Raw genomic sequence first — 288,358 nt, forward strand, 5'->3', positions numbered from 1 at the left:
CTTAAACTTTATTCTGAGAATATTATTAACGTATTTCCCATATAAACTTGGAACCAAAGTGGTCAATTTCTCAGCCATGAGACCTCGCTACAGGTTATACTCATTACAGGATATCTACTACTTTGTAACCTTTGTTTATTCTTAATCATCAAAAAAAGAATAAATAAAACGTAGTTTTAAAAAGTCACTCTTAAGAACAATATCCAAAGGATGCATAAGGATCTTGTAAAATAAGATCCATGGAACACTCATAGAGGGTTGAAGAGAAATGAGCTTCTTTACTTGGAAAGTTACCCAGGTATGCAACTGTTAGTGCATTTCAGAAAGACAAACTGCCTGGATTATATCAAAACTCCCAAGTCCTGTTCTCCTTAGTAAACAGCAACACTGGAAAAAATGTCATTGCCAGGCAGAATCCCAGCAATTCTTCGTTTCTTAGATAGATGACAGGCTTTTGGCCTCAGAACTGCCAATAGCCCCAGGAAGCACAATTCTGTGGAATTCTTAAACTAGAACAGGGGTGACCAACTCCCAAGAGACTGTGATCTACTCACAGAGTTAAAAACTGGCAGTGATCTACCCCCTTTTGGGGGGTTCAGGTCAAAGTTGTTGAGCTTTTTTTACGAAGGAAAGCCCTGTTTTTGGGGGGTTCATGTAAAAGTTGTTGAGCTTCTTTAGTTAGGAAGGAAGCGATATTGAGCTTTTTTTAGGAAGGAAAGCCCTGTTTTTGGTGGTTCAGGTCATTTTAGGGGTTCAGGGCAAAGTTCTTTGATGTTTTTTGGGGGGAGCCAAAGTTTTTTAGCTTCTTGGGGGGGGGGAGCCACTGATCTACCGGTGATCTACCACAGACATCCAGTGATCTACCAGTAGATCACGATCTACCTGTTGGACATGCCTGAACTAGAAGAAGAGCAGCTATACTCCTGCCTGCCCCTCCAGTGTTGTTCTGCTGGTTGTTGCATCTTACCTCAAGGTAAGCAATTCTCGCTCTAGGGTAATCTTGTTGCACATTTGCCAGAAAGGCTTGGCCACTGCTGGGGAATATTTACAGCCCCACTCTCTCCATGTTCACTTGAAACTGAGTTCAACGGGATGAGACATAGGATTGCAGCGCTAGCATTCTCATTTCACTACACAGCGATATTTCATCTTGGCTAATAACTACATTAGTGTAAAATCCTACTCAGGAAAACAGACACAAAAAAGAGAGAGAGAGAGGGGTTCCCACAGGTATGTTTCTCTGCGTGTGCTTTCATCACACTCACCTCCCATCAAACAAAACTGCAAGGTCATGGGATATTTTCGAATGGAACCTATTGAAGTAGATGTCTAATTCCGAATGAAAATACAGTGGTACCTCTACTTACGAATTTAATGCATTCCGAACGCACATTCGTAAGTAGAAAAAAAATGTAAGTCGAATCCCATAGGAATGCATTGGGAGAAAAAATTGTAAGTAGAAGCAACCCTATCTAAAAATTCGTAAGTAGAAAAAATCTTATCTAAACCGCATCCAAGATGGTGGACGGAGCTCCGTTCATAAGTAGAAACATTCGTAAGTAGAGTTACCACTGTAATGGCAAGGAGTTGAGAGTCTGAAGCTAGTGGACCTGTGGGCCTCCAGGTGTTGTTGGGACTTCCAAATTTCATTCCCCCCCCCTCTAGCCAACAAAGCCAACAGCCAGGGATGCTGGGATTTGGAGTCCAGCAACATCTGGGGGTGCACAGGGAAAGGAATGCATAGGACCCTCAGGTCGATGCACATCTGAGATCCATCCCATTGGAAGCAGTGAGCAGGATCTGCGTTGGTGGCTGAAGTTTGTAAAGAGTTAGTGTATCTATGGCACTCCATGGAGCTTCCTTGGATTTTAGACTATGGAGCAGGAAAATTCCACAGAAATACTGGGCTAGTGTAAATTTCTCGGAGAACATTGTTGTTGTTGTTGTTGCCTTGGTACTTTCTTTTCAATGGACAAGGCTTCCATATCAATAAAAAATAATGCCCAAATATTAAAACAGGAAAAAATACATGTGGTGTTTCTATAGCAGGCATGTTACATTCCTTGAATGAAAAGCAGTGCTGCAAAATGTTGGGCTGTGACCTGGGAGCTGTGAAGCTCACTGGGTGGCCCTGGAGTCAGTCACCATCTCTTAGCCTAACCTACCTCAGACAGTTGTTGTGAGGATGAAATGGGAAGGAGGAGAACCACGTACACCACCTCCAGCTCCTTGGAATATAAAGGTGGCATAAAAATGAAATAAATAAAAATGAAATGAAACTATTGAGAATTCTGTAGGCTCTCCTGGAAACAGGCAGAGCAATCAAGAGGAGGACAAGGTAAACAAAGGGGAGCAGGGGCTGATGGCCACTGTTCTACAATATCCATTTCTCCCACCATCTCTTTCTGGTTATCTTCTCTGCCCTTAAGAATGAGCTGTTCCTGCTTCTTCCGACCTCTAGGGGTAACTGTGAGGAACCTGTAGGCAAACTCGGCCGTCCAGATGTTTTGGGACTACAATTCCCATCATCCCTGACCACTGGTCCTGTTAGCTAGAGGTGATGGGAGTTGTAGTCCCAAAACATCTGGAGGGCCAAGTTTGCCTATGCCTGTTCTACAGCCTATTTGAAGAGACCGCGACTAGGCCATTTTGCCTTGCCAGCCACTCCTTCTCTTCCCCACGGGGCAGCCAGGACTGATAGCCTTGGTGAGGGGAGCAGGGGCCCAGCCCCAAATTGTGAAGCAGGACCATCATCCTTACATTCACATGTAGCTGCCTAAACAGATTTCCCAATGTGGAAGTTGCCTCTTGAAACCTCTTTATGTTCTACAGGATTTTAGATACCGGCTCCTTCTGGGAAAAAAAAAAAGCTATTTCCTCAGCCACCTAAATTTAATGGGCTGGCAGTTTGTTAAAATGAAATTTGATTTTGATTTGTGCAAACCTTTTACATGAAGGGAATTTAAAAAGAGAGAAAGAGCCACTGACTAATTAGGGGCTGTGAGGTATCATCTCTGGACACATTTTTCAATAAATCAGTTGTTTGGACAGACAGTCAAAAGGGCAGGTATGCCTCGCTCTCTGTCTGCCTCTCTGTCTCTCTCCACACCCACACACGCACCTTTTGCAAATATTTAACCTCAGAAACTGCCTCACAAAAAACAATGGTGCCTCGGTTTTCAAATGTCTCTGTTGACGAACATTTTGGTTTTCAAATGCTGTAAACCTGGAAGTAAATGCTTCGGTTTTCCGGCACGCCTCGGAAGTCAAACATGCCATGCGGCGTCCATATTGAGTTTTCCGTATTGAGGCTTCCATACTGAGTTTTTCTTTTCTTTTCGAACATTTTGGAACTCAAACAGTCTTCTGGAATGGATTACGTTTGAAAACCAAGGTACCATTGCATCCCCAAATTGCCTTTGAAACTTGACCAAGTTAAACAGTGCTTTGGGGACTTGGTACAGAGTGGTTTAAGGGAAAATGCCACAGGATTGTAAATGCGATTGCCTCCCAGAGTCAATTGCAATGCTCAAGCTTGTAATTTGAACGTGGCAAGAGGGTTCTGTGGAGACGTCTTCCGAGAAAATATATCTGCTGCAAGGTAGTCTAGCAGAACACACTCATCCTTCCATGGTTATCACCGCAGGCAAAGTGCTCATCATTACTGTAAAATTACTCCTGGAATGTAACACTTCGGGGGGGGGCACTTTTCCGAGAAAATATATCTGCTGCAAGGTAGTCTAGCAGAACACACTCATCCTTCCATGGTTATCACCGCAGGCAAAGTGCTCATCATTACTGTAAAATTACTCCTGGAATGTAACACTTCGGGGGGGGGGGCACTTTTCAGAAAAAAAGAAAAATGCATGCACACACATACTCAAAAACTGCAACCAGTCCAATAACTCCTAGATAATTCCTAGATAAGTGTGTACAGTGGTACCTCGGGTTAAGAACTTAATTCGTTCTGGAGGTCCGTTCTTAACTTGAAACGGTTTTTAACCTGAGGTACCACATTAGCTAATGGGGCCTCCTGTTGCTGCCGCTGTGCAATTTCTGTTCTCATCCTGAAGCAAAGTTCTTAACTTGAGGTACTATTTCTGGGTTTGTGTATCTGAAGAAGTGTATCTGAGGAAGTGTATCTGAAGAAGTGTGCATGCACATGAAAGCTCATACCTAAGACAAACTTAGTTGGTCTCTAAGGTGCTACTGGAAGGATTTTTTTTATTTTGTTATTTCTGGGTTAGCGGAGTCTGTAACCTGAAGCGTCTGTAACCTGAAGTGTCTGTAACACGAGGTACTACTGTATAGGATTGCAGCAAATTATGTAACACCCCCCCCCACACACACACACTTGCATTATGAGTCCAAGAAATGTTTCAGCATGTGATGTGTGCCAGAATTTCTGATGCACGTGTTCCTTATTCACAAGACAAGCACTGTGATAGATCTCTGGTAATTTGAACATGCATCGTCTCATAAATTACTGGGTGTGATGCAGCCACAGTTAAGCTTGTTGAAATCCTATTTTGTATCTCTCCCATTACCTTCAGTGAGACTCAAAGTACTTAACTTTGGGTGGAATATGCTGGTTGTCTGTTGATATGAAGTGTCTACTTAAAAGTAGTTTTTTTAAAGTAAAAGTAAAAATACTTTTAACTGTTTGAAGAAAACAGCATTTAGCCATGCCAATTTAGTGACAGGTGCAAAGTGTTTCAGTGTTATTCCTTTCTTATTTGTTAGCCACAGAAAGCTGATAAAAATGGGTAGAAAGCATTCCTCTGTAGTGGGAAAGTAATTTGGGACTACAATTCCCATCATCCCTGACCACTGGTCCTGTTAGCTAGGGGTGATGGGAATGTAGTCCCCAAACATCTGGAGGGCCGAGTTTGCCTATGCCTGTTCTATAGCCTATTGGAAGACGAGACCGCGACTAGGCCATTTTGCCTTGCCAGCCCCTCCTTCTCTTCCCCACAGGGCAGTCAGGTCTGATAGCCTTGGTGAGGGGAGCAGGGGCCCAGCCCCAAATTGTGAAGCAGGACCATCATCCTTACATACACAATTAGCTGCCTAAACAGATTTCCCAATGTGGAAGTTGCCTCTCACATTTCAGCGGGATAAAAATCATAACAATGTACAATTGAGCAAAGTACAGTGGAACCTTGGTTTATGAACACCTCGGTTTACGAATTTTCGGTTTACAAATGCCACGGACCCATCTGGAACAGATTAAACCACTTTCCATTACTTTCAATGGGAAAGTTAGCTTCAGTTTATGAATGCTTCAGTTTAAGTACTTAACGGACCCGTCTGGAACAGATTAATCCACTTTCCATTACTTTCAATGGGAAAGTTCGCTTCAGTTTATGAACGCTTCAGTTTATGAACAGACTTCCGGAACCAATTGTGTTCATAAACCGAGGTACCACTGTATAACATTTTGTGTGTGGAAGCAAGCAAGCAAGAATTTCGAGGGGGCAGAATGGCATTTTGCAATGAGACCTATTGCTTTCCAACAGTTAACAGGATACTGGTGGAGATCAGAGAGGAAAGCACCAAGGTTAATGTATTAGTGAAATCATCTCCAAGTGTAAGAGCTTCGTGGACCAAGAAAGAAAGAAAGAAAGAAAAGGATCTAGAAGAAACAGTGGCAACTTCTTTTCTGTGAATTATTTTACAGTCATACCTTGGTTTAAGTACGCCTCGGTTTGAGTATTTTCAGTTTAAGTACTCTGCGGACTAGTCTGGAACGGATTAATCCACTTTCCATTACTTTCAATGGGAAAGTTCACTTCAGGTTAAGTTCGCTTCAGGTTAAGTACAGACTTCTGGAACCAATTGTGTTTGTAAACCGAGGTACCACTGTACAAACAACCGCAAGCAAGAAGGTACAAATAATCTCCAAACAGGTCTCTTGACAGCTCCAATAATGTTTTTTATTACTTGAAAAAAAAAATCTGCTTTACGCTAAAATGGTTCTGTCTCTGTGTTCCATCGTTTCTAAATTCTCTTTCCAGCTAACAGAATTAAACATGAAAGACACGAAACTGCAAGGCCAGATTTTGTCAGGCTTTCCCTGCTTGCTGGGTTGTCTGCCGTGAAAGGCGACCACATAGGTTGCCTTGCCTTCCTTCCCCTGACCATTTTATAGATGAGCTTGGCACCTTGCCAAGCATTGGCAGATGGAGGAGAGAAGGGAAGGCCCCTCCCCATTCTCGCAGGCATCTGATTTGCTGTCAAGGGCCCCCCTGTTTCTGGCCACGACCATCTATAATCGACCTGAGCAGCCACTGATTATTCTTGAAAGGGAATGTTTTGGATGGGAGTCTTCTATCCCAAGCTCAAAAAGAAAACAGTAATGTAATAGGTAGTGTGTGCCATCTAGACAGAGCCGTCTTTCCCATAGGGCTTAGTGGTGTGTCACGCCAGGGTGCCGGCCTCTCATGGGCACCCCAGCGAGTGGGGGAGCTGTGCGGCTTTGCCGGCAGCCTCCCCTTTCCCTACATGCCCACCAGCTATGCCCCACCAACCATATGGCTGGTGGGCATGCAGCTTGCCCCCCGAACCTCATGGGAGGAGAGCGATCCCTGCAGAGGCTTAGGATGGGAGCTGCGCCCCACCAACTATATGGCTGGCAGGTGTGCATCTTCTTTCCCAAACCTCCTTGGGGAGGAGAGCAATCCCCAAGAGGCTTAGGATGGAAGCTGGCTGGTGGGCATGCCGCTTCCCTCCCAAGCCTCTGCGGGGATCGCTCTCCTGCAGTGGCATGGGGGAGAGTTCCCCTCCCCCCCCGATGGCTGGCAGTGCACAGCTTCGCCCCCCCCCACTGTCTGTGGTAATATGGGGGCGCTGGGTGGATTTTTGCACCCCGGCCCTGCATTTAGACATATATTCCAAAAAAATCCCAAAATACTGTTAACTCCCATACTCCATTTTAGATATGTAACAAACTCTGAAATAGGCATGACAGTATTCCGCTGGGAATCTCCTTTCTGCACTGTTTGGCCATTGGATGAGTCTTGGAGCAATTCCTGTGATTGGGATATCCATGGAAGGAGATCATGACACGATTGCTCCAGGTGATCCCATACATCACAATACTACAAAGCCTGCCTGTTCCTACAGTTAATGGCACTGGCTTATAGAGTGCAAGAAGTCATGCACAATTCGTCTGAATGCCTAGCCTGCCACGAATATGACTTTAGGAATCACAGAACTTTCCTCCACCGGAGCTTACCCCAAACGTACAAAATGGAAGGCCTCTCCTTTAGATTTTGTAACGTATTCTTTATGGTTTTCTTTATTCAAGTATAGTCCAACCAACCACAAGTTCTCATGGTGGATAAGAATGTGTTTCAGGGGGCAAAAACCAAACCTAGAGAGAATGCTCCCGTTCTCAAGACATGACAGCCATTGTGGCCGTTTTGAAGTTGCTGGATTTTTCAGGGCCGGTTCTAGGCAAGACCATTTCTACCTCAGGATATTCGTGGCTTTATTTAAACCTCTCTATTCCATGTCGAACGCACAGAGTTTTTCGGTGTCAGTTTTGCTCACAAGTGCCCTGATCTCATAAATATGTATATTGTATTCCCCTGGCAGAGATGCAATTTCCAGAGTGGTTTAACACTGGGAATTTTAGCTTTCTGAGGGGGATTAGGCAATCTCCTAAAGACTCTCAGCAACTTAAACGAACTACAGTTCCCAGGAGTCTCTGGGGGGAGCCATGATTGTTTAAAGTGGTATGATAGTGCTTTAAAAATATAGTGTGGATGAGGCCACTTAGAATGTATTTTCCTGCTGCACAGGAAGCTGGACAAGCTACTCCTGTGGCCTCTGTGCCTTCCTCCACCTCCCTCTTTTAACTTCCAGGTCATTTTCTTTAGTGTTTTTAATCATTTAGCGGAGCACTCAGTAATGGCAACCCCCCAACTGTAGGCAGAACTTGTGCAGTCCCTGTTGCCATTTCATAATACTACTTGGCGACCATCTCTCTCTCTCTCTTTGTGCCTTTTCATTTTATGAAAGGGTATTTGATTGCATTTTAGGATTTCATGCAAGCTTCCCCGAGCGCTGCTTTTCTTGTGCTGGAGGGGACTCAAACTTAATAAATAAACAAGCAAATAAATAAATACATAAATAAATACAAATGGCGACACTGATATTGCTACTATTGCCGGCCTGGGGTTTGCCACTACCATTTTTGAATATAGGCCGAAGACCTTAAAGAAAAAAGACCAGCCAAATCCCCTTTTCAGTTTCATTGCAGAGGAGATTCTGGTAGGGAAAAAGGCTGGATGAGACAATCTTCATGACAGCTCCCCCCTCTCAGCCTTTCGTATCCTAAAACGGGGCTGGCTCTTTTGGCAGAATATATTCCCAAAGGTGCAAAGAATTCTTCCATGTACAGCCCCATTCTTGTATGTTGCGCTGAATCAGTTGCCTTAGCCCACAGAAGAAAAACAAAACAGAACTATTTTCCTTATCCTAAATATTCAGCAGCAGGTTAGAGCATATACTTGATCTAAGTATGGGGAGGTGAAATACACTCAATATGTATTATTTACTCTGGAAGCAGTTTGCTGACCTTTACCAACAATAATGCTTTTTTTCCCTTCACCGCTGCACTGCGACGCTTGGGCCCATCCCGAGTGCTCAGGGTGGTAACAGTCAGTTGCAAGAGGCAGCAAGGAATCCAGAAGGAAGACCGGCCAATTCTTGGCACCTGATTATGGCCATTACGAAGTCACTGCATTTTCCAGAGCCACACGAGACAGCGTGAATTCCCAGATCTAGGCAAAGCAATTTTTCCAGATTGTACTACTGGAGGAAAGGGTCTTGGCCTGTCCGGTATTCACTTAAAATCAATTTTAAAAAAGCAATATAACAACAATATAATCATTTAAATGCCACAGTGGACAGAATTTTCCCGGTATTACTGGAGCTGTATGTGCCCTGTGCTTAAACTATTCTGTGCCCAGTATTTCTAATTCGGCAGCCTCTATAAATGCTGTGCACTGGCAGAATGTGCACAGTGGGTTCTGCTTCCGGAAGCCGCAAGAAGCTAGGAAGAGACCTGAAACCCACCTCCCTTCCTGAAATTGTGTGTAGCTACACCTCCCAGCTTCTGAGGTTTTGCAATGAATTGTCTACATGCTTCCCAGCTTCCAAGGATATACCTACAACACAAGTGCCAGAAACCTGCTCCCCCCCCCCAACCCAGCAAATGCGAGCAGATTCCTCAGGAAGCCGAACTCTCGATCCAATTCCAAAATCTGTGCTATGGCAAAATGTTACCTGCATCATAACCAAACAGCAGTAAAAACAAAAGCAAATAGATAGCATGAAAAAGATGGAGCCCCGTATCTGGGGTGTGACAATATTACCTATATACATTGTACTGATTGTGGGTCGAATTCCCAGCTACGAAAAGGAAATCTGTTAAGAAAAGGAGGAAGAAAAACACACCCTGTATTGCATTGAACATTGAAAATGTTTGTACAATGATTTTAGGGCTTAATTGCTGTGCAACAGCATCATCCTTTAAAATGTACAAAACCAGAAACCTCTGCCAATAAATAGTCTAATATTGCTCTTCAATATTCTTCCGCCGATGCCTAAGACTTGAAGCAAACTTCGGTGAACTGCAGCTTTCAGGAGCCCGCAAATGGCTGTAAAATGTTTCAATTCAAGTAAGTCCTTGGAAGTATTAACATGGGCTGCCTTTTGCAGTTTTTTTAAAGGTGCAATGTATACGTACTCAGATATATTCTTCATGTACAGACAAGGTGTGGTGGAAAGGTTTTTGTTGTTGTCAAAGCAGAAGAAAATGGTTAACTTCGTATATGCCATATACGGTACCCATTTCCACTTTTTACGCACATTGTATTAACTTCATCAAGAAAGTTAGGTTCTAACACTGATTCTAAATTATGTGGTTGAGGCCTGTGTCTCCCTGTTGCATTAAAGGAAGCACTGGCTTTCATTTTGTTGTTGTTGTTGTTGTCAAAATAAATGTCAGGTCTATGTTTACAAAGTGCAAGGTCGATCACTTGAAGAAGTGACATACTAAAAAATAATAATTTTTGAAAGTTACAATGGCACCATCCCATTTACCAGCTGGACCTTCATTTCTTGAAGGCTGTTCATTATCTTCTTCTGGTGCCCAACAAGAGTGATTCCAAGACTCCTCAAATCCCTGCATGAAGAAAGCAGACATTGATTCCAAAGGGTAGATTCAGAAGTAAGGTGGCTGCTCTTGACAATTACCCATGTGTATATAGATATATATCTTCATTGTCTACATCCATTTGCTTTTAAGCCATACCATGTGTTTCACATTAAATGCAAGGATTATTTGGAGAGGAAATCCTCCTCTTCCCTTTCAACAGAAAAGTCCAGTGTAGCAGAAGACAAGGGTTCTTGCTCTTATTATAGGCTATATTATACCATCAGTAGGATCAAATAGAAAAGTTTTCATATAGCCCATTGGGTGATGGTGCCTGTGGATAAAAGGAACAAGCTCTCTCCATGTACCGGTATTATGTTAGAGAAGATCTATTCTGAAATGCCTCCTTTACGGACTATCCTCTGTCCCCTGCTAGGTAGAGTTTTTGTGGGTATATATTCAAGCACAATGGCACAGTCCAGGGAAAGCTTTGCCACCCAGTTCTGCTAAATGTATAAACTAGTCTTGTTTGTTTCTTTCAAGCTGTAGGAAGGGAGGCTGAATGGGTACTTGCCCATTTTGAGCATGGCTTCTCGGCCTGCTCCCCTCATGAATGGGGAACAGAGCAACTGAGTATGTATGGAACTATGGCACAAGTAAGAGGAGCAACATACACAGGGGGGTTACCCAATGGTTACGGACGGCCCTGTTTCTCGGGGACAGTCCCCGGATTGACAAATCTGTCCCTGGACAAAATCTGTCCCTGGAATGTCCTCAGATTTCATTTAATGTCCTGGGATTTATATTTTAAGTGTTGTAGATTTATTAGTAGGGAATGAATGTTCCGTGATTGGTTCAACAGCACAAGACATATCATATGGAGACTTCCAGCAAGGCAAAATGGTGGGCGCCATGGCAGTGAGCAGCTCCTGAAGCCAGCTAGAGCCAACTGCACTACCAGGCTGCTGAGACTGCCGCTGCCGCCGCCACTGCTAAGGGAGAACTGGGGACGCCCACAGCGTCAACTGGGGGGGCTGCTGACCTCCCCCCCCCATGACCCAAATTGAGTTGGGAGCGAGAATACCCAGCCACCCAGTCGACTGCCCAGTGGCACTCCGGTACTAGTAAAAAAAACCAGAGCCGACTCAGGGAGAAGGAGGAGAGGAGAAGGAGAAGGAAGAGAGAGAAAGAGGGAGGAGAAAAAAGAGGGAAGTCCCTACCTTGCTGCACCACTGCCGCCGCCGCTTAGGAGGAAAGGTAGGAGAGCACCGGGAGGGCAAGGACATGTGGCCAAGCCCAGGCCCGAGCCGAGCCTACTCCAGGGTGGCTAGTACTCCAAGAGAGCAGGCCGGGGCCCAGAGGAAGACAGCGCAACAGAGGAGACCACAGAAGAGAAGATACTACTTCTTTTTAAAAATAACTTTCTCTCTCTCTCTCTCTCTCTCTCTCTCTCTCTCTCTCTCTCTCTCTCTCTCTCTCTCTCTCTCTCTCTTTTAAAAGTGTCCACAGATTCTTGGGGGGGGGGGGGGGAAACCTGGTAACCTTAGGTTACCCTGTTCATCTTTTCTTTTCCTGTTGTTGTGAAAGGCAAGGGCTGGAGCACTGGATTCAGTAGGTGGACTCTGCTCCATCCCAAGTCAGCTGCTGCAGGAAGACAGCCACATACCTATGCCTCTGTGTCAGAAGGAGGGTGATGATGTACCCAGGTCTAGAGAGCAGTCATGGGCACCATTCCTAGCTCATCTTAAAGACTTGTGAATGAGGTTGCAGCATCTGATGGAACATGCCACTTTTGCTAGCTTTGGGGGAGTAAGACTGTGGAAGTGCATTCCACCATAAGGCATTTTAAAGTGCCCGTTTCTTCTTCTTCTTTTTTGGAAACACACACTTTCCCCTCAAATATCAATTCCCTTTTCCCAGCCATGTCATTACAGTGCATACCTCAATTTAAGTACGCTTCAGTTTAAGTACTTTCAGTTGAAGTACTCCGCGGGCCCATCTGGAACGGATTAATCCACTTTCCATTACTTTCAATGGGAAAGTTCGCTCCAGGTTAAGTATGCTTCAGGTTAAGTACGGACTTCCAGAACCAATTACACTCATATTTCGGGTTAAGTACGCTTCAGGTTGAGTACTCCGTGGACCCGTCTGGAACGGATTAATCTACTTTCCATTACTTTCAATGGGAAAGTTCGCTTCAGGTTAAGTACGCTTCAGGTTAAGTACAGACTTCCGGAACCAACTGTGTACTTAAACCGAGTTACCACTGTATTTTGCTTTTTGGAGCCTGAAAATAGGAAACTACCACAGTTCAGGTCAGACAGCTCATCTATCTAAGAAGGATTGGCTGTGACTTTCCACAGCCTCAGCTTCCTTTTCCATGGTCAGGATATCCCAAGAACCTTCAAGGATGCAAATGTGTAACTGAATGAGTGACACAAAACTACACCAAGAGGACTATTTCAGGTGAAACCTTCAAGAAGATTCATGCATCCTTTGAAATGCCAGAAAGTTAAGTAACAGATAAAAATCGAAATATAACCAGGCGGCTTCTGAACGTTGTTTGCATTATAAGCATATGATGTGCTGAATACTTTTAACACTCTAACAAGGAATCTTATCTCAGGCAAAATCCTCCATATCAAAATCTCATTGTCAGACTTCTAGAACATGTCTGCTTGGGGTAAGCCCTTTGTTTGGATTTAGTACAGTTTTTGGTTTCGCACAAGCCTCAGGTACACAGAGTTCTATACAAGAAGGCGCAGTGAAGCATCAGGAAATAACACAAGCAGCTTCACGCCTGTGAATGCCGGGGTTTTATAGTAACATTAACTACCAACTTTTTAGGACTCTGATTATTCTCATTCCAGGTTTCTACTGAGTTCTGAAAATGGCTCAGCCAATAGTACTTTAGCGAAGCTGTGTGTGTTACAGCTGAAAATTGGGCGATTGTTCTGGCAACTCTGCACCAGACTGGATTTCTTATGCTCAAATTCTTAGAAAATGATAACCTTGGCTTCCATACATGGGCAGGGCAAGTAACGTAGGCCACATTAAACTTTGGCTGCTCAACAGAAGGTAATTTAGAACCATCTGCTCTTAAGGGCTTCATCCCACGAGTGCTATATGGTAGAGAAGGGTGCGGGCAGGCAAATGCTAAACTGGAAACTACAAAAAAAATTGTAATTTTTAGGTTGCGTTAAAAACCTACCTCATGGCACTCCTGTTACTAGGATGAGATTGGAGCCTGGGGTTTCTTCAATATTGCCCCAGTTTCATATTTTCTTGCTTCAAGTGATATACCAGATAACAAGGTTGCCCCAAAATGTGTTTCCTTCTCCCTCTTTTATTTATTTATTAGCAAACTTCTAATGGATCTGTATAAAACTGGGCTAATAAACATGAAGCTCTTCTAAGCATGGATTGTTTCCTCATCTTCTTAAAGTTATTACTCCTACAGCTTTAAAATAGAGGGGCTTTTCGTTAATTAAATGTTACCTTCAAACTATGCAATTCTCACCATATTACTACTTTGTTAGAACAGATTATTGTCTTCAAGTCTTCTTTTTAATTATCTGTTGGTGCAATGATGAAAGGACTTATTGCTTTGAGGTTTCAAAGAATACCCACAACATGTTTAGAGAATATATACACTGGGATATGTGTATTTCTGTATTTGGGGCCCAAAAGAGGAAGAAGATATTGTCCAATTGTCCAATTTCTTTAGAGCTGGTTAAAAAAAAATATTACTGAGAACGGTTGTTTTTTTGTTTTTGGTACAGTAGGGAGAAAAAAAAATCTGTTACTTATTGATTGCTAGGGAGAAATATATCACATATTAAGTTTCTGTGTTTGCTCCAAAGGCACAATGGATTGGATAAAACATGGTCATGCAACATGGGGTCCAATGTGCTGATGACGTCCCATAATAAGCTGAGGGGAAAGGAAGGCAACAGAATGTTCCAGGGCAACATCAGACCTACCCCTCTGCCTTGTGTTATGTTCCACCCCATTGTGTGGTACAAAGTGAGCAAGCAGTGATCCAGCCATGTGCCTTTAAAAACTAAAAAAAAAAAAAGGTAAACCGAAATAATCCAAATACTTGAATTAGAAAAAGTAGGAGCTAGTGCACTTTATGCTACCTTCCTGGATAAAAGGAATGTTAAAGTATCCTGCAACTAGACTGGACCAGACTCAAGAATTTATTGTAATATATACAGCTAGGCCTTATTTATTTAGCCATTAAGGGTTGCATGCAAAAGTTGAGAGAGACAAAACCCTGTGTTCTTGCTTTAAAGCAGCATTGGGGAGGAGCGAATTAGAGTAGAAAACAGTACTCGTGAGTTATCTCAATGATCCTTATCATATTGTAGGTGCAAGGGTAAGTGGTGGAAGAGTAGTTTGCTTAAGGCCATCCAGCGAATACATAGCAGAAGGAAAATTTGAACCTATCCATCTCCAGGAAACCAACAAAACTCCATAAAAATCCGTGGGATGCACTCAGGTGTGCATAGAAAAGCAGCAAAATCGTACCTCAGTTGGTTTTCAAGTATGTCTTTCCCACTCACCCTTCATCAAGGCTAAACTTTACAAGCTAAGGCAAGCTACTGGTTTCAAAACCTGAGAGGAGCGACCTTCCACCCCCCAGGAAAGGGCTAGCTGCACTTGCAATTAGCAGATATGGAGCCATGTTCCGCTGGCTGTTTCCCCAGCAATTCAACTTGTCTGGTTTCCATAACTGATAACAGCACAAACAACATAACAGGCTGTATGTAACTATATAAATTCTTTTTAAATGCGATTCAACACCATATCAAAATATATGGTTCTATAGACCAACTTATCACAAACGAAACATATAAGTCCAGCAGATAGATCAGGAAATACAATCTATTCAGTTCTTACATTGGCAATAGCCATGGTGCGGAATTCTTACATCAATCTTGTAGTGTTCCACATGAAGATGGTTTTAAGAATTCTAGCGTTCCTTGTATACAGGTACCAGATGGAAAACTTGGAAGAATGGCACATGCAGAAAATAAGACAAGGGTTCCATGTCTCTGATATACAAGAATACGGTATGTAAATTTATTGTTTAGTATGCGTGTTATGTTACTTGGTTTTGTATAAAATGACATAATATTTGTCCGCGACTGGACTTAACGGCCAGGGGTCCCTTTACCTTATGTTTGTTTATATAATCCAGAGTATGCACGGCTGACAAAGCCCGGCTGGGCGAAACAAGGAATTACCCTGGAATACTTGTCTTATTTTCTGCATGTGCCATTCTTCCAAGTTTTTCGTCTGATACCTGCATAAAAGGAACGCTAGAATTCTTAAAAGCAGCTTCACGTAGAACACTACAAGATCAATATAAGAATTCCACACCGTGGATATTGCTAATATAAGAACTGAATAGATTGTATTTCCTGATCTATCTGCTGGACTTTTATGTTTCGTTTATACGATAAGTTGGTCTGTAGAACCATATATTTTGATATATGTTAAATCACATTGAAAAAGAATTTATATAGTTACATACAGCCTGTTACGTTGTTTGTGTTGTTATCAGTTTTTTTATTTATGTGAGAAAGGGTTTGGTAGTGTTTTGAATGCGGTTTCCATAACTAGCAATTGACATGGCGTGCAAGTTAGAAAAGTGGAATAAGGGGAGCCCTAACCCTGGAAGAGTAACTCTGTCAAATCACCAAGGTTGCTTACAGAGTGAGGAATAGTTTTCAGGCACACCCATCCTTAAGAATTCTTTGCGCAACGTTTTCATCTGCTCTTGTTATTTATCCCCTTCCCGGCAGCAGCATGGCAACATAATTCTTGATAATAATTACCATGTTACAGAATGAAGAGCGAGGAATAAAAAGCAAGAGCCGGTGAATTCTTGATGTATATCTCTCTTTTTTTCCCATTGAGTGATGAGGGATTTTATTTTATTTTATAAATAAACATTTATTTTAAAAGAAAGAAAAACAATTACAATGTAACACAACAGACACACATATTGTTACAGATATTCAGAGCCGTCCACCGGATGACAAGCAACAGGGTGTCCTGAGATTCAGTGAGTACGTTATCTTTCAAAAGGGAGATGTGAAGAAGTCCACCTTTTTGTTGTTAGCCATTTAAGTCCAGTCAGGTATATGACTAAAAGTGGCCAGTCTCATGATCTAGCTATTCTTGAGGGTTGTTCTGGCCATGTAATCCTTGCTGAGTAAGGGAAGAGGTTCCAGAGAGACTCAAAGCCACAGGAGATTGTCCGCATGTTTAGAAAAAGCAGTTGTTCTCTCTGCTGTGGTAACAGTCTGGTAATCCAGGTGGAAAACAGGACATATCCATCTCCTCCGCTAGGATTAGAACTACATGGCAAAATGCTGGAACATATTGAAGATCAGGCCTTTGCGGATGGGGCCTGAACAGAGCACAGGACTTGGGGCAATAGCCACAGGAGCCCATCGTAATTATGATTATTTCAATTTGCCACTGTTTGAAAGGCAGCATTTGTTGAGAGCATGCATTTGACAGGGCCTCGCTGGCAGGTGGGATTCTGACTGGACTATTGCAAGGAAACTACCAAGATTTTCAAATTGTTTCAGGTGACTCAGGTTTTGAGCTGACAGCTAAGACATCTCCAAAAGGCTCAGTTTCCTTAATGGCACAAACCAAGGCCCCCCTGAAGGCGTCTTATGTTGGACACTCACCCTGAGAGGCACCCCAAACCACCAGACACTTCAAAATCTTGGTGTGGATGACATAATATTATACTGGCTCACTCACTTTTCTAGTGTATTAAAGACACATAGATTTGCCTCTCGCAGAGACTGATTCCATTATTTGTAGGACCAGCCTCCTCTTCTAGGTTATGTTCCAACCCATTTCTTAAGCAGGCTGAAATGTCATGATATCAGATTTGGGAATCAGGAGTACTGGCACATTAATTTCAAACAAGGGTTTAACAGGGCAGTTTGAAAATTCAGTTCAATTCTGGTTCTCATCCGATCCCCCCAAGTCCCAGCTCTGGAACAAAACAAACATTTGCCCCCACTGAACAACACACATTCAAACCCAACATGTTTTCCATAGGTTTTTTTTTCCTCTTCCAAACAAGCTGTTAACCATAGTGTCTGGTTTTCCGGAAAATTCTGAAGGTCCTTCATGGTTTTAGAGGCATATGAACAGATGAGGGGGGCTCTCCTTTTCCCAACAACTGTGTTCTCAGGCCAAGTGATATGAATTGTGAGGGCTTCAAAGGGATGAAGGTGACTTATACCAGTGGAGTTTCTGGCCCAGTGTTCTTAACTGTGTGGCCTTTTTCCTAGAGCTGCCATCAAACAAAATTCAAAGTGAATTTGGGAGGGCTTTCTCAGTAAATGAAGCATCTGAGGAATTCTGGGGGAGGCTAAGGGTTTCAATAAAGAGGTGATACTTTTCATGGAGTCTCTCTTTCCACTACCACAACCCCACTCTTTCCACTTTGAAATTGCACCTTCTTCTGGCTTAGGTTAGCTATGTCAAATGAAGCAATAGCTAATATACTTTGATTTTTTCCCCCTAGGTGTGAAAATATGTGCTTTGGGGCATTATAGGCATGCCCTCAAAATCACATACTGTCCAGGATTTCATTTCTCAGCTACCTGCAGTTTTTGTCAAAAGCAGATCATCTGGTCAAATGCGGTAATAGCAAAACACATACACACTGTCTAGCAATTCTACCTTTCACATGAAAAGATCTACAACTGCGTGCACTGAGACCCAGTTTATAAATTATATACAAGCTGGGACAAATAAAGATGCAGGTGTGATCTGTAGCTCTTGCTTCTGCTTTTATGTTTGAACTGGGCCTTGCGGATCTTGCCAATAATAAAACCCAAATGGTGCTTTTAAAACTCGGGTGCAAAATTTATGGTTGGGTGTTCCCCCATGAACTGAGTGAGCCAAATGGGAAAGTATTGGTGCCTTCTTAAGTTAAATAGACAAATTGGAATAGCTAATTGAAGTCAAGGAAGTATAAATTTAGGCTTTTGTGTTTGCGTGTTTTGGTAGTGATATGCTTCTATTCTTTTTTTAAAAAAGTAAATAAATTGGCTGACTGATTTTGTGGAGGCTGTAGTTTAATTTTGGTGTTTTTATATATGTAAAATAATTATTAATGTAATAGGATTAATTCTTTTGTATGGATAAAAGTACCAAAATTAAAACAACAATCTGGATAAAATCAGTTAGCATTAAGGAAAAAGAACAGAAGCACATCAGTGACAAGATGTATAAACAACTCTCAAAAGAACTGGGCTCAAATGGTGAAATAAATATTCCAACACATAAACTGTGCATTTAAATAGCTGGGCTTCCCTGTGATAAAAATGAAGCTTTACCTGAAGTTGCCTGTGAGACTAATGCACATGAAACACATTCACCATTTATGAATGTTGTCATGTGTGAATCTTACCATTCCAATCCAAAGGCTATTAATTCCTGAGTACAAAAATGTATAATGTAAACCGGTTCTAAGATCCTGTACTCCAGAGGTCATCTAAGGCAGTGTTTCCCAACCTTGTGCCTCCAGATGTTTTGGGACTACAACTCCCATCATTCCTGACCACTGGTCTTGCTAGCTAGGGATGATGGGAGTTGTAGTCCCAAAACATCTGGAGGCACAAGGTTGGGAAACACTGATCTAAGGTAGATAGATCAGACCAAGACTGAGTCCCACATCATACTGTAGGCAACAAATGTGTCAGAAGGAGAAATAAGAGCCACACATCTTTTTATCTCCATACATGTGTCGTTTGCCTCTCAAGGGTCTCTGGATTTCCTCATGCTGACCAAAATAAATGCCAGAGAAACAGCTAAATTTGCCTAGTTCAAAATTTCCCCTGAAATGAACATGGCCCAATTCAGTATTGGCTGATATAGTCGAGGAGCTGTCAGAAGCTCAGTGTAACATCTACCAGGAAGTTCTGTTGGACAAGTCCAGCTGGGACATAACACAAAGAATACAATTACGCTCTCTTCATCTTCTGAGAGAAAGGCTATGTCCGACACTGGCTGAAGCCTGGTTTAAACATGGAGGAGAATGTGATGGTAGAGAGTACAGTGCCAGTTTAGGCTGCAGGAGTGTGTGTGTGTGTGTGTGTGTGTGTGTGACTTTCACGAACTTCTTACAAGTACAGAACTAGACTGGTGGGAAGGTGGCTGGGAAAGCTTTCCACCACAATGTGCTAATTTTCTATTTGCCGAGAGATTTGGTGAAACATTTTCTTAAAGCGTGGTCCTCTTCCAGCAGTCTGAAGTGGCACCAACCCCAGATTCTACCTCCTTCTGCCGCCCATGTGAGAACCAGAACTCCCAAGGAATTTAGCCTGGTTCCATGACCTCGGTTCTTACAGCTTAATAGGCAGGCTGCTGTTCCAAAGCCCCTTGTTTCAGATGGAAAAGCAAAATTTGGATTCCTTATTGTCTGTCCATGAACATTACTTTACATTACTTCATGGACTGAGTAGACAAGATGAAGGTAGAAAAGCGTGCATGGGGGGGGGGCGTTGAGGGAGAGAGAGAATGAGGGAAAAGTTGGTGTGGCACTACAGTACCTGAGGTTGAGAACTCATAATAAATCCACCACAAATGCTGGTGTAGTGGAGGGGGGAGGAATACTGGCATCTTCATCTTGCAACTATTTAGATCCAGTTCAGATGGTACCTTTGGCAGCAAGGTTGCTGCTAGGAATTATGGGAATTAGCTGTACACAGGTGTGTTTAGCCACTTCCATTTGGTGGTGTTCACGTTCTTTTGGCCAGTTTTAATCAGGCCAGTTGATTAAAGGTGAACCACAATAACAATACAACTCTCCCCCTTAGGGCCTATCTATGCTATAAAAATCACATTGGTGTTTCTTCCCAAGGAACCCTGGGAATTGTAGTTCTTTTTTGTTTGTTTGTTTTAAAAAAACAACACCCTGCCAAAGATCCCATGTCCCCTTAGAGAGAACTTCAATTCCCCAGGGAGAGAGGATAACTATAAAACTTGTTTTTCAGTTGAATCCAGACTAAGCTAGTTGCAATAAGTTCACCTTCAAATCAATGGGGCATAACTAATGTCATGACTAGCTTGTCTGACTGATTTCTGAGGCAGCACTGTTCAACTCACTTGCCTTGGATTCCACCCTATGCCCCTGGTGCAATTCACCTTTAGTCTCTGACAATTTGGATCATGCAGTCCTTATTCTAGAGCAGGCATCCCCAAACTTCAGCCCTCCAGATGTTTTGGACTACAATTCCCATCTTCCCCGACCACTGGTCCCGTTAGCTAGGGATCATGGGAGTTGTAGGCCAAAAATCTGGAGGGCCATAGCTGCCAAGTTATCCCTTTTTTAAAGGGATTTTCCCTTATGCTGAATAGGCTTCCTCGTGAGAAAAGGGAAAACTTGGCAGCTATGTGGAGGGCCGCAGTTTGGGGATCCCTGTTCTAGAGAATAAACTGCAGCATAATTATTGTTACAGTTTCTGAAACCGGTTTGACTACATTCTGAGTTAGGGACGTAAGATCTGGGTTGGTGAGGGTTAAACTTCACTGAAAACACAGAGGATCCTGCTTCATTCTTGAAACAGACACATTCCAAGATGAATTAACTTTTGGCAAATGTAGATTGACATTTTAAAAAATAGCTCTTGATAGATATGAATGGGGCTGTAGCTGATAACATTGTGTTTTGTGTTTTGTTTGCACACAATGGAAAGTTAAGATTTTGAAAGCACCTCCGGGAGGTGGCTTATGATTCTAAAGGCTGCATTTCAGGATTTCGGTATCTTGTGTCACTTCTGTGTCACCCGAGGGGAAATATAAGCAGCAAAGTGTCAGAACTGTAATAAACGCTAAAGTCAAATACAAGCACAATTACATGTACATGTTATTTAAGAGAAATGCAAAAGGCATTTGCTAGACCATTTAAAAGTGCTTGATATTCCACAGGATTAGATCCAACCGAGCAATGTAGTTACATTCATAAATACAGCACACACCTGACCCAAATCACAAATTGCCTGCTCTGAATGGCAGAGATTTTCCCGATACTTGCGTGGAGTGGTCCACCCGTGACACAAAAGAGACAGCATCAGGTTACTCCAAATGAACAAGTATGATGTAAGAATTTAGAACACACAACATCTTTTTGCATTTCCCCTTTAATCCTTTAAGAAGGGAGATCTAAACTTTTCTTCCTTTCTTGAATTTCTGCCACAGGGATTGGAAATCAATCATAAATTCCCAGCCATGTGCCATGTGATAATTCTGAGAGCTGGCCATGCCGGCCATTGTTAACTGCAGCCTAAGGAGGATCTGAGAGTTCCCGGTAAATTAAATATAATTCGGAAACAGAAATACTGAGCAAAATAAATCCACAACTTTAAAGTGTCCATGTCTAATCTTCAGTCAAGGCCCCTTTGCATTTTGTCGCAGTTCAAAATAGCGAAGTCAGGCCCCAACGTTTGTTAAACAATAGTCTGGTTCACAAGTCACACTAAGCTTAGCCAAAACACAAGGGTTCCTGGAGAAGAGATTGCATCCGCTTTGATCTTCCCTGGTTATTTCGCTGCTACGCTGAGCTAAACCAAGGGTGTGTCAGCTAAACCCAGGCTTTTGGCTTAGCTCTCCTGGACAAACCATGAGCCCTAAACAATAGGACAAACCTGAGTTACAGCTTGTGGTTAACTTGAAGACAATTAAACCAGCAGGCAAGGCTTGGTTGACATGCCAAGCCAGGCCAAGTCTAGTCTGCTGCAGCAAAACAACTGGGAGGACCAAAGCAGTAACTGTCCACTCCTGAAGCTTGTGCACTCACATGTTTATGCTACACCATGGTTTGGCTTAGTATGATGTGCAAACCTGGCTAATATTGACATCTGCTCATGATTTGTGAACAGAAAATCACCCCAATTGTTTAGAATCAGAGTCTTCTGAGCTCTGCTGGAGAGAGGAATTGATTCATTCCGCCGGAGTGGATCCCTGAATCTTAGATGGCTTCCACATTTCTCTCTACAGTCTCCCCCACCTTCCCCCATCTGATACAGATGCAAGGAAACTGAAGTGTTTTAGCACAGCCAGGGAACTGTGATAGACTCCCTATATGATATGAAGGAAGGAGGGAAGGAAGGAAGGTGGTCTTTGTGCTTTAACCTTCCCTCTGTTACTGTGGAGAAGTGTTCTGATGGAAGGCAATCTGAAAAAAACAATTCACACCTCTGTCTGTATCTAAGACTATTGTGGGTATCTACTAGCAGGCATTGTGTTTGCTTTAAGGAGAGTGGGTTTTTATTTTTATTTTTTTAAAAAAAGAGAGGTATTTGTGCAACCTTAGCATTTTTAAAAAGTAAACCCCAAATCGGTGAAATTTATAAGGGTTTTCTGAAATTTATGGAGCCTGGAGGAACTGTATGAAAGAGATGAGTTTGGAAAAAATTCCTGAGGCTGAAAAGAGGGGGGAATCAATTTATTATTTTTTCCTAAAAAGCAGATCAATAAGGTACACCCCCCTTGCATTTCAGGCTCTTGAGATGTAGGTAAGGGTGGTTTAAAACAAGTTTTAAAAATCAGTCATGGGATTACACCTTAACACTTTCCCCTTGCATCTCAGAGGTGGACCTGACATCTAAGTCCCCTGGCTGCGCTAGACTCACCTGCACCTGATAGTCTCAGATACAGGGGCGGTATGTTCTTTTGCTTTCTGCTTTCCTCTCATGGGATTCCTTCTCTGCAGAAACGTCCCCTAAAGGGACCACTGCTCTGCTTCTGTGGGGAAGAATTAAAAGACGTTCTCCTCCTCCCACTTCCCCAAAGGCTTGCATGTGTCAAGACCTCCAAGGATACTCAGAGCATCTTTCCTTCCTAGAAATGGAGGCATCCCTATATTTCTGGACTGCAGGAGAACTCCTCAGAAAGATAGGGGCTCTGAAGCTGCCCTGGAATTGTTTCCATCACCACAAGAAGCTATGGCTCTGGGCCAGATTACATTGGGGGTGGATTCCCTTCCCCCCTCCCACCACTGCACCCACAGGTGTTTGTGGAATCAAGACTTCCTGGCTTGCAAAGAAGATTACAGTCTTCAAAACTCCCATAGTTTCGTTAACTGCGGCGCACTCAGCAAGAGTGCCCTTGTCACATGACAAACAAGCCAAGTCATGTGCCAAAATTGGGATGCTGTTGCTACGTCCAAACTCAAGTGCTACTTTATTAGAGCTGCTTTGTCAACAGCTGACGGTAACCGTAAGGTCAACTATCTCATTGTTCTGTTATCATTTTATATAGGATACGAATGCTGAAACTGCCTTGGAATCGGATGAGTGTTAAAAGAAAAACAAAGAAAAACCCTTAAATGCTTCCAGTCTTCACTTTCTAGCTTTACTCTCTAACTGGCTTCGAACCAACAGGTCTCTCCCTTATTTCAATGAAAAGGATCAGGAAATCTACTCACTCCAAGGTCACCTGAGCCACAGCGTCCATTGAACTGTATCCATTTTCCATGAAAATCTCTGTATACCGTCCCATTTTGATGGCTTCCAGCCATTCCCCTACAGATCTGTAGACACCATTTCCCAGCGGGCTGTGTTCACCTAATAAATTTGAAACTCTAAAAAAGAAACCAAGATACAGATTAAGGCAAACCTAAACACAAAAAAAACCCTCATTTGGGTGTTGCACTTCCGGTAAGGTTTTGCATGGACTTAACAGCAACAAGTACAGTGGTACCTCTACTTACGAATAACTCTACTTACGAATGTTTCTACTTATGAATGGAGCTCCGTCCGCCATCTTGGATGCGGTTTAGATAGGATTTTTTCTACTTACGAATTTTTAGATAGGGTTGCTTCGACTTACGAATTTTTTCTCCCAATGCATTCCTATGGGATTCGACTTACAAATGTGCGTTCGGAACGCATTAAATTCGTAAGTAGAGGTACCACTGTAATAAGAAAGTTTGACCGTGCAGTGACCAGTCAGCTTCTCCACATGTTAACATAAGAAGAGCATTTCACGGTGTGGTTTACAGTTTACCCAAATATTCTGCAGGCTCACTTTTCAGCTTGGAAATAGTGGTTTCGGGAGGCTGAAACTCCCCTCCACCCCCACAACTCTTAATACCCTTTTTATTGGTTCTTTGCCAATGGCAGCTTTGTCCTGTTTATGGGAAGGTGTCCCACGGGCTCCCCTCGCCATCCCCTTCAGAAGACTCATTTCTGAAACTGCACCTTCCAGGTTCTGGCAAGATTTTGTGGGGCTCTCATGGTACTTTGGGGTGTTTTCCAAGACCTTGCCGGAACCCGGAAGCAGCTACTGTCACTTCCCCTCATTTCTCTGGGGGCAGCAAGGGCCCCCCCTTGAATTCTGCTGTCTGAAGCGACTGTCTCATAGTTGGGCCAGCCCTGTTCTTGTTCATAGCCCCTCATTCTCCCTTGTTGAAGCTTCTCCTCCATTTCATCCCTCCTCAACTAGTCCAGTCCAATTAGGGATCACAACAGATGAGATAACCCTAGAAAAAACCATGACAAAAGTATGACACAACATGACTTTTGGGGTTGGTTTTTGTACCTGCTTGATGCATTCACCAGCGTTTTCAAGCTGCTAGGGTTCCGGATGAGCTTGTCCAACATGCATACAATTTCATCAAACTTGGGCCTACTGTTCCTTTCCTTCTGCCAGCAATCCAGCATCAGTTGATAAAGAGCAGCTGGGCAGTCCATGGGACTTGGCAGGCGATACCCTTCTTCGACAGCTTTAATCACCTAAGGGAGGTCAAAGCAGATTCCAGAACATCCTTCCTCAATGCTCAGGAAGGCAAACAAGGTCTTTGAAAAAAAGCACCGAAATGTTTTCTGATAATTTCACAGGTCTGAAAAGTTGTAAATTTGGAAAATAATGGTGGGAGTTGGGGAAGGGTCTTTACCTCATACCAGCAATGGCAGACTGATCAACAGAAAAGCTTTCGTCACAATGTGAAAATTGTAATGGAGTTAAGCATGATAAGAGCTGTTTGACAGTGGAGCAGACTCCAGCGGGAGGTTGCGGACTCTCCTTCCCTGGAGGTTATTAAGTAGAGGTTGGAATCAATCAAATCAAGGGCTTTTGTGGCTTTGTCCATGTTTATTTTTCTTTCCATGAATGACATTATATATTTGTATCTTTTCCTCCCAGGAGCTCAAGCTTGTGTTACCCTCCCCTCTTTTTATCTTTGCAACAGCCCTGCAAGGTGGGGCAGTGTAAATTCACATGGCATATGTGTTTAAGAAGGACTTGTTGTGTACCAGTTCCAGGGAATCCTGTTGACATCCCTGACTACTGAACTTGGAGCTCTGTGCGGCAATTATTAATGCACATGAGAATTCCCTTCCCATTTGTTAGCATTTATTCTCTCTCTCTCTCTCTCTCTCTCTCTCTCTCTCTCTCTCTCTCTCTGTGTGTGTGTGTGTGTGTGTGGTATAATCCACATTGCTTGCTATCTGCATTTAATCTCCCTTGCCCAGAATGGGAGTACAAAAGGGGGATTGAAGCATGTTAAAAAGGGAAAATGCACACTTCCCTAATACTCATTCATGGGCAAAGGTCTGCTCAAACACTACCAAACAGACCACACAGCCTCCTCTCTTTTCCCAGAGGAATCTCACTGGTTAGCAATATGCATGGCCCTCAAGGATTAAGCTGTGGAGGCTGTCAGTGTTTCTGAATTGAGTAATAAAAATGCATTTATCCCATGACAGCCCTTCATCCTTAAAAAATAATACTGATGGATGCTGAATTAAGGCCTATTCATGGGATGACAATGTTTCTGCCAAGAGAACCTGTTCCGGCTTTGTTGTTTCACTTTGCAATAAAGTGTGTTTGCGCTACTGAAAGAAAGGGCTGGCAATAAAAGGGGCTCCAAAGAGAGAGCGGGAGCATTTCCCCCAGGTTTTTGTAAAACAGCTGCTACTTGGCTGGCTAGCCAGGGATGTGTGAAATCTTCCCTTTGATTTCCATGGATATGCCTGCCTTCCTGAATACTGGCATCGTGTTCCCACTACACTTACCCGAAAAGGGGAATAGGAGAGTTTCCAAAATTCATATCCTAACATGTGTGTGTATGTGTTTTGTGTGTGTTTTGTGTTTGTGTATTTGTGCAACCCAGGTGCACCCAGGTGGCGCTGTGGGTTAAACCACAGAGTCTAGGGCTTGCTGATCAGAAAGTTGGTGGTTCGAATCCCTGCAACGGGGTGAGCTCCTGTTGCTTGGTCCCAGCTCCTGCCCACCTAGCAGTTCGAAAGCACATCAAAGTGCAAGTAGATAAATAGGGACCACTCTGGCGGGAAGGTAAACGGCATTTCCGTGCGCTGCTCTGGTTCGCCAGAAGCAGCTTTGTCATGCTGGCCACATGACCTGGAAGCTGTCTGCGGACAAACGCCGGCTCCCTCGGCCAATAACGCGAGATGAGCGCCGCAACCCCAGAGTCGGACACGACTGGACCTGATGGTGAGGGGCCCCTTTACCTTTTATTTGTGCAACTCAGAACTCAGCCATACTGAACAGCTGAACTTTGGCAAAGCAGTACTGGGCAGCTAGGTCCAGCCACTATTTACATTTCCCACATCCAATGTCGTATCAGGTGTGGGGAACCTTTGGCCCTCCAGATGTTGCTGAACTACAACACCCATCAATCCTAGCAAGCCGGGCCAATCGATGATGGGAGTTGTAGTTCAGTGAACATCTCCCAGGGGCGGATTTAGGGCAGTGAGCGCGGTGCAGTCACATCGGATTGCAGCTGAGGAGGGCACCTTCCCAAAGCCCTCTAAGCAGTTGTCCCGCTTCAGGGATGATGTGTGAGGGCTCTCACAGAGTCTTAGAACCCTCCTTCCTCTTTCTCAAAGCCAAGCAAGTGCTGACTCGGCTTTGGGAAGGAGGTAGGAGGGCTCTAAGACCCTGCAATAACCTTGTGCCTCCTTCCTGAAGCCTGACATAAGCCGGTGCCACAGGAGCTGTGGGGAGGGCGTCAAATGGCCTTGACCCCGTGACAAATTCATGGTGCAGATCTGTCTCCTTCAGGTCTTGACTGGGCTTGCAGCCTGGTCTTAGCAGGCAAAAAAGTGGATTAAACTGCACATCACATTCACCATTCAGAAGTACGTGCAGGAATAAAGCATGCACAGAAATCACCTAGAAGCACGAAGAGAAGCCCATTTCATGTGCCCATTCAGTTGCTGCTTCTCTCCCGCCCCTCCTGCCTACTCATGGATTCAACAGTTAACATTTTCAGACCTGCCGCCTGCTTTAGATACTTATCGGCAACAGCGAAACGTGTTGGGAATCATGAATACATGTGGCGTCCTGCTTCAGGGCAACTGGAAGGGCAACTGAAATACTTACGTCTTGGTTGGTCATCTCCCAGTAAGGTCTCTCTCCATAAGACACCACTTCCCACATCACAATCCCATAGCTCCAGACATCGCTGGCAGAAGTGAATTTGCGGAAGGCGATGGCTTCTGGAGCTGTCCATCGGATTGGGATTTTCCCTCCCTAGGAAGGCAAACAAAAACAAAAACAAAAAGCAGATTGAGAAAATGCGGCTGTTGGTTTTGTTTTGTTTTCAGAGTGCCAAGGGAGACTATTTTCTGGCTTGAATGGGGTGGGAAAGTGATGTAGAATTGCTAATGTAAATCTGTTTTGAGAGCATGAAAGCCTCTTTCCACATTATCTCAGTCTATATGTGCCTTGCTGGCTGACTACTAATTGCATGTCCTGAAGGCTTGTTTAAATTTCATTTGAACACCAGGACATGTATAGAATTCACATCTCAATTAGGTCATGGTAGCTAGTTGGGGGGGTGGGAGTGGCGGCGAATCCAAGTAAGCCGTCTGCACAGTGTGCTGACTCCAGAATACCAGAAACACCACCTGACAATGTTCAGGTCATGGCTGCACATCAGGCAAATCCTGTGGTTTGGGATGTTAATGACAGACTAGCGCTGAATTCAAATTGGTAAGGAAAACGGGGGGGGGGGGAGGCAAAGGTCAAGCCCAAAATGATCCATCTACATGTTCGCACTTTGAAACAGACGTACTGGTACTTGATTCAATTACTCCTTGCTAGGCAGCTGGAGTTCTGCTGCAGACTCTGAAATATATATTGTATGGTAAAAGCGGGAAAATTTAACAAGCGATTGTCATCCCTTGATTGTTTGGGGTTTTATTTACTGACATTCAGCAACATAACACCATCAGGTACAGCATTGTGGCATCATCAAATACAAATCAAAATTTTTATAGCATTAGCCGGTTGGCCATAGCACATAACAGCCTCAGTCCAGTATACCTGAAGGAGCATCTCCTCCCCCATCTTTCTGCCCGGACACTGAGGTCCAGCACCGAGGGCCTTCTGGCGGTTCCCTCGCTACGAGAAGCCAAGTTACAGTGAACCAGGCAGAGGGCCTTCTCGGTAGTGGCACCCACCCTGTGGAATGCCCTCCCACCAGAGGTCAAAGAGAACAACAACTACCAGACCTTTAGAAGGCATCTCAAGGCAGCCCTGTTTAGGGAAGCTTTTAATGTTTGATGGATTTCTGTATTTTAATATTTTGTTGGAAGCCGCCCAGAGTGGCTGGGGGAACCTGGCCAGATAGGCGGGGTATAAATAATAAATTTTATTATTATTATTATTATTATTATTATTATTATTATTATTACACATAAAACATAAAAAATCCTAGCAGTAACCTACCGCTATTATACAGAGCATGTATCAAAAACACTTACAAAACATCGGATATAAAAACATGCGATATAAAACAGAATTTGGTAAAAACTAGGATGCATCATCTGTGTTTTGGCCATTGGAGAATGTTTAGTGAAATCCGCGTCTAGAGAAAATTAGCCAGTCGAGAGAGCTCTGAGTTTCAGGGCCTGCAAGATATAAATGGCCACTTCGCGGGTAACCCTGGGGTTAGCATCCACCAATAGAAATTTCATGCGGTCATCTTCCAAGGCGATAAGCGAAGGAATTAGTATGAGGAGCCTTGATCTTATTGCGTCATATAGGGGGCAGTGAAAGAAAAAATGGATAAAATCATCTATCTTTCTCTTGTTGCACGGGCAGAGTCGGAGATCGGGGGGAGTGTTGGAAAATTTACCCTGTAAAAATGCTGTGGGAATGGAATGGAAGCGGGCAAGTGTGAAGGCCCTTCTTTGTGAAGGTTTCGTCAGGTCGCTCAAATAGTGAGCCATAGTTCTTACTGCCTTCACGCGAGGAAGGCAAATACAGGCATAGGCAAACTCGGCCCTCCAGATGTTTGGGGACTACAACTCCCATAATTCCTAGCTAACAGGACCAGTAGCCAGGGATGATGGGAACTGCAGTCCCAAAACATCCGGAGGGCCGAGTTTGCCTATGCCTGATCAAATAGATAGATTGGGTTGTCCCAGCCACTCGGGGCAGCTTCCAACATATATGAAAACGTAACAAAACGTCAAACATTAAAAAACTTCCTATACAGATGTCTTCTAAAGGTTGTATAGTTTAGCTAAACCCATTCAGGACATTCTACAGATAATCTGCCCCTGCCCAGACTTTAGCATTTTTCCACCCATTTTTCATAGCTTGGCAGGCGCTTCATTGCAGCTGCTGACTAGGAACTTACCCTTGTTGTGTAGGCAGCTTCTGGGTCATCTTCAAGAATTCTGGAAAGTCCAAAGTCAGATACTTTGCACACTAAGTTACTGTTGATGAGGATATTCCTGGCTGCCAAGTCTCTGTGTACATAGCCCATGTCTGACAGGTATTTCATTCCAGATGCTATCCCTCTCAGCATACCAACTAGCTGAATTACGGTGAACTGCCCGTCATTCTTCTGTAAAAAGAACAGAATGAGAACATCAAGTAATTGGCTGAATCCCTGGATCTAAATCTTGTTTAATTTTTCTTCTTCAAATTATTTCCTAAATTTGTACCCCCAGTCTTCCAGCAAAATGGCACCCGAACAACAAAATGCAATAAAATGTAACACATAATAAAACAGCAATAAAATACTTCTTTAAAAGAAATGTTATATGTAGAGAAACAGGCTTTTTTTATCTTAGAAAAATATGTTTTATTATTGGATCTTTAAACCACCCTGAAAAGAGATGCTGAAGGTTGATATAAAAGACAGTAACAAATGTTAGACCATTTGTAAACTAAAGTGTTATTTCTCTCATTAGATACTGAATCAATTTTTTTTATTGATAGGGTAGTGAAGCATTTTTTTAAAAAATTGTTAGGTCATTTTTCAAACTGTTTGCTTTTGTGTGTGTGTGTGTGTGTGTATGTTTATATATCACTGTTAGCCACTTTGGGCATCATTTTGGATGGAAAAGCAGAGTATAAATATTGAAATAAAAACCTGAGGCAATGAGAAGGGCGATTTGCAGCCGCCAATAGGCAGCGCTGACCCGCCGGAAAGGAAGCCGGCCGGGTCAGTCTGGAGGGCGCGAGGGCGCGAAGGGTGTTTCTTCGTCATCTCCTCGCGCTCGCTCCCTGAGCGAGGCAGCGCTTCATGGCCGAGGCCGCCTCCTCGCGCTCTCCCTGCGCGCTTAATGGAGAAGGCAGCGGCGGCAGCGGCGCAGGGCGGCGGGGACTCTGGAGCAGCAGCAGCCCCGTCCAGCGGCGGCAGTAACAGCAGCAGCCGCAGCAGCAGCCGCCCCACCTCGGCGGGCTCCTCACCGTCCTCCTCCGCCAGCCGGGGAGGGCTCTCGGGCCGCCAAGGAGCAGCGGCGGCTACACCAGTGGGGAGGCCGGAGGGAGGCGACGGTGGCGGCAGCAGCAGCAGCTCCAGCTCAGCCGCGGCCAGCCCAGGAGGGAGCGGGGGGCTGGCGGCAGGCAGGACGACGGAGGCGATGCTCGAGGGCTCTCTCAGCAAGTACACCAACCTCATCCTCCCTATTCCTCAGTCCCCCACCCATTCCCAACCCCCAGGATTTGCCCCGTCTTTTAATGGTGGTGTGCCGCGTGATTTTTTTGATGGAACAAGTGTGCCGTGGCCCAAAAAAGGTTGAGAAACACTGCTCTACCCAAAGGTTCCAGGGCAGAAATGCCATTTATTTATTCAATTTCTTAGCTGCTTAACACAGGGCATTCTCTAGGCAATTTACAACCGGGTTTTAAAAAATACAAAATTGTTAAAAACATCCATCAAAATTTCTGACAAACCAATACCAAAAAAAGCATAAAACAGTACCACCTTCCACAGAAATACAAAGAAAGAAGTAGGCCAAAACTTAGCGCTAACCCAGTGGGACTAGAATAAAGTCTTGACACAACTTTGATCATATTCCATTAAATGCCTAGGAGAAAGGGGAAGTCTGCACCAAAAATATGTCAGGAAAGTGCCGGGGGTGGGCTTGATGAGGAGAGAACAGGACAGGCAGGAGACCACAACCAAAAACCTCCTCTCCCATTTGTTTGTTTCTTTGTTGGTTGGTTTTTATACACTGCCGATCATCAAAAGGTCTCAGGGCAGTTCACAAGATAAAAACACAAGATAAAAGCATAAATAAATAGTTAAAACAGAAACAACAAAACAATAGTCCCCCATTTCCATTTGGTACTCTCTGAGCTTCTCTCCTGGTTGCTCAGACAAAGCCCTCAAAGGATGGTCCTCAGATGCAGGGAGGTTCCTGGTTGAAGAAGCATTCCATGAAATATGGGAATTCACAGCTGTATAAGGCAACACAGGTTGAAACTGAGAGTCTGAATTTGGACTGACAATGTATAGACAGCCAATGCAGTTGTGTCAAGACTGGTGTTGACAATCTGCAACCCATGAGTAGCCTGGTCTTGGCATTCCACAACAGCTGAAGCATCTAAGCAGGCTTCAAAGGCAGCCCCACCTACAACACAGTGTAATAGCTCAGCCCAGAAGTTCACTGAAGCCAAGTTGTTCATGTCCACAAAGGGGCATTTGGCTCAAACAACCCTGAGGCCACCTGTGCTTCAAGCACAGGTGAATCCAGAAGAACTCCGAAGCTACAGGCCTACTCTTTCAGGGTAGAACAGCCATCTAGAACGGCCTCATCCAGTCGGAAGAACCACCCACCAAAAGCACCTCGTCTGGACTGAGCTTCAGTTTACTGGCCCTCATCCAGTCCATTACAGCAACCAGGCACCGGTTGGGCACATCCACCGCCTCACCTGCAGAAGACGAAAATGAGAAATAGAGCTGCGGGTCATCAGTGAACTGGTGGCAACGCACTCCAAGACTCTGAATGACCCCAACTCAGCAGTTTCACGGAGGTGCTAAAAAGCATGGGGGGACAAAGAGGACTCCTGCAGAATTCCATGCTGGAGAATCTACAGGGCAGAGCCGTATCTCCTAAACGCCACCCTCTGGAGCTGGCCATCCAAGTAAGACAGGATCCAAGCAAGAAAGGAGCTGAAAGGCAGTCCCCTCACCCAACTTGGACAGTCACTCCAGAGGGATACTGTGGCTAACAGCATCGAAAGCTGCTGGGAGGTCAAAGAGAATCAACAGGGTCACACTCTTCATGTCCAACACAATCACATGTCATTGTGGAGGGTGACCAAGGCAATTTCTGTGCCAAACCTGTGCCTGGATCCTGAATGACATAGATCCAAGAAAAAAAAACATAGCCTAAACCCAAAGTTAAACATAAATCCACCAGCAGCAACAGAAATTAAAATGTCCGGTTCAAATGTCCGCCAATATCATGGTGAGCTGCACCTCAGAAGTCATTTAAAAGGCAAGGGGCCACCACAGAGAAAGCCCTCCCTGAAAATCTCATTCAGTTTGGCGATCACCCGCAGATCTTCCCCTGCAGATCTTATCGGGCAGATTGGTATTCTTTTAGATATTTGGAGCTTATGTCATCCAGGGCTTCAGACATTAACACTTTAAATTTAGCCAGGAAAACAATAGGCAACTAGTGCCTTGCACTTGGTGCAGAAGCCCGAGCTGGACACAGGCAATCCTGGCAGCTGCGGGGTTCAAGTGGCTACACCACCATTTAATTCAAAGGAAATGCAACCCTGTTTAGAACAGGATGCCCACCAACACCCAAATCTGAGAACCGCTCAGTCATCGAATCACCACCTTGTCTGGATTCAGTTTCAACCCGTGGGACCACATTCAGCCTGACACCGCCACCAAACACCAGTTTACCACCTGCACTGCTTCTCTTAATTCAGATGGCACAGAGAGATATGAGTTGTGCGTCGACAGCACACTGAAGAGAAGATAAGAGAAGAGAAGAGTTTGGATTTGATATCCCACTTTATCACTACCCTAAGGAGTCTCAAAGCGGCTAACGATCTCCTTTCCCTTCCTCCCCCACAACAAACACTCTGTGAGGTGAGTGGGGCTGAGAGACTTCAGAGAAGTGTGACTAGCCCAAGGTCACCCAGCAGCTGCATGTGGAGGAGGAGCGGGGAATTGAACCCAGTTCACCAGATTACAAGTCTACCACTCTTAACCACTACACCACACTGGTGTCCTCATGCGCCAAACCTCTTGGTGACAGTCCCAAATGTCTCTTCATGGGATTGAAACTGCCCTCAGAAGAACAGCTGCAATGCACTGCCCCCAACATCCATCTCCCTTAGGCGGTCCAGGAGGATGTCCTGGTCAATGGTATCAAAAACGGCTGAGAGGTCCAGGAAAACCAACAGTTTTGAATCCCCCCTGCTATCAAGGCAGTTCTGGTGCCATGCATAGTCATTTACAGAGGTGCAAGAACTGCTTGTATTGTAAGGTAAAAAAAAGTAAAGGGCCCCTGGATGGTTAAGTCCAGTCAAAGGCAACTATGGGGTTCGCTGCGCTCATCTCGCTTTCAAGCCGAGGGAGATGGTGTTTGTCCACAGACAGCTTTCCGGGTAACATGGCTGGCATGACTCAACTGCTTCTGGCACAACAGGACACTGACGGAAACCAGAGAGCACGAAAATGCCGTTTACCTTCCCGCCACAGCAGTACCTATTTATCTACTTGCACTGGTGTGCTTTCAAACTGCTAGGTTGGAAGACACAGAGCAACAGGAGCTCAGCCCGTCACAGGGATCCAAACCGCTGACCTTCTGATCAGCAAGCCCAAGGGGCTCAGTGGTTTAGACCACAGCGCCACCCGCGTCCCTTGCTTGTTATGACCCGTGTGCGGCACACCCATTGACTTCCCCCAGGAAATCAGCAATGTCTGAAGTACACAGCCCAAGCACAAAAAACTTTGACCTGTGCGGTTTTGAGGTTTCTGGTGCGCTGCCCTCCTTTCCATGCAAACCAGTCTAAAGTGACCAAAGACCTTCTATAGCTAACATTTAATGCCACCAAAATATTTTTGGAAGCAAATATTGGAATGAAAAGATACGAGCAAGAATAGCAACATCCAAAAAGCATGCCAGAATATAGTCTTCACAGTGAATTTCTCTCCAGGTTCTTGCAGAGGATAAAATAGGATCTGGTGTATAGAAGTTCATTTATTTGTTGAAGATGATTACATTTAATTATTATGCGGTGTATTATGTTTTTATTATTATGCTGTGTAAATTACATTCTTAATGGTGTACACCACCCTGGGATCTTTAGATAAAGGGTGGTATATAAACTGAATTAACAACGAACAACAACGAACAACAACAGCAGCATCCTGTCAAGGATTGTTTCTAAAAGGAAATCATTCTTATTTTTCTTCAAAGCACAAGTATTGTCTTAAATGGGGTGAATTGATGCTGATACACATTTTACGTCTTACCTTTAAAAATGTATCCAAAGATCCATTTTCCATGTATTCGGTTACAATCATGACTGGCTTACCTAGATGAAGAAGATAAAAACCCTTTTAGTTATAAGTCATGGAACACCGTACAGCAAACTGTGCATTTTCGCAAACAAGTCAGAAAGTTTTCAACTTTGGGCAGTCACTATACATATTATGACAAAATGAGCCAACCAAGGCTTACTGGGATTGTGTGAACATGTGTACTCCTGGGACTCAGCTAGACTGGTAAAGAAAAAGTGATTTACAGTGGAACCTTGGTTTACGAATTTTTGGTTTACGAACGCCACGGACCCATCTGGAATGGATTAATTCACTTTCCATTACTTTCAATGGGAAAGTTCGCTTCAGTTTATGAACGCTTTAGTTTATGAACAGACTTCCGGAACCAATTACACCCATGCTTCAGGTTAAGTACGCTTCAGGTTGAGTACTCCGCGGACCCATCTGGAACGGATTAATCCACTTTCCATTACTTTCAGGGCCGGATTTAGGTTTGATTTTGAGGCCCTAGGCTCCTGAAGGTAATGAGTCCCTTTATATGTCCAGCTGTCCTTTGTCCACAACAAATTGTTGCTGTTTTTTGTGTTGAATATATGATAATCTATGGACCTAATAGGTATCTAACCAGTGATATTTTAGGAAGCAGGCTAGCACGCAGGGCCCATTACTTACATCATAGGAGCCTACACAACACAAAACACTGTTGGTGTATGTAGGTTTTATTTTATTTGTTTTTTAAAAAAACTTATATTTTGAAAATGTACATCCAGTTTTTTCCCCCTTAAATTTTTTGGGGGGGCCCCGAGCGAGTGGGACCCTAAGCTATAGCTTGTTTACCTTATACGTAAATCCAGCACTGCTCAGGAATATCTCATTTGGACATAAGAACTCTAGAAGCCATTTGGTGTAGGATACGACAAACACTCCGAGAATGGTTGGCTAGGTGCTTTGAAGGCTATCAAGCAAGATGAATGGGATCAAAGATCGTATCTAAGATACAGCAAAGCACTGGCCTTGCTCAGGCATTTGGGAGACGTTCTCACTCAGGCAATTATCTCCGGTGTAGCTAAGCCACCGGTGAATTGTCACCAGGATGAGATTGTACGGTTCATCACCTCTGCCTTGGGGTCTACAAAAAAAGGGTCTGCCCCAGCTTGCACAATTGTAGCAGCTCTCCGGGGTTGGTTTTTGGTGCTGTGCACCTTTCGAGAGCTGCCACTTTCATGCAAATTGAAGGGGCCGCATGTATATCTCCAACACCAAAGAGCTGGTAGATAAAATTGGTACCAACCCTGGCTGAATTATGAATCCACATAAGAAGGAAGACACGTGTGACTGCACGGACAGAGAGGAATCCAGCGGTCTCTGAAGAGGAGAAGGAACTGGGTATCTGTGTCATCCTCCTCTCTACCGGAGGTGAAACATTTTAAAGAACTCTATTGTTTAGTGTGGCAGCGCCTACACTTTCGAACTCCCTGCCTATTGATATCAAGCAGGCATCTTCACTGTACTCTTTTCAGCAACTGCTAAAAACATTCTTATTTAGTCAAGAGGCTTAGAAAGTGGAGATCATTTTTATCTGTTTCAGTATTTTAACTTTTGCCTGTTTTAAAGTATGGCTGTAGATTTTTCTTGATTTTATCCTCTTATCTTTTTTGTAAAACGCTTTCATCCCTCATCATCACTTTTAATATGTACACCGCCTTTCTATCTTACAATACTCAAGGCGGTTTACAAGCTGAAAAAACAAAGAATGTACACCTTATATATAACAATCTAATGCAATACACAAAAATGTAACAATAAAACAAAGCTTTAAAATAAGCTTTGAGGTCCGTCTGTCCCCCCGCCATACTCAAGCAGTGTAAGCTGGAGACTTACTTTTCCTCACAGAGATGCCAACTGAACTCTAGGCTGTGTACTTATTGTACCTTTAAAACACATTCATTCAAATCACGTTCTCCCTCCCAATGAATTCTGTGTATGTAGTTTACACCCCACAAAGTTACAATTCAACAAACTACAGGGCCCATAATTCTTTGAGGGGGTATAAGGTGCTTCAAATGTGCTTTAAAGGCATAGTCTGTACACAGCTCTACTTGTGTGCTATGTATGATGAATAAGGATGCATGTTTTCATCTACAGTTATGTCCGAAAATTCAGGGAGGCCCAGATCAACACCTCAGTACTGGTACATATTTGCACCTGGTTGTACACTAGCATTGCACATTAGGAACCTGGCTAATCCCCCCACCCTGGGATGGGATGTTTGCAAATTCCCTTCTGTAATGCTGAATATATGTATCGCTAACAAATGCATGAATACATTTGCGTGAATCACCTCAAGTATTAAAAAAAGTTAAGACACTCAATCACGGTAACACACAATAAAGATTTTTATTATCTGATTGTTGACAGCAGTAGCAATGTTTTTCCAACCCCATTAGACTAATTTCATGACCGAGTTGTTTTAAAGGTAATTATATATAGCCTGCGCTCCATTTTTATACATAAATGCTCGAGTGACACAGCAATAATGAGCGTGACTTGCTCCTGACCTTATAAATTCAATGAAATGCTGGTAGAACACATACAGCTTTCTGCTTAAATCAATTTTCATTACCTAGCAGACAAAAGTGCAGATGAAAAGTAATTGCTGGTTCTTTTCAAAAGGTTTTAAATGAACATTTGTATCCTGTCCTTTCTTCAAGGAGCCGAACAGCTCTCCTCCCCCATTTTATTCCCACAGTTACCCTGGAGAAAAAGCTGGGGTGAGAGAGTGGCTGCCTAAGGACACAAGGGGATTGTTTCTTAAGAATGAAAAAATTGCCTCTCCCTTTATAAACTGAAGTGATCACTATGCTCTGCTGGTGAGGGTCCGAGGTGGGCATCATTTCATCAGCAGGTCTGTCCGTATCATGTAGGAACTGGGCTGCAGTAGCTGAGAAAACCCAGCCAGATGGGCGGGGTAAAAAGAAATTATTATTATTATTATTATTATTATTATTATTATTATTATTATTTATTATTATTAGGCAATACCTACACTTTGGACATCCCAGAGAACAGATATAGTCTCTATAGTCAAACCTTGGGACCCAGGTGGCGCTGTGGGTTAAACCACAGAGTCTAGGGCTTGCTGATCAGAAGGTCGGCGGTTCGAATCCCTGTGACGGGGTGAGCTCCCATTGCTCGGTCCCAGCTCCTGCCCACCTAGCAGTTCGAAAGCACATCAAAGTGCAAGTAGATAAATAGGGACCACTCCGGCGGGAAGGTAAACGCATTTTCGTGCGCTGCTCTGGTTCGCCAGAAGCAGCTTTGTCATGCTGGCCACATGACCCGGAAGCTGTCTGCGGACAAACGCCGGCTCCCTCGGCCAATAGAGCGAGATGAGCGCCGCAACCCCAGAGTCGGACATGACTGGACCTGATGGTCAGGGCCCCCTTTACCTTTAGTCAAACCTTGGTTGTCAAATGTAATCCATTCCGGAAGCCCATTCAGCTTCCAAAAATGTCCTGCACTCAATCGGAAGCTGCGTCAGACGTTCGGCTTCTGAAAAATGTTTAGAAACCGGAACACTTACTTTCCGGGTTTGGGGCGTTTGGGAGCCGAAACGTTCCAAAAGGGAGGCGTTTGGGAACCGACATTTGACTGTATTCTTTGTGATTCCAATTTCCTAACAAGCCTTTTAAGTGGAGATATTTATCCCCATTGTTGCCCACATTTCCCATCCTGGAAAGGTGGTTTTATAGGCAAGTGTGGTGAAATGTTAGTCCATGGCGCTTCCTTGCACCGGAACGGGTTTGCTTCAGCATGATGTGCTCAGCCATCACAAATGAGCAATTTAAGGGAAGGGCTCTGCCTTCTCCTTCATTTATCATAAAATCTCTGCAGACTGCAGTGGCATTTATGATGCGCCCGGTTTTAATAGCAGATCACAGGCAAGCCGTACAGCGCAGCTCCCTTATCTCGGGCACTTAAAGGCAGCATTACGAAAAAGATGGCACCTCATCATGACACCCCCTAGGAGTGCTGCTTCTGGCTCCCTTCCTCTGTTTCAATCACAAGGAAATCATATTTCTTTGACCTTATGCTTCATTATCTGTGTGCTGCAGGTTGAGAGTAATTGCTGAATAAATTAGCATCGCATTACGGAACATAAAACTAAGGACACAAATGAGTAGGCGCTTCAACGAGAAAAATTAAAAGCAAGTGGCACAGGCTTTCTGAACCAGCGACCTTGGCATCCTTATGAAGGTCTGGTGGCGGAATCGACAAGGCTGTGTTATAAAATGGGACACGTGAGGGTGGAACAGCATGTTGCACGGAGCTCGGAAACAACAGCACTGTCCAGAAGCCCGCCACCCCCTGGTAATGTTTCGTACAATTCAACTCGTGCCTTGACAGCTATGCGCCCACCCAACACCACCATTCCGCATCACTGCTTGCTGTTATCAGTGGAAAGGTGGGAGTCTTGCATAATAGTATCAAAACACTGGGGAAATTGTGCGTTGTGGTAAAGGTGAGAGAACCAGCAAAGCATGTCCATTTTGGGTGGCACCCTGTTTCTTATAGCTTCCTCTGTTACTCTTAGTTGTTAAGGGACGGGGGTGCTCTTTGGAAAAGAGAACCACATGCAAAATCTCTGCCTCTGGATCACAGTCTCTGCCAGAGCAGGAGAAGTGAAGGACAAAGAATGAATTGTGCCCGGGTGCGTTCCAGCCTTGTTTGGTTAGTTTTTGTCTCACAGATTTGCGTTGGCGTTAATGGAGTTCAGAAAAGTGCTCGAGGGGACCATGCGAATGGTTCAATAGCTCTGGCGGCGTCCCCAACAGGTGCCACAGGTAGGCCACGTTGAGGCCACCAAGATAGCAGCTTGAATGGCATTTCATAATAAGCCAAGAAGACATTTATAACTAAATTATAACTCATTGGCAGCAGGTACATACTCTTTGTGATGACACCTTCTAGGTGAATTATATTGGGATGATCAAATTGCCCCATGATGCTGGCTTCTCCCAGGAAATCTCGCCTCTGCTTCTCCGTGTAGCCCACTTTCAAGGTTTTAATGGCGACTGGTAACTCACGCTTTCCAGGTGGTTTCAATCGCCCACTACATACTTCGCCAAATTCACCTGTGAACAGAACAAACCTCAAGTTAGCATTCCCGGTTATTGTCTGGCCATTCTTGTGTGAGGATCACACAATGCATAACCAGTGAAGACGTTGTTTAACCCAGTACGACCAATTGTTTGAATTCACTGTTCCCAACACATGTGATGGAGATCATTCTTCTTCTCGGCCACATACATCTCAATTACTTGAGCCAAAACTTTCAGGCTGCATTTTTATAGGGATGCCAGTTAAACCCATACATCTGTCAGGGACTGGGCAGAGGAGGAATGGTGGAGCCTGACCCTTCTAGGGAGGAGGAAGAGGAAGACAGTATAGATTTATAGCAGGGGTTAGAGGGAGGTCGCAGCTCAGAGGAAGATGAGGGGGAAAGTTGGGGAATCATGGGAGAACCAGAACAGCTGGCTGACATGTTGTCATTAGAAAGCATCCCAGACCCTCCATCTCCCAGAACCTGGCAAGCCTTAAAAGTAGGAGAGCAAAGAGCTCAAAGACAGAGGGCACGTAGCAGCACCCATAAAGAGGTGATGATGATGACGAATGAGGAAGTGGGAGAGACAGGGGTGGAGATTCACTCAGGACAACGCCATTATCCAAGAGGCTGAGTTCTATAGCCTCTCTCTGTAAAGATTGAAATAAAAAGGGATGGTAATAAATTTTCCCTTGTCTTTATACTTTCCTGGGCAACCAGCTGGGAGCCGCTGACAACTTCCATGCTTGGAAATGCAAGCTTTGAAAGTTGGTAATCCCTAGCTCACTTAGGCACTCTTCTTCAGGTGAGATTTCAAACTTACCCAATGGGAGAATCCCCCTCTTATCACGTTCCCACTTTGTCTGCCACCAAACTCTCCTCCCTGCCTTGCAGCCCTCTAACCTACCCACTTTCCCTTCTAGTTACCAAGATATAAATGTGATTCCTACTACAGCATGTGCAGAAACCGCCTTCTTGACCGTTGGACCCACGACTGGTCTCATCCGCTCAATCCGCCACAGCCTGTCTTTGTCTTAACTCACCGAGGGTTTGAAACCCATCGGCTGCCCTCACCTGGTTTAGCCAGTCAGTTGAAGACGTTCCTGGGGTGTGGCCGCCATTGCATGGCATGCTGACAGCTTTTAAAGAGCCACTGGTGAGAGCTGAGGGGACCAAAGGTGGACAAACTACCCCAGAAGGAGTATGAGGTACTACCCGTCGCCTAACACCCCATACACCCCACGAGCAGTATAAATAGACACCACCTGGTGGTCAGTTTTCCTGGGCAAGTCCACTGAAATGCATATTTTGAGATTCCACATTCCCTGCTCTTGTTCCTGTAGCAGACCCAATGCATTAGTGAGCAACTCTGTGCCCGGTTGCTTGCTTTCCTTATTACCAGACTTTGCACAAGCTGCCACACATGGGCGGTTTATCCTAGTTTTCCTCCTTACAGCTTATCAATGCACGCTAGAACGTACCCATATTTATTAAAAGCAAAAAAGGAGTCCTAATGTGCACACATGACTGCATCAAGGTTACCTTTTGCATAGTTTTAAATCAAAGGGCATGTGCATTGGAAATAACAATGAGCATTCACACTTTGCATTGTGGGTGCCCTTTGCGGGATCGCGCACACGCTTCAGACCCCAAGAAAATTACCGGTTGTATGGGTTGGCCCGCCTCTCAGTGTTATTATTTGGAGGTTCACGCCCAGCCTCAGTTGTCTATTTACACTGCTGGGAGTCACATAAATAGGGGGGTGGAGCCAGCAGCAGTCAGGCAGTCAGCTCAGGAGCTTCACCCACCCAACCCTCCCTTTGTTTAATGTTTCTTGTTTGCAGGTTAACATTTTTTTCTTCCTGTTTAGCGGGCGCTGCTATGGTCTTTTGACTGGTTGCTGTTGAAGAACCGGGAAGAATTTCCCCTGCATTGGCAGGTTTTGTCTTCCCCATAGCAATTCGTCATAACTTTGGCAGTTATGGTCTTGGGTGTAATCCTTTAGTCTTTTCTTGCCTATGGGGGGGGGCATGAAGTGGTGACTCACCCAACCCCCTGTGTTGTCGATTCCAGGATCCCCCTCTTAAAGGGGTTATATATATGGGTGTCACTGGCCATACACCGAAAGGCCATCAGTGAGCTACCCTGTGTGCGGGGATATGGGCTGGGCTTCCTGCTACACTTACGTCTCGCAGAGCACCACCATATCCCATTTATCAGGGTCCCCAAACTAAGGCCCGGGGGCCAGATGCGGCCCAATCGCCTTCTAAATTCGGCCTGCGGATGGTCCGGGAATCAGCATGTTTTTACATGAGTAGAATGTGTCCTTTTTATTTAAAATGCATCTCTGTGTTATTTGTTGGGCATAGGAATTCATTCATTTTTTTTTTTCAAAATATAGTCTGGCCCCCCACAAGGTCTGAGAGGCAGTAGACCGCCCCCCTGCTGAAAAAGTTTGCTGACCCCTGCATTTATCCTGATGAGCCCTAGTTCCCCCCGGCTGGGCAGCTGGGAGGGATACACGCCCAAGGCCTAAGCCAAGGTCTTCCTACATTCGGAAGTTTAATAAAGTTGTGGCCAAATTTTAATTCCGTAGCACGTTGTCACGAGTCACCATTCCTTTCTGGTGGTCCCTGGGGGCTGGGGTGGTCGCCGCCTGGTCGCGCAATGCAAAAAAACGGAATCCTGGTATTACAGCAATAGCGTGAGTGAATGTCAAATGGTGGTATTGGTAATCTTACCAGCTCCGATAACTCTTTCAATTGATATACACGAGGCTTCTATTTCCTTGGCAAACTCATGGACCGCTTGATTTGGGTCTTCGTAGGTGTGTGGGTCGATATAAGTCCGCACTCCTGGTAATTTAACTGTGCATAAAATTAAGGGTTTAATATGGTAAAAGTACTGGCGAGTAGCAGAACTGAAAATTGAACAAGCTGGAACAGTAGTGCAAAGGGAAATGTATTTTACTAATTACAAAACGGAGTATGTGAGCACTGCCTATCATTGTCACAAAGATACCCATTATGAGCTACTTAAGAAACATTTGGTGCACACCAGGGCTGCAATATTTAATCTATTACCGGTACTCACTTTGATTATTTAAAAACTTTTAATAGACCGAAGGGAAACACAATTAATTGGGTAGGGTATTTTTTTTAATAAAGGGGTTGTATTTTTAATACAAATGTTCATAAAAATTGCAGGTGGCAAAGGGCCATTTTAAAAGATACACTGCTCCCTTTCTCTAAAAGTCTGTCTCTAAAATGATGTCTACTGTGATATATGTATGCATTATAAACAACAACAACAACAAAGTAAGTATACTTCTTGCTTCAGAAATACTGCTTTTATCCCTATACGATTTCATGCAATCTTAACTGATAGTTCAACTTAAATTCATACGATTATCCCATTAAGATGTCACGAATTGAGTTGCAGTCCTAGCTATCAAACCACACCGTATTTAAATTAAATATAAAGTTCAAAGTCACAAAGCCGATATATATATATATATATATATATATATATATATATATATAGTTGCAGAAAACATGACTCCTCTAGATCTTGGATAGTTATTAGGGGGGCTGCACAAGATCCCTGTTTCACATGCTTCAAGGTACAACACACCTGCAGTGGAGGCCTCCATTGATATATTTGTTTGTTTGTTTGTTTGGTAAGTACAGCACTGCTGGAAATGGGATCGTCCTCAGAAGGCGGTCCTTCTTGCAACTGGGCCCCTGGACACACCCCTGTCTGAGTAGGTTTCGTATCTAGGTTTAAGTTTCATTTCTCTAAATAGGCATCACGGGTCACAGCCAATCAGGAAAGGGGTGGGGGGCACTTGATTGGCGCTGCTGAACACCCGCCCTCCCGCCCTTAGTGTAGGTTCTCGGCCTTGCTTTGGACTATGTGTGAGTCGCCTGTCTTGGGACAGGGGCCGGGTAGGAATTTTTTATCCATTTGGCAAATTGCCACTGGCCACTTGGTTTTTTGCCTAACCCCTTAGCAATCGTCGCAACTTTCCAGGTTTGGCGGTTAGGCATTGGCTTAATTTTGCATGTGGAAAATTAACGCTCAAAAGGTATTCCGTTAAAGGAATCTGGGGGTCCCGGATCTCATCCAAAGTCTGCTTGATGGGCTAGGGCCATGCCAGGATCACAGGAACCTTGCGGTAAGCTTCTGTCGGGCAAAACCCCGATGTTGCTGCCCCCATGGGTTTACCTACATAGGCTCTGTCAACTGGGGCAGTAGTCCATTATAGTCTTCAGCCAATGCCTGTGCCAATACAACTCACATTTAATTTGCAATCAATAAAGTTGTGGCCTTAATGTTACCTATCAACCTTAATTCTGTGCCCGTGTGTAGTTATTTCATGGGGGGGGGGCTGGCTTGGGGCCTCAAGAAGCAAAACAACAGACTCTGGAGCGGCTCTTTAATCTCCAACCATTTCCATCTAATGGGAAATACTTTAAAAAGAAAAGAAAAGATTTTATCAAATCTTTTTCATAATACAATAAGATTAAAGAAACTAATCAAAATGAAAACAAGAACAGAGAATGAACAAAAGAAAACACAGAGGCCTCTCTCGAAGGTAACTCTTAAGCCTTGTCTCACACAGAAAGTGGTGGACCCTCCAAGCTCTCACCTGGGAGCTTTCTAATAGGAAGCACTTTCGATATCCAATTATTTTAGCCAATGGTTTGTTATTTTTGTTTTTTGCCGAGCCTATTTTGGGCTATTTCATGCTTTATACCTATTCGCATATTAGATTTTTGGCGTTGGCACCTAAATCTCTGCATTATTGACTCAGGGTGATTTAAATGTTATTACGCCAGGGTTGGCGTGCAATATCGCCTTGAATTATGCTTTGTTGCTTGTCTTTGGCATTTTTGTATTGTTTTATTTTGCTATGGCTGTATGCTAATGCAATAAAGGTTTGATTCGGTTTGTTTTTTGTTTTTGTTTTTTTCAAAATAAACTGGAGGGCCATGGCTGCCCTTCCCAGTGTTATCTGCAACACTGTAAAAAAATATTAATTGAATTATTTAGGATATTTAGCCCAGATGCTGGGGCAGAATTCCACTTGGAGCAAAATCCACAGCTTTGGAATGAAGCATTTCTGGAACAGCAGTGCGGCTTCGGAAATAAAAGGAGGCCTACAGTGAAGTGTGTGGTTTTATTCCCTGCACTCTTGCCTTGAAGAGTGGGAAGCTGATACAGCCCTCTATCCTGTGCTAGACGCACACTCTGTAGGACTTGGATCTAGCAAAGGGTAAGATTCTGTCATCTACTCTTTCCACTTTCTACCAAAAGCCAGACAAGGTGAGCCCATTGGTTCTGCCCACCCCTAAACAGTATATAACTACAGTGGTACCTTGCAAGACGAATGCCCTGCAAGACGAATTTTTCGCAAGACGAATGCATTTTGCGATCTGATGGTGATCTGATGGTGACTCGCAAGACGAATTCATTTTATGAAAAATTCGTCTTGCGAATCGCGGTTTCCCATAGGAATGCACTGAAATTTAATTAATGTGTTCCTATGGACAAAAAAAATCAATGCATTCCTATGGGAAACCGTGATTCACAAGACGAATTTTTCGCAAAACGAATTGACTCATGGAATGAATTAAATTCGTCTTGCGATGCACCACTGTATAATGCTATGTATTGTACCATATCAAGACAAAAATACTAGAAAGAAGTGCAGTTCTCTGGCATATTATCTGAACTTTACTCACTGTGACCATTATGAAAATGCATCTTTTCTTCTTCAGGGTCCTGCTTTGCTTTGCTGTAGCCACACCTCCTGTTATTGAAGAAGATTTATGGCACGATATAAGGAAGCTTCTCATCAAAACCATCACACAATAGGCAAATTATCAAATAGGGAATGCAAAGATGCCCTGTTTGCACCAACATTTCTCAACTCGATACGAGGCGTGCCCTATTCAACCCTTGTCTGGGGAAAAGAAAAGGGGCTTGATTAAATATTGGCATCATCTGTACTTGGAGTTCTGCGGGATCTGCTATCCACAGCCCCCTTTTAATTCAGAAAAAGAAAGAGGATTCAGGAAAATCGTGGTAGGATTTGGGGTCTCAATAGCCCTCCTTAAAGGGGACCAAGAATTCTTGAAAGAGGCTTGTTTGATCCTAATAACTGATTAGTAAAGTGTTCTTTGGGGACCCAGGTGGCACTGTGGGCTAAACCACTGAGCCTAGGGCTTGCTGATCAGAAGGTCGGTTTTTCGAATCCCCGTGACGGGGTGAGCTCCTGTTGCTTGGTCCCAGCTCCTGCCAACCTAGCAGTTCGAAAGCACGTCAAAAGCAAGTAGATAAATAGGAACCGCTATAGCGGGAAGGTAAACGGCGTTTCCATGTGCTGCTCTGGTTTGCCAGAAGCGGCTTTGTCATGCTGGCCACATGACCTGGAAGCTGTACGCCGGCTCCCTCGGCCACTAATGCTAGATGAGCGCTGCAACCCCAGAGTCGGTCACGACTGGACCTAATGGTCAGGGGTCCCTTCACCTTTACCTAAAGTGTTCTTTACAAGCAGAGGCATGTAATACAGCCATTCCTTTATATTGTCAATGGCAAGAAATGTAATCTAAAGGATGGTGACAAGCCTTCCTATTTGTTTTATGCACACTTCAGGAAATAAAATTGTCCTACAAGGGAACATTTACACCTATTGCTGTATTACCAAATGCCAAGATTTAAGTGTACTATATCAGTCATTGCAGAACATATCAAGCATTAAGGCTTGGCTTATCTAAAATAAACTGAATGAGTTCTTCAGCTGATAAAAAAAACAGTACATCAGATGCGGCATTGTAGTTGGCTGATGATTTCAATACCTTGGAAACGACTTATTCCCCTGAAAATTTATGCCTCTTATTCCCATCATACTGGAAGGGGGAAATGAAGCCCAGGACACAGGTCAATGTTGGTCAATAAATGTAAAACAGGAGAGTGGCATTTCCATTCTAAATATTCCTGCGGCATTTCATCTGGTAACAAACCTACTTGCACACTGGCAATCACCTAGTGAAATATTTATTGCATGCATCGTAAAACTGAGGCTGTAAAAGTGCTCCTCTAACAAATTTATAAGAGAGAAAATGGGCTGATGGGAGAATGACAAATCTTATTGGTGAACGGATGGCATGAGCCACGCACAAAACCCAACGTAACTGGTTTTTGCAAGACTACACTAGAAAATGATTCATATAGTACGGTAATGGATGATAAAGGTTTCCATTGGGTGAGCTCTTTACTGATATGCTTATAAGACGAGAATCCAGATCAGAGAAGTATAATAATACAGTCATACCTCATGATACGCCCGCTGCAAGTTGCGTCTTTTCAGGTTACGGACGCACCAAACCCGGAAGTCCCAGAACAACACGTCCGTAACTTGTGTGCATGTGCAGAAGTGCTAAACTGCGCTTTGCACATGCGCAGAAGCACCACATTGTGCCACGCACGTGCGCAGATGCGGCCTTTTCATATTGCGAACAGGCCTCTGGAAAGGATCCCATTCGCAACAAGAGGTACCACTGAAATAATATTAAAAAGCACCCCAGGTATCTGAACACTTTGCACATTTAAAACAAACCAAAACACTCCTACCAGAGAGAGGGGTTCAGCATACCCAGTGCCAGATTTATGTATCAACTAAACAAGCTATCAGGATGCGGGTGGCACTATGGTCTAAACCACTAAGCCTCTTGGGCTTGCTGATCAGAAGGTCAGCGGTTCGAATCCCCACGGCGGGGTGAGCTCCTGTTGCTCGGTCCCAGCTCCTGCCAACCTCGCAGTTCAAAAGCACCCCCAAAAGTGCAAGTAGATAAATAGGGACCGCTCCGGCGGGAAGGTAAACGGCGTTTCTGTGTGCTGCTCTGATTTCACCAGAAGTGGCTTTGTCATGCTGGCCACATGACCTGAAGAACTGTCTGTGGACAAACGCTGGCTCCCTTGGCCAGTAAAGTGAGACGAGCGCCGCAACCCCAGAGTTGTTTGCAACTGGACTTAACTGTCAGGGGTCCTTTACCTTTAAACAAGCTATAGCTTAGGGCCCCACTCTCTTGGGGCCCCCAAAAAAATTAAAGAAAAAAAACACTGGATGGACATTTCCAAAATATAAGATAAAAAACAAATAAAATAAAACCTACATACAGCAACAATTTTTGTGTTGTGTAGGCTCCTATTTGTTATGTGCAAATGGCTTTCAATACCTATTAGGTCCATAATTTGCCATGTAGCATACATTCAACACAAAAAACTGTGACAATTTGCTGTTGACAAAGGACAGCTGGACATATAAAGAGCCCCATTACCTTCAGTAGCTTAAAGGTAAAGGGACCCCTGACCATTAGGTCCAGTCGTGACCAACTCTGGGGTTGCGGTGCTCATCTCGCATTATTGGCCGAGGGAGCCGGCGTACAGCTTCCAGTTCATGTGGCCAGCATGACAAAGCCGCTTCTGGCGAACCAGAGCAGCACATGGAAACGGCGTTTACCTTCCCGCCGGAGCGGTACCTATTTATCTACTTGCACTTTGATGTGCTTTCGAACTGCTAGGTTGGCAGGAGCTGGGACCGAGCAACGGGAGCTCACCCCGTCACAGGGATTCAAAGCGCCAACCTTCTGATTGGCAAGCCCTAGGCTTTGTGGTTTAACCCACAGCGCCACCCGTGTCCGTCTTTCAGTAGCTTAGGGCCTCATCAAACCTACAACTGCATGCTCCCCACTCACATGTCTCGGAGGCACAGCACCTGCAATACTGGCGGTACAACAATGGCCAGTGACATCCCCTATCCTCCATGAATTTGTCTAATCTCCTTTTAAGGCCATCTAAATTGCCAACCATCGCTACCTATTGCGGAAGTAAATTCCATATTTTAACTATGCAACTGGTGAAGAAGTGCTTTATTTTGCTTGTCCTGAATCTTCCAATATTCCGTCTCATTAGATGACCCTGGTTTGGAATTATGTAAGAGGGGAAACATCTCTCTATATGGGCCCTGATATCTGTAAAGACTACCTAGCATCGATTTGTGAGGTTTGATTTGGCTGAGGTGAGGTCTGAATTTGCAGCTAACAAGCTGGGAATTTGTTCCTTAGCAAGAGAAACCAGCACAACTGCAGTCTCATCTATCTTAATATTTTAATAGACTGAGTTGGGCCATATGAAATTGTTCTGGGCTCAACTCTGGCAAAGCTCAGGTGATGGCATGTAGCCAAGGAAGGAGCTGGCAGAATCACACACTCAGTTGCCGGTGAGAAACAATTCATGGAACGCCACAAATACAGGTAAGAAAAGAGCACATTCCAGCCTCTGTTTTGGGTCCTCACACTATCGCTTTGAATCAAAGTCTCAGTTTTCTCTAGAAATGTTAGCTGGCAATGGCTAACAAATTAGGGCAGAATGTGTTTTATAAATCCCTTAGACGGTCTCTCTTGAAATGGGAAGCAGAATGTCCCAGCCCTCCATACTCTTGCCTGGGAACTCTTGAAAGCACTAAAGTCAAATCCTCCTTGATGCTTCATTCGGTGAAGACGTATCACCAATCAATTGGCTAGTGACAGCCCTGTGTTCCTGTGTGTACCAATTAGTATTGAAATACAAGGACACCCCCCTTTGTCAGGAAGAATAGCCATTATTTGTTCCCTTTTCTGCAGAAATCGTCCTTCTATGTCCTACCCTAGCTTTTTGCTAGTTTTTAAATCTTTCTAGTCTTGTAGCCCTGAACTCCGCCTTTGTATACATAATATCTTTAAATAAATAAATAAATAAATAAATATAAATAAAAATAATAATAATAATGTTGTTGTTGTTTAGTCGTTTAGTCGTGTCCGACTCTTCGTGACCCCATGGACCATAGCACTCCAGGCACTCCTGTCTTGCACTGCCTCCCGCAGTTTGGTCAGACTCATGTTCGTAGCTTCGAGAACACTGTCCAACCATCTTGTCCTCTGTCGTCCCCTTCTCCTAGTGCCCTCAATCTTTCCCAACATCAAGGTCTTTTCCAAGGATTCTTCTCTTCTCATGAGGTGACCAAAGTATTGGAGCCTCAGCTTCACGATCTGTCCTTCAAGTGAGCACTCAGGGCTGATTTCCTTCAGAATGGATAGGTTTGATCTTCTTGCAGTCCATGGGCTGCCCATAAAAGACCCCCCTCTTGGCCTCACTGTTGTGGTCCAAAGGAAAGCAGAGTAATACATTTTGCACCAGCTTGCCTGAAGGAGTCACTGGAAGGTGGCATACAAGTGTCTTAGGCATTCCAGATTTGTGTAGGGTTTACTCCTTAACCTTCTCTTCTCCTGAAGGTATACTGCAAGGCAGCGAAGGTTCGGGATCAGGCTTTTCCTTCTCCTAGAGTAACTATCTTCCCATGTTGACAAGCCCCACCTGCCCCTCACTTCCCTTTACAGCAACGTGCAGAAACTGCCTTCTTGACCATTGGACCCACTCTTGGTCGTGTCTGCTCAATCTGCCGGAGCCTGTGTCTGCATGCAGGTGAAGCCCCTAATTTAGCGAAGGTTTGAGACCGTTCAGCTACCCTAACCTGATTTAGCCAGCCAGTCAAAGCCGTTCCCAGGGTGAGGCCGCTGTTGCATGCTGACAACTTCTGGAAGCCACGGCTGAGAGCTGAGTGCAGGGTGGGGACCAAATCTGGACACTGTGCCCCAGAAGGAGCGTACTGTGTCCCCCACCAGGGTTTGGGAATACTTCATAACCCTGCTCCCCACCCCAATGTAATCTGCCTCCCATCTGAAGCAGTTTCCAAAATAAAGAAGAAAGTGGCTGTTAGGCTTTTAATTGCATGCATTGAATCAGATCATCCCATACAGGAAGACGCAGTAAGCAGAACAGCCATTTACCCCTGTGCCTGAGTTTCTAGCAAATTGGTCTTTCCTCACCCAAACCAAAAGCACCTGGATAAGGCACGGCAACTCCCTGCTGTGGCTGTGCTTGAGCCCAGCGATGCTGTAGCCAAGTGTTGATACTTGCTAGAAATAATTACAAAGAACTTGAACCCCATGGTGTCTGCTAAGCACTAGTCTGGGCTCAAAATATGCCCACAAAATGATTAGCAGAATCTAGAGAAGGGCTTTAGCTTGGCTTAGAATGCATAAAAAGCACAACCACCCTTGTATTGCCACAGCATGCTAAGACACTCCACGAATTCGTTCAAAATCATATCCAAGACAAACACAGCAGGGCTAAAATAATTTCTGCCTCTTAAATCAGCTTCCCTTTGCTTTCATTCCCAAATTGGCAGCTAGCTGGAAAAGCTGGAGGGTTTTTTTTAATTAAAAAATAAAAATAAAAATCTGTTTTAGTTTGGATTGTGAAGAGGCACTCAAAGCACCAGCCAAGTTTTGAAATTCATGAAGGGAAGCCATCACACAAGCCAAATAATCCTGAAGGGCTTTTTAGGAACAGTGGATGTGGATTATTAACAGTTTTGAGCACCCCAGAGCCATCTTCACTGAAAAAGGCATGGTTCAGATGTTATGTGAAACCACAGTTTCCTGTGACATGAACAAGCTTTGATGAGCTCCAAGCATGTGTGCTCCCCCTCTCTTAATTCTTTTGGATTGGAAGTCACTTCCAAACAAACTACACTTCCCTGTGATGTCCAAACGCATAGAACTGTGGCTTGTTTAAACCAGGAATGGGGAAAACTTTTCTATGAAGGGCCAGTGACCCACAGGAAAAGTGAGTGAGATTAGAGCCAATGGTGGGTGGAGCCAAAGTTGATGGCGGGTGGAGCAAGAACCAGCATTGAATTGCAATCCTTTTTTCTATCCCATCGCAGTTCAGGAGAAGCAGAGCAGCGCTGGATTTAGGGTGGTGCGCGCGGTTCCCCTGTACGGGGCACCGAGTCAAGGGGGTGCAAGATAACAACAGCAACAACATGGGTACCTATTCAAAGTTAGAACTATTTTGGGTGGGAGGGGGCAATTTTGGATCTTACACAGGGCACCATATTACCAAAAATCCACTCCTGAGCAGACTACAGCAGAGACACTCACTGGAAGAGCAAAAACAGCACAAGAAAGACAGGTTCACAGCAGGACCCTGCAGAAAGTGTTGGCTACAGTGTCCTCACCTACACAAGAAGAGCTGTTGGCTCGCACTCCCCTCAACACGATGAAAGATGGATCCGCTTTCGTCTTTTTCCGATTCTTAACTCCCTCCCATCTCCCTCTCTCGTCCCCCATGGCTCAACTCAATATGATGGAGCTTCCGGTGCAATAACAACCATACATGAATCCAGACCTACGGTAAGGTTTTCCTGACGAGTTGATGGGGAGTCGGGGCCACATTTTGCCCATAGTGCAGAGAGCAGATTGCCATTCTGCTGACTAGGCAAAGTAAAATAGGTGCTCACCTCTGTATGGAGACAAGCATCCTAGGGAAGCAGAGAGAATATCCAGCGGTGGAGCAAGCTGATCGGGCGTCTGGGGTGGTGTGTGTGCCCTGTGCCAGGGGTAGGGCCAGCCACCTGTGGGGTGGGGCGAGCCAGGGCAGGACGCTCCGCGGGGCCTCCAAGGAGTCTGCCTGCCTCCTCCCACTCAGCCGCCCTAAAGCTGAGGGGGAGGTGGTGGGCGGACCGTTTGGGATAGTGTGGAGCCTGCGGGCGCCCAAGCCACCACGTCACTCCCAGGAGAGACGTATGGCTCGGGCACGCTGCAGGCCCTGTGGTGAGTGCCGCCCGGCATTTTGTCACCCCCACTCAGTGGTGAGACCCAGGGCGACCTGCACCCCCCCCTTCCTCCACCGCTGAGAATATCATGTTTAATAGACTACAGTGCTTCCATCTTCTCTAGTTTGTGAAGAAGCGTGTTCCAAATGCAGCTGGCTAGATTGAAGTAAAAGGGGAGCTCCGTGGAGGGTGGGGATACAGACAGAGGAAAAAAGTGTTGAGTACAGAACCACAAGCTTTTGCCTCTTACCTTCCGCTGAGAAGGAAACCAATAACAACAGCCAAGAGGATCACTCCCACTGTAACAGACACAGCAATTATAGGGATCTGGCTCTGGTCGCTGGATGCAGCTACTGCTGGGAGAAGAGACAAAAAGGGAGATTAAGGTTAAAACTGCCATCGACCTCCAGGAAGGGCCTTGCTTCAAGCCTGATAGAGAGGAGCTATGGCTTAAGTAATTCTTTAGCACGCCTGGCTTTTTGTTATTTCGATTTTGGAAAGAAAATAATGACAAACCTGTGCTTTTAGTTTTAGCATGCCTGCAAAGGTAAGGAACTGATTTTGCGCAAGTTGTATCTTGCCTGTTATGGAGGTGTGTGGACCCTGCCCTGCTTCCCGGAGAAACTTTGCAATGAAAGTCTTTGTGTTTCCTCTCAAAGCAGGAACTTCCTAATTTTCCTGGAAATTTAACTTCAGATGAGGTTTGATGGCAACCCTGTTTGTTCAAACTATAAAGTTCAAACTCCATTTGTTCAGACTTTAAGTTTTGTGCACACAGAGACCTGATTTGCAAGCAATACTAAGCCAAACCATGGCTTTGTGTGAATGTGGACGTTCCCAGAAATGAGACCACTGCTGGCTCACTACCCCGAGTTAAGCTCTGATTTGGCTTAGAATGCTGTCCAAACCTGGGCTTGTGGTTTGTCTTGCTCCAGACTAACCATGAGCTATAACTAAGGTCTGTTCTTGATTTACCACTTGTGGTTTGTCCGGAGTGAGACAAACCATGAGCCGGGCTTGGGGAGACACACTCAGCCAAACTATGGCTTAGCCCCAGGTAGGGCAGAAGTCACGACCTCCTCTCCCAGAACTCACACATTTGTGGCCAGCCATTCTTTGGCTTAGTGTGATATGAAAAATGAAACACGGTACATTTGATCAGTAAATCATCAGTTGAGCAGCATGGAACTAAATGATAGTCAATAGTTATGCTTTCATAACGATTGGACGGATACAGATACATGGCAAACGGTCCATTAAAGTTCTAATTAGTGCTGCAGATATAGAGACAGTTTTATTCTCTTGGGAGGAATGTAATTCCAAGAGGCAGTTATCCACAAGTTGATGGGGAGCCCTCAAAAATCCCATTTCAGATTCTACTTCTCCCTCTGATTCCCAAGAAAACGTTCTGCTCTAACTAGAATTCTTTCCCAGTGAAGAGAAATTCAATTTGGTAACTGTAACGGCATTTACTTGTTTCTGAGAGTTTTCTAAAGGCAATTCATTAATAACTGAAAAACATCTTAACTGTGCAATCTATGCGTGTCTACTCAGAAATAAGTTCCACTGTGTTCCAAGGGCTTATTCCCAGGTAAGTGATTATAGGATTGGAGCTTTAGACAGATTTCATTATAATTGGCTGTTCCCATAAAAAAAACAATCTAGGCAATGTCTCGGATTTACATTGCAGACCTTTACAACATTATTATGGGTATTTCTGCTCAGAAGTTTAAGGTCAGGATGACAACAGACCAATGGTGTCAAAATGCCAGCTGGTTATTTATAAATAACCTGAAACACGATTACTGAACTATTCTGAATTAGAAACTTTTCCACTGTATCCAAAATTCACAGTAAGAGATTTATCTGGCACTATAATAAGGTTTTGTTTCTACTTATAGAACATGATTAATGGTTAATGCAATATAAAATACATTAAATAGATCATTTTTATTACATTAATGTTTGCATCATAGAGCTCTTCTCTCTATTAATAGATTGCTCATTGACTCCACGTCCTGTGTCTCCTTTTCCTTTAAAATCTATTTCATTTTTAAAAAAGGAAACATGCAATGAAAATGAGAAAACGGACAGCATTAAAAAAAGAGAGGGAGCAGATTATAAGAACTCAAGACAAACAATCAAAGGCTGGCAAATTTAAATTTAGAAAACAAATGGAGAGAATGGATTTCTATTCAAAAGGGAAACGAATGAATTTTTCTTCCTGTCACTAAATATTTCCTTAATAGAAACTGTATGGAAATGTAATAAACATGTCAATTGTACAAATTTAAACAGGCACGAATGCATAAATATTAGTGGCGAATGAAATTTAACCAAGCCAATAGGCTAAAGAGTGAACATTTTTATTCATTATAGTGACTTAACAGAATAGAAAAAGGAAATGCTTTAACTAGGTATATTTACTCCAAAAGTTTAGATTAGTGCATGTATACTGATGCTATTTTCTTGGGGGGGGGGGGCGATCTGTTTGATACACAGAACTCTTTGTAACAACCAGGAGATCACATCGCTGTTTTTGATTCATAGCATATGTCCTCCTCAACCTGGCTTTGGCTGGCAGCTTTAGTAAAAGAAATAGAGTAGATCTTCAAGTCTTCAGTCTGCCTGTCCCTGATACAGTACTGTATATCTTACTCTGTGGTCTTGTTGTCCTAAAAATGAACATTCCCCACTCCCACCCGATGTTAACTGGCTGCTGTCAGTGAGGTAGGAATGCACACCGGAATGTTCTCAGGACACAGGGTAAGATGTGCTAAATAAGGAGTGGAAGATTTAAGGCTTGAGGACTCTTAATTATTTTTACTACATAGGTAAAGGTAAAGGGACTCCTGACTGTTAAGTCCAGTCGCGGACGACTCTGGGGTTGCAGCGCTCATCTAGCTTTACTAGCCAATGGAGCTGGCGTTTGTCTGCAAACAGCTTCCAGGTCATGTGGCTAGCATCACTAAGCTGCTTCTGGTGAACCAGAACAGCGCACATAAATGCCTTTTACCTTCCCACCAGAGCGGTACCTATTTATCTACTTGCACTTTGGCGTGCTTTCAAACTGCTAGGTTGGCAGAAGCAGGGAACAAACAACGGGAGCTCACCCCGTCACGTGGATTCAAACTGCTAACCTTCTGACTGGCAAGCCATAGGCTCTGTGGTTTAGACCATAATGCCACCCGCGTTTACTAGGTAAGGTAAAGGTAAAGGACCCCTGGACGGTTAAGTCCAGTCAAAGACGACTATGGGGTTGGGGGTGCTCATCTTGCTTTCAGGCCGAGGGTGCCAGCGTTTGTTGACAGACAGCTTTCTGGGTCATTCTGGCGCAATAGAATGCTGTTTACCTTCTCGCCACAGTGGTACCTATTTATCTACTTGCACAGGTGTGCTTTCAAACTGCTAGGTAGGCAGGAGCTGGGACAGAGCAACGGGAGCTCACCCCGTTATGTGGATTTGAACTGTCAACCTTCTGATCAGCAAGCCCAAGAGGCTCAGTGGTTTAGACCATAGCGCCAACTGCAGGTTCCAATGCTAGCTCAAGAGGGCACCCACATGCTCAGTCCAGCACAAAAACCCAGTCTTGGTTTTCTCCAAAACTTTGTTTCAGCAACCTTTTTGCTTGCGGGGTGAGGAGGAACCTTTTACAGTGGTACCTCTGGTTACAAACGCTTCTGGTTACGAACGTTCCAGGTTACGAGCTCCGCTAACCCAGAAGTAGCTGCTCCTGTTTGCAAACTTTGCCCCAGGATGCAAACTGAAATTGCGCACTGTATACATTAGCGAAAGCACGCCTCAGGATAAGAATGGTTTCAGCTTAAGAACAGACCTCCAGAATGAATTAAGTTTGTAACCAGAGGTACCACTGTAGTTTTTTTGTTTTTTTTGACTAATTGGGAGTCAGAATTACTAGACGTTACAGAAATTAGAATTGTTACTCGCTGTTACAGGAAGGGGAGACGGGCGGCAACAATATAGCAATGTTTTCTGCAGCAGCCCAGCCTCCCTCGTAATATGTAATTTTCTGCCCTAATGGGGGACAGCAATGAAACACTTTTGTTTATTTACAGAAGTTGTATACAACCCAAAGCAGTATAAAATAAGAAATGTGAATGCAGAAAAAATAATCTATGCCTATAATATACCACATATGTAAAACCTGTATAGCTCAAACTCTTGAGATATACACGTGAATTGAACATCAGTCAAACATACTGTATGTCAGCATATCAAGTTGCCTTACACTGAGTCAGATATTGTCTCCATCTTATCAAGTTGCTCTAAATGGCAAAGGCTGCCCCTCACATTTATGGTTGGAGGTCTTTCTTGGGAACTTTAACTGGAGGTGCCCAGGATTGAAGCTGGAGTTGTTTTTTTCTATCTGTAAAAGTTTTGCCTCTCCAATAAAGCCTCACTAGAAATAGCATCAACAGCCAACAACCCAAATAAAGGACCAATAAATCAACTCCCCAAAGATGGATGGAGTAGGTATGTTTCTGCTTTTTCTCCTTTTGAAGACAAGATATGATGCCATTTGTTCCTAATCAAATTATGGTTGGAAAAGTTGGCTATCATTGACATAGGCAAACAAATCTAGCATGTGGTCTAGGACCTAAGAGTTGCTTAGGCAAGAGGCTTGAACTGAACTAAACAAGCCTTAGGAAAGCGAGAAAAATTCTCAGGGATGATTCACACCCTGGCCAGCACCTCTCTAATCTTCTACCCTCGGACAGGAGCTACAGAAGTATAATCAGTCATACCAACAGGCTAAAAAAACAGCTTCTATCCGTGGGCTGTTAGGCTGCTTAACAAAAAATAATATACGGTAGTGCAACTTTCGGGGTTGGTGTGTTGTGCGACAAGCACACAGAGTGCAATAAGATTGAGTGTTTGGCGGGGCAGGCTCGGTTGATTTCATTCGCAGGTTGTACATTGAAACTAAAGGTATTATTATTATTATTATTATTATTATTATTATTATTATTATTAGCAGAATTTCTTAGCATTTCTTACTTCATCTGTGCTATAATGTAAACTGCTTTTGCAACTCCCCTCAATTTGAAAAGCAGCTTTCCCCTCTGTCATGAAGGTACTTCTGCTAGAGAAATCCAGGCCTGGAAATCTCTTTGGAATAAGATGCATAGTTCTCCGGATCCTGGCCATATTCACACTTCTCAAAATATTACTACCAGAAACACCTTTTAACACAATTTTAACACAATTCACATCAGAAACTGGATTCCATGCTTGCACAAGTGGAATCATAGCCTCCAGGTCTATACTGTTGTGAGAATTCTCTCACAACATGCCATAATATATGCCACTATCGGAGTGAGTAGAAACCAGTTTGACAACACATTATTTTCATCTAGAAGGATGAAGCCTTTATTTATTTAATATTTTTAACCAGCAGAAAACAGAGAAAAATACCAACTCCTTGGAAAAAAGCTGCAGAGCGTGATCTCTCTTGCAATCTTTCAACAGCTCTAGCTGCGTTTCGGAAATCAGAACTATTTCCCTAAATCAAACAAGCTCATTAGCCATTGGCTAGACCTTTCCCCAGATTTCACACCTCCTTTGTAGTAAATAGATATGTCAACAGTAACATGCTATCTTTCCTCCTTAATCGAACTGCAGAACAAAAGATTCCATTCAATCTCCCCTTTCTTCTAGTTTTAACAAAACATTAAGGTCATCAGTTGTGATCTGAAGGGTGACTCTGAACAACCTAAAGTGCTTGGATACAACGGGAACCAGATAGAGAAATTCAGAGCATATCTACATTACAGATCTAAACTGGTAATTTCACAAGTAAACCCCCGGAGTTCCAAAATGAGGTTCCAATGTTTTTTTGGGGGGTGGGGTGGGAGCCACAGCACTTAAGATGGTAAAAACCTAATCTAAATGTCTGTAGTGTAGATCTGCTCTTAGTGAAAGCAGCCTACATTTTCAGATGTTTAAATGGCTGTAAATTCAAATGGCTGTAAATTCAGGGACCAATGTAGTAAAAACGTCTTCGGTGGGTGGCTTTTTCGGTTACCCATGCAAGATGTTCATGGAGTAATTAAGACAACAATCCTTTAAAACACACACACACACACACACACACACACACACACACACACGGAACCCATTTGGAGAGCAGTTAAAAAAAACTGTTCACTTGGAAGTGCTCCTCTTAGGAATGTCCAAGATTAGTCTCTTGCCACAGCTCAGTACTGAGATCATCCGGTATATTTCCTTTCCACCATTATACCCAGATTCAAGAACCTTTGAGAAACACAGGAAGTAGCCACCTACTGAGTCAACCATTGGACCATCTTGCTCTGTATTGTTGCAGGGGTCAGCAAACTGTTTCAGCAGGGGGCCGGTCCACTGTCCCTCAGACCTTGTGGGGGGCTGGACTATATTTTGGGGAAAAAATATGAACGAATTCCTATGCCCCACAAATAACCCAGAGATGCATTTTAAATAAAACCACACATTTTACTCATGTAAAAACACGCTGATTCCCGGACCGTCCGCAGGCTGGATTTAGAAGGTGATTGGGCTGGATCCGGTCCCCGGGCCTTAGTTTGCCTACCCATGGTTTACAGTGACTGGCAGAATCTGTCTAGGGTTCCTGCCAGGAGTCTTTCCAGCCCTAATTTAGGATGTTGAGGAATGAACCCAGGACCTTCTGTCTGCAAAGCATTTGTTCTGCCAATGAGCTATCGTACTTTAGGATGGCTTCACCAAATGTACATCAAATATTTACACACCACCATATATAATGTGTGAATGGGATAAAATGCATGCATTATATAGGCACAATTGAATCAGACAGCCAGGAGGACTCAGGTTTTCTGCCATGTGACCTGTGGAAGGTTTGAAGTTCTGTTTGTCCACCATAGTTTTAGCAGAGGGTAATGGAGCCCTGATTGTGGCAGTATAGTACTAGCCTTCTTCAGATGTGTTATTACCTATTAACATTCCATAGGTATTTTAAAACAAAAAAAAACAAGGACCTGAACAATATGAGACTGGGAGCGGCCGCCGAGACCACATAACACCGGTCTTGAAAGATCTACATTGGCTCCCAGTACGTTTCCGAGCACAGTTCAAAGTGTGGGTGCTGACCTTTAAAGCCCTAAACGGCCTCGGTCCAGTATACCTGAAGGAGCGTCTCCACCTCCATCGCTCTGCCCGGACACTGAGGTCCAGCACAGAGGGCCTTTTGGCGGTTCCCTTGTTGCGAGAAGCCAAGTTGCAGGGAACTAGGCAGAGGGCCTTCTCGGTAGTGGCGCCTGCCCTCCCATCAGATGTCAAAGAGAAATACAACTACCAGACTTTTAGAAGACATCTGAAGGCAGCCATGTTTAGGGAGGCTTTTAATGTTTAATATATCACTGTGTTTTATTTTTCTGTTGGAAGCCGCCCAGAGTGGCTGGGGAAACCCAGCCAGATGGGCGGGGTATAAATAATAAATTATTATTATACTATTATTATTATGTAAGAGAGAAGATTGTTACATTTCAGTATATCTTGGGGAAGAGGGCGACGATAAAAGAAGAGGTTCTTCAGCATTCAGACTTCAGAGAAGATTTAAGTTTGGAATTCTGGAGAGGAGAAACAAGCCAGTGAAATATGTGCTAAGCCTTCCCTCACCACGCTTATGAATGATGTGTCTGAACACACAAGGCCACAAAGGGCTCCGGGGAGACAGAGGGAGGAGAGGGAGGAGATGGAGGCTGACGTGTCCCCTGCAAAGATATCGATCTACTGACTCTTTCCTATTAACCATTACAGAGACATGGGCAGACAGTAATTAAAATGACTTACACACTGGGCTGGTTTCAAACTCAAATCTTCGGCTGAAGCCGCCGTACCCTGCTGCGGTCCGTGCTCGGATCTGGAAGACATATGCTGAAGCGGGTTTCAGGCCATCTGCGGTAATTTTCGTTTCCTTGGATTTGATGATAGTGTAGCTGGTCTCTTGATCCTTTTTGGCGCACGCACGCATGAATACACACACCCGCACACACATACACACAGACATAGAAAGGGAAATCTTATAAATAGCAGGCACAAGCTGGGTGGCTATTACTGTACAGCAGAAACGCTAGGCTGCTGTCAACACAATGTCTGCGATCTCTTAACCACACTTAAGAGACTGAGAGCAGGCTGTGCGCTTGCTTGTCTCCCTTCGTCTCTGAGTGCGAAACACGGGGTAAAGTTGCATCTGCCAAAGATTTATGCTATTGTTGGTCTGCTTACACCAGAGCCTGTAAACTGGCTCCAAGCCCTGGTTAAGAATGAACTCCATCTGACTCGAACTCCTTGATGCACATATTTAACCCCAAACCATGGAAGGGGAGGAATGAAGAAAGTGAGTCTGCACTTGATCTCTCAACTCTGGAGCAGGCGCATCACACCTGCGGCCCTCCATATAAGAAGGGGAGTAAATGAATACTCACTTTTATATTTAACAGATGTGAGAATAGAAGGGAGCTCGAAGGTCAGCCACTACAACCCCATATTCAGTGCAAGATGCAACTGCGTGTTTGGCAGGCGGCTGTCAAATCTGAAGTGAAGGGGAGCCCACCACTTTGTGAGGCAGTCTGTTCACTTGTCAAATGAGGTTGTACCATTAAAAATGAAAGTTTATTCTGTCTTTAGCTGAAATGTGCTTCCCTGGCAGGTTTGATGAGGCCCTAGGGTGATGGGACCCTTTATATGTCCAGCTGTCCTTTGTCAGCAACAAATTGCTGCTTTTTTGTGTTGAATATATGCCAGGCATCCCCAAACTGTGGCCCTCCAGATGTTTTGGCCTACAACTCCCATGATCCCTAGCTAACAGGACCAGTGGTCAGGGATGATGGGGATTGTAGTCCAAAACATCTGGAGGGCCGGAGTTTGGGGATGCCTGATATATGCTATATGGTCATTTATGGAACTAATAGGTATCTAAAGCCATTTGCACATAACAAAGTATGTATTTTATCAAAGTGATTGTTGAACTGAAATACTGTACCATTAAGAAGAAGTATATTAATAGTGAAATACAATTAAGAAGAAGTATATTAATAGCACGGGTGGCATTGTGGTCTAAACCACAGAGCCTAGGGCAGGCATCCCCAAACTTGGGCCCTCCAGATGTTTTGTCCCTTAACTAGGGATCATGGGAGTTGTAGGCCAAAACATCTGGAGGGCCGCAGTTTGGGGATGCCTGGCCTAGGGCTTGCCGATCAGAAGGTCAGTGGTTTGAATCCCCGCAACGGGGCGAGCTCCCGTTGCTCGGTCCCAGCTCCTGCCAACCTAGCAGTTCAAAAGCACATTAAAGTGCAAATAGATAAATAGGTACTGCTCCGGAGGGAAGGCAAACAGTGTTTCCGTGTGCTGCTCTGGTTCTCCAGAAGCAGCTTTGTCATGCTGGCCACATGACCTGGAAGCTGTACGCCGGCTCCCTCGGCCAATAACGCGAGATGAGTGCTGCAACCCCAGAGTCGGTCACGACTGGACCTAATGGTCAGGGGTCCCTTTACCTTTACCTTTATATTAATAGTGAAATAATTATTAAGCTCTAAGTGTAGGTAGGTTTTATTTTATTTGTTTTTTATCTTATATTTTGGAAATGTACATAGGGTTGCCTGACTTCTGTGCCTTTAATTGCCCTGATCTCTTTTGAGCTTGGAAAGGGTCTGCTGGTTTCTCTTTAAGGTTTCCAGACTCAAAAGAGAGCAGGGCAATTAAAGGCACAGAAGTCCTGTCCTCTATTGAGTCTGGCACCCCTAAATGTACATCCAGGGTTTTTTTCCTTTAATTTTTTTGGGGGGCCCCAAGAGAGTGGGACCCTAAACTATAGCTTGTTTAGCTTATATGTAAATCTGGCACTGCTTCTGATACTTTAGGGAAGCTTTTAATGTTTAGGGAAGCTTTTAATATTTAACAGACCATTGTATTTTAATATTTTGTTGGAAACCGCCAAGAGTGGCTGGGGAAACCCAGCCAGATGGGCAGGGTATAAATAATATGTTGTTGTTGTTTCCTCTGTAGCAACAAAGTGTGCTCCATCTTCTGCAGGACAAATCTTCAGATATCTGAAGGCTGCTATTGCTTCTCCCCTTAACTTTCTATTCTCCAGGCTATAATAGGCTCAGATCTTTTAAGTGTGGGTCTTGGTTTCACTTAGATCCTTCATCACCCTGGCCTCCCTCCATTGCAAATGCTCCAGTTTGTCCATGTCCTCCTTAAAGTGTGGCACCCAGAACTGGCCGTAACAGAACTAGGTGGGGCAGAATTGAGCTACAGCCCTCTCCATGCAGGGAGACATGTAAGCACATTCGGTTGAACATGGTTGCAAACCCCCTTCAGATACATCTGCACAGTGCATGAAGATTGGGGTGGAATGAGCACAGGTGAGAACAGGGCTTGTGAGTGCGCCTCTGTAGCTCAGCCCTTACACGCACAAACTGAACACCTTAAGAGGGCTTATTACTTCTCGTGATGTTGACATTCGGTTGAACATGGTTGCAAACAGGAATTAAGACTGAACTGCAATCCTGCTGCTGTTTTGAGCAGGCTGTTTGTGTGTGTGAAAGATCATTTATATTAACTATCAAGCCAAATGGATGCAATAAAAACAAAATGAAGCATGCAGGTTTTATTTCACTAAATTTAAACGAGTTTGCTTCACGCGTGCGCCCCACCCCGCTCACAAAAAAAGGCAATTCAAGTACGTCATCTGGATTCTGCACTTTGTATGTGAGCAAGTATATGATTATATTAATTTATTCAAAACGTTCGCTCAGTAGCTCTTATCAGTGTGCTTTGTAAGACATTATTATGAAGGAAAACAGGCTCACTCTTCCCTCGGAAGAACAAATGAATTAATCCTGAAGCCCTAAATCTGCTTGTGTGCTTTCCACAGGTATCTGGTTTGCAAAGAGGATGGTGAACTTGATGGGACATTGGCGTGATCCAGCAAGCTCTTTTGTGTTCTTAGGTTGTGAAGCCTTCCATTCTCAATGGCAGTTACCCAGGTGTTTGTAACAGATTTAGCCTATGCATTTTATCTGTATGTTGTCCCCTCAAGCCTGCCGGCCTCTTCTTTCCCCGCCTGCTGCCAAGAGAACCCATTTCCGACTCTCCCCGTCTCTTCCACCTTTTTTCTCTGACAACCACCACAGCCTGCACACAAATGATGTTTAGTGCTTTTTGCATTCCGAGCTGTCTGAACAGAGTTCAGAAATGAAAACAACAACAGAAGACAGAAGAGTATTCCTAACATACTAGCGATGCTCTAGGACAGGGGTGGCCAACTCCCAAGAGACTGTGATCTACTTACAGAGTTAAAGACTGGCAGTGATCTACACCATTTTTGGGGGGTCATGTCAAAGTTGTTGAGCTTTTATTAGGGAAGAGGGAAGGCCTTTTGGGGGGGGTGAAGGGCCAAAATGTTGAGCTTTTTTTAGGGGAGCCAAAGTCGTTCAGCTTTTGGGGGAGAGCCAGTGATCTACCACAGACGTCCAGTGATCTACTGGTAGATCATGATCTACCTGTTGGACATGCCTGCTCTAGGAAAAAGAGTAGGTAATTCAGAGCCCCCAAATCTATGGGAAACTTCCCTGTCAAGAATTATCAGGATTTCAGGCTGTGGAGCAGTGGGTGACAAACTGCTAAACAGCATGGCTGAGTCGTTGATAGAGGAGTTAAAAGGGATTTTTTGTCCTCCATTTTGGAGTAAAGCTACCTGGGGGTGGGGGGCAGTCTGCTTGTTTCACTTGATCTCTCCTCTGTCCTTCATTTATTATTTCATGTAAGCCTAACCCTCGTTTTGATTTTTCATGCACCACAATTCAACACCGAGTTAGTTGTAACTGAACTCAATGACCCCAGTAGGCTTCAGGTTGCCTACCTCTGGGCATATCTGTGCCATGTAGTTAAACTAGTTTGAGAACAATCTTTTCTTCCCAAGGAACCCAAGGGACTGTAGCTCTGGCTCTGTGAGCTGAAGGAGGCAGCTTAGGGATCTCTAAAAGAGAAGTCTCAGCATTGGGGCCGGCCCACCCATGAGGCAAGGTGAAGCAACTGCCTCAGGTGGCAGGATCCACAGGAACTGAAGCTCCTGATGTAGATCTGTATTCCTCTCCTTGTTCTTGATATAGATCTTCACTCACCCCTTCTTCCCTGGCATGGAGGGAAACACCATTTTGTGGTTTGCCTCAGATGCCAAAATGCCTTGGGCCAGCCCAGCACCCTCACCAAAATACAATTCCCGTGTTGTATTTTGTTTTGTGAATTTCAGGGGAAACGGGAACAGCAAAAGTGGCACGAAGTATCTAGGGTTGCCAGACTCAATAGAGGACAGGGCTTCTGTGCCTTTAATTGCCCTGCTCTCTTTTGAGTCTGGAAACCTTAAAGAGAAACCAGAAGACATTTTATTTAATTTCCAAGCAAAGGTTCTGCTGGTTTCTCTTTAAGGTTTCCAGACTCAAAAGAGAGCAGGGCAATTAAAGTCACAGAAGCCCTGTCCTCTATTGAGTCTGGCAACCCTAGAAGTAACTGATTTGGTGTTTTGAAACTAAACTACTTGGACAAAGTAAATTCTAGTAATAGCCCAAATGTCAGCACAGGGCTGGTATGCTGTAGGACAGTTTCTGAGAGACCGAGCTACAAAGACCCTCCACTCCGATGTGGCTAATTGTACTCTAGGCTTATTAAGATTATATTACAAGTTCATCTATGTGATGTATGTTGAACATTTAAATGTGCCTAATAATAATAACTGCATGGCATTTTGGAAAAGCGACAAGAATACGATCTACCGTATATCCCTCAGTCACAGTTTAATCAAGCTGTGTTCCTGTACACACTTACCTAGGAGTAAGTTGGTAGGGCTTACTTCTGAGTAGACATGCACAGGATTGCACCGCCAGTTTTCTTAACTTTAGTGAAATAAAACCGGACATGAAACTGACAAGCAACCTTAATGTATTTGTTCAACAGAAACAATGCACTAAGGAAAATAAGTATGCACACAAGCGCGCGCGCACACACACACACACACACACACCAAGGCTTCCTAATCAGTCACAGTATAATTGATTTGACATGGAGTGACAAACAAAAATTACTCCATCCCTTTTGAACAGATACGATCATTCTAACCAAGCAGAGGAAGGCAGAAATCAAAGATAGTTAGAGCAGTGTTGCAATCGGACAATCACACCTTTTCAAAATATTTGATTTCATACTCCAGGATGATGCCATTGGGTCGTTCTGGCTCCTGCCAAGAGAGGGAGATGCTATTTTTGCCGACTTTCCCTTTTTTCACATTTGTGATTGGAGATGGTGCTGCGGAACAGGAGAAGAAATCAAGACAGAGTCAGAATAATTACTAGTTTAGACGAAGACAAAAGGAATCTCCCCCTAATGTTGCGCAGCTTTAGAGCTTGTCAAAGTAGATAACAGCTCTTTGCTGTGGAGCAGAATTTCTGCATTTTTCGCCTGGTAGAGAAACTTCTCCAGTACAAACATAACATTTCCCAGTCTCTTAACCACAGGGCATAAAGTAGCTCTGCTGGATCAGATCAAGTTTATCATTGCTGCCTCCTGCCCCACTGCCAAGCTCCCCACAGAGCCCTGCAGGAGACAGGGTGCTCCTCAAAGCATTGCGGCTTGGCTTCTCTGCTTGGGAGAACCGGAATGCCTCACTCTAGTTCAGGCATATCCAAAGTCCCCTTTGGGGGCTTAATCTGGCCCTCCAGTCGGTTTAATCTGGCCCTTGTGGCAGTTTATTCCCTGGGGCAAAATCCTAAAACAAAAACTTTGACAACTTCAATCCTAAAAAAGCTCAACAACGTCAACCCTAAATAAAGCTCAACAACTTTGGGGTAAAATCGTAAAAAAGCCCAACAACTTCAATCCTAAATTGAAACTTCATCAAATATGGCCCTCTTTGAAAAAAGTTTGGATACCACTGCTCTAGTTGGTGACAACAGAAGTGGCTGGTTGGGTGGAGCCTGAGGCCGGAGCTTCATCCTGCCCCCATGAGTGGGCCGGCTCCAGTACATATAGGCGCATTAAAAGAATAATCACCATGTGAAAATAAAGCCTGCCAGAGTAGAGCGAGTTGAATTTTTCAGCTCTCAAATTCCCCAAATGAGGGGTGCTAAAATGTTGTAGCATGGTTTGGGAACTCAAAAGATATTTTTGTTAAATTGATATACCATACTTTTCCATGTATAAGACTAGAGGGTTTTTTTTAATTTAAAAATTATGTTCAAAATTGTGGGTTGTCTTATACACGGATACAATCTCTCTCCCCCCCCCCATTTTCTCAATTTGGAGTCACCCAAAATAGGGGGTGACTTATTCATGGGGGCTTGGTATACACGGAAAAATACGGTAATTTAGTTTTGCTTGGTAAGTAAAAGGTGTGTAAAATTGCACAGAAATCATTAAAAATGATTGCAGTTATACCGTATATTAAAATTATCATTACTTACTTATGTATTATTATTTAGCATTAACTGACATTTTCAGAAGGTTAAAATTAAAATTATTTGGTTTTCCGAAAGCAGTTTCTGTGCTTCTTCATCAAACATAGACTTACCAAGCTAAACATTGTCCAATAAAAATAATAACAGAATTGAATTGCTCACATCCCAAAACATATTTTAAGACACCCTCACTGAAGAAATTTGCAAAATTAAGTTTCACCAACTACTACCAGAGGAAACACCCCAAACTCCTACTAAATGATAGAAATGGGTACAGACAGAAAGTTCTCAAATGTATTGACTCTAATTGTAGCCTGTCTGGAATTGCTGATGTTGACTAGAGATCCCAAAAGTACAACAGGGCAAGCCACAAAACTCTCTCTGAAAAGTGGGATATTGAATGAATGAATATGGCAAGGTCCAGATCTGCTTCTAATTTTCATTTTCAGCTACATAAGCAGAAATCGCCTAGCTTTAAAAGTCCATTCCTGTTTCTATGGCTGCCCAGCAGCTCCTGGAAGCAGAATGATGGTTGAAACTATGAGCTGTCAATTTCGGCATCACACCAAGTCATAGTTACCACAAAGCATGGTTTCTGATTTTTGGTTTGCTGGCCAATTGCAAATCAGGGTTTGCCAAGCCATACATCGCACTATAACATAGTTAAGCTTCCTTAACCATAGTTTGGTGTGGTGTCTGAAGTGAGCCATAATGATATTCTTCTTCTTTTTAAACAAGAATTACACAGTGGCCAGATCAGAAAAACAAAACAAAAAACAGCACATCTAGTTCTGTGCTACCAAAGGTGTGCCGAGTCTTAGCCTTGCAAATGTTAGGCTCCTGTTATAAAACTGTGTTAAAATGTCTAAGTTATTGGACACCTCAATAACTATTCAAATACCAGCCACAACACATTTCCCCCCATTCTTCCTTATGCATTATTCTGGAGTGTTAACCCACTAAAATCCCATTTTGGTGATTATTTTTTTAAAGGAGTCTACTTTGCAATGCTATTAACCTTTGTGGAGTTAGCATTTTGCAGAGGCCTGAATTTCTGACTACACCGATCACTAACGTGTTCATTAGTTGCTAAGTAAAATGCTGTGCTCAACTTTGGGGGAGGAGGCAGGGGAAGAGATAAGAGAAATGGGTAACACTACACCTAGAGCACTTTAGAAAGTCAGTAACTGTATCCTTTTAGAATCTTCCTCAAAAGAAGTGTTAAGTGTAACTGCAAGATAAGGACCAATTAAGCATGTTCAATCGATCTTTGTGGTCCAGGCACGAAACCATAGCTACTTTGCATCCTCCATACATCTAAATTACAAAACTCTGAAGTGAAGGAAGAAGGTATGCATCTTTTAGCTTTCTTTGTCGAACAAAACGTAATACAATCTCTGCAATCAGACAAAGTCTGCAATCATTCTATTTTAAAAGCTTGAAATGAGATACCATGCAAAAACAGGGGAAAAGGACTGCTGTTAAAAAAAAGAAGAAGAAGCAAAAAACAAACGAACCAGTATTTTAAAGGTCATTGGCTCTGCAAGGACAATATCCTGCAAGGACAATAAGTGGGAACCATGGGAGCCAAATTAGTGAACCATTTGATTTATTTTATTTGTACCCTGTCCTTAAACAGGTTCCCAAGACGGTTTACAAAAAGTTAATCTTACTATAAACAAAAACATTCAAATGAGAAGATTTAAACTAAAGTATTACAAAAAAAACTGTAGTAAAAGCAAAATGGTTTCCAAAAATCCATGAAAAGAACATGTTTCTACTTCTGTAAAGAGAGGCAGGTTAAGGGAACATCTTTCTGTAAAGAGAGGCAGGTTAAGGGCTGCCCCGTGGGGTGATGGGAGTTGCAGTCCTGGTTACGTCGGAGGCCGAGCCAGGGCACCCGCGGCTGGCCGTGTGGGACTTGGGCTCGCGCGGACACAGTGCGGGCGGCGGCGATGCGGAGCCTCTCCCAGCAGGGCCAGCAGTACCGCGCAGGCGCCTAGGCTGGGGAGGCGTTGACGGCGGAGGGCGAAGCTCTGGCTGCGCTCCGGGCGGAGGAGCCAAGGGCAGGAGAGGCGGCCTTGCGGCGGCGGAAAGGGCCCGATCCCGCGAGGCCGGCAGAAGGCCAGCCTCGCAGCAGCGGTGAGGGCTCGATCCAGCAGTGGCGGTGAGCGCAGGGCAGCGAGGGAGGTGAGGCTCCGGAACGAATTAATCCGTTCCCAATGCATTCGTATGGTAAACCGTGTTTCGACTTACAAATATTTCTACATACGAATGTGCATCCGGAACAGATTAAATTCGTAAGTAGAGGTTCCACTGTATCTGCTTTGCTTCCAGAACATCCCTCTGGCCCTTGGAAAAATAAGCCAAGTTCATGATGGAATCCCACCTCAGGATTTTACGCATCCTTATTATAACCTCTCTTATTACTACTCATTGTTTGATCCATTTCTGTGAGTGTGTCATTTCTGAGAAAAGATTAAAGAGTACGTTGATGAAAGGATTCTCCTGCGGAGCAGGGGATGGAAAAAACGGCAGAGTCCTACACTGTGATTGTGCACGTATTGTTGTCAAGTTGCTCTGCCTCATTGCCCCTTGATATGACTGAGCAAAGCAAAGGCTATGCCACTCAATAGCCCTCAGGGAGAACAAAAAGCAGGGAAACGCCACACTTTGGGTTGCTGCTGCTGCTATTGTTGTTGTTGTTTATTTATTAATTAAATTTCAACACCACCTTTCATCCAAGGATCACACAGGTACTCCAAATGTACTCCCAAATTCCAGGTGACCCCACTCAGAGGTTTCATGTAGATGCTAAACAACATTGGTGATAAAATTGAACCAAGAAAACTCTGGTAGCAGTATAGGAAGTGGACCATGCTGTCCAATTGTTTCTATTCACAGTTGTGAATGAAACCCACCTATACAGAGCCCCTAGTCGCTTGCAGCAGGAAACTTAGAAGTATTCTGGACACTGTTCTCTTCCTTTGTTCTAGGTAACCCTACACTTGGGGAAAAAAAACCTTTAAGAGTTCTCTCTCCAAAAACCTGTGTGGACAAAGGAATAGAACAGTGTCCAGGAAGTAGACCATGCTGTCCAATTGTGTCTATTCACAGTTGTGTATGAAACCCACCTATTGTTTAGTCATTTAGTCATGTCCGACTCTTTAGTCGTTTAGTCGTGTCCCATCTATACAGAGCCCCTAGTCCCTTGCGGCAGGAAACTTAGAAGTATCCTAGACACTGTTCTATTCCTTTGTTCTAGGTAACCCTACACTTTTTTTTGGGGGGGGGAATAACCTTTAAGAGTTCTCTCTCCAAGAACCTGTGTAGACAGTCTTCATGAGACTTGGTGCAACTGTTCCAACTCCTATCAGCTTTCCTTCCCCAACCTACCCTCTTGCCTCTTCTCCCTGTTTTTTATCCAGTTTAGTTAGAGACTGAAAAAAGACCCACCATTTTGTGTTCCCCTTTCAATCCACATTTCTTTCCCACCGTTTCTGAGGGTTCATCAACAGCTCAAATTGCTTGCTTCAGGAGCCACACCAGTTCAAGGGGGCCTAAAAGTGCTCACCTTTCTTCGGTTCCTCATTACAGATTTTGCTTGCATGCACATGACCACAATCATAGCATGTTTTCATAGAGGCAGGGGAGACCAATAAACCATGACTTGTACTGAAGGGCCGCGAGAACCATGGTTTCCATTCTGTTCCCTGAATTCCTGGGTCACCGACAGCACCTGCGAGAGAGTTTATGGATCTTTCTCTGTACTCATTTCCCCACCCAAATGTTTTGACTAGTCCTCCTGACTCTCTGGTCTACCATTTGCATTTCGAGTTTCCAGGGAGGACATCAGTCCTGCCATGTGGGAATCCCTTGCAGACGACCAGTGTCTGGATACAGGCAGTCAGGCTGTGTATCCATAGCAACAACCAGAGGAGGAATGGCTGCCGGGAGGAGTGCAGAAAGAAGAACTTCCATGGTGCATCTGCAGCAGCACAATCAGACACCTTCATCTGCCCCAGCTGCAACAAAACATGTCTCTCCCATATTGGTCTCTACAGCAACAGCCATTCCAACAGTTTTTGACTTCCTTTTCAAAGATGCACTACTCCACTATCTCCCGAGATAAACGGATGCCAACAAGTTTGGGAAGAGCTACTGCCATAACCCTTTCTTTGCCAGAATTACTGTGTTTCTCCGAAAATAAGCCATACCCCGAAAATAAGCCATACCCCGAAAATAAGCCATACCCCGAAAATAAGCCATAGTGATAGGCAGTTTAACCTTGTAGGTTAAACCGTACCATACTTAATAATAATAAAAAGACACCCCCTGAAAATAAGCCACTGTGTGTGTGTGTTTTTTTTTTTGAGGAAAAATAAATATAAGACGGTGTCTTATTTTTGGAGAAACACAGTATTTGCTTAATAACGTCCCTTTCAAGCTACTTTTATTTTTAAGGGAGAAAAAAAACCCTGTGGGGAGAAAAGCAGACAATTATGAACAGATGAATGCTGGCATGGAAAGATTTTGACAGTCCCCGCAGCCATTCTCTGAACACATAGCTGCTTGGCATGATAGAGCATCTATGACTTATCCTAATGAAATTATTACTGTTGTTGTTGTTGTTGTTGTTATAATGCATGAAAAACACAATGAACATCACACCGCCATGTCTTGAATCTTAAGTAGACAAGCTGCAGTGTCGGTCACGTTACACTGCCTGTACAGAGAAGTTTGCAAAGAGCTATATAATTTTATGATTATGTTCATTGTTTTTACCTGCTACCGAATGCTCTTTTCTTAATTTCACTCTCCTCCACACACACACAAACACCTACACTCTGACTTCATGGGAACAATAATGTTTAACGTTGGCTGCAAAAAGCACGATCAAAATGCTTTTAATCTTCTAAGGTTCAGCTGAGACATCAAAACAGAACTTCTTACATCTAGGGACATTAATGACTAAATAAAAATAAGGCACCCCCACACCTACAACCTCAGACTTTCTTGCCCAGCTTGGCACTTCACTCTTCCTCGTACCAAGGCTGCCCGAGCTAATCATCTGTAGTCCCAGTTCTTTGCTGAATAACTGTGATGCCTTCAGGTAGAATCAGAACAGAGATGTGAAATAATAGATAGCTATCCCATCCAAGCTCTGGGGAGATAATCCAGGCAAATGGACAAGGCACTGAGATGCTGCTCAGGAACAGCTGGAAGAGCAGGTGCTTGTATAATAATCGGTGCTATGAACCAGGGCTTCAATAACTACTATGGATTCTTCTGCCATTATCCAATCTGCAAATATTTCACTTGCTCTCCCAGTTAAGGTAAAGGGACCCCTGACCATTAGGTCCAGTCGTGACCGACTCTGGGGTTGCGGCGCTCATCTCGTGTTATTGGCCGAGGGAGCCGGCATACAGCTTCCAGGTCATGTGGCCAGCATGACAAAGCTGCTTCTGGCGAACCAGAGCAGCACATGGAAATGCTGTTTACCTTCCCGCTGTAGCGGTTCCTATTTATCTACTTGCACTTTGACGTGCTTTCAAACTGCTAGGTTGGCAGGAGCTGGGACCAAGCAACAGGAGCTCACCCCGTCACAAGGATTCAAACCGCCAACCTTCTGATCGGCAAGCCCTAGGCTCAGTGGTTTAACCCACAGCGCCACCTGGGTCCCGCTCTCCCAGTAGTGCCCCTCTAAAAATTAGTATCATTGCAACACAACATCTCATTAAATGCCTTTCACTACATGCTGCTGCCCATTCCTCTTTTGCAGCTGAAAAAGTAGGCTGTAACCTCTAAATGCTTATGGCTGTTGTTGGCACCTGTCTGTCTCGAGAGGCAGTGGAGTGTGCCTCCAGGGGTGAAGTCAAATCATAGTGAACTCTCTGGGACGCAAGCCTGGCCAGTGTGTATGGTGGTCTTGGGTTGCTCAGATGACAAGACCCCTCTTGGCTTTGCTGATGTGGTCCAAAGGAAAGGAAAGCTATGCATCTGGCCCCAGCTTGGCTGCAGGAGTTGCCATGAGGAGGCATACAAGGCACCATCCAACTGTCTTAGGGACTCCACTCCAGATTTGTGCAGGGTTTACTGCTTAGCCTTCTCTTCTCCCAAAGATGTCCCACAAGGCAGCAAGTATGCATTTTTCCTCGAGGTTTACTCCTGAAGCATTTCTCATGATTGAGAAAGGCGGTAGAGGTTTAGGATCAGCAACCTGGGCTACCGTCCCACGTTGATGACCCTCATCTGCCCCTCACATCCCTCTACAGCTGGCATCCCCAAACTTCGGCCCTCCAGATGTTTTGGACTACAATTCCCATCATCCCTGACCACTGGTCCTGTTAGCTACCGTAGGGATCATGGGAGTTGTAGGCCAAAACATCTGGAGGGCCGCAGTTTGGGGGTGCCTGCTCTACAGCAGGTGCAGAAACTGCCTTCTCAACTGCTGGACCAGCGGCGTAGCTAGCCACTTGGGGCAGCTCATGCGCCCTGAGTCTGGGGCGGGATGAGCCAGGGCAGGGCACAATACACGGAGCCTCCAAGGAGTCTACCCACCACCTCCCCCTCAGCTGTAAAGGTGGCTGAGAGGGAGGGCAGCGGGCGGACGCAAGCCCCATGCTGCTGTTTTGGGCAGCATGGAGCCTGAAGGCGCCCGAGCTACCACATCACTCCCCAGAGAGATGCATGACTTGGGCACGCTGCAGGTCCCGTGGTAAGTTCCAACCCCTGTGGAGTGCACCCCCCCCCAGCTACCCCTCTGTTTTGGACCCACTATTGGTCTCGTCCATGAGAGTCCCATGGACTGCAAGAAGATCAAACCTATCAATTCTGAAGGAAATCAGCCCTGAGTGCTCACTGGAAGGACAGATCGTGAAGCTGAGGCTCCAATACTTTGGCCACCTCATGAGAAGGGAAGACTCCCTGGAAAAGACCCTGATGTTGGGAAAGATTGAGGGCACAAGGAGAAGGGGACGACAGAGGACGAGAGGGTTGGACAGTGTTCTCGAAGCTACCAACATGAGTTTGACCAAACTGCAGGAGGCAGTGAAAGACAGGAGTGCCTGGCGTGCTCTGGTCCATGGGGTCACGAAGAGTCGGATATGACTAAACGACTAAACAACAATTGGTCTCGTCCACTTAATCCACCAGAGCCAGTCTTTGCATGTAGGAGAATTCCCTAATTCACCTAGGGTTTGAGACCCATTGGCTACCCTCACCTAGTTTAGCTGGCCAGTCGATACACACATTCACATACTTTAGTACCCACCCTGTTCATCTGATTGTTTAAACTGATTTTATTTATCTTCCATCTGATGGTAAATTGTTTAAATTGATTTCATTTGTTTATGTTTATTTTAAAGGGCCGTAGCTCAATGGTAGAGCCTCTGCCTTGCAAGCAGAAGGTCTCCAGCACAATCCCCAGCACACCTCCAAATAGGGTTGGGAGAGACCTCCTGCATGAAAGCCTAAAAAGAGCAGCTGCCAATCTGTGCAGACAATACTGAGTTGGATGGACTGGTGGTCTGGCTAGGTAGAAGACGGCTTCCTATGTTCCAAATGCAATAATAATAAAAATAATTCATAATGAACAAGCACTTGCACCGTACATTTGTACCTTGGTTCTCAAACGGAATCCGTTCTGGAAGTCCATTCGACTTCCGAAAACGTTTGGAAACCAAGGCGTGACTTCCGATTGGCTGCAGAAGCTTCCTGCACTCATTCAGAAGCTACAGAAGCCGCATTGGATGTTCGGCTTCCAAAAAAAAACATTCGTAAACCGGCACCCTCACTTCTGGGTTTGCGGTGTTCGGGAGCCAAAACGTTTGAGTCGCAAAGCGTTCCAGAACCAAGGTACGGCTGTACTAAAAATTGGACTTTTCAAGGTGATACTGAAGTCATACGTTGAGTGCGGCAACATAAATGAAGACAGGCAAAGTTTTCCAGTTGAGTGAATTCTGCACAGAAGACTTGGTGGCTTGCAAACAATATTCCTAGTCACTGGTGCACTGTGTTTCAGTAGTTGGGGACAGATTCTGCTTTACCCTGTGTTATGGAAACTATGCTCAGTTTCTGAAGGGTGTTCTGGGATGTGTGTGGTCTCTTGCCTGCGTACGTGCCAACGTCTGCCTTTCACTCCCCAAGAAGCTTAATGCACTAAGATCAATAGGGCAGTTTTAGAAAGGAATCAATATTGCACTCAAAGAAATCTTTCTTTTCCTTTCTTTTCTGTTGCAAAAAACCAAACAGCCTCTCTCTCCCCCCCCCCGCCCCCCAAGTTACTAAGAAACAAACTTGTTCCAACAATTATATCTCACGCTGAAAGGTAAGGGGTGAATTTTGTTGCCTCTGTTTTTGATGGTGTGTTCAGTAGTCTGGCTTTAATATTAGGATTCATCAAAGTGATTGATTGGTGTATCACGGAAAGAGGCAGTGCTGGCTCCAAAGGAAATTTCCCACACACTTTGAAATTGGCTCATGTAGCTGGTCTCATTGAACAGCAGTCGAGCAAAAGGATGGAGAGCGCTGAAGGCATAGGCTGAGAGCCATTCTGAGCACCACACTAAGAAGGTGACATAAGAAACACCTGCATTTCTCCCTCATGCCCCGAAAGGGAGCTTAAAGGCTGCCAAGGTGCCAGAGGGAGACAGTGATTTCCTCTTTACTACAGGTGGTCTTGAAGAGAGAGGGAATTGCTAATTGTATTATTGAGCTAGATCTGATCCTATAGTTTGCATTGCTTGCATTGTATGAATTCTGACTGTATAGGCTGTAGCCCTGGGATGTCTTGCGTAAAATGCTTTTTCTTTGCCTCTATGCCTCTGTGTGCCAAAAGGGGAAGCCAGGCAGAATGCTAAGCTATCAAGGCCGGATGAGCTGGCCCTGTCTGGAACGCAGAAGGGCTTATCAGCTGCTATGCCTGACGTGTAGCCTCTTACTCAAGGCTGCTGGAAGTTGCAGGCTTGATGTGTAAACTGAAGGCTAAAGGCTTCGTTGAGCCAGCATGTTGACCCCCTTTGCGTGCGTGACCCCCTTGCGTGCGCACATTTACAGGGAGGGGGAAAGGAGCCCAAAGAAGTGTATAATAATCTTTGCAAATGTGTGTTTCTTTACTCTTGTCGTGGCTGACCACCAAGAGTCTCTTAATTAATTAAGAATTAAACTCTTTCTCTGGAACTCAACCCCGGTGTCATTTTGACTATCTTTGTCCTGCCTGGGCGCAACTTAAAGGACCCTTAGTAGCTGATAAGGCTACAGTCTCAAAATATCTAGGGAAGAGGCAACCTAGCTTCCCAGACCAGCTCTCCATGCTCAAATAAGCACCCCACAATGGAGACATTTTTTTGCCCCTGGGGTCTTCACCAGTAGCTTCGCTCTCTGTCGCAGGCTGATGTTTCCAGTCTTTCCCCCTACTGAATTAAGTGGATACTGGTGTGAGTAGGTACAAGGATACAGGTTTTACTGTTTTAAGTTCTAATAAAATAGGAACAGTGCACACACAAAATCTACTCCATCCTGAGATTGGGAAAAATCAGATTTCCGACCAGCATTTAATCTGAGTTCAGCAGACGGAATACCAGGATCCTGGAACAATTACAGAGCAGAAATTGTCCACTCTCATTATATCGAATGCAGCATACATGTTGTTGTGCCGCTGAGCAAATTTCTACTGCTTTGGCATACAGAGTTTGATCTATGACCACGACTGTTTTACTGTTATAGTGTCTCAAATATAAATTCTTCTTTTTAAGCAACCCTCCCTGCCTTTTCTAGAGCAAAGTCTGATAAAACTGTTGAATGATTGTGTAAAAGTGTCATTATTGTTTCACTGTACCTTTAAGAGTCAGGAAAGATCTAGTGACTGGGGCTCTGCAGCTGTGGAGCAGCTTGACAGGTGTTACTGTGAAGCTGATGATGCAGGGTATATCTGGGGTGTTGTGTGTTGCCTCTGTGCTGGGCGATTTCCCAGTGTGCTCTTGGTGGGTGGTTTGGTTGTGTGGGTGTTTTGTGTAAGACTAGTTTAATTGTTGTCATTTTTACTTTCTCCATTAAACCAAGCATTTGTTTAAGCCTTGGTGTGACTCTATGTGTAAGTTCCTCAGCCAGCTCCTGCTGATGCAACTCACTTGCTGATAACCTTAACAAAAACCTGGTTGGTCATTGTCTTCCAAGTAGAACTGATGGCCAAATTTTCAGGTCCTGGTTAACAGACCTGATGTCAATACCAGGAAAGGTACTAGAACAGATAATTAAATGGTCAGTCTGTGAGCACTTAAAAAGTATGCTGTGATTCATAAGACCCAGTATGGGCTTCTCAAAAACAAGTCATGCCAGACGAATCTCACTGCTTGTTTTAATAGAGTTGCAAGCTTGGTGGATCAGGGGAATGCTGTGGGTGTATTATATCTTGATTTCAGTAAGGCTTTTGACAAAGTCCCCCATGATAGTCTGGTGGATGGAGTGGATGAGGTAGCTGTTAGGTGGATTTGTAGCTGGTTGACCGAACTCAAAGAGTACTCACTAATAGTTCCTCGTCAACCTGGAAAGAAGTGACAAGTGGGGTGCCACAGGGCTCTGTCCTGGGCCTGCTGTTCAATATCTTTATAAACAACTTGGATGAAGGAATTGAGGGGATGCTCATCAAATTTGCAGATGACACCAAACTGGAAGGGGGAGCTAATGCCCCAGAAGATAGAATCGGGATTCAATATGACCTTAACAGACTGGACAACTGGGCCCAAACTAACAAAATGAATTTCAATAGGGACAAATGTAAGGGTCTTAGGCAGGAAGAATCAGATGCACAAATAAAAGTGGGGACACCCGGCTTGCCAGTAGTACATGTGAAAATGATTGAAGGAGTCTTAGTAGACTTCCTTGGAAGTTGATGGACTCTCCTTCCTTGGAGGGTTTTAAGCAGAGGTTGGATGCTTTAGTTGAGATTCCTGCATTGCAGGGGGTTGGACTAGATGACCCTCAGGGTCCCTTCAACTCCACAGTTCCATGATTCTATGACTGTTAGTATTTTTGCAAGTTTTATTGCATTTTAGTCAACAGAAAATACATGAATAAGGTTGGTACTTTTGTGCCAAACATTCGAGCATTGGGGGAAGCTTCATAATATATAATCCATTTTCCATAATACTATTTTGCAGGCTAGTTAGTTAGTTTTACAGCATAAATTGCTCTAGCAAATTTCCAATTCATTCTAAAAGAGTGAGGGACCAAATTATATTGTAGACCCCTACCAGCAGTTCAGTCTTGTGGGAAATAAACACACACCAAAAAGGAGAGAGAGAAAAGAAGACACTGAAGCTGATTAAATTACGGTCAGAAAGACTGTTTAGCAGATACTTTAGCTGCAGAATTATCTAAGGGCTCTTAATGCATATACAGGACATCTTGCTATAATTAGAGATCACTCTGCAAAATGTAGTTAAATGTCTCAGACATCAGCAGCAATTGAATTATTCCCCCGCCCACCCAAATACAAAAATCTTTATGAAGATCTCTTTAAAGCTCAGTGTAATATGACCTAAAATATGAAATTCTGTACTTAATATACATCAGAGTGATAGACACTGTTCTCCAGACACTGGTCATAGCAGGAGGGGAGGCAGAAATGGAGTCCACCATAAACAAATCAACACAATTGATCATTGATTATCTTCGCCAGCACAAATGAGATAAAAAAATGCATGCACATTTTACTGTAACAGCCCTATCCTCAAGCAGTTCTATTTGCAGTCATCCACTGATAATGAGATTGTGCTCTAACATTTGGAAAACTGGTGCCAACGCCTGTAGTTCATGTCATGAGCTGCTTAAAAGTAGGACGGCCAACTCTTGCACCTCTGAAAATCAGAAAATGTATCACCCAAATGCTGTCTAGGTGCTAACTGTTGGTGGGCAACATGAAGGCTCCCCTGCTCTCCCATCTTTTGATCTCGCATCATTTTGAACTCGCAGCTGTCCATGGAAGCACAGGTCAATTCTGTGTCTAGGGCAGCTGTTTATCAGTTCCATCTGGTACGCAGGCTGAGACCCTACCTGCCTGCAGGTCTGTCTCACCAGAGTGGTGCATGCTCTAGTTATCTCCCACTTGGACTACTGCAATGTGCTCTACGTGGGGCTACCTTTGAAGGTGACCCGGAAACTACAACTAATTCAGAATGCGGCAGCTAGGCTGGTGACTGGGAGCGGCCGCCGAGACCACATAACACTGAAAGAACTACACTGAAAGAACTACATTGGCTCCCAGTACGTTTCCGAGCACAATTCAAAGTGTTGGTGCTGACCTTTAAAGCCCTAAACGGCCTTGGTCCAGTATACCTGGAGGAGCATCTCCACCCCCATCGTTCTGCCCGGACACTGAGGTCCAGCGCCGAGGGCCTTCTGGCAGTTCCCTCATTGCGAGAAGTGAAGGGAACCAGGCAGAGGGCCTTCTCGGTAGTGGCGCCCATCCTGTAGAACAGCCTCCCATCAGGTGTCAAAGGAAAAAAAACTACCAGACTTTTAGGAGACATCTGAAGGCAGCCCTGTTTAGGGAAGCTTTTAATATCTGAAGGACTATTGAATTTTAATATTTTGTTGGCGGGGCATAAATTATTATTATTATTATTATTATTATTATTATTATTATTATTATTCCATCTTCAAGCTGGACTTGGACCAGATAGCCCATCAAATAGAGGAGTGGCCACTCTACTGAAAAGTCTTGAACTGACCTATTAACTCCAATAAAATGTCAGTGGGATTTCTCTAGACAAACTTGTTTAAGGGCTTCATCCCATAGTATAGCAGAAAAACATCTGGTATTTCAGTGCAAACATCCTAAAGTTAGACTGAAAAGTCATAAGACTCTAAGCTGACTACAAGCCAGCTGCAAAAATGAACTTTTTAAACTTTAAAAAAACAAAAACCAACTTTAACCCTCCTAAGCTGGCGGGGTTCCTATGGACTGACTCCAGCAGCTGTACAGAATATCTGGAAAAAAGCTCTTAGCAAACTTAAACCACTTTATATTCCATGTACCCCTCAAGAATTGTGGAATCAGTTGTCATTTGCACCCACTTCTCACTTTCTTAAAAATTGCGTTCAACTTATTAAGCTATCAGGGGTCTAATTTACCCTTACTGAAATGGATGGGGAAGTGAAATTGCCAGACACTTTACTTAATGGCAGTCCATTTGATCTTTACCAGCTTCTCAATATAGGAGAAATAACAGCATTTTTGCTGTATCATAAATTCCATTATGCCACTTCAAGAGCACTGGAGTATATATATTTTTTCTGTTTTTGTAAAATAAATCTGTATATGTGTATTTTAAAAATAAATAAATTACCAAGTACTCCAAGGGTCTGTTAAACTCCAGGAGTAAACTTTTCCAAGCCTAGATGATTAATTCTGTTCCATTTTAGTTTTATTTTGACATAGGTGTTCACACTCCCATACTGCAATCTTGCAACACTGATTTCTGATTTCTTATTTGTTTGGGGAGACAGGTGGAGAAAGCCTCTATTGCTGTATATCGATGTTCCATTATTGACTATGAGACCAGTATGTTACCGATGCATTTTAGGTTTCCGTTTCACTTTTTCTGCTTTTTTCTTCCTTCTTCCAGGGCATCTGGATAGGTAACTATCCCAATGAAGATTGCTTAATTTGTTGGCTGGATCATTTACTCAATCACATGCCACTGGTCTGTTTGCTTCTTAACGGTTTAGAGCGACTAGTATAACTTAACACTTTAATACCAACAAAGATTGACTTAGTTCACACAAGGTGAACTACCCAAGGTGAACTAAAGTGTGGTGGCCAAAGTGTTCCTGAATGATACTGCTGCTAGGGTTGTATGTAAAAGGTAAAGGGACCCCTGATCGTTAGGTCCAGTCGTGAACGACTCTGGGGTTGTGGTGCTCATCTCGCTTTACTGGCTTTACAGCTTCCGGGTCATGTGGCCAGCATGACTAAGCCACTTCTGGCAAACCAGAGCAGCGCACAAAAGCACCGTTTACCTTCCTGCCGGAGTGGTACCTATTTATCTACTTGCAATTTTGGCGTGCTTTCAAACTGCTAGGTTGGCAGTAACAGGGACCAAACAACGGGAGCTCACCCCATTGCAGGGATTTGAACCGCCGAACTTCTGATCGGCAAGCCCTAGGCTCTGTGGTTTAGACCACAATGCCACCCGCGACCCCTGACAGTTAAGTCCAGTCGCAGATGACTCTCGGGTTGCGGCACTCATCTCACTTTACTGGCCGAGGGAGCCGATGTTTGTCTGCAGACAGTTTTTCCGGGTCATGTGGCCAGCATGACTAAGCCGCTTCTGGCGCAATGGAACACCGAAACCAGAGCAGTGCATGGAAATGCCATTTACCTTTCTGTCGGAGAGGTACCTATTTATCTACTTGCACTTTGGGGCATGCTTTCAAACTGCTAGGTTGGCAGGAGTTGGGACCGAGCAACGGGAGCTCACCCCGTCGAGGGCATTCGATATATGATTCCACGTTTAGTAACAAGGGGAAAGACACATTTTAGGCGTTCGGAAAATAAGTTGGGTAAAATGAAATCGGAAATTGTTCATTAACAACAACAAAAGCACAATGCCTGGCCTGAGAGTTTTCTTTCACACAGCCAAGGTTTTGCAGGACTGTATAGGCAAGTCCTTCTGTGCAAGTCAACTTCCTGATGCTTTTGTGGGAATTGGGGTCTCTTTGCATCTATGTGGTAGAGTCAGGGCCGGCTCATCATAGACCCCCGGTGGCGCAGGGCACCATGGCGCCGGCCCGCCAGGAGGGCGCCGCGAGCTGCGCCCGCCCGCTGACCGGCCGGTCTGCCGGTCCGCTGCGCAGCTGCGCGCGGCGCCCACCTGCCCACCGCGCTGGGAAACGGGGCGGGAGGGCGCTGTAGAGATCACGCTGTGTCTGCCCGCCCGCCCGCCGCGCAGCAGTGCCGCGCCCACCCGCCCACTGCGCTGGGAAACGGGGCGGAAGGGCGCCAGAGAGATCCGGTGCGCCATGGCGACAGGGGCGCTTAAGACGGCGCTGGGTAGAGTCAGTAGTGAATGGTTTGCATTATGTGAGGGATCTCTGTGGAATGAAAATCTTAGCTGAAACAATACAACCTATGAAATGGGATTCATTTTGGACGGCAATGGAAAGTAGTAAATACCTGGGTGTTCCTCAAGCAGTTAGGCATTGGGGAATGCTATTCAGTGAAAGCAATTCTGTACAGCAACAGGCACATTTTGATGTGGTCCCTTTCCCATAATGAATGAACTAAAACGTGGCTTTCATGAATTCTCAGTGACTTTCAAAAGGAAATCACAAATTTGTGCTCATTGGGAGCAGCTTTTGATCATTCGCTGACAGCCTCATTCCTTCAGACAGAGAAGATGGCTGGGAAGGTCACCTTCAGAGAATGCAAAGTGTTATTATTCCATGATTATGGCAGCATTAGTTATAAAAGGTTACACTGAGGGGGAAAATGTACACTGAGAAAATCAGACAACTTAAAGCTGATTGCCAAGGTACAGTAGTTCCTCGGGTTACGAACACGATCCGTTCCGGATCGCAGTTCGTTACCCGAAAAGTTCATAACCCGAACCGCCATTTTGCACATGCGCAAAGCCCTATTTTCGCGCTTTGCACATGCGCAAACCGTGCACGCGCACAATGTCCGTGCGGCCGAAAATACTTCCAGGTTTGCACAGTTCGTAACCCGAGTTGTTCGTAACCCGAGGTGTTCATAACCCGAGGTACGACTGTATTTACAAAAAGTTTCAAGCCGGCCATTTTGCTCTGAAGCAGAGCAAGGACTTTTCAATGCAGTTGCTCCTGATGTAAATTTGGAGCGAACAGTACAAAGACCCCAGAGGAGTAGTAAGGCCATAACTGGACAAACAAGATGGATTGAATTATGGTTCTCAATAGCAGCTGATCCATCACGAGGCTTCAGCTGTCTACAACAACTTTTGACAAGTCACAAATGCAGAAAAGTGCCACTGTGAAGCATTCTGAGATGACTGGGAATACACACCAAGACTTGCACTTAAGAACAGCCTAGGCACAAAGGAGTAATCCTTACAATGTGCGCAACGTAGCCAAACCACAAAGTTTTGTCACTAAGCAAGAACTCCATACAGTTGCAGCTTTCGGGTTCTTGCATTGAAGCGACAGGGTGGTTAAGAAAGTTAACAACAAAAACATCAACAAAACCACACATCAACTAAGTCAAGAAAGTGAAACTGCTCACTTTGACTTCATACATCTCATCATTCAATGAGTATACTAATAAGACTTCAAGCAAAACAGACAGAAAATACACGTGTTAGGTGCTCAGAAAATAGCTGACACTGCAACAGAAGAGTTGAGTAAACCGTTGACTGGCAGTAGATCAAACTTTAAAATGTCTGATAGCAATTTCTGAAGTTTCTTCTGTTGCCAACAACACCCCCTTTCACCCCAGCTAAATGCATTCTGTTATCGGAACTGGGGGGGGGGGAACCAACCATTAGTGATCTCAGACTACTCATTCACAAGCACACATCTCTGCTTCCAGCATGCATTGTTGATTTTATGCCTACAATTAGGAAGACAACAGGCAAGACATCTCGTCAAGTTTGAATGACACGTTTGAAAGTGTGCGCCAGTATGGTACTCATATTTGTGATATGCAACAGATTAACTTCATATTTGATAGCTACATTGAAAACTCCCCTGAAGGATGTGAAAGGCAGAGGAAGTCCGTGCCGATCCCACTAGAATTAGTGACTGCTGACTGTGACACCACCATTCCTATCCTATACAGCAGAAGCCTCATCTATCAGTACTAAAATTCACCACACTCTTCACTGACAAAAGATAACCCTGTAGGATTTACTAGACCATCACGGCAAGCATATACAGTGGTACCTCTACTTACGAATTGAATGCGTTCCGAACGCACATTTGTAAGTCGGATCCCATAGGAATGCATTGGGAGAAAAAATTCGTAAGTAGAAGCAACCCTATCTAAAAATTCGTAAGTAGAAAAAATCCTATCTAAACCACATCCAAGATGCCGGATGGAGCTCCATTCGTAGGTAGAAACATTCGTAAGTAGAGTTATTCATAAGTAGAGGTACCACTGTAACTGGTTAGAGCTATGGCACAGAATTCTAGGAAATTCTAGGAAGGTAAAGCACATGTTAGCCAAGCTAAATCAGGTGGTTGTTTTAACTGGGAGTGAATTTTTGACATTCTCCATTTCTTTGTTCAGAACCAACTCTCCATTAAATATTGGTACAATGGAATTAAATTTAGTATATACACTCAGAACATAATTTGAACACTAGCTTTAGCCCACCTACAGCTGTTTTTGGGTAGGAAGGAAAGATGAAAGGTGCAAAATACTTTTCTTTTCTTTTCTTTTCTTTTGAAAAAAGGGTTTATGAGGAACTCCAGAAGGAGTTCTGTCTTAAAACTGGCATTCCAAATAATGGGTGGGTGGGTGGAGATGATAGATGATAGATATAGATAGATAGATGACAGATAGATGATAGGATCCTAGAAAATGCTATGATGATGGAAGATCATAATGGCAAGTGATCATAGAAGGCTGAAACACTTTTGAAAAGCCACAAGTAGCAGTCGCTGAAATATATTTGGCACAAACATGCCATGTAGAATCAGAGAAAAGGACTGGAGCATACAAGGCTTATTTCCTATTCAGAGCACCTGGGAACAAAAGAATACAAAGTCTGAACAACATTATGGAGTTCTCAACTTGACTGAGCAACGGAAAATACAAGGTGGCATGAAATTCAATCGACTGAGTTTGTTTGTGTGTTGAACGCAAAGCAAAGGGCTGGAAAGATTGCCTAGGTACAGATTCACTGGGACAGACATCTATCATCCTGTCAGTGCGGCCAGACACACCAAGAGGTCTCAGCTGCTTCTCACTTCTGAGGTTACTGAAGCAAGCTGAGCCTTCCAGACAATCAAATATGGGGACCCACACTGCAGCAAAGAGGGCTTCATTCAAGAATACCTTGGGGAGCAAGGACGCTGAAATCTTGCATGCAGAGAAAAACTTCAGAGACAAGGCTAACTGGACAAATATGCAGGGAGACTTTAAAAACAGTCAGGCAGCGCACATGAGGCAATGAAGACTCAGAAAATGGGCAGCAATATTAAGCAATCAACATCTAAGTTTGTACACCATTTGTCTTGCATACAGAAAGTCCCAGTTTCAACCTTTAGCAAAAGGAATTCAGTTGGGAATAACTTCCCTCCCTGAGACACAGCAGAACTGCCCAGTGACCAGAATAGTGAATACTGCACTAGATGGATCAATAATCCAATTCACTATAAGGCATATTTGATGTATGTTTAAGCAGCCCCTATGCAAAGTAGGGGTCCCCCCCTTCTTACAAAAGGGTATTTAGCAATCCATCCTTCAGTACAAATTTCTCAGATGAATGCAATCTTAATGTACTTATGAACACTGTAGATTGGGGATGGTCTTACAATTATGTTTTCATGGCAAAGCTTAGGTTGCTCAAATCTTTATGTGGACTTGAATGTCTCTTTGCTCCTCCCGGTGGCATGCACTTTCTTCCCGGTCTATTCTTTTGATCACCCATTGAGCTCCCCTCCTTTGGCATCTTCTTCTTGCCCTCAGTTGACTGGCATGTAGAATTAGACAAAAGGGCTACATACATTGTCCCACTTCCTCTTCCAAGTCTCCCTCCCTGGGATCCCTAAGGCTCTTTATCACCTGGCTCCCTGGCTACGGCTATTGCATTGCTACCCCTTTCAACCCTATCTATCTTTTTGTTGTGTCCCCCCAACCCAAAATATGAGCACTCACCCACTGTCAGCTGGAGTGACTCTGCCTTCCAGGGCAGCCTTCGTAACATTAGGACAACTCAGCCAATCACAGGTAAAGGCTATCGCCACCAGAAAATCACTTGGCATGCTACCATCATCCAAAAATGTTTCCCAAACATTGTGTTACCATGACTGACAATAAGAATGTTGGCTTTGTTTTGTCATTCAATGCTTCACACCTTTTTAAAGCCTAGGGGTCTGTTATGGTGACGGCACAATGATATGCCCCCCCAAAAAGTACCAGGATCAATAGTAGAGAAAGAGAAAGATCTACAGTAAAAAAGGCAAGAGAAGCCAAAACTGTCAGGTTTTTTTTTTTTTTTTTGCTTATTTTTTGCAACACTGATGCATTAAATGGTAGATTTTCTGGCTAAATCAGCCTTCTGAAAACATAAAAGGAAACATCTTGGCAGGCTTAGCAAGCTATGAACATTATTGCTTATATTTTTATGTTTACTCTCAAACCACTACAGCCCAATGGTGCTAACTTTGTGATCGGTTTGCTGATGCTGGTGAAAGTTCGTGCTAAGAATACAAAAGAATGAAATGTGTCAAATTACCATGCCTTTCTACAGGAAACAGTGCTCAAAAGTACTGAATACATAGGTTTGGATCCAGACCTGGTTACACTCAGCGTGATCCACTGAAATTAATGGGGCATGAATAATTACTAACTTAATTTGATTTTAGTGGGCCTACTCTGAGTATGACTGCATCCAACCCATAAAACCAACCTGCCCAACTATAAAAGGGACTTGGACAACAGAATAACCATTGCTAAATTTTCTGGGCTCCAAGCTCTTAATTTAATGCCCATACATATTGTGCATCACTAGATATCTAAGGATTGTTTAAGGCTTGGTAACCAACTAAGAGAAAACCAATTACCAACAAGGGAGTTATAAATAAAACCATAAAGTATTCATCTGATCCATAATTCATTGGTAACAGACATTCCACCATCTGGAGTGGGGATGAACTTGCAACTCAAGCGTCAGATGGCTTGTGATGAAGATTTGACATGCAAAAATGGGTGTTGATGTTGCAAATGATTTCATGTGATATCTTATTTCTGATGTGTTTTTTTTTTAAAAACAATATTGGCTGCATGTGGGATTAACTTCCATGTTTCCTACTGGTAGTCTTGCTTTTCAAATGAAAGCACACAAACAATATAAATGTTTTCGAAGCTGCATTATTTTGCATTTAAGAAAAGGAGGGAAATGATGGCAAACTGTGGTGTGCACACTTGCAAAAATTTCCACAGGATCTCATAGAATCATAGCGTTGGAAGGGACCCTGAGGATTATCTAGTCTAATAACCCCCTGCAATGCATGAATATGAAGCTATCCCATATGGGAACTGAATCTGCAACCTGGGTGTTATCCGTGCTCTAACCAAGTCAACTATCTAGTTTTTTAAATTATGCTTTATGGACAAGATTCTATGAACAGTGTAAACTGGTTTCACATCCTGAAGGTGGGTTGAGGTTTGTGTTTCTCAGACTGCAGCACTGCAAACTGTTTTGGGATGTACCCTTATACCAAAATCTATTTTTGATACAGCACAGATATCTCATGTCCCATGAAAGTAAAGCATATACAAGCTAATAGACATATATAGAACTGAATGTTTGGATCCTAGCCTTTGTAGTTTTATTTTTTTCATTTATGAATAAATGAAGCTTATTTATTATCCCATAATATATATTGTCCATCTTTGAGGTGCCCTGAGACTATTTAAAGTTTCATTATAAAAATCATTTTTATTTGATTTTACAGATATAAATTTATAACTAAACCACACACATATCCATATAAAGAGATTTCTCTGAATCTTGAGACTCCCCCCCCATCCCCTCTATGGGTCCTATTGTCAACATTTTCAACTGCCTATTATTTCATAATCTATATTTCTATCCATATTGTCCATAGTACTTGTTACACGAAGAGTCGGACACGACTAAACGACTAAACAACAACAACACTTGTTACATTACAAGTGAGATTAAAAGCCTGCTCATGTTTTCATCTGCATCTATTTAAAATTTACTGGTATTTAAAATTTCTTAATAGCCTTTCCAAGGTTTGTTGCAAGCAATACACAAAAAAATGAAACGAAACCACTTCTGTAGGTGGCTCACCGACTACAGGTTCTCCCTTGTAATAAAACACAGTGCAGAATTAAAAGTTGCAACACGCCGGCACAAAAACACCACTTAGTTCTTTTCATTCTCAAGCCTCATGACATATCACTATATAATCCAAGGCATCTACACTTTTAAAATATGTTGTGCGTTTCAGCAGGGGCGCTTTTCCTGGTTGAATTCAGTTGTTGGTGTGGTCTTTTCCCCTGTCTGGTGGGAGTGGGAAGGGAAAGGTGTGCGCTTATCCTTTTGTGTGGTGAGGAGATTATAGCCCTCCATGTGGCTCCACGGAGCACTTGGAACAACTTTGAAATACTAAGTTGCTGCCAAAGAGGATGGCCACTCCTACAGCTCACTAGAAGGACAAATCCTGAAGCTGAGGCTCCAATACTTTGGCCACCTCGTGAGAAGAGAAGACTCCCTGGAAAAGACCCTGATGTTGGGAAAGATGGAGGGCACTAGGAGAAGGGGACGACAGAGGACAAGATGGTTGGACAGTGTTTTCAAAGCTACGAACACGAGTTTGACCAAACTGCGGGAGGCAGTGGAAGACAGGAGTGCCTGGCGTGCTCTGGTCCATGGGGTCACGAAGAGTCGGACATGACTAAACGACTAAACAACAACAACAGTGTCAAAAAATGAGGAATTGTATCACTCCCTCTGCCCACCAGAAAATATAAAAGGGCAAATGAGAACACAGATATATACAAATGGAAGACTGAAAGGTGACTCAAAAGATTGTCTGTGCTCATTTATTTGTACAATAAATTTGTAAACTAGGTCAATACTTGCCAAAAGAATGGAAGAAGCTATTTATGTATGCCACAACAGCGGCTAGGATATTACTAGCCCCAAAATGGAAAGATGACAAGACACCAACAAAAGAAGAATGGCAAGCAAAATGGGTGGAATACGTAGAAATAGCGGAGCTCACGAGAAAACTTAGAGATAAGGACAATAGAGAGTTTTTAAAAGATTGGGAACCGTTTATGATGTATATACAGAAACATTGTAAAGAAGTGGACTCACTAGCAGGGTTTGAGTAAACACTTACAATTAAGAAAACAAGTGAAAACATTCAGGTGCAATTGTTGGGAAAACAACAAAGCGTAAGATGTAATTGAAAAGATATGGCATAAAAATGATAAGAATATAAGAACAGTTAATTAAAAGACTGCAAAATTAATGTAGAATAAAATAAGCAGGAAAAGCAAATATCTAAAGAACCAGAAGAGGAGGTTGAGGGAAGTCATGGGAGCGGTGGGGGGGTATTTGGATTTACATATTTTTGTGATAATGATGATTGTGCTGAATATAAAACTGTGAAACTGAATAAATTTTTTTATAAAAGTGTTGTAAACCAGGACACAAAACCTGATTGTTTTTGGGGTAGGTTGTGTGTGAAAGGATGACAGTCTTGATCTGTAGAGGAAAATTTGCCTGGGATGGCAGGAAATAACAGGAGTGGGTTAGCAAGCTTTTACTTTTTCAGATGGGGAAAAGAAAAATCTCAGAAATCTTCTCAGTGTTTTTTTGGGTGGGGTGGGGTGGGGTGGGGTGGGACTTGGCTTGGTTCTACATTATACATTGCTCCTCTCTTCAGATGCAGTTGAAGGCTATCACAGACTTGCAAAAAAAACCATTGAAGCACATTCATTGATCACAAATGTATGTAAGAGTAGCCAGACAGTCTCTGAAACCAGAAAATCTGTTTACAGCGAGTCTGACTGGAAGTGAGGAAGCAGCATGGGAAGGGGTACTCAACGCATCATAATCCTCGCAGGAGAAGAGTCACCACTGGGAAGATTATTTTAAGAAAAGAAACAACAAGTTTTGGACACCTTTCCCCCTGCCAATTTAAATTGGGCTCCTGAAATATCATTATACATATTTGCATAGATTTGTGGAGTTTGGGACTTGACAAAAGGTAGTGCTTGTAAAATTAATAAAATAAATAAATGAAAGGAATACTGTTTTCACAAAAGCGATGTCTTTTTGTGTCCTGAGAGAAGCACATAGTCCCAAACCTTCTGGCGTAGGAAGACTTCTTCAGCCAACATTAGATGTTATGGTACATATGTGAGTGCCACCAAAAACAGCACCCAGCCCTTTCTCTCCTCCTGACTAACATTCCTAGCAATCAAAGAAGTGAGATGTGATGCTTCTCCACAGTGTGTTTTCCTGCCACTTCTAGCAGAAGCCAATGAAACAGAGCATGGATGAGGAGACTCGCAGCATGGCGAGATCACATCACATGGCATTAACTGAGGAAAAAGGATGAGGAAGTGAGCAGCTGCTATGTGGCATCAGCCGCCACATGAATCTTGTATTATCCAGTTCCAGCCTCAGTGTGCTGGTACAACAGCACAACACATGGGAAGGGTGTTCTTTCCATGAGGCCACTGGGAAACTGGTGCAGCATGTGCCACTGAGGGAGTTGAGCTGGTGCTCCATTTTCTTCTGGTACCTGGCTCAACACGAGCCGATGGTGACCCCTGATGGCAGAACCTTTGTTTCTGGCTCAAAAGGATACCCCAATGGACAGAAGCTAATGTTAGGATTCTTGCTCTGTGTTTGCAGTCATGGGATTGTTTTCTATCACATGACAGTGTATGTTTTCATTCCACAGTGTGGGAAATGACGGAGACAGAATGTTTTGTATTACTGTGTTCCGTGAAGTGGGACTATTGTCCTTTGTTTCTTTCTCTTTGCTGCCTGATGAGAAAGAGGAAGGAGCTAAGTCAGAATGCTCCGAGTATTTTATATGTAAATAAAGTAGTTTAGACAAAATGCTGAGCTATTGAGTCTGTTACGCGAACTGCCAATACTCTGCTGTTCCATAAGTGTGCTGATGTCTCTTAGTATCAGTCGCTGTGATGTTCGGGCGGGAGAAAGCTTTTGAAGCTCCCGACCAACCAGGAGGGTAGAACATGTCAGTTGGGCATGTGTCTCTACCAGAGTACTACTTGCGAGTAGGGCGCTCCTAACAGCTAAAACCCAACCCAGGACATCTTAATCTGTATCTATGGAGGGGCTGTAGGGCTGAACGAGCCAGTCCTGCCTCTTCTGCCCTTGATCTCTTCACAATCAGGAACCTAGTTGCAGGGATGATTGTAGGGTTTGTGCCATTTGTGCTTACAATTCTCCTTCAGGCTGCATGTCTGCTCAACACAGGAAAGAAAATGGTGGAGGAGCTGGGGCTGGTGTTCAAGGGGCCCATGGATAATTGACCCTTTGGGTCCCTTCCAACCCTACAATTCCAAGAGTATGTGAATAGGGCTTGTTTCTCTGATTTCACACAAGCCCAGGGAATTGGCATCGGGTGCGGAAGTCGGGTTAGTAGATTATTATTTTTAAAGCTGACTTGGAGGTTTTTGCTTTAACAATCACATGGCATCTAAATCTTGTGAAATAAATAAATAAAAATTCATGGAAAGATGGTACATGGTGTATTTCAATAAACTGCAAAACCCTCAGCAGAAATATGTGCAGAATCCACGTTTTCTTGGCACATGAATTTATTGGACTCTGAACACCTCTTTCCAGTCTTACTATTCACAGTGCTACTAAATGGTCACAGCAATTTGAATAATGTACAGAAAACCATGATTAGTCATTAAATTGATCAAATATTAACAATAAAGTCGTTCATGGATTCTATCATCTGATCATCTATTGCTAGCTATTCAAAGACATGATTCAGCTTATTGTTATATTTTTCAGTCTGGAAAATGAACCGGTTTGATTGTTTTCTTGTTGCAATTTCCAGTGTAAATTGGGTTCCTAGATGCTCCACATACCCCTTGCACTCAAAAATGAAAATTAAGAAAGCAAGACATATTAAGGGTGCCAGTTATACAAAAAAAAAAAGAGGGGAATTTTTTTTAAAAAAATATTTGAGCAAAAGATAAAGTTTTCAGGAAATATTTCCTGCAAGAACCAAAAACAAATTTATACCAAAAGTTGCACTTGCAATGTACATCTGGAGCAGCCAGAATTTTAATGCATGAGCCTTTTGTAAATTCTGAAATTCACAATACTTTTCTTGGGCTTGACATGGTAAAGTAGTGCCCCATCTGTGGTGCTGGCTAGCAGATTTTCTGTCAACACCAATGAGTCTGCCAGACCAGTATCATGGCATATGGTCTGAATTTCCAGGCACAACATTTCTTACTGCCAATATAAAATAGATGTCTTTGTCCTGAGAAACGTCTTCTACCAAACCTTGGTACACTCAGCTTCTACACAAAAGGGGGAAGTTGTCTGATTGTACCTCCATTTTTTTAGAAACCCTTCACATTTGTATATCTAACTTTATCTGCAAAGCTCGGGGTGGTGTACTTTGTATATCATTCCATCTTACTCTCAGAAAAAAAACAATGTGATGTAGGCTAGTGTGAGCGGAAAGCAACATGAACATGACCATCTGCTGAGCTTCGAAGAATCAAAGAGTTGAAAGTTATCTCAAAAGTCATCTAGTTCAACCCTCTGCTGATGCAGACACTATGGCATTCCTAATAGATGGCTAGGCAGCCTCTGCTTTAAAAACCTCTCACGAAGGAAAGTCCGCCATTTTCTGAGGCAGTCTGTTTCTCTGTCCTATATCTCAAACTGTTCCAAATCCTTTTTCTTGTAACTAAAACCCACAGGTTTTGTTTTCTGGAGCAACAGAAAACAGACTAGCACCACCATCTAGGCAGCTATCATTCAAACATTTGAAGATGGCTGCCACATCTTCTCTTAATTGTCTCTTCTCCAGGCTAAACATATCTTCAACCTTTCCTCACAGGACTCGGTCTTCAGAGTCCCCACCACCTTTGTCGCCCCTCCTCTGAACACCTTCTAGTTTGCAAGTATCTTTCTTGAACTGGAGTGTTCAGCACTTGACACAGTATTCCAGGGAAGATCTGACCAAAACAGAATAGTGCTCACCTGACATCTACCTGGTTGTCTGAGGATCTCAACTCCTCTCAGCAGCCCCCATGCCAAGTTCTCCCTTTCTCGCTGTACGTTCCGTCACATTTACTAGGGTGTTTCTTTGCATTTTCTCACTGGTTTCTGCTGACAGGGATGCATTGGCGGGAGAATGACATGCGTAGAACTCAGAGCCAGGGCAAGGCGAGGCTGCTGCCTCAGGCTGAAGACGTCCCCCCCCCCCCGGAACACTGTGGGCACCCTGCCTCCACCTCCAATTTGGGGTAAGATCGCATCCATTTGGGGCAAGCTCTCACCCCCAATTGAGACGATCTTGCCATAAACTGGTGCCAATGATGACAGCACTTCTTCGCCCGTGGCAGATGTGATGTGGTGGTAGCAGAGCAGGTGGTGGCAGCCGCAGAAGCAACGACAGGGCAGGATGGCAGTTTCTGTGTCACCTCAAGTGGCGAAACAGGGTGTGCTGCCCCAGCAGATCTGAGCAAACATTACTTGGAGAGGCAAAGAACTCTAGAAAAGGCTGTCATTTTCCAAAGCAGTTCTGTGTTTAATGTCACCTGTAGTCCTGGTCCTAACACTATCTACTTGTTGTTTAGTCGTTTAGTCGTGTCTGACTCTTCGTGACCCCATGGACCAGAGCACGCCAGGCACTCCTGTCTTCCACTGCCTCCCGCAGTTTGGTCAAACTCATGTTCGTAGCTTCGAGAACACTGTCCAACCATCTCGTCCTATGTCGTCCCCTTCTCCTAGTGCCCTCCATCTTTCCCAACACCAGGGTCTTTTCCAGGGAGTCTTCTCTTCTCATGATGTGGCCAAAGTATTGGAGCCTCAGCTTCACGTTCTGTCCTTCCAGTGAGCACTCAGGGCTGATCTCCTTCAGAATGGATAGGTTTGATCTTCTTGTAGTCCATGGGACTCTCAAGAGTCTCCTCCAGCACCATAATTCAAAAGCATCCATTCTTTGGCAATCAGCCTTCTTTATGGTCCAGCTCTCACTTCCATACATCACTACTGGGAAAACCATAGTTTTAACTATACGGACCTTTGTTGGCAAGGTGATGTCTCTGCTTGGTTGGTCTTCAACACTATCTTGGTTGGATTCAACACTATCTACTACATCACACTAAAAGAATTGCCTTCCTTAAACTCAAATAACCCATGAGATCAACAGGGGATGGGAAGAGACAGAGAGATGGACATGTGTGTGTGTGTTTAATCCTGTGTGCATTTTTCCCATCCTGAAGGCATTAATCACCCTGTCCACACAAAGTTTATTCTGTGGTGTGGAACCGAGCAGAGCTGCCCATTCCTCAAAAAAGTATCCATCTCCTGAGCAAAAGTCAACTGCTTTTCAACCAATGCAGGCGCAGTGAGGTTGGTGGTCTTATTTTAGATACATATTATACTGACATGTGCTGCTTTGAAAAAATTTCAACCAGGTTTCCATTTCTCCAGCTTGGGGCTTTCCTGTCACAAGGCACAGCCCAAATTCATACCTGGCATTGGGACTACATTGGCAATAGACCTACGTTTTCTGGCGGCTGTGAGCTATCCCCGTAATGATAAGAAATCCCACAGGATTCTGTGCTTTTGGGGGGGAAGAGAACAGAAATAAATGACGAATAATACCTTCGCTGGAACTAATACGCAGCACTGACATAGTCTGCCAAAGCGACAAAAAACCCAGCACAGAACGGGTTAAAAAACGAACGCTGTCACACCCAATCATAGTCTGCCAAAGCGCAAGAAAAAACAGCACAGAAAGGGTTAAAAACCAATCTCTGGATACCAGCAACAACAACAACAAAAAAGGATCTGGGTTTTAACAGCGGAGGCAAGCTGTAGCAGATACAAGCTGTAGCAGGAGTGGGAGAACAAATGGGGGGGGGGACAACAACAGTGTGGATGGGCCGATGGGGCACATGCCAGCAGTGAGGGCTCTGCATGTCACGTCTGACACACGTGCCATAGGTTTGCCATCACTGCTCTAGCATTAAGCAGGACACACACACCCCACACCATCGCCTGATGCAACAGGAGAGTGATCCTGCTTGATCTGGGTGCACAGAGGTCTCTCATGCACCCAAGTTTGGCTGGCCACATAGTAGGCATCAAGGTGCTGCCAATGGAAAGGTCTTCTCCTTCAAAACAGAAGGGGAAACCCTTTAGTATCACATTGCTGCCTGTCACCTGATCTGAAGACCCAGTTTCAGGTCTTCAAAGAACCAAACCCCATTTATTTGCATCATCAGTTGACTGAAAGATAGGTGGCTGTACCCACCTGTCAGATTTGGTCCAAAAGCAGATCCCAAGTTTGAAACCCCTAAGTTACAGGCTACTTTTTATGCAAACTGGAAGCAAAGTGGTGTAATCTGACAAGCATGCCCTTTAATTTAAACTATTTGGGAAACTTTTACAAATTTTACAATTTCAGTTCTGAAAATGCAGGTGGTTAACTTGTTCTTAAATTATTTTGCTTTTTGTGTGTGTTTAATACTGTAATGGTCATTCATTAGCTATAAACAAGAGAAATCATACTGACTATATCTATTGCGAAGAAGTTGGCAATAATTCTGCATTGAATGGAAAGGTTTGTTTGCAAAAGCATCAAAATATTATAATTCTTTGTGAACAGTTGGATAGTCTCAGGTATACTGCCCTTGATTTTAATACTAAGGAAAAGGTTCTAAAGCTACTGTGTGGGTTTTATGGACTTAAAAGAGTGCTAAATCAGAGTAAGGAGTCAGTAAATTCTTCTCTGACAAGTTTGGGCCTTTTGTTCAAAGGCCATACTGGAAGTCCAAGTAACCATAACTAAACAACAGATTTTTATGACCTTCAATAAAAAAATACTGCATTTTACTACCAAACTACAGTTTGGGGACATGTTGCCCCATCCCGCAGCATTCTTGTTTGGAAAATTGGTTTGAACAAAACCACACCAGCCCTTGAATACTGAGGCACTCTGATCAGAAATCTGATCTTATCTATCAAACATAATTTGGATTTCTTTCAACCTACTCCCTTTTATCATCATGTTTTCAATAACGAAATCTGAATGCAGAGTTACTCCAGCAGAGCAACTTCTGGCAGTAGTGCTGTCCTGAAAATTGTTGCTGCAGACGTCATACAACATGGACTTAGCGCAAAGAAAAGTTGCCTGCTGGATTTTGACGTTCTTTCCTTATGCAAGAACCTTGAATTGTAAGGAAAAGTACTTGCTCTACTTGCACAAGAGCACATCTGGATTCAAGCCTTCATTAAAAAGTGACCCGTCAATGTAATTTCTGTAGCAATATAGCAAAAAATAAAATAAAAATGAAACCCTAAAGCAGTGGTTCCCTGACTTTTCCCTGCCATAGAGAATTGCTGATGTCCTTGGAGGAGCACTTAATCATTTTCCAGCCTGTTGCGGAACCATAATTCCATAGAATTTGAACTGTAATACAATAGAATGCAGCATAAGAAATAAAACAAACATTAAAATAACATTAAAAAATCAGCATGACTATTCAACCTGATGGATGTGCCATCTTCCTTTCTTCAACCACAAATTGACAGACAAGCCAAGGACCACCTGACTAAACCTTTTGGACCACTGATGGTCCACAGACCACACTCCAGAAAACGCTGCCCTCAAGCCATCACGCTCGGTCTTCTGCTAGGAGCTTGCAAATGTATTCTTGATGCCAAATCTACACTTTAAAAAGTCACTATCTTTTCTTCTTCTTCAAGCAATTTTTTAAAAGTGCTAACTACTGCTTTAAAGGCTGTTGAAAAAAAATCTTAGCTACATCTAGATTTTAACCAACAAGGGGAAATGGCTGCATTTATGACTGATCTGACAGTGAATGAGAAATACTCTATTAAACGGGCCCCTGAGAGGAAACATTTCTTATATTGTGTGGCTTAGTAATTTATGTGATGTAAGCAGAGAAAAACGAAAAAGAAAGGAAACACAAGTTCATTATCAAAAGCCAAGCTCTGCAATTTCAAGCTGGGCTCAACCCGGCGTGTCCCACACCTGGCAAACCCACCCACAAAACCTAATTATCCCGTTGCGAAACTTTGCACTTACCTGCCTGGTTTGTGGTTACATTGACTGACACAAATTGCCTCGCCGCCGGACTCTGGTCGGACACACCATTCAGTGCCTCAATTTCAAAGGTATAGTTTGTGTGGGCAAGCAGGTCCACCATCATCACAGAGGTGTTTCTCAGGCCGCTTTGTTGGGGGAGGTACCTGACATGACCACCACACTCCTCACAGAGACCCGAGTGCCAGTTGCACTTCTTGCATGCAATATAATAAGACACATCTTTCCTTCCACCAGTATCAGCAGGAGGAATCCATTCCAGGAAGACACTAGTCTCGTTAACATTTGAGATGGCACTCCGGGGAGCAGAGGGGGGTCCTGGCGTGTAAAGTGAGAAAAACACATGGTAAGAATCAGATTCAACATCCCTCCCAACCCATTTGCTTAGATACTTTCTATGGGAGGGGAAAATTCTAACCAACCCAGCTCTTTGGAAGGCATTATGTGCCGGTGGGTTCCATCCAGGGCCGGCCCACCCATGAGGCAAGGAGAGGTGGCTGCCTCGGGCGGCAGGTTCCACAGAACAGCAGATCCAGCCTCCAAAGATTGCATCTTCCAATGCGAGTGCCATGGTAGCAGCAACAGGTGTGGCATGCTCACTTGTGGGCCTGATCTGCTGACTCCATGGAAGTCCCTCTCATTTCACCTCTAAGGTGACATCTTGGCAAGTAGGAGACAATGCTGGTCTCCTCTCCCCCTTGTTTGCAATGCAGACCTTCACTCCCCCCTTGTTCCCAATGCAGATCATGATTCCCTCCTTGTTCCCGATGCAGATCTTCAACCACCATTATTCCCTGGCAGGGGTCGGGGGTGGGAGTCACCATTTTGTGGCTTGCCTCAGATGCCAAAATGTCTTCAACTGGCCCTGGCTCCATCCCACAGAGGCCACAGAATGAAAAACCCAACTCAGAGCATAAGGCAGAACTGGGATGTTGTCTGGTTCAGACTTTTCAGCCGAGAAGCACGAAATCCATGTTATATCAGCCAGCCAGCCATCTAAGACAGGCGTTCCTCAACCTGATACTCTCCCGTAGTTTGGACTATATCTCCCATCAGTCCCAGACAGCATGGCCAACTAGCTGGGGCTGATGGGAGTCTTAGTTAAAAACTTCTAGAGGGCACAAAACTGGGGGGGGGACTTGTCTAAGATTATCTTGGTGGGTGGTCCACTAAGCTGCTTTACATTTTCGAATAAGGAGTGCACAGTCAGATTCTCTGAGCAGTGAAGGCATAACCAAACTGTGTTTAAGTTATCCTGAGAATGGATTATTGCTTATCTCAGCAAAACAAGTGACATGCCAGAGACTTTGTAAGAATCCTCGCAACCAACAGGCAGCAGAACTATGTCAATAGCCTGACATTGGAATGCAGCCAACCCCTGCTTTATATATATACAGTGGTGCCTTGCTTAACGAATGCCCTGCTTAACGAAATTTCTGCTTAACGAAAGGATTTTTCGAGCAGAGGTTACCTCGCTAGACGAATGCGTTTTACGAAAAATTCATCTAGCGAATCACGGTTTCCCATAGGAATGCATTGAAATTCAATTAATGTGTTCCTATGGGCAAAAAAAAATTCAAAAAATTTCAATGCATTCCTATGGGATTCGCTAGACGAATTTTTTGCTATAAGAAAAGACCCGTAGAACGAATTAATTTCGTCTAGCGAGGCACCACTGTATTATATATAAACTCACCACTGTTTGTTAGAAATATCAGAGCAGCATGCAGCAATTATCTATGAAGCCATCCGTTTAAACAAAAAATAAAAAGTTAAAATCTAGCAATTATGGAAAGATGTGTTCTTCACTGCCTGAATAACCCTGATGAAATAGAAAAGTTTCCAGGATGTGCATAAATGTCGAAACAGAAGACTGTGCCATTGACACTGTAAATTCGTTTTCTTGCAATTGTCAAAGGAGCCTTTCCAACTCAAGGAACTGCCAGCACTACTCCAGCAGATAATCTCAGGGATCAAGCTGGGATATAAAGGTTTAAGTGGTGCCTGAAGTACCCTGGACCTAAATTGTTCCGGGCTTTGTAAATACATGCAAGGACCTTGAACCTGGCTCAATAGTAGATGGGCAGCCAAAGCAGATTTTTAAACAATGGTGTCAGTGATGCTTATTGTTAAGGGGGCAACAGGGACAAACTGAGGTCATTCCATAGCACACAGCTCCAAGCCAAGGTATAACACTTTATAATTCTTCATACTTTCACTTTCAACATATGTTGGGAAGATGGAATCTCTGTCAATAGCATGTTTGAGATCTACTGTATGCAGGTCAATCTTGTTTGAAATGTAATGCAATGCCATAGCTACCCATTCATGAGCTACAGCCTTTGATGACACCTTGCTAGCCTACATCTGGATTGCCTGCTAGGTGAGCAGAGTTAAATCTGATCTATCCCTGTTGCCTCCTTCCTGTCAAGTTTGTCACCTGATTTGCACAAAAGAGAAAGGAAAAGCTGTCTAATGTTCATTGGGGAACAGCTGACACCTTCTGCCAATTTGCTGTCCCCAAGAAAGTGGTCCAAGTGTAAAGCAGATGCTTGCAAAAGCTCTTCGTTGTAGCAAACCGGGGGTATCCACTAACTGCACGTTCAGCTGGGAACCACACGCCAGTGCCACTTCCCTGAAGGATTTCCTTGTATGATATAAGCAGCCTCAACCAGATGCTCGTCACATTCACACTTTTGATGCATGAAAAGTCCCTGGGAGCCAACTCAACACTCACATAGCGTACTAGAGCTTAAATGGCAAAGGCAGACACAGAACATTGGCTGTTATTAAGGGATATTTAAGCAGGCAGGCTTCTCTGCAATTACACTAGTGGCCAACATTGTGGAAACCTTTCGGGAAAAGTGTATTTCCGAGGTTTGATGGTTCATAACACCTGATTGGCTCTCTAAACACTCATGCTCATTGGCTACTTTCAAATGAAGGAAAGCTACTGCATATCAACCTGTTGTGCTTCCTTTTGCTGGTTATTTGGCTATAACGTTTGATAGAATACAGATAATTGAACATGCGTTGTGGCATTACATTCTTCATTAAATTATCTTTCCATTGATATATAATTTTATGGGATTACTCCCAAAGGAAAAAAAACCCATGCAATTGCTAAATCTGTGGATGGGGTCTAGTTTGGCTCTCACTCAGATTGCAGAAAACCTGGCATTCCTGCAGAGATAGGGAGCAGTTTCCAACAGAATGGCATGTGCCTTTTTTCTGTGTATACACAGACAAATCTAGCCTGATGTTGCCATAATCAGTCCACACATTTTACCCACTGAAGTTGACTGGCAATAGGTTATGCAGCGACAAAATGTAATACTTTTTTTCAGTGCCTAATCAGGTTATAGATTTCACTGCAAGATGATGTTGCAGTGGCCCTAGCATAGGTGTTTGTTTGCTTTAAAGAACAGAAGACAAATTAATGGAGAATAAAGCTAACATGACAGCTATTAGGCCAGCCAAAGAGAACCACAATATGCCAAAGTATTATGCAACATAATACAGTGGTACCTTGGTACTCAAACGACTTGGCTCCCAAACAGATCGGCTCCCGAACGCCGCAAACCCGGAAGTAAGTGTTCCGGTTTGCAACATTTTTCAGAAGCTGAATGTCTGACGTGGCTTCCACTTGATTGCAGGAAACTCCTGCAGCCAACCGGAAGTCACGCCTTGGTTTTTGAATGGTTTTGAGAGTTGAACAGACTCCCAGAACGGATTAAGTCCGAGAACCAAGGTACCACTGTACCAGGTGCTGCTGGGTTTGGGGAGGTGCCAGTGAGAACAGGGAGTGGCTATTACTGTACTTCCATTTCTGCATATGAACTCCCAGATATATCTGACTGCCTGCTGGGCTAGCTCAGAGTGTCAAAATCCAAATGTGTTTGGAAGGCAGCGGGATCCTAGCTTTGTACCTAGCTGATGTCCTGGGGACACAGGAAGCTGGGTTTGATTGGGGAAAGCAGAAAGAATAGTAGAACAAATTGTTTTCTAAAAATGTTCCTCACCATTTGCCTCCCCAAATCCCATTGCCACCTCTGCTGGACTTGAGCACCCCTATCTAAGCCACTCTCTTTCCTGCTCCTGCTTGAGGTCACATGCCAACTGATGTCCACTTTCTGCACCTTTCTGCAAGCCTAAACAATTCTGTTCCTGAACTGGCCATGGGGGGCAACCACTGTTCTTCTCACACTCTTGCTTCTCGGCCATACAAACAAGCAAATCAACGCACTTCACTGTTTTCCAACGTCCTGCACTCAGCTCTCTTCCACTCGCCCTACTTCTGTGCTGCAAGCGGAAAGGAGACACAGATGCTGCAACAGATAAGGGAATCTGCTCCCTTACCCAAAAATAATGCAATAATTCTGGGGAATGTACTCAGGGTGGCACAGATCACATAAGAGAAACCAAAGGACATGATAAAGCCCCAAGGACTTAGGTATGACAGCCCCACACAAGAAGGACTCTGATCTCGTCTAACAAAAATAATTATTGAACAGCTGCTTGATAGGAAGAACTTCGGCAGGTGAAATTTCCTATATTGCGTTTTCACAGCGGGGGTGAGGGGAAGAGATACCCCTATGAATTTGTCTTAAATTTTCCCTGGGGTGGCGGGGGGGGGGGCGTGAGGGAGAGTTAGTTGACAGGGACTGAAGTCGGCTTACAGATGAAATAAGAACAGCTAAAAACACAACAAAAATAATAATTTTAAAAAGCATTTTTAAACAACAATAGAATTAAAACTATATCATAGTTTATAAATGCAGTTGTAGAAGTTTTCCATTCACTGCACTTGTGTTTCGGAATAGGAAACAATTACATAAACAAATAAGAAATGCACATAAAATCTGTAAAATGCCTCTGGAGGAACAAAGATTACACATTAGGGTTGGGATGGACCAAAACTGTTTCTCCTTCAGACCATGTTCTTTTTCTTCCTCTGCCCTCACTGTTCTTACTCTCATTTGCCCGCATCACCAACTCAATCTAACTCAGTACCCCCATCCATCTCCCCCAGATAATTCCATCCATAAATATAAATAAAATTGGCTATTACGGCCAAATAGATTGAATGGCAAAGTGGGCAAATAACACCATGGGCAGTGAGGGGGGGGAATAGAGGGGAGGAAAATTATCCAAGTAGCCACCAGTAGTAGATTGTGAATGTTCAGTGAGCATTTTGTTCAGCTGAACTGTCATCATTTAGAGGTGAAAATAGAAGCTGTAGCATTTGTATTTACGAACAGTCTCAAACTACATTACATTACAAAGATTGAATTCTATACATATTTCCTATTATATAAATCACGGTTTTCCCCACAATCAGTTCTGTTAGTAAAAAAAAATAAACTTTTCTGTCTTCCATTACGTCTCCTGCAATCAGCATCAAGGAAATTATTGTCTTGTGATTCTCCTTCTCTCGCCAGACGCATACTAATGCCAAGTCCCACATCCTCACTCTTCTCAACATTTCAATAATTTATCACCTTTTGCAAAAAGAAGGAAACTCTCTAGTAAGCTCTTATCCCTGTGCTGTCTCTCTCTTTGAAAATTCACTAAGGCTACTCCCTCACCACCACCATCTCAATTAAACTAACTTCTCTTAGGTTAGTAGCATGGATATAAGGCATGCAGGAGATAGAAATCTTGAGTTTTGCAACTATCTGGAAAAAAATGAGATGGAGAGTGAGCAGTGTCTTGCATGTGGGGAAGAGATGATGTATGCCAGCTTCCTTGTGGTCAATTTCTTTGTAGGTAATAATAATAATAATAATAATAATAATAATAATAATAATAATAATAATAATATATTTATACCCCGCCCTCCCCAGTCAAATCCGGGCTCAGGGCGGCTAACACCAATAACCAATTACAATAAAACATAAAAGGCACTTAATTAAAATACAGATTAAAATACAGTATTAAAATTTAAAATGCAGCCTCATTTTAAGTAGTCCATAAATCCAAGCCATGAGGGAGGAAAACACAGGGGTCAGACTAAGTCCAACCCAAAGGCCAGGCGGAACAGCTCTGTCTTGCAGGCCCTGCGGAAAGATGACAAATCTCACAGGGCCCTGGTCTCCTGTGAAAAAGCATTCCACCAAGTTGGGGCCAATACTGAAAAGGCCCTGGCCCTAGTAGAGGCCAATCTAGCCACCTAATGACTCGGGATCTCCAGAATATTGTTAAAGTCCTCCGTGGGGCATACCGCGGGGTATTATTACAACACTCTAGAACTCCATTAGTTTTTCTTCTTCTGGATACCAAATACTACCATATGAATTTCCTATAGCTCAGAGGTGTATGGAAAAATTATCAAGCTTCCTTTTGCCATACATGCCTTTCCACACACAAAACCCTAACTGTTCAAAGCATGGCCCAGAATTGTCCTGCCACCCCACCATAACAACCTCTTACAGCATCTGCAAAAGAATGGTGTAATGGCTGCAACCACAACTATAGGAAAATGTAAGGCAACAAAGAAGGACATGAAAAGAAGTGGGAGGGACAGGGGGTCTGATCTTGCCCCTTCCTCATCTCCCTCCCCATGTTTCACTGCCCAAACTCCTTTCCCCCTTGACCATATCTAGACCTCCATCTGACATCTTGGGGAACCACTTTCGTTTCAATTTGGGACAGATGGACCAATGGTCTGACTCAGTGTAAGCCGGTACCTGTGTTCTCAATGATCACAACCGTCATTTAACACGTCACTTGTAAAACAAGCACTTTAACTTATTAAGTGCAAGCAAACTCACTTGTGCATGCCATTGTAGGTGGGTCAGATTCCTTTCGGAAATAGTGCTCTTCACAAACACAGGAAGTTGACGCTTCTTCGCGTGTGTAACTGTGTGGAGGGCATTTCGTGCACGTTGGACTCTGTGGCGAGTCTTTAAAGAATCCTGACCGACACGCTGCAAGAGAAGAACCAACATTTAAGTTCAAAGCTGCTATGTGGGAATCCAAGAGTCAACCAAGTCCAGCCCCTCACCCACCCAAAAAGAAGAAGATGCGAAGTTGTTTCTTCAGAGAGAGTGTGACTCCTAGAGTGGGCATTTCCCCAACAATCTAATACAGGCATAGGCAAACTCGACCCTCCAGATGTTTTGGGACTACAACTCCCATCATCCCTGATCACTGGTCCTGTTAGCTGGGGGTGATGGGAGCTGTAGTCCCAAAACATCTGGAGGGCCGAGTTTGCCTATGCCTGACCTAATACCACCCCCACCCCCATCAAGATACATTTTCTACAACTGAAACTCGGTCTGGGGGGGAGGGGGAAATCACACACTCGTTATTTAAATGTCAGCGTAAATGCAGTTTTTTATTCTCTTTTCGTCGTATACCAACCCCGTAGTTTTATCATTAATTTTTGCCTTCAGGTGTTACAGCTAAGAAATCTTCAAGCACCTGAAAACATTAGAATGCTGCTTTTGAGCTTCTTCTTCTTTTTTAAGAGCTGCATTTCAGGGAAATGGTTGAAAGTGCTTTTCACTTTTAATAGCTAGCCTCTTCTCCTAAAAATAAACGTCTTAGCCAAAATTGAAATAGTGCATTGGCCTAGAAAGGAAATGGGATATTTGCAGAGAAGGTGCTGTAATGAATTTTTTTTTAAAGAAAGAAAAAAACCTCAATGCTCTTTGTTTTCCCATCCCTCAGAAACCTGCAAAGAATTTCAAATTACCACATATCTGACAGATTCCTCAAAGTTTGCTCCAAGCTAGACATGTCCCCTGTAAAATACATGCCTCCAGGATTTAATATGACTGTACAACAGAGCATGTTGGCTGAAAGTGTGAGGGGGCTATTATTCTCATGCTTTTTGTCCTGCACAGTAGTGGCTGGAAGATTTACTTCTTTTTAGTAGGAAAGAAAAAAAGATCATTATTATACTTTTCTACACTTAGCATTCATGGGTTACCAGTGGTATAAAGCAGGGAATATCTTTTGCATGCACTGTTTGTTTTTGATTGTATAGTCTTAGAGAGACGAGCCCAGACCTTTGTACTGTATTAAAATTTTGGCAGCTGATTTAGCATTATGCCTGAGGAACTTATAGAATAATGTTTTGAGCTATGAAACGTGGGCCAATTCAACTACGATGGCTTTGGGCACAGACTGTTATGCTTCTGATCTGAATCAAAACCTTGCTTCGGAGCACCTGACGTTCTGTATGTCTCCCTGCTGGCTTGCATGGGGGGAAATGACAGAAAACCTGTTTACTTTGTGACAGAACTTGATTAAATCTGCATGCATACTAGCAACATGTTCTCCCCGAAAGATGCAGACTAGAAGGAAAGAAAGACACACAGTACTACCCATGTCTAGGAAAACTACAATGGTATACAGCTACCATATAGGATTCAACACAGCCATCCTTGATAACAAGGTGCAAGCAATTAAGAGTAACAAAGCATTAACCCATATATGATGCTTCAATAATATATTTAATGCTTTAAAGAATCCCTACTAGAGATGAATGGTTACTCAAACTTACAGAATATGCGGAATTAGCCTCTTTCTGAAAGAATAAAGACAAACCCAGACAGGAGTTCATTCTAGAATGGGATAATTTCAAGAACTACTTGAAAAGTAGTTGTAATATAAGCACGGTAGTTGCCTTTGAATGATTTCTGTAAATAATATATATATAAAGGAAAATGACATCAAAACAGAAGAGAGATTTTTTTACAAGTAACAATGATAAATTAAAGTAATATGTTTATTACAAAGGGAAACATGGAGAGAATGGGAGGACTTGTATAGAAAACACATAGTTGAAATTATATGTAATTTTCTTTGTGAACATAGATATCCTTGTTGGACCAACCGAAATGGAGATACTGGTAACTTCGTGTTGTATATACAGTGGTGCCTCGCTAGATGAACGCCGTATAAGACAATTTTTTCGCTTAACGAAGAGATTTTTCGAGCGGAGGTTGCCTCGCTAGACGAATTCGTTTTGTGAAAAATTTGTCTAGCGAATCGCGGTTTCCCATAGGAATGCATTGAAATTCAATTAATGTGTTCCTATGGGCAAAAAATAAAATAAAATAAATTTCAATGCATTCCTATGGGATTCGCTAGACGAATTTTTCGTTATAAGAATTGACCCGTGGAACAAATTAAATTCGTCTAGTGAGGAACCACTGTATATGGGAAACGATTAATAAAGCATTTAAAAATTGAAAAGGAAAAAAAAGAATAGTAAATTCCAAATGAAAAACTCAATGTAACATTTGATGGCTAAATTAGCATGTTGTTCCCACTGTGTATACAAAGCCTCATTTTAGAACAGCCTCTTGAGAGCTGTTGCCTTCTTAGAATAACTCACCCAATTGAATTCTTGGGGAAATGTAAAGGATTTTTAAGTGTTTCAATGAGTTGTAATTTGTATGCACTAAACAAGAGTTTACAGCAATATAATCTTTAATTCCCTTATCTTCTCCCTTAGTTTTCTACATATGAAGAGTGTTCTGTGGATTATATTTGCTGCCAACTGCATTTTTTTTTATTCTTTTCTGCATGTAGTGGGATTTATAAAAATAATATTTGTGCTTCCACTACCAGTAATTTTGTATTACACTGCGATCCTATGCATGTCTACTCAAATGTAAGTCCATCTGAGCTTAATGGGATTTACTGCAGGTAATCATGTATGATTGGAGCCTTAGTCCTGTGGTGAAAAACATCTGATGTAGTTGATGTTTATTTTATTTACAGCGGTGGTGATGGTGATGATGATGATTACACAGCCCCAGCCACTCGGGGGGGGGGGGGCTTCCATCATAATATAAAAACACAGTGAGATATCAAACATTAAAAACTTCCCAGTACAGGGCTGCCTTCAGATGTCTTCAGAAAGTTGTATAGTTGTTTATCTGTTTGACATCTGATGGGAGGGCATTCCACAGGGCAGGCACCACTACCGAGAAGGCCCTCTGTCTGGTTCCCTGTAACCTCACTTCTCACAGTGAGGAAACTGCCAGAAGGCCCTTGGAGCTGGACTTCAGTGTCCAGGCTGAACGATGGGGGTAGAGACTCTCCTTAAGATATACAGTGTCAAGGCCAATTCATACTTTGAATTGTGCTTGGAAATGTACTGGGATCAAATGCAGATCTTTCAGGAAGCCATTTGGTTCCATTAAGTGGTGGGGGAAGACGATTTGAATTGGTCCCACCTCCCTGAGGAGGGTTAGGGTCGTGGAGAAGTCCAGCTGCACCACAAAGTGATTAGACCATGGAACTTACTTTGTTCCACTGGAACTTAGTGTCAGATCACCCACATCCACACCAGATCTACGGCTTATAGCTGCCATGTCTCCCGCTGAAAAATGCGGGATCAGTAGCGGCGCGGCACCGGAAGTCACTTCTACGCATGTCCGGACATGCGTAGAAGCGACTTCCGGTCCTGCGCTACTGTTATGTACTGAGCTGAATCCTAGAACAATAGGATTCAGAATCAGCGGGAGCTACCCAATCCAACTCCAGGTGGAAGTGAATCCGCAACCTGATTGGCCTGCTGGAGCAGCCAATCAGGCGGCTGGCAGAAGTGAATCTGCTACCTGATTGGCCTGTAGGAGCAGCCAATCAGGCTGCAGGCAGAAGTCAATCCACAATATAATTGGCCCACAGGTGTAGCCCTGAAGTAGCCAATCACGCAAGGCCCATTGTGTAAATAATATATATAAGCAGATGGTTTGGGGAAAAGAGCCATTCGTCTTCTCTTCTCCTCCTTGATGACTATGAGCTGAATAAAGAGCATGAAATTCACTCTTGACTCCGAGTATATTTCACTGGCGACGAAGGTGGGATCCTGCTGAGCTGACCGCCACCACGCACTGCCCCATGTCTAGGCACCGGAAATCAGGTGGCTCCAGGGCCCAAAATGGAGCCTCCCTGGCAGGTAGGAAATCCGGGGGATTTCTGGGATTTTGTTCAATCTGGGCTGCCAGCGGGAAACGACTTTAAAAATGAGGTTTTCCCATGAAAAACGGGAGACCTAGCAGCTATGCTAAGGTGTGTCCATGGCTATGAGTAGGGCTAGACTTATTCAGAGACAGACCCATGCAGACAAAGCCTTCCTTGAAGTCCCAAGCAGCCACTTGTAAGGTCATGTTAGCATAGATGTTAAAATCACCTAGGCCACCAACCTATGAGTCTCTAGGAGAACATCTGACATGACCTGAAGCAACTTACACAGGGAATCCTTGGTCCTTCCACTTACAATTAGGGACCATATATATAATATATAATATACCATTTGAATTATTATTTTTTTTACATGATTGCTCGAGCTACAATTTTCTCCTGAGAACACTTCCACCAAAATATATTTTGGGCTTGTTTCTTAGTTCCCTACATTTTTCAGTCGCATTTTGAGACTTGCCTCTTTCCCCTCTTTTGTATTTGATACTGCCCTCGTTTCCCTCTCCTCTTCCGTTGCTCCCGCCTCCTCAGTTGCCCCACAGCTCCACCCCCTACTGTTCCTAGGTTCTGTTTCCTACTTGCCCCTGTGAACTCGGCTTGCTTTTGCAATAAATCTTCCTTTTTAATTAACTATGCTTGCTGTGTTATCAAGACGGGAACCGGGACTCCTGAGAGAAGAAGACTTCCTCAAGGATCAGGGCAATGGCCCATCTAGCTCAGCATCCTGTTCTCACAGGATGCATATGGGAAGCCCACAAACAGGACCCCAGCACAAGAGCACTCTCCCCTCCAGCAGTTTTGCTGCCTCCATCGTGGTTTAGAACCATTTATACGCTGATCTGTCATGCCCCAAAGAGCTATTGTGGAGGGCCTGGTTGGATCAGGACAGTATGGAGCAGCTGCTGGTTGACGACCCTGGGAAGAGCCCAGTGGCTTCAGATGGGCTTTTTGTGACAGTGGGAGGGAATTATGGATGAGGAGTCACCTCCTGAGGAAGGTCTCGGTTGCTTGGACTCAGCAGCATGGACTGCACCTGCTTCAGCCAAAGTTTCTGTGCCAACTTTGCCTCCAGTCTTGGTACCTGCTCCAGCACCACCAGAATCTGCCCCTAGCCTTTCCTCCCAGGAGGAATTAGACATGCAGTCTGGTTCAGATCAGGCACTGTTGCTTCCTCCGTCATGGAGATGATGATGATAATAATAATAATAATAATAATAATAATAATAATAATATTTATTATTTATACCCCGCCCATCTGGCTGGGTTTCCCCAGCCACTCTGGGCGGCTTCCAACAGAAAAATAAAACACAGTGATCTATTAACCATTAAAAGCCTCCCTAAACAGGGCTGCCTTCAGATGTCTTCTAAAAGTCTGGTAGTTGTTTTTTGGCGATCAGCCTTCTTTATGGTCCAGCTCTCACTTCCATACATCACTACTGGGAAAACCATAGCTTTAACTATACGGACCTTTGTCGGCAAGGTGATGTCTCTGCTTTTTAAGATGCTGTCTAGGTTTGTCATTGCTTTTCTCCCAAGAAGCAGGCGTCTTTTAATTTCGTGACTGCTGTCACCATCTGCAGTGATCATGTAACCCAAGAAAGTAAAATCTCTCACTGCCTCCATTTCTTCCCCTTCTATTTGTCAGGAGGTGATGGGACCAGTGGCCATGATCTTGGTTTCCCACAAAAGATATATGCAGGCAATTTTAAGAGAGGAAATGGAAAAGCCATCCTTGCAGGAGTTGAGCTCTATTGACTGGCTGCTGATACCTTCCGAAATCTAGCCCTTTAAAGTGAATATAAATCACAGCTACAGATAGTCTGAGAGTGCTTTCAGAATTGAATTTGTTCTGCAGGACTGTCCATAAATTACTCAAATGTGGGTCTCGTGCTTTATGGTTCCTGACATGAAATGCTGGTTTTTTATTTACTCCAAGGCTGTCTCTAAATAAGGCCCTATCTATAGAGATGTTTCATGTTGCATTTTAATATCTACAGGAGCTGGAGGGAGGGTGTTGACAGACGATAGGGGTGTCCCTTCCATTTAATTCCTTCTAAGGCTGCAACCCAATCCACTCGCACACAAACCCCAGAGAAGAAGAGAGATAAAAGCGAAGACACAAGCTCATATATAACAAGGGCAGCCTAGGTCTACAATGTACAGGATATAATTAGCCTTCAAAGCGGTCTTGGATTTATCCAATTATGCCTCATCAAGACGGACAGAAAATCATTACAGCACAAAAAAAGTTTGATGGGGTTCTATTCTGTGTAAACGAGCAGACACGAGATTTCTTTGATAGATCCTGATAAAAAGCAGTGCAATTTGCTGATGACAGTGCGATATGTGTGCCGCCTAATTGGTTTCGAAGAGGAACACACACGTTCATACCTCCTAAGATTTCAAAATCTGAAAGAAGCAAGATTAAAATTGCTCCCATCACCTAGCGTACAGAAGGAAGTACAAGATGGGTAAAGGTTTTCCCCATTTGGCGGTATTTAAGATATCAGCCTTCACGTACACCTTTCTGCATTGACCGATCTGCTGAGGATCCCCCGTTGCAAAGGATTCTGGAACATGCAGTTAATCCACCACACTGGACATTAACATGATGTTGACCAGGCATCCCCAAACTTCGGCCTTCCGGGTGTTTTGCACTACAATTCCCATCTTCCCCGACCACTGGTCCTGTTAGCTAGGGATCATGGGAGTTGTAGGCCAAAACATCTGGAGGGCCGCAGTTTGGGGGTGCCTGATGTTGACTACATCCAACATTCCCCTTTAACTGCACATTGATTCCAACAATCCGTCATTGTGATCTTTCAGGGAAATTTGCCCATCATTACTTATCTTCAGGTTGAGAAACCCCTCGTGAGCTTCTAAATATTGATCTTGTGGAAAACAGTTTGGAAACCACTGCCTGAGCACCTCCAATAAACAGGAGATCTTATACATAGAATCATAGAGTTGGAAGAAACCGCAAGGGCCATCCAGTCCAACCCCCTGCCAAGCAGGAAACACCATCAAAGCATTCCTGACAGATGGCTGTCAAGCCTCCGCTTAAAGACCTCCAAAGAAGGAAACTCCACCACACTCCTTGGCAGCAAATGCCACTGTCGATCAGCTCTTACATGAGCCCCCCTGAATAAGATCTGTCTTATTTTTGAGCAACACATATGCCAAGAGATATAAAAGTGTCAGCAGGTTCCAAACCATTCGGTTTGACTTCTCCCCCCCCACCACCACCCCACCCAGTCAAGTGCCTTGACATTCAAGTTGGGTCGGAAGATGCAGAAATGGCTTAGGCATCCCAAAAGCCTTCAGGCATCTGATAGGAACTAGAACAGGGGTCAGCAAATTTTTTCAGCAGGGGGCCAGTCCACTGTCCCTCAGGCCTTACAGTGGTCTTTGGAATGATTTCTATATATTGATTTCTGATTGGAAGATCCTGGTCATAATCAATACTTGTGACAACATTATTTTATTCATAAATTTAAGCTACACCTTGGGATTTTTTGGTTAAGATTAGCGCTTGCATGTCCATTCCATTTGAAAACCACCTTCTCCGCCATAAATGACTTTCCTCCAAATGGCATGGATCCTGGGGGTTTCAATTTCTCACAAACTCTCACTTTATTCCGCTTTTTAAAAATTCACCATTTCTTATTCAGCTGCGTTATAAAAAGGTACTTATCAGGATTGCGACACCATGACTTGTTTTAATAGCAGTCCCTTGGGTGTAAAATAGGGGCTGGGGTGAGGAAGAGTGAGATGAGAAAACAATTCTCCGTCTAATTAAAATAAAAGTTTGAAGCTGTTACAGACACCTGTTCTTTTCTTAGTTCCTCACATTATAATTATCTACTCATTTGATTAGCAGCCAGAAAGGTGAGGGGGGGGGCGGGAATCCTTAAAATAAAACCACTGCCAAAACAGCAGTCATTTTTAGACACAAGAGCTAAGGTGCTACTGTTGCAAAGCTGCTTCTGTTATTGCTGGTCTGCCATTTTTGCAAAAAACACACCAAGATCAGAAGGCTAAATAAAGCGACGACATGGCTGTAGTGATGGGATTCAAAATGTTTTATTGTGTGCGTCTGCTTCCAGAGCTTGCACTGGCAGACGGTGGTAGCAGGCAAACAGGAAGTGAAGCGGGTGGTGCTGTGGTCTAAACCACTGAGCCTCTTGTGCTTGCTGATCAGAAGGTCGGCAGTTCGAATCCCTGCGACAGTGTGAGCTCCTGTTGCTCTGTGCCAGCTTCTTCCAACCTAGCAGTTCGAAAGCACGCCAGTGCAAGTAGATAAATAGGTACCGCTGCGGCGGGAAGGTAAACAGCATTTCCATGCGCTCTGGTTTCTGTCACAGTGTTCCTTTGTGCCGGAAGTGGTTTAGTCCTGCTGGCCACATGACTCAGAAAGGTGTCTGTGGACAAACGCCTGAAAGCGAGATGAGCGCTGCAACCCCATACAGTCATACCTTCGTTTAAGTACACCTCATTTTGAGTATTTTCAGTTTATGGACTCCGTGGACCTGTCTGGAACGGATTAATCCACTTTCCATTACTTTCAATGGGAAAGTTCGCTTCAGGTTAAGTACGCTTTAGGTTAAGTACAGACTTCCGGAACCAATTGGGTTTGTAAACCGAGGTACCACTGTAGTTGCCTTTGGCTGGACATAACTGTCCAGGGGTCCTTTATATTTTACCTTTTTGCCTACCTCATAAATGTGACTTCTGTTTAGTGCGTTAAATGCTACCAATGGTATATTGCAGTGGGCCTGCTGTGATGTCTCCTGCTCTAATCTTACATGGATAAGGTTCTCTGCAGCCAGGTGGGTTGTGGGTAATCAAGGATGCTAATTCAGAAGCCTGGCCGCCACTCATATTCTTTGTGCATGCTTAGAGGACTTGGTGGGGAGGTACAGAGGAGCCTCAGGGAAAAGTGGAGTCTCCACATCCCTCACTTCTTCAAATACAGTGGCTCTGGAGAACTCTTCACCTCCTCAGATTACTGGTTCACACCAAGCAAATTGGTTCAGGGGGTGATTTTGCTTACCAATGTACAGTGGTGCCTCGCTTAACGGACGCCCTGTAAGACGAAATTTTCGCTTAAAGAAAGGATTTTTCTAGCGGAGGTTGCCTCGCTAGACGAATTCGTTTTGCGAAAAATTCGTCTAGTGAATTGCGGTTTCCCATAGGAATGCATTGAAATTCAATTAATGCGTTCCTATGGGCAATTTTTTTCAAAAAATAATAATTCAATGCATTCCTATGGGATTCGCTAGACGAATTTTTCATTATAAGAATAGACCCATGGAACGAATTAAATTCATCTAGCGAGGCACCACTGTATTGCTTCTGCTCTTCCCCACCCCTCAGATTTTTTAAAAAATAATTATATTTTTTTTAAAAAAAACAACAACAACAGCACAGTTGACAAAGTCAACTGGCTCCCATTGGTGGTGGCAGTAGCAGACAGAACACTAACCTCCACTATGCCCCCCCCCACAGGAATAATACAAGGAACCATCATTTCCTTTATTCTGGGTTCATTATGTGGTAGGGAGATATGTGAGTTTTGGCCACCCCTGCTGCCTTCCACACAGCCAACTAGCTTTTTCAACCTCTTTACAAATGTCCTGGAAGTGCAAGCCCCCCCCAAAAAAGCCAGCCTAATTTATTGCAAAAGAAATGAGCTGAACACAAATAAGGGTAGGAAGAAGGAGAGGGAACTACTGTGGAGGGCAGAAGTTTGAGCTGCCTTATTTTTTTTTCCCACTCCTGGACATTAGAGAAAACGTTGAAGGAACACAGAAGAAGACATTAAAAACAGAGACCGCCCCTTCTCCAGATAAAAACAAAATGAAAACTATACAGATTATTTCCGCTCATCTCAAATCAGAAAAAACAACTTTTATTCAGTTGTGTTGTATATACTGTACCAACTTTCTACCAATGCACACTTGTTTACTTTAAATAGGTGTGACTTAGCACAAATGACTGAAGGAATTAAAGCTTTGTTGTCCTCACATTCATAGCAAGCAAATCCAATACAGTGTCAAACATTTGCAGATGGTTCCAACAATTGGATTTAAGATGCAATACCCGCCACACACAATTTATTTTGCCCCCAGGGCATGGGTGCATACAGAGATATCTTAGTTTTAAAAGATATAAACCTTGAGCTTTCAGGCACAGAATCAGACAGCAAAGCATTGCAACTCTAAATATTTGAATGCTCCAGACAGAAAAGCCACCAATCTACCATTCTGAACTTTTGAGCTGGAAAAAAATCATGGCTGCAGAGCCAAGCACATTCAACATTTCTTTCACTGCTGGGGTTAAGGAATATAACATCACACAAGAACGTCACCCAATCTCTTTAATAAGGAGACCATCAACAAAATAAGTGGCTAAACAGTATGGGATAATTCCACTGCCAATATATCAGCTCCTGCGACAGGAAAGCACTGCAATGCATTCTACCTGTGCTTGACATATTGATTCTGCTTGTTATAGCATTACAAGGATCATGAATCTTCACCTGAGAACTCCACCTTTCCAAGTATTAATTTGACAAGATATCTATCTTCTTGGGCGGTTGAGGAAGCTGGGAAGACCCTCCCCCCCCAAAAAAAGAAAAACTAACTGAAAATAGTATGGTGGTATTTCTATAAGACAAGCCATAGGAGCCAACTCCTATTGGCCGTGAAGGCTTCGGTCCCTACAATAAAATAATTGAGGGAGCGGGCCCCCACAAAGTTGATGGGCATTCCCATTCAAATGGTTTGTTTGTGTTGCATCATGTGATCGATTATGAGGGGTGGGGCTTACCTGGGCCCCCACAACATTTCATTCAAGTTGGCACCCCTGCGACAAGCTATCAAGTTGACACTTGGAAGTCCAAGGAAGAATAGTGGATAGTGAAGAATAGTGGATAGTGTGCACCATAGCTCAGGCTTGAAGTTTGTAGATCATGATCCACAGTTACTTAAGAGAAAGACAAAGACTCAGAGAAAGAAGAGGGAGAGGGGAGACAGAAGAAAAACAGTCGGAAAGCAGAGACTTCTATCTGGGTTCACTTTCAAGGAATATAATGGGCTATTTTGGTTTCCAAGAGCAATCAGATGAACCCGCCCAGTCAAGATTGATTCTCAAGCTAATAAATCCTAAACAATTTGAAGCAATAAAATGATCCCCTGCAATCATCACACCATTGTTGAAATGGGAAATGAAGACTCCATCATCCGAATTAAGAAACCACAATAAATCAATCAGTAGTCCATGGCTGACTCTTTTTCAACAAACTGGTAATATATAAGTCCATAACAATTTCTGGCCCACCTGCCCAGATATATCTATGTTAGTAAAAAGAAACACACACACACACACACACACACACCCCTTCAGTCTTAGTGATGTTTCCAGTCTGGTCACCCGGAAGAAAATCTGTAGGTGGCCAGGAAAGTAGTTACAAACCAGTCTGTTGTTTTAGCTAATGTGTCAATAATATTAATATGTGTGTGGATTCTTCAAGAGGGAGGGTTGTCTCAGAGCCAAGCTTGGAGGAGGGCAATGAACTGAGAGGAAACAATGGAATGAGAGCTGCTCGGCCTCACCGCATGACAGTGAGATTAGAAAGAGAAGCAGCCATGTCATAACCACCAGGAATCTCCTCCAAGCTTCAGAGGAGCTCCTCCATTCTTCCCTTGAGATTCCAGCGGTTGCAGGTGTGCTTTCCAGGGTCCCTTGGAGAACAATGAGGCACAAAAGGGACTGTGGTGCCCTTATGATATATAGTTTATTTACACATATACACAACCTGCACCTAAATGGAAGCATCGTGGAACACTCACATCGTATGAGGGTCTGGATTCCCCTTAAAAGCAACATTGGATTTGAAGAACTGCAACAAGCCACCCCATTTCTCTTTGCTCCAGCCTGTCATCCTCAGCTCATGGGGAGTTCTGCCCGTCCTTCTCCTTCTCACTGCTAAGCAACTCCAAGGACCTCCTCCCAGCCTACATCATTCGAAGTTGAACCCCTAAAACTGTTATTTGCCTCTGCCCACTAGCGCCCAGCAAAGAAGGGGTCCCACTGTCTCTTGACCTCTGACAGTTTCCTTGATGGCCTTTGTCCCCTGTTAATGGCCCGTCCAGTTAGTTCTGCCCAGCTGGCTTGGCTCTTAAGCATAACTAAATCCAAGAAGTTTCCATGTTTGGCAAAGGTTAATTGAACCTTGCTTAATTCTAACTTTTACTAAATCCAAGAATTACAGAGAGGTTCTGGCACCAACCCACAACACCTTTAAGGGGATCTAAAAGGTAAAGGGACCCCTGACCGTTAGATCCAGTCGTGACCGACTCTGGGGTTGTGGCGCTCATCTCACTCTTATGACCGAGGGAGCCGGCGTACAGCTTCCAAGTCATGTGGCCAGCATGACTAAGCCGCTTCTGGTGAAACCAGAGCAGCACACGGAAACGCCATTTACCTTCCCACCGGAGCGGTATCTACTTATCTACTTGCACTTTGACATGTTTTCGAACTGCTAGGTTGGCAGGAGCTGGGACCGAGAAATGGGAGCTCACCCCGTCGCAGGGATTTGAACCACCGACCTTCTGATCAGCAAGCCCTAGGCTCTGTGGTTTAACCCACAGCGCCACCTGCGTCCCTTAAGGGGATCTACCTTTTTTAAGGGGATCTACCCCCAAAAAAACCCCTCATAAAATAATGGGGGTGCTTTTCACACAGAGATTGAGCTTCATCAGTCAGCTGTGCACAACAGTGGAGGTAAGTATCTTTTGTCAAATATACCACCTAATTTTGGGAGAGAACGATGTGTTTGGCAATGATGTATGAGCTGATCGTAGCAGTCTGTTGTTGAAGCCCGTCAATCTCCCTCCTCATTAATTAAAGATTGGGGATGCAGCGACTTTGGGTATCCTTGACTTCCACTGCTATGAAACTGGGAAGCAGAAAGGAAATTGCTTCAGCGCTGCTGTGGTCTGAAAACAGCCTTGAGAACCACAGGGAGCGTTTCATTTTCCACCCACCCTAGAGCCCCATCCTTGACGCATGGCGGTAACATGGGGTAGAGTAGAAGACAGAAATGTGGGTTGCCAATTTGGATGTGACAGGTTAAGCCTTGTGAACAGTGGTTAATGAGTCTGTGGTTCTGACTAGCCCAGCAGAGTCACCATTGCCACAATTTATGGTACTGAAACCCATAAAATGCAATGTGAAATAAAATTTTCCCTGAACATACTGTCATCATTTTCAAAGAGTAATCTCAGTGGGGGTTTTTTGGGGGCGGTTGGATCTCTCTACAATCTCTCCATAATGTTTTTTTATAAATCTTTCATGTACCCTTTAGCATTTGAGAAGCACTTTTGTTTGGGGGGATATTGCTAACAGACAAGTTCAGTGTATTTGTGACCTACCATTTGCCATGGGTGATAGAAAAAGAATGTAAATTCATATTCCTTCGGCTCTTTCCAAAGTTATTCAAAACACACACACACAACACAACACAACACAACCCACCAACCCTCCACCACCTCCCTAAGGTTGAGAGATCATTTTCCTGTGGCCACGATACTTTCCTGGGTTTCTCATTCATAGGATCATTTCTCATTAGGTATAAGCGAGCAGGAGGTTAATTGTAATTGCATGGTCACCTGGACTATTGTGTGATTGGAAGCAGAGCCATTCTGCTGTGTCAGGTTTGACAGTATATTATTTCACGGCATTCGTTCCAGGATGCTCGTTAAATCTGCCATGGAGCCAAAGAACTAGTGATTTAAGTGCTCAATTTAGTGCGCTCCTTTTGCCTCTTGCTTCAGGCCGCTTTGGTGGCAGTAGCAGAATGTGAACGGAATGCCAAATATCGCTGCTTGACTAAGCAACATCACGAGCGCCACACCGGAAGATAAAGCCCCGTTGCTTTCTTCATGCCATGCAAGGATGTCGTGCATCAGCAATTATATACGTAAATTCGTCAGCAAGCCAGACTCTTCATTCCCCGCAAGGATATCCCAGATCCAGCATTAATAGTTAGACCATAACCCACCTCAGCACTGTCTTTGGCACCCCTGCTACTACGGGGGGGGGGGGGCAGGCACCTGCCACACTAGGAAGCTAACGATGTGTTGGGTGTCTGGATAGAAAGCCAGTTTCACTAAACTGTCCTTGGGTGAAGACAGCAACAGAGGGGACGAGAGAGAAAGAGAAAGAGAAGAACTTGTGGGGGGTGTAAAGGATTAGTAAAGGATGAAAGAAGGATGAAATTCAGGAAATCTATAAACCTCCAATGAAGGAAAGAAGGACTAAGTTGAGGGAGCAATCACCCTTAGCTGAAAATCTAGTGAGAATGGAGAAAATAGGGAAATGGCAGAGGAAGGTCATGGAAGACTACCCTTTCCCTCTTTGTTATGCTTCTGGGGAAGGTAAGAAGCAGATCCGTCTCTCCAACCTGTTACAGTTCGGAGCTTTCCTTGTTTTTCATGGGAAATTCCAGCCCAAGGACAAAAGTTGTTATTATGGGGAGCTGGAAGGAAGAGGTAAGCATGAAAGAGGAAGGAGCGGGCAGCCAAACAAAGTTCGCGAAAGTGCAAAAGCTGGAGGTGTGGTAGGCTGATGGAGGAAAACTATTTCAGTCCTCAAACGCCAACCAATTCCTGTCCGGGTTGCTCAGCCATTGCTACTGTGTCTTTTATCCTGGCGGATCAAGATAACCAGGGGACAACAAAAATTGCAAAAAAAATTAGCAGGGGCAATTAGAACAAGTTTCTTAATCAGCTTTCTAACATTCCTCAGCTTTAAAAAAAAATCAAAAGAAAGCCTATTGTTTTATCTGTGGCTAAAGGACTGTGTATCAATTATGTTATTTGTAAATCTCCAGAATACATTTTGTATAGCTAACTATTTAGCTCTATCCCCTACATATTTTATCTTATTGTTATGGCTAGTGCAAATAAAGTATCTATCTATCTATCTATCTATCTATCTATCTATCTATCTATCTATCTATCTATTCCTGTCCAGTCTCCCCCATGTTAGGATAGGCGACGTGCTACCCTGCTGTTTTTGATGCTGTGGGTTGCTACAGATTTGGTGGCAAACTATCACCATCTTTCATTTAATTTAGTTATCAGCCATGGGTAGATGAGACATGTTTCCTGAGATGGTGCAATGGGGGGGGGGATTTGCTCATACAGTATTGGTTAGTATCAAGCTCTTCAGCCAAAACGAAACATTCACCTTCCATCGTAAATATAAGTCAATTTTAAATTAAAATGAATAGATTTTATGTTTATATGTTTATGTTTTATGAATTTGTTTGGGGACATGTTATGTTATGTTATGTTTGTTTAATTTGATATTGTTTATTATTTACTGTTTAAATGATTTAATTTGCCCAGCAAGTTTCAATTAATTTGGTTTACTTATTTATGTTTGTCAATTTATGTTGTGTGGCTTAAGTGTGCATTTATGTTATTATATTTATTCCCGTGTGTGTGTGTGTGTGTGTGTGTGTGTTTTTCGAAAAAAAAAATTGAATTGTTTTTAAATCTCAAGGGAAAAAAGTTTGAGTTTTGTCTTCAACACAAGTCATGCTTTCATCTTCTGGTCTTCCTTTGGGTCCCCAGGCAAAACTTAACGATTGGAAGGAGGCACTCTTAAAAAGCCGCCCAGAGTGGCTGGGGAAACCCAGCCAGATGGGCGGGGTATAAATAATAAATTATAAAATTGTAAAACAACTTACACTAACAGCATATCCTGAGAACTAAGCAGAGAACACTAAAAGCAGCTCAAGGAAAAGCTGATGGGAGTATATATTTATTGTGTTTGTATGAGCACATGGTTGCTGATTCAATGAAATAAGGAAATGGTTTAGGCTTGCTTGGATGAAAATTGCTTTATCTAATCAACCTTTTCCAAACTGGTCTTAATGCACTCCTATAAATACATTATTTCTCAGCTCCATCTTGCTTGAGCAATACAACATTATTCTTCCTATCATGGTACTTCAAGACCCCTATCTGTTTTCTCACTGTTAAAAATAAACTGAACTATTTTTTTTTTTTGAAAAGAAAAAAAACCACAACAAGCCTCAGTATGCGGCCAATTCTCATAATTAACTGTGAATAATGTTGATCAATGTGTAAATGAAGGACCGTACAACGCAATCAAAAAGTGTAGTTCAAGATACCCAATCTGTACAATGCAATTACATTCATGCAGCTACTTCATCCAATTCTAGCATTTAATAAGAGCATTTTTAACCTTCACCAATGGAAGGAAAAATACGCGTGATGTCCAACTAAATTATAGAGTAGACCCATTGAAACTAGGCTACTCTAGTCCATTGATGCCAATGGATCTACTTCAAGTAACTAATGTTTAATTGATTGGAATTCATTCCCTGACATCAGGTTTTCTATATAAGTACATATATATATATACTTATATACAGTGGAAGTATACAGTGGAACCTCGGTTTATGAACACCTCGGTTTACGAATTTTCAGTTTGCGAATGCCGCGGACCCATCTGGAATGGATTAATTCACTTTCCATTACTTTCAATGGGAAAGTTCGCTTCAGTTTATGAACGCTTCAGTTTATGAACAGACTTCCGGAACCAATTACACCCATGCTTCGGGTTAAGTACGCTTCAGGTTGAGTACTCCGCGGACCCGTCTGGAACGGATTAATCCACTTTCCATTACTTTCAATGGGAAGGTTCACTTCAGTTTATGAACGCTTCAGTTTATGAACAGACTTCCGGAACCAATTGTGTTCATAAACCGAGGTACCACTGTATATTCTCCTGCCTTGTCTCTTTTAATATGAAGAAGCATTCAATTTTGTGAGCACTTACAATCTGAAATGATATAGTCCAGACACAGCTTTAAACCGTTCATCTACTCTTTGTGCCGATAAGGTCCATATTTGGATAACTCAGGTGGACTATTTAATTCCTGATGCTGTATCCATCCACGTGCATATTACGTGTTATATCCATTCACGTGCATGCTCCATCATAGTGTTTGCCATATTAAAATCCTTTAGGTCAAACATTCAATAAATTCAATGGATGGTCTGTCCTTAAAACGTCCTAAAGAAAAAGGGAAACTAATATATTTCTGCACAAAGAACTCCCTCCCCCCCCCAGCTAATGGCTATGGCTATTGTATTTTTACAACAGATTAAGAGGCGACTGTTGCTACCTCATAAAATATAGATTATGCCAAATTACAATTGCAAACCACAGGGATTAATCCACTCAGTAGGTGATTTTATGAAATGCTTACACACCCCTGTGGCAGAACTGACATTTATTTATAAGGGAAATTATTACAAAGTTTTGTCACATATTCACCATGAAACGAACCCATGGGGTTGTTTAGAGGTACAGCCATGTTTCTCCTCAAAAGGGGGGGGGGAATAAATTTCTAAATACAATTCCTTCTTTGGTCACCATCAGAAATAAAATTAGGCTTTACTTTAAAATAAATGGGCATACCCCCATGATATTCCAGTATAACATAGCAGAAGGCAATATTCTCTTCCCCCATAAGACTTTATTAATGCTTTTTCATAGTATAGTAAGATAAAAAACTAATTAAAAACTAAAAGAGAAGAAGGAGAAGGAAGAAGTAGAAGAAGAGTTTGGATTTGATATCCCGCTTTATCACTACCCGAAGGAGTCTCAAAGCGGCTAACATTCTCCTTTCCCTCCCTCCCCCACAAAAAAACACTCTGTGAGGTGAGTGAGGCCAAGAGGCTTCAGAGAAGTGTGACTAGCCCAAGGTCACCCAGCAGCTGCATGTGGAGGAGCGCGGAAGCGAACCCAGTTCCCCAGATTACGAGTCTACCACTCTTAACCACTACACCACACAGAAGGAGGAGGAGAAGGAGAGGAAGAGGAAGAGGAAGAGTCCTCTCTCAAAAGTTGCTCTTAACACTTGTCCCCCACAGAAAGTGGTGGACCCTCCCAGATCTCACCTGGGATCTTTTTCTCCTCCTTCCAGTCTCTCACTCTCTGAGATCTTCACTTCCCTGCCTCTCACTCAATGTCCTTCCAACAACCACCTGCCATCTGGAGAAGGCAGCATTCCATATTTCTTCTTCTTCAAATAATAATAATAAATACTTTCATTAGCTCTAATGGCAGTTGTCACCTATATGAGGTAGGAGGCATGACCAGGAATGAATTAGGCAACCAGACATGGATGTAAATGTGAAACAAAAGGAACCAAGCATCTTCAGAAGGGGTGGGTTTATTAGGCTACAGGGGTCACCAAGGGTAAGAACAGGTCTAAGAGCACCTCCAAACATCCTATTTGGTTTATCAGAGGGAATCTATGAACAGCATCTTATAGTTGAGATGAAATACCCACTTACTATCTCATTCAGACTGAGCTTCAGTTTATTGGCTCCTATCCAGTCCATTACCGATCAGAGAAAATGATTTACTAAGTGTAGTCCCTGTTGGATCCCCCAGAAAGCCAATCCTTTTTTATGCCTGATGTGTATCACAGTAGAAAAAAAGAGGATTCTGCCCCATGCAGATAAAATTACAGTCACACATCGGATTAAGTACGCCTCAGTTTGAGTATTTTCCGTTTCAGTACTCTGCGGATCTGTCTGGAACGGATTAATTCACTTTCCATTACTTTCAATGGGAAAGTTCGCTTCAGGTTAAGTACGCTTCAGGTTAAGTACGGACTTCCGGAACCAATTACACTCATACTTCGGGTTAAGTACGCTTCAGGTTGAGTACTCTGTGGACCTGTCTGGAACGGATTAATCCACTTTCCATTACTTTCAATGGGAAAGTTTGCTTCAGGTTAAGTATGCTTCAGTTTAAGTACTCCACGGACTGTCTGGAACAGATTAATCCACTTTCCATTACTTTCAATGGGAAAGTTCGCTTCAGGTTAAGTACGCTTCAGGTTAAGTACAGACTTCCGGAACCAATTGGGTTTGTAAACCGAGGTACCACTGTACTATCGGGCATGAAATTCCTATGAAAGTTTATTAAAGGGGCTATATTATGCCCTGTTTTGATAGCTCAGATTCTCTCCACGAATCTATTTCCTCTTTTCAATCTCTAAATTCCCTATAAAAAACACACAACTACTTTTCATTTAGAATCTGACCAGAAGGCTCCCTCCTCCACAATGACCACAGAAAGCACTTCTGGAGGGTGTACATGGTTACAACCGGGAAAGCAAAATACAGTTATGTATAACATAGTATAAGCTGCAAAAACTTCCACTTGGGAAGAGACAGATTCAGTTACCTTTGCCCACAATTCAATAGTTCACTGCAAAATGTTCACTCGATGCAGCTCTAAGGATGTTGCCCACTGCTTTTATTGCACTCAAAGAAACAAAAATTGGACATGAATTTTATGAACGTAGGTACCACGGTGACGTGACCGTTTTGAAAAATGACACCTGTAGGCTTATGTCAACAGGTTTGGCCCTCTGCTCAACTTTTTTCTTCATTCCATGCCTTGCTTTCAACCTTGTACAGGTGGAACTCTGCTGTCAGGCATGAAATTCTTACAGGAGTTTGGTATAGGGACAATGCTACCCTGCTTCTTTAATTCATGGTTGGATTCTCAAGCTGCCCAGCCACTTTTAGTTGCCACCGACTTTAACAGAAATAGATGAATGGGTTGCTTTCGTGTGGGGTTTTTGACAAGGGTTTTGCTGGTTTTGTGCCTCATCCCCATCAGGTGTCCTTTGAGCAAGTCTTGTGGGAAATAAAAGTAGGCTTTGCATCAGATATTAAGGTCCTTCACATGGTGGTAGGATCTGGCTGAGGCCCTGAAGCTGCTATTATTATTATTATTATTATTATTATTATTATTATTATTATTATTATATATTTGGCATGCCTGCTTTCCATGAATGCTCCATATTGGTTAAGTCCAAAGTTTGGACTTATGGATAAGTGCATATTGGATAGGGCCAAATTTAGGTTTGATGAGGCCCTAAGCAACTGAAGGTAATGGGGCCCTTTATATGTCCAGCTGTCCTTTGCCAACAACAAATTGTCACTGTTTATTGGGTTGAATGGACGCGGGTGGTGCTGTGGTCTAAACCACAGAGCCTAGGGCTTGTCGATCAGAAGGTTGGTGGTTTGAATCCCTGCGACAGGGTGAGCTCCCATTGTTCGATCCCAGCTCCTGCTCACCTAGCAGTTCGAAAGCATGTCAAAGTGCAAGTAGATAAATAGGTACCGCTCAGGCGGGAAGGGAAACGGTGTTTCTGTGTGCTGCTCTGGTTTCACCAGAAGCTGCTTAGTCATGGTGGCCACATGACCCGGAAGCTGTCTGCGGACAAACGCCGGCTCCCTCGGCCTATAGAGCGAGATGAGTGCACAACTCCAGAGTCAGCTGCAACTGGAACTAACGTTCAGGGGTACCTTTACCTTTATTGGGTTGAATATATGCTATATGGTCATTTAAAGATCTAATAGGTATCTAAAGCCATTTGCACATGCATAGAATGTAGACACGCTATATACAGAAATGAGCAAACATGTAATTGGAGAACAGCCTTTACCCAAGGTGTCATGAGCTTTGAAGACACTCGAACTCAGGACGCAAGGGAGAAACATGCTAAGAGGAAGGCACACTTGGCAAACCGTCATCGTGATCAACTCCCGCCTGGAAACCACTGTCCCCACTGTGGAATGATGTGTGGATCCAGAATTGGCCTCCACAGCCAGTTACAGGCTCATTGTTAAAACCGTGTTTATGGAAGACAATCTTACTCAGCTACAAGTGATCGCCAAAGATGAAGACATGTACTTAGGCTTCATTTCAGTCAGGGGCGAGAATGGAGGGTTTAGAATTACAGGTAAGCCAAAGGTTTCCTGCAAGAGGTTTCAGAATTTAGGAATGGGTCAGGTGAGCCTTTGGGCTGTTCTAGAAGACTCTTCTTATGAATCTGAGAAAGGATTTGAAAGAAGAGACATTATATATAATGAATTGAAAAGGATATTTAAAATTACCTTTATAAACCAAAAACCCATAAGCTTTTCTTTTGCGAATTATAGGGACAGAACTACCTAAAGTGTATAGAAATTTATTTATGTATGCAACTATAGCAACAAGAATGTTACTCGCCCAAAAACGGAAAGAATGGATACAAAAACTTATGGAATTTGCGGAAATGGTGAGACTTACCAGAAGAATAAGGAATTAAGATAAAAATATTTTTATAAAATAATGGAAATGGTTTATTGAATATTTACAGATAAATTGCAAAGAGATAAAAGCATTGGCAGGATTATTGTAATAACCTGCAGTTTCATAGGAGTATATATTTAAAGTAGATAATAAAATGAGCAAATTAAATTAATTTGGATATGCAGAAGGTATTATAAAATAATGAACCACAGAAAGAGGGGGAAGGAAGTCAAGCCTTGAAATGTTAAAATGATTGTAAAATTAATGAAATGCATAGATTTGAAAAGTATAAATATTATTTAAAAGAAGAGAAACATGCCATAGGCCAACAGCCTTAATGATTTGAACAGAGAATTATTAATAGGCCCCCTAAATTAACATCCCATCCCCCACTTTGTTTTGCAAATTTTGCCTCCCCTGCACTTTACAACTTTCCAGTCAACCAGGCATGCTTTTTCTCTACAGCTCTCTCGTGCTTTAAAGGGCAGTTCCTATTATGAGGTGAGGGTGGGTGTGCGCCTACTTCAAGTTGCTTCAGGCAAACAATTGCCCTGCTCTAACCCTGGACGCAGCTAACAGGACAGGCAATTTATCACTATCATCTAATGCCTCCCTCCCTTGGCTGAATGATAGCCGTCAAAAGGCTTCTGGCGTGTAACTGTGTGGCAAGGCAATCAGGATATCTAACAAGGTTTTAGAAAGGGAAATAACACTTGCTGAACCCCAGGGATTAGCAGCCCTCCCCAAAGATAGTTTATTATTATTATTATAAAAAATGTGCATGGAATCATGAACAAACAGCACATATTTCCTACCAACCTGGCAAGAGGATTCACAGGGGGAGATTCATCTGATAGTGCCCAACACCACCAAGAAGTGGGGAGAGAAGATCAAAATTTGGGCTGCCCCAGCCTCGTAATTTCTAATTTTAAAAAATATTGAGTTCCTACATGCTCTGCATCAGAAGACATAGGCCAAACAATGAAGCCCCCCTCCCCTCCAATTTCTGTGAAATGAGCTAGCCTGCTTGGTAGTCCCCTGTGGTTGGCAAGTCGCCTTTTCAGACATCACTAGGCAGAGCTAGGAATTTCAGAAACTACCAGTTTTCCTGCTTCTGTCTCACTGCTGCCCAGACATTGCATATTGCTGCATGCCACCGCAATCTCCGAGCAGTGCAAGATTCCTGCCCTTCCACAGTTCGCGTTTCCTTTTGGGAATGAGGGACAGCGGAGACTGCTGGTTTTTTGGGGGGGGATATATGGCTTGTTTACACATAGATACAACCTGAGCCTACGATGGAGATGTTCGCAGCATCAACACCCCAAAGGGGTCTTGTTTCTCCCATATCCACCGCCTTCGATTGAAACAGAAATCAACCATTGCTCTGTCTCTCTCGCTTTCCACCTTGCTGCTTCCCTGGTGGGTCACATCACTGCAACTTTTGACTCTAAACTCAGGCTTTGTCTGTTGAGGGAGGGGGCCTCACCCATTTGCCATCTGGCACAGAGCTCCTTAATCCCCCATCACTTCACCAGGAAGCAAGTTTGGCTATTCCTGGAACTAGAAGGCTTGGTTAGATTTTTAACACTTGATGAATCTAGGGGTTGGAGGGTTCTGGCATACAGTTTAATACCCCACCCACTCATAGCAATATACCGTGTTTCTCATATTTTAGGACGTAGCCATAAAATAAGGCGTAGCAGGATTTTCAAGCATTTGAGAAATATAAGCCATACCGCCAAAATAAGCCATAGTGGTAGGCACCGTTCTGGAGGGTGCCAAGGAAGAGGCGAGGCTGCCCGCACCTCTCCGGTCACCTCCGAGCCTCTGGGAGCCAGCAGCAGCAATGCCAGCTGCGGCAGGAGGAGGAGGCTTGCCGGGTCGGCACCCAGCAGCACCATGCGGAGCGCTCTGAGCCTCCAGGAGACGGCAGAAGGAGGCGGTGGCTTGTCGGGTTGGCACCCAGCAGCGCGTGCAGGGTGCCCCAACCCTCCAGGAACCAACGCTTCTGCTGGCTTGGCCGCCTCCTCCTTCTGCTGTGTTGCTGCTGCTGACTTCCGGAGGCGCACGCCACTCCGAGCCCCGACCCGGCGGCAGGACGCAGCAAGAGCCACAGTGCGCGCCGCTCCAAGCGCCAACCCAGCGGGACCCATAAGCGTGCCCTCCTGAAGCGCTGACAAAGCGCCCACCAGTGCAGCAGCAGCAGCCAGTTCCAGGCACCGAGCCGCGACAGGAAGAGGAGGTAATTTTTTTAAAAAATAAGACACCCCCGAAAATAAATATAAGACGGTGTCTTAAATTATGAGAAACACAGTAATGTTGTGCGCACACATCACATGAGTTAATGGCTTTCAGCGACAGCACCTGTACCTGCCCACCAACTGTTTTCTCTCTCTCTCTCTCTCTCTCTCTCTCTCTCTCTCTCTCTCTCTCTCTCTCCACATCCAGCACAAAATCCATAAAATCAAAGGCAGCAGCACAGCTACAAGATCTTCATAGGCATGCACATTAAACAATTTCAGAGACTATGATGATAATAATAAACGTGCCCATGACAGCTTAAGAAACAAAACCTTTATCATTTGCAGAGAATGTCATATTATACATTTTTTCTCTCAATTCTTGAAGCGAAATACAGAAGTGGGTCTGCAGTTTATGATGCCATTAAAATGTGTTGGTGGTTAAGATTAATTTTTACCGGGCTACAGTTTATTCATTCAATTCTTAGTCTGATTGGAACCTGGTCCTGCCCAGCATCCTATGCTAACTTTTCCAGGAGTAAAGCTGCAATCCTAATCTCATTCAAGTGAAGTAAACCCCACTGAATTCAATGGGAGCTACTTCTGAGTAGAGATGGTAAGGATTGTGCTGGGGTTTACTTTCGATAGGGTTGCCATACATCTGGAATTTCCCTGATTCGGCCGTTGGAAACAGTGTCCGGGGAAACCCAGACATATGGCAACCCATGTCGGAAGTGTAGATTTTGGTGAATGTCGTTAAGAATAGCTCAACAATTTTGTGTCCGGATTTGCACTTTTTAAAAATTTGGCAACCCTACTTCTGAGCAAATAAGACGATTGTGTTTTTGATTTCTCCCTCTCTCCAAGCTTATTTTTGAAAGCAATTAGGCAGGGCTTAGTTAGGTGTCACTGCAGTTATTTGATATAAATAAAGTTTCCTGTCAAATGACAGCAATGACACCTAATGACTAACCGGTTGTCACAATAAACTATATGTGGCATATGTATTTTTACATCTCCAGCGTTGCTGAGCTTTCCGTTTTGTTTTGCTTTGGTATTTTGCTGTAAAATATCAGGACTGTGGAATGCTGCTGTTAGATCAAGGGGGGCTGCCTTTCTCGCTTGATGCATATTTATTTTTCCTTACATGAACAGCATTCTATCTCTGCATCTTGATTTTCCTCCAAAGACCTTTGGGTTCTGTGCAGTACCCTCCCACCTCTATCAGTCCCAGGAAATCCAGTTGGCATCCCTGCCAGTGGCACCTTAAACAAACAAACAAATAAAGCCTTTACAAACAAAGTATGGCTTGAAATCTGCTTTATATTGTAGTGGAGGGAAATCTACTTACTATAATCTTATAGGTACACTTATTAATAATAATTTTCAAGTCCCAGAATCAATAGATGGATTAAACAGTTGAAGCGAAAGCCCAAAAACCACAACCAAAAAAGAACCCCTGATGTGTTTACTGAAATTCTGTTGGCTAAAGAGAGAACACAAGGTCGAAGTTAATCTATTCTGAAAAGGCTCAGACATTTCATGCCTGGGCTAGATGAGTCCTCATTTGACCCATGGAGAATATATTTATTTCTGAACAGAATGCTAGATGACAGCCCTAGTATTCTCTCAGGCCTAAAGCAAATAGTAGCAGAGATGACCAAGCTGTCCTAAACTCAACTTATATTTGGAAATAATCTCTTTTGAAAAGTGTTTCTGGAAGGACACAATTCATTTCTCTAAGCCTATCCAAGAGGTCAAAAATAAACCAAATCTACCTCCCCCCCCACCCCACCCATTCTCACAATCCTCAAAGCTTAGCCTCTCATTTCAGGCAGACCTTTCAGAAACACCAAAAGCAAGTCTGAGTCCAGCTTGGGAGAATTGTGCTGGAATTCCCAGGTCAGAGGGAAAGGCCCACCTCTATACTCCATACATGCATCCATAATGGAAGATTTTGCCGGAAGAAAACCAACCCAGAATGGATTTGCTGTTCTTCAAAGTAAGACTGAGAGTCATGTTCTATGGTTTCGATGACTCTGGAAGTGCCACACAATGTCTGTTCTGCTTTGCTACAGCACCTGCACTTTGGAACTCCCTGCCTATTGATATTAGATAGGCACCATCACTGTATTCCAGATGCCTGCTGAAAATGTTGCTATCCAGACACATTATTTAGTTATATCCGCTTCAGATGTTTTATTGCTTTTATATGTCTTCAACAGTTTGTAAATGTTTTAAATATGTTTATCTTCTTATTACGTAATATATTTATATATATATATATTTTTGCCACCCTGAGCTCCTCTGGGCGGAAGGGAAGGGGGAAATATAAATTTAATAAAAGTAATTAATAGAAGTCGGAAGCAAAATCCAACTCTCAGGGCTGTGAGTACAAGCCCCCTAGCCCCTGGTAGTGTGGCAAGGGTACATAAAAGGTAAAGGGTAAAGGGACCCCTGACCATTAGGTCCAGTCGTGGACAACTCTGGGGTTGCGGTGCTCACCTCGCATTATTGGCCAAGGGAGCCGGCGTACAGCTTCCAGGTCATGTGACCATCATGACTAAGCCGCTTCTGGCAAACCAGAGCAGCACATGGAAACACCGTTTACCTTCCCGCCAGAAGGTATTTATCTACTTGCACTTTGACATGCTTTCAAACTGCTAGGTTGGCAGGAGCAGGGACCGAGCAACGGGAGCTCACCCCGTCGCGAGGATTCAAACCGCCAACCTTCTGATTGGCAAACCCTAGGCTCTGTGGTTTAACCCACAGCACCACCCATGTCCTGCACAAGGGTACATACATGAGAGTAAAAAAAAAGGGTACTACATGAGAGTAAAAAAGGTAAAAGTAAAGGACCCCTGGATGGTTAAGTCCAGTCAAAGGCAACTATGGGGTTGTGGCACTCATCTTGCTTTCAGGCCGAGGGAGCCGGCATTTGTCCACAGACAGCTTTCCGGGTCATGTGGCCAGCATGGCTAAACTGCTTCTGTTGCAACGGAACACCGTGACAGAAACCAAAGTGCACAGAAATGCCGTTTACCTTCCTGCCGCAGCGGTAACTATTTATCTACTTGCACTAGCGTGCTTTCAAACTGCTAGGTTGGCAGAAGCTGGGACAGAGCTATGGGAGCTCACCCCGTCACGGGGACTCGAACCGCCGACTTTCCACTCGGCAAGCCTAAGAGGCTCAATGGTTTAGACCACAGCGCCACTCGCATCCCTAGATGAGAATGCAATGGAGGGGCAGGTGAAGAGAGACAGAATCTCTGCGCTTTTTTGAATTCTGAGAGAAGCTCTGAGGTGGATATGTGAAAAGTGCTGCTTGCTTCAGAGAAAGGCACAGCAGTTGCCTTCCAAAAGCACTCCCGTGATGTTGTAACGGAACACAAAAGCAGACCTGAGAATGTGAATATGCAATGACAGGTGTGATGAGACTCCGGGAGTGCAAACAACTAAATTCAAGGCACGATGTAGCTTTGCTGCTGGCTTCTTTTGGAAGAAGGAGAAAAAAATCAAGTTATGTCAACGGCATTGCTCTTGACTGTATGAAAATATTGATATGGAGAGCTTTTAAGGCTATAAAGTTTGGCTAGCCTTTTAGTCAGCAGCTCCGCCACACGCACTGTCAATTTGAGCATGCCTTGTTGAACTCTGTCAAATGACTTAAGGAGTCAGACACAGCGTCAGAAGTTTCTGCTGTCATTCTGCTGTCTGTTACACCACCTACCCACCCAAAGAAAAGGGAAGGGGCTGATTTAACCTCATTTTCCCTCCCTTATCTTTGCTGGATCATGCATTATAAATATGAGGTTATCCTAGAAGACAGTTCAAAGGTTGCAGCCAGTGCAGAACACAACCACCCACCTTTTAGTGAGAAAGTGTTTTTTAAGCATTTGAAGTCTGAAGTGTATCGCGGCAGTAGCTTCTCTCCAGCAGTTAGTACAACTGCTCTGGTTTCTTCCCTGCATTTCTGTTTTCGCAAGGATTAGACTAGAGCCTGGTTCAACATTTTCAACAGTCCCACACAAGCATGTCCCGGAAAGCTGTCTGTGGGCAAATGCCAGCTCCCTCAGCCTGAAAGCAAGATGAGTGCCGCAACCCCATAAAGGTAAAGGGACCCCTGACCATTAGGTCCAGTCGTGACCGACTCTGGGGTTGTGCGCTCATCTCACATTATTGGCCGAGGGAGCCGGTGTACAGCTTCCAGGTCATGTGGCCAGCATGACAAAGCCGCTTCTGGCAAACCAGAGCAGCACATGGAAATGCTGTTTACCTTCCCGCTGTAGCGGTTCCTATTTATCTGCTTGCATTTTGACGTGCTTTCGAACTGCTAGGTTGGCAGGAGCTGGGACCGAGGAACGGGAGCTCACCCCGTCACAGGGATTCGAACCGCCGACCTTCTGATCAGCAAGCCCTAGGCTCAGTGGTTTAACCACAGCGCCACCTGGTGGACTTAACCATCCAGGAGTCCTTTACCTTTACCTTTACTTTGTTGTTGTTGTAAAGGACTAAGCATGGTTTGGTCACGTAAACCAAACAGAAGATGGCAGGATTCTAAAGGACGTGCTTTACAGGGAGCTGGCTTCAGGCACCAGACCCATTGGCAGACTCACTCTGTGTTGAAAAGATGTCTGCAAATGTGGCATGGAGGTTGGCAACCCTGCTGTGTGGGAATCCCTAGCAAGCGACTGCAGTGCCAGGAGACAGTCAGGCCATGTATCTACAGCAGTGGCCAGAGGAGGAATGAACGGTGGGAGCACAGAGAGAAGATACAATATGATGCACCCGTATCAGGAAAACCTGATGTCTTCATCTGCCCCAGCTGCAACAAAACATGTCTCTCCTGTATCAGTCTCTACAGCAGGCACTGTGAATCTCCAACTGTTCGACTTCGCCCCCAAAGGCACACTCTTCCATTGTCTCCCAAGACAGACGGATGCCGACTAAGTAATGCTGAATGACTATGGAGTGCTGACTTGACCTCTTTTTCCCGGGGGGGGGGGCGCAGGGGGGAGCATGAGTGGAAAAATGAGGCGGGAAAGGGAATGGAATAGAATATATTGGGAGGAAGAGGTAGCACTCAGTCTGGAGCACTAAACCGTATCATTCCACGCTGCAATTTTGTTGCAGGTTTCACTAGCACCAAGTACCTTAGTCAAGGCAATTCTCTGAATCTTGGACACTTATTTTCAAAAGGTTTTATAAAAAGAGTGAAGGGACTTCTCTGTAGTCAACCATCTGGAGGGAGGGGTAGTTTGACAGTACTTAAAAGACTAGATTTTTTCATGTAGCCAAGAAAGCAGACAGCCAGTAGTGGATTTCTTAGTTTTGCACTGGAGTAGCGAAAATATAACATATTTAACATATAATAAAGCTCAGTGTAATCCTGTTTTACAACAAATCATTTTACAAATTATTCTCTAGAGGCAATTTGGCAACAACTGTCTGTACCCAAACATCTAAAACATTATTAATGTACAAGTATTCTGATTTGTACCCTAGCACCTGATTGCTTGAGGCTAATAAGAAATGTCAAACCTTAATGTGCCACCTAACTTAATAACCAGCCTTTTCCCAGGGTCAAATATTTTGAATAAATTAGAAAAATATGCAGGCGAATGCTTTGTTGTTGTTGTTGTTGTTGTTGTTGTTGTTGTTGTTGTTTGTTTGTTTGTTTGTTCCTGAAGCTGAACAATGTCATTTAAACTTATAAAGAGGCTAGGACTCCAATTTGTGATCCTCTTTGGGATGCTCAACACTCACCTGGCAATGCGTCAACTTAGCATGCATATCGCTCAGCAAACAGACCAGACTGGCAATCTATTTACCAGGGGGATTGTGAGGTTTATGTTTGGACCGAAGGAAGGAAGGAAGGAAGGAAGGAAGGAAGGAAGGAAGGAAGGAAGGAAGGAAGGAAGGCTCAAATAGTGCAGCTGCATAATCTAACTTTTCACAAAAATGTGCACTTTTCAGTTTCAGATAACGGGGGCAAATCAAATTGCTGCACAGATGTGAAGATGCGCAATGTGATCACAGCCAAACATTCATTCCGCAAAATTGGCATATTGCTTCTGCAGCCCCCTGCTGTTATTGATGAAATGGTATTCCCGTTGTTTGAAGCGACAGCAGCGAAAAGGAATGTGGCAGCCTCCCACGCTACTATGCTTGCCTTTCACCAGTTTCCTTCTGGCTTCTGGCTAACCACCCCGGATTGCATTTTCCAGGGTTGAGATTTTAAACATCAGAGCAGCCTTTTCGTGTACTTACGCTCCAATCTTAAGGAAAATTGCGAAGGCGTTTTGGATGAAGGAGTTGTAGCTCCTTGCAGGATCTGGATACAACGTCAAAAAAGTGCTAGCGCTTTGATAATGCTACAAAGGTGAGGAACGAGATCGGCTTTACCATCTATATACCTCTCAAATCTTCGCACACTTGACAATAAAATGGATGATCTGCACCTTATTAATCAAGAAAACTCAATGAAACTCCGATATGCTAAAGAGGAGGGTTCGAGGAAAGGAGGCAGAAATTTGTACAACCAAGCTAGGAGCGCACAGACGAAGGAGATTATAGTGGCAAAACGGACCTATGATTTGGACTCAATTCTCAAACATGTCTCGGCTACTCTTCGGAAGAATTTACAGAACATTTCTGAATATAAGAGAACATCTTCTTTTACTGAATATAAGAGAACATATTCTTCTGCTCCGGAGAGTCAAAAATTGGCAAACGACCTGATTCAGTTTTATAGCAAAGTCAAGCATTATCAACTAGAGCAATTCAATCGTCGCCAGAGGCACCAACAACCACCTCAACCTGTTCTGAAGTCACTACAAGGACAGAAGGCAAAAGCTCCAGGCGCAGTTGGAGTGACTCCTCTTTGCTTGAAATAGTTTTTCTGCACACTCCGATCCTCGCACAGATATTTAACAGATATTTTGTATAAAGTACGTTTACATTGTAAAATTAGCCAAAGCAAATTCCAAGTATGTAAGTACTTGGCGAATAAATTACTATTCTATTCTATTCTATTCTATTCCTTCTGACATCAAAGACACACCTCTGTCTGCTTGTGGTGCAATTTACCAGATTTTTTAACAGATGTAAAAGGGTGCAAACTGCTGGTGAGAAACGCTTGGAAGTTCAGATGAAAGAAGAACCCCGAAAACACCTCCTGGCTGGGCACCACACAAGTTAAAAAGCAGAGACATCACCTTGCCTACAAAGGTCTGTAGAGTTAAAGCTCAGGTTTTCCCAGTGGTATGTATAGAAGTGAGAGCTGGACGATAAAGAAGGCGGACTGCCGAAGAATTGATGCTCTTGAATTATGGTGCTGGAGGAGACTCTTGAGGGTCCCATGGACTGCAAGAAGATCAAACCTATCCATTCTGAAGGAAATCAGCCCCGAGTGCTCACTGGAAGGACAGATCCTGAAGCTGAGGCTCCAATATTTTGGCCACCTCATGAGAAGAGAAGACTCCCTGGAAAAGACCCTGATGCTGGGAAAGATGGAGAAGGGGATGACAGAGGACGAGATGGTTGGACAGTGTTCTCAAAGCTACGAACATGACTTTGACCAAACTGCGGGAGGCAGTGGAAGACAGGAGTGCCTGGCGTGCTCTGGTCCATGGAGTCACGAAGAGTCAGACATGACTAAACGACTAAACAACAATACTTTTAGATGGGCCACCCAAATTCTCACACATAATGAGCAAACTTTGGGGTTTTCCAGAACTCTTCATCAGGTTGAATATTGAACAAGATTGCAGGGAGCAGGAAAGACCCTGATGCTGGGAAAGATTGAGGGCACAAGGAGAAGGGGATGACAGAGGACGAGATGTTTGACAGTGTTCTCGAAGCTACGAACATGAGTTTGACCAAACTGCGGGAGGCAGTGGAAGACAGGAGTGCCTGGCATGCTCTGGTCCATGGGGTCACGAAGAGTCGGACACGACTAAACGACTAAACAACAACAACAAGACGCCACGTGTGTAGATCACACACAATATTTCACCTCCTAGCCCAAGAAACCACCCACGCCTTCCAAAATTACATACTTCTGGAGCATATTTCTATTCTCAACAATATTCTGCAAACAATACAACCAAGTGCCAGCAGGATTTTGGATAAGAGCACTATTTGCTTAAAGTTTGACAATATCTGTCTCAGAATTGTTTTAGGCATCCCCCCCCCCCGCTGCCGCCCCCAAAAGTAGCAAAAAGCAGCATAAAGCTCCCCACATTTTCAACAGTGAATGGGACACACCTTGTAAATATGCTCTAATAGTGTCAAGTATCACCACTGTTGCACATCCTGAATTTTTTACTCTAAATGAACTGAGCTTGAATTATGTAGGTCATTATAACGAATGTGCAAGAACAGTTCAGGAACAATGTCAGCTCCTTTTACAGTCACAGCCTCTTTTGAATGAAGCCCAACCTCACACTGAAAGAGAAGTCAGGGGACTCTTCGCTCAGTGTGCCACACCAAGTTCCTCCTCGTTTTTGCAATTTGCATGGAAGATATGCATGCTGTCAAGTCAACTAATGGGCGGGCCTTCAGTCTGGGCTAGAGTTGGGGGACTTCCATCCCACAGGGCTAACTAGGCCTCGAAGGGGTCCTAATTTAACCCACAAAACCATTTCCCCCAAACCACGCCCAGCTGCCCTACACCTGACTTCATATATATGACATCAGACACAGGTCAGGGTCTCCCTGCTTAAAATTGGGTCTGAATTTGAAATTTATGGATTGCATATTGTTAAAAGAGAATTACATGAAAATGATGTATACAGTACTGTAAGTGGTACGCCACACCAGTAAAATGGGCGAAAATGTATAAAACAGAACAAAGGAATTGTTGGAGATGTAAAGAAGGGGAAGGTACGTTTTATCATATGTGGTGGGATTGCAAGATTATATAAAAAAGGGAAATGATATACAATGATTAAAAAAAATGTTTAAATAACGTTTGTTAAAAAACCAGAAGCATTTTTGTTGGGTATTATAGGACAAGAGCTACCAAAAGAAAAACGGACCATTCAAAGAACAATGGCAATAAAAGTTGATGAACTATGCAAAGTTAGCAAAACTAAAGGACAAGTTGCTTGAAAAGGACAATAGTGACTTTCAAAAAGAATGGGAACCTTTTGTAACATATTTGCAGAAACAAAACAAAAAAACATGAACTCGCTGTCAGGATTTAAATAAACATTTACAACTTTATTTAAAGAGAATAAGAAGTATAACAATGGGACAATATAGTAATACGTATAAACAGCAGATTGTAACATTTGATGTAACAAACAGGAAAGGGACGCTGAGGGAAGTCAACGGGGGGGGGGACTGGAAAATGTATGTTTAGTAGTAATGATGATGTATACGGTATTTGTTGTAAGAAAGAAAATCAATAAAAATTATTTTTAAAAGAAAAAAAGAAGAAAATTGGGTCTGCCCCCCAAGAATTGAGCTGCAATGCACTGAGGTTTTCCCATTCACTTTCATTGAGAGAATGCTGTGGTACATTAACCCCGAGAGACATTTCAGCCAATCCACATACCTAGATAAAGCCCCATTCTTTTGTACACAATGCAGGCTTTGAGAATCGCCCCTTTTACTGCACAGGCCGAAAAGGATCGCTCTACTTTTTTGGAAAGTTGAATGGACCTCTGGTGTTCCCCTGTCTCAACTCCAAATATCGAAGGGACGTTCCCTCAGGCATTTGTTCCACTCCCGACTAGTTGCTGTCCCCTCTGCTGCCTGCATTTCTCACTCCTCCCGATCAAGGGCATGGGGGTGGCATCTCCAAAAACTGCTCTTCCTCCTGCGGGGTGCTCCAGTCCACCCCACTCCTGAGAGTGCCGAGACTGTCTCACTGTAATTCGCCACCTCCTTCCCATAAGGAGCTGGTGCAGGTTGTGAGAAGATAGGAGAAGTCTGCTTTGGGGGGGGGCATAGGCTGGAAATCAAGGGGTACTTGCTTTCCCCCATCACTGGTCTCTTATTCTCTCCCCCTTACAGGCAGGCCCCCCATTCTTTTTTCTTTTCTTAAATGTTTTATTTAAGCATATTTACAAACAAACAAACAATAATGTACACACACTTAACCCCCAAAACCTCGAACCATAACCATTGTGCCCTTAATTTGTGGTGTGCTTGATATCTTATTACCGCAGTTAATTTTGCCAATTCTATAAACCCTGTTAATTTAATTAACCAATCCTCTTTTGTAGGTATGTGATTTCCTTTCCAGTTCTTTGCAAGGAGAATTCTGGCTGCTGCGATTGCATATAGAAATAGTTTTCTCCTATCTTGTGGTACCTCCTTTCCAACTATGCTCAGCAAGAATGTCTCGGGTTGTTGTTGTTTTTTCCTATAGATATTCTGAGCATCTTTTAAAATTCTTCAATTTTTTTTAACTTTTAAACTTCTGTGCTCCCTCCTCCTGGCTCTGCCAGCCCATGATCAACGGCACCTGCAAACCTCTGTTCCTTTGCCCGCATGGATTGATTTCAAACCATTCAGGCAAAGGAAGTGGGGTTTCCAGGCACCAATCTGGCTGGCGGGCAATGCCTGCAAAACTCCTGTCCAGTTTGATTTTATACCACCACACGGGCCAAGGAAATATTGGTGATGGCAGGTGGGCAGTCCCATCCACCTGTAAAAATGGCAGGTGGGGGTGGGGGAGGTCAAGATTGACTAGAACAAGTGATTCCCTGTCCTCAACTATGCTTTAGGTAGGCTGGCTCCCTTATTTAATTCCACTGCAGTGGTTAGTGGTTCCCAGGGCAGTCTCGAGCAGGTTGGCTGCCCTGGCGCTGGGTGTAGCATGGTTTCCGTGCGGCTTCACCCCCGCACTGCGCCACCGGGGGTCTACCTAGAGCCGGCCCTGGCGGTTCCCCAACTCCCCCACACCCCACGGACTTGACAATTGCTAAAGACCACTTAATTATTTTTCTGCATGTTGCAATGTCCTGTGCTACATGCTGTATTGTTTGAAATCGTATTTTTATTGGTACTTTTATTCTGCCTGGATATTTCAGTCGGTTAGAGCATGGTGCTGATAACGCCAAGGTTGCAGGTTCGATTCCCCATATGGGACAGTTGAATATTCCTGCATGGCAGGGGGTTGGACTAGATGACCCTCTAGGTCCCTTCCAACTCTACAGTTCTATGATTCCGTTCCATAGAATTCCTACCGTAAGGTGGTAAATTACAATGCAGCAAAGAAATAAGCAGTACAAATACAATTGAAAATCACTATGACTATGTAATGCCATCTCCCATCTTCAGCCACAAATCCATCAGTACTTAGCTAGCTCAGTCAGTAGAGCATGAGACTCTCAATCTCAGGGCCATGTGTTTGAGTCCCACTTTGGGCAAAAGATTCCTGCATTGCAGGGGGTTGGACTAGAAGAATCTCACGGGTAGGCAAACTAAGGCCCGGGGGACGGATTCGGCCCAATCGCCTTCTAAATCCAGCCGCAGGTGGTTTGGGAATCGGCGTGTTTTTACATCAGTGGAATGTGTCCTTTTATTTAAAATGCATCTCTGGGTTATTTGTGGGGCCTGCTTGGTATTTTTACATGAGTAGAATGTGTCCTTTTATTTAAAATGCATCTCTGGGTTATTTGCGGGGCATAGGAATCGGTTCATATCCCCCCCCCAAAATATAGTAGACCTCCCCCCCACAAGGTCTGGGGGACAGTGGACCGGCCCCCTGCTGAAAAAGTTTGCTGACCCCTGGATTAGATGATCCTCATGGTCCCTTTCAATTCTACAATTCTATTTTTCTATGACAAGCTGTGGACCACCTGAATGAAGGTTGTGGACCACTGCCTGGGAACTCTGATTTACTGTAAAGAATTAGCAAGTGTACATTGGTCTATAAATGCATTTACCCACCACCCTTCAAAAAACAAACGTTACTGTTACAAAACTCCTTGAGGAATTGCAGGGAAGTGTCTCCGTCCAACCAATAGCACCCACAGTCAGGAAAGGAAAGAGAAGAAGAAGAAGAAGAAGAAGAAGAAGAAGAAGAAGAAGAAGAAGAAGAAGAAGAAGAAGAAGAAGAAGAAGAAGAATTTGGATTTGATATCCTGCTTTATCACTACCCGAAGGAGTCTCAAAGCAGCTAACATTCTCCTTTCCCTTCCTCCCCCACAACAAACACTCTGTGAGGTGAGTGAGGCTGAGAGACTTCAGAGAAGTGTGACTAGCCCAAGGTCACCCAGCAGCTGCATGTGGAGGAGCGGGGAAGCGAACCCGGTTCACCAGATTACGAGTCCATCACTCTTAACCACTACACCACGCTGGTATAGTTTGCCCTGAATGCAGTGTGGGAGCTTCAGAGCCAAACCAACTGCTCTACCCGTCTCTAACTGGTCTTCACCCTTACGAGGCAGCGAGTGCTACTGTCACGCTGCAAAAATATCATCAGAACGAACGGAACTGCGATGGAACTACAACTTTGGACTCTGACCCTAGCCTTTATAATTGGCCGCTCAATGCATACAAAATATGTTTCGCAAACAAGGCAGAGACGTGCGAGGGTTGTCAAAAGGCAGCAGAATCTGTTTCCTCTCCGCTGTTCCAAATAAGAGCTATTTTTTGCAAATGATCACAAATCATAAGAGACATCTCGTCAACACAATGACAAGGAAAAATGCGTCTGGGCAAAAGGAGTGAGAGAGCCGAGCTGTCACCACGCAGCTTATCAATCTGCTGCCGGAGAAAAAAAATCTGGCATTAGGACACACAAATCATCCCCTCTTCAGCAAGCATCAAATTTGTTGCAAAGCACCATTGTGGGTGTTCACAGCTGTTCCTCACAAAGGAACAATAATCTCCTCTCACATGAGGTGTTGCACCAAACTAGCCTGAAGGAACTTCTCAATCATGAAGTACCATGCTACGTGGATACTTCTTTCGTTGTAGGTGGGCTCTGAGCTTCTGTCGCCATTAATAAGTGGTAAAAGCTCTCCTCCTTTCCCGTTTTGATTCAACGTTTTCAGCAAGAGTGTCACAAGTTGAGCCACACATTAGAATATATATGCAGCCCCCGGCATCTCTGCTAGATGCCTTGGTTTTGCCTCTCCTGAGCTAGAGGGCAGAACAGGAGAGCAGGCCTGAAAAAAACACAGCTAAAGTCATCTGACATTTAGAGTTGAGTACCATAACGACGGTATGCGGTTGGACGCGAGTGGCGCTGTGGGTTAAACCACAGAGCCTAGGGCTTGCTGATCAGGGCTTGAGAGCCAGTGTGGTGTAGTGGTTAAGAGTGGTAGACTCGTAATCTGGGGAACCGGGTTCGTGTCTCCACTCCTCCACATGCAGCTGCTGGGTGACCTTGGGCTAGTCACACTTCTTTGAAGTCTCTCAGCCCCACCCACCTCACAGGGTGTCTGTTGTGGGGGAGGAGGGGAGGAGGGGAAAGGAGATTGTTAGCCGCTTTGAGACTCCTTCGGGTAGTGATAAAGCGGGATATCAAATCCAAACTCTTCTTCTTCTTCTTCATCAGAAGGTCGGCGGTTCGAATCCCCGCAACAGGGTGAGCTCCCATTGCTCGGTCCCAGCTCCTGCCAACCTAGCAGTTCAAAAGCATGTCAAAGTGCAAGTAGATAAATAGGTACCGCTACAGTGGGAGGGTAAACGGCGTTTCCGTGTTCGCCAGAAGCGGCTTTGTTTCTGGTTCGCCAGAAGCGGCTTTGTCATGCTGGCCACATGACCTGGAAGCTGTACGCTGGCTCCCTCGGCCAATAATGCGAGATGAGCGCCGCAACCCCAGAGTCAGTCACAACTGGACCTAATGGTCAGGGGTCCCTTTACCCTTTACCTTACCATAACGGCATTTTCATGCGCTGCTCTGGTTCGCCAGAAGCGGCTTAGTTATGCTGCCCACATGACCCAGAATCTGTACGCCGGCTCTCTCGGCCAGTAAAGCGAGATGAGGGCTGCAACCCCAGAGTTGTTCACGACTGGACCGAACTGTCAGGGGTCCCTTTACCTTTAACCATGAATATGCTGGTGACACTTAGCACTCTGTCTCTCTGTCTCTTAGTTGCAGCTAGCAACAAGGAGGTTGTGGAGACCCCAAACTGTTGTCTGGGTGCAGCAACCAATTGGATGTGCACTAATAAGCGAGAAACCAATCCCCCAAAAAACCCTTGTCGGTAATGCATGAGACTCTTAATCTCAAGAGTCGTTTTTTTTTAACCCCACATTGGGCAAAATTTTCCAACTGGGTTGGACTAGATAGTCCTTGGGGTCCCTTCCAACTCTACAGTCCTCCGATTCTATGATTCTAAATGTTGATCCCAGGTGAAAAGCACAACCTTTTCTGCATAGATTGCACTCTCTCCGAAGGACCAAGTTCACAGTTTGGGGCCATATCAGAATGCAGCACTGGGAATTCAAAACCGCGAACAACTTGATTGAAAGAAATGAATTGATATTGCAAAGAGTACACGTAGCAGCTTCAGGAAAGATTGACAGGTTGCATAAATATAGATAAATATGTAGGCGCACAGAGCACATCTCTCCCTTGGAGAATCAGAGCTGTGTGGTTTCTCTGCTCTGGTGACCAAAATGGGAAAAAAAAGCCCTTCTATACAGCAGATGTAATTACCACAATGTAAACCAGCACAGAAGAAGGGAAGAGCTGAGAGGCAGCTCTTTCATCGGGAGGGAAGAAACACAACAGACTGACCAAGGAGGATTTATCACTGGAAGGGGGAAATTTTATTTACGTTATTTTTATTTTGCTATATCTCACAGAAAGTACTTATTCTAAGTAAGGAGACTAGCAGCACACAACATCTGATTTTACACAAACTGGTAGCCAAGTTGGCCCATTGGGAATAAACGTATGCGAATACCTTGTCGACAAAGGTCCGTATAGTTAAAGCTATGGTTTTCCCAGTAGTGATGTATGGAAGTGAGAGCTGGACCATAAAGAAGGCTGATCGCCGAAGAATTGATGCTTTTGAATTATAGTGCTGGAGGAGACTCTTGAGAGTCTCATGGACTGCAAGAAGATCAAACCTATCCATTCTGAAGGAAATCAGCCCCGAGTGCTCACTGGAAGGACAGATCCTGAAGCTGAGGTTCCAATACTTTGGCCACCTCATGAGAAGAGAAGACTCCCTGGAAAAGACCCTGATGCTGGGAAAGATGGAGAAGGGGATGACAGAGGACGAGATGGTTGGACAGTGTTCTCAAAGCTACGAACATGAGTTTGACCAAACTGCGGGAGGCAGTGCAAGACAGGAGTGTCTGGCGTGCTATGGTCCATGGGGTCACGAAGAGTCAGACATGACTAAACGACTAAACAACAACAACAATACTTTTAGATGGGCCACCCAAATTATCACGCATAATGAGCAAACTTTGGGGTTTTCCAGAACTCTTCATCAGGTTGAATACTGAACAAGATTGCAGGGAGCAGGAAAGTAACATGTTGTTCTGAAGTTTGCCGTTTGTAAACGTGAATAGAAGTTCTGCAGAAGTACAGAGGAACAAAGCAGCCTTTACATTAGCAAACCTGGATATTAATTCCCTCTTATTTTATTTATTCCCTAAGATTTATAATCAGTTTGACCTTCAGTTTCTCTTGGAAGGCAAAGATGTCTTTCAGGGAGCTCAAACTCCATATTTCGTTCTTCTCACTGCTAAGCTTGGAAGAAGTTTCTTCAAGAGAATCTGGACTTGTTGTAAAAGGAACAACTAGATTTTATTTTAACAAACGCATTTCACTTCATGTATTCTATACAGCAACCGCATTCTCTTGAACAAACTCTCCCCCCTTCACTTTTTAAAAAATGAAAACCAGCCTTTTATATTTGTCGTGGGTTCTAACTTTTGCGAATCTTAATACCTCTTCAAATGCAGAGGCAGGAAGTAAGACTTACTAATTCGTTTTTGCAATTTTCTGGTGGAGCGGGGGGTATAAAGCTTGATAAAGCTGTTCCACTTTATGTCAGAACAGCCAAGGCAGAGAGGCTGACTTCATCAGCACTTTAGAATTATGGGGGCTGAGACCATTCCCGCTCTAAACATCAGTTCCAGTTCTTTGAGCCAATTGCCACAGATTCCACAGGCCGGCCCACACTACAATTTTCACACTTAGCAATTGTAAAATTGTTAAGCAATATCTTTCCGCCCGGTTGCTCCATTATTAGTGCTTAGTTTGGCATGCCACCTTAGTTACGGGCTTTAAATGCCCCTTTCAGCACTTCCCAGGGTAACCTTGCCCATGAAATCGGAAAATCAGATCATTTTCTGGTCTGCTTTCTTCTGTTGCAGTGGATGAGATTAGATTTGGTCATGCCTGACTGACAACCCTCATTTGGGATTCAAGAAGAGGCCAAAGTCCTGACCTTCCCTGAAAAGGAGGGGGAGGAAGAGATCCTAAAGCAGAAATACAGAAGAAATACCAGGACATCACATAATTTACGCCAGTGTTTCCCAACCTTGTGCCTCCAGCTGTTTTTGGACTACAATTCCCATCATTCCTGACCACTGGTCTTGCTAGCTAGGGATGATGGGAGTTGTAGTCCAAAAACAGCTGGAGGCACAAGGTTGGGAAACACTGATTTACACCACCAAAGTGGGGGGGGGAGATGAGAGTTTGGGGGAAAGTCCACACAAATGTTTCGCGAATCTTGACACCATTTGTTGTTTTCATCTGGAAACAAGGGTGGGGAAGAGTGGGGTTTGTGTGTACAGTATTTAATTAATTAATTAATTAATTAATTAATTAATTAATTACTTCACCACTCTTCCTCTCAACAGAGGAGCCCAGGGTGGAAAACAAGACGATTAAAAATGAAAACAAATAAGAACAATTAGGTAAAAAACAATTAGGTAAAGGTAAAGGGGCCCCTGACCATCAGATCCAGTCGTGTCCGACTCTGGGGTTGCGGCGCTCATCTCGCTCTTTAGGCTGAGGGAGCCAGCGTTTGTCTGCAGACAGCTGCCGAGTCATTTGGCCAGCATGACAAAGCTGCTTCTGGCGAACCAGAGCAGCGCATGGAAACACCGTTTACCTTCCCGCCGGAGCGGTCCCTATTTATCTACTTGCTCTTTGATGTGCTTTTGAACTGCTAGGTGGGCAGGAGCTGGGACCGAGCAACGGGAGCTCACCCCATCGCAGGGATTCGAACCGCCGACCTTCTGATCAGCAAGCCCTAGACTCTGTGGTTTAACCCACAGTGCCACCTGGGTCAATTAAGAATGTCTAAAACCATTTAAGTGGTTTAATTCACCTCCTCTTGGTCAATAGGTATAGCAGCACACTCTCCTTCTCTTCTCAAGAGAGAAGAAAGCCTCACGGCACATCAGAATGCAACTTACCTCCTTGAAAGAGGCTGCTGCTCTAGACCAGTGGGGGCGAACCTATGGCACGCGTGCCAGAGGGAGCACTCAGACCCCTCTCTGTGAGCACGCGTACCGTCACCCCTTCTAACTCCCCACAATCCTATGATTTGATGGCTAGCCCGCCTGGCTGCAATTCTAAAGCCCGCTGGGGCGGGAGGGAGCAAATAGCTGCCGGGCTTACTGGCAGTTCTACACTGAGGCAAACATTCGAGCTGAACTCTCTCCCATTGCCATGGGTAAGTGCAAGATCCTCCCTGCTAGGGGACACACAGTAGGGGGCAAAGGAGGCTGTTTTGTTTTGTTTTTCGTAGGATTGTGGGGAGTTGGAAGGGAACCCAAGGGCCATCTAAGTCCAACCCCCCCCCCCTGCGATGCAGGGATCACAGCTATAGCATCCATGGCAGGTGGCCATTCAGCTTCTGCTTTGAAATCTCCCAAAGAAGAGTTTCTTGAAGGGAAATTATCAAACGGCCATGTTGCCTAGGAGTAATTCCCTTTTTCATGATTTCCCAAACAAGGATAATGCAAACTTTTACCTTTCAGTAAAAGTTGTATGCATTATTGAAAGCTCTGCTATTGTGTTTTTCTTTTAAGACAAAAGACGTTAATGTATGAGTCGTTTTTTCTAAACTAAAACCTCAGTATTCAGGTTAAATTGCCGTGTTGGCACTTTGCGATAAATAAGTGGGTTTGGGGTTGCAGTTTGGGCACTCGGTCTCTCAAAGGTTCACCACTGCTATAGACACTTTGGCATTTTCCCATCTCCACCGCATTAAGCAGTTGGTCCCCTACCTTTCTCAGCCTGGCCTGGCCACAGTGATCCATGCGATGGTCACCTCTAGGCTTGATTATTGTAACTCGCTCTACGCGGGGCTGCCCTTGAAACTGACCCAGAAACTCCAGCGGGTGCAGAATGCCGCGGCGAGACGCCTTACGGGGTCCTCACCGCGAGATCACATTCATCCAGTGCTTTACAAGCTGCACTGGCTCCCGGTGGAGTACAGGGTCAGGTTTAAGGTGCTGGTTTTGACCTTTAAAGCCTTATGAGGCTTAGGACCCTCGTACCTAAGAGACCACCTCTCACGGTATGCCCCGCAGAGGACGTTAAGGTCCACAAATAATAGCATACTGGAGATCCCGAGTCACAAGGTGGTTAGACTGGCCTCGACCAGGACCAGGGCCTTCTCAGTACGAGCCCCGACCTGGTGGGACGCTCTCTCTCAGGAGACTAGGGCCCAGCGGGAGTTGTCATCTTTTCGTAGGGCCTGCAAGACGGAGCTGTTCCGCTTGGCCTTTGGACTGACTCAGTCTGACCCCGGTGTTACCCTCCCCTAAGGCTTTATCCTACAGATATTTAAATGAGGTTGCACTTGTAGATTCCTAATTTTAAAACCGAATTTTAACATTGTATTTAATCTGTATTTTAATTGAATTGTTTCTTTTATGCTTGCTTTGATATTCTTGTTGTTAGCCGCCCTGAGCCCGGTCTTGACTGGGAAGGGCAGGGTATAAATAAAATGATGATGATGATGATGATGATGATTAAAAGAATGTCGATAACAGTGTGATGTCCAATAGGATGGCTGCTCTCTACCTGGTAAGTACTTTTCTAACAGAGAGGGATAAGGATCCCAATTTTGAAGCGATGCAAATGGTTATCCCCCCCCCCCTACACACACACACACATACTCAACAAGAGAGCTGCTCTGTCTGAGAAGCACTCTCCAAAATGCCACCTTCCACTGTGGGAAAAATGAACTGTACAAAAATTCACCTCAGCCCTAATCCTTTTTGGCACGGAGTAATGGAACCTTATCCATTATCATAAATGCGGGGACACCAAATATGGCCTGATGACCCTTGCCTGTCCCTCTGCTCTGGCCATGCAGTGGCTTACAGCCACCCCTGTTCTTCCACTTGGTAGCATGGTCATTCTACGAACATTTTTTTTTCCAATAAGAGCAATTACTCCTAGAGGCATGTACGCAGCGGTGTAACTGGAGCATACTGACAAGTGACAGCAATCGATTTGTTTAGCATGCATCTTTATATTTAGGACAGAGAGTGACAAGCTAATGAAATAAACCCAGTAAAATAATAAAATGGATTATAGCATGTCAAACACTCCAGGGAGAAAAATCTGCGGAAAACATCTATTGGAATGTCACTCAAATCCTGGCTTGATACTGCACTTAATTGCTGCGTTCCAAACTCAGCTGCTATAAAAGTCAAAGTATTTATATAAATGCAACAAACTTAAGAGAACAGCAACGAAACTGAAAAGGGCACACGAGAATAATTCCATCGAATAGTCCCTCTAACAAATGCACCACCATCTAAAAGGGGTTGGTTTTACCAGCCTACAATGAAAAGCACAAGGTTCTATAAAGATGTAAGGAATGCATCAATAGACTGTTTTTGTTTAGTTTAGTTTCTTAAATGAAGGTGTAGGCTGCAGTTCTCAAGCGACATACTCCCAAACTGTGGTCCAATGGTTCATAAACCACGAGTGGTCCACAGGCGTCCATTCAGGTGGTCTGTGGCATGCCTGCAAGAAATGTTCATATTGATATTTAATTGCATTTTTATTGTTCCTTTCATTTCTTGCATTGTACTTTTATCGCATTACAATTTTATTTCTATGTGATGGAAACTGTAATGCAAGAAATCAATGAAGCCATTAAATTTCAGTTAAAAACCATGCCACATCTAGAGCACAGTTGTTGTAGCAGTTACGACGACAGGCTGAAAAATAATTAAGTGGCCCATTGAGACCGCCAACAATTTTTAAGTGGTCGGGGGGGGGGGGTTCGAAACTGCTAGGGGAGAAATCCTGTTGACTTATTTGACTTCTGTTGAGAAATCATGTCCTCCCTAAAAGACACGGTGAGATTTGGAGACTGACCTCTTGGTTGTGGGTGGGTCCATTGGATAGCTCCAACACCCGACTGGTAGGTCCCTCAATGCTGGGTTTCAATCTGGCCAATGGGGTTGTAGTCTAAACAGATTGAGGGGCCTATATAAACCCATGCACGTGACCCAGAGCTTCCTCTTTCGGCTTGTGCATCAGAACACCCGCCCACCTCTCCCTAATTTTAGGGCCTTTTGCGATTGACTTTGCTATGCCGTCGTGTGTCGTCTGTCATTGGGACAGGCGCACGGCAGGAATTTTCCCACTTGGCTGATTGGCTGTTGCCATTTGGGTTTCACCTGCCGCGTAGCAATTTGTCACGTCTTGTAAGGTTGCAGATAGGCTCTGGTTCATGTGATAGGGGTGGGAGAATGATCTCGCCATCCCTATATGAAGGGTATTCCGTTAAAGGAATCCAGGGACTCTTCTTGGTTTGGCCAGCCCCCGAAAAGGGGTTGTGCACATGCCTGAGTCTAGGGGAGCATCTGGGGAGTGGACAGTCTCTGCTCCCAGGCTTTTCACCTTCCTCAGGTGTTCACCCTTGGCTTTGGGTCAGTGCTGCCTACAAGGGTGTAGGGAGCTAGTCGAACCAGAGCCTATGCAACCACTCACTTTTCTGTAATCAATAAAGTTGTGGCCTAAATTCTGCCAAAAACTAAAACTCAAGTTTGAGTCAGATGTGTCTTTATTTAGGAGGGAGGTCTCTGGGTCTGAACATGCAGTTTCACTTCCTCCCTCCCTTCTCTCCTTCCCTTCCTGTGACAGTGAATTCCGTTAGCTAAATGGCCGAGGAGAGTAGATGGGTAGATCGCTTAATGTCTTTCACTGTCTTTGCTGATCTACTCAGATCATTTGGAGTAGATCAGCAAGGGTTTCTGATTCCCAACTGTTTAATGATAGTTATTTCCAGGAATTTATTTGTGCGGTACTGGCCGCGTTAGAAGACAACTCCCTTAGAATGAATTGGTGATGAGATGTGAAACCAAAAGGTTAACTTCCCCATACTCTTAGCTTTCAGCAACCAAGAAGCCTAGCATTTATTGTTTGCCTAAGAGCACAGGTATTCAGAATGAAGATTAGCATGAACGGCCATGTAGATGGGAGCCACAGATTCGCACCAACCAGACCCTTCCTCAGCAAATCAGACCGAACTAAAATACAAATTGCAAATAATTGTGCCAATCCCAACTGCCACATGACGGAATATCAATAGCATGAAATGCCATTTTCCACATTAGAAGGTTTTATGTGTGCTTGATCTAAATAAGTCTTGCTTTTCTCCACGCACCCAGCATAAGCAACAAATGCACACAAAGGAACTGCAAAGGTAATAAAAATAAAATGAGATCGCATAATACATCTCTTAAGCATTATTGATAGGAGGAAATTAGAAAGGACACTATAGGGGTGCTTTTCTATTCAACAGGATATTAAGGCACATATATCTTCAAGCTTTTGACAAGGGGAATGTTTTTTATCACTTAACATTTAAAAAAGCACCCAGAATTTGATTTGTAAATAAAGCTCCTGAATCTTTTACAGAAGCAAGGGCCATACAAACATCTGAGTAACTAGAGAGATAAAAACCCAGCTTACTTTTAACCACCTCTCTCTGCAAAGCAACTCAGTGTGCTGATACGGAATTTCAAGGGTTTTGAAATGCCTGAAAAGTCTTAGTAATTTGTTAATCAGTAAGATTAGAACTACACACAATAGGGAAGAAGCAACTCCTCACTGGTGTACTCAATGCCTCCATGCCCATTCAGACACATCACTCTTGCTCCAATAAACCATAGACAAGATCAACAAGCTCGTGTTAACTGTCCAGGGGTCCTTTACCTTTACCTTTTACCTTTTTACAGGTTCCAGAAAATAGACCAGAACTGAGTCAGAAGATGAGCTGGGAAAAGGATATAAGAGAAGGATACACAAATATGTTTTGTTAGTTTTTTCTAAAAAGAATAGAGAGAACCATCTGGATACGTCCTTACCTGGTTCACATCAATAAGTTATTTTTAAAGTATCTGGAGGAGACTCTTGAGAGTCCCATGGACTGCAAGAAGATGGGCACCACAGTTCAAGAAGGATACTGATAAGCTGGAACGTGTCCAGAAGAGGGCAACCAAAATGGTCAAAGGCCTGGAAACGATGCCTTATGAGGAACGGCTTAGGGAGCTGGGTATGTTTAGCCTGGAGAAGAGAAGGTTAAGGGGTGATATGATAACCATGTTCAAATATATAAAAGGATGTCATATAAAGGAGGGAGAAAGGTTGTTTTCTGCTGCTCCAGAGAAGCGGACACGGAGCAACGGATTCAAACTACAAGAAAGAAAATTCCACCTAAACATTAGGAAGAACTTCCTGACAGTAAGAGCTGTTCGGCAGTGGAATTTGCTGCCAAGGAGTGTGGTGGAGTCTCCTTCTTTGGAGGTCTTTAAGCAGAGGCTTGACAGCCATCTGTCAGGAATGCTTTGATGGTGTTTCCTGCTTGGCAGGGGGTTGGACTGGATGGCCCTTGTGGTCTCTTCCAACTCTATGATTCTATGATTCTAAGATCAAACCTATCCATTCTGAAGGAAATCAGCCCTGAGTGCTCACTGGAAGGACAGATCCTGAAGCTGAGGTTCCAATACTTTGGCCACCTCATGAGAAGAGAAGACTCCCTGGAAAAGACCCTGATGCTGGGAAAGATGGAGAAGGGGATGACAGAGGACGAGATGGTTGGACAGTGTTCTCAAAGATACGAACATGACTTTGACCAAACTGCGGGAGGCAGTGGAAGACAGGAGTGCCTGGCGTGCTTTGGTCCATGGGGTCACGAAGAGTCAGACATGACTAAACGACTAAACAACAACAACAATACTTTTAGATGGGCCACCCAAATTCTCACACATAATGAGCAAACTTTGGGGTTTTCCAGAAGAGTGTTCTCGAAGCCACCAACATGAGTTTGACCAAACTGTGGGAGGCAGTGGAAGACAGGAGTGCCTGGCTTGCTCTGGTCCATGGGGTCACCAAGAGTCGGACACGACTAAACAACTAAACAACTAAACAACAACAACAGCAATGAATGCTGAATATCCCACATTACTCTTCTGTTGCAAGACAAGGTGCCTGCCCATAGGTTAAGTCTTGTCACGCGTTATGAATTTCAGGATGAATTACATAAATTTCTGGTGGACGAAAACTCTACGGTTGCCCGCTTATTCATTGATCATGACATTGAGAAACTCTGAAGGTGGCTAATTCCCATATTCTTTCTGTGACAGAGTAAATCCATTCCTTAGAAGGGCAAATTGGATTCCAAGTGAAAATAGGTTGTGGAAATACAGATGTTTTCCAAGAATAAATCTTTTATTGAAAGCAATGAACTAGAACTTGGTGCTGTGTGGAAACAATGTACACAGAGAAATTGACTAACTCTGAAAAAAGTAACTTTCAGAAATATTTTACAGTTATCGATACTGTACTGTTGTGTGTGACTGCATTAGAAATCCATTCAGTGCCAAAGTGCCAGAAAGCTTCTTTGGCACCAAAGGAGAGGGGTACTCTTTCGGATCTGAGCTGAAACTTGGCATTTCAAAATGTCTCTGCTTGAGTTCAATATCAGAGGAAGGAGAGAGAGAGCCCATGAACTCTCTGTTGAGCAACAAGGCAATGAACATTTTGATTTCATTTTCAACCTCTTATCTTTGCAAGACTAGGTTCTTGGCGTTTGCATCAATCAAAACGCAAGTACTGCTGCAGGATAAATACAGAGCATGAACATTAAGAGCTACTACTTCTAATAGGATGCCTGTTTTGGATAGCTGTGCATTTTAAGGCAGACTCAGCCTGCTGTACACAGTATCTTTTCAACTGTGATGCCATGCCAGTTTTTCACTCTGCTTAACCTTGTTGGCATCCTACCCTTCCCATATCTGGTAGATCCATCCGGCGAGGCTCTTTCAGGGGAAGGGCCACTGTTCAATGGTTCAGCTCCTACCTGCAGAGCATTCCAGCTTCAGAGCCTGGCATGTCCAGGCAGGCCTGGCTCTAGGGGTAGTCTTGGTGGCGCGGGGCTGGCAGGAGGGCGCGGAAGCCATGCTGCACGCTGCGCCCGCCCACCAGGGCGGGGGGGGGGGCGCTGGAGTAATCTCCAGGTAAGGCTGTTTGCATCTATAGATCCCGAGCAACTAATAGTTAATAGGCTCAAAGGCACCACTAAGGGAATCAACTGAAGCTGGTGCAACATCAGTACCCCAATAATGGCATTGCCTGGAACACAGCATTTCTTCCATTTTGTAGAAACAATGTGAACAACAGAGATATAACATGATTAAGTATCCATAAGGGGCTTCAAATGAGCCATTAATGCAGATAAAATCTTATTCCACCAGATTATTACAATTTGTACATTTGAAAAGTCCAGATGGAGTTCAAGAAATGCTCATTACCGGATCATAATTAAAATCACTAAAATACCATCAGCATGTTATTCTCTGGAGTTCTCAAGACAAAAACTAAAGGCCCTTGATAGGATGACATTGAAGCAGTAAACTCTACATTTTAAAAAAAAACCACTTGTTTGCTGTCTAATGGAAGGTGGTTAATTTTGCATAATTTTGTAACTTTCAGAGTCGAGGTCTCCAGTGTGGGCACCTCTCAATACCTTAACAAGAACGTAAAACATAGATTTCAATTTGAAGGCTCCAACGCCTATAGATTTTCAGAAAACACTACCCAGTGACCCCACCAATCCCTGAAAACATAACTGAACACAGGTACTGACGATTCAGAGACTATAGGATTTCCCATACTACAGGGTCACATCCCATAATTTGGGCTTTTCCAAGTACAGTCCTAATTCTGTAATGTCGCAGCACCTTCTCTTCTTATTATTTCTTGGGGGCAGACTGACCAGTTCTTATTTCATTTTTTAAAGTCATGGGTTATTGATTACAAGGAGGACCCTCATGGTGGAAGAATTCCCATTCCCAACCCAGCCATTTATACCGTAGGAGAAAACATACTGGGGCCCAGAGAGTGTGCCTGGAAAATGACACCTCCATGAGCCACCAGGAATCATTAAAGGCCTCACCTCTGAATTAACCTAGAACTCTACATAGCAGGGTTTGGGGCAGGGCAATGGCTCAGGAGTATAGCATGTACTTTGAATGCAAAAAAACCCCACCCCTCCAAAAAGTCATTGGTTCAAACCCTGGAATCTCCAGGTAAGGCTAGTTGAAGATTCTGGTCTAAAACCCTGGAGAGCTGCTGTCAGAACAGACCAAAGGTAGTCAATGCAGTAATTCCAAATGTTGTCGGCCTCTCATATAACCAAGGGCTGCTGGCGGTTGAAGTCCAACCATGCATGGTGGGCATGATATGGGCTACCCCGATGAAGAGCAAACTGATCTTGATGGGCCAGGGGTCTGAATCAGTGTGGATCCACCTCTTTTCTGGGATCATGGCCTTGAAAGGCGAACTCCTTTTGCATACTGCAAGGCATCTCTACATATACAGTGGTACCTCGACTTACAAATGACTCGTCTTGCGAATGTTTCGAGTTACGAACAGAGTTCCGTCCGCCATTTTGGATGTGGTTTAGATAGAATTTTTTTCAACTTAAGAATTTTTTGATAGGATTTATTCGACTCACGAATTTTTTTAATTTTTTCCCCCCATTGGCTTCGACTTACGATTTTTTCGACTCACGAAAAGGTCCGTTCGGAATGGATTAAATTCGTAAGTCGAGGTACCACTGTATACCGTATTTTTCTGTCTATAAGATGCCCCCATGCATAAGACTATTTTGGGAGACTCAGATTTAAGAAAATGGGGGGAGATGGCCCCGTGTATAAGACACCCCCAAAGTTTTGGCATTATTTTTAGGGGGGAAACCTAGTCTTATACACGGAAAAATATGGTATTTTGCATGGGAGTGGTGCAATACTCGCTGCAATGCTAAACCTGCGAAGGAAGATCCCTTTCAGATCAGAATGTCCCAGAGTTGGATGGCTCAAAGCATGTGAAGAGTTCCTTCCCTAACTTCAGGTAGAGAAAAAACATTTGAAATACAGATATTACAGTGGCCTTCCTGCCCCCCCCCCCAAATCTTATTAGGCATTCATTTCTCTTAATAGCTTAAAAGGGTAGAACAAAACGGCACATGAATCAGGCCGACTCCAAGCGACTAAATGCATCAACAGGCTAACCATTCCAGCTCATTTGCATAATTATACTTTAGATACAATTTGCTTACTCCTCCACCTATAATCAACACTTGAGGAAATGCCAATTAAGCACCATTGTTTCCCCCAGCCTATCACCACTGCTTCCATGCCATTGCCCCCATGTAATTACTAGATCGTCTTCTTCCCAATAATTCTCCTATGGGTGATCCCAGGGGAAATGATCACATGTCCTATCACTGCATGAACGGGGCTGTGCCAAGGAGCATGACGACAAATTTTAATCTGTTGTTTGCAGGGCTGTCTTAAGCATATGCGGCGCTGGGGTGCAAAAATCGCCCCCCCGCGCCTTCTGGACGGAGCTGCTGCGGCCAGAGCTCAGTCGGTTGCCGGGTGTTGGCGAGTTCCAAATCAAATCAAATGGCCCGGAACGCCACTGAGCCAATTTCTTTGTCGCCTGCGTTGCCCTCTCTGCTCCCATGTTGCCCTCCGTCTCCAGCAAGGCATCTAAAATTTGGGAGGCAGAGAAAGGGAAGGAGAGAAGTTAAGGCTGGTGGCCGCCGGACACCCAAGCGGCAAGCCTCTGCGGGCGGCTCACGAAAGCCCATCCGGGGACCCGGAGCGCCCTCTCGCTTTGGTCCTGCAGCGCCGTGGCACCTTAAGACTTTGATGACGACTCTGCCATCAAACGCTGGGCAGGAGGGCAGGGGGTTGGGCTGGAGAGCCACCCGCAGCAGGAGAGCCCGTCACGGCACTCCGACCGACAGGCGGGCTCTTCCCTGGACTCAACTCTTGGGCCCTGGACTCTTGGTCTGGCACCCCTGATAGCCCGGCGCTCGGGTGTCCCACACCCCTAGCACCTATAAGTAAGATGGCCCTGGTTGTTTGGAAGCCATTCGCCAGTGTCCTGACTCAGATGCAACAAGAAACTGTGGCTTTCTGCAACTTCCTGACTGGCTTCCCTGCTCACCCAAGAGAGGCAAGCAGGAGCAAAGAACCTGGTGTGGCTATATGCAACTTGTACATTTAATCATCCAGATGTGGCCACTGTGGTTGAGCTTTTAGATAATCTCCAGTAAGAGAATACCACCAGTAAGAGAATACCAAGAAAGTCCTGTAAAATTTTGGGGGATGTAAGGGGGGGGATTATAGAGAACCCTCCCCCCTCATCAGAAGCAGCCCATCTCCCAGCAGTCATGAGAGCGAGGGGTCTGAAGAGGGGAGTCAGGAAACGGAGAGGGAGTGCCAGGGCTCTGGCAACATCAAAGAGCCCCTGCTCCCTAGGCAGGAAGAGAGGGAGGTGGAAAAAGTGGACAGGAATAGGTCAGACAGAAGACCCGTCCCCCCAACGCCGGAATTGAGGAGGAGGAGGAAAGGGAGGCACTTCTCAGTTCTGAGGCTTTTATGCTGGTCCCGAACGCGGAGGGGGGTAGTGCAGGAATCTGACTCGAGCGGGTAGACATGAAATGAGCAGTCCGTTACACTGTAAATAATGTGCACCAATAAAAACGTCTGAAAGACAAGCATGTGGAAGGTCGTTACTCAAGAGTAGTCACTCCATCCCTGACAGGGTGTATCACAGCACAGCAGCGTAATCAATATTGCTCAGCAGAATTAAATATATCAAAAGTCTGTTACAGGGGGTGAAAACTATGTGTGTCAGATTAAAGCCTAGCAGAATCCAAGATTAATTGCTGCGGTAAGCGACACATTTTGCCTATGGTCTCAATTAACCTTGCAAAAAACAATATTTTCTGGAGCAACCTGACTAATCTGAACACAATCCAGCAACAGTTTCACGAAAGCCAAGGATGAAAATCCTCTTGATTCGATTACTCCCTAAATTCGTAAGCAGGCTTTAACATGAATAAAAATAGGGTTCTTTTATATTTTAAAAAGCTATCTGACTTTCAGAAGACATCTGAAGACAGCCCTGTGTAGGGAAGTGTTTAATGTTTGATGTTTGACTCTGTTTAATGTGTTGGAAGCCACCCAGAGTGGCTGGGGCAACCCAGTCAGATGGGTGGCATATAAATAATTTGTTGTTGTTAGCCATTTGCCCCATATCAAACACTCCGGAGAACATGAATAGCCAATCTTGCAGGGCTGGAGAGGGGGGATCTGAAAACTGGCCTATATCATTAGACTTCAACAGGTGAGTTGAGATTCTCAAGTGAGTTGTAGTGCTATTTCCACCACCATCATGTTTACCTAGACCAGGCATCCCCAAACTGCGGTCCTCCAGATGTTTTGGCCTACAACTCCCATGATCCCTAGCTAACAGGACCAGTGGTTGGGGAAGATGGGAATTCTAGTCCAAAACATCTGGAGGGCCAAAGTTTGGGGATGCCGGACCTAGACTCGGGTCATAGGAAATGAAGTTTCTCCTCCTCCTTTCTCTCTCTTTCTTTGCACCATGTGATAAACCAGGAAGGACATGCCAAGCTCAGAATGCATGCTTGAAGCTAACTTTCTGTATTTTGTACCCAAGGGCATTCTAAAGGTGTTTTCCATGCTGCTGCATGTAATAGCGCATGAATCAGACCTTTGGATTTTGTAAGTAAAGCATTTTAAACTTACATAACAGTATGTGGACTGTTCAATGCCAGAGGAGGAGAGAGGGCAAGCGCTGTAAGCAAACCAAACGGGATATGAAAATGGGTCCAACAGCCTATATTCCCATGCTATATGGCTGCTTAACTTTGTGACTGCTTTTAAACTTTGCTGGGGGCTCTCTCCTGCTGGAGAGTATGCAAAACCCAGCGTTTTGAACCCAGGCGTCCAGCTGGTTCTTTTGTTAATTACCCCACACATATGTCAGACGGATCTCATTATTTTCCTCCCACACATCTCACAAAACCACCCTGCAAAGCAGTTTTTTGCTCATTACTAGTATTAATGGGAGCCACTTTGAGAGATAACAGTTGTGTGAAAGGGAGAATAAATAAAATGTAGTAAATAAAGCAGCTTTAAATTTAAGATGCTATGATTGTGGGTACCCCTGCAAATGAGGCCTCACGGGGACTACAGCTTGTCTCCCTTTGTGGAAAAAGCCTTGCACGGAGAATTCATCTGCACTCCTTAGCACTTGAGTGAGCAAACATTGCTGCAGCATTAAATATCCTCACTTAGGAACCAATAAAGAGTCTTGTGGGACTTTAAACATTAGCAAGTTTATTATGGCATAAGCTTCATGGACTAAAGTGAGCTTGAATCTGATGGAGTGGATTCCTGTCTGCAAAAGCTTGGACCACAATAAATCTGCTGGTCCACAGCAGATTTTATTTTTATTTTTGCTGCAATGATGAGCACATCTACCCTCTGGAACCTCAACTGATACATGCAGCAGACTTGTAATAATGGACTGTACCACTTCAGGCTGCCGGCAGGAATTCTATGTTGCTCCAAGAGAAACCTTCATGCAAATGGGGGGGGAATGCATTCAGGAGGAAAGGAAAGGCTGAACCTTTTCCTCAATCATGCTAACTTTCTATGTGCAAGGAGGAGCTGGTTGGTTAGCTGGTTGGTTAGTTAGTTAGTTAGTTTTGGCAAGCATTTATACTTGTAAGACAACACTTGCAACAGAAAAGGCTTTATTGCTGATTTCTGCTATGGGTCTTACTTGCAAGTATATTTGGTTTTTGTTTGGTTTGTTTGTTTGTTTTGTTTTGTTTGGATTTTATTCCTCTGAAACATTAAATGCACTGATGTGACTCAGTATGGATCACTGGCCATTAACCACGTCCAATTTCCTTGCCACCAGCTCTGTCGGAGGAAGACTGGGCTGTCACCAGGCGAGAACAAGTGGCAAATGCCGCAATGCTTCATTCGTATGGGCAGCAGTATGATCGGAAATCTGACTGGCCTCTTTCAGAGCAAGTATGTAAGACAATCAAACCCAGTTTAGCATATGAGTTTTGACATATGAAATCATGCTCGATCAGCGAGAGTCAGAAAATAATGAAGGGGGGCTGAGGGGGAGAGCACTCCTAAAAACCAGCGTGGAAGCAAATAATAATAATAATGCAGTCCAGTCATGAGCTAAAAGACAGGGAAGGTCTTGTCCGAAATAATAATACTAATAATAATAATAATAATAATTTGTTATTTATACCTCGCCCATCTGGCCGGGTTCCCCCAGCCACTCTGGGCAGCTTCCGACAAAATATTAAAATACAGAAATCCATCAAACATTAAAAGCTTCCCTAAACAGGGCTGCCTTGAGATGCCTTCTAAAGGTCTGGTAATTGTTGTTCTCTTTGACCTCTGGTGGGAGGGCGTTCCACAGGGCGGGTGCCACTACCAAGAAGGCCCTCTGCCTGGTTCCCTGTAACTTGGCTTCCCGTAGCGAGGGAACCGCCAGAAGGCCCTTGGCGCTGGACCTCAGTGTCCGGGCAGAACGATGGGGGTGGAGACGTGTAAAGAGATGAGAGGACTGTACAGACCTACAGTATCCCCAGAAAAGCAGAAGTTTGTTTTGCTACATTCCTGCCTATAATGAGCTCCCAGCTCGTGGCTCTACAATTCTCCATGCAACTTATCCATGCAGTTCAGACTTACAAAGTCAAGCACACACAGTAGTAGACCACAGAGAAAAACATCCCTGCTCTTATCTAGCAATGTACCACAACCTGCTGGCAGTGCAGAAGCCTCCTTGCAGTGTTGCATCACGAATCGTGTCCTCCGCACAGAGAGCACGTGTTGAGAGGTGAGTTCGTCAAGACTGACCTCACTGCTTGTGTGGGTGGGAGCGATTGGACAGCCACAACAACCCGATTGGTGGTCCCTCGGTTGCTGGGGTAATTCTGGCCATTGGGATTTGTTCATGCATTAACCGAGGGACCTATATCTACCGCTGCACATTGCGTTGGGCTGCTTCTTTTCGCCTCATGCATCAGATCACCCGCCCACCCTCCCTATATTTAGGGTTCATTATGACCTTGCTATGTCATCGTGGGTAGTCTGTTTTTGGGACAGGGGCCTGGTAGGGATTTTCCCATTTGGCGGATTGCCTTTGGTGGATGTGAAGCAATTGGGGATAAAGTACTGGCAATATCACTTAAATAGTTAAATAAAAAAATTCCTTCAGTAGCACCTTAAAGACCAACTAAGTTTTTATTTTGGTATGAGCTTTCGTGTGCATGCACACTTCTTCAGATCAGTGTGCATGCACACGAAAGCTCATACCAAAATAAAAACTTAGTTGATCTTTAAGGTGCTACTGAAGGAATTTTTTTATTTTACTTCGACCCAGACCAACACGGCTACCTACCTGTAACTTAAATAGTTTTTTTTTATAAAAAAAATTATCCACAGACAATGTGCACATAAAAAGATCTTTTGTGCATAATAAACTAGAAATGCAAACATAAAATACATAAAGAAATACTGCTTATGAGTGAAACGTCAGGAGGATCTTAATTACCGTTAATGCTGCTATAAGGAGAAACATTAGGCAAAAGAGATGCATAATTATCAACACCAGAAGCAGAAATATGTTCAGGCTTGAGTATGGAAAGCAAATTTTGCCGAAGAAAAATGCTTTTTTTACATTACTGAGTCTAATAAAATCAGACTGGGGGGCGGGGGGGGCACTACAGGCTCTCCATCCCTAAATTAGTTTTTACTAAGGTGGCAAATCTGTTTCTTGGCTTTACCATTCCTCACTGCAGGTAAAATCTCTCACAACTGAATTTTCCTTGATACAAAAAAAAAATCATTTGTGTACAGTCCTAGTGTCCTGGCTATCCAATAAGTTGTCTACTTATTTTGTTATGAATGTGCAAGGAAGTTTGCATACTTGATATTGCAATGCAAGCCCCCACTTGCTTTCCAGCTGTACCCCACACAGGTTTCCCTCATCGGTAAGAACAAAGCTCCACCAATCTCTTTCTTCCAGAAAGACTTGTCAGTCCAACAGGATAGGCAGGAGCAAATAACAAAATGGAAAAACACAAATACACAAACGCACACATGCCCCCCTCCCCAAATGAGGCTATTGCCTCAAATTTTCCTGCTCATTTGCATTCCCGCCCCCCAAAGGCAGAGAGGCTGTGCTAAGACAGCTTGCCTGTATACTCCAAGGTCTACGTGCCCTTGTTCAATTTTGGGTTGTACAAAGGGGGTAAGTGAGGAAACATGAGGTGGTGAAAGCGACTAGGAACCAACTTGGGATGTTTCCTCCACTCAAAACAGCTCACAAACCTAAGCACTGGCGAGAGCCTTGAGGATCACTAGGCAACTAAAACCAGATTTGCCAACAAATCATTAAAAATCTACTAGCCCACAGCATATTTGCAATAGCCACTTGCAGCCCAAGAGACAATATGCAACTTTGTAAAGCTTTCCCACCTTTTCCACCTTAACAAGCATCCAAGGGAGTGGCAAGAGGACACAATGTTAGCAGTCAATTAGCAGTGTTTGATATCATAAGTACATTTGCCACAGTTTCCATAGGAAAACTTAAAGCAAAACCTTTTAAAAATGTTTTGGACGAATTGCCAAATTATAAATATGCAGGCAAATAATACACAGCTCCACCCAATCAACAATTCAGCAAAGATGCTGTGGAAAGTTTCTAATTAAATTTAATTAGGAACTTTAGGTCATGGTATTTATAGGAAACTAATACGCTGTCGTCTCAGCCCATTTTTGGTTTGCATCGGAAAAAAACGCACCCGTGGTATTTGCGGCGGGAAATGTTCCCTTTTGGCTCCGCTGTTTCCAAATGCAGCGCTTTCCACGCTCAGAGCCTTTCCGTCAATGCTTTATTTCCATGCTACGCAATCACCTCCCAGTAGAACAATTAATGTAGCGTGCTGGAGGGTTTTATCCTCTAAACCTGACCTGTTTTTCCACTATACCTTAGGGTGCAATCTTCCTTCTGTTGCTCACATGAATGGACTATTCAGAGTCACAGAATTTCAACTCAAGTGTATTCATTCTTCTCTCTCTCTTTTTTTTAAAAAAATATATACCAGATTGGCTATGAAGTTGCTTCAGGACTCCCAATTCAGCCATTCAAAACATCAAGCATGGTAACGAAGAAAGCCGCAAGTGGGGTTATGACCAAAAACTGTCTGAGGCAATCATTTCTTCCATTAGAGAAACTATCGCCGGTTTCAGTGACACTTCAAGCAGTGTCTGAGCTATACAGCTTCAAGTAGCCAAATGCGCTCTCTCTCTGCCTCTCTCTCTCTCTCTATAAAACAAAAAACAAGTATCCCAAATCAATTCTACAGAGCACTGTACTGGGAAATTGCGGTCCAATATTATAAATTTGGGGATTTAGCCAGATTAATCAATATTTATTTCATCAACATAACATTTTGCAGATTGCCATGAAACTTGACATCTTTCTCTCCCCTCAGGAAAAGAGCATTAAAGAACCCTCCCCAGAATGAAAGCATGTGTTTCAATATTCAGCTTGCCTTTCTGCAAGTTAGATTTCAAATGGCAGTAAACAAATCAAGGAATGCTACGCTTGCAGGCAAGTTAAGAGCATCTACAGCATGTTTCCTTCTCTTGTACTCAAGAGCAACTGTGGGTCCTTTGTAAGGTAAAAAGTAACGGTAAAGGTAAAGGACTCCTGGATGGTTAAGTCCAGTCAAAGGAGACTATGGGGTTGTGGCGCTCAACTCGCTTTCAGGCTGAGGGAGCTGGCATTTGTCCAGAGACACCTTTCCGGGACATGTGGCCAGCAGGACTAAACCACTTCTGGCGCAACGGGACAAGGTGATGGAAACCAGAACGCACGGAAACACTATTTACCTTCCCGCCACAGCGGTACCTATTTATCTACTTGCACTGGCATGCTTTCAAACTGCTAGGTTGACAGGAGTTGGGACAGAGCAACAGGAGCTCACCCTGTCACACAGATTCGAAACACCGACCTTCTGATCGGCAAGCCCAAGAAGCTCAGTAGTTTAGACCACAGCGCCACCTGCGTCCCTGGGTCCTTTGTACAGACTTTTTAAAGTATGAACATTTGTAGCAATTTCACTTCTTTGAATAATTCTGGAGCTATCGAGAAAAAGGAATCTGGCCACTGCTTTCTTTAAACAGCAACAATTTGTCCCTGGTCATTACATGGCAGCATGCAATAAATGGACCATATGTGGGGAAAGAGTTAAAAACGAGTGATTCTATTCATTGTGTACATAGGGCATGGATCTTTACACTCGGATCTTATAATGAAATTAGCCCCATCATGTCACATTCTGTTGTCCGGCTGTCCTGAATGCTGAAACCTGTGCTACCTTCTCCAAGTACATAGTGGACAAGATGATGTATTGAACACATCATGAGAACTTAATGGTTTTAGGCAAGAGGATCTACAGTTGCTGCCATGTGTTTATGAGAGTAAACGGAATTTGCATCATAAAAATAACAGCCTCCTTTACTTTTGATAAAGTATCCGCGATCATTTTGCAAATGTGAACAGGGATGACCAAGTCAGTCAAAAGTGCTACTACCGTTGCCAATTTGCTTTGTAAGTGGTAAAATATAGCCGGTGTTCCTTTCATCGAATAGTCAAAGATTAGGAATACCCCAGTACTTTTAGAATCAGGTGACATACACAGTGCTGTCCTTTCATTTATGGTTCATTTCTTTAAAATAAAAACAAACAAACTTGGCAATCACATAAAATTACCTATGCCTTGATTTAATCAATAAATAAACAGTCCAGAAAAAATTAACAGCAAAAATGTATTAAAATCTGCAATTCGATTCGACAAGTGATGCATGCCCACACATGAAGGTAGAGTTCTGTTCACAGATTTCCTTGTTGGATTCCATAAAGTTGTGCACCTGATTTGAAGCACCCATTGCCACCCCCATTTGCATGGCAAGATGTTCGTGGGGGGGGGCAGGAGAAAATTTCTGGCCATCTTATGCAACACGGAACTTATTTGGTCTAAATCCTTAACACATTTAAAAGAACACTACTCACCAAGTTCCCTGAATGACCCTGTTGCTTCTTAGTCATTAAAAAAAACCCATTTGTTCATTTATAAATACAAGCAATTTTATGCTGCCCTTCAATTACATTTCCAGGACAACCGACAATAAATAATAATTAGTGTAAAAACAAAATTGTTACACTGCAACTAAAGCAACGCCAGACGGCCATCTATATAGCACAAGCAACTCAACCTCCAGGGCAATAGGCAAGTATAGCCAAAGACAGATGAAAGCCATATTTACAATGAGTCAAAGCAAAATGGCAAAACAGCAAAAAGTGTATTATTATCAGCAGCTGATGGAACACTGGATGGTCAGAGGTAGCCATGGAAGACTGCAAGAGTGTTTGTAAGAATATAGTGGACTTTTGTACAAAGTGTATTTGTATAATGAAATGATGGGTTTCCTTTATACCTAGGCACTCCTTTCTCCACACACCCGGAGTTCATCGGTGCCGACAAGCAACCACTTACTAAGCATAAATTGCAGGCTATAACTTGAGAGACAGATAACAACAATCCTTTGGTGCCCTTGTCTGCTTTCTGTGCAGTTTTGGTCCAGATTACAATTTACTCTGTCCATGGGCTGCTGCCGCAAACATAGATGTACTCACAAGCCCATAAAACAAGACCAAGGTGTCCGGACCTTTGCAATCCAGTTGTTTCCTTAGGGCTGACTCTGTCCATGGCCACATGCAAATCTACATTTGTTTCTAGCTTAACACAACCATGGACATCTACTCAAATGCAGCCACAGCCATCTGCTTACAGCCATCTAAGAAAAGCAGAGTAACAATGTCACTTGCCTACTCATCTGAAGCTCTTCTAAAGAGGCTCGGTGTGAACCCTCGCATTGCAAAATTCAGAGTTTGACGACTAAGGGCTAATTCTTGCACGCGTGCACATTGCTCAGTTATTTGTCAAGTGACAACTTGTGGCTGAGTGCATGAAGATCCTTCACCGAGAAGGTAAAGCTAAAAAGGTAAAGGACCCCTGGAAAGTCAAGTCCAGTCAAAGGTGACTACGGGGTTGCGGCGCTCATCTCGCTTTCAGGCCGAGGGAGCCAGCATTTTTCTACAGACAGCTTTCTGGATCATGTGGCCAGCAGGACTAAACCATTTATGGAACACCGTAATGGAAAGCAGAGCGCATGGAAACGCCGTTTACCTTCCTGCCGCAGCGGTACCTATTTATCTACTTGCACCGGCGTGCATTCGAACTGCTAGGTTGGCAGGAGCTGGGTCAGAGCAACGGGAGCTCACCCCATCGCGGGGATTTGAACCGCCAACCTTCTGATCGGCAAGTCCAAGAGGCTCAGTGGTTTAGACTACAGTGCCCCCCGCATCCAAAAAGGTAGGGTGTTGATGTACTGCAAGAGTTCCATCTATGTTGCTATGTGCATGTGTGAAATAAAAACACATGTATGTATCTATTCACTCTGACATTATATAAAGGATCTGCATATGTAATAGCATTCGAAGCTTATCATCCAGTTACACCAGCCAAACTATTCCCAACATTAAATCCTTACCCCGACAAGTGTTGTTCTTCTCTTCGTAGCCTGCCTTGCACATGCATTTCCCAATCGGCACCAGCCATTCCCCTTCAGCGCTGCAGTGCATCCTTGGGGGTTCGTCTGTCACCGAGTGGTTCACACACGACCCCAAGACTTCCAGAAGCTGAGAAGAATCCGCTCCGGTGATGGTGTCGGGGAAGATGGCCAAGTTCCGGACGACCACAGGGCACTTCTTATAGTACACCCTCACAGACACCAGCGCAATGCAGGCGCCCACATCCTGGAAAGCAAGGTAAAATCCCTTTTTGGTCAGAGGCCCGACATCTCTCACCTCTGTGTTCAGCTTCATGACTCTATCTCCAAGGTCTAGCTCTGTGAAGCTCTCATCTGCCGCAATGGTATCAATCTTGATGTACTGGTTTTCTTTCACGTTCCTTCCATCTTCGTCATCCGATTCAAAATAATACATATTAAAAGTCTCTTTGCAAGTCCCAAGACCTCCAGGAAGGCTGTTACAGTCCCTAAGGGTGAATTTCAGTTCAATGAAGATTCGAGAGGCTCCCTTGTTGGAGATCCAGCTTGTCAGAAGCCAGTTGTTCTGACTCTGTTCCATGACTCTACACACTTGATATGTGTGGATCGGCGCGTAATTCTCATCCACCTCGCCAATTTCTTCCCACTAAACATTGGGGGGGGGTGGAGGGAGGGGAGAAAAAAGAAGAAAAATGAAAGCACACATTTAAAAAAACAGATTGCAAATGTCTGTAATTCTAAGTTGATAACTGTGCTAGACCTCAGTAAGCGGAAGTGAAGTATGTTTGCAAAAGTTGGGCGTCTGCCAGATATTCTAAAAGCTAAATTGGGAAGGTGGGGGGGAGAGGGGGGAGGGAGAAAATGTGACCTGATTCTGCCAGTAAGAAGAATCCTGTTCTTTTGGGCGCATTATGACCACCTCTCCCCCTTTGCACATGCTGACACATCATTACCACTGCTTCTTAGATTCCAGAGCTGAGACGTAACACGAAAAGAGGTTCTACCACATTGCTCTGAGAATCCCTGGGAGAATGCAGTTAGTAATTGCAGAGGGGATGAAAAGAGGAAATGCCCAGGTCATACACACAGAGGCAAACATGGAAAGCCAGAGAAATCTGCTTCTTATCTTCTACAGCAACCAGGAACCAGTCACCTGGTCCAATTTTTCAAATTGCCTATGGCACCAGGGCACCTGGTTTTCCACATGCCTGCCATTAAGCTCTTCCTTTCCCAGTTACTGAAGTGTTAAACTTAAATCAAAAGCTGAACTACCCCATTACTGTTCAATTAATGCATTATACGTTCTAGCTTGATGCTCCCTCGACAATGGGGAAGAAATTGTTTATTGTGGCGTGTGAAGTTCGCAAGGAAGCAAACAGCCTCTCCTGTGTGTCCAGCAATGTTCTCATAAAAGCTCCACTAAGGAAGAGTCACATTGTTTTCTGACTGGTTCTCTTACGCCACACTACTTAGCCGCAACGATTCCTTCCATCCTCATGTTGCGTACTTCTACTTTGGTAAAAAGGTAAAGGGACCCCTGACCGTTAAGTCCAGTCGCAGATGACTCTGGGGTTGTGGTGCTCATCTCGCTTTACTGCCCGAGGGAGCCGGCGTACAGCTTCCAGGTCATGTGGCCAGCATGACTATGCTGCTTCTGGCAAACCAGAGCAGTGCATGTAAATGCTGTTTCCCTTCCCACCGGAGCGGTACCTATTTAACTGCTAGGTTGCCAGGAGCAGGGACCGAGCAACGGGAGCTCACCCTGTCGCAGGGATTCAAACCGCTGACCTTCTGATTGACAAGCCCTAGGCTAGCAATCCATCAAAACCACACATGTTACAAATGAGTAACAAATGGTTCCTCCTCTTAAAATGATCTAGTCACAAAGGAGCCCACAAACAGAACTTTGTAGGGCCAGAAGCTCCTGGGAGACTTTTAGCTATCAGTTCTCAAAGCCGTGTTACAGGAAAATCCTTGGGCTCACTTGGATTACCAAACAAAGACACCAGCCAGGAATATAGGAGCAAAACAGCAGCCAGTAGGCCTGGTCATTATTTTAAAGGACTGTTGCAACAGGACTTCCACCCACCACATGGGAGAAGCAAGAAGAAGCCCAGAACAAAGGATGGCTCCCACTTTTATCAGTTTTACAAAGATACCCACAACACCCCTAAAATTACGTCATGCATACATCACAAATACATCACAAATTGAGAGGGTCTGGTGACGGAAACCTGAGCATCAGGTTTGCCCCCATCCTTCCCTTGACCTCCACCTCACAAGTAAGACAATAGAAGTATTTACAAGTTCCTGGTTTGTCCTCACCAAGAACCTACCGTAATCCATTCCTGATGGTTTGCTATTGTCCACAGGTTGACTACCTGTCTGGCACCCATTTGTCAGGATGCAAGTTATCTCTTGTGCAAGAGGTTGTTGTCTACCTGATCCCAGGTTTCAGGGATAATGGCTGCCTTTTACCAGTTCCCCAAGTCCCCACTTCAGTAGCCATCTTTTCCCTGAGCAGAACGACATTGGATATTCTGTGGTGGCGTTCGTGATGTGGTGCTTTGAGGAGACATTGTGTGTGAACAAAGGGGGGGTACATGCTGCATGCTGTAACCCCCCCCAAAAAAAATCATTATAGAAATTCCTGTAACAGCTGCTTGAGAAGAGCCTCCCACCAGCCTTCTCTGCAGCCTGCCCACCTGCTCACTCATCGCACTACCTTTCTGCTTCTGGCCAAGGGATATTTGCTACAGCTGTCATGCTCGTCTCTGCCACAGCCAGAGGCTGAGCAGGCAAGAGGTTGCGGTCCAACGGAAAGCTACTCTCCGCATCTGGTTGAAGCAGCTTTGGAAACGGCTGCAGATATTGTGAGGGCTCATTTACAGCCTCCTGAGCACCTACGATGGCACCAGTCAGCCCAGCAAGCAATTTATTTCTGCGAGGCATGCATGAGGATGCAGGGGCCTGATCTAAAGGAATATTGGCCAATGCCGCAGGTGGCCAACCGACCTGCAGAATCATAATGTCTATGGATAGGGTTGCCAGACTCAATAGTGGACAGGACTTCTGTGCCTTTAATTGCCCTGCTCTCTTTTTGAGTCTGGAAACCTTAAAGAGAAACCAGCAGACCCTTTGCTTGGAAATTCAACAAAGGGTCTGCTGGTTTCTCTTTAAGGTTTCCAGACTCAAAAGAGAGCAGGGCAATTAAAGGCACAGAAGTCCTGTCCTCTATCGAGTCTGGCAACCCTATCTATGGACCACATGTGATCTCTCGCGTGAAATTCAACTTGGGCAAGGGAGGAGTTAGTCACCACAACTGCCACTATCACCACCTCTTGATCCTCACAAATTAGCTTTTGGCTGATCAAACAACCTATGGCCCTTTAAAGGGTGGGGGAGAGACACTACAGTGGTACCTCTGGTTATGAATTTATTGTAATTCGTTCCGGAGGTCTGTTCTTAACCTGAAACTGTTCTTAACCTGAGGTACCACTTTAGCTAATGGGCCTCCTCCTGCTGCCGCTGCACCACCGGTGCACGGTTTCTGTTCTCATCCTGAGGTAAAGTTCTTAACCCGAGGTACTACTTCCGGGTTAGCGGTGTCTGTAACCCAAAGTGTTTGTAACCGAGGTACCACTGTATTGTTTTTCTTGTTACCATGTTATTCATATTTGTGTTTTTCATACTGCAAACCTGTGATCCTCGGATGGAGGGCAGTATACAAATTTAAATAATAATAATAATAATAATAATAATAATAATAATAATGACGGTCAAAAAAATCATGCCCATTTTACAGATGGAGGAGGTGACTTGCCTTATTTAGGGCCACCTAATGGTTGAAAGCAGAAACGTCCCAATTAGCAATGGCAAAAGTAAAACAAAATGAAAATGTTGTTGTTGCTGTTGTTGTTTCCTAATTAGGTTTCCCTGCACATGCTCAGTGGTGTGGAGGCGGGCCACTGAACTTCATCTGCTGGAAGCTTGAAGTGGGGTAGCATAACAAAACAGATACACAGCCATTCCCAATCTATTCTTCTTCTTTTCACTTATCCCCCTCACCTTGTCCCCATACATATTCACCTCAGCTCTTCTTCCCCTGCCTCTTCTGCATGCACCTGTACACGACACTCTAGCCCCCTCAGCCGGCAGAGCATGAGACTCTTAATCTCAGGGTTATGAGTTCGAGCCCCACGTTGGGCAAACAATTCCTGCATTGCAGGGAGTTGGACTAGATCAGGCCCTCCAGATGTTTGGGGACTACAACTCCCATGATCCCTAGCTAACAGGACCAGTGGTCAGGGATGATGGGAACTGTAATCCCAAAACATATGGAGGGCCGAGTTTGCCTATGCCTGGACTAGGTGACCCTCACGGTCCCTTCCAACTCTACAATTTGATGGTGCACAAGGCTGGACACTGTTGGAATAGATAAGGGCTGGAGAGACTGCTGCCCACACACAGAGTTTCTGGACTCCAAACGCCGTCAGCCCCAGTCTGTGGTCAGGATGGAATGATGGAAGCTGCAAGATCTGAAAAGCCAAAGCTTCCCCACCCTTGGAATAGATGGGCCCTTGGTCTGGCTAGCCCAGGCATCCCCAAACTCGGCCCTCCATATGTTTTTGGGACTACAATTCCCATCATCCCTGACCACTGGTCCTGTTAGCTAGGGATCATGGGAGTTGTAGTCCTAAAACATCTGGAGGGCCGAGTTTGGGGGTGCCTGGGCTAGCAGGACTCTTCTTATAAAGCTGGAGGGGGAGGAGAACATGGGTCTCAAATTTTCAGGTCTGCCTAACAACAATATATAAAGGGGAGCAGGGGTCTTGCCACCAGCCATTCAGAATATTCAGGAGAGGTGAAAATAACTGCCCCTTTCTCTCCCATCTGGCATTGCTGCAAAGTTACTTGAGAAGGAAACGAGATGAAAAAGCAGCTGCTGCTGCTGCTGCTAGTGAGTGAAGGCTGCTTATCTCTGCAAACCCACAAGAGAGATCATCAATATCTTATCCAGGCAGCCTGAACTTTCCCTATTATTGTACCTCGATTCCTATCTCAGTGCAGGACAGCAACTTCCAGTCCGCCTCCCACCACCAAGCCATTCATATCTGCAGCACAAACAAGACTACAGCTACCTCCCGAGATTTCAATTACTACCCACCCACTGCAAAAGGATTTAACATGCCAAACATCAATTCGCTTTAAATGAAATAAAGAGAAGGAATCATTGAACTGATGAAAGAGTTATGAAACTTTTCAACATAATAAGAAGGTGCTCAACATTGCTGCTATACTAGTTTTAGGTTGCATTTTTGTTTCAGTGATATATCATTTGTTTGTTTTTGGACAGTACACTGCTTAGAGATTTTTTTGAAATATTAAACAGCGTATGAATGCTTTTAAATGAAACAAAATGAAATCACTACTCAGGCTAAAAATCTCTCTCGTTCAGCATTCTGATTCTGGTTTCTAACACTTGCCTGTCAAAGGCTTCCAGGAAAAAAATCCACAAGCAGGCCTTGAAGGCAGCAGCCCTGTTTTTATCACCTGGTTGGCTTCCATCTGTCCCAAGAGACAATGGAGTGATCCTCCAGGGGTGAAGTCAAACCAGTGCTGCACCAAAATGATCTTGCCAGAGTGCAAGCCGGGCCAGTGTGTATGGAGCTCCTGCATATCTGCCAAGATGGCCGTCGGGCATGCGTAGAAGCGACTTCCGGTGCCGCTCTGCCCGATTTCCGGTGCCCACACATGGGCAGAGCGGCACCCAAAATGGAGGCTCCCTGGCAGGTAGGAAATCCGAGGGATAACCGGGATTTTTCTCCATTCGGGAGAACAACGGGAAATGGATTGAAATCCGGGGGTTTCCCACGAAAAACGGGATACTTGGCAGCTAAGAGCTCCTGGGCCGCCCAGACGACAAGACTCCCCTCTCGGCCTCGCTGAGTTGGTCCGAAAGAAAACAGAGCAATATGTGGCGCACTACCTTTGGCTGCAGGAGTTACCAGAAGGAGGCATACAAGATGCCCATCCAACCATCTTAGGGACTCCACTCCAGATTTGTGCAGGGCTCACTCCTTAGCCTTTGCTTTTCCTGAAGATATCCCGCAAGGCAGCAGAGGTTTAGGATCAGAGTTTTTCTTCTCCCAAATGGGCTAGCTTCCCAGGTTGATGATCCCCATCTGCTCCACCTAAGACCCCTGAATATGGAGGAGCTATTTCGCGACCATGGCTAATAGCCATTAATAGGATCTGCCCTTACTGAATGACTGACAGATTGATTGATTGATTGATTGATTGATTGAGAGCTCTACACTAGAGGCACACTCCCCATCCAATGGCAGGGAGTGCCATATGTTTACAATCAGAAAAGTGTTTTAAAAGAAAAAACCAGCTAGGAAACAACATAACATAAAAAAAGAAACTCCAGCACACTTGAAGGGCTTTTACCCAGTTCAATTTGTCTCAGCGCCACATGACTGCAAGATCCGTAACTCAACTATCTATGAGATTAAACCACAGAACATGTGACATTAATTTGATGCTAAATGTTTCTTCCAAGTCTCTAACAACCTGAGAAGGAAAACATACATGCATTTCAATTACCTGGTGTTAAATCATTTATATAAGCAAGGCCTATTTCTGAATCGTAAGTGTTCGGGGCGAAAATAAGCGAGTGAGTTAACAGGGGGGAGGGAGGCTCACAGTCCCTGCCAACCATCATGAAAGCACGCTATTCACTTCAGATATAAATGCACAGTGATAAAGACAAAGATATCACACGTACTACTAAAAATACAAGGCACACAGCATGTGGCAGACCAGCCTCAGGTTCAAGTGCTAATTTTAAAATGCTGCCTGCAAAAACAACTCCTGTCAAGGCAAATGTTTGCTTGAATGGCTAGGTACAATTTGTAAAGGTAGGAAATTGGTTGGCTGCTTATCCTGCTAGAGGACAAGAGAGATCCCAACTATCGAGGCTGAAGGAGTTTATTTAAAGCCAAATTTAGGATATGAACCTGCCCACCGCCCCACCATTTGTAGCTAATTTTGCTGCTGCATGATGGAGGTAAGCGAGTTGCCCAAATAAGAAAATGGACGTACTCTCCTTTTCTGGGGCAGACTAGCAGTATATTAAGTATTAATGACTCATAGTGTGGTTTGTCTTCCATCTGTATTCGGTATAACGGTGACATCAACTGATTCAGACTAGTTTTCTCTGTGTGTGTGTGTGTGTGTGTCCTGATTTACCCAGTACATTTGGGGCTGTGCAGAATTTTCTCCATACATTTTTGGCTGACAAGTGCATTTTGGTTTGCAAATGTGTGCATCACACAGGTCCACGCATCGGGCAACCCTGGATCTGCCCCCCCCCCCGGAAATATGAAATGACCCTTGGCCGGATGAATGGGCCCAACAGACTGTTATATTGCCAGAATCATAACACTATCCTTTCCCAAGAAACAGCCATCCGACCACAGATGTGTAATCACAAAAGAATCCCTCCCAAAGGATGACACAGATGACAACACAAACACACTTTGACCCAACCCCAATACACGAGCAGTGCATTTCTTTCAAGCTAGTCCATCAGAACTCCTCCTGGTCACAGTTCTGTATCCTAAAACAGTTTACCCAGTCACCCACATTGGCAACCCAAATTATGGGTTTCTGACATGTTTAAGCTAGGATGACAAGTCTCAGTGCCACCCAAAAGCCTTTGCTCACTCTATCCCTTTGTACCCTGATCAGTGTGATAGAAATTAGCCAGGCGCCAGGCGTGTTGTGTTACTGGTGCGGGTCCAACTGCAACCACATGGAGATCTCTGGGTGCCACATTGGCAACTGATATCTGCTTCTGGCTGGCCCCTCCAGCTATCTGAAGCAGGTAAGCAGATGAGCTTATTTATGGCACCTACACCCCACCTTTTTCTCCAAGGAGTAGAAGGGGAACCCCATTGGCTCCAGTGAGATATTCCAGGGAGTTCCAAACACATACCCAGGGTCTGAGTTTCTTGTTGGAAAAATGGGGCACAGCGGAGACTGTGGTGTCTTTATGATATACGGTCATTGACACATATATACAACCTGAGCCTAAAGGTAAAAAGGTAAAGGACCTCTGGACAGTTAAGTCCAGTCAAAAGCGACTATGGGTTTGTGGCACTCATCTCACTTTCAGGCCAAGGGAGCTGGCGTTGTCCACAGACAGCTATCTGGGTCATGTGGCCAGCATGACTAAGCCGCTTCTGGTGCAACAGAACACCATGACAGAAGCCAGAGCACACGGAAGCACCATTTACCTTCCCGCCACAGCGGTAACTATTTAGCTTTTTGCACTGGTGTGCTTTCAAACTCCTAGGTTGGCAGGAGCTGGGACAGAGCAACAGGAGCTCACCCTGTTGCGGGGATTCGAACCACCGACCATCAGATCAGCAAGCCCAAGAGGCTCAGTGGTTTAGACCACAGCACCACCCGCATCCCTAAGCTGAGCCTATGTAGGAGGGGTTCACAGAACCCCAAGAGGCTCTGGCTCTTAAGCATTTGACTTAAGCAGACTCCAACCCCATCATTCTCAAATGTGGCTATTTGTCCCTCTCTCCCCAGCCCACTGCTTCTAACTGCTTGGAATTCTGCTGCTTAACTCCCGACACTCTGCACTAAGCTTCTGCCCACATCACTTCCCCTGCTTTCTTTAAGCTCTTGGCTTTTATCTCTCCAGTCAAAGGGGTCCCACCTCTTTGCCCTCTATGGTGAGGTTCTTTGATCCCTGGTACTGGATAGCTCTTTTATATGCCTGTTGTCTTTGTCCATGGAGTTTTCTTGGCAGGGATACTGGAGTGGCTTGCCAGTTCCTTCTCCAGGTGGATCACATTTAGTCAAAACTCTCCACTATGACCTGTCCATACTGGGTGGCCCTGCATGGCGTAGCTCATAGCTTCTCTGAGTTATTCAAGCCCCTTCGCCACGACATGCAGATGGTGACAGCAGTCACGAAAATAAAAGACGCCTGCTTCTTGGGAGAAAAGCAATGACAAACCTAGACAGCATCTTAAAAAGCAGAGACATCACCTTGCCGACAAAGGTCCGTATAGTTAAAGCTATGGTTTTCCCAGTAGTGATGTATGGAAGTGAGAGCTGGACCATAGAGAAGGCTGATCACCGAAGAATTGATGCTTTTGAATTATGGTTCTGGAGGAGACTCTTGAGAGTCCCATGGACTGCAAGAAGATCAAGCCTATCCATTCTGAAGGAAATCAGCCCTGAGTGCTCACTGGAAGGACAGATTGTGAAGCTGAGGCTCCAATACTTTGGCCACCTCATGAGAAGAGAAGACTTCCTGGAAAAGACCCTGGTGTTGGGAAAGATGGAGGGCACAAGGAGAAGGGGACGACAGAGGATGAGATGGTTGGACAGTGTTCTCAAAGCTACCAACATGAGTCTGACCAAACTGTGGGAGGCAGTGGAAGACAGGAGTGCCTGGCGTGCTCTGGTCCATGGGGTCACAAAGAGTCAGACACGACTAAACGACTAAACAACAACAACAACAACAACAACAACAACAACAACAACAACAACTGGATAGCTCAGTTCCCTGGAACTGGATAGCTCCAGTGAAAGGGGTCTCACCTCTTTGCCCTCTATGGTGAGGTTCTTTGATCCCTGGTACTGGATAGCTCAGTTGTTAGAGACTCTTAATCTCTGGGTTATGGGTTCAAGCCCCGTGTTGGGTGAAAGATCGCTGCACTGTAGGGGGTTGGTCTAGATGACCCTCATGGTCTCTCCCAACTCTACGATTCTATGATATTGCTAATAACCCATTACCCCAACCTAACACCTCACACAGCAGGCCAGTCCTGGCTTAATCAGCTCTACCACTTGGCTTAATTAAAGGATTGGCAAGGTCTAGCATGGCTCAAATACACACTTGGGTCTATCCTAGAAACACGAGTCTGGCTACTTCCTGGCTTTAATATGCCAAACCTACATAAATTCAACCACTAGCTTAATTTGGAATTTAGGGCATCTTTCACACCCAGATTCATAACAATACATACACCTTGGCTGCAAGGAAACCCCATTTTCAAACTCCAAATCTGGACTTCCCCCAGGCATCGGTCATCAGAGTTTGCTTATTTATTTAGTTTTAGTTACCACAAAGTGGGTGTGTGCCTTGGGCCTTTATTAACACTGAAAAGCCGGTCCCATTTTCAGGGCCAGCTTGCATCCAACTGCGCCCCAACTTCCAATTAGAGTTAACTGGAAAATGCAATTGAAACTGAGCAGATGTTGCTCTGAAAAACACAGCGAAAGGGACTGATTCTACAAAGCCAGAAAATCAGGATATTTGGCACAGGCACACTGCACATGATAAGTAAAATATTTTCCCCAACTAGACTGCGCTTCGTATTAATAAACTTATGAAATATTAAGCAAAAAAACAGCAGATGGAATACGGGACTTTAAAAAAAAGAGAGAGATTGCAACAGCTCAGAATCATAAATATTTAAAATATGGATTAAGTTTTCTCAATATTTTTTTTTAAAAAAATCTGATAAGACCTGATCATAGTGCCCAACAGAATTTGCTCATTTATACCATGGAATGCCAGGTTCATACGGAATATCAAGGGACCAAACCTAGCATTTAAGTTGGAGGCCTGACTAATGCTCCAGGTTGCCTCAAGGCTCAGATTCTCATTAACCTCCCCTGCTATCCTTACACATTTCTCGGGAGCACTGCTGCAGAAGATGTTTTTTCCCTGCAGTTTTTAAAAACCGCTTTCCAACCTGCACCAGCCGCCGCCACCCTTATAAAACCAGGCACACTTTTCAACGCAACGGCACCCAGATTGGTAGCAAGCCTCGTTTGCTCTCCTGTCCCATCAACCCTTTCCTAGGCCAGGGTCACAGTTAAACACAATCAAAATTCATTCGTTTCATGTGCTTTGGGGAAGGGAAGGGACGCTTCCTTGATTTGGAGGCTAGGCACGCGAGTGTGCAGACAGCTCGCCCACAAGAGGAAAGTAAAGGGCTAGAAAAAGGAGGAGAACGGGGTGCAGCTTTGAGGCTGCGCTGCGTTTTCAGACCTCCTTCAGATTCTGCTTGTCTGCAGTGGCGCAGATAGCTATATTAAGCCGGCAAATAGTCACCTTTCTTGCCACCGCCGTTTGTGTGAATTTCCCACCCACCCCTCCTTTCCCAAAGTGGAATGCCTTGAATGCTGGAGAGCGAACTGATGAAAAAGAACATCCTTCGCTGGTTCAAAAGAAGAGGCTCGTTGAGATTGCATGAAATGGCTCTACGCTGTGTGTTTGAAAGACCCTTTCCAACGTAAGGGTGGCAAAGTAGCCAGCAGAGAATGCAATTCCTTTTAAAGCAGCATTCCAGGCTCAGTGTACCTGTCAGGTGTATTTTATGCCCTGCCCTCCCAACTTTGAAGAGTTCTGTTGGCAGGGGCTTGTTTTCTGGGTTCCTTTCCCAGCTCCAAGCTGGATAGAGCCCACCCTGACCTCACCAGCATTTCACAGACTTAGCCCAAGGTCAGGGGCAATTCTCCCAGACCCTCCAAGTGTCCCGATTTTCCAGGGACAGTCCTGGATTTACAGAAGCTGTCCAGGTTTCTGATCTGGACCCGAGATGTCCCACTTTTCCGTAGGGTGTCTCTATTTTCATTGGAGAAATGCTGAAGGATAAAGTAAGGTAAAGCTAAAGGGACCCCTGACCATTAGGTCCAGTCGTGACCGACTCTGGGGTTGCGCGCTCATCTCGCATTATTGGCCGAGGGAGCTAGCATATAGCTTCCAGGTCATGTGGCCAGCAGGACAAAGCCGCTTCTGGCAAACCAGAGCAGCACATGGAAATGCTGTTTTCCTTCCCACTGGAGCGGTTCCTATTTATCTACTTGCATTTTGATGTGCTTTCGAACTGCTAGGTTGGCAGGAGCTGGGAACAAGCAACGGGAGCTCACCCCGTCACAGGGATTCGAACCGCCGACCTTCTGATCAGCAAGCCCTAGGCTCAGTGGTTTACCCCACAGCGCCACCTGGGTCCCCCTGAAGGATATAGTAGGACGTCCCTATTTTCATCGGAGAAATGTTGGAGGGTGTGGAATTATACAACCCCCGAGCCAAGGAGATGTACTGTAACTATACAACCTTTAGAAGACATCTGAAGGCAGCCCTGGATAGGGAAGTTTTTTTTTTAAAAAAAAAGTTACATGTTTTATTATATTTAAATAATAATAATAATAATAATAATAATAATAATAATATTTTATTTATACCCCGCCCTCCCCAGCTCAGGGCAGCTAACACTAGATATAAAACAACTGATTAAAATACAACTTAAGAACAAGACTAAATACATTAAAATTAAAAATTACACACACATATTGGGAGCCACCCAAAGTGGTTGGTGCAACCCAATCAGATAGGTGGGGTATAAATAATGAAATTATTGCTATTGTTATTGTTATGGAATAGGACGTCCATATTTTCATCGGAGAAATGTTGGAGAGTATGTTCTCTGTTCTTTTGGGAAAGCAGGGGAAGCTGCTGACAAATATTCAGCTAGCCAGTAAGGGTAGTCAAAATTTATTGCTCTTGGGTATCTCAGCTGTGGGCTTGAAAAAGGACTGCACACAAATGTTGAATATACACCAATAATCTTCCCCCAAACTTTCCTGGAAAACATGCTTCAGCTTATTGCCGCTTAGTTTCTCATATTGCCTGAGAGACCCAAACAAAATGGGGGGGGGGGTTAGTTGCAGGCCCATTAAGGGAAATGCTGTGACTCCTTCAGCTCTCCTAGTACTTTAGAAAACACAGGCCTCTCTGTATGCTGCAATCTTTTGGCACACAAAACAAAAGGTCTCAGCCCTGTGTCATTCAAGACCAGACAACAGAACCGCACAATGCAGCGGTCCTTTGACAGAAAACCTGTTATTTCACCCTGCCTCCCTTGTCTCTAATTTGCCAAGAGCTTTTCGCGCAGATAATATTACAATCGTGGCTAAGGCCTTGACAACTGCAGCCATAAATCAATTTCAAATCTTTCATTAATCATCTTTCTGTAATCAGTGGCTATTCAGTGCAAATTTACATCTCATTTCTGTTGGCCAAACACCCGCATTAGGGCTTTGAAGCTTAGTCAGGCTTAAATGATTATATATATCCCCTAATAAACAGCGAAGTCTTCTCTGTCTGGATGCCGTGAGCTGCATTAAATGGCTCAGGAACACAGCCTGCGCTGCATACTGTATGGCAGGCAAGAGGGCCCCCCAAATGCACAGCTATTTGTCACACAGGGATCCAAGGCTGAGGAGATGCTCGAGGGATTTATGGCCCAGTAGGGATTTCAGCCACCTCTCTCCCAGGATGAAGTCCAGTGGGTCCTCCTAGCTAAACCAAGCATGCAGATGCCTTGCTGGGTTAGGGGGAAAAAATCCATCTAATCTGGCATTGCAATCTGACACAGTTAGCCAAACATTCCAGGAGCTGATAAGGAAAGTTGGAAAGCAACAATTCTCCCTAGAATGTGGAATCCCTAGAATGTGGCGTTCCACCTCTGGCAACTTAAGAGCCAGCTGGCCAAACAAAGAGTCAAGGAACATTGAAGAGAGACTAGTATGTGCCAATGTTTTCTTTAAAATAATTTTTTATTCAATTTCCAATTTATCCAATTAAAATAATAAAAAAACATTCTTTTATACACAACATTATAAATTTTCATCTAACATTTTGCTCTGCCGAGCTACGACTTCCCCCCCTCCCTTCATGCGGGTTTCTTGTTTACTACATTTTTGCAGTTCCTTTTTGACTGTTTGGTCAATTCATAGGATTTATTTCAATCCTGCAAGTGTTTTTAAAGATCTACAGTTTTTCTCCATATAATCCACATATTTACTCCAGTCTTTTTGAAACCTTGTCTCCCCCTGGTCGCGGATCTTGCAAGTCATCCTTGCGAGTTCAGCATAGTCCATCATTTTAATCTGCCACTCCTCAATCGTTGGAATTTCTTGTAATTTCCATTTTTGGGCTAACAAAGTCCTAGCCGCGGTTGTCGCATACATAAACAATACTTGATCTTCTTTTCTAATCTCTCCTCCCATTATTCCTAGTAAAAATGCTTCGGGTTTTTTTGGGAAAGTATATCTAAACATCTTTTTCAACTCATTATATAACATCTCCCAAAATCTTTTTACCTTATCGCATGTCCACCACATATGATAAAATTCACCATCTCTCTCTTTACATTTCCAGCAAGTTTTGTCACTCATTCTATACATTTTGGCTAATTTAACTGGTGTTAAATACCATCTGTACATCATCTTATACACATTTTCTTTCAAAGCAGTACATGCTGTAAATCTCAACGTTTGAGTCCATAATTTCAACCACGCGTCATAATCAATATTGTGCCCAAAATCTTTTGCCCACTTGATCATCACATCTTTTGTCAACTCATCCTTCGTATACCATTCTAATAACAAATTATACATTTTTGACAGAAGCTTTGTTTTGCCTTCTAGCACTTCTATTTGGAATTTGGACCTTTTATCCTCAAAACCTATTTTCCTATCTTCCCTAAGAACATCATTTATTTGATGGTAATGAATCCATCCTGTTAAAACTCCTTTAATTTCTTCATAGGGTTTAAGTCTCCATCCTTTATCAGTTCTTATCAAAATTTCCTCATAAGTGGCCCACCTCCCCTCCATATTTACTTTCTTCACTGTTAATACCTCTGCTGGTGAAACCCACCATGGTTTTTTGGTCTCTAACAGCATTTTATTTCTTTCCCACACCTCGTACAGAGATCTTCTTATCACATGGTTGGTAAACCCAGTATGAGACTTCTTTTTGTCATAACATAAATATGCATGCCACCCAAATCTATTGTTAAAACCTTCCAAATCTAGCAGGTCAGTATTTTTCAACGTTATCCACTCTTTAATCCAACACATACAAGACGCTTCATAATAAAGTCTTAAGTCTGGCAGGGAGAAACCACCTCTTTCTTTTCTGTCTACCAAGATTTTATGTTTTATTCTAGGTTTTTTCCCCTGCCAGAGAAATCTTGACAAAATCTTTTGCCATTCTTGAAATTGTCTTGTACCCTTCACCACAGGTATAGTTTGAAATAAGAATAACATTTTAGGTAAGAGATTCATCTTAATTGCTGCTATTCTTCCTAAGAATGACATGTTCATATTAGTCCATCTTTCCAGGTCTTTCTTTATTTCTCTCCATACTGGTTCATAATTATCACTATATAAATTAATGTTCTTTGCTGTCATCCATATTCCAAGGTATTTTACTTTTTTTGCCACATCAAACCCATATTTTAGATGTAACTCTTGCTTTTCCTCTTTCGTCATATTCATTGCCATCACCTTTGTTTTCTGTCTATTTAATTTAAATCCTGCTAATTGTCCAAATTTCTCAATTTCTTCTATAGCCGCTGCAACACTTTCATTAGGATTTTCTAGAGTTAAGACCAAATCATCCGCGAAGGCTTTCACTTTAAATTGCTTTGCACCTACTTTAATTCCTCTAATAGTTGGAAGATCTCTTAATCTATTCAATAGTACTTCCAGGACCATGATGAATAATAAAGGGGATAAGGGACACCCCTGTCTAGTTCCTTTTGTGATGTCAAAATATTCCGTTAATGTGTTATTAATTATCAATCTTGCTTTTTGTTCTGAATATATTGCCTCAATCCCATTCAAAAAAGAATCTTTGCCAACCATTGATTCCAGATTTTTCTTCATAAACTGCCAAGATATATTGTCAAATGCTTTCTCTGCATCCACAAACATTAATACTGCTGGCTTATCTATCTTGGTTTCCAGATATTCTATTACATCTATTATATGTCTGACGTTGTCCTTTAACTGTCTACCAGGAAGAAAACCAGCTTGATCCTTATATATCATTTCCTTCAAAACTTCTTTCAATCTCTTGGACATAATGTCTGCAAACAGCTTATAATCGTTGTTCAATAAAGAAATTGGTCTATAATTTCTGACTTCTAATCCATCCGCTCCTGGTTTTGGAATCAATGTAATATACGCTTCCTTCCATGTATTTGGGATCTTTCCTCCTGCAAGAATATCATTCATCACTTCTTCTAAAATCGGTATCAGCTGTCCGTTTAAAACTTTATAATATTTTGCTGATAATCCATCTGGTCCTGGGGCTTTTCCTACTTTCATTCTCGATATTGCCTGGTGTACTTCTTGCCTTGTTATCCTGTTATTGAGTTTCTTTCTTTCCTCTTCTGGGATTTGTTTCAATCCATGTTTGCTTAAATAATCACTGATCTTCTTCTCCTCTTCTTTCTTTTTGCAATACAACTCTTTGTAAAACTTTTGAAAGGCTTTCTTTATTTCCTTTGGCTCCTCAGTCACTTTTCCTTCCATATTTATCTTCACTATCATATTTTGATTTTGACGTTTCCTTAATTGCCATGCCAATAATTTTCCTGTTTTATTCGCTGATTCAAAATTTTTTTGTCTCATCTGCTTTATTTTCCATTCTATCTCCTGACTGATCAACATAGAGAATTGTGTCTGTAACATCTTTATGTTATATTTGATTTGTTGATTCTCTGGTTTATCTATCAGGTTTTTCTCATTTTCCATGAGGCACTTCAGGATTTCCTCCTTCTTCTTTTCTTTCTTTCGTTTCAGGAAACTGTTTTGCTGTATTAGAAAGCCTCTCATTACTGCTTTACTTGCATCCCATACCATATCAAGTCCAGTGTCTTTATGTAGATTCCAATGAAAATAATCTTTCAGGATATTCTTAGCTTTTTCTACCACCTCTTTATCTTCGAAAAGCTCCTCATTCATTCTCCACCTAAAGGAATTCTGATCTTTGCTTTTCATTTCCATAAATATTGAATTGTGATCTGATAATGTTCGTGGTATTATCTCTATTTTACTCACCCTGGGTACTAGTTCCTTGGAGATCCATATATGATCTATTCTTCCAGAACTTTGATTTGGTTCTGAAAAGAATGTAAACTGTTTAAGCGTAGGATGCTTTAACCTCCAAATATCCACTAGGCCCAGGTTTTCTACCAATTCAAAGAAGGATTTTGGTAACTTGCCTTCATTCTTCCTTTTCTTTGTCCTGTCCAATTCTGGTACTGTCACTCCATTGAAATCACCCATAAGCACTATCTTTTGGTCCATATACTCTGCTAACCTTTCTTCCAAATTCTTGTAAAATTCCGCTTTGTTTTCATTCGGTGCATAAATTCCCACCACCAACATTTTTTCTCCTTGGGTCGATATTTGGACCGCTATCACTCTTCCTTCTTCATCTTTAAACATCAGATTTGGGTCCAATTTGTCTTTTATGTACAAAACCACTCCTCTCTTTTTATTTTCTACTGAATTTATAAATTCTTTACCCAACCTTTTATTTCTAAGAATATAATTGTGTTTTTTCGCCACATGTGTTTCCTGAAGACAGATTATATCCAAATTTTTCTTCTTCAAAATATGATCAATTTTATTTCTTTTCACTTTATTATTCAATCCATGTACATTCCAAGTATGTATCTTCAATGATGCCATTTTACTTCCTAATATCAGGAAGATAGGATTTTACCTAGTCTTGGTCGGGTTCTTTACTTAAATCTTTATCTTCTTCCTCTTCTTCACTCTCTGACTCTTTATCCTCTTCCTCTTTTTCCTGTTCTTCTTCTGATTTCTCTTCCTCTCCTTCTTTTTTCTTTCTTCTCCTTCTTTGTGGTTTTGGTTCTTCTTCCTCTTCTGCAGTCGCTTCAGCTAGGATAACCAGGTCTGGGCTCAGCTCTCCCAAGAATTTTTCGTACTTTCTCAAGAATTTCCCAATATCATGCATACTTCTCAGCACATGTCTTTTCTCTTTATAAAAAAACATTATTCCTTCGGGGTATTCCCATCTATGCTGGATTCCATTTTTCCTAAGCAGGGCCACCATTGCTTTATAATTGTCACGTTTTTTCAAAAATCTTCCAGGAATTTCTTTAAACACGATTATAGGCTTGCCTCCGATGATTAGCTTGTTGGTGAAGCTCAAACTTAAAATCTCATTTTTCATCTCCATTGTATTGAGAACCACCACGCAATCACCAGGTGCTTTCCTTGCCTTGGCCTTTGCTGATTTTACCTTAATTCTGAATACATTCACAATTGTCTGGCTCACTTCTTCATCCGTCTTTCCCATCCATTTCGCCAATTCGGCAATTATCCTTGACTTAATATCTTCTCCCGATTCTTCAGGGATACCCCTTAATTTCAAATTCAATTGCCTTTGCTTCATTTCAATTAATGCCAAATTATCAAGCATTTGTTCATGTGCCCGGTCCATTTTCTTCATACTATCTTTCACTTTGTCAGTCTCTTTTTTAACCTCCTTTACCTCCTTTTGGGTCTTCTTGATTGTTTCTTCCATTGTTTTGGATCTCACCGACAAATCTTTTATTTGAGTTGATAATTCTCCCACAGCTCCTTCAATCTTCTTATCGATCTCTCCCAATTTTTTATCCATTCGTTGTTCACTGTGTTTAAATTCATCTTTAATTTTTTGCCATAGAGCTTCTAAATCCTTGACTTCTTCTTGCTTTGAACCTCTTCTATCTTTTGGTGTGCTTGCTGCCTTCCTTTCTTCTTTACCAGCCATTCTTCTACAAAAAACAGGAAAGAGGGGAAATTCCCCTCTTCACCACTAGGGGGACCAGTATTAATAAATTCCTACAGTTAACCTGCAATAACCCAACCACCCCCAGATGGCGCTGTAATAAATTCCAATACCTAAAATCAACAGTTATTCCGTCTGCCACTGGGTGGATTACTCTGAAACCTCAAGTCTTTCCAGTACTTTTCCACTCCCAGAGACAGAGAACCAGCAGTTTCTAGTTACATTAAATCAAACCCTTCTAGCAAGTTCCTTCTTTATCCCTCCAGCAGTCAAAGCACCCTTGAAACCTGAAACAAAGAAACCAAGTCTCGCAACTCTTCAGCCACTTATAGGCTTAATCCACAGTTCGCTCCAAAAACCCAAAAAAAGAGAGAGAAAAGAAGCCAAATACTTCAGCCACTTGTAGGCTTAATCCAAATAAGGGAGAATCCCAGATCCGCAGTTCCCCAGCAATAAACCCCTCTTCAGCCACTTGCTGGCTTAATCCAAAGTCGACCCCCCCTTTCCAGCCTCTCAGCTGGTGGGAAACGTTTTTACTTTGTTCTTAATTATAGCAAAGAAAAAAAAAGGGCAGCCTCCGTCTTTCTCCCCTTCGGTGCTGCAGCGATACAAGCAAAGCACTCAGGCAACTCAAAGCTCCTCTGCATTCAGGGCTAGAGCGCAGAAAATATAAAGTTCCCAGATCGCTTGCAGTTCCACCCCCAGGAAAGGGACAAGGTAACAATATAAAAGCTCTAAGCAATTCTTTTCCACCCTCAAAAAATTGCCTTGTTACAATGTAATCAAGGACTTCTGAAAAACTCACTCCGCAGGCAAACAGTTTCACTTTCCGTCGCTCAGCTCCTACGATCACTTCTCTGCGCCATTTTTCCCCGCTGTTGGGACGGACTCCCTTTTTGCGCCCCACAGCTTCATCAATCCGATTGTTAACTTCAATCCAGAATTTATTTCAGCCTTCTTTATTCCTCAGATTAATTATAATTTAAGGAAGCTTGCTGCTTACCATCGGAAGCCAGAGACTGCACTTAACGGAGTCAGTGGTCTCTCCCCCTTCGCGCCCGCAGCTCAATCCTTCTCCCGGCTCCCACGCAGTAAAAACCGGGTGAAGGAGAGCACGCAGGGCGCTGCTGGGTGCCACGACACTCAGGGTAACCCCCCCTGAGGTTTTTGAGGTCCGCGGAGCCTTCGCGTGACCTCTAAAGGCTCCGTTAAGTTCGGGATTCCCCGGAGGGCTATCCCGCGCTTCCTTCGATGGCCGCAGCTCACCGGAAGTCCGTATGTGCCAATGTTTTCAAGGTCAACATCTAAACCATTGAGCCTCTTGGGCTTGCCGATTGGAAGGTCGGCGATTCGAATCCTTGCAACGGGGTGAGCTCCCGTTGCTCTGTCCCAGCTCCTGCCAACCTAGCAGTTCGAAAGGCTTGACAGGCATAAGTCAAGAATGCTTTGAAGGTGTTTCCTGCTTGTAGGTTAAGGGGTGATATGATAGCCATGTTCAAATATATAAAAGGATGTCATATAGAGGAGGGTGAAAGGTTGTTTTCTGCTGCTCCAGAGAAGCGGACACGGAGCAATGGATTCAAACTACAAGAAAGAAGATTCCACCTAAACATTAGGAAGAACTTCCTGACAGTAAGAGCTGTTCGGCAGTGGAATTTGCTACCAAGGAGTGTGGTGGAGTCTCCTTCTTGGAGGTCTTCAAGCAGAGGCTTGACAGCCATCTGTCAGAAATGCTTTGATGGTGCTTCCTACTTGGCAGGGGGTTGGACTGGATGGCCCTAGTGGTCTCTTCCAACTCTATGATTCTATGATTGATTCTATGAAAGCATGCCCGTACAAGTAGATAAACAGGTGCCGCTCCGGCGGGAAGGTAAATGGAGTTTCCATGCGCTCTGGTTTCTATATGTGGACAAACGGTGGCTCCCTCGGGCTGAAAGTGAGATGAGCGCCACAACCCCATAGTTGCCTTTGACTGGACTTAACCATCCAGGGCTCCATTACTGTATCTTTTTACCTTTTTACATCACCCAGAATGCTGGCGTCCCCTCCTGCCAGCAACCTTTTTATTTTTACATTTTTTAAAAAAATAACGGCCCTGCACTCCAAACAAACCCCACAGTGCCTCTGGGCCCAATCCATTTCTTACCACAATTGTGCTGCCACCCAGCCAACAACCCACTGGGAAGGTCATAACATGGTGAGAGCCATGCTCAGGGCCCCTGAAATACGCCATGGGTTCTGCACAGTTTCCGTATATCCTCCCGCAATGTTACAAGCAGAGATGTAGCAGTCTTCCGGCACACTGAGTGTGCATGTAGAGCGTGCATGTAGATCTAGATCTAGGGAAGTTATAGTACCACTGTATTCTGCTCTGGTCAGACCTCACCTGGAGTACTGTGTCCCGTTCTGGGCACCACAGTTCAAGAAGGATACTGACAAGCTGGAATGTGTCCAGAGGAGGGCAACCAAAATGGTCAAAGGCCTGGAAACGATGCCTTATGAGGAACGGCTTAGGGAGCTGGGTATGTTTAGCCTGGAGAAGAGAAGGTTAAGGGGTGATATGATAGCCATGTTCAAATATATAAAAGGATGTCATATAGAGGAGGGAGAAAGGTTGTTTTCTGCTGCTCCAGAGAAGCGGATACGGAGCAATGGATTCAAACTTCAAGAAAGAAGATTCCACCTAAACATTAGGAAGAACTTCCTGACAGTAAGAGCTGTTCGACAGTGGAATTTGCTACCAAGGAGTGTGGTGGAGTCTCCTTCTTTGGAGGTCTTTAAGCAGAGGCTTGACAGGCATATGTCAAGAATGCTTTGATGGTGTTTCCTGCTTGGCAGGGGGTTGGACTGGATGGCCCTTGTGGTCTCTTCCAACTCTATGATTCTATGATTCTATGATCTAACTAAACATGAAAGAGAGGTAGGAGGATACCAAACGGCAGTGGAAAGAGCAGAAAGAATTGGCCTAGCCTAGTCTACCATTTTGCCCGTCTCTTAGTGCAGACCCAGGTCATCGAGCCTGAGCTTACACAGCCGCCAACCATCATGAACCACTATGGGCAAGATTGGCAGCAAGAGCAGCAGCAGCAGCAACAACAACATTAAAAGTTTTGTTATTTATACCCCACCCATCTGGCTGGGTTTCCCCAGCCGCTCTGGGTTGCTTACAGCACATAAAAAAATGTAAAACTTTTTTTAAAAATTCACGATACAGGGTCCTATGTTCTCTTGCTAATTATGCTGGTTTAAAGGTGCATTTTATATTTGACATCATTTAGTAATGTTTTTTTAAAAAAATGTTTAAGGTATCTTTTCTGGTTAACTTTGCTGTGACAAATGTGCAGTTTGTAGTTGACTCCTTCAAAATGTTTTATTTTGAAATCTTTAAAGATAATATTTTAGTTGCCCGTTACGTTGCTTTGAATGTATACTTCGTATTTGTTTCATTCTAGATTGTTTTGTCAAATGTTTTAATGTAGGTTGTCAACCGCTTTGAGGTTTTTTCCCCCTTAAAAATATAAAGCGGCATAGAAATGAAATTATTATTATTATTATTATTATTATTATTATTACCCACTCTTACTTCTCCCTCTCTGCTTTTTTATTATTAAAAAATCTTTGTCTATGTTTCTGCCTCTAGAGTTGTTTAAGCTGGGCAAGTTGCTTTGCTAATTTGGGCAGTTATTTATGTAATACCATCACTATATGGGATAGTTTACAGCAGGGGTCCCCAAACTACGGCCCCCGGGCCGGATGCAGCCCAATCGGCCTCCCAATCCGGCCCGCGACGACCCCCGCCGCCCGCTGCCGTCGCCCGCTCTTATGGCGCGCGGCGCAGCGACGATCAGAAAAATCGGCAAAAAATCGCCGAAAATCCTTTTTGCGCATGCGTATGGGCCTCTCCCGACCCAGAAGAGGTCATTTCCGATGCACTTCCGGGTCGGGGGAGGCCCATACGCATGCGCACAAGCGATTTTCGGCGATTTTTCCCCCCGCCCGTGTGCGTGTGCGCATGCGCACGGGCGCACACTCCCCCGCCCTCCGGCCCGCTGCGCGCGCACTCCCCTGCCCTCCGGCCCGCCGCGCGGTCGGCGCGGCGGGCACCGGCCCACTGCGCGGTAAGTCTGGGGACCCCTGGTTTACAGAATAGCAGGCTTTTTGAAGGAGAGTTGCTTCTACACATAAACTCTGTCTCTGTGTGTAGACATCCACACATGACATGTGGGGTCTGGGGTGAGGGTCAGGACCAAAGAACATTTTGACCACAAGGACATGGTCTTGCTACTCTTCCCTACACACCAAGGGTTCTAAAGCACATTTTAAATAAAACACAAAGCGTATTAATTAAAAGATCATTCATTGCCATATATTATTTACATTATAAAAGCCTCACATTAATTATATATTCACTTTTAGCCAGAAACAAACCTCCTGTACTCAACAAGAAATGAAAAATGTTTCTACTGACATTACATTATAACATGCAAACCGGGTCCTCCCTGCAGGAGAGGGCGCGCGTTGCGGCGGGTCCCAGCAGACCAGGTCTAGGTGTTGGGACGGGAGAATTGGAGCAGCCACAACACCCTATTGGTGGTCCATCTGACGGGATGCAATTGGGCTCAGGGCTTGCCAATCAAAGAGTCAGATGGACCAGTATTTAAGCACTGCACTCACCGTAGAGATCCTCCTTCTCCAGTTGAATTGCATCGGAACACTCGCCCACCGCTCCCTAATTCTAGGGCTTTTGCTTGATCTTGCTATGCCGTCGTGTGTCATCTGCCGTTGTTGCAGGGGCACGGCAGGAATTTTTCCCACTTGGCTGATTGGCTGTTGCCACTTGGGTTTTGCCTGCCGCATAGCAATTCGCCACAACTTGTAAGGTTGGCAGATAGGCTCTGGTTCATGCTGATAGGGAGGTATGATCCCTTACCACCATATATATATATATATATATATATATATATATATATATATATTCGGGTATTCCTCTTAAGGGAATCCAGGGACCGATGGTTGGTATTAACCAAGTGGTGTTGCCCTAATCCAGTGTTCTGGGCACATGTGGGGGAATCACATGTGGTGTGTACCTGGCTGCTGGCTCAAGGTGTGCCCTAAGTCAGTGCTACCCTAGGTAGCTAGTCGAACCAGAGCCTATGCAACCACTCACTTGATTTGTAATCAATAAAGTTGTGGCCTAAATTCTGCCAAAAACCTAACCAAAAATATGAGTCATGTCTGAATTTATTTCTAGGGCTGGGATAGAGGGTCTCCACACGCAAATGGATATCTTTGCATGATGGTGTGTTCCAAGAGCTACAGACTAATATCTAACTTATTACAGTGGTACCTCGGTTTACGAACTTAATCTGTTCCGGAAGTCCGTTCTTAAACAAAGCCGTTCTTAAATCGAGGCGTGCTTTCCCTAATGAGGCCTCCTGCCGCCAGTGTCCTTCCACCTCTCAGGGTTGACCAAACCATTGAGTCCCTGGATTCCTTTAACAGAATACCCCTTCACATAGGGATGGCGAGAGCATTCCCCCATCCCTATCACCTGAACCAGAGCCTATCCGCAACCTTACAAGTTGTGACGATTTGCTATGCGGCAGGGGAAACCCAAATGGCACCAGCCAATCAGCCAAGTGGGGGAAATTCCTGCTGTCCCAATGACAGACGACACACGACGGCATAGCAAGGTCAAGCGCACAAGCCCTATATATAGGGAGAGGTGGGCGGGTGTTCCGATGCACTGACCAAGAGAGAAAGCTCAGGGTCACATGCATTGGCATATATAGGTCCCTTGATCCGTTTAGCCTGCGTCCCATTGGCTTGATTCAACCCTGCATCGAGGGACATGTTTCTCTGAAAATAAGCCATACCCCGAAATAAGCCATACCCCGAAATAGGCCATAATGATAGGCAGTTTAACTTTGTAGGTTAAACTGTACCATAGTTAATAAAAAAATAAGACACCCCCTGAAAATAAGCCACCATGTGTTTTTTTGAGGAAAAATAAATATAAGACGGTGTCTTATTTTTGGAGAAACGTGGTATAGGTCCCTTGATCCATTTGGCTAGCGTCCCATTGGTCAGATTAAACCCAGCATCAAGGGACCTACCAATTGGGTGTTGTGGCTATCCAATCGTACCCACCCACAACACAAGGGTTTGGTTGCCAGGTGCCATCGCAACATGTGCACTCTTTGAGGGAGGACACGATATGGAGTGTTAGGGGAAGGGTAGTACTCCTTCTGGGGTAGTTTGTCCACCTTTGGTCCCCACCCTGCACTCAAGGAAATGGAGCTCATCTTCTCCAGTGAGTAACAAGATCCGACCCGATGTCAGACACTGGCTGGACACTTGAGGAGTAGTGGCTAGACACTGAGGAGTGGCCACCGGGAGTAGGGGGGTTGGAGACTGACTTGGAAAATAGGACCAGTGATCTGAGGGAGCCTGTAACAGCCAAGAGATGAGAATCAGAGGCAGGAGAAGCTGCAGGGTTGCAGCGGCGGAGGAAGCCGCTTGGGCGTCTGGGGCGGAGGGCCCAGGGGCAGGGCAAGCCACCTATGGGACAGGGCAAACCGTGGGGCTTCAGAGTCTGCCTGTCTACTCCCATGCAGCCACCCTACAGCTGGGGAGGTAGGCAGCAGGTGGAGCATTGGGGCAGCGCAGAGCCTGCGGGCGCCCAAGCCACCACGTCACTCCCAGGAAAGATGTGTGGCTCGGGGGCGCTGCAGGCGCCGTGGTGAGTGCCGCCCAGCATTTGTCACCCGCCTCAGCGGTGACACCCGGGGCAAACCAGAATTGGATCCAGAATTGGCCTCCACAGCCACTTACGGACTCATTGTTAAAACCGTGTTTGTGGAAGACAATCTTACTCAGCTACGAGTGATCGCCAAAGAAGAAAGACTCCCCTACCCTGGATGTAAATATTAATATCTAGCTTTTTTTTTTCAATGCACGTGTAATTTTTTCTGCTGTGGTAAAAAAAAAAGTGATTAAAATACCCACATGTTGTTTCTAATACGTCCTTTTTATGAAAAAAGATTTATTTTCTTGCTTTAATCAAGTAATGACTTAAAATGATAATTTGGTAGGGAAACAACTTGTCAAGCATTTAACAGATTTGATTAACATTTATAAAAACAGCAGGAGGGCACTGATTTATTACTGTTGCTATTATTATCCAAATTGTGATAGGCCTAGGCAGAGGCAAACAAGCCGAACAAGGAAAGTCAGGTACTTGCCTCTTTTTTTGAGGGGGGGAGAAAAACCTCTTCACAACGATGATTATGGAGGTACAAAATAAACTCTTTCCGTTAAGAAAAACCTCTTGTTCTGCTCCTGTGGTTCAGGGTAGCAACAGTAAAAAAAGATAAAGGTAAAGGACCTCTGGACAGCTGAGTCCAGTCAAAGGCGACTATGGGGTGTGGCGCTCATCTCGCTGGGAGCCAGTGTCCGCAGACAGCTTTCCGGGTCATGTGGCCACCATGACTAAACCGCTTCCGGTGCAACGGGGCAACGTGACGGAAACCAGAGCACACAGAAATGCTGTTTACCTTCCCGCCAGAGCGGTATCTATTTATCTACTTGCAATGGCATGCTTTCAAACTGCTAGGCTGGCAGAAGCTGAGACAGAGCAATGGGAGCTCACCCCGTTATGCAGATTTGAACCGCAAGCCCAAGAGACTCAGTGGTTTAGACCACAGTGCTACCCGCCAGCAGCGGAAGAAGCTGCTCAGCCGCCTGGGGCGGCATGCCCAGGATCAAGGCGAGCCACCCATAGGGGCAGGATGAGAGTGGGGCGAGCTACCAATAGGGGCAGGGCGCACTGCGGGGCCTCCAGAGTCTGCCTGCCTCCTCCCACTCAGCCACCCTACAGTTGGGGGGAAGGCAGCGGGCGGACCATCAGGAGAGACGCACGACTCAGGCGTGCTACAGGCCCCCTGGTGGTGAGTGCCGGCCGCAATTTTGTCACCCCCTCAGTGGGGGCCTGCACCCACCGCACCCCCTTCCTCCGCCCCAGCCACCCGCTCCCCTGCAGCGATAGTACAGGTTCGGAAGCAAAGCACACCGTCTAGAAGTCACAATTGCAAAGTATATAAGCAAGGCAAGGGATTCAGAAGTTACAACGATGCCCTACAGTTGTGACACCATTCCCACCCAGATTTTAAAGACAAGACACCTTTACAGGAAGGCTGCGTGTGCAAACACGAGCTTCGTCTGGGTAAGTGCGTCTGATCTCATCTATGGAGACCTGGTTCTCAGCAACAAGACTGTATTTTGTCCCTCTGATTCCAGCTGTAGTACCATCTCCTGCCCACCACCTCCGCTGGCTGACAGAGATCCTCCCCAACGAAACTCTGCCCGTTCTTACGTGTTACATTCCTTGAATGAAAAGCAGTGCTGCAAAATGTTGGGCTGTGACCTGGGAGCTGTGAAGCTCACTGGGTGGCCTTGGAGTCAGTCACCGTCTCTTAGCCTAACCTACCTCAGAGGGTTGTTGGGAGGATGAAATGGGAAGGAGGAGAACCACGTACACCACCTCCAGCTCCTTGGAATATAAAGGTGGCATAAAAATGAAATATAAAAAAATGAAATAAAACTATTGAGAATTCTGTAGGCTCTCTTGGAAACAGGCAGAGCAGTCAAGAGGAGGACAAGGTAAACAAAGGGGAGCAGGGGCTGATGGCCACTGTTCTACGATACCCATTTCTCCCACCATCTCTTTATGGTTATCTTCTCTGCCCTTAAGAATGAGCTGTTCCTGCTTCTTCTGACCTCTAGGGGTAACTGTGAGGAACCTGTAAGCCAGACATAGGCAAACACGGCCCTCCAGATGTTTTGAGGGACTACAATTCCCATCATCCCTGACCACTGGTCCTGTTAGCTAGGGATCATGGGAGTTGTAGTCCCAAAACATCTGGAGGGCCGAGTTTGCCCATGACTGCTCTAGGTCTTGTTGAACTCCAGCAACCATTGTGGCTAGTGCATGTTCATCAGGGATGACAGAGGCTGGAAAACATCTGGAAGCCACACATTCCCATCCCTGCTCTAGGGAAAGATAGCTACCAAATGAGGGGGGAAAACAAAAATATTGTACTGCCCTTAAAGGTAAAGGTAAAGGAACCCCTGACCATTAGGTCCAGTCGTGACCGACTCTGGGGTTGCGCGCTCATCTCGCATTATTGGCCGAGGGAGCCGGCGTACAGCTTCCAGGTCATGTGGCCAGCATGACAAAGCCGCTTCTGGCAAACCAGAGCAGCACATGGAAACGCTGTTTACCTTCCCGCTGTAGCGGTTCCTATTTATCTACTTGCATTTTGACGTGTTTTCGAACTGCTAGGTTGGCAGGAGCTGGGACCAAGCAACGGGAGCTCACCCCGTCACAGGGATTCGAACCGCCAACCTTCTGATCAGCAAGCCCTAGGCTCAGTGGTTTAACCACAGCGCCACCTGGGTCCCTGTAGTGCCCTTAGTAGTGCCCTTAAACGCTAACAAATATATCTCAGCAAAGAGCCCTTCGTCAGATGCATAAATTCAGGCTATAAAGGGGCTTAATCGCACAGAATTATACTGGCGATTATTTCAGCAGCACAATCAAAAAAGCATTTTTGACACAATGAATAAGCTTGCATTTTGTGATGTGTGATCAGGCCAATGCCTTCAGGCTCTGGGTTTCTTTGCAGATTATTATCGCCCACCAACTGAACCCACAGATACCGTACCCAGAGCTGCCACTCACAGCTACATTATTTTGACAGTGGGCCCACCATAAACAAACTTGGGCAGGGGCATAAACAATTAAAAAACTGAAAGCTGGCTTAACTGTTTCCCCAAGGAAATAAAATTCAGCATCCTCAGGCGACCAGAACTTTGATCAGAGTGGGGTTAAAAAAAAAAAAAAGGCACAAATTTACAAATCTTTGCATATAGGCCAAATACTGCCCAGGTATTAAGCCTTAGCAAACAAGCCCCTTTCAGAGATTCTGTATTTTCTGTTTTTATATTGTGATTTCGTTTTGTGAACCACCCTGAGATCTACAGGTATAAGTCGGTATAGAAATTAAATAAATTAATTAAAGAAAACCATGGAGCATTCTGCTTTTCCACTCCAATCTCAGCTATTCATGCAGTTATTCAGTGCCCTGGAGATCCTCGGTGTTAGGAACTGCGAGCATAAATTATGTGCATGTTGAATTTTGTATGATTTGCATCCCCATTTTTAAATTATTCTACGGATGTTTCCCCTAGATGAGTAAAAAAAAAAAATCAAACAGAAGGGAGGTTAATTGACCACACTAATGAAATTATGGCATTTCTGTTCGAAATCAAATGTGCCAGAGTATTACAATGCCCCTACCCAATACAAGGGACATGCTCCTTTTTTCTTTGAGGAGGTATTTCCCCAAAATGCCTTCATCTTTTCCAAGAATCAGATTAGTCTATTAAGGAGATGTAATGATGAACTTAAAAAACAAATCAGACACACATACCTTGGCGCCTCCCCCTTCCTTAAATAAAAAAAGCATTTTTATCAGATATCTAGTTTCTCTTTAAAAAAATTTTTTTTGAATAAAATAAACTTTATTTAAGTTGAATTAAAATACATTCGACACATACTCAAAGAACACAGGCATACCCAACAAACACTAAATCATATATAAATCATAATATACAAAATCATATAAAAATAATAATAAAGTAATCTACAACATTCATCTCCAAAGGATAATAATAGGAATAATCATAATATAGTGTAAATAATAATAAACATATTAATCCAAAACACAAAAATTCTCGACAGTACATAAACAATGAAATAAGAAAATAGAAAAGAAGAAAAAAGCAGAAAAAAGTAAAAAGGGGGGGGGAGAAAAAGAAAAACATACATTCATCTCATCATTCGTACCCAAAAAAACCCCAATGACAATATCTTACTAATTCATCAAAGATCCCGATCCCGTACCTATATTTCTCCCACTAAAGACTTCCACTTATCTCTATTCTCAGATTTCTTTAAATATTATTTTTTCCAATACTGAATTCCCAATTCTATATACTTAAATAGGCATGTCCAATGGTCATCAAATAAGGTATAAGCTCAAATGACATTCAGATTTCGAAATAAAATATAATAAAGTAATATAGTAAGTCACCCTTTTCCATTGTCTCCGTGTGTTTTATCTCACTATGGCTCGATACGAGGTGCTAGAAATAGACCCAAGACTTTACCATGGGGCATTGTCCCTTCATGTACTCCCCGAATTTTTCCCAATTTTGATAAAAAAAATATATTAGTATATCCTCTAATTGAATTGGTCAAATTGTCCAAATCTAAATAGCTTAATAACTTCTCCTGCCATTCCATAATGCTGGGTACTTCTTTCTTTTTCCAGTAGGAAACAGATATCTAGTTTCTCAATGTCATCTAGAGCCCACATGACATATGAGGCAGTCACATAGCAGCGGTTTTCATTTTAACTATATATAAAAAGGGAACTTTAAAACTGAATTCTCCATAGAGAAGTATTTCTGTCTCAGGGCAACTGCAAATAATTCTTCCCAATACCAGGGCAATCGTCCCAAGAGTCAGTTTTGTGACAGGGCAGAGCAAAAAGCAACAGTGAGCACAGCCCTGCAAGCAGACGTTAAATCTTTTATATGCGCTGTGCCGCCTTTGGGACATTGACAGTAAATCTGGGCAGCCTCTCAATATGGGAACTTGCAGAATTACAGCAGCTATACTATGACTGAAAGAAGCAGCACAACATGGTTGTGGGTGTACGTTAATGATCCAATTATAATTTCCCCCATAATATTAATTTATCTTAAAAACCATTGTAAACAGTTAAAATGTTAGTAGGATTGGAATAAAGGTGAATTTTGGATAAATGGAGATGTAAAAAAATTGGATTATTATAAAAAATGGAGGAGGGAATGATTAACAATAGGACCCACAAAGGAGAGGAGGGAGGTACAGGAGATTCATTGGAATCTTGTTTTTATGTTGGATGTTGGATGTGTGATTCTAAAACTGTTACAGTGGTGCCTCGCTTAACGAATGCCCTGCTTAACGAAATTTCCGCTTAACGAAATGATTTTTCGAGCGGAGGTTGCCTCGCTAGACGAATTCGTTTTATGAAAAATTCGTCTAGCGAATCGCGGTTTCCCATAGGAATGCATTGAAATTCAATTAATGTGTTCCTTTGGGCAAAAAAAAATTCGGAAAAAATTCAATGCATTCCTATGGGATTCGCTAGATCAATTTTTCGTTATAAGAAAAAACCCGTGGAACGAATTAAATTCGTCTAGCGAGGCACCACTGTATTTGAAAAACCAACTAAATAAATAAAAATAGAAATTGTTGTAAAAGCAAGCTACAGTCAACCAATGTAGTTAAGGTCATATACTGTATATTCCTGTGTATAAGACTACTTTTTAACCCAGAAAAATCTTCTCAAAATTCAGGGGTCGTCTTATATGCCGGGTCGTATTTCTTATACAGTGAGTATATCCCAAACTCTATATTTTAACTGGAAAAGCTGGGGATCATCTTATACGCCCAGTCGTCTTATACGCCAGAATATACGGTAATCATAGGATTGTAGTGTTGGAGGGGACCCTGTGGGTCATCTAGTCCAACCCCCTGGTGAAAAGAAATTTCACTGTGGCGACCAGAACCTACGGTAGGTTTAAGGCACCGTTGGGCGCTTTCTTGTATATCTGAATTTCTAACACTGTTTATTTTCCCCACCCAAATACAATTGCAATCGTGTATGTAAAGCGAGCATAAGTTGCAGACTCACTGTATTTGTAAAGCGCTTTGGTGTATAAATATTTTGAATGAATGAATGAATAAATGAATAAATAAATAAACAAGGCCTTCTTTTGAAAGCGTTTAAAATACTGTGCGTTTTAAGCGGAGCTGACTAAACCAGAAACTAACTATCTTGAGAAGAGAAGGGAAGCGGCTGCAGGAGCCCCTCAATTTTGGGCTCAATTTTTCCTAACAGGCTTCCACCACCACGATATGCGCACTTGTCAAACTACAATGGTAGATGTCAGTTCTACAACTGGATTTTTAAGGAACAGGTGAATTCTTTAATGCTCCGCTCCTCCACGTGTTGGAGCTATGAGCTGTTTTATTATGCTTGCATTTTATTCTATTGTATTTTCAAAATATTTCTATTGATGTAAAGTGCTCTGGTGCGTACGAGTGAAGGTGGGTACACAAAATGCTTAAAACGCATAAATGATAGCAGTGCGCTACAGAATCTGTTCCTGCAGCACCTCGCTCTTACCCATTTAGTCTGGAGTTTTAGATAATCCGCATTTCAAAAGAGAAACAAGAGCAGCAAGGGGAAACAAAGCAAAACCGCAAAATCACACACAGGCCGCAGATACCTGCTCAGTATATTTAGCTGGCATTCCCTGCAGGCCCACAATTATGCCCCCCTCCCTAGTCAGGAGCAATTTACTTGGCTTGTTTCTTTGGTGGTGGGGTGTAGTGGGGGGGGGGATGGAATAGAAGAATCAACCTTTTTAGAAAAATATTCTGCAATGAAAAGGATTCATGCATGATTCTGGCCTTTTTAGTGTCGTCTGTCTTATTATTATTATTTTAAAAAGAAAAAGCTCAGACAGAAAAACAAACAGCAGCAGCAGCAAGTAATTGAACAGTGAGCCACAACACACTGCAAATACTCAGAGGAGTAACTGAGACGTGTTCCTGACTACAGGAAGTTCAGTGAAATCACTGGAGGAAAGCGGGGATGAGTTGCACACAAGGCGGGCAGGTGTTGTTGTTGTGTTCTTGTTCGAAAGTGGGAGGGGGGACTAAAAAGCAGGATCGGACAAAAGGACAAAGAAAATTAAGCTCTCACAAAGGTGGGGGTGGGCAGGGGAGAGGAGAGGAGGACAGAGAGCTTTCAGAACAAGATGTGGACATCGCTATACTGTATGCTAAATGAACCAAACAGAGCAAAGCCTGGAGAGATTCTGCAAGTTGCAGGCAGGGCCGGTGCTAGAGTTTTTTGCGCCCTAGGCAGATCACCAGGGGGTGAGAGGGAAAGAGAGAGAGGGAGAGAGGGAGGGAGAGAGAGAGAGAGAGAGAGAAGGGAGAGAGAAAGGGGGGGAGGAAGCCTGCTCTTGTGAGAGGTGATGGCGAGAGGCAAGGGAGGGCTCCGTCTGGGCCGCTTTCCCTTCCCCCGCCCCACAGTGAGCCGGGGAGAAGGGAGACGTGGCCGCCCGCCCCTGCGAGAGGTGGCGACAGGATCAGCGCCCCGAAAGCGCTCCTTTCGGGGCACTCATCCCGCCGCTGCCTCTCGCAAGAGCAGGCTTCCTTCCCACCCACCTAGCAGGCTGGCAAGCGCCCCCTCCATTTTGGCGCCCTAGGCAACTGCCTAGTTCGCCTAAATGGACGCGCCGGCTCTGGTTGCAGGTGACCATAAGCTTTACTGCATACACTCTCACACACACAGAGTGGTTTATTTGAAACACATAGAAAAATTAAGCAGGCAAGAACAAACTGTTTTAGATAGCAGCTGAGGAGGCAATTTTCATCAGGATCACAACTTGTCAAAAAAAAAAAAACCCACACCAAAATTTTTGCATGCCTATGGTAGCAGACATGGCCAAGTCTCTTGGGGACATTTTCCGAGCCACAGTTATCTGCAGTAGCAGTTGATATCTGGCTTTTTTTTTTAACCTACCACCCTGATAGTCATACGGTTGTACCTTGGTTGTCATACAGAATCCATTCCGGAAGTCCATTTGACTTCCAATACGTTCAACAACCAAGGTGCGGCTTCTGATTGGCTGCAGGAGCTTCCTGCAGCCAATCGGAAGCCGCAGAAGCCCCGTCGGACATTCGGCTTCCAAAAAAACGTTCACAAACCAGAACACTCACTTCCGGGTTTGCGGCATTCAGGAGCCAAAATGTTCGAATCGCAAGCCAATCGAGATCCAAGGTACGACCGAACTGCTGAATATCTCGAAGGAAGTAATTAACATAAACTTTTCTTAATAACTTAGTATTACGTGAGGGTTCCGTGCCTACCTCTGATGAGAACCCACATGAACCCTGGGCAAACCCTAAAACTGTTCACATAAACCACATCTCTCTCCTCACTCCTCCAAACCCATATGTCAATGCTACTTTTGCAAAGCCCCAACTGACCCACAAACTCTTCTCATTTTAGCCTCTCATTAATTCATTGTGCATATAACCATACCACAAAACAAGTTCCCCGACTGCATAAACAAGTCTACTATGCCAATCTTATTCAACGCTATGGTCACTTGTACATTTCTAATACAGTTAAGCTTGAAAGCTAGGCATGGCTTTCCAAAAAATCCCCTACATATCACAATTTAAAGAAAAAAAAGCTGCCTGTTTTCAATGAGTTCAAGGGAGCAATGAGGGGGTCCATGGCTTAGCTTCCAGTTTAGGAAGAAAGATGCAATATTTGCTTTGCCTGTAACCTGTTAGCTAATACAGTGGGACCTTGGTTCTCAAACTGAATCCGTTCCGGAAGTCCATTCCAAAACCAAAGCGTTCCAAAACCAAGGCATGCCTTCCCATGGAAAGTAATGCAAATCAGATTAATCCGTTCCAGACTTTTAAAAACAACCCACCAAAAAACACCAATTTAACATGAATTTTACTTTCTAAGAAGATTATTGACCCATAAAATGAAAGCAATAATCAATGTACTGTACTATAAAATAAACAAGACAGTATTGTAAATGATGAAAATTAAAATTATTATTTCTTTCTTACTTGCTCGGATGATAGTCATTGTTTGGAGGGGGGACTTTCATCCATTTCCACAGTCACACAATCTATCAATCAGCTGAACTGCGTTCCACACAGTCACAAAAAAAAAAATTAACTGAAAAAGCATCAAAAACAAAAATTCAAAATAAATAGCAAAACCAAAAGCGCCAAATACAGTGGTACCTTGGTTCTCGAACTTAATCCATTCCGGAAGTCCGTTTGACTTCCAAAATGTTCGAAAACCAAGGCACGGCTTCTGATTGGTGCAGAAAACAATAGCCGACAGCCGCATCGGACATTCGGCTTCTGAAAAACGTTTGAAAACCAGAACACTTACTTCCGGGTTTTCATTGTTTGGGAACCAAGGCATTTGAGAACCAAGTTACCACTGTACTAACTTCCACTTTGCGTACAGAGGCGGCATTCAGGCAGCATTTTTCCACATTTCCTTAGTTATTCATTTTCAAGTTTTATGTGATCTTTCACACAACATAAAAGCCGCTTCTGGAAATCTAGTAGAAGTTTAGTGCTCATTTCTGGGTTAATTGTTTCCCGGGGGGGGGGCAATTTGCAACCCCGTTAACTTGGAGATTTGTGTTGTAATTTTCCTGCGGTTTTCACAATAGCGCCACGACTGCTGACATTACAAAATCTGGATCGGTCTCCCAGTATGCAATTGCTTCCCACCATCTGAGATTTAAAATGTTAGTGCAACGTGGTGGTGGTGTGTCAATCAAAAAGCCACCGTTCCGTAACACAACACAACAAGAGGCAGAAGCATTATAACCAGGAAAACTTATGCAATAAGCCCCATGTCTGAATGTAGCCAGAAACAAGCTGCAGGTCAAAGATATAGGTGCTTTTGAACTATGTTTGCATCTGTTCTGAAACATCATGGTATTTATATTGCCGGTTCGATGTTCCAATCTACAAACCAAAACGAGCCATTCAGCCCTGGCATTAACTGTAGGTACGGGAAATAGTGGGAACAGAGTAAGAACAGAACTAAACTTGCTGGGTGCAATTTTACACAGCAGAAGTACTAAAAGTTATTTCAGAAGTTAAGGGACCTGCTAACAAAACACACCTACAACAATCCCAACGAGCATAATTCATTGAGTTCTTGCTATATATATATATATATATATATATATATATATATATATATGGTCCATGTTTGTTAAAGGCCACTTTTCTCCGAAACCGCTTGCCCGATCGCGTTCAAATTTGGCCACAACGTCACATTTAGGGAAGCTTTTAATGTTTGACAGGTTATTGTATTTTAATATTTTGTTGGAAGCCTCCCAGAGTGGCTGGGGAAACCCAGCCAGATGGGCGGGGTATAAATAATAAATTATTTTTATTATTACTATGCCATGAAGTTCTCTAACCGTGCCTTCTCCCCCTGACATGTGTTTTTGCTTCTACATGAGGGACTCCTCATGCAATTTCCTCCACCGTGCAATCTGCTGGTTTTTTTAGACTGAGATTTAGAAGTAAAGAAATATTTTGCAGCTGGCATTAACAGATCCACTTATTTGAGAATAATAATAAAAAATGACATACTTCAAACCAAGCATAAATATTTTCAAAAAGTAATTTGTTTTTTACTAGTTTAGAACAAACCATCACACTGAATCACTACAAAGCACTGGGAAGCTATTAAAATGATGAAGACTCCAATACTAGTAATAGGCATTAATCAGGCAGTCTATTGAAAGGAAGGGTTGTTTTCTGGCTAAACCTCGCTAAAGCACCACAAGAAGATGAATCTTTAGTACACTAAGCATCCCTCAAAGGACGTCCTGACAGCAGAGCATAGGGGGAAGGAAGTTCAGCCTTCAGAAGCTTCTCCTCATTTTAATTACAGCAACCACTTTTCGAATCTATATCTGGAATTGAGAATTAAATATTTACATAAAGCAGATCTTGAGAGAGGGGAGAAATGAGAAAAACACAAATGGTGCACCAATTGTACAGAAATAAAGCAGCATTTCTGACATCTGAAAATGGGCTGCGAATATATTGGGGCACAAATCCCAGAGAAGTGGGTTTACTGTGGGATGATCCACCCCCGCCACCTAATGGATCCAATTGCCTTCCAGAGAGTGGTAGGGGATGTTTTATCCTATGCTGATGGCCTTTCAGCTGATTCCCTGGTGGCCCGCTGGAATGTGGAGTTAACTGGGGCTATTGACTAGGAGAAGGGGACGACAGAGGACGAGATGGTTGGACAGTGTTCTCGAAGCTACGAACATGAGTTTGACCAAACTGCGGGAGGCAGTGCAAGACAGGAGTGCCTGGCGTGCTATGGTCTATGGGGTCACGAAGAGTCGGACACGACTAAACGACTAAACAACAACAATTGACTGTCTGGCTCTGAAGCACCTTCTCCAATTGCATGGAGCCTGGACAGCCCCGTGGTTTATCGCTGATGGCGATAAAACAATGGTTGAGACAGCTAGAATACCAGTGACGGAAATCTCATTCTGAATCAGACCAGTCACGGGCTAGAGCTCAACGTCGAGCCTACCAAGTGGCAATGGCGACGGCGAAGAGGACCTTCTTCACCGCCTCTATTGCATCTGCAGAAAATAGCAGCGGGAGACTCTTTCAGGTGGTTTGCAATCTATCAGAACTACCTTCGTCACGGGGGCCTGGTGTATGTGGATGATACCCAGCTCTACCTCTCTTTCAAATCAGAACCAGCGAAGGCAGTGAAGGTCCTGTGTGAGTGCCTGGAGGCGGTTGGAGGATGGATGGCGGCTAGCAGACTGAGGTTGAATCCTGGCAATACAGAAGTACTGTTTGGGGGGACAGGGGGTGGGCAGGTGTGTGGGATTCCCTGGTCCTGAATGGGGTAACTGTGCCCCTGAAGGACCAGGTGTGCAGCCTGAGAGTCATTTTGGATTCACAGCTGTCCATGGAGGCGCAGGTCAATTCTGTGTCCAGGGCGGCTGTCTACCAGCTCCTCTGCCTGGTTCCCTGCAACCTCACCTAGCGCAATGAGGGAACCACCATAAAGCTCAAGTGACCTCTGGAAAGAGGTCAACAGTCTGGCCAGCTTGTTGTTGTTTTTTTAAATCTTTTTTAAAAAGAAAAGGAAAAAGTCCTCCATTATTTTAGTCAATCGTTGTTTACTGGCCATTTCTTTTTTTCCAAGCTGGTAGCAGGCTAAGAGTCCAATATGACCCTTTAACGGGGAGGTTGGACAGCAACTCTCCTGGTCAGGGATGATGGAAGTTGGAGTCCAACCGCAAGTGGAGGCCACCATATTGGATATGGCAACCTCCAATAAGAGAAGGAGATAAGAATCCTGGCAGACAAGATTTTGGAGTGCAAAACCCCTGCAGGTTTGACAATGACTACACACACATCCATCTGAAGGGAGAGGTCAGAACAACAAAAGGTATAGTGAATTTGAAGGCATAACATGCTGGGTTAAAAGCAGCAAGGTTCAGTGTCCCATTTATTGTGGATCAAAAACAGTCATAGTAAGTCCTGTTCCAGAGCATATTATCCAGACTGGGCGCCCATTGATGTTTTTGCTCCAAAAATAAAAGAGGCCACGTTAGACATACTTGTTTAAACATGTGAGTAATGTCACCAAGATCTGGGAGATTCTGAGCAGAGTTATCTGGAAGCCGAGTTGCAGCCTTGAGCATAGGGGTGCCCAAACTGCTCTGGAGAACCTTGCATGAAGGAGAAATATTATTAGCACATCACACGGCACAAGAGAAACTTACCCCATTCTTTGGGTAGGCTATCCATCCAAGATCCCCCATTACTGATCGAGAGTCCAATAAATTCACTGAAAAACAAAAAAATTAAAAAAGAATGTGAACTGGGGGTGTTGCAGGGGGGGGGGAGGTAAATAATCATGGTTGCCACAGGAAACAAGCGACCATTTACTCTCTTTTTTATTCTCTTCTAATGCAAAAAAGGACAACTGCTCACAGCACACACTCACAACCTCCATTAAAGCCAAGCACAGTTGGGGCTCTGAAGCACCTCTAGGGAATCTCTAGTCTAGCAGATACCTTTACCCAAAAGCCAAGCATCCTGCTCTTAGCATTGTGGACCATATTTTCCTGAGCACGACCCAGCAGGGAAAGGGGAGAGAGAGGATTCTATACTGCAAGGACAGTAAGCTCAAACCTTGCATACATTTAACTTGTGTGCATTCAGCTTTACGCACTTGGCATAAAAATCAATTAAAAAGGGATGGAAAGGGGACAGGCAGCTGGGGGGGAAAGACTGGCAATCCCACCCGCCATTGCACCCAATGTGTTTTGACTATACAGTGGTACCTTGGTTCTCAAACTTAATCCGTTCCATATGTCCGTTCCAAAAACAAAGCGTTCCAAAACCAAGGAGTGCTTTCCCATAGAAAGTAATGAAAAATGGATTCCAGACTTTTAAAAAACAACCCCTAAAACAGCAATCTAACATGAATTTTACTATCTAACGAGACCATTGATCCATAAAATGAAAGCATTAAACAATGTATAGTACAGTGGAACCTCGGTTTATGAACACCTCGGTTTATGAATTTTCAGTTTATGAACACCGCAGACCCATCTGGAACGGATTAATTCACTTTCCATTACTTTTAATGGGAAAGTTCGCTTCAGTTTATGAACGCTTCAGTTTATGAAACAATTACACCCATGTTTCAGTTTATGAACGCTTCAGTTTAAGTACTTCGTGGACCCGTCTGGAACGGATTAATCCACTTTCCATTACTTTCAATGGAAAAGTTCGCTTCAGTTTATGAACGGTTACTCCGCGGACCGTCTGGAACGGATTAATCCACTTTCCATTACTTTCAATGGGAAAGTTCGCTTCAGTTTATGAACGCTTCAGTTTATGAGCAGACTTCCGGAACCAATTGTGTTCATAAACCGAGGTACCACTGTACTGCAGTCACACAAACAATCAATCATAAACTGAAGCGAACTTTCCCATTGAAAGTAATGGAAAGTGAATTAATCCGTTCCAGATGGGTCCACGGCGTTCGTAAGCCGAAAATTCGTAAACCGGGGTGTTCATAAACCGAGGTTCCACTGTATGCTGCTTGCACTGTACAGTTTACACCCTACAGTCAATTCACATGTGGAAAGGTTAGGGCCATAGCTCAGTGGCAGAGCATTTAAGGACCTTAATGTTGGAGCTAGAGCAAATTGGCTGCAACATTATTACAGCTGACAAGATTGATACATCCCTAAAAAGGCACTGTAGGAGTCTTGTGCTCCCTTCCCTGTGGGATAAGAGCCTCTCCAGGAGAGGGAGAGAAGAACAGGATCTTTACAGGATCAGAACAACAACAAAAAAGTAGGTCACGGAACTAAGCGGAAGACAACTCTAGAAAGCAGGTGCAAAAGGAGTGAGAAACGGAAACAGCAAGGCCTGTGGAGTGAAAGCGAGACCAGGTAGCAACAGAGTCAGGAGCGGAGCTGCAGGAAGCTGATGTTTTGTTGCCAAGGTTGCCAGGCTCAGACCCCAGGAGAGGGCAGAGTCTGGGAACTGGAATGGAGCCTGGTGAGGTGGAGGCAGAGCCCAGTACTTCTCAGCAGGGTCAGAAGATGTCACCTAGCACGTCCAAGACAGCAAAGCCGGACTCTCCAGCTGGCTGAAAAGGTCAAGCTTAATGAAACCTAGTGGGAGCAAACAGCAAAAGCTCTCAAGTCTAGCAGAAGACAGAGCCCTGCCTTTGTTCTTCAGTCCCCTTCCCTAGAGTTTACACTTTTCCCTGGAAAGGAAGCTGGCCAACCACAATCTAACATATAAACAAATCTTTGGATCGGACCCTAAAATCTGGTAGCAGTTCCAGGTTTTTTTTTTGCAGAAACAAAAGTCTGCCATACAGAAGTAGATATGGCATTTGACAAGAAAAACTGGTGACCAGTCCCAGGGGAGACAAAGCCCTAGTAAAATAGAGGCAGCCACTGTGATGTGAGTTGCAGTGGAGATCTGGAGAACATCACCATCTTTGTCCAACAGCCATGTTGGCTGGGGCTGATGGCGGCTGGAGTTCAACAACATCTGCAGGGCACAAAGTTGGCTACCTTGTTGTGTACCTTCACATAATTTGAGCCCCAGGTAGCCTTTGGCTTCTAACAGTGAATCCGTGACTTTGGGAATGGTGTTCCAGAACTGCTATGGGGAAGGCCAAAGGAAACAGTCTTACTCCTGAGACGAATCTGTTGACAAACTGATCTCAGGCTTCGTCTGTTGCACTGTACAATCCAAGAGAGAGCAGAGATTTATAAGAGCACTTTGGGCGGCAGGTAGGGAACACCCATCATGTATTTTAGGATTTCAGGAGCCTGTGAAGCAGCAATCCTCAACAGACTGCACCTTCCGCTCTAGGTAGAATTGCACTCCGTTTTGTCTGCCTGAGCTGACATCCACAGCTTCTGCCCTGCCAAGCTCTACAGCCAATTAACAGACAGTTTTGCATTAAATAGTAATAAACTATTCCCAAGCTTACGACATTTTTCTTGCATTACCTAAAATCCGTAGTCCAAACAGAGAGGGCATAATTAAAAAATGAATCTGCACACACTAAAGCAAGCTGAGGAAAATTATAGCAGCTTCCATTTTGGGCTTATAGTTAACAGTCTGTTGAGCCTTAAAAAAACACACACACACACACACATCCCTGCTAAACTAACACAAAGCCTAATTTTGTAAGAGGGTGAAGGCGTTATTTGGATGGCAACAAATTCATTTCCAATTCATCTAAGAGGCTTTTGTTTTTCATAATTTCCTATTAATTTTTGCAGATATTGTTTGAAACTACACCAACCCCATCTTTACTTTACTGATAATTCTGTTACTAAAGTTACATAAGAACTGCTTTAATCCAAGGCAGGCTATTGTTCCATCTCAGCTCAGTGATGTCTACTGTGATTGACAACGGTTCTTCTCCAGGGTTAGACAGCTGCCTATATCGTTCGTTCCTGTAGATGCCTAGGCCGGAAGCTGAGAACTGCCACATGCGAAGCATATGCTCTATCAACAAGCTATGGCCCTTCTTCGCACTAAAAAACCAAATCAGATCCAGTTATTGTGGAGTTATGAAGCATGCCCAATCTGGACCCTTCTGCTGTAAACAAAGTGAAATTGCCCGTGGTGTAATCAGAATTAGAAACCGTTCTTCTCAGGGAGACTTCCCACTAAGAGGCAATCTGCAAGCAAGTCACTATACTACACTACTCTAAGAAATTCAGTAGGTTCATTTGAGGTTCTGTTTAAAAATAAAATAAAATTCAGCAAATGGCAATGAGACAACTATGCCGCATGTTGTTCAGGTCGGCCCATTTCTCCATCTGGCACCAGGGCAGCAAGAAGCCAATATCTTTATCAGGAAGCACCTAAAACATCACGCTAACATCACATGAGGGCACAAATACACTCCCCAGACCTTTGTAAGTCAGTGAGCATCTTTTGGGGGGAAATGAGCCATGCCCTCTTCTGAATTAAGCTGCTTCTCACATAGCTGAATAATCTTCCATACAGAGCCGGCCCTTTCGTGATGCAATTGCCGCAGAAGTGTGGGAGGAAAGAGAAAATTAGCACCCCTGGGCTCCCGGGTTCTTCTCAGGGCCGTCTTAAGCATACCTGGCGCCATGGTGCGACGGATCCCTCCGGCGCCCCGCCCCCACCCCGTTTCCCAACGCAGCGCCCCCCTGGCGGCCCTGCGCCACCCAGCCTGGCCATAGGGTCGGCCCTGTTTCTTCTCATTCAAAAAAGGGTAAAGGACCCCTGGACAGTTAAGTCCAATCAATGGTGACTATGAGGTACGGCACTCATTTTGCTTTCAGGCCAAGGGAGCCGGCGTTGTTCCACAGACAGCTTTCTGGGTCATGTGGCCAGCAGGACTAAACCGCTTGTGGTGCAACAGGGCACTGTGATGAGTGCCAGTGCACACGGAAATGCCGTTTACCTTCCTGCCGGAGTGGTACCTATTTATCTACTGGCACTGGCATGCTTTCGAACTGCTAGGTTGGCAGAAGCTGGGACCGAGCAATGGGAGCTCACTCCATCGCAAGGATCCGAACAGCCGACCTTCTGATCGACAAGGCCAAGAGGCTCAGTGGTTTAGACCACAGCGCCACTCGCGTCCCTACTTCTCGTAAGCTGCTGCCCGCCCACCAGGTGAGACTCCTAACCAGTGTGGGACTCTTTAGAGCAATCCCCCCCCCCAAAAAAAATATTGAGTCCTTCCTGAGAGGAAGACATTGTGGCTGAAGTGGACCAGGAAAGTGCCTTCACGGATAGAATTTCCTTTTAAAAAATATTTTGAAGTCTATAGTTAGATATTTATAGTTAGAGATTTATTTATTTTTAAAGACACTGTGTGACGTGCCATACACCAGGCATAGGCAAATTCCGCCTTCCAGATGTTTTGAGACTACAATTCCCATCATCCCTGACCACTGGTCCTGTTAGCTAGGGATGATGGGAGTTGTAGTCCCAAAACACCTGGAGGGCCAAGTTTGCCTATGCCTGCCATACACTCTCCTGCCTAGAAAGCCTTGCTCTGAAGAGTTAGAGAGCAGAATGTACAGCAAAACAATTTTAAAATAAGAGGAGAGGAGGAGGTGTGGGGAAGGTGGTGACAGCTTATATACATAAATTCCCCTTTTACTTATCTTTGGCCCTCAAGAGATTGCTGGACTATGACTCCCTGGCAGTTCTGGCTGGTGGTGATGGGAGTTGGGGTTAAACAAGAACCAAAGGGCAATGGATACGCAATCACTGCACTAAGCAAAGAGGGCCAAGGGCCAAACTCAGCATTACAGGGTTGGGCATTTTCACCACCCTTAACAGCTGGAAAGGAAAGGCCCATTCACACTGGTTTATTGCTTCCAATTGCTACCCTTCAAGGCTGCTTGTTTGTTGTTTACTTAAAGAAAGTCCTCCACACAGTAGAGGGAGCTATAGGCAGCGGTGAAGCTCCATGCTCTGGCACCAGGGGCGGAGAGCATGCAGGGGCGTGGCTGGCGCATGCATACCTGCCAAGTTGCTGTCGGAGAAATAAGGGACCGGGCCGGAAGTAGCAGAACGGAAGTAGCGCTGCCGCCATTTTGGAACTGGGCGGAGCATGCTCAGAAGTGACTTTTGATGCTGCTTTGCCCAGTTCCAAAATGGCCGCCACGCCAGAAGTCACACTGCAGCCATTTTGGAACTGGGCAAAGCAGCATCAAAAGTCGCTTCTGAGCATGCTCCGCCCAGTTCCAAAATGGCCACCGCACCAGAATAAACCGGGGAAAAACAAAAAAAGCTGGAAAAATGGGGATATCCCGGGGAATACGGGAGACTTGGCAGCTATGGGCGCGTGTCCTGGGGGCGTGGTGTGCGTCCCAGTGGTGGTGTGGTGCACCACCTGTGTGTCCTGGGGGCATGGCGGTGCAGGGGGTGTCTAGGGGGGCGGCCGTGATGGTACTCCCCTCCCCAATGGTGCTGGGGGCGGTGCACTCCCCCCACCCCCATTCCTCCACCAGTGGCTATAGGGTCTCCCTCTCTGCCACTCTTCCAATGCTGACTCTAAGGGTGTGTTTCCATTTTTAAAATGGATCATGGGAAAGAAACTTTCATTTCTAGATGTGGCCCTTAAGAGATCTGCAGCACAAAGTGGCTAATATGTCTATTGCAGGAACCCAGAAGTGAGCAAGAACCACCAGAAGTTCTTCACGCTCAATGAGATAATTGAGAGGGCATTTCACAAGCATATGGGTGTATTTGAGCATATTCCTATAAAGACAGCATTATTATTATTTTTAAGAACAAAGGAAGGCTTGGGCAAAAAGACAACATAGTTAGAGGAAATCTCTCTGCTACAGTTACAATAATTAAGTCATTCAGGAAAGTGCATACAGTACGTTTTGCAAATTGCAATGGGTGCACGATGAGTATTGATCTACATTGTTGTATAACTAATTAAAACCTGTCCTGGAGAAGCAAGTAATGAATATAATTAGATGGAATGTTTGATAGCACAAAGTTATTTTGCATACATTAATTAAAACCTAAAAAACACCCACTAGGTTCAGTTTTGCAACATAGCTAAATGGCGTATGTTTGCAGAAAATTAGTGAACGAAACAGACAGAGCACCAAATTCATAACAAGGAAGGCTTGATTCTCTCACATTTAGCAAAAATGGACCAGTCCTCAAGATAGCATGCTAGCAATAACGGACGACTCTGGTACAACCACCTCCAAATCTGGTTTATGCAATGTGCTGATTTGCTGAGTATGAAGGAAAAGGGGTCATGAACAGGTACCTTGGAACAATCATTCTGCAACAAACAATATGAAGAGATCATTGAATATTTTTAATAAAAATAATAATAAAAGAGCATAAAACTGACTCCTGATGACTGTTGGAGCATGGGAAAAGGCTGAAAGGCAGCTTGAAAGGCAGCCTCTCATGGGAGAGCATTCCACATAGAAGAAGGAGAAAGGTTGTCTTCTGCTGCTCCAGAGAAGCAGACACGGAGCAATGGATTCAAACTACAAGAAAGAAGATTCCACCTAAACATCAGGAAGAACTTCCTGACAGTAAGAGCTGTTCGACAGTGGAATTTTCTGCCAAGGAGTGTGGTAGAGTCTCCTTCTTTGGAGGTCTTTAAGCAGAGGCTTGACAGCCATCTGTCAGGAATACTTTGATGGTGTTTCCTGCTGGATGGCCCTTGTGGTCTCTTCCAACTCTATGATTCTATGAACATCTGGAGGGCCGAGTTTGAGGAAGCCTGGAGTATAGTCTTTGTGGTGTCATCCACATGTTATTCAGCTCTCATCCGCCCCCACCCGCACGGCCAATGGTCAGGGATGCTGAGAGTTGCAGCAACATCTGCAAGGAATAATTTTGGCTGCCCCTGCAGTGAAGTGTTCAGGCAGCAAGTACCTGCTCTGGCTAGAAGCCCAAGTTGAGGGTGACAACAAAGCTCCAATGCTGTCCCAGAAGACCATCTTGCCCAGACCTCTCGGCTCTACCCTTCATCATTAGAAGTCAAAACTTTTCTCCCCTCGTAAACCCTTATTGATTTCATTGCTCCATAGCAATTACTTGTTTCCCTGCCGTTCTCCCTGTTGTGTTAAGTAATTCTGCAAAGCTGTAAATCCAAACTACTCCTGAAACCAAGAGACAGACTCAGTGATCTAGGAAATCAAAACGCAAAAGACAGGTGAAACCCCCACAAGAAATCAAAATGCCACTGTACGAAGCAAATACTTGATTAATTATTTGCATGAAAGAAAAGGAGATTTTATATCAGGGTGAATCTATATGGTGCTACAGTAAGCCAGCTATGGAAGGAAATTGGTTATAAAGAGACTTTATGCTCAACACACCATCAGAAGAAGAAAATGTGTGCAGTGGAATGAGCTCCCAAAATGAAACGAGACACAATTCTCTCTTTGAGGCAAAATACATACTCCTTCCTTAACAAGCAGCAGTAGCAGGATGTTAAAGATGCTGCTCTCTGTTTGAAAAAGTGAAAATCCTCCCAGGTCTGGGGCAAAGTCTATTTCTGCACCAAGCTGTAACCTCACTTGATACTGGTTCGGTTCCATGATGCTCAGCCAAGCTAGACATGCAGGGGAGCCTTCAAAGTCTGCACCTCTCCAGAGGTGAACTGGGACCTCCCAACTAGAGCCTGGTCCACAAAAGATGGGTGCAGGTGAGAGCCTAGATCAGTGATGGGCAACCTTTTGAGCTTGGTGTGTCAAAATTCGCCAAAAAACCGAGCATAACTCGGGTGGTGTGTCACTTTGAGAAAAAAAACCATAATTTTGCGATTTTTATAGTTTAAATAACAAAAATGTATAATTGTAATATATAACTGTATTTAATAAACCAAAAACTAATTATTTAACCAAACCAAACCAAAAAACCCTTATTTATCACAAAGTGCCCAGAGTTGTTGAGCTTTTTGGGGGAGCTGCTGACCAAAGTTTTGGAGGTTTTTTTGGGGGGGTGCAAAAGTTGCTTTGCTTTTGGGGGGGGAATACCCCAAAGCTGCTGCGCTTTTTTGGGGGGGAAAGGGAACAGAAATAAATGACAAATAATATCTTCACTGGAACTAACACGCAGCACCGACTTAGTCTGCCAAAGCACTAAAAAAACAAAAACAGCACAGAACAGGTTAAAAAATCAACCTCTGGCTAGCAGCAGCAGCAGCAACAACAACAGCAACAACAACAACAACAACAACAACAACAACAACAACAACAACAACAACAAAGGATCCGGGTTTTAACAGTGGAGACAAGCTGTAGCGGAGACAAGCTGTAGGAGGAGCGGGAGAACAAATGGGGGGGGGGAATAACAACAACAGCGTGAATGGGCCGATAGGACGCGTGTCAGCAGTGAGGGCTCTGTGTGTCACGTCTGACATGCGTGTCATAGGTTCGCCATCACTGGCCTAGATTCATGTCTGGTTTGGTGTCATGGACTGGCTGGGTGCAGAGGAGTGAAGGGAGGTATACCAGCTAGGGAACCCCCAAGGGAAAAGGCTCAGGGCCAGGGGATTGGTGGTGAGATGACGATGAGTGGTCAGAGGAAGAAGAGGGAGCAAACTGGGAGGAGAAGAGGTCAAAAGAGGCAACAGGGTTGAGTGAGCAGGGAGAGTCTGTGACAGACAGAAGTCCAGAGGCAGAGGCAGAAGCGGAGGCTGGAGTGGAGAGAGGCCAAGAGGCAGGCTGAAGAAGAAGCCAGGGGGTCTCCCCTTCCTTCTGCTACAAGTTCCTCTCCCCTGGTCCCCCGGAATCTGAAGCGGTATGGAGACAGTGGAGCAAAGATGGTGTGGAGCATCAGATTGCTTGGGAAGGCACCATGGGGAGAAGGAGACTTAGAGAGCTGTGGGAAAGCGAGGACCTTCAAATCCCCACAGCTGCCTCATTGGGGCAAGATCTTCCAGGAAGAGTTGCTATGCTCTCCAGGCCTGGCCTCCTGGGCTGTTAACTTCACTGAAGCCATGTGAGTTATTGCTGACCTGCTCCAAGTACCCACCCCTGTCACTAGAGAGGCGCAAAGACTCGAAGGGCCTCATGTGTGCCTGACATCACCAGATACATGCCAGGGTCTAGAGCAGAACTGAAGGCTTGGGCTATGGACTGCCTACATTTTGAAAAGGAGGCCAAAATTTTCACCTCTTTAAGCACACACACGTGCACACAAACAATTGCTAAATTGGGAAAAATTGGACAGAGGACAAAAGGCTTCCTGAAAAGAAGGCTTGCATTTTGGCACGGCCCTATAGCTTCTGTTTTAAAGAGCCACTATCCCTTTAAGACCAGGTGAGGGAGAGCAGGCACTTATGATATGATGCTACCTGTTTATGCATGTAGGAGGCCACCAGAACAAATGCTCAAGCACATAGAACAGGAAGAGTTTTCCTGCGGTGGCAACAGACAGCAAGCTGCATTGTGCCTTTTTGCAACTTTGACCCTGCCTTACTAATCAATACCTAATTGGGTAAGGAGGGCGGCGGAGAGAGAAAAGAATTCCTCTGCATTTTGTAATGGATGCAATTCTACTAGAAAAGCATTTTACAAGAAGTTCGGGTAATCCAATACCCCGATATGCATTTTTTTAAGAATGCAATTAACAAAATATGTCATGCATATTATTAAACTAGATAAGGTGGGAGAGCAGAAAGTGACACAGAAAAAGCTCAATACAGGCATCAAAACTGCCTGAATTCTTCTGTTGCTTCAGTTAAATAAATTTGAGCTATCCCAACCCTTTCAGCGAGACCTTCAAACAAGTGTAACAAGTGAGGTCCTGCAAAAAAAAATATGCAGTGATGAGAATCCCCTGTTTCAACATAAATATTCCTCTTCAGAGCTCCAGCAAACAAGGAACAGCTTTTTAGGGTACAAAATCTGAACTGTATTTGTGCACGTGTTTTGCTTTGTTTTCCAGTCTTGAATAAAGCAATTCTTTTAACTCTGTCTGGTACCCATGGTAATAACCCATGGTAACGCAGATGATGTAACTAAAATCATCATCATCATCACCACCACCCACTATTGCTTTAATTACTTTTATTTCCATTTAATGTCATTAACACCTGCATCTTAAAATAAAACGGAAGAGAACGGATCAAAGTAAGGTTGATATTTTGATTTGCATTTTTACGAAACTTCTGGAGGTTCCCTGGGTTCATGAACATCCTAAAGGTAAAGGTAAAGGGGACCCCTGACCATTAGGTCCAGTCGTGACCGACTCTGGGGTTGTGCGCTCATCTCGCATTATTGGCCGGGGGAGCCGGCGTACAGCTTCCAGGTCATGTAGCCAGCATGACAAAGTCGCTTCTGGCGAACCAGAGCAGCACACGGAAATGCCGTTTACCTTCCCGCCAGAGCAGTACCTATTTATCTACTTGCATTTCGACATGCTTTCGAACTGCTAGGTTGGCAGGAGCTGGGACCGAGCAACGGGAGCTCATCCCGTCCCAGGGATTCGAACCGCCAACCTTCTGATCAGCAAGCCCTAGGCTCAGTGGTTTAACCACAGCGCCACCTGGGTCCCATGAACATCCTAGTATCCACTAAACTAAAGAATCAACAAAATTCTAGATTTCACAGGAAAGAATGAAAGTACATTAACAACTTAGACCAGATGAACCTTCACGTTCCCTTCCATCCCTACAATTCTATTATTCTAGGAACTTCTGATAAGGTTCGGAAATCCGAGAAGGGCTATGCATAGTTTGAGTGAGATGAGAACTCAGTGCCTCAGCCATTTCTCCATCCTTCTCTCGGGGCTCAAGCTATAGAATTAGCACCCTGGTCCAGCAACGGAGGAAGCCTCTCGGGCGCCTGGGGTGGTGCGCTCAGGAGTGGGCTGCCCATGGGGGCAGGGCGAGGGTGGGGCGAGCCGCCCATAGGGGTGCAATGCACCACGGGGCCTCCGGAGTCTGCCTGCCTCCTCCCACTCAGCCGCCCTACCCATGGAGAGACACATGGCTCGGGAGCACCGCAGGCCCCACAGTGAGTGCCGCCCGGCATTTGTCACACACCCCCTCAGTTGTGACACCCGGGGTGACCCGCACCCACTGCACTCCCTTCCTCCACCCCTGCCCTGGTCAACTAGACTAACCTTCAAGCCTAGCCTTCTTTTCTCTGTACAAAACCCATCATTCCTAGAAAAACTCCTGCTACTATAAACTTAGCTTCCAAGTCCCGGACTGCAGAATCCGGGACCGGCAGCCGTGTGACACTGGAAGTTGCGTCGACATAACTTCCTGTGTCACTTTGCCCTTCTATGGGCACCAAAAATGGCTGCCGCCGACACCAGAAGTCGCGTCTATGCACATCCGGACATGTGTAGATGCGACTTTTGAAGCCGGCAGCGGCCATTTTTGGTGCCCATAGAAGGGCAAATCGGAAAGAAAAAAAATGGCCGCTGGCAGGAGAAAATAACGGAGAAAAACGGGAGACGAAGTGATACGGGGGACCGCCGGGAAAAGGTAAGTAAAAACGGGGGTTTCCCGGGGAAAACGGGGTACATGGCAGCTATGACTATAAAACCCTGAAAACAAACAATGCAAGCCAAAATATACCAGTTCACTTAACTCAGAAGTTTTATTTCAGAAGTGCAAAGAAGGCTTTCACTTAAGTCAATTTGTACCCTGGGTGAAGTGAGCTGTTCTTGCATTTGTGGAGGCAACAGCTCAGCTCTCTCTCTCTCTTAAAAATTAGCACATGCCGTTTGTAACCAAGGTGCTCTCTTGCCTGGAACAGATTAGGGCCTTCGTGCAAAGCAAAATGAAGCTTTACAGAAGCCCTTTCCCCCAAGAGACGATGCCTTGGTATAAGTCACAATTACAGCACATGGAAAATGCAGAAAGTTCCATCCATGCAATGGAAACAATTGTTCACTTTCCTAAAGCTCACCGTTTCCTTCCTCTTTCTCTTGAGGAATCGTGTCACCTGGGGAAACAAAGGCGTGCACTTCTTTGAAGAGGTCTTACACTGATTCTGGCACTAATGATGAATGAGCCTCTTACATACAGGAAGCAATCATTTTGCATGGGGGTTCCATTTCAGGCCCCTGCATGCGTCAGCGTATAAGCACGCCCAGCCCCATTCTGCCCCTGTTCTGCCTTCTCCCAGGTCCAAAAGGACCCATTTGTCAGCAATCAACATACATGGTTGCCACCTGCATGTACCTTAGGTATGTATACAAACCCAGCGAGAGGCGTGAGCTTGCTTTTGCTGGGCAATCTCATTTATTTTAGGTCTAATTTGAGACAAACTCTCCTCATCCGAACAGGGAAGCCTTTCTCTTTTCTGATCTTTCATTTAAAACATTGTTTAGATACCATGCTACACTATACTAAAATGTTTAAATGTTTTCTTTGTCCTTGAATCTTCCCACAATGCTCGCCATCCTCTCCTGCCACACCCTTTGAGGACCACCAAACAAAACTAACGCAAACACTAATGTTAAAAAGGCAAAACAAAAATTAAAAAAAATTCCTTCCAGTAGCACCTTAGAGACCAACTAAGTTTGTCTTCAGATACACGGAAACCTCTCCTACAGTTCTCTGTAGACAATGACAGTTCTCTTTCTCAAGCTCTGGGAGGAAGACCTTTCATTGCCTACAGACAGCCACCCAATCTTAAACAACAACTCACCCACAATAATACAACCACCAGACTTAACATGGACACTGGTACCAGAGCCTGCAATAAACCCAGATGCCAACTTTGCTGCCACATACACCCGGACAACACCATTACTGGCCCCAACAACATCCAACATACCATCTCAGGACTATTTAATTGCTCATATTCTAACATTGTGTATGCTATCAAATGCCAACAGTGCCCTTCAGCTCTCTATATTGGACAAACAGGCCAAACCCTACACCAAAGGATAAATGAACATAAATCTGACATCAGGAATCACAAGACAGAGAAACCAGTAGGAGAACACTTCAATCTCCCAGGACATTCCATACAAGATCTCAAAGTAGCTGTCTTATTACAGAAAAATTTCAGAAACAGACTGGAAAGAGAAGTTGCTGAATTGCAACATTACCAAGCTTAAAACCATGGAGACCTGGTCTGAATAAAGACATTGGATTCTTATCTCATTATACATGATAAAGCTTTCTTTAGCCATCTCACCCCTTGCTTTTTCCTGCAAGACCAATTGCAGTCGTTAACAGTCGTCCACAGATTTACCACTCCTATCAGCCAATCACCCATTCCCACCACCCTTCTGAGTAATACCCCTCCCCACCCTCTCACTACCTGTATAAGGGTCTGGTGACTTCTGTTTCAGTGTATCTGAAGAAGTGTGCATGCACACGAAAGCTCATACCAATGACAAAGTTAGTTGGTGCTAAAGGAAGGAATTTTAAATATTTTTTTGTTTCGACTACGTCAGACCAACATGGCTACCTACCTGTTAAAAAGGCAAGCAGTTTTAAGACTGCAACACGCATTATAGAGCAAATTAAACTAAGAAAGCATTGTGAAGCACTGCAGAAGCTCAGGAAGGAGAAGGCTATCAAGGGCTATCAGAAGTGATGGCTTTATTACCTCCAGCATCAGGGGGAAAAAGATGCCTCTGAATAACATTTGATGGAGAGCAGGAGTGGGAAAGTGGTTTGGCACTCATCTGCTGCTTGTGGAATTCCCGCAGGCATTTGGCTGGCCACTGTGAGAACAGAATGATGGACTATGTAGACCATGGGTAGGCAACCTAAGGCCTGAGGGCCGGATCCGGCCCAATCGCATTCTAAATCCAGCCTGTGGAAGATCCAAGAATCAGTGTGTAGAATGTGTCCTTTTATTTAAAATGCATCTCTGGGTTATTAGTGGGCCATAGGAATTCGTTTATTAATTTTTTTTCAAAATATAGTCTGGCCCCCCCAGGTGTGGTCTGACCAAGGCAGAATAGAGTGGGACTATTACTTCCCTTGTTCTGGACACTAGACTTCTGCTGAAGCAGCCTAGAATTGCATTCACTATTTTTGCTGCTGCATCACATTGTTGACTCACGTGAAGCTTAAAACAAGGCAAGACAGTTACTGGATAAAATAGAGCATTTTATTTTCATCAGGTAAATATGAAATAGCTGCATTTGGAAAGTACTGGATAAATATTCATATTTAAGAAATGACCAAATTTGTTTTAGCATGCTTATATCCAGATTACTTGGTTTGCTAGCTATTATTTAAAATGGGGGGGGGTGTCGATTTAAAAAATAATAATTAAAAATTTAAGAAATCAAGTTTATCCAGCCTGTAAGAAATTGCATGATGTGCCAACAGAATACATTTGACCTTACTGACAGAAGGTTAAAGCAGATTTGTAGTCTACTTATAGGGACTTCACATATGGACGCACCTAATTAATTTAATGCATTGGTGTAACAACATGCATGATTGATGGAATAATGCTGTGTCTATCATGATAGCACACTCTCTGTGCAAGTCAATTATCAGCAGGAAGTCCCTAGCATGGCTACATCTCACAAACTCTATTGGCCTGCCCACCTTCCTTCTCTTTAAATCATGCCTATAAAAAGTAAAACCCACATTCTAAGAATGCGGGAACAAGCGACTTAATTTGAGCGCCTGCTCTTCTCAAATCATCAAGACAATTAGGTTCATCAGCCTTAGATTTAATTTCTCGAAATTTACACTGTGTAATTATATCTGGGAATCACTTTTATCTCTCTCACACACATACACGTAATAGTTTTAAAAAAGGATTCTGGTGTCAGCAGTTATTTCTCCTACAAGTTGCCCGATTAACATACATTTCAATCTTAGATTTTTTTAAAAAAAAAACTCTCAACTCTAAACACATTTACTGAGAAGTGAATCACAGAGTTTCATGGGGCTTACTTTCTTGTGATTGTGCTCAGATGGCAGTTTTAAAATAATAATCAACAAATGCTACATATATATAGCCAGCAGTGGAGAAAAGATGGATAAAACTGATAGGCAAAGCTACATTAAGTGCAAAAAAAATAAAATCTTAATTTTATTGTCTTCCAATCTTCTTAGCCTCCACATTGGGTATTCATTAGAGAGAAAAGCATGCAGAAAATAGAATCTTGTATTCTATTGCTCCCTCTTTTGTCAACTGGAGACTAAAAGATAGCACTAAGGAAGATCCAAACTATGTAGGGATTGTATTTACTCTGTGCATCTCCATGGTTTCCTTTTCCAGAAAAGGACAAAACAAGAACAAGTTCAATTGCAACTTTACAACCTTGACTAAAGGCCAAGCTAGATGTGGCATTAATTGCAGGAATGCAATTAAAGTGCACATTTTTGTTATGTTAATAGCAACCATGGAGAAGGCTTTAGGGCTCCAGGACCCTGGGGGTGAGGAGACAATGTTTAACTCAAGGGTTCCCAAACTAAGGCCCGGGGGCCAGATGTGGCCCAATCACCTTCTCAATCCGACCCGCGGACGGTCCGGGAATCAGCATGTTTTTACATGAGTAGAATGTGTCCTTTTATTTAAAATGCATCTCTGGGTTATTTGTGGGGCCTGCCTTGTGTTTTTACATGAGTAGAATGTGTGCTTTTATTTAAAATGCATCTCTGGGTTATTTCTGGGGCATAGGAATTCGTTCATATTTTTTTCCAAAATATAGTCTGGCCCCCCACAAGGTCTGAGGGACAGTGGACCAGCCCCCTGCTGAAAAAGTTTGCTGACCCCTGGTTTAACTCTATCTCTCCCTGACAAGTCGAAATAAATTAAAAAATTAAAGAATTGTCCAGTAGCACCTTAGAGACCAACTAAGTTTGTTCTGGGTATAAGCTTTCGTGTGCATGCACACTTCTTCAGACAAGGTCAGTTCTGAGAAAAATCACCTCTCCAAAGCTGCCATAGTTGTCATGATAAAGTATGGTAAATGCTAAACAGGAAATAGAGAAGGGAAGCTGCAAAGGAGGGGTGGGGTGCAACCAACTCATGTTGTTTCTGATCTTCTAAACCAGTGGGTCCTCTAATCTTTTTTCCCCCCTCTGGGCCACACAGAATAAAAACTTGCTCTTGCCACACCAGTTAAAAAATACATTGGAAAACAAAAAGAAACAACTCCTAGCAGTGCTTTATAATAGTAACAGCTACTTTATAATATAAGAAGAATTGGTGCTTTTGAATTATGGTGCTGGAGGAGACTCTTGAGAGTCCCATGGACTGCAAGAAGATCAAACCTATCCATTCTGAAGGAAATCAGCCCTGAGTGCTCACTGGAAGGACAGATCCTGAAGCTGAGGCTCCAGTACTTTGGCCACCTCATGAGAAGAGAAGACTCCCTGGAAAAGACCCTGATGTTGGAAAAGATGGAGGGCACTAGGAGAAGGGGACGACAGAGGTGGTTGGACAGTGTTCTTGAAGCTACCAACATGTGTTTGACCAAACTGCGGGAGGCAGTGGAAGACAGGAGTGCCTGGCGTGCTATGGTCCATGGGGTCACGAAGAGTTGGACACGACTGAACGACTAAACAGCAACAACTTTATAATATGATCATGGGACATCCAGAAAGAATAAAGCAATGCAGCTACATAAGAACATAAATCATTCCCAAAATATAATGATAAATGAGCCTCTTACATATGTACTTTAAGTATTATACAGACTCAATGAGTGGTGTGAGCTTGCTTTCCCCCAGCAATCTCATTGTTATTGGGTCTAATTTGAGACAAGCAAACTTTCCTCTCTTCATCAACACAAAGAATCCTTTCTCTTTTCTTATCTTTCATACTGTATTTGTCAGAGTTGAAATTCACAACAATTTGTTGTGGGAAACTGTAGAAGAATAGCCAAGGCTCTTGAAGAGAGGTATTGATACTGTTTCTGGTTGTGCGTCAAAACAAAAGTTATTCTGAAATTGCATTGATGTAACACTGTTTCTTTTATTGTCTCTTTGTCTTTGAATCTTCTTGCCACACCCTTTGAGAACCATTGCTCAGTCTGAACCATAAATGGAGCCACTGTGATACATCTCCCTTGAGCGCTGAGATACATCACTATGAAAACACCTGTACGTACATTTACAGCACAATTCTTCATCTGAAGTTCAAGTAACAGCTTGATCCCCACACCTGCTTTTTATTATTATTTATTTTTTGAAGAAAGGGAATGAAAACTACTTGGCATCGCAAGACGAATCTAATTCATTCCGTGAGTCGATTCGTTTTGCAAAAAAATCGTCTTGCAAATCACGGTTTCCCATAGGAATGCATTGAAATTTTATTTATTTATTTTTTTGCCCATAGGAACGCATTAATTAAATTTAAATGCATTCCTATGGGAAACCGCGATTCGCAAGACGAATTTTTCACAAAACGAATTCGTCTTGTGAGTCACCATCAGATCACAAGACGCATTCGTCTTGTGAAAAATTCGTCTTGCAGGGCATTCGTCTTGCGAGGTACCACTGTACCTGAAACAGAGCTTCTGGGAGATGGCGGTTATTATTTACTATTCATAATATTTCAGGACTGTATAGCTTTCAAGTGCAGCTTGTACATGCTATTTGGTGCACATAAAATGGCACGCTAACAGTGCAACCCTATATGTGGCTACTGAGGGGGGCAGAGAATTCACTGAGTTCCAAAGGACTTCCTCCCAAGTAAGTGAGTACAGGATTGTAGCCTACAAGTTACAATACATGCAATTAAACAAACAGTGCTGAGCTAAAACCGTAATACCCTTAGTACAGGCACCCCCAAACTCGGCCCTCCAGATTTTTTGGGACTACAATTCCCATCATCCCTGACCACTGGTAGTGTTAGCTAGGGGATGATGGGAGTTGTAGTCCCAAAACATCTGGAGGGCTGAGTTTGGGGGTGCCTGCCTTAGCAGCACAACTGAGCAGCAAGTACCCATTAAAAAAAGAGCTAGATCTTGACCAGTAAAGTATAGCAGTGATGTCATTAGAGTGCTAATCAAAAACCTATTTCAGCCTTGCCTTGCTTTCTGGAGATCTTGACGAGTGCTTTTCAACTTAGCTGCTTTAAAGTCTCACTGCTGATCCGCTCATAATTCTGAAGAGCAGGCAGGTTAACTTTTAGAAATCTCTCTATCCAGAACCAAATCCTCTAACATTCACTCAGATGTAACAGCGATATAATATTTGTTACGAGGCCACAGAAAATTTCAGTTATTAGCTCTCAAAGAAAAGGGGGGGAGAGACCAGTGCCCCTACAAAGCCAAGCGATTAAAGATCTTTGCCGGAAAATTAAACTTTGTAAAAATAAAAAGTCTATTTGAATTATACAGCAAGATTCTTTAATACTTTCAAGACTCGTTCATTTTAATGGGGGAGAGTTAAGAATATGCCAACTCGCCGAAATCAATGAAATCTTGATTGGGCCCATAATCTTTTTCTTTTTTTAAAAAATGACACTAGTTATAAAAGTGGGGGGGGTAGTTTAAGCTTTTTCCATCAGCCTGCAGAACCAGCTCAAGTCATCCTCAGTTCTATTCCACGTGTTGGAAGGAGTACAGCTGCGCTTTGGGAAGCTGAACTTCTGAGAACCCTAGAAAAAGGACATTAGTGACTATTGTAGCAATGAATGGTAGCTGCCTCTCTGCAAGGCGAGCCACTTTCAGAGACAGTGTTGTTCGGTCATAATTGGTCAAGCCACCCCCTGCTGTGCAAAGCATTTGTCAAATAATGCTTGTTTACAAATAAACTTCCAAATGGTACCAACTGGCCATTAGCGAATAAACCCTGGTTCACTTCTAATGCCATGCCCCTCTTAAAACGGCAAGAACAGAGGGTGAAGGGGGAGGGCAGCCAAGTAGACAAGGTGCCCCAATCCTGTATCTGACTGCATAATTCATTGGTTATTTTCCAACCATCCCCCCCCCCCGGCCATCCTCTTCCAAATTTGGCTGTGCAATTTCAAGCCAATAACCTGCTCAGTTCCACAAAGTCAGTCGTTCCTGCAGTGCATATGTTGACTTTGTAGGATGTGACTAGGATTAATTTCATTTTGCCATGCTAATGAAATATCAGGAGGGCGTAACTGAAAAGGCTTCCCAAACGTCTAAAAGTTATGAGCTTCAAGATACACTGCCTCAAAAGACAGAACTGGGAAAACAGTAGCTCTGACTCTCCCCCAGAGCTGAAATTTTCAGTCAACACTGTGCACACAACTCTGGGCTTTTTGACTGAGTATTTCCAGTAAGAAATTGTGTTTTCCTAAGGGAATAAACCCATGCTTTCCATTCTAAGCAGAAAGACACCCAGGGCCCTCGCTAAAACATGCTGCACAGAACAAAGTTATAGCATCAAATGATCTCCGCGAAGGTATAAATACAATCACTTCCTAACTTTATTTTGCCTTCCTCGATCCATCTTTCTGGGAGTGCCAACTTTTTGAAAACATACACACAGAGATATTTTTTATTTACAAATACAATTGCTGTCAGTCTGGGACTTAATTCAGAAATCATGCCACACCATCCATGGTTGAGGAAGCCAGACATTGCATTGGCAAACCATGGTTTGTGATCATCTATCAAATAAAAAGCCACAATATGTGTTCAATGCACTTTGATATAACATATGCTTTGACAAACTGTAGTCATGCTATTGATCAGGGCCGTCTTAAGCATATCCGGCGCCGTGGTGCAAAGATTCCTCTGGTGCCCCCCCCCATTTCCCAGAATTGTCTACCTTTTCCCAAGCCTCTGTGGGGATCGATCTCCTCCCACGGAGGCTTGGGAAGGAAGCTGCATGCCAGCCAGCCATATGGTTGATGGGGCACAGCTGGTGGGCATGCAGGGAAAGGGAAGGCTGCCGGCAAAGCCACACAGCTCCCCAACTCACTGTGGTGCCCCTGAGAGGCCGGCACCCTGGCGCAACGCACCACTAAGCCCAATGGGAAAGACGGCTCTGCTATTGATACATCTCTATAGGTCACTATGTCTAGAGTTGAGTGCTAAATAGGGTAGAATGTGGTAGGTCTCAACCATGGTGGCCTTAGGCTGCAAAGTGTGGTTTGGATTTATTTCCAAACTGATCCCATCTGATCAGCAATGGAGACCTGGCTTAGGAGATTTCTCCCACAAAGAAAGGACTCCTAGCAGATTTCACAACCACTCTCATAAGTAAGATGCTTGTGAACATTTTCCAAGGAAAAACCCCAAACCCATCAGCCTCTGATTACCATATCAGTACAGATCATGGGGGGTGGGCAAGGTAAAATCCCTTTGTGTTAGAAATGCCCAATGTCCTCCATTCAGCCATCAAGATGATAGCATTCAGCACAGAAATATTATTCCACGAAGGGCAGATCAAACAGTTCAATCACACATCAATATAACTATGGACACAGCAGGTGTTCTAAATTATTGAGGCTAACACCCCTTGCACAAGTATTCATGTGTTACAGTAACTTATTCTAATAGCAATAGTGTTCAGTGCCGACAGCACTGCAGCCAAAAATGGGCAGGTGGAGGGTGGAGGAGATATCCCTGAGGTTTGTAAAATGATAGTCTTGAAACAGGGGGCAGTGAAGGCGAAACACCCTCAGTAGCCACAGAAAGGAAATGTCCTGCCTGAGAGAGAATGGTTGACAGAAACACTGCAGCATTTTGTTGCAGACCCCACAATTTAGGCTTTTTGTGGGGGTGGGATCACACCTTTAAAGGAGGGTTTGTTTTGTTTTGACAAATCATTTTCTTCTGGGTGATAGTCAGGAAACCTTTCTCTCAGCTCACATCACATAGAGGCATTGCCAATAAGGCTTTGGCTATCAAACCACGCTATATAACAAGGCCGATCCTCATCCATATAAACTAGCTACAAACCTTGTTATGTGTTGGCTTCAAAATAAAAGAACTATTAGATGCCAATAATCTTCCAAAAAGCACCTAGCTTTCCTGTTGCAAAATTGCTCACAGCACACACAAACACTCCCATCGGATCTCACTGTATCTTGATTTCATCGCACGACAAAGGGTGAGAGGCTATCATCCCAGGAATTACGAAAGTACTGTAACTGAAAGAGATATGAAATCCCAATTCTCTTTGGTGACAAGAAAAACTGGGTTTCCTCACCCACGCTGAGGAGTTTCTGCTTCCCCCCCCCCTGCACCTTTGACCCAACACATGCAAAACTGACAGCTGAGTCTTATAACCCCCACTTAAGCTCACCATAATAGAATCTGGAGGGGGGGGGAATGCTATAAAAATAGGGGAGATCATTTATAAGCACCTCTTTATGCAGACTTCATACAGCTCAAGTTAAGCAGCAGAATGAACTGGCTTTCGTACACACGATGTAGCTCTACAAATAAGTCACTTTGTAGTTATTTTTCCATCTACCGGTAGTTCTAAATGCATACTATCCAAGCCTTTCCCATACCCTTCAACCAACTCACATGCAGGAATTCTAAAAGCAGCTCCAATTTTTAATTTTATAAAATTACATTTAAATATATTGGGGGGGGGGGTTCAGCTGATAAGAGCTAGGAACAAGACCTGCCAGCTATTGTCACTGACACAGACATATGCCTTCGGAAGGGATAGGCGGCCAACCTGCTTGCTGGATGCTGGGTTTTAATTTACTCATCCCAGCCCCACAGAATCTGAGGGGAAGCACTTCTTCTCCCAGACTAATCCCCTGCACTCCAGAAGAGCTATCTCGGGCACAGCTCTACACACTGAATCTTCTTTCTCTTTTAACTATGTGATCCTGCCAGCCCAAATAAGACAAAAAGGGTATTCAACAGTCCACTGGAGCAAAGTCTATAAGCCTGCAGTGACCACCACAATCATGGAAAGATGCTGAAATCATGTATGATTTTAGCCAAGGTTCCTGCATCGCAGGGGGTTGGTCTAGATGACCCTTAGGGTCCCTTGCAATTCTGTGATTCTATGAAAATGGTTCTTTCCGGACCATCAGCTGTCAGTGTGATTCCTGCTCAGAAGGCCACTTCCCCCATTGTATTCTGCAAAACTACCACCACCCCTTATATGTACAACCAGAAGTTGTTTGGACTAAAATGCAAACAAATCTTCACTCACACACTTGCAGTGAAAGATGAGGGGGAAATTGCCCACACTTTTACCTCTAGGTTTTTTAAACCTACTATTTTAAAATAAAATAAAATAATAATCCTCTTTTTATCAACTATTTATTTGCTCCTCTGCTTCAGTTTCAACATCAGCCGGACATGTAGGCATTAAAAGCAGGTGAAGATTTTCCTGGTCTCGAAATAAAAGCAATGGGGAAAACCTTCACTGGGAAGATTTCTGCCTGGATGTAGCAAGTTCTCCCCCCCCCCCAAAAAAGTGCTGCTCCTATTCACCCCCCCCCCCCCAACCAGGGCTTTTTTTCCTTTTAAAAAAATGTTTAGGGGTACTCTCATTTTCCTACTCATATTGAAATGCTGCCTCTCAATGAGGCCAAACTTAGATTCACAAAATGTTTAGGGGGCGGCAGGGGGGGGGAGAAAAGCGAAGGCGAGAGAAGCAGCTACTGAAATGATCTTACAGATGAGAGGGGGGAGAGAGAAAAGAAGAGCTCGCTTCATGCCAGTGCTATGCCCAAGCTCCCATCTCCAGCACCGCTACCTCCCATCCGCAACAACCCCGGGAAGATGTGTCAAACCAACGGCCAGGGTGCCCTTGAGCAGGTGCAGAGTGCATTGCCTCCGGGCGCCTGTCTAATACGGCGGAGATCGTGGGCACAACCCCCAGATCGGAAGGTAACAAGACTCTTAATCTCAGGGTCGTGGGTTCAAGCCCCGCATTGGGCAGATTCCTGCATTGCAGGGGGCTGGACTAGATGACCCTCGTGGACCCATCCAACTCTCCCATTATATCATGAACTCTGCCGGACGAGCCCCAAACCCCTCTCCTCACCCCTGAGAAGAGGAGCTGGAAGAGAAGGGAAGAACCAACATGGAGAAAGCTGCCTTTTTAAAAAATTTCATCCTTCCCATCCGGGCAGCTGGATGGACTGCGCCTCCGAAGCTCCGCGAAGCCCGATGCGGGCCGCCAGGAAAGGGTCACGGGCGCCCCGGCAAGCGCTCGCTCGCTCGCTCCCCTTGCCCCGCTACGCCCGGCACCCTCCCGATCCCTCGCCCGGCGCGCTCACCTTGGCTGCCGGCCGCGCTCCGGAGCGTCCCGCCGGGCAGGAGCAGCAGCGGCAGCAGCACCGCCAGAGGCGATGCCGGCGGGCGGTCGCGCAGCATCCTCGCTCCGCCCGGGATGGGCTCCGCGCGCGGGCTGCGGCGGCGGCTGCCTCGGCCGGGTCGTCGCCCTCCTCCGCCTTCTCCTCCTCGCCGGAGACGCTACGGAGCCTCCTCGGCTCGGCGTCTGGCCCTGCAGCCGCTCCTCCTCGTCCTCCGTCCCGGTAGCGAGCGGGGATGGCGACGGTGTTGGGAAGCCCCGGCGGCGCGTCTCCAGCAGCGCGCCCGAAACTCCGAGCTCCTGCTTCGCCTTGCTGCTGCTGCTGCGCGCAACCACCAGCGCGGCGGCGGGGGCAGGGGCAGCGCGCTTTGCCCCGCCCCTGGCTCCTCCCCTTTCCTTGACGGTCCCCCCTCCCTCTCGCTAGCATCGCCAAAAAGGTGGAGCTGCCAGAGGGTCCTCTCTTCTGACGCCCCAATCTGGTTCCCAAGGGTGCCAGCGCGCGGCTATGGAACTAAATGGTGCGCCTGGCTTGCGCGCAAAGTGGGGAGGAAGAGGAATGCTGGTTTTTTGTTTGTTTTTTAAGCATTTATCATAGCTACCCTCGAGGATTTTCTCATGAGCTGCTTGGGATTCCCTTGGAAAGACGATCGGCGTCCTGACCGTGCGCAAACGGTGAGCTGGAGAGCGCGGCTTGCCCGAGGCGAGCGGCCGGTTGAATAGCAGAGGCAGTCTTCGTGAAGGACATGCGAATAAGCTGACGGAGACCGGATGGACCCAAACGAACGAAACGAATTAACATAGGGACCCGTGTCACGATCGGCACATAGGCGGGAAGAAGCAGCTACGCAAATGTCAGATGGGGGTCACCTGGCTTGCCCAGTGGTACATGTGGAAAGCAAGCACACGGCCTTGCCAACAGTGTGATGCAGCAGCAAACAAAAGCTAATACTATTCTAGGCTGCGTCAGCAGAAGTATAGTATCCTGGTCAAGGGGAATAATAGTCCTACTCTATTCTGCCCTGCCTGGCCAGACCCCACTTAGAGTGCTGTGTCCAGTGCTGGGTGCCACAATTTAATAAGCATATTTGCAAGCTGGAATGTGTGCAGAAGCCGCCCACCAAGATGATCAAGGGTTTGGAAACCAAACCTTATGAGGAAGGCTTAAGGGACTTGGGTATCTTTAGCCTGGAAAACAGGAGCCTGAGAGGAGATATATGATAGCAATCTTCAAATATCCGCATGAAGGATAGAATCATAGAATTGTAGAGTTGGAAAGTGCCACAAGGGTCATCTAGTCGGACTCCCTGCAATGCAGGAATATTTTTCCCAAAGGAGATTCCGACTCAACATCAGGAAGAACTTTCTGACACTAAGATCTGTTCTGATAGTGGAACGGGCTTCCATGAGAGGTGGTGTACTCTCCTCCCTTGGAAGTTCTTAAGCAGAAGTTGGATGACCATCTGTCATGCATGATCTATAACTGAGATTCCTGCATTGCAGGAGGCCCGACTAGATGACTCTTGAGGTCCCATCCAACTCTACAATTCTATTATCATAAATTGTAGAGTTGGAAGGGACCCTGAGGTCATCTAGTCTCCCTGTGGCCAAGCTGATGCCTTTCTGGAAGCACAAGGCCTGCTGTTTTCTGTCCCCGATTCTAGAGGTAGTATACCATTCCTGTTCCACACCACACTTTTAAACACTGGGCTTCCCCTGGAGAACCCTAGGAACCCTAGTTTGATAAAAGGTGTGGGGAATTTGTAGTTGTGCGAGAAGAAAACTAAAGTTCCCAGGATCTTTTAGTTGACAGAAGCCATGTGTTAGGCATCCTTAGCCAGCCCATATGACATGAACAAACTTTTGTAAAAATCAAAACTTTTGATTACAACACGGTTGCCACAAAAAGAAATAATAAAATACAGCAGTAGAAATGAATACCAAGAATGGGGAACACAGCAGTGGGGGGGGGGGGACAACGACGACACAAAATAACACCTCGTTTTAAAGGTAAGACCAGTGGTTTTTAGGGGAGTTAAGAGTTTAGAATGGCAGTTACAAGTTAAGAAACAGAGTTACTAAGCTGTAGGCTGGAGAGAGAGTAAAAAAAAAAACAGGATGCTGATGCCTGTTTTTGGATCCAGTACTGTGGCAATGGGAGAGGCCAGAACCTCTTCGAAAGTAATCGAATTGAATTCAGGTTGTATATACTGGTATGTGATAATCCATAGATCATAAAGACATTCCAGACTCTGTCGTGCCTCATTGTCAAAAAGGGAACACAGACCCAGGATCAGACTTGGGTACAATTGCGCCCTGTATGAGCCCAAAATTTGGTGCACGTCCCCACCCCAGCCCTTGCGCTGCCTTCCTAAAGGTGGGTAAGGAGGCACCCGACTTTGGGAAGGAGGCACGAAGGCTCTGGCAGGGTTCTGGAGCCCTTCCACTTCCTTCCCAAAGCTAGGAAAGCTCTAACTCGGTTTTGGGAAGGAGGTGGGGACCCCACCCCCAGGAACTTCTCAGAGCCGTGCACCTCCTTCTCTGCACCCAGTTGGGGGCACCCAGTCCTTAATCTGCCCCTGACAGACTCTGGTAAGCGCTTCTGGTACCCCTGGAATCTCAACCATTTAGTGATTGGGCTGGCATGTAACAATATGTTGCTTGGGAGCTCAGCTTTTGTGTCCGTGTCCTGCTTGCAGGTTCCGCCAGGGATCTGCTGCTTGGCTAGTGTGAAAGCAGGATGGTAGTCTAGACCAGTGTTTCTCAACCAGTGTGCCTCCAGATGTTTTGGGACTACAACTCCCATCATTCCTGACCACTGGTCTTGCTAGCTAGGGATGATGGGAGTTGTAGTCCCAAAACATCTGGAGGCACACTGGTTGAGAAACACTGGTCTAGACAAGCAAACTTTTGCCAGTGTATGGAAGAAGCAAAGATCACCAGTGTCAAAGCAATGATTCTTCAACATCAACTTCGTTGGACTGGTGATGTTGTACAGATGCCTGATTATTATTCTATTCCGAACTTAAAAATGGTAAGTGTAATGTGGGTGGTCAACAAAAGAGGTTTAAAGACTCTCTCAAGGCAAATCTAAAAGAAATGTAGTACAGTGGTACCTCTGGTTACAAACTTAATTCGTTTCGGAGGTCCGTTCTTAACCTGAAACCATTCTTAACCTGAGGTACCACTTTAGCTAATGGGGCCTCCTGCCGCTGGCACACAATTTCTGTTCTCATCCTGAGGTAAATTTCTTAACCTGAGGTACTACTTCCAGAGATACCACTTCCAGGTACTTAACCAGAGATACCACTGTATAAACAATTGGGGAAACGCTGGTCTGCAAGTGCTCCAATTGGAGAACATTGCCTTTACCAAAGGTGTCATGGACTTTTCCTGTGGGACCAATTTGCAGTCATAAACAGTCATACATTCTTCCTGCAAGACCAAATGTGGTCATAAACCAGGCATCCCCAAACTGCGGCCCTCCAGATGTTTTGGCCTACAACTCCCATGATCCCTAACTAACAGGACCAGTGGTCAGGGAAGATGGGAATTGTAGTCCAAAACATCTGGAGGGCCGAAGTTTGGGGGTGCCTGTCATAAACAGTCCGGTTTCCCACCATCCTTTTGAGTGGTGCCCCCCCCCACCCTCTCACTATATGTGGGAATCTGGTGACTTTTGTTTCAGTGTATCTGAAGAAGTGTGCATGCACACGAAAGCTCATACCAATGACAAACTTAGTTGGTCTCTAAGGTGCTGCTAGAAGGAAGAAAAAATTTTTTTTATTATTTTGTTTCGACTACACCAGACTACACCAGACTTTGTAATGGACTTTGAAGACACTCAAACTCAGGACGCAAGGGAGAAATGCACTAAGAGGAAGGCACGCTTGGCGAACCCTCACCATGATCAACTCCCGCCTGGAAACCAATGTCCCCACTGTGGAAGGACGTGTGGATCCAGAATTAGCCTCCACGGTCACTTATGGACCAACTGTTAAAACTGTGTTTATGGAAGACAATCTTATTCGGCTATGAGTGATCACCAAAGAAGAGGAAGGAGGCTAGATGGGCCTCTGGTCTGATCTAGCAGGGCTCTCTTCCTGTTCTCTTCCCAATAAGTCCTTTGGGGGTCACCAACAGAGGAGATGAAACCAGAGAGCACTTTGCTTGGCGCTTGCCTTGCTTTGTCTCCACATGCTTTGCTGAGGCTCTCAAAAAGCTCTAAATATTTTGTGAGGAGGAAGCCATGCCGAGTCTTCTTCAGCAAGGCCTTTTCTGTTCTATAGTTTTATCTTAAATAGAGCTACCAGGAACATCATAACTAGACACTGGAAAGACCTGTCAGGAGTAAACATGGACCAATGATACCAAGTAGTATGGGAAACAGCCCTACTAGAAAAACTAACCAGTAAGCTGAAACTAGCACGGGGACAAACAGAAGAAGACACATTCACCCCAGTATGGTTCCCCTTCATCACTTACACAGCACAACAAGACAATGACAAAAACCTACCATCAGCATACAAATCCATATGGCTGACCTAATCAAAACACCCGCCCACCCCACTCACGCAAGAAACCAAAGATCACCACAGCCAACCACAAATGAACTATCACATCCTACGCCAACTCCCGACCTCTCTCACCAACAAAGGAACACAAGCAAACAACAGAAAACATGCACAAACAACGCTGACACTGAACCCCTACATGTATTAAAGAAAATAGAAACATCGGCACCCCACCCCACCCACCTTTCCCCACCACCCACTTCCCAATGTCTCAACAAGCAAGATCGATGTATAAAAATGATACATGGAAAAAATATGAGATATTGTACTACCTTTGTAAACCACGAAAATCCTTAATAATAAAAAACAAAAAAATTAGAGCTATCAAACCAATTTACTGGGAGCAGAAGTTAATTTAACCACCATGCGATGCCATAGATCCCTGCCGCATCTCTTTTTAAATCCTGGCATTATGTTACCTGAATTCCAGTCCTCTGGTAGCCAGTTTTAGAGATGTTCCTTTTTTCTTTTTTAAAGAAGACCAGCAATTTAATATTTGAGTTCTTTCAAGAACTCTTGGGTAGATAACTAAACTGGCACCCACTCTGCTGAAAAAAATGGGCATTGCATTGGATGAATGCACACAGAAAACAGTGCTGAAACAAAATTTATTTAGCCTTTGACATTTACTTCCTCTTGTTTTTTAATCTTCTAATAAGTTTTATAATCTTCTAATAAGTCATCGTTTAGCCTTGCTTAGTACTGGTATACTCTAATGTCTCATCTTTCCTGATTAAAAACAACCCAACAACCTTATGCCTTTATCTCTCATTCCCAGAACTCCCACAGTGTCCTTCTGGGAATGCTATGCCAAAACCAGTCATCCTCCCAGTATAGTAAAGTGAGCAGTTATTGCCATCCAGCTTACAATGCATTTGTTGACAAGGTCTGAACTGCTGCAGGTAATAAATTTTTGCACAACTGTGTGCGATTCAACTGTGAATAAGGGGGCAAGGAAAAGACATTTCAAAGGCAGGAAGTAGGACTCAAACATAAACAGCAACAAAGCAGCTCCATTCTGAGAGCATTTGTGCTGTGCATTTCCTCTTTTTTTGTAATATTTCACAACTACAATGGGCACAATTCAGCACTTTTGTTACGTTGCAATGAGAGAGATTCAAATGCATACTTAGCATTCACTTTGAAATAGTAAGTCGACTTAGAAATATTTAACTTTGATTGCATCAACACAACCATCCCTCCTTTCTTCTCTCAAGGAAAATGAGTTCCACCTTTGACATGCAAAGTTAGTAAACAGCACACAGGCCTGAAATATATGTGTGTTGTGTGTGTGTGTGTGCGCGCGCACACACACACACACACACACACCACTTACACAGGAACCCAGGGGCAGCTGGTCCCCCTTGAGAGTGTCAGGCAAAAGGCAAAAAGATGGAGAATGAAACAATGGCAGGTGGTACCAACTCCTTCTAGCTTTGCTCTCAACCTCTTCCCTGTTGAGGTCTGCAAAGACAAAACTGAGTCTGAGAAAGAGGAAACTGACAGTCAGTGCCATCCCCAGGACTGGATGCTGGTGTGGTTCAAAGGAAAGCCGAGCAATACATTTGGCACCAGCTTAGCTGCAGGAGTTGCCAGAAGGAGGCGCACAAGGTGATATCCAACCGTCTTAGGGAATGTAGGGAGTAGGTGGCGCTGTGGTCTAAACCACTGAGCCTCTTGGGCTTGCTGATTGGAAGGTTGGTGGTTCGAATCCCCATGATTGAGTGAGGTCCTGTTGCTCTGTCTCGGCTTCTGCCAACCTAGCAGCTCGAAAGCACGCCAGTGCAAGTAGATAAATGGGTACTGCTCCAGCAGGAAGGTAAACGGCTCTTCCATGTGCTCTGGCTTCCATCACGGTCCTCCATGTAGCAGTTTAGTCATGCTGGCCACATGACCCAGAAAGCTGTCTGTGGACAAACTCCCTTGGCCTGAAAGTGAGATGAGTACCACACCCCATAGTCACCTTTGACTGGACTTAACTGTCCAGGGGTTCTTTACCTTATGGACTCCACTCTGGAATTGTGTAGGGTTTACACCTTAGCCTTATTTCCTCCCAAAGATACCCTGCAAGGCAGCAGAGATTTAGAACCAGAGTTTTCCTTCTCCTAGGTGGGCTACTTTCCCAGGTTGATGAATCCCATTCCTCTTACTAATTATATGAATATTGATGTTACAATTGATTTCTGTAAAAAAATGTTGTAATGGTTTTATATGGAATATATTGTTCCATGGTTGCTGACAATTTTCAAAACATAACATGTAAGAACATAAGGTCAGCCAACTGGCCAATCTAGGCCAGTATCCTGTTCTCCCAGTGGCCAAGCAGATCGCATTTGATTACCAGCAACTGGAATACAGAAGCATGGCTTCAGACAGTGGAGGCATAACATGGCTATTGTGGCTAGTAGTCACTTACCCTCCAAGGTTTTGTCCTATCCTCTTTTTAAGAGGAATGGCAACCCAAGTAGTCACTTACCCTCCAAGGTTTTGTCCTATCCTCTTTTTAAGAGGAATGGCAACCCAAGTTGGTGGCCATTCCTATGTCTTGTGCGAACGAAGTCCGTTGTTTGCATTGTATGAAGATGTACTTCCTTTTCTCTGCCTTGAATCTCCCAGCATTCAGCTTCATTTGATGACCCCGTTGGGTTCTAATATTATGAGAGAGAGAGAGAGAGAGAGAGAGAGAGAGAGAGAGAGAGAGAGAGAGAGAGAGAGAGAGAGAGATATCTGAAGTGCTACATACATGTTAAGTGTCAGGTTAGCACTTCTCTCACACAAGACATGACACGCTGGCAGTTTAACGAGTTGAGGTTTATTAGCAATAACAGGCTTCCAGCAATCTGAGCTTCCCTCAACTCATTCCTCACTGTCAGAGTCAGTTGACTTGACTGGCCTCCTGCCCTTCCCAAGGCCAGATATACCCCAGGCCCACCCCTGCTTCCTGCTGGTCCTCCTTTGTTCTAACTGCTTGCTCCTACTTCTTGGAGACTCAGGTGCAGCCAATTCCTCCACCTTGAGGAGGAGCGTCTCCACCCCCGTCGTTCTGCCTGGACACTGAGGTCTAGCGTTGAGGGCCTTCTGGCGGTTCCCTGTCAGTGAGAAGCCAAGTTACAGGGAACCAGGCAGAGGGCCTTCTTGGTAGTGGCACCTGCCCTGTGGAACACCCTCCCACCAGATGTCAAAGAGAACAACAACTACCAGACTTTTAGAAGACATCTGAAGGCAGCCCTGTTTAGGGAAGCTTTTAATGTTTGATAGGCTCTTGCATTTTAATATTTTGTTGGAAGCCTGTCACGGTCTGGTCGGCAGGAGGTAGCAGGCCCACCTGAGGACGTCAGGACCGGGGGCAAGGTGGCGGTGTGGAAGCAGGAATGGGGTCCAGATGGTGCAGGGCTGAGGGTCCAGCAGCAGGCAGTCGCAGGGTCAAGGAACCGAAGGTTGGGAAGCAGGGCGTCATGGAGGCGAGGGCCTGAGGGTCAAGGAGCAAGGGGGAGGTAAAGGTCTGGGAGTCAAGGAGCAAGGCATCGGCAAGGCGAAGGTCCAAGGGTCGAGGAGCAAGGCGAAGAATCAAGGAACAGGAAGCCAGATGCAACAAGGCAGGGATAGCGTTGCTGTGGCCAAGAGCTGAAGGGAAATGCTGAGTTTTTATCCCGCCCAACTCTTGTCACCAGGTGCAGTGAGTTATCAAGTGGCCTCACCTGAGTGGCCACTCCTTGCTTCTCCAGCACAAGCTGAGGCAGGCCCCAGTCCTGCAAAGCACTACAGGCCCCAGAGCCTGACTCCTGCCCATACTCCTGACAAAGCCGCCCAGAGTGGCTGGGGAAACCCAGCCAGATGGGCAGGGTATAAATATTAATAAAATAATAATAATAATAATAATAATAATAATAATAATAATAATACTCCCTCCTACCACCTGCCTCCTGCTCCTTCATATCTGTGCTGCTGCAAAAACTTACAGGCAGCATTCCAGAGCGAGAAGGGCTTACCTCACTTTCGTTGTGTGAAAGAATCAAGTTTATATTTCCCTCTTCCTCTTCCTCCCCCTCTGCAGATTCCTCTCCGCTGGCCATGTCTCTGACATTTGCTTTTTATTTATAATGCATCATGAACATAGTGGCACTTTACAGAATGGCACAAGCTAAAAAGACAACGCTTCTCAGAGGGACCTGCAATCTAAATTTTCGCCATGAGGATGGGAGAAGCAAAGGAAATTGGGAGCAAACGGGTATAAATGCTTAAATATTTGTTGCAGTTGGAGGTTAGGGCGAAGAGACCAGTGACTTTTGCTTGGTAAATTCACCCTTTCAAGGTTCTGAGTTACTGAATTGTGCCTTGATGCCCCCCCAAGCTTTGGTTGGAAGCTTTGGTGGTGCTTGTATTACATTATTTGACCTCCTATTTCTGAGCCTGCTCTTGCAAATGTCTTACAGTAGGACAACAATGCATTAGGCCATAATTTAATTTGAAGCATGTTTCAGGTTTTGAACATCTAAATGGATTAAGCTCTTGATCCTCCTTCACCAGCTTCTCCGTTGCTGCCGTTTTATCATTGCTATCGAAGTCTCATCACATCACCGTACTGCCTCCTTCTTTCAAGAGCAAACTTTAATGTCAGCCTCTCCTTTTATTATCACCCATGAAAATATACACTTCGCACAGTCAGGTGCATTCCTAGAATTTCTTGCTGTGGGTTAGTTTCCTCTTAATACAGTCGAATGTATGTCTGTTAATGTTTACTACTAAAACTATCACATCATATTGTGTCACTCTTGCTCTTTGCATCTTTCCTTGGAACTCAAATCTACATCCCATAGAAAGGGGTGGGGGCTACAGCATGCTGTTTGAAACCTAACCAGCGTGTTACCCAGAAGTATCTGGGTACACCTCTTTTGGTAGCCAGTTGTTACACAATTATGGGATGCGGGTGGCGATGTGGTCTAAACCACAGAGCCTATTGCTTGCCAATCAGAAGGTTGGCAGTTTGAATCCCCGCAACAGGGTGAGCTCCCGTTGCTCGGTCCCAGCTCCTGCCCACCTAGCAGTTCGAAAGCACGTCAAAGTGCAAGTAGATAAATAGGTACCACTCTGGCGGGAAGGTAAATGGCTTTTCCGTGTGCTGCTCTGGCTCACCAGAAGCGGCTTAGTCATGCTGGCCACATGACCCGGAAGCTGTCTGCAGACAAACATCGGCTTCCTTGGCCAGTAAAGCGAGATGAGTGCTGCAACCCTAGAGTTGTCTGCGACTGGACTTAACGGTCAGGGGTCCCTTTACTTTTAACTCCAGGGAAGAGTATCCTTGTAGGGCTTCCTCTCTGGAGGTCTGATGAGGGGTAATGAATTCCTCTGTTGAAGCTGTGCCCCCACCTGTGCTCAATTAGTATATTTGCAAATAAACTCAAATAATGAGATATTACAAAACACCATAAGCTTTCTGTGACTTTCTTCCAAAGAAACTGAATCCAGGTAACCTCTATACTCCTGAAATTTCTCATTGCTCTGGAAGGAGGGGAGAGTCCAGCAGGATAGTACTGTGACTTTCACTGAAACTTGGAAATAGCAGTAAAGGAGCACAATCTAAATGGATCTTCTGTTGCACAAGCCCCATAGAAATCAATGGAAGCTGCCCCAAACATGGGCTATTCAGAGGCACAGGGATCAGTTCCAAAGTGAGCACTGAAAAGGAACATCAACCATTGACCTGGGAAGAAAGAGGCAAAATGCCAACATGACTGTAGAGTCAAGGGGAATGTCCCCAGCTAGAGATGTTTTGGTTATCGGTAGAGTCTGATGGATTTCTGATGTCACAGAGAAATGCACTGAACTGGTCTTTGGATGGTGGAATGGGCTTTCTGGAAGCTGGCTATCAAAGAATGTGGTGGAACGGGGAATCATGGCAGGACTTAGTAATGTGGGAGTCTTGGACTAGGGCTTTCTCTCAGACGGGGATCAGATGGAAACCAACTTTGCCCCTCTTCCTTTCATGGGAGGGGAGCATGCATCCCAATGAGCGCCAAGGGATTCTTCTCTGGCCTGCTCCCTATAGCTCTTAAATGCCGCCTCCCATTTCCTGGTTCTTCACTTGGTGTTTCCTCATCAGCTTCTTCATAATTGCCAGTATCTAGACTAGGTCTACTGTTGCCTGGCAACAGGGCTAGCCGTTCCTTTCATCTTAACCCTCTGTGGTGGCTCGTAGCACCTCGTTCCTCAGCCCATTGCCCTCATCCAGTCTCAGGTCTGGGACCACTCCACACATTGGAGGGCTCAGGGCTTCTCGAGATCTGAATTGGGGCAGCTAGCTACCAGGAAGAAATATGCTGGTCAATGAACTAAAGCTTGTGAGTTGCTGCTGAAATTTTGTTTGCAGTGAAGCATTAATCAAATTTGGGGGTTCCTCCTCAGGTGAAACCTTTGATGAATTTCTACCAAAGCAAAATAATTTTCATGAGACTAGCAGCATTGCCCACCCGGATTCTCCACACTCCTGATTAATGCTGCAGTTTCTGTGAGCCAAATTCTTCTTTTCCTCACCAAACATGCCATGGGCATTTCTCTGTAATAAGGACTAGAGTGGTGGGTAGTGGGTGAAATAGCACAACCTAAGTCAAAGGTTGGCAAGGTTTACCTCGCCTGGGCTGGTTCACTCCAGCGCAAAACTGCCAAGTCTCCCGTATTCCCCAGGAAACCCCCGTTTTTCCAGCTGTTCCCAGCTGAAAAAACGGATTTTTTTGTTTTCCCCCGGTTTATTCTGGCGCGGCGGCCATTTTGGAACTGGGCGGAGCATGCTCAGAAGCGAATTTTGATGCAGCTCTGCCCAGTTCCAAAATGGCTGCAGTGCGACTTCTGGCACGGCGGCCAGAAGTCCAGTTTTGGAACTGGACAAAGCAGCATCAAAAGTCGCTTCTGAGCATGCTCTGCCCAGTTCCAAAATGGTGGCAGTGCTACTTCCGGCCTGCTACTTCCGGTCCAGTCCCTTATTTCTCAGACAGGAACTTGGCAGGTATGCTCCAGCGGAGATCCCTCTATGGGCCGGATTGTATGCGCGTGTGAGCATGTGCGCCCGCAATTTCCAGTGTCTGTGTCTGTGCAGATGCGATTTCCAGCACTGCAGAAGTGAGTCCCCGCCATAGCTGCCAAGTCTCCTGTTTTCCCCGGGAAATCCCCGTTTTTCCAGCTGTTCCTAGCTGAAAAAACGGATTTTTTTTGTTTCCCCCCAGTTTATTCTGGTGCAGCGGCCATTTTGGAACTGGGTGGAGCATGCTGCTCTGCCCAGTTCAAAAATGGCTGCAGTGCGACTTCTGGCACGACGGCCATTTTGGAACTGGGAAAAGCAGCATCAAAAGTCATTTCTGAGCATGCTCTGCCCAGTTCCAAAATGGCGGCAGCGCTACTTCCGGTCTGCTATTTCCGGCTCGGTCCCTTATTTCTCAGACAGCAACTTATTTCTCAGACAGGCAGGGGCGAAAGATTTACACAATCTGAAGAGAAACCAAAGTATCCCTAATATCCCCAATGCTGCAAGATTGCCACAAGAGTGTCATGGTCTGGTCAGCGGGAGTTAGCAGGCCTGCCTGAGGACATCAGGACTGGGGGCAAGGTGGTGGTGTGGAAGCAGGAACGGGGTCCGGACGGTGAGAGTCCAGCAGCAGGCAGTCGCAGGGTCAAGGAATTGAAGGTTGGGAAGCAGGGCGTCACAGAGGCGAGGGCCTGAGGATCAAGGATCAAGGCGGAGGCAAAGGTCTGGGAGTCAAGGAGCAGGGCGTCGGCAAGGCGAAGGTCCAAGGGTTGAGGAGCAAGGCGTCGGCAAGGTGAAGGTCCAAGGGTCAAGGAGCAAGGCAAAGGATGAAGGAACAGGAGGCCAGATGCAACAAGGCAGGGATCGCGTTGCTGTGGCAAAGAGCTGAAGGGAAATGCTGAGCTTTTATCCCTCCCAGCTCTTGCCGCCAAGTGCAGTGAGTTATCAAGTGGCCTCACCTGAGTGGCCCATAGCTGCCAAGTTTTCCCTTTTCTCGCGAGGAAGCCTATTCAGCATAAGGGAAAATCCCTGTAAAAAAGGGATAACTTGGCAGCTATGGAGTGGCCACTCCTTGCTTCTCCAGCACAAGCTGAGGCAGGCCCCAGTCCTGCAGAGCACTACAGGCCCCAGAGCCTGACTTCTGCCCATACTTCTGACAAAGAGCGCCTGGACTAAAATTGTCTATCAGAAACTTCACTCTTGTGGGCGGCAATGCCACCCCCCCCCGGATGACACCCAGGGCAGACCGCACCCCCACACCCCCTTCCTCCGTCAGTGCTCTCTGGCACCCTATCTTCATAACCTAGCAATTTCAAAAAGGTAGAAATTAATCAAAGGTTTCACCTGAGGAGGAGGTATCTTTTACTAGTGTCAAATTGATTCTCCATCTGTGTCCTCTCTTGTGGAAGATAGAATCATAGACCACAAGGGCTATCCAATCCAACCCCCTGCCAAGCAGGAAACACCATCAAAGCATTCTTGACATATGCCTGTCAAGCCTCTGCTTAAAGACCTCCAAGAAGGAGACTCCACCACACTTCTTGGCAGCAATTCCACTGTCGAACGCTCTTACTGTCAGGAAGTTCTTCCAAATGTTTAGGTGGAATCTTCTTTCTTGTAGTTTGAATCCATTGCTCCGTGTCCGCTTCTCTGGAGCAGCAGAAAACAACCTTTCACCCTCCTCTATATGACATCCCTTTATATATTTAAACATGGCTATCATATCACCCCCTAACTTTCTCTTCTTCAGGCTCCCTGAGCCGTTCGTCATAAGGCATTAATGTTGGTAGCTTCATGTTGATATTATCGCAATGCATTCCACATTGGGCTGTTCAGAAGCTGCAGAATACAGCTGAGAATTGACTTTTGGATAAGTTTTAAATGCTTCCGACTACTTGATACCGGTTGATTAGTGTTTTATTGTGGTTTTAGCCTTCTTATTTGTTTTTAGTAATGGTGTATTATTTTTACTGTAAACTGCTTTGTGGGAGGACACAAATGGAGCAAATAACGAATCAATCTCTGCAGTGATTTTTATTCTTTAACAGGAAACACACAATCAAGGCAACAATTACCAGAACAGACCATTACTGGGTGCACTTTGAAATCCAAACTACATCTGTTGTTAGGTTGTTAAGATAAGTTGTTGACTATTTTTAGAGGTAACAGAGGATGTGCAGAATGGAAATGATGGATAAAGAAAAAAGGAACTGAAACTGTATTAGAATTAAAAGCACAGAAGGTTTAACGCTATCAGACAACAAACCACAGGAACGTCATCTGTAAAATGAGTTGGAGCTGTACAAGTCATCTCCAGAGGCACCATTTAGGAGCAGCAAGGTATTTGAGATTACAGATGTACCAGCGGCTCTGGCCCACCTCCTAGTGCAGCACCTCAAGGAGAATGATAATAGCAATGCTCTTAAAATAGGATGTATTTTGTAATTTATTTGTGAATAGATCCAAAAGCAGGCCTTGGAACCTTGTTGAGAACCCTCCTGAAGTCTGAAGTAGGTCCCTTGATTATTCTACTGTAGAATCAAGTCACTATTCACTAGTGGAATCTTCATTGGGCAAAGGAGTTTAGAGGAAAATAGAGCAAAGTCACTATGGGTCTCCTTTGAAGGCTGAAGTCCTTGGGGCTATTCTGGCTAAATCTGGCATGACAAAGCACAAATCAGGCAGCTGGAATTCAGGACCATGGATAGCTCCCTGTGGACGAAGTATCTTATGCCACATACCACATTCCTTGAAGGTCAAACTACATGCAAGCATAGAATTGTAGAGTTGAGGGTCATCAAGTCCAGCCCCCTGCAATGCAGGAATCTCAACGTGATCATATATGACAGATGGCCATCCAACTGCTGCTTAAATACCTCCATTGGGGAGAGTCCAAAGCTGCAGAGGGAATCTGTTCCACGGTTGAACAGCTCTTACCATCAGAAACTTCTTCCTGATGTTGAGTCGGAATCTCCTTTCTTGTAACTTGAAGCCATTGGTTTGCGTCCTACCATGTGGAGCAGGAGAAAACAAGCTTGCTCCATCTTTCATGTGATGGAAGGTAAATATTTGAAGGTGTAGTTCAGGCATCCCCAAACTAGGGATCATGGGAGTTAGCTAGGGATCATGGGAGTTGTAGGCCAAAACATCTGGAGGGCCGCAGTTTGGGGATGCCTGGTGTAGTTCATATTAGAAAGTGGGCTTAATGGAGCACATTTATTTTGAAGAAAAAGCCGCTGCAGAACCCCTGTCTGGAATGGGCTCCAGATCCAGATTGATGCCTGGTTCCAGTTTCTTACCCCAAATCCCCCACTACTATTTGCTCCCAAATGGGTTGTTTATTTCAAATACACATTAAAAATGTTGCTTGCTAACCTTGTTTGCAAACCAAAAACAAAACCCCACACCTTTACTTGCTAACATCACATTTGAGTTGCATGCAATGACTACTATGTTTGAATCTATTTGTTTTCTCATTTGAGTTGCATCCTCTGTCAAGGGACAATCTGAGAATCCTTCTTACAACAACGATGGATTTCCCATGCTTGTGCAGAACATCCTTTTACATAGCTCCTGCAGATTTTTGTTTAGTTTTTGATTCCACTCATAAGTTGCTTGCCACAAAAGAGCTCAAAGCAACTTCACAGTAAAAACATCGACAATAAGAAGAATTCCATATGTAAAAACATCTAAAAGCCATTCCAGATGCAAAAACAATTTTGCATCCAGTACAGATACAGACTGGGATGAAGATCTTCACTTAAAAGGCTTGCTGAAAAATGAAGGCATTCAATGGGAACCAAAAATACCATAGAGACAGTGCCTGTCTGATATGTAACAGGACCTGAAGACCTGGTTTGTATATTGTGCAGATGTCGGAGAATGGTGTGCCATGATATCAGGGTAGTCAAGGTAGCAGTATATCTTCATCAGATCCATGAAAATGGAAAACTGCAGCTGTAACAATTTTGCAGTGTTGTATCTCTACCCATGGGATGCAGGTGGCACTGTGGGTTAAACCACTGAGCCTAGGGCTTGCCGATCAGAAGGTCGGGAGTTCGAATCCCCGCGACAGGGTGAGCTCCCGTTGCTCGGTCCTGCCCACCTAGCAGTTCAAAAGAACATCAAAGTGCAAGTAGATAAATAGGGACCGCTACAGCGGGAAGGTAAACGGCATTTCCGTGTGCTGCTCTGGTTCGCCAGAAGCAGCTTTGTCATGCTGGCCACATGATCTGGAAGCTGTAGGCCGGCTCCCTCAGCCAATAACGCGAGATGAGCGCGCAACCCCAGAGTCGGTCACGACTGGACCTAATGGTCAGGGGTCTCTTTACCTTTACCTTTATCTCTACCCATGTTGTGTTTGTCATAACTGCCTTTGCTTATCTTGGAAGGAGGGCTATGTTAAATAGGCTGGGTGCCTGCACTGCTCATACTCATGCTCTTTTGTCATTATACCCTGTGCTGTGGCAGTGATAGTCAGCAAAACCAGTTTGTGGTCAATGTGGACTATCTCATGATATGATATCATGCTCTGAATTTCCATGGTGACAGCCTGGGTTTCCCCCACCCCAAACCATAGCTGCCAAGTTATCCCTTATTTTAAGGGATTTTCCCTTATGCTGAATAGGCTTCCTCGCGAGAAAAGGGAAAACTTGGCAGCTATGCCCCAAACCACTTAAAAGAATAATTCCAAATGATTTCTGCTGTGTGGAACAAAATACATATATACCTCTTCAGCATATTAACTGATTTATAAATAACCCGTCCTGATCAGAAGTCAACAAGGAATCTCAGTTATTTTTTCAGTGCCAAGGAAGATCCTCAGTTTCCTTGTATATGAAGCTCCTTTGTGTGGCTGATATGTGTGATATATGGCACCAATAAACTCTTGCATGGCACTGTTTACATCTTTGTGCCTGGAAAAATTTATTGATCCCAATTGTGCTACTGTCCTTCTGTCTTTCCTCTTTCCTGCTGACTTCATGGTACTCATCAGTGCTGCCCAGTTGCACAATCAGCTGAAAGACTTGCTATAAGCCCTGTTCCGTGCCCAATAAGCATGAGACGCCTTTGCCCAGCAGCACTGTGGCCCATAGATTGCAGCAAAATACTGGGCAAGGTTTTGCCCAGTATCTTCTCTGTGTGATGGGCTCATGGGAAAAAGCTGTGCCATGAGCCCTTGCTGAAGAGGGGAAGTGAAAGCCTATGTAAGGTGGCTTCCACTAGAGCTCAAAGCCATTTTGCTTTGAGAGCTTCCTGTCCACCCTCCCTCAGGTTAGAGCAGGCATCCCCAAACTGCGGCCCTCCAGATGTTTTGGCCTACAACTCCCATGATCCCTAGCTAACAGGACCAGTGGTCAGGGATGATGGGAATTGTAGTTCAAAACATCTGGACGGCCAAAGTTTGGAGATGCCTGGGTTAGAGCCTTCACTGAGCAATTTTGGGTCGTTGGTTGACAGGGCTGGAAATGTTTTTTTCTCTCTCTCTCAACCTGATTGGCACTTGGTTAGGGTTTTTTTCCTCCTTTCCCTCAGTGAAATTATGGTTTTCCTTTGTTAGGCAGCAGAATTGGCAGTGGTCAGGATCAGCATAGTATATGGGGGGTGGGGAGCATAAGGGGACTGAGGGGGAGACTGACAATGGCAAACCCAGGTGTGGGTTCGGTATCTGCCTGGTTGGAATCCGCACCCTGGTCCCCCAGTGAGACCTTGCTTGCTTGGCTTGCACCATGGCAAGGTTCAGCACTGGCTGACTCCCATCATAAAGGTAAGGTAGAGGATCCGTGGATGGTTAAATCCAGTCAAAGGCAACTCTGGGGTTGTGGCGCTCATCTCGCTTTCAGGCTGAGGGAGCCAGTGTTTATCCACAAACAGTTTTCTGGGTCATGTGGCCAGCATGACTAAACCACTCCTGGCGCAACGGGACACCGTGACAGAAACCAGAGCGCACAGAAACATTGTTTACCTTCCCGCCCCAGCGGCACCTGTTTATCTACTTGCACTGCTGTGCTTTTGAACTGCTAGGTTGGCAGGAGCTGGGACAGAGCAACGGGAGCTCACCCCCTCATGGGGATTTGAACCACCAACCTTCCAATTGGCAAGCCCAAGAGGCTCAGTGGTATAGACCACAGCGCCACTACTCCCATCGTACAGGTTTGGAACGTTCCAAACCCAGCGGATCTATTCCATCAACATGGGGCTTGTGGAATGATGAACTGATAGGGGGACCTAATGCCATGCCAACCCTTGCACTGCCTGCTGCTGTCAATAAAGGTTTGGCCCGATTTTATCCCACTGCTGTTGTACAGTCTGGTTATTTTGCTGCTCTCATGGGTCACATAATGCGCCTGCCTGGGCAAATGATGACTGAGATATGTGGCACATGGACCTATTTGGAACATGCACCAGAGTTGAGGATGACTGGTTTTAAGACTAAAGTTCTTTCAAGTGGATAGTTTCTGCAGTGTCTACAAATTGTGGCCTGTTACATTATGGAAGCTTTGGCAACACAGATGAAAACCACAGACTCCTGTCCTGATATATTTTCCAGTATATCTGCCATTGTTGTGTACTGAATCCACAGAGAGCCGGTCCTATTTGCTTTCCTCTTTTTCTTTTGTCTGTTGCACCTTGCTGTTTAATTCCGACAAGGTATTATATGGTTCATTGCCCATACTTGCACCTGACACAACCTTGTTATGCACCTGTTTAGCCCTCGAAATGAGAGTGCTACTCTTGTTGATGCCGGGGCTTCTATCATATGCAGTTGATGCTGTGTTAGTTCCTTTGCTTGGCAGGACACCTAGTTGTTGGTTGTCTTCTCCACTGGACCGAAGTGGCATTTGTAGTTCCAAAGCCTCGGTGATTGGGAAGACATTTAGGGTAACATCAACAAAGGGGTTTCCTCTTCTTGTCTTGAACGCAAGTCATTTCTTTTGAACATAAGCCCACTTACAAGTATATAAACATCATCTATTGCCTCCAAAGTTTCATTTAGTCCAGAGCTGCCCATCAGATAGCCTATGGGGTGTGCACACCAAGCATTTGAACAATTTGTTTTTGGAAACGGTGCCATATAGGTTCCCCACTGGCACACATTGTGCATCTGAATGAAACATGGAGTGTTTGATGGGGAATGTGGCTATGATATCTCTAGCTAGCCAAAGCAGATCATTAGAGGTTGGGCAAATGTTGCTTGTGGTTTAGTGTCAACCTGTAAATGTGTAAGGAAACAATTTATTGCAAAAGGCACTGTGCATCTTTAGCACAAGGTAGGCTAACCGCAGCTGTCAAAGGCTGCTCTCGGAACTTCCTGCTGCTCACAGATGCAAAACATAGGCTACAGTATATCGCTGCCACCATCCTAAGGAGTTTCCTATATGAGAACTACAAGGAGTCCTTTGCTTTCCACACTGCAACAAAAATGCCACATAATTCTCCTGGAGTTGATGCTAATGTAAACTGAAAGTATGAGAATTGGTCTTGACAAAGGTGAAACTAGCATGGAGACCAAACCAGCATTAGCATTAATCCAGACAAAATTGGATGACTCTGAAAAATCTTTAGAGGGGGATTGAAGTTAAGAGATAACTTCTGAAATATCAATAGGAGATTAAAGCAAAAAATAATTCTCATATCTAATATTGATTTTTAAAAAACCCAGTTCCCCCACATGAAATACTTTAGAAACGTTCTCACACAAGCTCTACTGTTCTTTAAAGAAAAAGAAAAAGCCAAAAGAACATTTTTCATTAAAGTGTCAATTATAGCTCCTTGCCCATTTTTGAATGTTGGGGTTAGTGATGGATAATAATTTAAAATGACTCTCAATCTTCTTTCCCATCATTTTATGTTATATATCTGAGGACAGCCATATCAATTTACCCTTCTAAAATTTTAATGATTTGCCAAAAAGGCAGTTGGGAAACACCGCGAGGAGCTCTCTCAGTTTGGAAACCAGATCAGTGCACTTTCTCAGTGGCTCTGCATCAAAACAGGAAGCTGCCGATTCTGCCATCCAGCCATATTTAAGGCCAGTTTATAGAATCAGCAGAAATGGGTGGCTTTCCTAAACTGGCTGCAATTAGGACTGCTGCATATTCGAATAGCTCCCCATGGACAAAACTCTGAGCACAGGAGAAGTAGCAAAACCTACGGATTAGACAACCACCCTGGTGGTTTGTGGTCTTCTTGGGAAGTTCAAGATTACCTTTAAAGCACTTCACAACATGGGACAATTTTAGAGACAGTCTCCTCTTTGAATCCCCATTCTGATTAAGTTCTTTGTTCAGGCTCTGATCCGTTAAGCAACTCCAAATCGATCAAATGCTACTGCAAAACAATTGCCTGATGCTGACAAAAGTTGACTGCTACAACCTGGCCTACTTCAGAGGGTCGCTGGGTGGTTCAGCCTCTGCTCTGAGCTTAGTGGAGAAAAAGTGAGATACAAATTAAACAGCTGACAGTTCATTGAGATCTCCCTGAAGCTTGGGAGGAGAAAGTTAGAGTACCACCTCCTCTCTGCATGATAACATGAAGCTTCGGTATTTTCTCCAGCAACATGTCTTTTAAACAGCAGGCTGCTGAAACCAGAGGAATGAAAAACGAATCCATATATTAATTTTGCTTTAGGTCTATCTATGGAGGTTATAGACATTTTCTGGCTGCACTAATAGCCATTCACTCATTTCTAATCCACTTGAGGAGCTATTGATCTTAACTATTTATGTTTTATCGGACAGGGTATTTTGTATTACATTTCCAAATAGAACATCTCTTAAAATAAGAAGCACTTAATTTTGCTTAAAATGCATCCAGAGCCATATTATGCATCTCTAGTCACCAAATATGTTCTTTCTTTCCACTGAGCACTGAGCAGTGCAAGTGGTTTCTAGCCATCACAACAAAGAGCCAGGCTCCATTGAATGGAAGGCTGTCCAAACACATTGTGTCGTGCAGATAATTTGCTCCAATGACTATATTTTTTCCAAGTGGCAGATAAGAGGGGAAAAAATGCCAGAATCCACATTAGATAGTTAGTGATCTGGCTAAAGTTTATAAGCTCTTAGCTCAACAACTTGCATTGCTCACACTCAATATGTGTTGAGCATTGTGACTCACGAATTCTTCTCCGGCTCAGATTTTAATTCAAGCTAGAGAAGGTTTCTTCTTTCCCACGCGCTGGCAGCTGCTGGAGTGACAGGCAGGGAAGGTGGTCTCTCCCAGTTTCTTATCCCCCCTTTCCTCTCTGGTACCTGCCCCATGCAAATAGCAGCATTACAGGTAGCAGGGAGGGGAGGAAGAACACCCAAAAGTAGGAGGAGGAAATGAAGTTACTCATAATACCAGTGAAGCAGCCACAGCAGTATCCACCAGGTAAGACAGGGGAGTACATAGACTGGGGCCACCAATTACAAGTCCCTTCCTTACTAAAGTCTGAGAGGACAGGAAGGAGAGGAGCACAATTGTGGCTTAATTAGTGGAATGGCTCTGATTTTTAATCTTGCTCTCAGGTGGTGAAGTGCTACAATGGGGAAAACCAAACTGTCTCTGGGCAGGACACACAAAATTAAAATAATATAAACAGAAAACCCACTAAAAACAATACAATATCCACATGAAAATGTGGATAAGCAGCATGAACTCATTCTAAAAATGACATATAAATTTTGTTTCCCATTGACTAAAACATGGTTCTAAAAGGCCCAGAGGAATTAAAAGGTAACTAGTTGGTGTCAAAAATGTATGAATGTAGGCCCTAGGTGAGCCTCATTTGGGAGAGCATTCTATAACTGGAGCATTGCCACCAAAAAGACCCTCTCCCTAGTGGTCACCCACTTCAGCATTTTAGGTTGGGGAGGGGGCCTCCAATGAATTATTATTATTATTATTATTATTATTATTATTATTATTATTATTATTATTATTATTATTTCTACCCCACCCATCTCTGGGCGGCTTCCAACATTAAAACATCAGTCATTAAAAACTTCCCTATAACAGGGCTGCCTTCAGATGTCTTCGAAAAGCCAGATAGTTTTTTTATTTCTTTGACATCTGATGGGAGGGCGTTCCACAGGGCAGGTGCCACTACCGAGAAGGCCCTCTGCCTGGTTCCCTGCAACTTCGCTTCTCGTGGTGAGGGAACAGTCAGAAGGCCCTCAGAGCTGGACCTCAGTGTCTGGGCTGAATGATGGGGGTGGAGATGCTCCTTCAGATATACTGGGCCGAGGCCATTTAGGGCTTTAGAGGTCAGCGTCAACACTTCGAACTGTGCTCGGAAACGTAAACATGAAGGTCTTACGGTCCATACATGGAAGAAGGCAATCTTTCAAGGGATCCCTTTCGACAGCTAGAGACAAAGGAATAACATTTACAGAGGCTTTCAACTTATTTATCATGCTTAGAATTCTGTAGACACATTCCGCTATTTTCTAAATGGAAGTTGGCATGATTTGCATAGTATGCCAGTGGACTCTCCTCATTCTGCAGAATGGCAAAGGAAATGTTTTTCATACTTCATCACCTAATCAGAAATCCAGAGAAGCAGAGGACTGGTCAGATTCTACTTGCCAGGCTGATGTGCAGGTAACCAGCTCAACAATAATTTATATGCACTAACAACAAACAACAACAACAACAACAACAACAACAACAACAACAACAACAACAACAGTCCATCTGGCTGGGTTTCCCCAGCTACATTATATAAGTCACTGCTTGCCAGAGACATAACCAAGAAGGAGAGTCCATGGATGCAATGTCCTACCTGGATTTAATCTTGCACAACAGAATGACCACCTGCTTATAGAATCATAGAATCATAGAGTTGGAAGAGACCACAAGGGCCATCCAGTCCAACCCCCTGCCAAGCAGGAAACACCATCAAAGCATTCTTGACATATGCCTGTCAAGCCTCTGCTTAAAGACCTCCAAAGAAGGAGACTCCACCACACTTCTTGGCAGCAATTCCACTGTCGAACGCTCTTACTGTCAGGAAGTTCTTCCTAATGTTTAGGTGGAATCTTCTTTCTTGTAGTTTGAATCGATTGCTCCGTGTCCGCTTCTCTGGAGCAGCAGAAAACAACCTTTCACCCTCCTCTATATGACATCCTTTTACATATTTGAACATGGCTATCACCCCTTCACCTTCTCTTCTCCAGGCTAAACATACCCAGCTCCCTAAGCCGTTCCTCATAAGGCATCGGAGGGTTTGAAGCGGGAACAGATTTGGTGGGAGAAAAGGGGGGGAAGTTCCATTGTGCGATCTTAAATCCTTGCACTGATGGAACAAGTTACTCAGTGCTACACAGGATATCCCTCTGAGACTGTAATCCTATACACATTTACCTGGGAGTATGCAGTATTGAAGGGACCCAGGTGGCGCTGTGGGTTAAACCACAGAGTCTAGGGCTTGCTGATCAGAAGGTCGGCAGTTCGAATCCCTGCGACGGGCTGAGTTCGTGTTGCTCGGTCCCAGCCCCTGCCAACCTAGCAGTTCAAAAGCAAGTCAAAGTGCAAGTAGATAAATAGGTCATAGCTGCCAAGTTTTCCCTTTTCTCGCGAGGAAGCCTATTCAGCATAAGGGAAAATCCCTGTAAAAAAGGGATAACTTGGCAGCTATGAAATAGGTACCGCTACAGCGGGAAGGTAAACAGCGTTTCCATGTGCTGCTCTGGTTCACCAGAAGCAGCTTAGTCATGCTGGCCACATGACCTGGAAGCTGTACGCCGGCTCCCTTGGCCAATAATGTGAGATGAGTGCGCAACCCCAGAGTCAGTCACGACTGGACCTAATGGTCAGGGGTCCCTTTACCTTTACTATGCAGTATTGAACTCAGTGGGGTTTTCATATAAGATTCTGCTAAAAGTGTCACAAGTAGTTTGAAGCTTGGAAGACCATATTTGAAAAACACTCAACTTCCAACTGCACATTCAGACTACCAGCCATTCCAGATTAAAAAAAACCAAAAAACATGGGACCCTGTTAAAACATCTCTTTTATATGATAGCAGTGTGTTTGGTTGGATGTGACATCCAAACACTCATAAAACAACACAAGGACTGTATAACAAAATGACATGAAATCAAATTCTTTGCTGAAAACAAAGTAATGTTTCTCTCTGTGTTTTTTTATTGTACTCCCATCTAATGGCATTGTAACATGAAGCAAAAAAAAAAAAAATCAAATCAGTTAAAATCTTTCCAGTCCTCTGTTGTCTGCGCATCATTGACACAATAAATACTAATGGCTCCTTCAGACTATCACATCAATAATTGCATTAGGAGTGGGACCTTTAATCTGTGATTTATCGACATGACAGCCCGTAAATACATGGTCTGTGAATTACTGTTACCAGTTGTGTAAAACTGGGATGGCCAAATGGCGGCATTAAGGCCAGATCCAGGCCCCCAACCTGCTTTATGGCACCCTGGTGATGCTATCAGTCAAGGAAGAGTAATAAAAAGTTTCATTTTTGAGGGGGGGGGAATTGTTTTCAAGTTGTAAAGAGCAGCTATTCTACACCGTAATACTACAATTTCTCTTTAGGGTTTTGCTGGTATAACAGTGAATGGGTGGTATTCAACTAAGTTTTACTCAGGGTAGACCATAGAAATTAATTACCACCATGAAATTAGGTCCATTAATTTCAGTGGGCCTACTGTGAGTAAAATCTAATTGAATGCCACCACTGTTTGATGTTGAGTAAAAGTTTATATTCACATGTGAGTAATGATAATGCCCTATTTATTTTGCGAATGTCCAGCATCATCTGTATTGCTGCAGTGTATCTATTTCAAGGAGCTCAGGAGAGAGGCAGGCGAGAGGACATCCCTGTTGGAATCTCTATAAAATAAAATAAATCTAAAATAAAGATACAAAAATCCAACAGCCACAATCCCCGCCAGCAACAATCCCTCCACAACACGCCGGCCCAAGACTCTATTCAGCAGCCTCAGCTTTTGTAGCTGGAGTCAGTCCAGGCCCTACCTTCCCTGTCCAGGTGGGGAAAGATCTGCAAGGCAGGGAGCAGATCTTTCAGAATTTACAGCCAACTTGGTTGCTTCTGCTCCTTTACCTGGAAAGGGAGGTGAAAGGGAACACAAAGCCTCAAGAAGAAAGCTCTGTGATGGGGTAAACAAAGGAAGGAACAGCTCTGGCTCCCATTTTCCTCACAGGCAGGCTTGTTGCAGGGTTGTCTTGGGAGAGATGTGTGGCTGGAGATGGTAACCTGGAGGCGGTTGGAGGATGGATAGCGGTTAAAGGATTGAGGTTAAATCCTGACAAGACAGAAGTACTGTTTTGGGGGGGGGCAGGAGGCGGGCAGGTGTGGAGGACTCCCTGGTCCTGAATGGGGTAACTGTGCCACTGAAGGACCAGGTGCATAGCCTGGGAGTCATTTTGGACTCACAGCTGTCCATGGAGGTGCAGGTTAATTCTGTGTCCAGGGCAGCTGTTTATCAGCTCCATCTGGTACGCAGGCTGAGACCCTACCTGCCGGCGGACTGTCTCGCCAGAGTGGTGCATGCTTTGGTTATCTCCCGCTTGGATTACTGCAATGCACTCTATGTGGGGCTACCTTTGGAGCTGCAACTAATCCAGAATGTGGCAGCTAGACTGGTGACTGGGAGCGGCCGCCGGGACCACATAACACCAGTCCTGAGAGATCTACACTGGCTCCCAGTATGTTTCCGAGCACAATTCAAAGTGTTGGTGTTGACCTTTAAAGCCCTAAACGGCCTCGGTCCGGTATACCTGAAGGAGCGTCTCCACCCCATCGTTCTGCCCGGACACTGAGGTCCAGCGCCAAGGGCCTTCTGGCGGTTCCCTCGCTACGAGAAGCCAAGTTACAGGGAACCAGGCAGAGGGCCTTCTCGGTAGTGGCACCCACCCTGTGGAATGCCCTCCCACCAGAGGTCAAAGGGAACAACAATTACCAGACCTTTAGAAGGCATCTCAAGGCAGCCCTGTTTAGGGAAGCTTTTAATGTTTGATGGATTTCTGTATTTTAATATTCTGTTGGAAGCTGCCCAGAGTGGCTGGGGGAACCCGGCCAGATGGGCGTGGTATAAAAATAAATTATTATTATTATTATTATTATTATTATTATTATTATTACTACTACTACTACTACTACTACCTCACATTGCGCACATTGCTGTGCCTTAAGGCAGGTGATTAGAAAGGTTTGGTCTCCTCAGGTTTCTTGCACCTCTGGTTCACACTTGGTATAAAGGGGCCTTTGCTCCAGTGTCATCCTCATCTTCTGTCTCCCACTCCTTCCCTTCTTGTCCAAAAAATGATGCGTTGGCGCCCTTCCCCTTCCTACCACCAGCTCCACCTCTTCCTGCTTGTGCGCGGCTCTTTCCTGGGTTGGGTAAGCTGCTGGTGCTGAAGTGGACCCGCAGCAGTGCTATTTGCCACGCTCCAATATTCCTCTGCTTTCTGAGACTGCATTGGCAAATGCTGAGAAGTGACTAAGCATTCATTAGTTCATCACTTGATAGCAGCAATGACACATGAGGATTTGCTATGTGTGAAGAAGGCTGTTGCAGCTATAGCGCCGCAGATAAAACTGTCACATTGCCTCGGATCACCTGAAATACAACAGATTTCAACAAAGAATTTGCACATTCAACTGCCAGGCATCAAGTGTAGAGGGAAATGTGTCAGCCAGATCTCAGTTTTTGGACACGCACCCAAAAAATTGTTTGGAGTTGCTGATGTTCATCAAATTTCAGCAGACCCTCCAACATTCTCCAATGAAAATTGGGATGTCCCATTCCATAATGATAATTTTACTATTTGTACACCACAGATTTTATTGTGTTGCCGCACTCTGGGAAGCTTCCAACATATATCAAAACATAATAAAACATGTGTTGTTTTTTTAAAAAAACCTTCCCTATATAGGATTGCCTTCTGATGGCTCAGGGATTGGATAATTCCATACCCTCCAACATTTCTCCAGTGAAAATAGAGACTTCCTCAGGAAAGCAGGACATTCTGGGATCAAATCAGAAAGTGGGACAGCTTCAGTGACATCCCTGGAAAATAGGAACACTTGGAGGGCCTTTCCCAGACATTCACAATTACATACTCCACATGTAAACCAGTGTGATGTTCTCTTTGTGTGTTACTCGTATAAAGGAACAAAACATACACAGGGGCTGTGGGGCTATGCATCTGCCCCCCCCACCTCCAAAGATCACATTGTCCCTCTCACATGTGCTACTTCTGAAGCAGGGACCATTTCCCATCCCTGTCTGCTCCTTACATGAAATCAGGGTTCCAAATCATATCAAGAAGGATACTGACAAGCTGGAACGTGTCCAGAAGAGGGCAACCAAAATGGTCAAAGGCCTGGAAACGATGCCTTATGAGGAATGGCTTAGTGAGCTGGGCATGTTTAGCCTGGAGAAGAGAAGGTTAAGGGGTGATATGATAGCCATGTTCAAATATATGAAAGGATGTCATATAGAGGAGGGAGAAACGTTTTCTGCTGCTCCAGAGAAACGGACATGGAGCAATGGATTCAAACTACAAGAAAGAAGATTCCACCTAAACATTAGGAAGAACTTCCTGACAGTAAGAGCTGTTTGGCAGTGGAATTTGCTACCAAGGAGTGTGGTGGAGTCTCCTTCTTTGGAGGTCTTTAAGCAGAGGCTTGACAGGCATATGTCAAGAATGCTTTGATGGTGTTTCCTGCTTGGCAGGGGGTTGGGACTGGATGGCCCTTGTGGTCTCTTCCAACTCTATGATTCTATGATACTATGATCTATGATTCTATATCAATCCACATTTGAGGGGCTAGGAGGATCCATGCAATTTTCAAGGTGCAAATAGACACATGACCCTGCTGCTCCTTTACACCTGTTCCTTGGTGATACGTTCTGCTGCCCTGTGGTTCCTGCCGCCTGAGGTAGCAGCCTCACCTTGCTTCATGGTCTGGCCAGCTCTGCCTACAAGCAGGACTAAATAGCAGAAGCCATAACCTGCTGTTGTTCACAGCGGCTCATCATGACTAGTGTGGCCTCTGAGAGGCCCAGCCTCCACTGACTTGTCTAATCCTCTTTTTGTCTTGGATGAAGAAGCCTTGTAAGTGTTTGGTAAGTGTGAAGGCTTACTTCTAGATGATGCTATTACTGGGCAGCTGCCATCCAGAGAGCCAGAAAAGAGTCTATAGCTACCTCCCCCAACACGGTGTAGAAACAAATCCATTCAGGGTCCTTTCTGATGTGGAAAGCCCTCTCAGCAGATGTCAAGGAGATAAATAGCTATACAATATTAGAGAAGTTGGCAGTTTCAAAGTTTTAAGCTTCGTTGACTAAATACAGGTAAACTACAGTGCCAACTTAGATCACTTGCAGCTGCATGGATTCCATCAGGACATTTTCTGATACGAACAGAAAACCACCCTATTTCCTAGGTGTAAGGGAAGGTACCCTTTATGATATATGTCTTTATGATATATGGTTTTCTTACACATATTTACAACCTGAGCCTATGATGGAGTATGGACACCACAAGAGGGCCTTGTTTCACCCATAGCCACAGCCTTGGAGTCAAAACAGAAATCCAACATTGCTCTGACTTGCAACTTCCCAGCAAGCTTTGCACTTCTTCCCTCTGGGTTTCTTCCTCACAGAGATATAAGAAGTACAGCAGCATCATATCATCTGGATAAGGATTTTCCAGGTTTTCGAAGGAGAAGCCATTTTTAAACCTCCCCTGGGGCAGAAGCAAGAACAGCCCAATAAATCAATGGAGGAATCCAGGATCTTGCATAGCTGCGATTGCGGTACAGAATGCAGAATTTCCCCTGCAAAACAAAAAGGAAAGACAAGTTTCTGCTCTAACTTAGAACTTGTTTCATGTGAATTGTAATTTTTTTCCAGGGGTTTTTGTACCCTTATTGCAGGGTTCGACCACTGTTGAGAGAAAGCACACAACAGTTCTGCAGTCTTGTGGTGTATCTCTATGTTGCAAGCTGGGGGTTAAGCTGAAGCAGGGGATTCAACACACACCATCTTTGCAGCTGCAGCCCACTTTTAATATTGAAGATTAGAGGTGGGGCTCAGGCTGGTTTGCATTATCAATCAAAAATCCGCAATATGAAAAAAAACCTCTCAGGCCACAGAAAAGGTCATTCTACATCTTACAGAACAGAACAAGATAATACATGAAACGTGTGGAGTACAGGCTTGTAATTTGACCAACCAAAGTAAAAGCAAACAATACAAGTGGGCCTGTGTGCTGTTACTTGCCCATTTGTAAGCACCAGAGTATGTTTTTTAAGGTCCCACCATGAATAAAAGCTCAGAGGTTACATTAGTCATCTGTTCCAGTTTTCGAATGTCAAGAAGGGCACCCAGATAATCTCAAATCCATCCTATTTTTGCACTTCCTCTTATTACCCTATTCTGATACGTCATGCGCCCTGACAGTGTGTCATATTCAGTTGCTTCATGCTGAATGCATGTTGCAGTTTTCAAGATTTGAAAACTTTTTTTTTTTTTAAAAAAGGTTCATTTCTCACATGAAATAGGCCTCCGGCTAAAAAGAGCTGGTATGTTTCCTTACTTGGAGGAGATTTGCTCTCTGATTATAGTTCCATGGGCAGTTCCTCCTTTTCCCCAGGAAAAGGGAGGCTACAGAAACCAGAAACTTCATGTCACTCTAATACATATATTTATGTCTCTGTGGTCTTCCTTGCCCAACCAAAGCAGAGACTGGTTGGCCCCTTTGAATGCGAAATCCCTTCGCTGCCCCCCTCCGCCCGGGCCCTGGGCCCTGTATCAGCCTACCTTTGCCAGCTTTGCTCTCATTGGTTTAATTGTATGGCAATTAAGGAATTTTAATGTATTTTAATGTGTGTTGGAAGCCGCCCAGAGTGGCGGGGGGACCCGGCCAGATCGGCGGGGTATAAATATTAAATTACAGTGGTACCTCTACTTACGAATAACTCTACTTACGAATGTTTCTACTTACGAATGGAGCTCCGTCCGCCATCTTGGATGCGGTTTAGATAGGATATTTTCTACTTACGAATTTTTATATAGGGTTGCTTCTACTTACGAATTTTTTCTCCCAATGCATTCCTATGGGATTCGACTTACAATTTTTTTTGACTTACGAATGTGCATTTGGAACGCATTAAATTCGTAAGTAGAGGTACCACTGTATTATTATTATTATTAGGTGGGCTACCCATCAGTTCTCCTTAGGTATTGTTGATATGGTTGCTGCGGGTCTTCTTCTTTTCCATGTTTGTTAGCTGCATTTAAGGATGCTAAGCTCAGCATTTAGGATGTGGCTGGTAGCATCCCTGAAGCTCAACTACCGTGTTTCTCCAAAAATAAGACACCGTCTTATATTTATTTTTCCTAAAAACAAACAAACACTATGGCTTATTTTCAGGGGATGTCTTATTTTTTTTCCTCTTCCTCCTCCTGCCGCAGCTGGCATTGCTGCTGCGCCTATCACTATGTCTTATTTTCAGGGAATGGCTTATATTCCTTGAATGCTTAAAAATCCTGCTACAGCTTATTTTATGGCTACGTCTTATTTTGGGAGAAACAGGGTAGTTGCAATGGGATTGCTTTGTGTAGCAAAACACGCATTTGTCCCCACGCCTCGGCTATGACTTTCTGGGGAGGAGAGTAGCCCACAGGAAGACAGGAGAGGAGCTGTCCATGGTTCCCTCCTCATGAATGCACAGCTGCTTCCAAGTCTAACCTGACAGGGACCTTGAGCTCTATTGTCTGACAGCATGGCCACCCCAAGGAGACATATCCTGAACCTTGCCCAGTCCTTAAAGAAGAAACACTGGATAATTCATTGGCGCTTGGATGCCTAAGGCAGAAAATCAACACAGGGATGCCACACAACACTAATCAACATGAGACCAATCCACCAGGAAAATTCTTTTGTACAACAATTGCAATGTAGTCGAAGCAAAATTCCAAGTATGTTTGGTACTTGGCCAATAAATTATTCCTTATTCCTTATTCCATCATGGAAGTTAATTGGAGCTGGAAAAGTATTATTGTGCAGAAGCTGGTCCAGGTTCCAAAGCAATATCAGTCTAGCACCCTGAGATCTTAGGAAGATGCTTCTGCCTCTCAGCAGCTTTTCTTTCCGCTTAACAACGTTTTTCTAATCAGTTGCAAACCTTGAAACTATTTCCTTTCTGTAGCCAAAATCAAAGGTGTGAAAGCTGTTCCTTTCAGCCCTCATCCAGGCAGACTTAGTGTGGCACCATTTCAGTGGTTTGCAGCAAGCAAAGACTTAATAGGAATCTGTTGGTCCACCGTAGAGGAAAGGGGATACATAAATTTAAGGGGATTTAGTGGGTTTTAATATAATCAAAGAGCGTGTTTACAACAAAGATGAAGCAACCCCTCTACCCCACCCCATCTTGCCTTCATACTATTGCGGTTTTTAATTTTATATTGAAACATATTTAATCACTTTACCCCCTCTCCACTCTATTTATTTTGAACTTGAAAGCATTTTAAAACACCCTTTTAGTTTACAAAGAGATTTTTTCCCCTTTTTACAAGCCCTTTCCATTACAAAAAAACCCCCTAAGTTCTAAAAAGCCTTTAAACTCACTTTCCAAAGTGCATTAGGTTTTAGCTGAATACATCAAATTCTAAGTCTTAAAGGCAAAGATCCTTTATCAGCAGTACATACGTATTGCCAAAGTCACCAGAATTGGCTCATATTTGTTGAGATGCGGGGAAAGGGGGCTTTGAGTCTGCAAATACCATTGCTAATCTATATGATCTCTCTCAGATGAACTTTCTGCCTTCAGGAAACCCTTTTGGCATAGATCTCTCTTCCCAGGAACCCCAGTGAAGCTGCCATGGAACCCCAGTCGACTCTGGGGCAGGTTTTAGGGCGGGTTTCCCTAACTTGGTGCCATCTGGTGGACATCCCAGCTGAGAGTGAAGGAAGTTGGGTTTCTGGAGGGCATGAGGCTGGGGATGCCTGATCTAGGACAAATAGTCCGCATGGGGTTTGGGCTAGTGTTGGCCACAAGGATTAAATGTGTGCTCTAGAACACCCCTAGTACCCTTCCACATTCTAGGGGAAATCAGTAGTGATGGGCAAGCTATTCTTCAGGGAATCTTGTCTGCCATTGTTGTTGTTGGCATCTGTCTGCCTTGAGAGACAATGGAGTGCACCACCAGGGGTGAAGTCAAAGCACTGTGATAGAAGCACCAGAGTGACCTTCCATGGTGCGCAAGCTTGGGCAGCGTGTATGGAGGGGCTGGGCTGCCCGGATGACAAAACCCCATTGTTGTCTGCCATTATTCATGAATAAATCTCAGGTTTCAGAATACAGTTTTGAAACACTTAATTGGGGTAGAGGAAGATTCATATGAGGCCTTTAGATATGATATGGACATATCCTGAGACTCAAGAGACCAAGCAACTCTTTGTGGCTTTAGTTCCAAGTAGGGGTGGTTGAGCATGTCCATTTTAGCTTCTCTCACTTTCTCTTTTCCCCAGTTTTAAGTCCAGTTCCCCACATTTTCACATCAGTTTGCTTTAAAAAAAATTAAGCCTTGTGAAAATTCATCATCATTTTGAAGCAAATTTCTTTTTAATTTACATACCTTTGTATGCAATTTTGCCCAATGAACACATTTTTGCAAAGGAATTTCCCCTAATAGAACATGTATTTGTATGTTATTTTCACCAACAGTTGCATTTTTATACACACTTTACCCAGGTAAATGAATATTGGTGCACATTACCTGACAGGAGAACTGAATTGCAACATTTGGAGAACTGTTTCACAAAGTGCCAATTGAGAACTGAATCAAATTTCTCCTCCATCTCTAGTGGCAAATGTCAATTTCAGTCATTCCATTCTTGAAGATGTTGTGTGAAAATGAAACTGTAGCTTTCATTTTCAAAGCAAAAAACTGCATACCGCTGCGATTCTCAGACCACACGAAACTGAATGGCGGTCTTTGGAAGACCAATTAAATCATTAACAATCTTGTAGTACAAATCAAAGTACATGCAAAACTCGTATGATTAGAACTATAGGCTTGCCTGTCTAATTTGATAGATGTAGCAAAGTTCCATGAAGTTGCATATAGTGATTGTCAGCTTCGGGCTCCGGTCGGGTTCAATGTTCAACCTGCTTCCGTACTGGGACTTTCATGGCTTGCTGCCCTCAAGTTCCATCTTGTACTTGAGCCATTTGATGAAAATTAGAAGTCCTAAGCCAGAACCTTGTTGGCCTGCTTAGTAATCCAGTCCTAGTAAAAATAGCCTCAATGTCTGTTGTCAGAAAAAATGAACAACAATGCAAATTACAAATAGTCTCAACCTGTTCTGCAGTATTTCCATGGACTGCTTCAGGCTTCCTCAACCTCAGCCCTCCAGATGTTTTAAGACTACAATTCCCATCATCCCTGAGCACTGGTCCTGCTACCTAGGGATCATGGGAGTTGTAGGCCAAAAACATCTGGAGGGCCGAGGTTGAGGAAGCCTGGACTACTTACATGATGCTTAAAATCCACTGGTGGCCTGCAGATTCAGAACATCTCCTATGGAAAAACAGCAACAACAGGGTTGTGTCCAAAGTTACAGCCTTATATCCTGAAGCAACAATACTTATAAAGTGCTGAATAGCACAAGTATTTTATTGGAGAAGTCGAAATCTTCCACTGGAAGGGAGACACTCCCAAACTGCTGCAAGGCCAAGGTCTCCTGGCAAACCTGCAGCCCATAGCATCTAAGCACCTTTGAGATTATCTCTCACTCTGACCGGGAAAACTGGCACGCGCCCTTTGCAATGCGAGGTAAAAGGACCCTGCAAATGCCTCTGGGATTGGGTGGCCAGGTGGAGAGGGAAACACGACAAGTTTTACATGCTGAAACCCTCCTTCTGCAGAACTATTAAAGGTAGAAGAGCCTTTTTGCCATCTTCTTATTTTGTACCGGGCGGCGCTGTGGGTTAAACCACAGAGCCTAGGTCTTGCCGATCAGAAGGTCAGTGGTTCGAATCCCCGCGATGGGGTGAGCTCCCTTTGCTCGGTCCCAGCTCCTGCCCACCTAGCAGTTCAAAAGCACATCAAAGTGCAAGTAGAAAAATTACCTCCGGCGGGAAGGTAAACGGCGTTTCCGTGCGCTGCTCTGGTTCGCCAGAAGCAGCTTTGTCATGCTGGCCACATGACCCGGAAGCTGTCTGCGGACAAATGGCGGCTCCCTCGGCCTATAGAGCGAGATGAGCGCCGCAACCCCAGAGTCAGACACAACTGGACCTGATGGCCCTTTACCTTTTACCTTTAAGGCTCCTGTTGGGTTAGAAACAAGAGAATGAGCTTGATGAAGCTCATGAGGCATCATTTGTCCTGTGGGTTAAACCACAGAGCCTGGGGCTTGCCGATCAGAAGGTCGGCAGTTCGAATCCCTGCGACGGGGTGAGCTCCCATTGCTCGGTCCCAGCTCCTGCCAACCTAGCAGTTCGAAAGCACGTCAAAGTGCAAGTAGATAAATAGGGACCGCTCCGGTGGAAAGGTAAACAACGTTTCTGTGCGCTGCTCTGGTTCGCCAGAAGCGGCTTTGTCATGCTGGCCACATGACCTGGAAACTGTCCCTTGGCCAGTAAAGCAAGATGAGCACTGCAACCGCAGAATCGTCCGCAACTGGACCTAACGGTCAGGGGTCCCTTTACCTTTACCTATGTTAGATAAGAGAAGGTATCATTTGTGCCTTGCAGAAAATGCCCTTGCTTGTGTAGTTTGATCCTGTGGCTTTCCTGTCTCCACCTAAACATTATCTAGTCCTCCAGGCATCTATCACGGGTCTTTGCTTAATAAATTACAGTTCCTGGCATTTCAAATCCTCTAGCAAAACAAGCCAGTAGAAATGAATACTGTTTGAATGAGACACATGCTTTGAGGGTGGGAGCCAAAAATGGTCACCTCCTCTCGTCACCCTGCTTGCTTGGCTTGGCTTCAGACCTTTTCCTCTGAAGGGGAACACATTTTTTCACCATCTGTATCACTTGGGAAATACAGTTCATGGTGGGATGTCAGGTGCACAATTGGTTTGTGTTAGATTATTAAGCATCTTAAAAAGCAGAGACATCACCTTGCCTACAAAGGTCTGTATAGTTAAAGCTATGGTTTTCCCAGTAGTGATGTATGGAAGTGAGAGCTGGACCATCAAGAAGGCTGATCACCGAAGAATTGATGCTTTTGAATTATGGTGCTGGAGGAGACTCTTGAGAGTCCCATGGACTGCATGAAGATCAAACCTATCCATTCTGAAGGAAATCAGCCCTGAGTGCTCACTGGAAGGACAGATCCTGAAGCTGAGGCTCCAATACTTTGGCCACCTCATGAGAAGAGAAGAATCCTTGGAAAAGACCCTGATGTTGGGAAAGATTGAGGGCACTAGGAGAAGGGGATGACAAAGGACGAGGTGGTTGGACAGTGTTCTCGAAGCTACCAACATGAGTTTGACCAAACTGCGGGAGGCAGTGGAAGACAGGAGTGCCTGGCGTGCTATGGTCCATGGGGTCACGAAGAGTCGGACACGACTAAATGACTAAACAACAACAACAACAGATCATTAAGCATGAAACAGATGTGGCATGTTTCCGAGAGCAGGAGTCACCTACTCAGATATAATCCTGGGCCAATCAGCTTTTGTATTTATAGCCCTGAATACACAAAGGAAGCTAATAAACAGCAATTACAGACATTGAGGGATTACAATAGATGGTTATATCTTCCAAATGGGCCATTGATGGGTATGAAAAATACACTTTCTGGTGGTAATGGATGCTGCTGTTTTGAACTGTCTGTGTGCTGGAACTGTCATTGTACTAGGAGAACTCCGTTGGCTCAGGTTTGGCTGCTGAATTTCTGCTATCTTTGTAAAACATCTAAGACTGAACTGTGGCAAGTAAGCTCACTGCTATCCTAAAAAGCAAGGTTAGGGGGAAGAGACTGGATTTATTCCTCCATTTGAAAATACAGTGGTACCTCCTCTACTTATGAATTTAATGCGTTCCAAATGCACATTCGTAAGTAAAAAAAAATTGTAAGTCAAATCCCATAGGAATGCATTGGGAGAAAAAAATCGTAAGTCGAAGCAACCCTATCTAAAAATTCGTAAGTAGAAAAAATCCTATCTAAACCGCATCCAAGATGGCGGACGGAGCTCCATTCGTAAGTAGAGTTTTTCGTAAGTAGAGTTATTCGTAAGTAGAGGTACCACTGTACATTGTAGCATAGCATGATTCAGTTCGTTTATTAGCAGCAATGGTTCTATCAGTCTTTGAAACTAGCACTAACTCCTTGATATCATATAGATCATCAGGTTCAGGACTGCACAATACATGAACCGCTATGCTGAATGCAGGTGGCCAGCCATGTATGTTGGTCCTCTTGGTTTTGCAAGAATGCCTGGGATTGCAAGAATGGGGAGAAGGTTATCTAGCACCTGGCAAACCACAATGCATGGCTGTTTAATGCATTCAGGGGTATGTGCGTATGTGTCATAAATTGTTTTGGTGTGGTTAAAGGCTCTCCGTTAGGTTTTGAAAACAAGTGGATAACGATGACATTTCAAAAGATTTTAGTGGTTCTACAGAGTACTGGTGGCAGGATCCTTTTTTTAAAAAAAAGTAGCTAAAACAAACCCTATTTCTGCAAATGCTTAAGTTGCAATCCTAAGCATGTCTAGCTGGAAGTATATTCTATTGGATCGGGGGGGGGGGGGTTACTTCCAGGAAAGTGGAGTTAGGACTGAGACCTAGACTGGTCAACCACAAGAGAAAGACAAAAGGGTTTTGTTTCCCTTTGTGGCTCTTCACATTGCTAGTAGGTTACAGAGAAATTGTGAGTTTGCAAAGAAATCCTGACAGACTTGCTATGGACAGGGAAACATGGAACAATGTGCCAGTAGCATGCAAAACTTTCAGAAAAAAAGAGAATCAGCTGCTTCTAACCTTCTGTTCTACTCTCAAGTTGCTCAACTCTTCTGGTTAGCAAATTGATTCTTTTTATAGGAACTGCATATTAGAACAAAAATACACCCAATTACCACTGAAATATATGCTGTGGGTTGGTAAGAGTTTTCATAGATGAAATGATTGGACAAAAATAATTCTTAAGCAAACCTGTGGGGCCCCAGGTGTTGCTAGACTACAAGCCCCATCATCCATGACTATTGGCTGTGCTGGCTGCAGCTAATGGGAGTTGGAGACCAACACCCAGGAGGGCCACAGATTCCCTATTCAGGGTTTGGAATAAATGACAAGAGCAAAATCAGGTCACCGCTCTCTCTATTGCTAGCCTATTGTATTCAATTCAGATGTTTTTGCCTGCCGGAAATAGCTTAATTAATATAGATATATTGATGTTGTTCAATTGGGAAACTCACTGTTGCTCATGCAAATTAAACAGTGGCTCTTTCTTCATCAAAGGGTATGATGGTTTCAGTGTCTACAGCATTGCACATTCCATTCTAGGGGATTTGTTTAATTTGTGGACTTTGACAAAATGGGAAAGTGGTTACCCAGTGGGAATTGATAAAGAAAGAGTGCTATTTCCAGTATACAGATGTTTTCTGGAAATAAACACAAGTAGAGATCATTATAAGAACAACTGGTGCAGGAATTTGAGGATAAGTACTGTATTTCAGAGTCCCTCTGGATAGTTTTGCATAATGCCATTAGAAAACTCTGCCTCGTCAAGATTATAAGGAGCCCACTTGAAATTACTTTGCAGATGGCTTACTACACTGGCTCGGATAAACAAGTTTTGTCATATGGCTAAATTCTAATGTTGGAAGTGTACAACAGTTTATGTCAACTTCCTGCTTCTGTGGCAGTATTGTGGAGTAACTCAGATTTTGTGGATTAGGTGACGTAGTTCAGATTACTGGGATTAAGATTAGAGATGTGAAGACCTGGAAAAACTTTTTTCCCTGCCCCCCTCCCTATTTTTATTTTTATTTTATTTTTTTGAAATGAAGGGGGTGGGACCTAGAAAACTGAAAAATATATGAGACCTCTGCCTTATTTTCCAATAGCCCTGTTTTGGCTACCTAACTGCTGGCACTCAGCAGCTGAGTTTGCTGTTAGTGTGTAAGTGATTATTACCCCAGAACACTAGCAGTGCCCCTTCTCTTCAAGTGCACTCAGCCTACAGTGTAACTTGGCAATCAGCAAGGGCCAGATTGGAATAACAAAATGAGAGCCATACTTATACTGAGAGTACCAGAAAAAAAAGGGGGGGGAACCCTTATCTTCAATCAAGAATAGCACTCGTCTCTCTTTTCCTACCTAGGGGACTTCTGAAAGAATTATTAAAGTTAAAAGTTTAATGTGCATAGCATGTCATGTTTGCATGCATTGAAGTTAAAACTGATGTAAAGGTTTGCATTCGCAAAGCGGAGAATTTTGCACCACTCTAGGTGAAAGCAGTAGGCTGGTGATTTTCCATTTCAGAGAGTTAGGCTAATGAGTCATCCTGGAAACCCAAGCAGGTCCCGCTCCAGCAGGAAGTTGAAACCTGAGAAGCTCAGCATCTCTGTGTTGTGGGAAGCCAGCAGAGAGACAGACAGCTCAGCGTGTTTGGAGAAGGAGCTTCTAGCATAATGGAGCCTCTCTCTGGGATCAGAGAGCAAAATTATTGGAGTTTTTTAAAGGACTGAACTGCATTGTCTGTTACTTGAGTGCAATGTGTTACTTTGTATTTTGTTCTTAGTAATGTTTATATGTAACCAGTGCTTTTTTTCCTAAAAAAAATGTTTAAGGGTACTCTCATTTTCCTACTCATGTTGACATACTGCCCCTCAAGGAGGCCAAATTTAGATTCACAAAATGTATGTGTACCCCTGCATCCCCCCAGAGAAAAACACTGTATGTAACTAGTTTTAGAGGGGAATGCAATTGTGGTTACAAGCAGCACCTCATATAGTGCTTTGACCTCAGTTGCAAGTGCTGTCTTGCAATGTCCACAGCAAAGGCAAAGTATGTGGACTTTACTGAGTGAGAAAGACACAAAGCTGCAAAGGTATGCTCGAAAGTGCGGGGAGGGGGGAATGCCTTCTGCAATTTCAACATCCCATCCTATGCATAAACAGATTTTTTTAAAAAAAAAACAACCACACCTGGCAAATGGTAAAATAAATTAAACCAAACTGGAAACACTTTGAATTTCGCCCCTTAATTTGAATTACATATACTGGAGGAGACTTCAAATTTTCCTTGTACAAAAATATTGACTGCCCAAGTGCACAATTTATTTATTTCCATAGGTTACTCAGATTCTTCTTTTTGAGCAGGCATAGGCAAACTCGGCCCTCCAGATGTTTTGGGACTACAACTCCCAAAGTCTATGAGGCTTGGCTTTCAAAAAAAGAAGAAAAAAAGGAAGAGGTTATATAGAACCTCCAAATGTTGCCCCATTCCCAATATCTCACACTCCTTTGCTCTCATGTACACTAAAATTCCAAATGATTAGAATTATAATGTGACATGGAAAGATAGCAGCAGCAGATAAAAAAAATGATTAAAACATTGAAATGCTGACTGGATTAAAAAGCCATTGAATGTTCTTCTAAAGACCACCCATTTCCGTAGGCATAGCTGCCAAGTCTCCCGTTTTCCCCAGGAAATCCCCTTTTTTCCAGCTGTTCCTAGCTGAAAAAACGGATTTTTTTGTTTTTCCCCGGTTTATTCTGGCGTGGCGGCCATTTTGGAACTGGGCGGAGCATGCTCAGAAGCGACTTTTGATGATGCTCTGCCCAGTTCCAAAATGGCTGCAGTGTGACTTCTGGCGCGGTGGCCATTTTGGAACTGGGCAAAGCAGCATCAAAAGTCACTTCTGAGCATGCTCCACCCAGTTCCAAAATGGCGGCAGCGCTACTTCCGGTCTGCTATTTCCGGCCCAGTCCCTTATTTCTCTGACAGCAACTTGCCAGGTATATCTGTAGGGTGAGCATTCCACAGACATGGGAACACCAAAGAAAAATCCTTGTCTATGGGGTCCCCAGATCTGGTAGCTTTCACCAGCGCAGGACTAGAGAGCAAGTTCTAATAGAAGAATCTGTGGATGGCAAAAGAATTGGTCTTATATATGATCTTGGCAGCACGAATAGTAACTGCAACTCAATGGAAAACAGCTCAAAATCTTACACTGAATACTTGGTACTGTTGGAGATTCATTCCCCGTCTCGTCTGCAGTCATAGGTTTGTTGTCTGTCATATGACTGTATGTGTTTTCATTCCACAGGGATGAGAAGTGACATAGACAGGATGTTTGTCTTGCTGTGTCCTGAAGTGGAACTGTTGTTCTTTGTTCTTTCTCTTTGCTGTCTGATGCTAGAGAGAGAGGGAGCCATAGTACAGTGCTCCGTATGTGTTTATATGTAAATAAAGTAGATTAGCCAAATGCTGTGCTACTGAGTTCTGTTACGCAACTGCGCAACCTCTGCGGATCCGTGAAGTGTGCTGATGTCTTCTGGCATCAGTCGCTGTGATGTTCAGGCTGGAGAATGCTTAAGAAGCTCCTGAACGATTGACCAGGAGGGAGGGGAACATGCCAGTCGGGCATGTCTCTCTGCCAAGGTTCTACTTGTGAGTAGAACGCCTCCTGGCATTTACTACTCACCCTGGAATGCAGCTGTAATGGTGAAAATCATGCATCATTTGAGATTTCAGCAAGGACTAGAACTGCCAGACACTTTTAATACGATTTGGCATTCCTTAGTTTATGACATACAGAGGGGAGCTAGCATTTTCAAGACGACCATCATCACAAGCCTGGATAAATCTGAAACTACAGTGGTACCTCGGGTTAAGAACTTAATTCCTTCTGGAGGTCCATTCTTAACCTGAAACGGTTCTTAACCTGAGGTACCACTTTAGCTAATGGGGCCTCCCGCTGCCGCCATGCTGCTGCCACGCAATTTCTGTTCTCATCCTGAAGCAAAGTTCTTAAGCCAAGGTATTATTTCTGGGTTAGCGGAGTCTGTAACCTGAAGCGTCTGTAACCTGAAGCATTTGTAACCTGAGGTACCACTGTATACTTGATGATCTGATAACATTGGTAGTCTCTATTTACTTTGTTATTTTAACTCACATGTAACTACTTATTCTACGTACCTATTTCACACTTTTGCTTTTCATCTTTTAATTCTTTTCGCTTATAATTGTTCTCTTCATTTAATATACATTATAAAATGAAATAAAAACTTGAACAACGACAAGAAGAAGCATCTGTTGCAAACGGACTATTAAAAATATTTCTTTCTGTCCTTTTGTTTGAGTCTGCCATTATGACATGGACACTAGGAATGGATTTTTTTTTTATAAAAAAGAAAAAAGAAAAGAAAAGAAAAACAATCACCATGCATACATTATATGTACGGTATATTGCTTTGCAGTATACTTTATTTACCAAACTGCGTGTCAGAAACCTGCTCAGCTATTGCTGCCTTGGGATAACAAGACGGAAAAGAGAGTTAGAGCTATTTTTCTTCAGTGTATTGATGACTAATTGTAGTAGCAGACTAGAAGTGGAATCCTAATCATGTTTTCTCAGGAGCAAATGCTCTTGAACCAATGGGACTTGCTCTCCAATGGAGTACGCAGAGGAAAATGCCTTAAAAGTTTCGTTAGAAAGTTGTTTTCGGTGGAATGTTTTCCTCCTTACTGATAATAGCATGAAACGTTATTAAAATATGCAAATAGCTCCTTTGATCTGTGGCAACATCACATGTGCTCTTGAATGAGCTTTTGCAGGTGGGATGGCAACATCATTGATTTGTCTATGTATAAGAGGTCCTAGACTAGGGTTACATATATCCATGGAGAATAATCGAAATTGCCTAGAGTCCTTATACTGTAACATATAAATCCAAATCCCATGCCTCCTTCAGACAGCTGTGATTAGTTTGAATTCATTTCTGTCTCTAAGGTGCCAGGTTTATATCACTGCAAAATGTTTTACCATCTGTGATCATGTCCTTCTGCCACACAATGTTTTGACACCTGTACATACCTGATTATTACTATCAAATTTGAGACAAATCATTGCCACTCATTTTGAGCCGGTTCTTTTCTATTAAAAGTATCCTGATTTTTAGAGTTGTGTAGAAACTGCTGCTTAGCTTTGTTTGCAGTCACGCCAAAGGTGCCTTCGCCCTACAACCTGTAGCCTGGGTTGAAATTATCCTGGCTGTGGAGCAATCTGATCACCGCTTGGGTGGTCATGTATGTCATTGTACCTGAGCGCACCAGCCTGCTGCTTTTAACAGCTGCAGTTAAGACTGGTCTCTTGCAGGTCAACCAGATGCTTGACATGATCAAACAAATTATACGCCTGAGCACAAACAGAGTTTCTGTTATGTGAATTTGGAAACCCCATCTTTCACCCCCTCCCAAAGAAGCTATACGTTCAATTTGAATGTCACAGCTGTTAGAATCGTAGAATCATAGAGTTGGAAGAGACCACAAGGGCCATCCAGTCCAACCCTCTGCCAAGCAGGAAACACCATCAAAGCATTCTTGACATATGTCTGTCAAGCCTCTGCTTAAAGACCTCCAAAGAAGGAGACTCCACCACACTTCTTGGCAGCAAATTCCACTGTCGAACAGCCCTTACTGTCAGGAAGTTCTTCCTAATGTTTAGGTGGAATCTTCTTTCTGGTAGTTTGAATCCATTGCTCCGTGTCCGCTTCTCTGGAGCAGCAGAAATTGTTTAATTTGGGTGTGCACGGTTTGATGTGCTATATTTATTGTCTATGGCTACTTTTTATGGTATTCATAGGCATTCTGACTGTGATAAAGGTAAAGGTAAAGGGACCCCTGACCATTAGGTCCAGTTGTGACCGACTCTGGGGTTGCGCGCTCATCTCGCATTATTGGCCAAGGGAGCCGGCATATAGCTTCCAGGTCATGTGGCCAGCGTGACAAAGCCACTTCTGGCGAACCAGAGCAGCACACGGAAACGCTGTTTACCTTCCCGCCGGAGCGGTCCCTATTGATCTACTTGCATTTTGACGTGCTTTCGAACTGCTAGGTTGGCAGGAGCTGGGACCGAGCAACGGGAGCTCACCCCGTCACAGGGATTCGAACCACCGACCTTCTGATCAGCAAGCCCTAGGCTCAGTGGTTTAACCCACAGCGCCACCTGGGTCCTTTTATGCTTTATTTAAAGAATGTCAAAAAACAAAACAAAACAAAACAAAAACAAAACAGCACCAAGTGCAGGAGGTTCTTCTGGCTGCTGAGAATTCTCAACTGCCCCAGAGACTGGGACCAAAAAGCCGGAAAAAATGGCAAGCAAGCACTCAAAGAACTGCCAGTTGCCTTTCTCCAAACATAGCCTAACTTCCATTGTGTCCCTTCTTAGCAACTACCTTCCCTTTGGAGGTAGGAGGCAGAGGAGCAGGGGAAATAATCTGCTAAAGAGAGACCGAAAAGGTGATCCAGAGCAGGGAAGGCTTCCAGAAGCTCCTCTTTTCCTACAATCTCACCAACTTGCCCTGCCTGTCTTTGGGGGAGGTTCACGTGCCTCCACGGAGTGGCTGCTTTCAAAGTGAATGGAGCAAAAGGATCCCGGCGAGGGGTGTAGCCGTGACTGTGACCCACTGGGGCAAGCTGGAGATTGGTGGGGTTGCGGAAAGTACACACAGGGTGACAGAGGACAGCGAGGGGGTGGGGGGTCAGTGTGCAGGGACTGGAAGAACAGGATTGCTCATCAGTCCCTGAGAGGATCCCCATCTCCACAAATTGGTGGGCTCTGAGGAATAGAGAGCAGTGGGAGGTGCACTCTGGGAGGCCAAGGCAGGCAAGGGCCCACAGCCCAGATGGGGCTTTCTGCAACCAACAAGTGTGGGATGTAAAGCAGGAGCAGTCAAGTCACAACAGCTCCTAGAGTGACCACATGGAGGGACACCTGACCAGGTCAGCAGCAAACTTCCTGCCACTGATCTGGGATGGGCTTGCTCTACATGTAATTGAGATGGGCATTACCTGGCCAGGTAAAGTCACTGGCCAGCGGCCATTTCAGTCTTTTTCGATTTGGACTTCAAGCAAGCAACATCTAAGGAAGAGATTCCAGCCAAGAGAACAATGAATGAATCTGCTTTCCCCTATGGAGCAGATTCAGCATGGAAATACTTTTATCTAAGCTAGTCTGCCTCTCGAGTTGTGCTGTATCTCAGGAAGTCTGTAAGTAAACTATTTTCATACTTTTAAAAAGCATTGTGTTGCGTATTTTCTTTTAAGAGGGATAAAGGAGAAAATCCAGGAAATATATATTAGTCTATAGGCTTCAGCAAGCCTGAGCAACCGCATAAAAGGGGAATGAAAACTCTGCTAAATTTGGAGCTTGTTAACACAAGCTGGGATAGGATATATTAAACAGTATCTCCTCATCCACATTCCTGAACCTTCCCACAACAAGCAAGGTGTCAGAGGTTATTGCGGCTACTCCTGAGTAACGACTCTCCACAAACTTGTCTTTATTGGTGCACATTATTTACAGTGTGATGAGCTGTCGGTTTCCACGCTATTCCGTGTCAGAATCTGGCACTGCCCCTTTTCGCCCCTTGGACCAACATAAGAGCCTGGGAACAGTGAATCTCCTCCCTTTTCTCCTCCTCCTTAATTCTGCTGCCGGGGGAAAGGGTCTACGCTCCGTCTTTTCCCTCTCCCCCCTTTCCGTCTCTCTCTTCCCGCCTGTGGAGCAGGGGCTCTTCCCTGCTGCCGGAGCCCTGGCTCTCCCTCTCTGCTTCCTGACTCCCTCCTTCAGACCCTGCGCTTCCGTGGCTGCTTGGGGAGGAGCTGCTCCTGATGATAGGGGGCGGTTCTCTATACTCTCTCCCCCTTACACAAGGTATAAAAGGGAAGCACTGCCCGTGTTGATGGACCTTGGCTTGGATGCTCCAGAACCTCTATGGGATGATATTTTGGGCTTGACTCTGGACTGTTTCCTGGCTGGTGGACTTTGCCGATGTGGGATGGCCCCTGGATCGTGTTACCTGACTGTTGAACTTTGGACTTGATAAGCTGCATATGCCAGCAGGATTTGCCGCCAGGTAGGCCAGGGATTCAGGACACGTGGTTTGTAATAAATTTAATAATAAATAATTTTTTTATTATTCATACCCCGCCCTTCCCGGTTCAGAAACCCGGGCTCAGGGCGGCTAACAACAAATTCAAAACACTTAATTGTAATACAACATAAAAGGAGCATAAAATACAGTATAAAAGCATGAATAACAATAAAATTCAAAAATCAATTTGGGGAAAATCCATCCAATAAACATTAGATAGTCACCAGGACTAGTGGCTAAATTAGTCCTACTTGGGCCAGCGAGGAGGCTAGGGGGAGAATTAGCTGTGGGGTCCCAGAGTGGGTAATCTTCATAAAAAGGGGAGGGGGGAAGAGAAGGGAAATAAAAGATCAGGCTGAGTTCAAATTAAAGGCCAGGCGGAATAGCTCTGTCTTACAGGCCCCTGTGGAAGGAGATCAAGTCCTGCAGGGCCCTAGTCTCGTGGGACGGAGCATTCCACCAGGTCGGAGCCATCACTGAAAAAGCCCTGGCCCTGGTGGAGGATAGTCTGGCTTCCTTAGGGCCAAGGACCTTTAAGCTATTATTATTCATAGACCTTAGGGTCCTGTGCAGGACATACCAGGAGAGGCGGTCCTGTAAATATGAGGGCCGTAAGCCACAAAGGGCTTTAAAGGTCAAAACCAGCACCTTGAACCTGACCCTATACTTCACCGGGAGCCAGTACAACTGGTAAAGCATTGGGTGAATGTGCTCCCATGGCATGGACCCCGTGAGGCGCCTCGCTGCAGCATTCTGCACCTGCTGGAGTTTCTGGGATAGTTTCAAGGGCAGCCCCGCGTAGAACGAATTACAGTAGTCAAGCCTGGAGGTGACCGTTGCACTAGCTCTGAAACTGCCAGGGAGAAGGGCAGATCTAGTGGATTCTGGTAGCCTTCCTAGACCCTAAAATACAGCCTGGAGCAGTCTTAAACTCAGTGGTGCCCACTGAGACTGATAGTGGAGAAGGCAGAAAGGCCAAGAGTAGGTGGAGCCAAAGACAATGATAGGCAGAGCCAAGTATTTCTGGTTTTGCCCCCAAATTCCTCCCTGTTGGCACCACGGAGACTGAGGAGGAAGGAGCTGATTGCCAGCGACACCCCCTGAGCCGGATGTAAGTGAAAAGGCAGTCAGGTGGAGGTTGTTGAAGGTCACACGACCGTTCAGTGGGGCTGTGCATTTGTCCTCATAGACCAGCCTCTGCTGGCTTAAGCCTTGCCACAAGCAGGCATGTGCACTGCAGGCTCAAGGATGCCACTGGTCCCTGGCCATGCCAGAAGCTTCTGCACACCTTTCTCACCCCGCAGCATGGGGTTGATCTGTATGCACGTCAAAAAGAGGTCGCACAGGTGGGAAAGATGAATTTTAAATGTTTGCCCCATGTATAAAAGCTAGCCGGATTTAAACAAAACGAGCTAGCGCATTGTGACTGGAGGTTGTAGATCAGACCACAGGCGGTTTTTTCACACAGGGGATCTTTCTCCTTTTTACAGTGACCTGCCACCTGCAGTTTGAAGCAGGGCAAACCATTTTACCACCTCACCAAATTTCCACACCAGCCTTCCTCTGCGGTTGCCCTGCCCTGTGTTTTCTCTCTGTGTAGGGAACTTTTATTCTTTCTCTTTAATGAGGAATCAGTGCATTATGTGTGCCTCTCCGCCGCTGTGTGAACAAGGTCATTGTCTGCTTGAGTGAGCACACAGAGCTCTCTCAGGTACAGCCGAGGTTCCTTGCCGGGTCTTTGTTCCCCTTTGATAAGGAAGAAGCCAACTAGTTAAGAACTTTCTCTTACACTTTTGCACCCCCTCCCGCAGATTTGATTGAATGCATTTTTAAGGGAACTGAAGACTTAATTTCTCTGTAAGAGCACAGCCTGACCTGCACAGTGTAGCATTTTTCCTTACCTGCCACTGAAGCTAAGTAACAAGTCAAAAGCTTTTGGGGGGGGCGGGGTAAGATGTGACTAGGGTTTTTGGTGTACCTTTGCCCCTCTTTCCTGATGCCACAGGTGCTGATCAGGGTAGTTGTTGACCCAGATGCCCACAACTAATGTCTAAACACAGGTGCTGGGAACCTGCAGGCCCTCTCAGAAGCCAACAATAGCCACTGGGGCAGTGCAGCAGACTGAAAAGAATGGGGTCGGCATTTAAACCTTGCATGGGGCTCAAGCAGGGAGGACCAGAGAGGAGAGAGACAGGAGGATGGAGAGCTGAGATAGAAGGAGCACTGAGAGTGGAGAAGGAGGAAGTCTGGAGTGGAGGGAAGTCAGCCTTAAATAGTACTAGGAAGGCACAAGGGAAAGTAAAGCTGAAGGACCCAAAGAGAACTTGGAGGAAGAATAGGCGGGAGCTGTTAGAATGGGACCAGAGAGCAGAGGAAGTGAGAGGGAAATATATTCAGGACAATAATAGCCCAGATGGAGTTGTAGATGGGGACATGGTCGGTGGTCCATCTTAGCTTCATGAAGCTTGATGAGCATGATCAAGAAATCATGCGGATGAAGCGAAGGGGAAAGGCAACAGTCTCTTTGTCATGGACAGTGAGGAAGGGTTTGATTTGGTGCCTGGGCACATTTGGATGGTTCCCCCCCCCTGTGGCCCTGTGAAGAGGTGTGTGAAGAGAAAGAGAAAGAGAGAGAGAGAGATGTGTGTTTGTGTCTTCCTTGGCACATAGGTGTGGGTTTTGAAGTACCTCTCATGTCCAGAATCCACGACAAGTGAACTTGGAAGCAAGTAATCAGATAACAAGGCAGATGCAACATTTAAACATTTCTACGGGAACCAATGCTCCAAACAATGTGTCGCAGTCTCAGTGGGAATGCTTTGCTATATATGTTGACTAACTACAGTAGTTATATATATATATATACGTCAGTTTATGATGGTTTCAATTAACTTTCTGCAACCGCAGTTCAAATGAGCTTCCCTGAAGCCCTTTCTTGGGAGGAGTTTGCCATGAAGGACACTGTTCAGGCTATAGTCCATTGGGCAGGAATTTAGAATTAGAAATCACCTATAATGTATGGTAATAAGATCTCGGAAAAACAGATGAGTTTGACACCAAGTGAGCGTTGCTAATGCTTTGCTGCTCTATTGTGCTTGCATTTACTTTCTCTTTGTTGCAGTTATGCCCTTCACACTGGTCAGGGTTGGGATTTGGGGTCTGCAGATCCCATAAGCTCATGCTTAGGTCTGTGTGCGCTCCCACCCACTAGTGTTTGAAGACGAGTATGTTAGCTACAATCCATTGGTATCCTGCAACTTATTGAGAAACACGATTGCTTAATGCAGTCCCCTTCAAACTACCTACCATCCAATTTGGAAACGTAAGTCAGGATTAAGGTGAGGTGCATACATTTCAGACAGCCGATGCGGCCGAGCAGATGACAGTTTCACTGAACAGGTGTTTGGCATGGGGGGGGGGACGACGACCCCTGGTTATATACATTGGGCAAAGGGATCCTTGCCCCCATTCTGGTGTGTACAGCAATGTAAAAAAAAAATAAATTCAACTTGAAATGCAACACGGGGGAAACCAACATAGTGAGATATATTTGTGTTATAGGGTCAGATTCAACTAACCAGTCCTGCTAGCAGAAGCCGGCAGTATGCAAAGATTCCTGGTAGCAGAATGCGCTCCCCCCTCTTGCCATCATGTTGCCCCCCCTTGCCATCTCAAAAATGGTCGGGGGGGGGGGACGACAGGAGAAACCCTCTCTCCGGACTGTGCTTGGGAAGAGGAGAGGGATGATTGCTCTGTCTGATGGAACAATATCCTTAGTGCTACTTTGAATTCCTCCCATTTTCCCCATATAAATTAACACGTGCATATTTTATGCAAATCGGTGTCCTCTTTTTGCCCTCCTTTCAGGTGATGTGTAACTAGCAACCCTCTGCAAGCAGCACTCTTCCCACTTGCTGACCCAGAGCATCTTTTTCTCGGGCTTTGCCCATCATTGGCTATGGCTCTGCTTTTTGCCTGACGGATTACCCTGATGGGGATGTGGCTCTTGACAGAAGAAAACGTTGGCCATCCCTGGTCTACTCTCTCTGGCAGTGGGTCTCCAGGGCGTCAAGTGGAGACCTTTTCCATTACCCGACACCTGATCCTGTTAACTGGGTATGTCATGGATTGGACCCAGGATCTTTTGCACACAGAATGTGGGCTCTGCCACAGAGCCATGGTCCTGCCATGTTCCACCCCATCTTTCATCTGTGGGTTTGCTGTCCGGCTGCCTTTCAGTTAAACACTGAAAATGTCTAAAATACAGTTTGTATCTTTCTCCTTTTTACAGGTGGCCAGTGTGTGCACATGCAATCCGATCACGATTCCATTTTGCATGTGACTGAACCGACGTGCGCATGCATTTGGTGCTCAACAGTAATAATCCATAAGGCGAAAATTCGCAAGCAGAAAATTGCCGCAAATTGTGCAGGCACAGAAGTCTGAGCACATTCCATGTAATTTAAATATATATATAAAAGAACGGCAGATCAGGTAATGTAGAACTCTGGAGGAAATCTGGAGGGGGAGAATTTAATAAACACCCTCTGTAATAAACTCACCAAATGGCCTTAGGCAATCCAATCCCTCTCAGACAATGTATAAGCTTTGTGTCAGTGTGTTAACATACACACAGGAAGCAAAAGAAGCAAAATCCCAAAATTGGACTGAAAAATGAATCCTTACAGAATAGTTCATGTAAAACATGATGATGTTTTTCCTTTCCTTTGCTTCCTTTTTACTCCTTCCCCCTCTTTTAATACAGTGGTACCTCGGGTTACAAACACCTCGGGTTACAAACACTTCGGATTACAGACTCCCCTAACCTGGAAGTAGTACCTTGGGTTAAGAACCTTACCCTCAGGCTGAGAACAGAAATCATATGCTGGCAGGGGTGCGGTGGCAGCGGGAGGCCCCATTAGCCAAAGTGGTACCTCAGGTTAAGAACGGTTGCAGGTTAAGAACGGACCTCTGGAATGAATTAAGTTCGTAACCAGAGGTATCACTGTATAGGTAAAAGGTAACGGTAAAGGACCCCTGGGCGGTTAAGTCCAGTCAAAAGTGACTATGGGGTTGTGGTGCTCATCTCGATTTCAGGTTGAGGTGTGGAGAGAGATTTGCCGATTGTGTTATTGAGCTAAATCTGATCATATAGTCTGCATTGTATAATTCTGAGTGCATGGCTTAGCCACCCCCCCCACCCCCCAAATTGCTCTCTTTGCCTCTCTGTGTGTCAAAGGGAAAGCCAGATAGAATGCCCTGCTAAGCTATCAAGGCCAGATGACTGTCTTGTCTGACGCTATCAGTCTGACGCACAGAAAACAGGCACTCAAGGCTGCTGGAAGATGCTACTGGGGTAGCATGAGTCAGCATGTGTTTATGCACAGGACCAGACACAGGAAGATCCTTATATGTACTTGTGAACCCCTTGCGTGCGCCCAAGGAGCCCAAGAAAGTGTATAAGAAGCTTTGCAATTTGTGTTTCTTTACTCTTGTCATGAGCTGATCACCTAGAATCTCTTATTAATAAGAAATTAAATTCTTTCTCTGAATTCAACCCCCGGTGTCATTATTGACTATCTCTGTCCTGCCTGGGCGCAACTTAAAGGACCCTTAGTAGCTGATAAGGCTACAGAGGGAGCCGGCATTTGTCCACAGACAGCTTTGCGGGTCAGGTGTGTACCACGCCCCTGCCTGCTCTTCGCCCCTCCGCCTCCACTGGAGCGTGAAGCTCCGCCACTGACTCTGGCATGCTTCTGTGTTTCAAGTCACTCTTTAGTCTTGAATCCTGGCTTGTTCTCTGATCCTGATTGTCCTTCGTTTGTGGTCCTTTACGACTCACCACTCCAGATTGTTGTTCCCAACTCACTTCACTGCCAGCTCTGACATCAGTTGGGTACCTCTTTAACCTCCTTAGTCCCCACCCCACCCCCCTGCAAACATCCTGGTAAGAGTGCGGAATTCAGTGAGGGTGCTGAGAATTCCCTGTAATGATGAGTGCTGGACTCTCGACATGATTTATTTCTGTGGCTCATGGCATTAGTGCAGCTGCCAAAAGTTTAGTATAAAAGGCATGCCCTGCATGAACTAGCTGTAACCCTCCCTTCTGATAAATGACCTGAAAAGAACAGCTAACATCCTGACCCCAGTGGTTGCAGAAAAGATCAGAGACTAATCCTTGTGTTTGCCAGAAAGGTCTGTGTGAGGGACAGGGGATATCGCGAAGTCCCTCCCCTCCTGAGTTCAAGCCCATCCCCGAGCACAGGGGAAAGCAGAGAGAGTTCCGATTCCAGTGGGGAAGCAGGAAGTCGTGTCCGAGGCTCAGGCAAGGTAGAGGAGCCAGGGTACCAGGTGGGACAGGAAGGGGCAAATAAGGGGGGGAGACCCATCCCCCCAACTCCGGAATTACGCAGAAAGAGGAGGGGAAAGAGGATGGGTCTGCCAAAGCTTTTGTGTTGGAGAAAGACGCGCCAAAAGCCATTCGGAGGTTCTGAACCCGACTGAACACCTAGCTCCGTGTATATAGCAATGACTTCAGCACTGTAAATACGCAGCACCAATAAAAGAATAAAATGCAGAGCTGTGTAGAGTCGTTACTCTGAAGTAGCCCGCTCCGGCCACTGTGACAGCAACCTCCGAATCTTTTTTTGGGCTACTTTGGAGTTGCCGGGATGAGTGCGTCAGAGGCGGAGAAATGGCGGCAGATCGCGGAGAAAGCCCAACAGGACCTGCAGCAACTGGCGCTGCAGGCACAGGGGGAATTAAAGGCAGCTAAAGAAGAAACCAAGAAGGTCCAGGAGGACCGGCTACAACTTGCGGAACAGGTGAGAGCGCTTCAGGAAAAAGAGCAGCAATTAAGGGCGGTGGCGGTAGAGCTCCAAAACAAGCTGGATGCCGAGAAAAACAAGGCGGGAGGGGCCCCCCAACTCCAAGTGCTGCCAGGAAGGAGAGCGGGGACCCTAGTAAGCAAGTTCAATGGAGACCCGAGGGAATATCATGGCTTTGAGACTGAGATCGTGTATGCTCTTGAGCTGCACCATGATGAGTTCCCTGATGATGAGCAAAGGGTAGCGTTTATTGTGGAACACCTTACAGGGGCAGCCAGGGAGTGGCTAAGACCGTTAATAGCGACAAAAAATCCTTGCATGAAGAATGTCAAACTATTTCTAGAGGCTTTAAAAACTATGTATGCGTCCGATAGTCATATGGACCAGACCAAGGAGGAACTGCATAATTTAAGGCAAAGAACAATGACAGTTCGCGAATATTGGGCGAGATTCACCATGCTAGTGCACAGACTGGGGTGGGAACTGCACTCGCCTCCGATGGAAGCGGCGTTCTACCTGGGGTTGAATGAGGATGTGAAAGATGAGCTCTCGAGAGGTCCAAAGCCCAGTAATATGGATCAGCTGAGCAAAGCGGCTCTGGCGGTGGGGGTGAGACAGGAATCCCGGTGGAACGACAAGCAAGCAACGCGCGCAAAGCGGGCTTGGTTCCCACGGTCGCAGGAGAAGCCACTCCCCCAACAACCCTTCCAAGCCACGCCTGGGACCAGCCAGGACCAGGAACCCATGCAAATTGATAGCGCGCGCGCGGGGGCTTTTCAAACCCCAGCGGCGACAAGACGCAAGGAGGGAAGGGGCGGGAATTGCTTTCTCTGCAACTCCCCCCAGCATCTCGTCAGAGACTGCCCACATCGCAGAGAGTGGCAAGGAAAGGCGGGAACGGTTGTGCCCTCCCCCACTGACGCAGCACCACAGCAGGGAAACGGGAAAGCCTGGTTGCAGGAGACAAGGGGCAGCAGCCAGGCGCAGACAACAGCCCCAGCCCGCCCACCCGCACAGCGAGGAGCAGAGCCAGCCCACCCCTCCCAGAGCAGGAGTGGTTCTAGAAGTGACGCTAACGCTCCCAAATGGCTATCCCCTGACAGTCCTCGCCTTAATTGACAGTGGTGCATCTGCCAACTTCTTCTCGAGAAACTTTGCAGGAGAGCACCAAATACAGCTTCTGCAGCTGGACTTTCCTTTGCACGTAGCCACCATTGACGGCAGGGAGCTGCTGGGAGGGGCCATCACTCATCAAACCCCCCCCCATGAGAATGACGGTGGGAAGGCACTCTGAGACACTGGCATTCAACGTCACCACCATCTCAGACCCCCCCATCGTCTTGGGCATGAGCTGGCTGGCGCGCCACGACCCCTCCATCAGTTGGCACCAGAGATGCATCACGTTTGGGTCGGACTTTTGTCTGGAACATTGCATGCAGCACCAACCAGGGGAGGGGCCTCCAATAGCCACGGTGGCCACCATGCACGTCAAAGGGGGTGAGGCGATACCCAAGCCGTACTGGGACCTGCAGGAGGTCTTCAGCGAAGCGGAGTCCGACCACCTACCCCCACACAGGCCTTTCGACTGCCAGATCAACCTGGTGCCAGGGGCAACTATACCCCCAGCCAAGCTGTACGCCATGTCAGATCAGGAACTGGAGGATCTGCGCGCTTTTATCGACAAGAACCTCAAGCGGGGGTTCATCAGAGAAAGCAAGGCAGCAGGGGGCAGCCCGGTCTTCTGGGTGGACAAGAAAGACACGCAACAGCGCCGTCTTGTGGTGGATTTCAGACGACTGAATTCAGTGACAGAGCCAGTGGCTTTCCCCATGCCCAGAGTGGATGATCTCCTGACAGCGGCACGCAGGGGCAAGATTTTCACCAAGCTAGACCTAAGGGGGGCGTACAACTTGATCAGGATCCGGGAAGGCGATGAATGGAAAACCACGATGTTCACGCCTCTGGGCTCTTTTGAATATCTGGTGATGCCCTTCGGGTTGCAAGGGGGCTCAGCATGCTTCCAGGCCTTCATGCACCACGTCCTGGGGTCCCTCCTCTTCAAGAACTGCTTGGTCTTCCTAGTTGACATCCTTATCTATTCCAATGACCCAGTGCAGCATGTGAAGGATGTCAGGGAGGTGTTGCAGCGCCTGAAGGAGAACCACCTGTATGTGAAGCTGGAGAAGTGCAAGTTTCACACCAAAGAGGTGGACTTCCTAGGCTACAAGCTGTCAGACAAGGGGCTGGCGATGGACAAGGACAAGGTGCAGGCCATCCTGGACTGGCACAGCCCCAGGACGCGCAAAGATGCCCAACGCCTACTAGGCTTCGCTAACTTCTACAGGAAGTTCATCAAGAACTTCTCTCGTGTCACGGCTCCTATCACCGACTGCCTGAGAGGCAAGCAGAAGTTCCGGTGGACACCGGAGGCGCAAGCAGCATTCGAAAGCCTCAAAAGGGTGTTCGCTTCAGACCAGCACCTGTTCCACGTGGTGCAGGATGCGCCCCTACGCCTGGAGACAGATGCTTCAGACAAGGCTTTGGGAGCGATTCTGTTGCAACTGGACGCCAACAGAGAGTGGAGACCCTGTGCCTTCTTCTCCAGGAAGCTGACCCAGCCAGAACGCAACTACACAGTGTTTGATAGGGAACTTCTCGCGATCCACGCTGCGTTCCAGCACTGGCGACACTTCCTGGTGGGCGCCAAGCACCCCATCCAGGTGTGCACAGACCACAAGAACCTGGAGTTCTGGAGAACTGCCAGGGTGCTCAACCAGCGGCAGATACGGTGGGCAGAGTTCTTCTCGAACTTCAACTTCTCCATCCACTACATCCCGGGGGAGCAGAATGTCAGGGCGGATGCCCTATCCCGCAAGCCAGAGTACATGGAGGAGGAGTTGCCACCAGCACCCAGGCACATTTTCCCCCCATCAGCATGGTCCTGCGGAGCAGCAGTGGTGAGCGAGGCAGAACTCACAGCACTGACAGCAGCTGATGAATTTGCCACCCGCATCTTCAGAGAACTGAGAGGGGGGAGGGAGCAGGCAAAAGACTTCACAGACCGCAGGGGGCTGCTTTTCTACAAGGGTGCACTGTACCTGCCCACCACCCAGCTTAGACGTAAGGTCCTCAAGCAGATGCAGGACAACCCAACGGCGGGTCATTTTGGAAGGGACAAAACCGCTCACCTAGTCATGAGACACTTCTGGTGGCCAGGGGTGCGGGAAGATGTCAGAGACTATGTACGGGGCTGTGACACCTGCCAACGAGCAAAGGTGGTCAGAGCAGCACCAGCAGGGTTGCTGGAGCCATTAGCCACCCCGCACAGGCCGTGGGAAGTAGTGTCAATGGACTTCATCACAGACCTGCCGTCGTCCAGGGGCAAGACCGCAGTGTTGGTGGTGGTGGACCTTATGTCCAAAATGTGCCATTTTATACCGTGTGCCAGGGCGGTCTCTGCAGAAGAGACAGCCAAACTGTTTGTTGACCACGTATTCAGATTGCATGGATTACCTTTAAGGGTTATTTCGGATAGAGGCCGCCAATTTGTTTCCAGGTTCTGGAGGCGGCTCATGAACCTCCTGCAGGTGGAGGTTAGCTTGTCGACGGCTCGGCACCCGCAGACCAATGGACAGGCAGAGAGGGTCAACGCCATTCTGCAGCAGTACCTGAGATGCTACGTCAGCCAGAGGCAAACGGACTGGGTGGATCGCCTGCCACTGGCAGAATTTGCCTACAACAATGCGGTGCACGTCTCCACAGGGGTGTCGCCCTTTAAGGCCAACTACGGGCGCGACCTCAGATCTTTCCCGGAGAGGGAGGGGGAGGAGGAGGAGGAGGGCCCGCAGGCAGAGGATTGGGCAGAGGAGCTGGAGACGGTGCACCAGCAGCTCAGAGAACACTTGGAGAGGGCCAAGGAAGCGTACAAAAAGGGGGCAGATCGCCACAGGCGACCGGGGGAGGTCATCAGGGTGGGGGACAAGGTTTGGTTGTCCTCGGAGGGCCTTCCCACCAGAGGGAGGTGCAAGAAGCTGGCACCCAGAAGGTTGGGCCCTTTCACGGTCACGCAGCAGGTAAACCCGGTGGCATACAGGCTGGCACTGCCAGAGGACATGAGGGTGCATCCAGTGTTTCATAGATCGCTGCTGTCGCCGTACAGGGAAAGCAGCAGGCTCCGAGGCAGCGAACAAACCCCCGAGGGAGGGGGGGAGAGGGAAGGCAGGGAGCAACTCAATGAGGCCACGGCCATCCTTGATTCACGGAGAGGGGTGGGGGGCCTGGAGTACCTCATGGCATGGGAGGATGCTCCACCGTCACAGAATGAATGGGTCCCAGCCACTCAGATACAGGAGGAATTCCTGGTAGAAGAATTTCACGCCCTCTTTCCCCACAGACCCAAGCCCTGGCACATGGAAAGGGAGGGGGAGGGGGAGGAAGCACGGGAGAGCAGTTCACCATGGCGCTGGGAAGCGGAGTTTGAGGAACCAGAGGACGAGGTATGGGCGTCACCGAGATCCACCCAGTCAGAGGAAGAAGCAGATTGGCAGAACATTTTTACCCCCACCAGCTCTGACGCCACGGACTTTTTAGGATTCCCGTCCTCCCAGGCGGAAGGGGGGGGCTCGCAGGACTGGGGGGAGGTGTTCACACCAACGGGCTCGGAAAGTACTGAGTTCTTAGGCTTCCAGTCGTCACCGACACCTGGGGGGGACCTGGGGAGGGGAGAAGGAGAGCTTGGGAGGGGGGTGGATGTGAGGGACAGGGGATATCGTGAAGTCCCTCCCCTCCTGAGTTCAAGCCCATCCCCGAGCACAGGGGAAAGCAGAGAGAGTTCCGATTCTAGTGGGGAAGCAGGAAGTCGTGTCCGAGGCTCAGGCAAGGTAGAGGAGCCAGGGTACCAGGTGGGACAGGAAGGGGCAAATAAGGGGGGGAGACCCATCCCCCCAACTCCGGAATTACGCAGAAAGAGGAGGGGAAAGAGGATGGGTCTGCCAAAGCTTTTGTGTTGGAGAAAGACGCGCCAAAAGCCATTCGGAGGTTCTGAACCCGACTGAACACCTAGCTCCGTGTATATAGCAATGACTTCAGCACTGTAAATACGCAGCACCAATAAAAGAATAAAATGCAGAGCTGTGTAGAGTCGTTACTCTGAAGTAGCCCGCTCCGGCCACTGTGACAGTCTGTTTATTGTTTAACAACCTCCTGTAATGAGGCTGGAAAACAGATGATCAGAGGATGAAGATCAAGTTTAAGGTAACTGTATGATTCAGGGACCCAGGTGGCGCTGTGGTTAAACCACTGAGCCTAGGGCTTGCTGATCAGAAGGTTGGCGGTTCGAATCCCTGTGACGGGGTGAGTTCCCGTTGCTTGGTCCCAGCTCCTGCCAACCTAGCAGTTCGAAAGCACGTCAAAATGCAAGTAGATAAATAGGAACCACTACAGCGGGAAGGTAAACGGCGTTTCCATGTGCTGCTCTGGTTTGCCAGAAGCGGCTTTGTCATGCTGGCCACATGACCTGGAAGCTATACGCCGGCTCCCTTGGCCAATAATGCGAGATGAGCACGCAACCCCAGAGTCGGTCACGACTGGACCTAATGGTCAGGGGTCCAGTCAGGTTGCGACCTCTTTACATCAAATTTATCTCACAAACTCATAATAGTAAACTAGAAGGAACAAACAACAGGTCTAAAGATTTGGCGTCATGCTGTTCACTCACTAAGCAAGCGCCCTTTGTCATAGAAGTTAAGTTAGAATCAGAGTGCATAAAGTCCCAGTTTTTTTCAATAGTAAACTTATACCTCCAATGGGACTCTCTCTTTCCTCCTCAGTTGATTCCAAGGATTGCCCCTTTACTTTGTTGGACTGAAGGAACAGGCGAGAGACTTCTGTTGCCTTGCTGGTGTAGGGCTCTAAGGAAGAGCTGAAAGGGAAGCCTGTTAGCTTAAGGCTAGAAATGGATCTAGGACACTGCTGGATTGTAGATTTTTAAAAAGGTGGACCAGCCACAGTGCAGGGGCGTAGCCAGGATCAAAATGGGGTGGCAAGGGCGGGGCCAAGGCACGGGGGGAGGGGCCACAGTGGGGCAAGGAAATCCATGGTCGTTCTGCTCCAACCCCCTCCTCCCCCTCCGCGATCGGCAGGGGCGAGGGGGCGCCAGGATCAGCCCGAAATTGGGCTGCTCCGACCCCTTCCTCCCCCTCAGCGATCAGCAGGGGCGAGGGGGTGCCAGGATCAGCCCGAAATCGGGCTGTTCCGATCCCCTCCTCCCCCTCCGCGATCGCCGGGGTGGGTGGAGGGAAAGCTGGCTTCCCTCCACCCGCCCCACAGCCAGCAAGGGAGAAGGGAGACGTCCCTTCTAGCCGGCTGGCTGTGGGGCGGGTGGAGGGAAAGCTCCAGAGCTGCGCAAAGCATTTGGCTGGCTTTCCCTCCACCCGCCCCACAGCCAGCTGGCTAGAAGGGACGTCTCCCTTCTCCCTGGCTGGCTGTGGGGTGGGCAGAGGGAAAGCCAGCCAAACACTTTGCGTGGCTCTGGGGCTTTCTGTCCACCTGCCCCACAGTCAGCCAGGGAGAAGGGAGACGGCACCGGGCGGCGGCGGGCAGTGGGGCAGGCTGGCCAGCGGCCCTGCTTCTAGGGGGGCAACTGCCCCCTCCTGCCCCCCTGCCTACGCCCATGCCACAGTGTATTTCTTTGTCCCAGCATTCGGAGGCACAGTCTGAGACAGGCATTGCACCTTTTCACACCTAATCCACTTAAGCCTGCTTTCTGCTGGTCAAATGCACTTGTAGGTCAGCTAGCGAAGAAGTAAAACAGACGTACAATGGAGATGATATCCTAGTGGCATCACTTTCTTCAGATCAGTTAATCACTGGAATTTCTGGACAAAGAGCCACTTTCTCAGGTGTTTCAGAAGACAGGTACCAGAGCTCTTAGTATTATTGATGTGTCTCCTTGACACAGGCAAAACTGTTTGATGCAAGGTACCACGAAGTGATTTTGCCAAGTCTTTGGAAGTGCCTCTTTAAAATTCTCTAAAGCGGAGAGTCCATAAAACACACCGCAAATTATTAAGTTGCTAGCAGGCTGTAGCTGTTCTGTTTTTCTCAAGTCGTTAATACCACCTGCTACTGTCCTTCTCTGTTCTTGATTTGTAATTCCTGTGGAGGGAAAAGGATGTCCTTGTGCTGCGCAGGGTTCAATGCAGGTCTCCTTTGACCTCTAGAACCTCTTTACATCACCGTCCATGAATATTAATAAAGCAAGATGGCAGGTGTTTAACTTTACATCTGAGAGAATTCTGAAGAGGCAGTCCCAGCGAGACAACCCTATTATTAAAGCAAGCCCCAGTTAATATGTTTTAAGAATTGCTATGTGAAGCTGCCTTTTCATATATAATCTGTAAATCAGGGCTTAGTGGTTTAAGAATGAGGTTGTCTCCCCTGGGGCTGTCTCTGTGCTGTTTCCACAAACATAAAATTAAACATCTGCCACCTGTTTTTATTAATATTTGTAGGCAGTCATACACAGAGGGAGAGAAATCACATAATGGGGGTTTCCAGAGGATCAGATATTCCAGAGGATCAGATATTAGGCAAGTAAGTTCATCAAAAGTTCTAATGCTTGGCTTAATAATGTATGGAACATTCCTTTATCTGAACATCTGGTCAGAAATAGATGTGCCATCTGAGGCAAAACCAAATTGGACAGTTCTGATGAGGACTGGTCTTTATTTCTTGACAATATAATTCAGGAGAGTCATATAAATAGGTACTACCACTAATAATAATAATAATAATAATAATAATAATAATAATAATAATAAAATTATTTATACCCCGCCCATCTGGCTGGGTTTCTCCAGCCACTCTGGGTGGCTCCCAACAGAATATTATTATTATTATTATTAACGCGATAAAACATCAAACATTAAAAACTTTCCTAAACAGGGCTGCCTTGAGATGTCTTCTAAAACTCAGATAGTTGTTTATTTCCTTGACATCTGATGGGAGGGCGTTCCACAGGATGGGTGCGACTACCAAGAAGGCCCTCTGCCTGGTTCCCTGTAGCTTCACTTCTCGCAGTGAGGTAAAGGGCAGCTTTCCAGGTCATGTGGCCAGCATGACTAAACTGCTTCTGGTGCAACGGAACACCATGATGGAAACCAGAGCACACGGAAATGAAGTTTACCTTCCTACTGCAGCGGTACCTATTTATCTACTTTCACTGGCACGCTTTTGAACTGCTGGGTTTGGCAGGAGCTGGGACACAACAACAGGAGCTCACACCATCACGGGGATTCGAACCACCGACCTTCTGATCGGCAAGCCCAAGACGCTCAGTGGTTTAGACCACAGTGCTACCTGCGTCCAAGTTACCGTATATAAATAAGCCTCCCATGACTCACTTCTCGTTGTGGTTTAAAACTTGGCTATGTGTAACTGCATCTCTGTAATTTGTTTTTTATTATTATTGTTGGCATCCATCTGTCTCAAGAGACAATGGAGTGCTCCTCCGGGGGTGAAGTCAAAGCACTGTGTTAGCAGGATCGAAGTGACCTCCCTGGGGTGTGGGCCTGGGGGCTGTTTATGAAGGTCCTGGGCTGGCCAGATGACAAGCCCCACCCACCCCTCGGCCTCGCTGATGCGGTCTAAAGGAAAGCAGAGCAATACTTTTGGCACCAGCTTGGCTGCAGGACTGGCAGGAAGGAGGGTGGGTACTTGATCATTGGTTAGCATAGACGTGGCCATGACTGGGCTACAAAAAGCATATGTGACAAAGTTCCTGGTCCAGGAGGCAAATAAAAAGTCTTGGTTCGTAAGAGGGGCAGGAATCTTTACCCTGATGAAACCTTGGAGCAGAGCTTTTTTTCTGGGGGTACGCATACCCCTAAACATTTTGCATGTTCAGACCTTTAAACCTCCCCTTTAAATAAATTCAGGCAAGACTCAAATTTTGGTTTGGTTTTTGGCAGAATTTAGGCCACAACTTTATTGATTACAGCAAGTGAGTGGTTGCCTAGGCTCTGATTTGACTAGCTCCCTGCACCGTTGCAGGTAGCACTGACGCAAGGCACCAGCATAGGTCTGCCTAGGGCATAGGTGCCAACTCCCAGACTGAAAAATCCGGGATCGGCACCGGAAGTCACGCTGCGGCCATTTTGGAACTGGGCAGAGCAGCACCGGAAGTTGCTTCTACGCATGTTCTGCCCATTTCCAAAATGGCTGCAGCGCCAGAAATCCCTTCTGCACATGTCCAGAGACTCCAGACATGCGCAGAAGGAGTCTCCCCGGGCCAGTAAGAATCCGGGGGATTTACAGGGTTTTTGTTTAAAAAAAATCCGGACTGCCAGCGGGAAACGGCTGGGAAAACGGGGGTTTCCCGGGGAATACGGGAGACTTGGCAGCTATGGCCTAGGGTGAACACCCAGATAGGCGGAAAGCTGGGAACAGGCTATGTCCACCACCCAGATGTCCCCCTGGAGTCAGGCACGGGCACAACCTCCTTGCAGGGTTGACCAAACAATTGAGTCCCTGGTTTCCTTTAACAGAATACCCCTTCACATAGGGATGGTGAGAGCGTTCCCCATCCCTATCACCTGAACCAGAGCTAATCCGCAACCTTACAAGTTGTGATGATTTGCTACGCGGCAGGCAAAACCCAAATGGCAACAACCAATCAGTCAACTAGGGGAAATTCCTGCCATACCCCTGTCCCAACGACAGACGACAGCATAGCAAGGTCATGCGTACAAACCCTAAATATAGGGGGGAGGTGGGCAGGTGTTCCGATGCACTGACCAAGAGACAAAGCTCAGGGTTTCGTGCATTGGCATATATAGGTCCCTTGATCCATTTAGCCTGCGTCCCATTGGCCTGATTCAACCCTGCATCGAGGGACCTACCAATAGGATGTTGTGGCTATCCAATCATACCCACCCACAACACAGGGTTTGGTTGCCAGGTCTCACCGCAACACTTTAAGGGAGGACCCAATTTGTGAATCTTTGTACTTTTATCCATTTACTGTATTTATTTTTCCTGATTTGAACTATAAAATGGTGAGTCAAAATGAGAGTACCCCTAAACATTTTTTAAAGAAAAAAAGCACTGCCTTGGAGTATATGGGCAACAGAATTCAGATTTACCAAGATCTGCCTGTCAAAATGCTAATAAGCTTGCCTAGCGATATATAACAGCCATGAGCACTGCTGCATTAATAGTATGATCCTATATGTAAGGGGGAAGGCTTATAGGGAACATCCCCCCCCCCTCATCAGGTCGAGTTCCTCGCAGAGCAGTAAGTCCAGCAGCGGATCAGATTACAGGAATCAGGAAGCAGAGGGGGAGAGACAAGGCTCTGGAAGTGTCAAACAGCCTCTCCACTGAGGAAGTTGGGGAGGAATTGAGACGTACGGCACCCCGCAGGACAAGGGGGAGGCGCTTTGGCGTTCCCAAGCTCTTATGTTGGGCATGAAACAGAAAGAAGCCATTGCGAGGCTCTGACTCAGACTAAGCAGA

The 288,358-nt window shown here is 44.7% G+C and overlaps 1 protein-coding gene across 2 annotated transcripts; it reads right to left on the reverse strand.

Moving 5' to 3' along the window:
* Nucleotides 1-9,940: 9,940 nt before the first annotated feature.
* On the reverse strand, nucleotides 9,941-226,626 carry EPHA5 (EPH receptor A5). Of its 2 annotated transcripts, none has more exons than XM_060282232.1 (17): nucleotides 226,285-226,626; nucleotides 202,915-202,979; nucleotides 164,673-165,336; nucleotides 104,097-104,252; nucleotides 97,306-97,641; nucleotides 65,994-66,118; nucleotides 60,605-60,764; nucleotides 53,028-53,130; nucleotides 45,801-45,868; nucleotides 42,795-42,920; nucleotides 39,899-40,084; nucleotides 34,923-34,984; nucleotides 29,826-30,035; nucleotides 27,560-27,709; nucleotides 24,755-24,948; nucleotides 23,640-23,795; nucleotides 9,941-10,195 (listed from the first exon to the last, which is right to left on the reverse strand). In XM_060282232.1, exons 1-17 carry the CDS (start codon nucleotides 226,379-226,381, stop codon nucleotides 10,090-10,092), a joined length of 2,964 nt encoding a protein of 987 aa, XP_060138215.1. In that variant the 5' UTR covers nucleotides 226,382-226,626; the 3' UTR covers nucleotides 9,941-10,089. The 2 variants fall into 2 exon arrangements, with proteins under 2 accessions (XP_060138215.1, XP_034991713.2); XM_035135822.2 differs by lacking the exon at nucleotides 9,941-10,195 and adding an exon at nucleotides 15,735-17,498.
* Nucleotides 226,627-288,358: the final 61,732 nt, after the last annotated feature.

This window comes from Zootoca vivipara, chromosome 13, assembly GCF_963506605.1.
Source record: "Zootoca vivipara chromosome 13, rZooViv1.1, whole genome shotgun sequence".
In the NCBI taxonomy this organism is placed as follows: Eukaryota; Metazoa; Chordata; class Lepidosauria; order Squamata; family Lacertidae; genus Zootoca; species Zootoca vivipara.

Bases quoted from the DNA above. Each gene is read 5' to 3' on its own strand.
- EPHA5 (XM_060282232.1), bottom strand. From the start codon at position 226,381: ATGCTGCGCGACCGCCCGCCGGCATCGCCTCTGGCGGTGCTGCTGCCG. The intron at 97,642-104,096 runs GTGAGTTTGCTT...TTTACACGCCAG, and splicing joins ACCTACAATGGCATGCACAA to GACCCCCCTCTGCTCCCCGG. The intron at 30,036-34,922 runs GTAAGACGTAAA...TTCTTTTTACAG, and splicing joins CTTTGGATACATTTTTAAAG to AAGAATGACGGGCAGTTCAC.